Source organism: Molothrus aeneus, chromosome 3, assembly GCF_037042795.1.
Source record: "Molothrus aeneus isolate 106 chromosome 3, BPBGC_Maene_1.0, whole genome shotgun sequence".
Taxonomy (NCBI): Eukaryota; Metazoa; Chordata; class Aves; order Passeriformes; family Icteridae; genus Molothrus; species Molothrus aeneus.
In genome coordinates this window covers 101058253-101346610 of record NC_089648.1, presented here as the reverse complement: position 1 = coordinate 101346610, position 288358 = coordinate 101058253, and the positions used below count along the sequence as shown (strand labels likewise).

General features: G+C 36.8%; 1 protein-coding gene across 4 annotated transcripts; it reads left to right on the top strand.

Moving 5' to 3' along the window:
- The first annotated feature begins 66757 nt into the window (after nucleotides 1–66757).
- Nucleotides 66758–229792, top strand: EPHA7 (EPH receptor A7). 4 transcript variants are annotated; one of them, XM_066547498.1, is made up of 17 exons: nucleotides 66758–67056; nucleotides 71084–71148; nucleotides 75374–76043; nucleotides 121566–121721; nucleotides 122589–122924; nucleotides 186083–186207; nucleotides 189796–189964; nucleotides 197369–197477; nucleotides 198169–198224; nucleotides 201913–202038; nucleotides 206130–206315; nucleotides 206876–206937; nucleotides 207938–208147; nucleotides 209215–209364; nucleotides 213801–213994; nucleotides 215091–215246; nucleotides 228856–229792. In XM_066547498.1, exons 1-17 carry the CDS (start codon nucleotides 66960–66962, stop codon nucleotides 229049–229051), a joined length of 3063 nt encoding a protein of 1020 aa, XP_066403595.1. In that variant the 5' UTR covers nucleotides 66758–66959; the 3' UTR covers nucleotides 229052–229792. The 4 variants fall into 4 exon arrangements, with proteins under 4 accessions (XP_066403595.1, XP_066403590.1, XP_066403589.1 ...); XM_066547493.1 differs by lacking the exon at nucleotides 228856–229792 and adding an exon at nucleotides 216428–220643 and having other exon boundaries at nucleotides 201925–202038; XM_066547492.1 differs by lacking the exon at nucleotides 228856–229792 and adding an exon at nucleotides 216428–220643.
- The last annotated feature ends 58566 nt before the right edge of the window (nucleotides 229793–288358 follow it).

Here is a 288358-nt window from a genome sequence, read left to right as displayed (position 1 = left end):
TCTGACACTTGACTTGGTGTATGGCTAAACACAGTGCAATGACCACAGAACTGGTGCAGTCAGCACCTAATACCCTGCAGCTGTGGAAACAGTAAATTGATACCCTTGGCTCTTGTGGGACTGAGTAACATTGCTGTAACTGTTGTACTTCCAGTGAAGCTCAGCAATAACAAAGAAAGGGTGTTCAAGACCATTTCCTGTCATCCAGCAGAACCAAGACCTTTTTCCTTCTCTGGTCTCTTCTCTTCTCTTCTCTTCTCTTCTCTTCTCTTCTCTTCTCTTCTCTTCTCTTCTCTTCTCTTCTCTTCTCTTCTCTTCCTTCATGTTAAATATCTTCACAGTAACTTTTTTGGGAGTGCAATTGCACACTGATCAGTCACACTCCATAAACTGTCCTTGACAAAATTATGAAGTATAAATCAAAGAAATGGTAAATCTAACTCTGTGCATGTCTGCATGTTTGTTAACATATAAAGTGTCTGATCAGTGTGAATTGTCTAGTGAAAATAAAATTATAAGAAAATTGCTGTCTCTTGATCAGCTATGGATCTGCATAACATGTTTGTATCATATTATTTGAATTCATTTCAGATTTATTGAAAGTTTCATTTTTATAAAATCAGTCTTTAGTTACAACTAGGGTCTTTTTTACATCAAGTAAGCTTAACATTTTATTTCTCAATAAAAAGATCAAAAATGTTCTGCTCCAGAAATATTGAAGCATATGTTGTCTAAATGTTTCTAAACCCCTGAGAGTTAAGTCCTTCTCTAAAGGATTTTTAACTGTTACAGCAAATATAAAAAAATCAGACTTAGGAAAAGTGAATTAAGTCCAACCAATTTTCAGGGTTGGTTTCCATATTTTTTTATAAGTTCAGCTTACTGTTGCCCTGTAATAAATCAGTTATTTTGCAAGAGTGCAAAGAAAATGTAAAGTGGCTGTAAAAGGCTGACATTTTCAGAAAATGTAAAGTGGCTGTAAAAGGCTGACATTTTCATGCCTTTTATGCTCACTTTCTACTGTCTTTAAGTAAGTTTAAGACCCTTGGTGTTCCACCTTTATCCAACTTTCTGCTTTCTGTTATTTATTAACACAGTTTTGTGTCTTTTAACCTAAACTGTCCTTCAAGAAAACTTAATTTCCATTTCAAAGTCTTTATGAGCAGTTTTCAGGCAGCAGAAATCATGTTCAATTTAAGGCAATTGCTGCAAGATTCTGAGATGTAGGATATGTTGGAAGAGAAAATTATGTCATATACTGAAAAATTTCTGTTGTTTTTTTTTAACCTATTTTCTGCAAAGCAGTTTGTCCAAAAATTTTGAGTGAGGGTTACCTGAATTATCCTGTGTGGAATTGATACAAAGAGCAAGAGCAGTTCTGGGAGCTGTTCATTAGAAAACTTGTAATAATGCATAGCTCTGCATGCTTTCAGCAGGCTTTTTTTTTTTTATAGATTCCTTGGCTAAACACTCATGATACAGGATACTATACTTTTCAGGATATTAAGGTGATTTTAAGATAGCTATTTCAGATTAATTATAGGGAGCAGGATTTCACATGCAGACATTCATTATTTGCCAGTTGGTCATCATAAAAATCTTTAAACCACCCAGGCCTCTTTTTTTTTCATTGTTTCATCGAGTCCTCTTGTATCAGGGAGAGGGATCAGTCCTTTTCCTGGGACAAAACTGCCAGCACATTCGGGATTTTGGATGTATGCTCAGTCTACACACCCTTTGGGAAAAATCTATCCATTAACACAGGTCAAAGATTATTATTCCTAGTAGGGCGGGAATAATTGACTATGTTCAAAATCTTGTTTCCCTGTGGTAATGTCATATGACCAAATCAGGCAAACAAACCAGCACAGGATTATTCCCAGATTTCTGATCTCTCATGGACTGATGGAGTACAATGATCCTGCATTTTAAGTTACTTGGGTGCTGAGCAGGGTCTTGTCATCACAAACTGTGAGTGTGTGACAGGCCAGAGTGTGGACAAAGTAAGAAATGGGAATAAAGTTTGCGATTTTTTTTAGGTTTCCAGAAATATCTATTCTGGGAAAAGGTGTATTTCATACATGTTTCTGAAGCACCTAATTTAACTTCACCACTGTGCAAAAAATAAAGTAGACAAAAAGTAATTTGAAAACCAAATAACTCTTCAAGTCAAAAGGAGGAGAGCAAGGCAGTGTGCGTGAGCCTGCACATTGTGCCTGCGTGAGTTGTGCTTAAAATATCAGCTTTTTGATTTTAGAAAATGAGTTTGGAAGAATACTTGATGATTACTGATTTTTGGTGTGATTTTAAGATCGATGAAAGTATATTTGTCACATGCTTCTGATGCATGTATCGCAGAATAATTTTGCAGTCTTTGACATAACAGGCAATCAAATTTATATTCTAAGCCTGATAAACACTTCTGCCCTCTCTCTTCCAAATACTATCCTTTCTTTGTGACTTTATTTTCAATTTGACAACTTGAAATGGTAGGTGGAATGCATCAGTGACAGGAAAGAAGTGTCATCCAAATTTATTTTTTATATTTTTGATCATTTTCAAAGATGATTTTCCAAATTAACAAATCTAAAAGTCCTAAAAAAATAGGCCAATTTGTTTCACATTGACAATAAATGTGATATTTTGCAATTTAAAAAATACTACGAAAAGAACACACAGTTGTGTGTAAGTTTGGGTTCTGAATCATACTAAAGTGATGGAGTTTAGGTGCTTAAATCAGTATGATCCTTTTTTCCACTTTGAATCTATATTTCCATTAACGTCCTCAAAGAAGTAAAATGCCTAACTTAGATTTTTAAAATTATCACACATTTTAAAAGAGGTGCAACTCTATGAAAAATTATACCTTTAATGGGGGATGATTGAGAAAATTCTTATATTGCTACATTCTTTTAAGTACTGGCATTGTTAGTGTGTGAAACCTGGGGATATACTACAGAGACTCTGAAATTGTGATACATGCCTGAGCCATGATTCTTAGGTTGACCTTTGCAATACTCGCTCAATTTCCCATCTTCTATTCCCAGAATAATTTTTTTTTCCTAAAGCTGGAAAGTACTTATTTAGATACTTTATGAAATTTCACTCAGAGGCATGAAGGTGGGCACATTTTTACAGTATCTATGTTGCACTAACACAACAAACTAGAAGGCAAAGTCACAACTTCACTGTTGAATGGATCATTTACTGAAAGCCAAACATGAGCTACTCATTTCTCTTGGAGCAAATAGATAATATAAATGGCCTCCTAATATGCAGGTGAATATAAAATGTGCAAACTGGGAGCACCAAGTGACAATGAATATATCAAAGTAGTCCATGAAAAAATAACTAAGAAAAAAAAGTTTATTTCCCAGAGACTTAAATTGATTATGCAAAAAGTGTGAAAAATCTGGAAACTGAAACAGAAAGTTAAGGGTATGTTTTATAACAGCAAATAAAATACAGATGTAGTTATACATTGGAAGTGGAAAGAAAAATGTGTTCTAAAGTCAATTCAGACCAACACAAAAAAATAACACCAACTTTGATGGCCTTTATGTTGGTTATATAATGGATGGATACAATGAGGATAGAAAGAGATCTAAAACCAAAACAATTTCATATTTCACTCTGATAAGAATTATCTTTTCCAGAGTTGTAACTGTACCCTGTCTAGTTTATAAAGGAGTTTTTTAGTCCCTCAAGCAGTGATTTCTTTATTAAATTCTACTGTATGTAGTTACAATTTTCTAATTTTTCACATTTTTTTACAATTTTCTAATATGAACCAATATAATTTGAAGTAATACCTAGGAAAGTGACACTCTTACTTATTGCCAATTTTCAATACCTATAAAAAATGGAATTGAAAGAATTGTAAATTGAACCATTGTTTATGGGGGAAATTGTATCAGTGCCTGAGTTTGTAACTTTCTGGGTGTTACAGTCCATCACAAGTTTAAAAGACTGAGAACCTTGAAACAGATCACTGTGTGTATGATACTAAAATCTTCTCCTAAATATACTCTATCAATATTTTTATATTCTTTTTTGCTTTATTTACTTGGCATGAAAAAGAAAGCTGCAGCCTAAATGGTCAACCCTAGAAAATACTCAACTGTAATTGATAACTGAAGTACTACCTATTAAACTGTTCTGAACTAGTGGCCAGGACAGATGAAACTTCTGATAAATGTCTGGACTTTCTGCTTTTTAAGGCTTTCTAGGATAAAATTTTCAAAATTCTTTTAACTGAGGTAATAAATATTAAAACCATCCAAACGGAGAGGGACACATTCAGAACATACTCCGTCGTTGTCATGGCTTCAGAGGAAGATAGGTGTGCATGTATTCATTGCCAGCTTTTCAAGCTCTCCAAGGAGGTTAGAGGACCTGTGCAAAATATCTAAGAAAGAGTTCTTTACATTTGAGTAGTCTTGTTGCTCTGAAAGCTATTGGACAATCCATACCCTAAGGCAAACATGTAGAAACTCAAAATGTTTTGGTCTTGGCACAAGTTATTTGCTATTTGTTTTCTTGACTCCTGTATTCTTAATCAGCACTCTGCCCTCAGAAACCTGTTACTGGATTTCACCAAGGGCTTAATTATAAGTGTAACTTTTCTCTCTTCTGTCTTCAGACTCTTTTCTTTCAGATTTAGGGCACTTCTCCACATAAAAACACATAAATACCCCTGCAGATGTATTATTAGTTTATTCCTAACAATTTTGCATTTACACCAGCTTTCCAAGAAACCCAAATTAATAAAATGACCTAGCAGCCATCCCAACTCCTAGTCCCTGTTCATTATTTAAGCTATCAATAAAAGAAAATGTGTGTATTTTTCCCTTACCTGGTGTGAATGGAAAGCTGCCAGTTTGTTTATTTTCAGACACTCACTGAAAGCTATTAGAATGTAAGGAATCACAGTTTTAGATATAATTTACATAGATATGTGACTACTTTTAAAGGTATTTGTTTTCAATAAAATTTAAGTTTTTTATTTATTTGCCATTGTTTCAATTTAAAGAAAAATAATAATAACATTGTTATTAAAAGAGCCTGGGGACAGAAAACGTTTGAAGCCTTTAATCATGTTCTGACCAAATTGAATTCTGCTGTTACCCTGAACAAAACTCTCAAATCTATTTGTAAGAAAGCAACTATTTAAATATTTCATTGCAAATTGACTTTACTGTAATTGTGCCTGCTGAAGCTCCCTCTTCTGGAATCAAGTGTCCATGCGGGAATTTCAGCTTCAACCAAAAGCCACCCCGAGCACAGTCTGAGAGCATGACCCAGGCTGACCTTAAAGGCTTAAAAGCACCAGATGAGGAGAATGCCATTTGTTTTTGATCATCTTTACTTAAAAATCAGTCTCCCTGCTTCTGTTACATGACTGGTTTACAAGTTTTACACACTTACTGGCTTTGGCAGTATCAAAATATGATTATTTGCAGGAGGTATAAATTCAAGTCCGCAATGCAGGGGCCACAACACCCACTGACGTCAGTAGAGAGCTGGTGTAGTGACACCAGACAGATTTTATTTAATTTTCCTAATGTTTTCTTGTCACATTTGTTACTCTCTGAGAAAAAAAAAAAATCTCCTCTGCCCACTGCTGTTTTAAATCTTTGCTTCTTTTTTGTCTCTAACCTTTTTTTTATAATTTTCTTTGTTCTTTTTCCCACTTCAAGTCCTTCATTTCCAACCCAAAGAGGTTTAAATCCCATTTTTGGCCCTCATTCCCTGAACAGTGTCTAAATAGTAAATGCCAACAGCAACATGCCATCACTGGGCTTCAAAGCTGATATTCCAATCAGATAAATAGAAACAGGGAATTTCACATCTCATTAATTACTTCAGGGTGCATGAACAGTCAGGTAAATATTTCTGCATCCACCACTATTTTAAAATGCCACTCCAGCCACATTACCTTGTTACAGTCTATGAAAACACACATTTTCAAGATGGTTTATCTTTTCTTAAACTGAAGGCTGAGGAATTAAGCATTTTCAGCCTTGCCACATACAATTCCCTGTTGTTCAATGACTTCATGTGATTCCTGCCACTGGCCCACCCATATCCCGGCAATGGTCAAGACACAATTCTCAGTGGGCTGAGGTTCTTAATGAGTTAAGGCCAACAATGAGCTGGCAGTAGGGTAACTAATGTGGGTAATTAGGAGGAAGGATCATATCCTAGGATACAAAGAAGAGAGATTACAGTTTGCTGAGAAAAGTGAGATATCTGCATGAGTGTGAGACCACTGGCACAGGGCACTAGAAGAAATTGAAAAACTGCCAGGAGCTCCTTCATAACAAGAGAGAAGCAGTTTTATTTGATACTCTCCATGTTACCTTCTCATTAGCAAAATAGAGGCACGTGCACTGTATGGAATGAAATTAAAATTTGTACCAAAATATCCAGGTTATCCTGCTTGAAGAGCAGCTATAAATTCACTTGAAAAAGAATAATATATTGAGTGAAGCTGTGCAGGTTTTGTCCCTCATAAATGTGACAGTCTAATGCCAATCAATGATTTCCTTCATATTTGATCATATTTTCAGGTGATGTTAACATGATAGTGCTTTGGAGGGAAGGATTAGGTTTCAAAATGTTGATGACAAGTAGAGGAAAAAATAAGGAGCATTGGGGAGGAACTGTATGAACAGGTGCATAACACCACAAATAGGGCAGTGGTAATCAGCTGTGGAAATAAAGAGTAAAACAAAATTGTTAGTAACTGCACAGTTAATAATAGTTATTAATATAAATAGAATAGATAATAGGAAAGAATAGAAGGCTATAGGGAATCCTGACTGGAACATGTGCCAAAAGTATTAATTTGTGGCAAAAAATGCAGACATCATTTGAGAATGTGACAAGCTAGTAAAAGTACAAAACAGACCTGTTTAGAGTTTGCAAACTCCAGATGGAATGCTGAGCAGAGTATTGGGTATTTATGTCAAGCAAAATATTGGACAAGGCAGACAAACAAAAACAATCATAAACTAAAAATCAGAACTATTTTGAAAGGAAATATTGAATGACCTGGCTTATCTAAGCCAAGAGGAAGGCTTATGAGGTGAATGAAGAAGGGAGGAGGGAAACATATATGCATATTTACATACACTTATATTTATTTCTTTATATATGAGCATACTTGTGTATATTTGTGCAGATACAGGACACTGCAAAGAGAAATGAAAGATACATCTTCTGTCTTCACAGCCCAAAGGACCAAAAGTCATGCAGCAGGAAAAAAATGAAGTAATAAGTAAAGTAAAAAAATTCTCATGCTGTTAATATAAAAAATAGACTGTCTGGTGATATTATTAAGTCTCCATTAGTGGCCATTTAAAAAAAAAAAAGTAGGGCAAACGTATGCTAGATTGACATAGGCTTAATCATTTAAGTCTTGGGGAGGAAATTAAATAGAGTTTCTTAAGGCTCCCACTTCTATTGAGCATAGAAACCTCCTTACGCCTGCAGTTAGATGTGCCCTCTATTTTTCTATTGCTACCAGATGTGTGGCTGTTCCTATGCAATTTCTTTTCTGTAGCAATATTAATCACTTATTAGGATTACATTTTCATTTCAGAAATGAAAAATTATTGGTTTGCTGTTATCTGAAAATTAACAAAACAAACACAACAAAATATGTATTGTTAGAGTGTCCTGTACATCTCTCCATCAAAAATATTTTAAAAATTATTTGGAATAGAAAAATTAACAAGTTCAGAAATAAAAGAAATTCTGTGTAAAAAATGCAATTCAGTTTATCAAATCTAAAGTTAAGTTTTGAGCCTTAAAAAAGGCTTCAATACAAATTATAAAGGTAAGTAAGTTAACAAATTTTTAATACACTATACACACTACAAAAGAGGGAGTGAGAACAAGGTGCAAGGGTATTACATTTCTACAAGTATGATTATGTAGGTTTAAAGTTTAGATACTTCAAGTTGGAAAGCTGCAGAATTCTGGTTGTCATCTGATTCTTCACCAGTCAATAAAATCAGGAATTTTTTTCCTTTTTCCTCAAAGCTTGAATTTTTCCATATTTTGCTTCATCCCCAACATATTTTTTCTCCTTTCTGCTTCTTACTTTTAGCTGTAAATTTAATGTTTCTGAGACTTTAGTCTCATCTCAAATTCAGTTACCATTTCAACTGATACTATGATTTCCAACTGACAGCTGGACTTTTCATTAAATGTTTCTGGAAAGAGACAAAAAGATACGCACAGTGGAACAGGTTCCTGAAGTGTCCTTCCACTAAAAAGGCCAGCTAAAAACACATCTGGCCTCTCAAGATTTCAATTGAAGAAATTTTTACATTCTACCTATATTACTTTGTGACATAAAATAGTTAATAGCATAAAATTCAGACAGTCACAAAATTAGAATGCAATAACTTATATTTATTTAAAGGGTGACTATAGAATACATCAGCTTTTGGATATATCAAGTTTAATGAACCTTTTCAGTAAAAGATGTTTGTGCATACCACGTTGTTTTTCATGCAATCCTTAGCCCTGATTAAGAAGATATTCTTCTTCCCTCTGTAGTCTGGTGTCTCAGTCATCCGATGCGGCTTAGCACAGGTTTACATTTTTTTCATGGATGGATTCATGTGAGTTAGTAGAGATTAGGCATTTTCTTTTAGATGTCTTCTCCAGAGGAGAGCAAAGGGAAGGTTGCATGGGTGCATTCATCTGACTTTTGTTTCCCTAACTAGGGACATTTTACATCACCTAAATGCTACATCTGTGATTCTTTTGAATTCCCACTGGCTGTGTAGATCTTAAGGAGATGATCTCACTCCAGAAGCAAAGCATTTTGCCATTTATTTGGGATAAAGGTTCTTCTCCCAGATACCACCAGCAGATGAAGCTCTAAAATTTACAACACGTAAATACAGTGGAAGCACTGTCACTAATTTTTTTCACTATCATAAAATGCTTTTCTTTAGTCATTTTCTGAAAGTGGTCAAGCATTGCCAGTGTTTGTTGGTGTGTAGCATAAAGTGATCCAAGGAGCATGCCATGTTTTTAGGCAGAACTGATGTTCCCAGGATAGCACTGAAGTGCCTGGATCTGTTAATTTATTGACATAGTCGTAGCCCTTGCATCCTGTGGTGAAGCATTTGACATTAGGTTACCTCATCTCAAAAGTAAACCTATGAAGTAATATAAATACCTAGTTCATACATCAGAGTTCTACTCTGCAAATAGAATTTACAGTTATACAAGTATTACCTGAATTTAGATATTTCTCCATCTCAAGAAAGTTTCTCTGAACCTGACTTTTATTTTGGACATAATGAAATAGTTGGGAATCTTTTCACTGCGTGTTTTTCACTGGATGTTTCTTATGTAACATATGCATTCTATTCCTACAAATCAAAAGTAGCAAGGTGTCAGGATTGCTTTTTTTTTATAGAAAGAATGTTATTTATTACCTCTGATAAAAGAAAGTAACAAATAAATGCACAACAATGCAACTTTATGTGAGATTTTTTTCAATATCTAGTAAATCTGGTTCACAATAATTACTATTAAATTTGATTTTTATTTGTGCTAGTTCAATTGCAGAAATCATGAAAAAATCCCCCAAATCAGATTGTGAAGGACATTTTCTAGCATCTTTTAAGACAACTTAATTCTTTGAGCAAATTTCTCAGGAAGAAGAATGTGCCACTTACTGAGCAGAGGAACTATTCATCCTCAGATTTTCTCAGACTTTTGCTATTTACACTAAAGAAGTCTTACTGGAGTGTTTGTTTGGTGACCAACACCCCTATGAGGATAGTTACAGAAGCAGCGGCCTTTGAACTTGAGGTTGGTTGATGAGCTTGTAAAAACAGCTTGATCTCCTCCACAGCATTTGCCCCATTAATCTTTTTTGTTTTTGAGATTCTTCTGCCTTGTAATGTCCTTTTCTTGTGTGTGTTGTTGAGTTTGTATGTTTTTTCTTAGACTAATTTTATACGTGGTGGTTGGCAAGGGAGACAAGATAGAGACCACATAAAGCATGGGAGGATGGAACAATAGCAATTCTGTGTTGCATTACTGCTTTGAGTTGAATTGACTTTTTTATCTGTCATAGTTTTCAGTACACCAGTCCACTAAATAAAAACTTTCAATAACATTATTGAATTTTGGTTCAACAGAAGCAAAATCTGAAGAATAACATTGAAAACAGAACAACCATGGAAAACTATAATTTTGCAGGAACCAATAAGAGAGCTCTACATGGGAGATGATAGCCTGAACAAGAACTTCTGGACTGGGGGAACATGAAACAAAATATCAGACTTAGGAATACTAACACAAAATGCATGTCAATACCAAATTTGCTAGTAAATACATAACAGTACTACTATTCTGACAAGCATATCCAGAAAACACAGACCAGAACTTTGCTTCACTTCATAGTCATTTTGGCTATTTTACTCATCTTATGAATATATGAATTGTACAGTTTTGCAAGGTGTGCAATTTTTTTCCACATATTTTGTGATAATTTGGCTGGCAAAACCTACAAGCATGGATCATGGATAAGAGAGAGACAGGAGACCAAACAGTCCTGCTGTTGTAGGTACCAGCTGCAGAGTGATAGTGTGGATGTCAATAAGAACAGGAAACTGCTACAGCAGAAGAACATAGATTTAGAAATTAAATCCATACAATTAAATCGATGCAATCTTGAACAGCAGATGAGACACGATAAGCCAAAAATGTGAACTACAAATATTGGGATAAAAATGGGAAGTCCTTTCTTAACATTAGCATTACTTGAGATTACCCTGCCCCCATCCCCAAAAAACCCCAAAAAAACTGGCAATGTGTAGGATGTTTGGAGAATGTAATGCATAATGAAGAACATAGTCTGCAGAAACAAATAATAAAGAAATTTTTATAGACATTCAGCCAAAAGACAAATGAGTTAAAATACGGACAGTGTAAGAAAAGACTAAGCAAGAATGTTGAAAACCAGCAGGGAGGACAAAGTGAAAAAAGGAGTATGAGTTGCAAGATGCCGTTAGAGGCATTTCAGACAGCAGCATCAGTGCATGAAAATGACAGGAACTAATTTGGAAGTAGTCCAGATCAATTTGGCAAAAAATATTTTAAGACAACAGCTATAATAAGAATGTTAAGTGAGCTTACAACTAAAATGCAGGGCATTCCTAGGGCACCCTGAAAGGGGAAAGCTCAGGGGAAAACTATTTGAATGCTAAAGGCCAAGAAACAGAAAGAAGATCCAAATGAGCAGGATGTGCTTTAAGACTGAACTCTGCAAGAGGAGAGAACGGAAGAGGTCAGAGGAAAAATTAAATATACCTTTCTGACTTAGTGTAAGTACAGAAGATTATGAACTGATTTACATTAATAATTGCTCTGTAACGTGAATGATTCATGAAGTTAAAAAGTCCTTTTTTAGCATACTGGAAGAAAAGAAGTTCTGGCATTACAGTGCAGTATGAGGGGTACCAAGCTGTTTCCAGGACAGAGACTAAAGTAGTTGTTGTGTGACTCTAAGTTGACCTCCTCTGAGACAGCACTAATTTAAAGTAACCAATGATTTCTTATTAATAAATGTATGTCCTTTTCTTTTTATCTGGGTAAGCTTATTTTTTTCTATTTGAATATCATCACTGGTTCTAGACAAAATATGCTATGCCTATTAATAAAAATAGCACACGGTCTTGAAGGGAGAAGAGCCATTTTCACTGTGATTTGCCTACTTCTATTTGAATTTCTCTTTGTTATTTCAATAGCTTTAATGATATTAGTCAAAAGCTCTTTCTGCTGTGTTGCTTGGAGGGAAATGTAGGAACAGAGAAGGAAGCAGTGAGGCCCTGAGAACAGCAGGAATAGGAAGGGAGCTTACATAGCAGGTTACAAGGCCCCAGGAGTGTTTCCTCATGAATGCAGCATGGCTGGTACTGAGCAGGTTGAGAGGCTGTCAGCTTGAAGGAGGAGTGAGCCGAGGGAGAGTCACTCAAGTTAAATGCTGGAGAAGCCATTAGCAGCAAAGCTCTTGAGTTTCTCCTGCCAGGAGTAAAGGAAGGATGGGAACTAATCCTTTCACAGATATCCTACAATCAGAACTTGATTTCCCATAGATCTATCACATTTAGCAGGCACTGTTCTCTTGGCTTATCCAGAAATATCCTGTCCCTCCTTATTTCCCCTGCTCACTTGCATTCTTTTGACCTTCACCCCAGCACAAAATGTCTGTTTTGGAGCCATTTGAGATCACACTTCCTGAGATTTAGAGGAGGAAAAATATATTTGTTGAAATGAACTGTATTTCCCACCCCCAACCCTCAAAAAGGAAAAACGTGTGCTACATTTTCTTCAACAAATGTCCTTGTGGGTGTCATTAAAAGAGGATTTGAAGGGAGAGGGGGTAAACAGATATCCAGCTGAAAAATTTTTTTCTGAGACACATTTTCTAATCAGTTAGCCAGTGCAGAAAGAAAAAGGTATTCATCTGAAATTTTCATCTGAAAGCACATTACTGAAAAACACAGAGAACTGTTTTACTGTACTACACAGTGTTATGGGTCAGCTTCCAACTTCAAATACACACCTCCACATTTCTTGAAAATTTCCAACACAACCACAGAGCCATATGTTTAGAGATTCACAGAAATACTCAGCTGGAATTACAATATGATCCTTAATGCCTCAAGTACGTCAAACAGACTCTTCATTGTGTTAAATGCCATCTGAAAATAATTCTGTACTGAGGTAAGATTGCACGAGGATTTCCATATATTGGCATATGATGAATCTCACACCAAGGGTATGCTTATAGCACAAGTTTACCCTGTGCCCCTGTCTTCTGATTGCAAACTAATGAGTTTTCACAAGCAATTCTCTGATGCAGTGAGAGTGAAAACTCTGTGATCATTCATGTGAGTAATGGCTCACATGCATGAGGGTGAGGTTTACAAATTGGCTTATCTTCTCTCTGTTAATTTCTGCTCTGTTAGCAAGAGCTATATGTGAAAAGTATCACCAGCTTAAAATACATATATTGTCATCCTAAACACATTTGCAATAATATAATTTCCTTCAGCAAATAGTCTGAAGGCTGCATAGCATTCTAGGTAGGCGCAAAAATCTCATATTAACAGAAAATAAATAGGAATCAATAATTGCTAAGCTGGTCAAATGGGAAGGGTATGTAACTCAGAAAGCTGTTTCAAGTAATGTCCAGTAATCAGTGTTCTGGGAAAGAGCATGAGAATTAGGCAGACTGACAGTGGCAATTTCCTGATATAGCATTTTAGCTCCTACCTAGACACAAAATAGTCTATTTTGTTTGTTCAAATACAAAACCAGTAGTCCTAATTAAAAATAAGAATAGGGAAATATTTTCCTTTTTAGGGTTAGGGGTTTCTTTTTTATTTGGTTTTGCTTTGTTGTTTTTTTTGGGTTTCATTTTTTTTAAATAAAGTATATTACTAGAATATGGAATTAACTAATTATAAAAGTTTTACATTTGCTCTGAATGGAAGTGGAAAAATTTTTATCTTTCGAAATTCTGTTTCATTTTCAAATCATTCTGACACAGACATATTGACAATGAAATGGAAGAGTGTTATTCACTGTGCTCTGCTTACTGTCATTCAACTGGGAAAATGTATGCAACCCAGCAATGCTCTCCAACTCAGAGAAAAATCTCAAATTGGGCTAGAACAAGGAAAGAGGAAGAGGTGATATTTCTAATGTAAATATAAAATCTTACCAGTCAGATTAAAACTTGAGAAAATTGCTAATAATTTTAATTTTGTTTCTGATAATTTAAGTATTTTAACTATTGTAATAAATTTTCTAATGAATAAAAGAGCATACATCTTAAATGTTTAGTTTCCTTTCCAGCACATTATACAGAAGATGCCAACCACTCCCAAAAAACCATAAATTGTTCTAAAGGACCTGGTCTTCTCAAATGGGCTCTGATACACATTTCATCACTCTTTTTAGTCTCTGGCCTCAATGAGGCATAAGCAACAATAAGTATGCATTTACAGGAATGAAGCTTCCACTATATCCAAAAAAACTAATGCCAAAAATCTCAGATCATATGAGGAGGCACCATGAGTTTAGAGAGATTATTGAATGGTTAGGAAAGGATTCCTTTGCCCAGGAAAGAAGATGGTCTCCAGTGTTCTCCAAATCTCCCTTACTGACTCAGCCATTCTGTGTTTCTGCCAAAGGGACTGGGGGCAACAATTAAGGACTTGGGGGTATTTTAGAAGTTAACTTGTTTTCAGTGTGCCAAATGACTCAGAGTCAAATTTTATTGCAGATACCTGGCTGCACATTCTTAGCTTGACTAGCCTGGGGAACTTTTCCACATTCTGTCACCTTTGAGTATGCTGTTACAAAAAGAGAACTGGACTTAACAACTAATACAGAAGTTCAAAAGAGGAATGTGAAGGCACAAGAGTCTCTAGATAATTACAATGTTTTGTGGTTTCGCACCAGCCAGCAATTGCATTCCATGCAACCACTTACTCACACTTTCCCCTTTCCCCACCTCATGGGGGGAGAATCAGAAGAAAAGTTGAACTCATGGGTTTAGATGAGAATAGTTGAAATGTTGAAACTAAGTCAAATATAAACTACTAATTATAACATCATCATCATCATCATGACAATGATGATGATGAGGATGAGGATGAGGATGAAGATGATGATGAAGATGATGAAGTATTAACCCAAGTCAGGAAAATGATGATGACACAATTATTCACCAACCACTGACCAATACCCTGCCCTTCCCTGAGCAGCAATTGGTCCCTCCCAGCCACCTCTACACAGTTTATACTGGGCAAGACTTTCTGTGGTACAGAATATCCCTTTGGCCAGTTTGGGTCAGCTGTCCTGGCCATGTTCTCTTCAGCTTCTTGTGCAGTTCCTCACTGGCAAAGCATGAGATGCTGGAAAGTCCTTGATTTAGAGTAAGCAATACTTAGCAACCACTAAAATATCAGAGAATTATCATAACCTTATTTTCATATTAAATTCCAAACATGGCACTGCATCAGCTATTAGGAAGAAGAAAAATTTTATTTCAGTCAAAAACCGGACAAGGTGCTTTTAGCACTCAATTGCAAAATCAGAAGACATGATGGATCAGAAGGAAGATCATACAGTTCATTAACAGAAAATATCCTCTCTTAACCCCCCTTCTGCTGGATTTAACCTGCCATATTTCCACCGAGTGCATTGCAAGGTACACTAAGTGATTCTACCTAGTAGAAAGCAGAACTCATTGGGTAAGAGTTGCTGTAGGACAGCCACAATGCTCAGTAACAGTTCTTATATGTGACAGGTCTTACGCAGCTTTCACAATTTTTAGACATCAGGAAAGAAATTGTCAAGTTTAAATGTAAAGCTATATCAATATTTTTAGCATCTCCTAACAGATCTTTACTCAATTATAGTTCATCTTTTAGTGAAGGCACTATATTTCTACTTAATTATTTCAGGTTCTGGCAGGCTTACAAGCAGAGGATACTTGTTCCAAGAAAACTGTATCAGCTCTTTTAGCAGTCAATATTTCGGGTGGTTCAGGTTTCACACAATTTTTCATCAACAGTTAATTATCAAAATGCTGTAAAGGACAATAAGTATTACTTAGATGTAATGATCTTTCAGTCTAGAAAGATCATCTAAACAAAGCATAATTCTGATTTCATGTAATGGAGGCTTCACCTCTGTATCCCATTATATTTGTGAGTGGAGAATAAATGACCAGAATATATGTATTTTGAGTAAAAGTCTAATTTTCTAGAAGCAAAAAGTGATGATTTTCATACTATCATTAATTCAGAAATAACATTCACAATAAATATTGATAACATATTTTGTACAAGCATAGTTTAATACTAAGTACAGAGAATTACCTTTTATGTAGCTTCAGACTGACATTTTAGAAGTGGATACAAAATTACTAATTAAATAACAAGATCTCTTTGGGAAGAGAAATATAATTTGTAAAATAAGGGCATAAGCATACAAATAGGAAGGTATGGAGAAATCCCAGATAATTTAAAGAAGCAGTTCCAGTTACATAATGAAGACTAAGGAGCTGAGATAAATCTGCCTTAAAACAAGAAACTTTGTTTCATTCCCCTGCAAGGGGATTCAATTCAGAGGCAAGGTAATCTCCTTGCAGAATAGTCCTTCATTTGTGCATTGCTGCCTTGAGGTTTTTCTCCAATCTTCTTCCTTGAGATTCCCTAATTTGGGTTACTTCACTGGTGTACACCTACCCTCAGTCACAGCTTACAGAAATAAAAATATGAGAAATACAGAAATATTACTTAAAAAGAGACTAAATAGTGATTGATAGAGTGCAAGATTGAATGCCGACAAGCTGTAAACTCAATTATTTCACAGTTCCAACATTATGGAATCTTAGGAGAAGGCCAATGATTCCCATTTCCCATTTTACATGGAGTTAATACCTCAGATAATTCCGTGAGGAATAACTAGAGAGTGTGGTAGTGACTGTCAACTATTTCATTCCTCACTTTTTTACCCTGAATTTTCTATAAATACTACAGTTCCAATTTTTCCAAGAGTTTAAAGCAGAGAAAAGAAAATTCAAAAATTCACCAAGTTCTTTCTGATTTTTCTTTTTGAAGTATTTTATTTTCCTTTTTTTTTTTTCGATGTAGCAAATAGGTAGAAAGGTTTATGCTGCTGTACACACAGCTGAAAGCCATTTTTGACTTGTGGGATGGAGTGACAAAGGGCTATTAAATACTTACGGTTTTTATCATACCACATTCAAAACCTCACAACATGACAGCTGGCTGTAAAAATGGGCATTGTAGGTTCTGCCATAACAAAAACCACACTGGTTTCACTACCCTTGCTCTTTACAAGAAAGGTACTACTTTTCAAAGACAGTGAATGATATACAAACATCAAAAATTATAAAGAAATTTTGATTATGTATAGCACATGACAGTTAAATTTTGTTTTAACTTATCATCAAGTTCCCAGTTTCCTTTGACTTCTCAAGCAACTAGGTTGCCCATTACCTAAGTGAAATGACTCAGCTGAATCCCTAGTCATTCTCCAGTTTTTATATCTGGCTTACTAGTGGGGGCACCTGAAAGTTAATTCTCTCACCTCAGCCAAACTGAGTGACTTTTTCCTGTAGAGCTCGGCTTATTTGCAGACAAGGCCTTGAAGTGGTTGTGATTTCAAACATCCTTGTAATATATTTCTTTTTTTGGGGGAAAAGGGCAGCTGGGTGTTTTGGGTTTTTTTGGTTTTATTTCTGTTATTGTTGCTTTGTTGGTTTGGGTGTGGTTTTGGGATTTTTTTATTTTTTTTCTCATCTCACAATTCCTCTCACTGAATTTGGGGACTTCTATCAATTCTGTCACCTTTTAATTGTTTTTTTTTTTTTCCACTATTACCTGCCCATGTTCAGTAGAAAGTATTATATCCCAGTGCATCAAAACACTGAAATTCATGAGTTTTGTCAGCTTATGAAATAGTATGCATCAGGAGCCTTTTACAAACAGACTCATATCTTGTTTGACAGATATCTCATTCACAGGTCTTGGCAGAATGTTTGTGCACTTCAAGCCAGATGCAGGCATCATTTTTTCCTGCCATGTGGTCCACTGTGATATGAATCCTACAGTGTCTGCTCCCTTCCCAACATCTCTTGCTCCTGGAAAAGCCTAGAAATGTCATGAACAATAGCATGACCAAAAGCCCTTAGTGTTGGCAATTTCCAAAAAATGTGCTTTCTGAACTGTCTCCATCTTCCAACTCACCAGACCACCTCCCCTGCTGTTCTTTAGACTTGTCAGCATTATCTGCCCACTTCTCCAGTAGCTCCCTACTCTCAGCACAGCTAATTGGCTGTCTTGTGCTTGTCCCAGCCAGAAGCAGGATGAATTCACGTGTAGGTGTGAAAACTGGTGACTTTTACCTGTGAGGATGATCCATCCAGGAGCTAGTTTTGGAGCCCAGACCTCATGGTTTTATACTACAACCAGAAGACTAATCTGCCAATTTTCACCTTCACAGTAAGTGTTTATGCATTTCATAGCTGTCTATGTGACAGATGCTGTGATTTCCCTGACTCCATCTGTTTCTGCTGCTGAGTTAGACGCCCACTAGTGATGAGAGGTGTCAGCTTTCTCATCAGAGAAGTTGTCTTTACTGTAGTAGTATGCAGAAGTCAAATGGGATGAAATCATCTGAAAACTTTATTACTCTGATGTGCAGAGCAATTGTTCCAGACATGTAACCGCCTTTCCTGAAGGCAAAATTCAAAATTCATTCTTTCCTGCAGATCAGGCAAGTGGGTAGTTATGCATTTTTTTCTCCTGTAGCCTTACTATAGAAAGGAGCTGCATGTAATGTCATGTCAAGGTAATTGAGTTATTCATTGCAGATTAGATTATCTGATGAACTTCACCATTTTTTGCAAAATAAATTATTGAAGGATGCATTAGATGAACAGATCTAATTTCAGGTACAAGTGTTCTATAAATTTTGTTCTTTTCCTCTTTTTGAGGAGCTCACAGTCTAATAACTCCATACTTCAAAGGTAAGAGTCGATCTGTGACTCACATCTTAAACATCACGACTTAAAGTACATCTCTATACATCCAAGTGAGGCAAAGGACTCCTGTAAAAAAAGCAGTACCTAAACCACTTAAACCTGTCTAAATCTTTGGACAGCTTAAGCCTTCTGCAGGCCTTCTGTGTGCAAGACAATATAATATTTTATAAATCATTAACATTCACATGGGATTAGATCCAGAAAAGCTCTGAGGCACAAAATCTTGCCTAATTGGCCCCTCTTCATAAAATGAAGAAAAATGTGTTTAAATAGGCAAGGTGTTACAACTAGTTGTGACAGAAACCATCATTTAGCTTAATAATTGTAAAAAAATCCCCCATACAGAAATGAATGGAAATTTTTCTGAAGGAGGTAGAAGTATGAGGCAAAGATTACAAATGTGGAAATGATTTGCATTCTGAATTAACAGCCCATGTTAAGAGTGTGCTTGCAGTTTGTTCAAGGAGATTTAATCAGAAAAGTAAACTGTAAGCAAACTAACAAGGAATTTATTGCCAAGGTCCCTCTAAGAATCAAATCCTTCTGTTTATTGAATAGGTTTTTTAAAAGAAAAAGAGGGAATCTACTTTTCAATGAGAAGAGGGATATCTGAAAGGTTGCATCTTGAGGAACAAGTAATAAAAGAGGTGTATAAAGGACCTGAATTGTTTTCAATTTACAAGGAAGATAATTCAGTCATGTGGTCTTGCCCTAAAGTTGAAGTTACATTAATTTATCACTTAGCTTGGCAATATCATACAAATTCAGATATTTAATATTTCAGTTTCAGTTTGATTCAAATCAGACACTCTTTAGCATTAAAAATTAATAGATTGAATTTTTTTTTTATTTTACTGGACCTATAGTAAAACTGTGTTGTAAAATTTTCAGTATTTAAAACAATTAAGGTAATCAATATATTCTAAAATGTATAAACTTTAAAGACCATTCATTCATTCATTCATTAAAAACAAGTTGCAATATTTATTCAATTTTTAATCAAATTGTTGTATATATGAAGTTTTACACTTCTAAATTTTGACTCATTTTAAAGGAAGAATGAGAATGATAACAGGAATTAACATTTTTGCATATGCTCACCTTTTATTTAAGTCTAAAAAGCAAGTCTTCTTAATGGAATTTTTGGTTGAACCTTATTTAAGAAGAAGAAAATATAAACTTTGTTATCAAGGGGTAACTAATGCCCATTACAGGACTCTTTATCTGACAATAAGATAGACATTATTTCTTCATGTAAAAAATATAACTAAACTTTCAATTGGAGGTATTAAAAAGTTTTCATACACACAAATAAAATTAATATTAAAGAATAAATTTGGTAAGTGAAAGTTTATTGGGTTCAATGACTTTAAATGGGAAGATGTAACTAAAATCCTCTTGCTACTTAAATACGTTTTTCACCTTTCAATCCCTATGGGTACAGACAACTGGAGACTTTCTTAGGCAATTTTATGCTTATTTGTCTGTTGCAAGATTTATGATTATTCCTTACTGTATCAAGTCTTTTCTAAGCTTCTGATAATTTTCACGGTTTTCTGGATCATGCCTAATTAAGACCATTTGGGACATGGAAAGGATTATTTTATTTTATATACCTGAGTTGCCCATTTCTGTAGAGAAATAAAAAGAAATGTTTCTGTTTTCTAAATCCCAACATTTTTCTGTGAGAAAAATACTGGGGTTTACAAATATGTGACACTATTGACTGATGATCTGTTAAAGAATTAAATTATCTCCCAGACTGTATTCTGTAGAACTATGTGGACAATCATTCCACATGTTGCAGGTGCTGATTATTGTTATTAAATGTAGTACCTTGTTCTCTTTCTTAATAAGTTTTTTCCTATTTTTCAAACATTTATGAAGCTTGTCTTGGTCATTTTGAATTATATCCCTGCTCTCCAAAGTACTTATATCTTTTTCAGCTTGTTATCATTAAATAGATATACTCTCAATTATTGTTAAAAAAGAAGTGGTATCAGACTCAGAACAGATACCTACCCAACCTATTTCCTTGAATTATTTGATAGGAAACTGCACAAAACTATACTTTCTTTTCTAGTATTCTGTCCATCCAATGTAAATAGTTTTATCTATACCATATTTAAGCTACTTTGATTATGATTATGATGTCACTCAAAACTGTTTAACAACCAAGAAAAACTACATCTTTCACTTACGTGTCTTCCCCAAGGAATAGCTGGAAATTGTATTGATTCAACATGATTGTTCTTAACAAATCTGTGTTGGCTGTTACTTACTGCCTTATTGCCTTCTAAATAATTACAAATAGATTCTTTGATTTTTATTCTAAAGCCTGAAGTTTGGTGTATACATTTCATCTTACTACCTGAGATTAGTCACTACTAATCATGTAGTCACTATTACACAATCCAGTTTCATGATGATTCAGTTGTCCTTCCTTTACTGAACATAGCTATTTACAAGTCTGAAATTATTTCAGCTAATTCCCTAAAGGCAAAGTCAATTAAATCTCTAGTTTTTCTAAGATATTAAAGATTTTAAATTTTTCCTAATATAAATTGACCCTTATCTGATTGGTGCCAATTATAAGTCATGTCCAACAGTTTAACTTAAATGAGAGTAGAGAGTACAAATGACAATGACATTTCTGGTGTTCTCAGTGGTGTTTTTCCTAGTAGCTTTCTAACCTGATGGCTAACTGATCAATTCCTCTTATGCTAATGTACTGATTCAAAGCATTTTTATCTTCCTTTAAGTTTCTGTTTAGCTGTAACTGGCAATTTCCAAGTGAATTTAAATTTTTCATTTAAACTTTTTCTCCTCTTATATGAAGTCCTTGGATTCTACAGTTCTGTGATGCTCCATTAAAATCACTCTAAAGATGCAGATTTAGACCATAGCATCATATTCTCTCATCTAACATTAGCTATTGAGAAATTCAGGCTACTCTAAGATATTTTCATGTATTACTCCTACAATAAATGATAAGAAGTAGGTTGAAATGAGGAGGTAATCTTATGACACATGCTGTCCTAAATTTGGTCTCTGAGATATGGAGGATAAATTGTCCTTTGGAAATGCTCAGCACTGTTGCTAGTCACAAACTGTGCTCATCACACCCACCACATTGTTCTGAACTTCAGCAAATGTGATGGATCCAGATCCAGTGTTATTTCTGTGCTAGCTAAATAACTCTGCTGAAATTATCCTATACTGCCTTAGAAATATTAGTTAATTTAGGTCATAATACCTCAGTGAAAGAAGGAAGTGAAAACTGAAGAACCCATCTGTTCTCTGTCAAAAAACAATGCTGCTCAGAAGTTTAGGACAAGAAATATTTTTCACCTATCTAAATATGTAAACAGAATACAAAATTAGGAGAAATGGTCAGAAAATGACCATAAACAAAATGATAAAGTACTGACAAAACCATAATTTTGATTTAAACCTGAACTACTTTGTTCTAAAGAAAGTAATCTCTGATTTCTAATACAAAACTCTTTCTCGGATTTTGTTTTCCTGTTGCTTCTTCACTTAGGCAGTTCTAGCACTGTACAATCACTTTATGTGATTCTTTAAAAGGGTTTTTGCTTTAATGTCTGAATTTTCTTAGTTACTTGCCCAATGTCACTAACAAAATAGTTAGAGATTAACTGCTTTGGTGAACCTGTTTTCTCAGTACACAAAATTATACCACCAGTATAAATATTTGTCATGCTGGAATAATCTTCAGAGAACCTTTATACTCCAAAAATTGTTTTCCTTTTCAGAAAAAAAACCAAAACAACAACAAAAACATAAAATTAAAAGACTATATGTCTTTTCCTACCATTTCATGCTCATGCTCACTAGTAATGCATGACATACAATTCCCTAAAACAAGTAAATTAAAATATGCTTCAGAGTACAAAATCAATAGTGCCAAAGTATATGACAACACACTTGCTACTGAGTGTTATGATGAAACTCCTGATCTGAAAACCTAGCAGTTGTGGTCATCATTGTCCTAGAATCTAAGTTAATTATTAATATGCTACTTTTGTCTGTTTCAGGTCAATACAACTGAAATTTGTATTGCCCTCAGGAAGATGGTGTGATCAAGGAATGAGAAAATGATCTTCATAAAATCTGGATTTCACCCTGAATTGGGAGAAAGAGATAGAATTATTTGTATTGACAGCCTGGGGCACAATTAAGTGGGGTGGGTATCTTACGTGATATGAAAAACAGTCCCAGTACTTCAATTACCCATTAGAGTTGATCTACTGGAGGTTCCTCTAGCTTCCCCCAGCCCTCACCCACGTGCACCCGTGTGTTTCTGCTGCTGCCATTTCCTGCAGGCATCAGGCAGAAGCAGAGGCATCGATCCCATGGTCACAGCACTCCTTGTTTGTATTCACTGCTGATTGTGTACCAGGACAAATCACTGGTGAGCATCCCGAGCTACTGCATTTAAATGCTCATAGCTCATGAGTCACAACTGCCCATCTTCATATCTGTAAAATGAGGTGGTAAGTTGCAAATTTCTGATATGCTCTACAAGGCTTAATTGGCATTTGTAAAGTGCTTTGAGTTACTATAATTTATAGAAAGATTCATATGCATACCCTATGTGTTATTATATCAGTGAAGTTTCTTTTATTTATGTGTGGGAATATTTTCTTACAGTTCTGGCATAAAATACATAGAAAACCACAAATAAAGTATAATAATCTTTTTAAAATATAAATTATAGTGGGTGTTCAGAACATCAAATGATGGCAGGATTTAGACTCTTCAGCGTGAAGCTGATAAACATATGTACAGATTTTTAGAAGGAGGCTTCATATTTCAGAAAGAAATGCTTAGATCTCAAACCCAAACAAATGGAAAACATAGTTAGCTGATCTGCATGATGTAATGGTGGATCTGGAATGGTGTGTGTCTGTCCACCCACTGTTGTACAGGCACTCAAGATACTAGTCATGAAACTATTTTTGCCATCATGAGCTTGGTCTTGTAACCACCCACATTTGTCTTTTAGGTTCTCATCTGTCAACGATGTAATTCACACCTTCACTTATAGCCCTGACCTGAAGCCAAAAATAAGAAACTAACAATATTTTTTAAAATTTCATTACTTCTCCTAAGATTTATTTTTCTCTATATTTTTTTGAGAATATTTACATGAAATTATTCCTACCACAGCATTCTTTAAAAAACCCACAAGATCTCTGAGAACAAAAAGTAATTACATTTAAAATATTCCTTAGGAAGTAAACAGAGTTTGAGCTGCAGACTGAAAAAAAAGAGAGAATTTTTATTCCTGTTTACAACATGGCTACTTTGCACTGATTCTGCATGTGAACTCTTCAAGAATGAAAGTAGCTCCTTCACCCTAAAGAATGTCCATCTAATTTTCCATACATTGTGACCATCAGGATCCTCCATTCACTTGTCCAAATTAATTTGCTTTCCAGCTGATCCATTTTCAAAGTCTCTAGAAAGCCTTTTATGTTCTGTATGTTCAGACATCCTTTTCATAGTTGTCCATCTATCTTTCAAGTGGATCAAACCCATCAGCTCAGGGATAAGAAATTTTGTTAATATTTATACAAAGGTATCATTAATTAGGATCGAGTTTTCTTGGAAAGAAGGCTATTTGAAAACTGCTCTCTGAATATGCTCTTGAACTTTATTTTAATCTTCCTGTCCTCAGCACTGATATTCCCAGATTATGATACCATAAAGAATAATTGAGATTTTGCAAACTGGCCTTAAGACAGGCATCTTCTATGAATTAATTTTAGAACTAAAACAGCAGGTAGTAACTGTAGTTTAAAAAGTGCTAGCAGTCAGCAAGGCTAAATCAGGCAGTTTAAAGATGATTTTCAGACCATATATAGTATTTGCAGAAACATAAATCTATATATAGCAACCTACAGAAAAATACAAGAAACCTGCTATTTGGCTATAAAAGCTCAGTAACTTCTGAATCATAGTTAAAAAAAAAAAAAGCCTTGCTTTGAAAATTCAGTCATGCAGCATCTACTAGAAAATTGAGAAGTTCATCCAGCAGTAACTCGATTGATTTATTATTCTGCCACTGCCACTGTTTAAATACTGTCTACTTTCTAGTGTAAATGCACATGGTGTGCATTTGCTTCCAACCATTGGTTAAAAGCCCTAGTAATTCATAATTATGTTAAATGCATCAATCAGTTATGAACAAGTCCTTATAGCTCGAAGGAGTTAATTCAGGTGTTCCAACAGAGTATCTGCCATCTTAATTTCTGCTGAGTACATGGATAGTTTGTGTAGAACTCTTACACTTCCTAATTTTTCTTACTATGAAACATTGTTAAAGGATTGCAGATTCTTTTCAGCTTCTATGAAGATACAGTACTGTGACTGCTACAGACTCCTTCAGATAAGTATCTTGTGTAAGAAGTTGCCTCTTGGATTAATAGGGTGCCCTGTGGGTTCACAGCCTTCAGAGCAGGCTGAAGGCTCCTTTTCTCAGTTAAATACATGGATATCAAGCACTGTACATCTTTGGACTCCTATCCAAGGTGCACAAGTTCTGTGGTGAATCCAAGACACTATGATCACTTTCCACATTGTGCAAGATGCCCTCTTGCTGCCCTTAGCTCATGGTTGAGTAATGTTTGTGAGGAACAACTCTTAACTGTATTGTTTGGGGAGGAAAGAGCTCAGTTGCCCTCCTGTCAGGCACGTCATAGCTTTAAGAGAGGACAGCAATATGTCAGGGAATTAATGCATTTCTGATAGTACCTGTGCAGCCATTGAGGAGCTACATTTACTAATAGCAGCACAAGCACTTTGTCAATCACTGCACACAGACTCATCCACAAATCTTGATGGTTCCATGTCAACAACGCTCCTTCAGGAAGGACACATAAAGATTTGCTGTCACCACAAAGACGCTTTTGCATGAATTACAAGCTGTATGCTTACATAGCAGTCATTCACTGTTGTCAGGTGATTTGAGAAGTCTGTCCTTTAAGTCTGACATATGAAATATGGATACAGAAAGGAATAGCCCTAGAGAGAGCATATAAAGAACAGGAATCACATGTTGTGGGAGTCCTCTGGATGAGGGCTTGTGGTGTTGGAGTCATGGATATATTAAAGACAACACAGTGCAGAAGAATTTGATCTGTTGGGTTCTATTCTCAGTTTTCTCATATTTGGGGCATTTAGAAGTAAGAAGTAAGTTCAAAATCCCGTCAGAAAAATTAACATTTCCACCTTTTACAGTCACACAACTGTCCACTTCAAACACTGCAAAATGACAAGAGACTGAAATGATTTTACTTTTTAAAAAGCTATACCTCAGCTAGCACATTCATGTCTAAAAACAGTGCAAGTGAGTTGCTGGTAAAAGCTCATAAAAATATTCCCAAATCATATTTTAACTAGACTACTTACTCTTTAAGAGAGTGTCCTAATAATATACAATTATCTACACATATATAGCTACTTATTTTTATTTCCTCCAAGCCTCTTTATTATCTCTCAGATTTCAAATACCTCACAGCTTCCCATGAAACCTTTCAGTGTCTCTGCAGCACACTGTAGCATGAATGCCTTTGGCCCTTTTTTCACATTCATTCTGCAGTTTCCAGGCTGCTGCTACTGTGATTTCAGCTGGAAAATGCTCTTCCTTCACAGTTGCCTCCATGAGGGATTCAGCCTAAGATTTAGCTCACTGAGCTTTGACTAAGGTAACATCTGCTCTAACTTAATCAATACAGATCCTTCTGAAGTCCATGGGTAATGTAATCATTCTAATTAAGATATTAAGTCAGCTTGAACCTACTGGCAATGCCTATGTCTTTCTATTGAGATGAGAGAGGCACTGGGTGAGGAGGCTAAGACGACATGCATATTAGTAAAAAAAGACAAGGACTTTTTTGTGGCCTGAGCCAAATCAGCAGGGCATGGGTTTGAGTCCTCCATTCAATAACATACAACCATTTGTCTGCCAAAGCAGGGGAGCTGCACCTAAACCTTTATTGGAATGATACCTGCCTTAGGCTGTCCCCCAGCAGTGCACAGATATTGTCTGGGAGCTGGACACATAAGCCTGAGATTAGCTCAGTTGGTTGGAGCATGATGCTAATAACACCAAGGTTGTGAGTTTGATCCCTGTACATGCTGTTCATTTATGAGCTGGACTGGATGATCCTTGTGGGTTTCCTTCCAACCCAAACCCTTCTGAGATCCTGCAAGTGCATGCCAGTGGTAAGACCCACCTTCCATCTTCTGTAGTTTCCCAGTATAAGTGGTTTGGTACATGTATCTAGCTTCTGTACAGCTAAAAATAAATAAAATTAATATACATTCTAGTCTTGAATGTATTCCATATTAAAAGATCAAATTGTGGTAAAGGAAACAATTCTTTTTAATGTGTAGAAAAAGGAATTATTGAAACATCACAACCAATTCACCCACTGTGCTAAAGACACCACTTACAGAACACTTATCTACAAGCTACATATCTGAGTACTGTCTATACCAGAACAGCCTCTGCTACTGTAATTGTGCCAGTTATCAAATCTGGCTGTGCAATCATGCCAGATACAAAGATTGTCACTGGTGCAACAGTAACTTTTTAACACAGACCTAGTTTTACTGACAGGCAAGAACTGAAAATAATTTCTACATCCTGGACAAAATTAAGAGAATTCCTCTCATAGATGATTAAACAGAAGTAGACTGTTTGAATCTGAATATGAATTCTTTTTTAAAAAATAAAAATAAATTCTAAGGTAGATTTGCATGTGAAGGACAAATGGCATACACCAGAGTTTATTTATAGACTGTAATATAATAAATGTTTTTATAATGTGATTGCAATTTTTCTCATACATACCTTCCATTTCAACATTCTTTCATTCCCTCTTGACACGGCTATAGATCCCTTTTCTGAATAACTATTATGAAAATTATATTGTCTGATTAACAGCTGTGTAGCTTCCCAATAACCTAAGAGCTCATTCTGTAATCACAGAAATAGTCTTTCTGAGTGCAATGGGGCTATTTGCATGAATAAAGACTTGCAGTCTCAGTCCCTAAATTTGTATTTATAGTATCTTTAGGTATAATAAAATTAAATTACAAATGAGTCTCTGATTAAGTGTCCTTTCAAGTGCTATAAAATCTTACATTGAGCCAGAGCTCCCTACTGTTCCTGTGATAAATAAGTTTTCAGAAAGATAACACTGGAGGGTTTAGTAGGATGTGGATCATGCAATCATCTTTATCTGAGTTTTTGACAGAAAACAACTTTTCCTGTTTACATATAATATGAAAAGGTATCCAGGAGCTTCAAGCCTCACTCTAGTTCCTTTTGCATTTCAACTACAGCTTCAGAAATGAGATCTGGAAAGATTTGAGGCAATCAGTTCTTCTCTGGCACGAAATAGAGGACAGCTGGCCAAGCTACAAGTCCTTCAGAAACCACTCTTATCAGAACACCTTAGCTACAAATAGTTACAAAGAAATCAGGTGAGAATAGGTAACTCCAACGAGATTTGGACACTGTTGTGAAAAGATCCCAACAGAAAAATAAGGTGGGCAGTGAAGACTATGAATCTCTGCTGGAAAGACTGATGTCAGTAGCCAACTTGTTAAAGCTCAGGTACTCTTTAGTTGTCTCTTTCTCTCCTATCAACCTTATCCCTTCAAATATCTCTGTATTTCCTGCTCTGGAAAGAGTTTCCTATATATTCCATGTCTGAGCTTGCATGTCTCTCATTTCTTTTGTCCCACTCTGAAAAGATTTGTCTTTTCCCTCTCACCTAATAGAAGCACAGAGAGATGGTTTTCCCAGCTACACCCTGGTTGCCACCCAGCTTTTTGCCCTGGCCTCCAGCTGAAGCAGACTTTGGAGAGGAAGCATGCTTCAAGACAAAAAGGAATGACATGTGTTTCATTCTTCTTACCCCCTGCCTTCTCCTGCTGGCTGAATATCTGTCTCACATGCACTGGACAGTTCCGAGCTGAGAAAACATTGGTCAGTTGTTTAAGTGTGGTGTTATAATATGTATATATGTGTCTGTGTGTGTGTGTGTGTGTGTGTGTGTGTGTGTGTGTTTAACCCAAATCTGTAGAGTTCCAGATTTTAAAACCTTAAGCTATGGATCTTCTGGTTGGATCTTATTTTCATGATCTATCATGTTTTATGTATAGAAAGTTTACAATGCATGTGTAGGAGTCAAGAAGAAATCAAGCTAGAATCTTCTTCCCTTTCTGTTTGGACTCATACAGTTTTAAGAGTGTAATACTAGCCTGAAATCTATAAACTTGGGTTTCTTGAGCACCTCCTCCTCCTCCTCCTTTTTCACTGACCTTGGCGTCTGCAGAGCTGTTTCTCTCACATGGTCTCACTCCTCTCTTTGGCTGAGATTTGCTCTGCCACAGTAACTTTTTCCCCTTCTTAAATAGGTTATCTCAGTGGTGCTACCGCCATCTCTGAGGGCTCAGCCTTACCTGACAGCTGGTCCATCTTGGAGCCAGATGTCATTGGCTCTGTCAGACATAAGGAAAGCTTCTGTCATCTTCTCAGAGAAGCCACTCCTGTAGACCCCTACTACCAAAATTTTGCCAAGTAAACAAACATCACTGCTAGACAAATATATATAAACGTCTTATCTCAGAAAGAATTGTGTAAATGAATATTCATCGCTTGCTGAAGAAGTCCCACTGCCTCAGAAATTACTTCTGTGATAGAAGAACTCTGAGATGTGAAGAGGTTTGTCCCTACAGCTGGCAGGACCTAGCACTTTGTAATTTTTTAACAGGAAAATTTAAGCAGGGGAGCTTAAAAAAAGAATTTTTTGTGGTTAAGTGGCTTGCACTCCCAAAATTCATGTGAGGTAAAACCTAGAGTGAAAGCTGCTTAACATTTCACCTTAAATTTTACCTTGACTCTCACCTCACTCCATCTTGACACTGACATATGAGCACAAGTAGATTGAACTTGTTTGGCTGAAGCAGCTATTTCCTGCCATTATTCACCTTGCTTCTTGCTGACGTGGCCACTTGCAGCTGGGAAGACTGGACCAACTTGAAGGCTATTTCTTGAACAGCTTACCACTGCCATAGTAAGGCAAAAGGCCAGCTCTAAAATGATGCCATTCATGAGCTGCCTCACACAGAGCCAGCTGTCCTATCCATGGGGAATGCACCCCCAGGAAAAAGGGTAAGGCACAGAGCACCAGGATAGCACAGTAACCTTAATTTAATCATCCTGAGGGTCAATGTCCTTGGTCACCCTGAATATTCTTTGGACCTTTTCCTCTTATTACTTCATTTACATACTAAGCCATTTTCTATGTCCTGCTCTGAAACCCCTTGAACATGCAATTTCTCTAGTGTTTCCAGTTCCAAGCTTAGCAGAGACCACAAAATTTACTCTTTGTTAGCACCTCAAGCTAGACAGCAACTTGGCCGTAGAAAGGAACATTCAGTGTTTTATTCATCATTTAACACAGACATCTTTTAAACCATTCATAGTGCATTTTTATTAAACAAAAGGCACATTTTTGGCTTAGAGCCATTTGACATAAATATTTCGTGGTCAAGATCCAATAATGTAAAACATCCTGAAAAACATTAAAAGAATCATATAATAAGATTTGTATGTCACATCACATAAAACTGAGAAATTTAAGGTTGAATAATTGAAAATTATTGAACTGTATGAACTGAATTTTGCTGAAATCTATAAAAATACAAGAAGAATATATAAGCAGAAGTTCTGATATCTATTCCAGATGTATTATTTTAGTCTGGTTTCTTCTTACTTCTTCTGCAGTAAGGCTTGAGCTACTATGCTGTCTGTCTTACAAATAACTTCTGAAGTCACTTCCCAGTTTCAACCAATTTAATAAAGAATTTAACTTTTTCAAAGTTCATATGATAATTGGAATCAGGATACAGAAAAGACCTCAAAATTATTGACTCTCCTGAGAGAAAAGCAAACACAATTTATCCCTTTACCTCCTTTGAGAGGAATCAGACATCTGGTCATTCAGCAATTGTATATTGGCAAGAAATCCTCACAAAAACACCATAAAACTACCTAGAGCAAGTATTAATAAAACATCTAAATTATGTTGAGGAGGAGGGAAACAGTGTCTGTGGCAAGAAGAAAGGATAAAAGTTATGGAACAAAGCTCAAATGAAATAAAGCTATACTGTTTCCATTATTTGTTGAATATCCTTTTCCTTCAAAACTCTTTTTTTTAAAATCCCATCTTCATCTTTCATCTCTTTTTTTTTCTTTTTTTTTTTTTTGTAAGGAGGAGTCTGCTACTAAAGAACAATCATCAAATAAGATATGCAAGATAAGGAGCTTTTTGTGTGTGTGTGTGTGTGTGTGTGTGTGTGTGTGTGTGTGTGTGTGTGTGTGAATTTTGCTTCATTTTGTTTCATTTGCTAAATTTTGCTTCATTTGCATCTTTGCATTTCCATAACTTACTGCTATGAGTTATGGAAAGTTCTTAAAACATTAAATTGCACAGTATTAAAGATGCAAACTAAACTGAAGTTCAAGATGACATGCATGGATGGAGATACTGAAACATGATTTTAATATGCTTGAATCTGTCATAGTTTATAGGATGAAAACACCAGGTTGACCAAGTTAAAATATGAAATACCATGAAAATTAAGAAGGAACCAGCCTTTTCAGTATTGTGAGGATAAACACTGAAGGTGTTACAGGTTTGGACACTCCCATGAATCACTAACAGCACTCTGCTTCTTTAGTGCAAGAGATATGTAATTGCTTTCAAGATTCAGCAGAAAATATTGGTTATTTACTTGGTTTTTCTATGCTTTTAACAGTAGCTGACTGCTTTCACCTCCAGTCCCAGTAAAAGACCTCAACAGAAAAGGCAACAAAATGTGCTGAAAAACAGAGAGTCATTCGCTACTGAATGATCTGATTTTCCTCAAGGAAAAAGATTCAAGATAAAACCAATGTTGAAAGCTGTGCTGGGAAACAGTTCCAAGTAGTTACTACATGTATCTGCACAGAGACAGAGAATATAAGAGAAATAATTAACAGCACAATGGGATATGAATTTAAAACAGATCAACCTGCCACACAAACATTCAGTATAGACTTTTAAACTGTACCTCTCACATTAAATTCAGTCATGTCTGGGAACATTTCCAGATGCTGGAACACAACTGTCTATGTGAATAAATACTTGAATGTTCCTTGGCACTAACCTGGCTCATGCCAACTAGCACGGCCCAGACCATGCCTGGAGATAGAGCTTACACAGGCTAGCTCATTCCCAATAAACATCTTATATGCTATACCCTGAAGTGGAGCTAGGAGAGTTGGCTACCAGAGAGGTGAGCAGCATCATGCCAGTTGGCATCAGCACCTAAAAAGTGCTCTAATGCACGTATAATCCACTAGTACAGACAGTATTAGTGAGAACTTTGAAAAACATTGTCTGTAGTAGCCATACCATCTTGAACAGGGAGTAGCTGGTTCCTGGCAGAGAAATCATTGTGTACATCCATAATAGGAATTAATGAAGAGCAAATATTATTTCCATGCTTGATTCTTGCTCTGTGACTCTTCTGTGTATAGAGATCCTAAATAGTGATATCACTGTACACAGTTTAAAGCATACATTACTGTGCAATTTCTTCTACTTCAAGAGAAAAGTGGTAATCACAGAATTCTACAGTAGGTTTTTAATGAAAACTAGATTTTTCATTTCAATTAATGTTTACTGTTTGCTAGCAAGAAGAAGATGAAAAAATAAGGCTCATCCAATAAATTAGTCGGGATGAATTATTCTTCCATTCTAATATTAATGACTCAACATCAGTTTGGCGGAAGATATTAAGTTGGGTCTCTCAGGGATCCATTCTGGCTTCAGTATCATTCAATATTTTCAATAATGGAGACTTGGAGACTAAAGTTGGGAATATGTTAATTGCATTTGCAGATGAATACAAGGCTGAAAATATTTAAAATATCATGGTGGTACAAGACAGATGTAAAAGGCTGAGCCTGTGTCTACCTCATCTTTTTTTTTTAAATTGCAGAACTCTGGTAACCATGACCAGGGATTATATGTTTGTCCTGCCAATAATAAAAAACAACTGTAACAATGATAAATAAGATATAGTTCCTGAAAAGGAATACAGAATCCAATGAGATTAGGCCAACTGTCTCTGATAAGAAAAAAACACTAAACGTATACATATAAAATATATAAATCAGTAACTTTGCAGATAGAGAAAAAGATCTAGGTACTTTAGGAGATGATGAATTAAATGAGTCAACAACATGACATATTTCAAATACCATAAATGCTATCTGGGTTGCATTATTAGGAATGTCATGTTAAACAAGCTAGGCAATTATGCTGCACTGCTTAGCAGTACATCAGTGCACTTTAGAGTACTATTTTCAGTTCCAGTGACTCCTCAAAAAAGTGCAGAGAAAAAGGAGAATAATTGAAGCCCTTTTCCTAAGCAACAATTTAATCAAATTTGCAAGAAACTCTCAAGTGGATGAGTTTTAAAAACAGTAAAATATGCAGATTTAATAAACATTAAATAAATTAATTCTGTAAATACTACATGACTCAACTATCCTTGCATATTAACCAGAAATAAACATAATGTTATAGGATTAAATTTGAGGATTAAAATAGAAACTTGATCATGGATATTTTGTAAAGCTTTGACTTCAAGTTGGCAATGAAAATAACTTTCAGTTGAATCAAGGAAACACCAATCAGTGTAACAAAATAGGCACATTATGTTGGGTTAATAGGAAGATTATTCCTTTTCTACATAGTTTGGAAATCCTGGGACCATAAGCCAGATATCTGTCTTTTGTGAAGAATCCGCAGCCGTTCCTGGCAGAAAGGCCAGAAACAGAACTAACTGTGAATCTCATTGCTACTGGAAGTATCTCTGGAGGAAGTGCATTAACTGGTGTTCTGTAAGTGCTTTTGAGCCACAAGGTGTAGAGAAAGGCTTTACATCAACAGGGTAAAAGGTGTAACAGAGCAGAGCAATCCAGAGCATTGCAAAATAATAATGATAATAATCATCATCATCAAAGAAGGAGAAGAAGGAGAAGAAGGAGAAGAAGGAGAAGAAGGAGAAGAAGGAGAAGGAGAAGGAGAAGGAGAAGAAGGAGAAGGAGAAGGAGAAGGAGAAGGAGAAGGAGAAGGAGAAGGAGAAGGAGGAGAAGGAGAAGGAGAAGGAGAAGGAGAAGGAGAAGGAGAAGGAGAAGGAGAAGGAGAAGGAGAAGGAGAAGGAGAAGGAGAAGGAGAAGGAGAAGGAGAAGGAGAAGGAGAAGAAGGAGAAGGAGAAGGAGGAGAAGGAGAAGAAGGAGAAGGAGAAGGAGAAGGAGAAGGAGAAGGAGAAGGAGAAGGAGAAGGAGAAGGAGAAGGAGAAGGAGAAGGAGAAGGAGAAGGAGAAGGAGAAGGAGAAGGAGAAGGAGAAGGAGAAGGAGAAGGAGAAGGAGAAGGAGGAGAAGGAGAAGGAGAAGGAGAAGGAGAAGGAGAAGAAGGAGAAGGAGAAGGAGGAGAAGGAGAAGGAGAAGGAGAAGAAGGAGAAGGAGAAGGAGAAGGAGAAGGAGAAGGAGAAGGAGAAGGAGAAGGAGAAGGAGAAGAAGGAGAAGGAGAAGAAGGAGAAGAAGGAGAAGAAGGAGAAGAAGGAGAAGAAGGAGAAGAAGGAGAAGAAGGAGAAGAAGGAGAAGGAGGAGAAGGAGGAGAAGGAGGAGAAGGAGGAGAAGAAGGAGAAGGAGGAGAAGGAGAAGGAGGAGAAGAAGGAGAAGAAGGAGAAGAAGGAGAAGGAGGAGAAGGAGGAGAAGAAGGAGAAGAAGGAGAAGGAGGAGAAGGAGGAGAAGAAGGAGGAGAAGGAGAAGGAGAAGGAGAAGGAGAAGGAGAAGGAGGAGAAGGAGAAGGAGAAGGAGAAGGAGGAGAAGGAGAAGGAGAAGGAGAAGGAGAAGGAGAAGGAGAAGGAGGAGAAGGAGAAGGAGAAGGAGAAGGAGGAGAAGGAGAAGGAGAAGGAGAAGGAGGAGAAGGAGAAGGAGAAGGAGAAGGAGGAGAAGGAGAAGAAGGAGAAGAAGGAGAAGAAAGAGAAGAAGGAGAAGAAGGAGAAGAAGGAGAAGAAGGAGAAGAAGGAGAAGAAGGAGAAGAAGGAGAAGAAGGAGAGTGTAGCAGAGGAGGAGTGCTGACAATGCCTAGCGTGCAAAAATATTTTTCCATAAGAAAGCTGAGTCCAATGTTGTCAGCTGACAAAGATACTTTGAGTCAGGATGTGCAGAAGGATTCAAACAGTGTGCCTGTGTCTTATCTTTCTACAGGGCTATGTGGCCCATTGCAAATATACATCTCTTTATCTTGCTATACAGAACAAGCAGTTCAAGAACAAATGGTCATGTAGTCTATTGCAATACAAAAAAATTGACATAAGCTCACTTCTTTTATCTTACATCTGTTTGAAGACTATTTGACTAAGACTGAAATTTGTCTCTTGTTTTTTTTTTAGCTGTCTACCAATTAGTTATCTACTACTAATCAATTGCTTAGATCTCTCTCTAGTCAGCAAAGGAAATTATATTCTCAGTACCCATTCCTTCCCTTTCTCATTCTGTTTTTTTCTTTCTCTTTCCCTCCTTCCTTTACTGCTTTTCTCTGTGTTTGTTTGTTTTCTTTCTTTGATTGTACCTTTCTGCATTTCTTATTTGAGATCATTTTCTGCAGACTTTGTGTACTAGATCTGGCTCTAGAAGAATCTGGTGAATGCCATAGCTGGGTGCAGTTGCTGAGTGAGAAGTGAAAAGAAATGGGTATTTATCTGTCAGTAGCGTGGAGCTGTCAAGGGTTCACTGATAGTTACCCAGCAGAAACTAATGACACTGTGAATCAAGAGTCATTATTGTTGTCTTTAAATGCTTAGTGAATACTTCCCAAAACCACGACATACCCCACTATACTTTCTCCTCTTTAACCAGAAAAGCTCATTCACTTTTTTTTTCCTAATAGCTTCATTACATTTTCTCTGTTATTTTGGTTTTTTTTCCATGCTGTCCTCTGCATACAACATTCTCCCTAGACTGGAAACTTGCTATCAGAGACAATTCACCAGGTGGCACATGGGAAAATCCTGCACACATAATTATGTGTTTTAATTAGTACTAAAGGGAATTGCATGTATAAATACTACATACTTTTGGAAGTCTGTTTCATGCAAGGTAGGAAGGTTATTGAACTTCTATTAAAACAAATGAACTATTTCAAGAACAAAAGGAAGGGATGTTTTCCTTTAAGGTTAGCAAATTTTACCTCTTGGATATAGTCCCTAATCCAATGTGGTAATGTAGTGATTCTATGAGGAGGAAAGGGATTCCATTTCTTTCAAGACAGGTTTTATTTTTTAATTTCTTAGAAAATAAAGAATGATTTTTTTTTTAGATCCATTTTCCAAAGCCATGGAAAAGCTCAATTTACTAAGTGAATAAACATGTACATGAAAAATCCTTGTACTCCATTAGAATTTTTTATGACTCTTGTTTATTGTAATCAGAAACCATCAATAGCTTATAGTATTTAAAGGCCATGATATAGGAGAAGGAGATAAAAGCAAGTTGACAGAAATATTAGCATAAACTGAATACAATGGCAGTCTTGCATAACATAGACTAACAGATAGGAGTAATTAGTTCTACCACACCATTTGAAATCTAGTTTACCTTATGTAGAAAAGCAAAATAATAATGGAAAGAAAAATATAATTACAAGCAACATAAGAGATTAATTGTAAGGAGCAGTTTAGCTCTTCAGTGATACATGACCATTTAGAAATTTACAAATCTTCTCTTAAAGCTTTATGAAAGGAAAAAGTCCTCTCATCACTGATTATAACTTGAGATCATTTAATGAGCAGCAACTAAAAGCAATTGATTTTACAAACTATCCTTTTTCTTATTTTATGTATCCCCTAATCAACAGAAGGAAATGCTGGGATAAATCACAAAAAGATACAATCTACCAAGCTGTAGATGCATTGTTAACCTTAGCTGTAGTACTCATATACACAAATATTTGCAAGATCAACACTCAATTAAGTATTCAAAATGACAAGAACTAAAGCCATATGATTTTCAAACACTAATTACTTTTCTATTTAGAACTGTGCGATCCACAAGCAATGTTTTCTCAATTAATATGGAGAGCTCATTTCACTGGAAAAAAATATTTGAAATTACTTTTTCTTGTTAAAAAAATATGAAGAATTCAGCCCTGGAAATTCACTGAACTTAATAGATAAGTGACATGCGTAAATCACACCTGTCATTTTACAGATGAAAGGGTTTGACAGGATCTGAATTGCAACAATAAATCTTCTATATATGAATAGGATAGTAGACAGCCAGAGGTTCAGTTTTCTAAGTCATGATTTGTTGACAGTAATGGCCCTGATAATTAGCAGCAAGTTTTTTATAATATTTAAGGAGTAAACTTCAAGGGTCACTGATTTTAAATGAAACGTTGGAGCAATTTGAGTTACCTTGTGTTGAGGAATCAGAAGGCTGTCACCTCATAAATCCCCTTGTATTCTTAACTGGTATTGACAGGGCTCTGTTGCAGCATTATATGACTTCTGATTTATTTTGTATGGGAAATGAAGCACTTGCTGTGGAAGTGTTTCAATACTGGAAATTCTCAGAGGGTGGCTTTATTGTATTAATAGAGCAGTACAAATAAAATTTAAATTGTTTATTGTTCCATACCCTACAAAAAAATGAGCCTGAAAGGGTTCTAAATGTTTCTTTATACCAAATGCTGAAGAAAACTTATTTTTATGATTACAATCTAACAGTTAGATCTGATATTATGAAAGCTATCCACCCTTATATCAGATCAGCACCAAGTCAGGCAAAAAGAAATTTTTCCCTCAATAGTCAATATATATGAATTGCTTCCTGCTATACAATATTTTCCAGACATCTAGGTTAATCACCCTAGCATGAGAGAAAGCCATTTCCAGAATTAAATAAATCACTATTTGGAGGTGTCTCTCTCTACACTGGCTACAAAGGGAGTAGGACTTATTGTATAAAAGGATGAGAAACTCAAGCAAAAATAAGGATTTCCAGGCTTAGACTAAACCTGGAATGTCTAACCAACATTATCATTTCCAAAAAAAATATGCAAATAGGACCCCTAGGTTCTATGTAGTAACTCTACTGTCTGTTGCTGTCAAAAAGGAGAATCTTGCTGAGCCCTTCACTACAGGTATGTAGGTGGTAGAGTTCCTCTTGGTGTATGGAGGAAGGGTGTCAGCAAGGTGGGCGACCAACTGGACTATAGACCATGGATATGTGTGGGCCCCTACGACCCCAGGCCTTAACCGCCCTGTGAAAACAACTCCTCACACACCGGCACTTCTTTCATTCTTTTTCCTTGCATTTGCGCTCCATCTAGACTAATCAATAGGTTCTGTAATTATCAAGTTGATAAACTATGACTGTGGAGCAGCACAGTCCACATTTGACTGGTGAGTTATTGGAAATTTGTCCACATGTGGCTGTGTTCATGGACATGGAGCAATTCTTAGTGATTCTTGGAGCAAGAGGCACACCCAGGCAAGCAGGTATATCATGAACACCACCTGCAGTTGCTCTTCCACTTCCTCAAGAACCCCTTTATTTGATGATTCTTTTCTCCATTTCTTTTTCTTTATATCTGTGATTCTTGAGGATCCACCATGCCTTAGCAACTCATTACGTTCCTGTTGGCCCTGGTCATTCCTGGAATGAGGAAAATATGCACAGGAACAAGGGGCAACTGCAGACACTCTAACTTGTCCTATCACATTTCCATATATCACAGCAGCAGGCAGTGCCCACCTGTCCTTGGATGACACTTTCAAGAAATGATGAGTGCTTTTGGGGCACTCGGCTTGGTGTCTCCTGCTGTTTCCCTGCTCTTATGTTTGTGGCCATTAAATTGTTACCTTCCTCCCTTCCCTGTTTATTATTTCTCCCACAATCCTTCTGCTTGCTCCAGAGTGGGTTTTCTCTCCCTATTCGTCTTCCCCAGCTCAGGTTTCAGGAAAAGACATTTTAGCAAAGTATGAATTTGTTCACAAGAAAAAAAACAAGAGGAGCACCAGAAGCTAATATATGTTAAGGGAAGAATGTAATAATAGGATTCCTCCTTTATCTGTTACCCAGATTCTAGAGGTCACTGAAGTTAGAAATTTTCAGACTTAACCTCTGTGCTAACAGCATTAAAATTCCCAGTTGTCTTCTTCATTTTGACCAACCTTATACTTCAGCTCTACAACTGCATGCATCAAAATTAATGGAATGTAAAAATATTTTGTGTGAAAAACAGTTTATCTTCATTTACTTTACTTTATACTTGCTAATTGTTCATTTCATTGTGTTGCTCCTAACTTGTGCATGGTGAGACTTGGTGTATAACAGTCCCTATTTTGATTTTGCTATACGGTATGTGATTTTATAGTCCTCCTTTACATCATTTTCTTCATATGTCATCCTCAGTTCCCATTATTAGTCTTCCAAATGAGGAATTCAAAAATATTTACATTATTGCATCTGACACTGATAGCACAAATGGTACTTTTTTTTTTCCCAAATGAGGTAATGTTAAAAATTTTTGTAGTTTTCATTTTGGAGTCTCATTATTAATTTTTTAAATACATGATATTTCCTATTTATTTTCTTCCTTTCTCTGAACAATTACCCCCTTCTCATTCTAGGATTTTCTTGAGTCATCTCAATCAATGTTAACTCCTTGATTAATGTGAAGAGAGATGACCTTTGCATATAATCGCTGCCCTATTGGCAGTGGTAGGTTATCTCTCCTATGCAATTATGATAAAATTATAAACAAAATAATTCTGTGTCACCATTATACAGTTATTTGTCTTTCAAGGCATTAGAAAACATATTTTTATCTTCTTATTGCTATTTCCCTTTCTTTGGATCACTTCTATGTTCTCTTGTTTTAGATATTATTTGTCTCTATTTACTCACAGTAATATTTTGCTACATTTGTTCACAATGAGTACTTAAGTAAAATTTTACTTCTTAATCCTACTGATTTACATCACTGGAGCACACATGTGAGCATTCAAATAATGATGTAATTTGGTCCCTATACTGTAAGCTTTTGGACTCAAACATACCTTGTTTGGGTCTTGTTTTATTTTTGTTAAGTATCATATCAGTTTTCAGAACTGTAGGAAACAATAGACAATATAATTTAAAATTACAACATAATATGAATAGAAATAAAGACCTGTAGTATCATTAGTCCTTATCTTGATTGTTTAAGGAAAACAGCCTAAACTAAAACCATCATTTCTTTTTCTCACAAGCCTAAAATTCATGAAGCAGTATTCTGCATCTCCTGAAAGAGTTTAGGAACGGTTGCTTTCCTCTGGGGTATTGCAACTTCATACCACTTTCTTCCTCTGAGCTGTGCCTAAGTGGAATAATTGAACCCATAATTTGCAGTTACACTAGCGGGAATACAATTATAAAGAGTCTCACTCCTAAAACACGTCTTTTTTTCATTTGATTTAGGCACTTAGAAGTCTAATTCCTATTGACTTTCAAATGTGATTTAGCCTCTTGTGCCAGATTTGTAAAGGTATTTAGGTTCCTAATTCCTGTAATCAATGGAAGATAGTAGCCTTTAAAAATCTGGCCCTGAGGTGCATAATTTCTATTGACTTTCCTAAGTGTCTAAGCCACTTTCGAACTTCTGAGTCACGCAGGTGTTTTTGAAAAGTCACTAAATAGTGTCTACCAGAAAACCCTCTCCAGTCAGTGGGTGAGAGTAGTAGTTATAGTTACAGTGGGAATACTCTCAGCCTTTTATGGAGAGAGCTGACACTGCCTGCAGTTGGAGAGATGGCACAGAAGTCAGCAATTAATTGATTGGATGTAATTTCTATATAAGGCACGACTCCTAGTCTTATCTTGCTCACGTACCACAATCACTATTGTTACTATTGCAGATCATGGTATTCTTGTAAGGCAGCAGCTTTTACTCTTGCCTATAAAGGTAAAAGAGGTAGACTTTTTAAGGCATCAGTCATATTTTGATCTGGTAAATTTAGCTCCTTATCTCTTTATCAGTGGTTTATTCTATGCAAAACATTACTTATTAATCTTGCTAAATGCTCAGTTAAAACACAATCTTTCTGAATAGAGATACAGACCAAAATAAAGAATATAAAAAATTACTTCATAATGATATGTATTCCATTTTGCACTCAGTGAAAGTACAACACATTATCTTTATGTGTGTGTTTTAAGAAAGGTGTGAAACCAGAACACTTGTTTTCCACAAACTGTTGACCATATGCTAGTTTTAGATCATGTACTTCCACTGATGCCAAGTGGATTTTCTGATTCATATCTGAAGATGTCTGTGGCTTTTTATATGCAAATAAGGATTAGCATTGTCCATTTTTTAATATAAATTATGCCCAGATTAAGTCAATATGCTTTGAAGCCATATGTATCTTTAGGCGTGCATGGAAGCTTAGGCACCAAGGCCTAATAGGCTTAAACTGATTCTGTGTTAAACATTTATAATAAATGTTGCCCTGAACACAGAAAAAAAGATTTGTTTCAGACACATATTTCTCTTTTCTCAAATGAATAAACCAAACCAAACGAACAAAATCCCATGCACACATGCACAAGGAAACAGCTGTGATTTTTATAATGAAATTTTGCAGGCAATTAGCCTGGAATGTAGAATAATCAGTTTAAGTAATTTAAATTGGGCAATATGTTGTAGTTTAAAAGCAACTATTGCACACCCTCAGTAGTTACTTGCCATTGGGATATTTGCTTTGCACTGAGTACTGCATGTTCATAATATGCAATCTGTACTACTGTTACAACACAGTGTTTCCATGTTTAAAGCAGTCATTACCTTAATGCTGCAAAGTAACAAAAGTAGTGACTGTGTTTTACACATATAAAGATGTTGAAAAAGTGTTCAGTGAGCTTGCTTTGTGACTGCAGTAGGAGCTGCAGATCCCCTGTAGCTATTTTAAATTATTGTGGATACACATTCATACTACATGTGATAGTGATTCTTGAGAAGAACAGGAAAAATACAGCTTCATGTTATAGAAAATATATACATTGAATAAGACTGCAAACCCAATGCACTATAGAAGATCTGTGTCCTTTTTTTTCTATTTTCCATGATAAAATAGATAAAAAATAAAGAATCACCCTAAAATCACATTGATAGGTATGCAACATTTTCAGCACAAGGCAGAGAATACAGAATACATAATTTATTTTATTTGACTGCTTTCTTAGTTAACAATTCTGATTGTACTAGAGCTGCCATATGTCCAGGTTTTTCCTTATATGTCCTCTTTTTCCTCCCAGAAATGGTGTCCAGGTGGAATTTGAGTATTTTGGAGATTTTTTTTTTTTTTGAGAATTTCAGATGCCTGGAAGCTCAGTTGGAGGAGTAGCAGAGACATGTAGGCTACATATGGGCAGGTCAATCCATCTGATTTTATGTGTACATGCAGACCATCTGTACAGCTCAGGTGCAGCAAGCCCAGTGTTTTGTGGATGTATTTCTCCTGGGAAATCCTGCAGAAAACGAAGGTAATCCTAGAAATTACTCAGACCAAAAGCATACCTCCATTTTTACTAAGTTAGAGAACTTTAGAATGAAGGACTCAGTACAGCAATGCTCTGTACTGTTGCCATACTACGGAACTCTGCACCAAATGAAATTGAAATTGTCATCTCCTACTCTTTTGTCTCTGTTGTCTCAGCAGTCCTGTTGAGCTGCTTACAAAAAGATGAAGAGAGTAGTGCTGGGCCAAAAAAGCTGACCTTTGTAAAGCAATGGATGGCCTTTTAAAGCCATCACATCGTGAGGACACAGATCAGATTGCTGGGCCAAAAAAGCTGACCTTTGTAAAGCAATGGATGGCCTTTTAAAGCCATCACATCGTGAGGACACAGATCAGATAGCACCATATATCAGACACAGCTGAGAGCATACCCTTAACTGGTGATTCAGTGTTTAGCTGCTTCATGGTATTACATCAAAGACTGATTACCATATATTACTATTCAAGACCATGTCAGTACTCAGTCACCACAGTGTGAAACAATTCTTTACAAAATATATCATCTTCTGCCCCAAAGAAATCCAAGTCAGGTGGTATATATGGTTAGGAATCTAGTCATCAGTGGCATTCTGCCCCAAATCTAGGCATTAACACTAACATTTCTAACTGTAGAGGGTTAACACCAGTTATACTCAACTTTTTAAACTCAGTGATTTAAGAATGCATGGGGTCTTTAGCTCCAAAATTAGTAACAGATGGTGAGGCAGGATTCATTCCCAGTCCTGAGGAGCACTTTGCCTTACTTGCCTTACTCCAAAAGTGATTGAGAATGCAGCCCAGAAATATAGGTGTAGAGATTGCTTGTCATGGGGAATGCCTGGTTGGTAAAAATCCCTTGAACCATTACCTGACTGTTTTCTGTTATGTAAATCTAAACTTGGTGAAGTCATGGTTGAAAATTAAAGAGATGATTTAAAGAAATGCTGTGTACTCTAATATTTCTAACTACTTCTGTGTCACTACATTCTTGGTGCCATCACAGCATGCTGAGAAATGTTTAAGCCCTTTGCTATTAATAGATCTTTTTCTTAAGAAATACATTGTTATGTGTTATATATAATGAGTGGGAAGTAAAACCTGGTTTGTTTAGGCTTTTTAACTTTTGTAGAATTTCTCAAGAATAATTAATGGCACCATACAAGAAAATTGTTACAATCCACTAGAGTATTTTAAGATAATCTGAGTTTGAAGAAAACGTATATATAATTTTGAACCAATATTCATACAAAATATCATTTGATAATAAACATGATTTTCTACCCTACCCTTCATTCTACTATCCTGTCTCAGAAGAAACCCTTTTCTTCTTTCTCCTTTGGAATCTTAGGTACCCTTTAATCCCATAAACCTATGGTTCATTTCTATTTCTTTCTATTATCCACAAGCTCTCAATGTCTGCTCTTTTCCTCCCAATGACACAAACATTAACCTTGCCACTGAAAAAAAACCTCTCATCTTTCTACTTTAGAGCTAATTGATCATTGTTTATAAAATCTTCCTTATTTTTTTTTCTCTAATCTGAGCTATTTTCCAACATATTTTCATATGTACAATGAAACTACTCTTAATACAGTTTCTAATTGCTCTTTTTGCCAGACACTATTTCATCTTCATCTATCAGCTGTGTTTGATATTACTGACCTCTCCTTACCTCTTGTCTCAGTAAGTTTCTGTGATACTTTCCTGGATCATCTCTTGCTTCTAACATCTGACCTTTCAGGGCATTCATCAAAAGAGAAACCTCAGAGCGGTGGAACTACAAACTGTGTTCTAGATTACTGTCTTCTTTTTCTTTCTCTACAGGTAATTTTATCTTCAAATGCAAACTGATTTTATTCCTCCTCTGGTATGACTAATCATACTTCTACTTCGTCCAAATCTGTTTTCTCCTGTACAAATCAAAATAGTGTTTCATCTCTCATACATTCCTGAATATATCTAGTTGTTGGCTCAGATTCCATGCAGCTAAAATAGAATCTTTTTCTTAAAGACTTCCTCCATTTTTTTCCTTTTTGCTGAAAAAAGCAAAGACCTATCTGTCAATCACATCTATCACCTAGCCATCACAGAAATGAGTATGAACAATTAAAGCTAAATAGTCATTTGGACTTGCTTAATGGTTAATGAAGATTAATAGTTTTAGGCCTTTTAAGACTTTTCCCTAGATCTTTATTTCCAGAATGCGTCTAAATATTGTGAAATATCTCTTGGTTGAAACTTTTTCTATCTTTTCTGTCTATTTCAGCCTGGTTCCTGTCATTGGTCATTTCAGTTAGCATAGCATCCCTCTCACAGGATCTGAGACAGTTAATTTTTCTCTTTCAATATATTCAAAATGGTTCTGTAAAGATCTTTTTTATAGTTTGTCACTTTGACCAATTCAATCCATCCCTCTCTGTTTTCTCTTGAATTTTCTTTCCCTCTTTCTTGCACTGAACTCTGACTCCTGCTTTCACATTCAAGGAAGAGCCTTTCATGGCTTATCTTAGCCAATTTCATTCTGTTAAATGCAGTTTTTCAATTTTTATGTCAAGCTCTTATGTTCTTTTTCTCTTTGTGGTTTTCTTTTTTTTTTACTCACATTTGGAAAAGTATCCTGGTAAACATCTGCAATCCTAACTCATTGTCTTCCTTTCAACCTTTTTACTGATGCCTTCAAAATACTTCCCAACTGTCTGGCTGCAAGTGCTGAGCCAACTGCCTGAGATGCTGACCAACGTGCCTTATTGTTTCCTTATTTTCCTATAGTAAAACTCTGCCCTTGAAAATTTTGCCTAATGCTGAATTCAGTTGTTCAAAGTAGTCAAAAATTCATAAAACAATACACCCACTGTTTAAAGAAAGCAGTATGAAAATGGGAAAAAAATAACTCATTCACATGACAAGAATCTTAATAAAGCTCAACACCTATGTGAAGACTGGGCTAGACTGAAAAAAAAAAATAACCAAAATCAATATTACAGAAAAGGAGCTAAATTTTGAATGAAATAGTCTTAGATATTATATTCCATCTGTAACCTTACTTCTCAAAGCTTTAAAAGAAAATCTTTTCCTCTCAAATGGCCTCAGTAGTGAGTCTGAGGAAAAAAGGAAAAAAAAAACCCAAAAAGGTGCTGTTACTGTTTATGTTATTATCACTACTGTCATCAAAACACTTCCATTAAGGACTCATGATCAGCAAGATTTACCCAAAACAGACACCTGATAATTAGCTCACAGAGTCACAAACACAGAAAAAGAGATCTTTATCCTCTTTCATTCCTTCAGCACATTTCTGTGTTTCCCTCAGATTCTTGTAGTTGTCACTCCTTTTCTTGCTCTCTTCCTTTCTGTTTTTCAACCCTGAGAGCAATGAGAATGGCAACAAAAAACAGAACAGCCCAGATGTTTCAGCCTAGCGTCAGCAAGAGCAGTGAAAGAGATGGACCTGGTCAGATCAGTCACACAACATCCCGGAGTATGTAGTGAGAACACAGAACAGAAACTGTGGTACTAGAACTGAGTGGTTCTCCTGAAAACCTCTAGTAGATCTACTTCACCCAGCTTTCACCCTCCCATTTCTGTTTTCACTTGTGTATTTTTAAAACAGGAAAACAGGACTTAGCACACTGATTATCTCAACATTCCCCAGCAGAGGTAGCGCTGTGTTTTGTACCCTGAGAGAATGAGGCTACAGCGAACTTGCTGAAGATACCTCAGAGAGCAACTGGTGACCTGCAAGCCAATTCATGCCGTGTGCCTCATGTCCACCAGCTCAAAGGCAGCTTCCTCTAGAGTGGACTGGTCTTGTTCACAGAACAAAACACAGCCTGAATTTCCTGTAGGTCTTATTCATTATACCTTGGAACTAAGCAGTGAAAAAGGCAATTATATTCTTCTTTTGTTTTTTGTGGGGTCGGGTTACTTTTCATTATAAGAATGTTTTGGTTTTGTTTTGTGTTATTTTCTGCCTCAGAGAGCCAGAAGATAAAAAGGCCTTATTGAGCTGATGATTCCTAAAATGTGAATCAAGATGGTTTTAGGTCTTTCCTAAACATTACCTGCTCACTAGTGACTGGATTATGTTAACATTCCTGATTTTCTGAACCCATCCATTCCTTTAAGGTGTACCAGTGGGTATTATTTGCCATTCCATGGTCCTAGTCTATAGATTACAGGTCTTTGAGGCACAGCTTTTCACTTATGATCATAATTGCCTTACCATGGAGGTCCTGCACCACTGTACTGATGGCTGTTGCAAATAACAGTTAATGTATCTAGTCTTTTATATCCTGCTGGCACTGGGAACAAGTTTCAATCACAACCAGGACCTGTGTGTTTTGTTCTTCACAAACAGCCCCAAACCTCACCACAGAGAGTGAATGCCTTCCTCCCCGATGGAAAGGTCCCTCCATCCCCACCCAGCAGGCAAAGGTATATATACAAAGCCAAGACTACAAAGGAACCAGCTGAAGTAACTCTCTCGAGCTAAGAGGCCCCAGGTTAAGGAACAGGTGTTTCCAAAAATTAGGAATCTGGGAATGGAAGAAGAGGTGAGCTCATTTCCATGAAGAGAGCTTGCCCCAGGCAGTCCTGTAACTCACTGTAGTAGGCTTTCTCAGGGACTAGCCATCTGTCTAAGGCTGACCTATACACGGAATAAGCCATTTCTGTAGCTGTTGAGGGCTTGCTTGTAAAATCCAAATATTTGCTGCATCTAACTGATCTGACTTCTTTTCTATAGGAGAAATTTTAGTTTCTTGATCACTGTGAGGCCAAATAATAGAAATTACCTTCATTGTTTTATGTTACCAGAGAGAGATACATCTATTAAGCATTCCTTGAATGCATTATTATCTTGGTATGTTTAGTATATAACCTAATTTTATGGCATTGGGGATAATGATAGATAGCTTGTACAGGTAATTCAATGAAAATAAAATCAAATTTCAGAGACAAATTAACACTTAGTTTTTTCTAGAAAAACAAATCTTTCCTTCAGGGTATTTGGTAGTCTTTTCTTCTTAACATCTTCATTTTCCTAGTAAGCTCTGTAAGTTCATTCTCCTATGCAAGTTCTTAATTTAGAGCTATGTTTTTCTATGGCTTTTTAAAAGTTATTGCAAATTTTATAAATAAACAACTATTCACTAGGTCACAGAATAAAAATGAAAGTAAGTCTAGGAATTTCTAGAAGAGCAGATGCCCCATCAGGGATTCATATCAACCAACCTGGCCCACTTCCATAAAGACACAAAGTTTTAGGTAACAATCTTAATTCCCTTTACCAAAAGCAGAGAAAGATTCAGAGCTCAAACTAATCCTTAGATAGGTCTTAAAACTGTTTTGCTGACCTGAAATTAACTATAGATGGATTCTAGATGATGGTTTAAACAAAATTACTATCATTTAGTGGTATAAATCTAAGCCAGATAAAACTGCCTCTAAAATTTTAGATTGAACGCCAATGATAATCTCAGCACTATACAAAAATCAGAAAAGCTGTAATGTGGGAGATTGGAGAAAGAGCAATTGACTGCCAATAGTCACAAAATTGTGTTTCTGTTTCAATTCAAAAAGAAAATAAGTAAAAACTTTGGTGTCCACAGTCCCAGAGAAGGCTTCAGCAGTGGAGTTTCCAGAAGCAAGTATCCTTACTTCTACTGTAAGGGAACTTCCTTGATTTTCTCAGTGATGTTCACATCAAAAGAATAGATTGTCGGGGATGCTGAACCAGAATATTACTGTATTTCTTATTCTCTTTTTTCTTTTAATTTTTTTTTGCTTTACCAAAAAATATTTAATAAACTTAATCCAAGATCAAATATTTTCCAGTTCCCTGAGGCTTTACATTTTGTTAGAAAAATTGATCCACTAAAATACTTTCACACAGCTCTGAAAATAAGTGTGCCAAGTACAGCTGAAAGAGGACCAAGAATATGTTCTGTCTCAAAGTCTTTGCGCTGTCCTAGTGAAAGTGTAGAGATACTATCTAAGATTGTATCTCTCTTTCCCTACCTTGAGCAAAAATTATTTCCCCTTGGTCTGATGCAAAACAGTTGAATTTTGGTGGTTTGTATTTTTTCTTACCTTTTGAACCAAAGAAGATTTTAAACCATTTTATTCCCTTCCCTCTTGTCCATGAAAGATCTTGAATTATTCTATATGACTTCTTCTGAGGACAGTCCTGCTGAGTATGACTAGGGGTGTTGGTGGATGAGGGGATGGACATGACCCAGCAGTCTGCATTTTGCAGCCCAGAAAGCCAAATATGTCCTGGGCTGCATCAAAAGCAGCGTGGCCAGCAGGGTGAGGAAGGGATCCTGCCCCTCTGCTCTGCTCTTGTGAGAGTCCACCCACAGTGCTGTGACCAGCTCTGGGATCCACAATACAAGAAGGACACAGACCTGCTGGGGTGAGTCCAGAGGAAGGCTACAAAGATGATCAGAGGGCTGAAGTACCTCTCTCTCCTGTGAAGACCAAGGGAAAAAGCTGGTTTGGAGATGGAAAAAAGACTTCAGAGATATTGTATTTGTGGGGTGCCCTGATGAAGGAAGGAATTATGAATCTGACTCCATAGTCTCAGAAGACTAATTTATTATTTCATGGTACTACATTATATTAAAGAATACTATACTAAACTATACTAAAGAATACAGAAAGGATACTTACAGAAGGCTACAAAGATAATAATGAAAACTCATGACTCTCTCTCCAGAATCCCAACACAGCTTGGCCCCAATTGGCCAATGAGTAAAAACAACCCACAGCAGAAACCAATGAAACAATCACCTGTTGGATAAACAATCTCCAAACACATTCCATATGTGAGCACAACGCAGGAGAAGCAAATGAGTTAAGAATTTGTTTTCTTTTTTCTCTGAGGCTTCTCAGCTTCCCAGGAGAAAAATCCTGGGTGAAGGGATTTTTCCAGAAAATGTGAATGACACAGAGAGAGACCTTATAGTAGCCTTCCAGTAAGTAAAGGGGACCTTCAAGCAAGCTGGAGAGGCACTTTTTAAATTATGTCTTTTAAATAGTGATGGGGCAAGGAGGGAATGGCTTTAAATTGAAAGAGGGTATATTTCGATTAGATATCTAAAAAATAGAAGAAAGAAATTCTTCACTGTGAAGAAACAGGATGAAGAAACACTTGAACAGGTTTCTCAGGGAAGTTGTGGAAGTGTTCCAATCCAGGTTTGAAGGGGCTTTGAGCAAAATGGTCCAAATGAAGTTTCCCCTGTTCTTGGGAAGAGGGTTGTAACTAGGTGATCTTTAAGGTCCTCTCCACCCCAAACCATGGTTCAGTGACTCCTTAGGCTAAAGACTTACTGGTAGCATATCTGATGGATGCACTAAAACCCTGGACAGGACAGGAGATGTAATCTGAATATGAGTTTAACAATCCTTGGAAGAAGCAGATCATGCTTTGAGTCCTGCTGAGGCTATCAGCTCAGCAATCCCAAAGCTGAAATAACTTCTAAACTACAGGCCTCCATCCTAATATTCTCATGATCTTAGTATAATCCATCACAGCTAATTATATTAACTTTCTCAATTTCATGCCATATGCTTCATTATCTCTGGAAGCAAAGTCAAGATTTCCAAAGGACAGTCTCTTCTTTAAATTTGAATATATTATATTTTTTCAATTTATTTTATCATTGTATCCTACTTATCTTAGGCATTTAGTGATGTAGTCACATTACCATCATCAGATAACAAGAAAATTGGCTTTTTCTTTGTCTTCCTTTTGTAAAACTCAGTTAAACAATGTTTCCCCTTTCACAGCTGAGAACCCTGCCCAATGACACAGTTGAAGTTAAAATTAGTTGAAAGAGAGAGAAAGCTTTTGTTGGGATCTGGCTGAAAATCACTGCTTAGTGGAAGGCAAAAGTGCTCCTACATTTTCCACAAACACTTTACAAGGCAAGAAGGAACTTTAAAGAGGAATGACAGCAAAAACTATTGGAAGATTAATGAGGATCCCTGCAGCCTGGTCTTTTATGGATCACCAGCTTTTCTTTCATCAGCTATATTTACTCAGCAAGTAAATCTACTGCTAAAAAATATGAAAAGCTCTTCCACAAGCCTGTTTAAAGGTAAGAGGTCCTAAACAAAAGAGTTAACAGCATTCTAACAACAAAGAAAGCCTTGAGGGCGGGGAGGAAGAAAAAAACCCTTAGGAAAACCTTCATCTTGTCTGTCAATTAGTCATTTTGCTATTCACTGCATTGCAGCTCCTGAACTATCTTTTCTCACAAATGGAAAGAATGCAACACAGAGTGGTTAATCATATTACTGCATTGATCTTTTATTAAGCAATATGCTGAACCTCTTGGATTGTTATTACAACTAAAATGTGTTTATGGCATACAGCATGTATATCTAGCCTTCTGGATCAAAGTGTGTTCTGGCACTGTCACATACTAATGAGGCAAGTTGAGCTCAGAAACTTCACATTCATCAGGAGAAACAAAATTTTGTATATTATACATTTTTAATGACTTGTCTCAGTCCTGATTTCAACTTGTAATAAATTACATTTGTAACTTATTACAGCAAATGCAATCTGTAATCATACAAAATATACCATGGAAATAGCATTCTATTGACAGAATTTTCTACGCATTTCCGCTATATTCTTGATGACATGGTAGTGATTCACATTCTATTAAAAATTATCATCTTAATTCAGGCCAAAAGCTTCTCCTTGTGCTCTGCTCATCTGTGGTGAGGCTCTCCCACGTGAGAAAAGCTCTGTAGACCCAGAGGATCAAGTGCAGCAGGTAAACCAAACTGCTGCCAAAATTTTTGCAGAAAATTACTCTCTTTGTTAAATTTTCACTAAGAAACTAAGCAGGAGCAGGGTACGGCTCTAAACAGGGACCTGTGACCATCTATGCTTTATCCCACCCACACTTGTAATTGCAAGCAGAGGCTCAGAGCTGGAACTGCCTGGAGTGGCCAGCACTGGCTCAGGTGGGGGACAAGGCAGCAGGAGTGGCTGCAGGAGCCGTACCTCCTTTAGGAGGGAGGAGATGCAAACAGGAGTAAAGAACAGAACATGGTCTCTTATTTATTTATGTGCATATAGTTTTGCGTGCTTTCTGTCACATCTAAAAGCTTAGTTTATATTTCGTGATGTTGTTTCACTTTTTAAATCACCTTTATAGGTATTTAGCAGATTTTGCAATATATTCCTCATAATAATGCTCAATATATAATTACAGTTGGTTAGGGAGATTTTTTTTTAACAAACCCTCTTTATTAAAATTAATGAATAAATAAATAAACAGTTTCTACCTAAGGTATTTCTCTGAAAAGAAAAATCTGATTTAATTTTTCTGATTTCTCTTTGAAAGCAAACAAAATTCCACCACGACAAAAACCTTCAAAAAGAAAAATATTTTCATTTTATTTTGGGATTTCCTACAGGAAAACAAAAAATACAGATTTTTCAGCACAATCTACAGCTTCATTTTTATGCAAAAATATCAGTCAGGTTCCTTAGGACACAGAAAATCCTGCAGACTACCATGTTCTCTACAAAAATACGACCATAACATGCCAAGTACATGTTTGTGCCTAGGTCCCATGATCTGTTACAGAGGAGAGGCTATAATTTTAGTAGAAAGGAACAGATTGTGTGAGACAACCAAACAGGCAGAATTTATACCATAACATTTCCAGGTGCATCACTTGGCTGGTGAAATTCACCCAAAAGCTGTAGCAATTTCAACATGCTCGTTAAAAATGTGCAAGAGAAGGCACAACTGGAGACTCTTCTGTATTTTCCTCAAAGGGACACCAGAGCTTCTCTCTTCACTAAACTTCAGCCTGCCTGGTACAGCACTGTACCCACAGAAGGCACAAGTGTGCATATGGCAGAAGGGTGGCAAGTCACACACTGCCTGCTGGCTGTGCATCAAAATCAGCTGACACCACACATTCTCATAAGCTGATATGCTTTCCAGTCATCCCAAAGTATCCTATAGGGCTGTTTCCATTCCAGTTCTTCTCCTAACTTCAGTCCTATTCATAGTAAGAAATCCTTTAACATGCATACATGGAGGCTTTGAGTTTTAGCCTGTGAGCATGAGAAATAATACAGGTAAAGATTTAAACAAAACCCAGCAGCTACTCATACAAGCAGGCTAGGGACAACACAATCCCTCAGCCTCCAGGGTCTTGTAATTTCTTCTGTATGTCCATAAGAAAGAAGGAGTTTCTCCATCAGTGGTTTTTTTTTGTGCTCATGCTCCTGACCCCAAAGACTTCCTATTATGTACACCAAGCACTCTGGGCCAGCCCTGACCACTCACACACTACCACTGTGTAATACACACCTTCAGCCAAGCTAGGCTAATCAAAAGAGAATAATTCAAATGCAGCATATTCAAATGAACTCTGCAGTGAAAGAGAGAGCTAAAGGACCTTTTTGATAACATTTGCATGTGAGTCATTAAGCAGATGCAATGCTTAGAATGAACATTGCTCAGTAACTCCTCTTCATTTTTTGTTGATTAGGCTATTAGTTAACAATAGTCCACAAACATTTAGATATGTTTTGAGTAATGAATCACTGACTGCTTTTGTTAAAGTTTGGACAGATCAATAATTTTTAGGCCAGAAGTGATGTGTTTCATCCTCATCCATGCTATGAAGTTCCAGTTGTGGCTATTGCCAGTAAGTGGCTGATTTTTTAAGTTCTACAATGGAGATTCTAGTTCATAACAGATACAGATACAATGGAATAAAGGAAAATAATCCTCTTTTTAGAAATACTTATATGTGCTGCAAGATATGGAACTTTTTAAAACAGTAATTATCTTCACAAATAACCTTTACATTTTTTACATATCACATCTTTCAGTCTCAAAAATAATCAGCAATCACAAATTAACATACACTTATTTATGAATGTCTATGAAAATTTACTGCTTGGCCACATTAATTCTGGTTATACCACACTAAAATGCAGAAGAGACTCACTGCATACTGCAGAGAGGTCTGTACCACATTTTAACTTTTTACAGGTGTTCAGTAAGTTTAAAATATAACACCACTGTTTAAATACCTGGAAAAGAGAATATTTTTGAAAGAAAATTTCATTAAATACTTATTTGTCTGTTCACTCAACTCACCTCCCTTTATTACCATTTGCTTTGGTTTCACCCCTTTTAGAATTTGTTTTTATATTCTTAGAAGATAACATCATATTTTGTAAAGTTTCTACTGTCCTCAGCATGGCCAACATTGTATAAAGACAAACAAGAAATGGGTAAAAAAGTGACACACCATAACTACTCCCCACCTGAAATATTAGGTAACTTATTCTCAAATAAAGTAGAAAGATTTTTTCTCCACAATACCTTAAGCATCAACTGTCTAAATTAGTCAACCTATCAGCCTAGATTTTAACTATCATAAATACTGTTTTCTAAATAGAGTAAACCACAAGATCATGCATTTTGTTCTTCATAAATTCTGTCTTCAAGATCATGCATTTTGTTCTTCATAAATTCTGTCTTCTACACAAACAACAGGTTTATTTTCAACACAATAACCATGTCATCAATAAACTTGCCATTGTACATTGAATATCTTCCCTCCATGAACTTTGTTCCCTTTTTTCAATCTACTTATTCAAATCTATAGTGTCTTGGTAATTCAGCTTGAGTTTTGGCTCTAGGGTACTTCCTCTCCTCAGCCAGTCAAGTTTGCCATCTAAGATGAAGTGAGAGATGTGGTTAATGGAGATGCTGTCTGGTTGTACACGTGGATCACACATGCCAGCCTCTCATTCAGTCACTGCAAGGTTCACTTCTGGTAATTGGTAGGTTCATCTGCAGGTTGATTTGCCAGGTAGCAGGCTGTGATCTAGTGCGGGCTTATTCCAAGGCTACTATTAGGAAAATAACTTTTCAGCAATAGTGGACAAAAGAGTATCTTATTTTTCTCTTACTAAAGAGCTCATCTAGGACAGCCAGCCAAATACTGTGTCTCTTCCGGAACACAGCCTATGCCCCCTTATAAACCAGGAATTTTTTTAGGTATGTGATGTGCAGGTATCAGTGTACATCTATACACTGGTCATCCAAGGCTAGCAGCTCTAGAGGTATAATAGTCTTTGTCAGCTTGAGGGTCTGGCCCTCTCAAGCTGGATTTCCCCATTTGGAACTGGCAAACTTCATCTTGATTACATATTTCAGTTGTGGCCAAACCAACCTCTAGCTGTCTTGTCAGTTTGAATAACCTCAAAATCTCTATCTGCACTAGTGAATAAAAGAACAGTGTGGAATGCTGCCAAACATCAACTATTTGTGCTGTTAGATCAGAATGTGGCCAGATCAGCTAGTACTTTCCTAAATTATTCCTGGGCATGGGAAGATGAAGTTCCCCATGGGGAGCCTGCAACTGGGTAACTGATTTGGTGGCTCAAACAGTTGAGGAGTGGGGTACAGAAACTCCTCCACCAGGCCACCAGTGTGAGACAACATGCACAGACATGGCTTACCAAGACAGATTTAGCTAAAGAAGGTAAAAAAAAACATGGCCAGATGCCAGGAAACAGGATGTCCTTATCATCCTCTCAATATCATACAATTGTACAAGAATTTGGGTTGGAAGGGACATTTAAAGGTCATCTAGCCCAACCCCATGCTATAAGCAGAAACATCTGTAACTAAACCAGGTTGCTCAGAGCCTTATCCAACAAGGAATTGAACGTTTTTAGGAATGGGGCATTTATCACCTTTCGGGACATATGTATGTGGGTAGTCCTGTCTTCCAAGTACAGAACAACATGAAAGGACAACTGCATCACCTCTAATATCCTTGAGTAGAGAGAATGTACTTAGAAATATCAAAATATGGTTCTGGTCCTCTTCAAAATGCCCTTAAGGAATTCTCCCCATTTCTGTCAGAGGCTTCAAAAGCCTGACAGGACATCTACCTTCCTGAGTCATAATACTGAAGAGCCACAGCACTACTGACCATTACACTGGTTGGACTTTCTAGCAATACTTATTTTTGCACCCTTGAGAATCAGTTCTACAGAAATAGTAGGCTCTGCTTCAAAGTCCTATAAGATCCCCGTGGTCCAATGTGTTTTGGATTAGCACATATTTGGATGAGCTGGAAAACAGGTCTCAAATCCTTGATTAGTAATGAAATTGAAAGACATAACCTAAAAGGATTAGAAGACTGAGTAAAGAATTTCTGCAGTCCTATTGCAACCCTATTGCAAGCTGAACTCACACTAGAATAGGTCATCCTTACAGGGACAGAAAGGAAAAAAGGCAAGTTTGATCCTTTATGCCATGGAATCACAGTTCCCCTGATCTATTAAATTGTGTCCTTTTAAAAAATTATACATACAAAAAAGTAATCAACAGAACTTCTCACTTCTGTTTCTTTTGAAGCCTACCAACTGAAAAAGGTAAAACAGATTTTCTTAAAGTTTTGTGAGGAAAGTATAATCCGATAGCGAAAAGTGTGAACAGCAAATTTCATCCCAGAGTTAATTTCTGTAGCCCATTTATAAATCTTTGAAATACAGGTTTGTAATGGAAATACTGACAGACCCTTAACAATAGTGCTGCTATAATGAGATTTGTCATTTATGATTAATTGAGGATAGTCTTAAAACATCTTTTCTAAAAGCATCTTCTTTTCATCGAATTTATTCCCCATAAAGCTATATCATAAAAATCAGTTCCCCAATTTTGTCAAGTGCCAGAGACATTCTGCTTATTTACCCTTAATAATAATCCAAGTTTCTGACAACTAATAATTTTATCTACGTCACTTCAATCAAACTGACTTTATTGAAAACCTACAAAAGCAAGGCTTAGGAATCTGCAGTGTTTTTAATGATGTATTTCTAATTGCAATATTGTTTTAAAATCTGTGAAATAGAAATGGATTTAAAACAAATGTATGCCTAATGATATGATTAAATTAAGAATGAAAAAAAAGTATGGTTAGCTGAAGACTATCTAAAAAAAATGTTTCATTCTAAATGTTTCATTTAGTACATTAATACCACTTTGTGAATGCAGTTCGTTTACTCTAGTGTAATTGAATTTGCTTGTTAATCTGTTTCCGAAAGGTGTTCAAAAATACAGCTGTGCAAAGCAAATGGAATTTTACAAAAATGAATATTTATGAAGATCCAGATTTCCTTATTCCCAAAGGAATGCTCAAATTTTACTCTAAATCTTTAAAAAGATTTTTTATCTTGCTTCTTGCTTATATTAGTGATGTGGGCTGCTTATTAATCAATGTTTAACAATGTAATTACAGCTGGTTTTAGTCTTACCAGATAACACAGATTAATAAATGACCTGCAACTAGTGAAGTGTGTAGAAAGGGTAATGAATTCCTTCCATCACCACAATAATTTATTAGTAATAAACAAAGAGTATGATGAATTAGAAGAATTTGTAGAGTTTCTGACTATTGCACCAAAATTTCCAGATGAAAGCATTTAATCATGCAGTTTTCATTCATTTATTTCCTTTGTAGCAATTCTGTGAGCTATACTGTGCTGGGATTTGCTTTTCTGATCTGTGTTAAGATGTCCATTGAAAGCCAGGTTCCAGAGTTTTATATCAGCTCACACTGCTACACACCAATCTTACCTGTCACTGAAGTTAGTGTAACTTTGATGTGAACTAACTAATTTCAAAACAAAATGTAGCCAAGGAAAGCTGTCTCCTCACTGGTCAGAAGTATATGGAATTCCTTTGGACAACAATATGCAGCTGCAGGTGAAAAGAAGCAGTTATTGAAGCAGCCTGATTAATGTGACCTAACTGTCAGCAAAGTGGGGTTATCACACATATCTGCATGCTAGGCAGATGTTGCAGCAAAAAGCATAAGCAAATGTAATTTTAAAACAATCTTATTATTTTGGCCTCCTTATCAACTCTTCTCGCTTTGCACCATTTGTATACAGACAAACACCTTTTGAAATCAAAGCTACACCTTTCTGAGGATTCTATAATTCCCTATGAACAGCAAAACCGAAGGTGAGAAAAAAGGTAAGGTATAGATAATAGAGCACCTGATGGCATCATTAGTAATTGCACCAAACAGCAACTAAACTGTAAAGTGACTATGACAGTACCCACAGTGATAATCCAGTACACCCCCTGCACAGCACAGCACAGCAGCCTCCCCTTTTTGTGTCTTTACTCCTAGAAGCTACTCCTCTTCCCTGAGCTGCCCCTCTCCCTGGTTCAGCAGGGCAGAGGAGGAGGCAGGCTGTACACTCAATCTTCCCTCACTCCTCTCATTCCTCCAACACACTCTTGAAACAGAACCAAAATAGTGAGAGAGCATTCATGTAGATCTGCTGTGCCCTGAGGAGAGTGAGGATGCTTCCCAGGACAGGCATAGCTCAGTGAGGATGGGCAGAAGAAGGCAGTTCAAACATCTCATCCCTGACTGTAGGTTACTGTCTCAACTATAAGTCAAACTTCCTCAGGAACAACTCTCAGCCCCCTAGAAAAGTCAGGGGGAAAGCTAATGGGGGAAGAGGTGGAGAAAGACCTGTCCATTCTCACAAAAGAATGCAGAATTTTTGTTCCTTTAAAAAAACTAATATTATCCAGATACTTGATTTTTTTTTTTTTTTAATATCCAGATAAACAAATTTTGAAAGCTTTAAGTGGTGTACCTCATCATAAGTCTGATATCTTAGCAGGTGCATAAAAACACCAACTCCAGGGGTTCACATCAGGTAAGGCTCAGGCTCACAGCACTTGGTAATTGGAAGCGTGTGTGAAGGACTGTTAAGAGAGCTCAGGACCTACTGTGCTTTGACCAACATCCAGCCCTATTACATATGTGCATCTAAACACTGCACTGACTTTTATGAGGATTGTATAGGTGGAGGAATTGCAACAGTGACTCTCAAAGTGACACAGTGACAGAAGCATACCCAGGGGGAACCTGAGGGCACATCAATAGGGAATTCAGAGCAGAAATCAGTAAGAATGTACAAACTATGCCTAAAAATATGCATAGATTTCAGTAGGTTAGAATAGGCTGTAATGAATTATGTAACTGTCATGAATTCTTGCCAAAAAGCCCCAACTAGCATAATATTGTTGCAATTATGTCAATTCACAGGAGATAAGAGACTAGCCCTCTGTAAACAGTGTTTCGTGCATGAAGCTGTATTATCTCTACATTCCATTTATCTAAGACTACTGAATTTATGAGGAAATTATGTATGTAGACACATACATATGCATATTTGACAAATAAATGTACTGAAAAGTCTCAGTATGAACAGATACGGTACAGTACTTGTTTTGAAAGAAAAGTATCTTAAATAACCTCCTAGTGAATCCAAATTCAGATGAAGCTCTTGCCAGCTGCCAGCAGTTACTAACAGGTACAGTAGAGGCAGTGCAGACTTAAAGCTATGTTCTGATTTCAGCAGGAAGGAATGTGACAAACTAGGGTATTTTGCTGAGCCTGATTAAGCACCTAAAATCTAGCTTAATTATACTACAGCTGGCTATCTGCAAGGCACATTATATGGCAGGACAAAGAGGTAGGAATACCAGTAAAGCCTCCCTGTTTCTCTCTGAGAGAGGAAAGCCTTTGCATAGGCATGCCATGAGAAAACCTTCAGAGCACTGACTTGCAAATCACAGCGAGGGGCAAAGAAAGCTAAGGCCAAGTTGGGGGAAAGAAGAGTGGATTGGGGCAGGGCTCCAGACAGCAAAGGCTGAAACTGGTCCTGCAGTGCACCAGCCAGCTTTTGAAATGTGCCATAATTTTACAGGACCTCTGAGCATTTCAGAATACAATGAGGGCATTTTCAGCTTACCAAATGAGAAGGTTACCTAATTCTCTTTCAGCCTGCCATGTCCTTTGAGAGTAAATTTTAAGAGGCACAAAATGGCAAAGTTTTGGGTGGTTTTGTTTTGGTATTTCTGTTTGTTTGTTTGTTTGCTTGTTGTGTAGCAACATTCATTGACAAGCCTGTGACCATTTGGGGAAAAAACAAACTCCCACTACCCGTATGGGATGATTAGAACGATATATGTATATATGTTAACAATGAAGAAGGGAAAAGAAGAGTAGATCTTTTCTCCTGGAATTCAGGAGGTAGATTTCTTCTAAAATATCCTTGGCAGATGCCCTGGGTCTGGTAGACTACCTTTTTTTTTTTTTTTTTTTTTAATCTTTTAATCTTAACACTGGAAATTCACTTAGGTAAGTGGGTTTTTTACTGTGGGGCTTACTACAGTAATACAGCAGGTATAGAAATTTTTCTGGTAGTGTACAAATGAAATAAGTGAAAGAAATACAAAATCATATTACCTCACAGAGAGCATAAATGTGAATTCTTTGGTTTTAAGGTTCAATCTGCCAGATATATTTATTCATTTCCATTTCCATAACATTATTTGTATATTTGGTTATATTTGAAAATGTGTAAGATTAAGATGTAAAATGTAATAAAGAAAAAGCTTTAGAAGTGAAGGGAAATAGAACATGCTAATTCATGTATCATAACAGAAGATGTTGTTAATTCATGTGTCACAGAAGATACATGAATGTTTTGAATTGTACTATTAGAAGGGAAAAAAATAAAGTTTCAAATAAATTGGTACTAGATAGTTTCTTTAGTCTACCCAAAGAAGACTGTTAAGACCAAAATAATTACAGAGTGCAAGGCAGACACCTGTCTAAAATTGCAGTGTAGCTTCGAGATAGAAAAAAAAAAAGTGTATTAAAAAAGAAATGGTTAATTTAATCATAAACCCAAGCAAATTATAGGATGCTCCAAGATATGTACTATGAGTAGAAAATATATTTTTTACCTATCAGATAAATTGTAGACAACAATGTAGCAAAAGATTATTCAGGGTAGCCAGAATTAAGAAAAGTTATGCATTGGATTAGAAACACTAACTCTAAGCAACTGGGCAACACAATGACAGATGAATTACTGTAGACAGCTGCCATATTATTCATGAGAAAGAAGGAACACAAAAAAAAATTGATGTGTAAGATTGCACACCCCACTGCACCATTTAGCTCTTTTAATCACTACAGCTCAAATAACCTTCTCAAGAAAAACATGTGCAAAAGGAAAAATAAAGTATTTCTTGAAAATAAGTGCTTTTCACCTGAAACAGCATGAAAAATACTTAGTGTTAAGAGTGTCACTCTCATTCAGTTGGAGTATCACCTAGCTCTCATCTAGATCAATGGAAGCACTTACATCAGGAAAACATTATCTGAACTGAGGCCTTAGATGGGAAACAACTAAGAGCTTGCTTGGCATATGCATGTGAAATTATATTAATTAAAAGAAAAATAAACTATTCAGTGGTGTAGGGGGTGAGATTATCAGTTTGTGGTGCATGTTTTCATGGGGATAGAGATAGCTAATGAAGGAAAGAAGGGGGCCAGAGGCAATATTGCAATACTGTGATTTATATTTGTCATATTTACTCAGCCAGGCAGGGGTTAGCTTGCCCTTTAGGGTCTACTACAGCAAACCCTCTTTTCTTCCTTATACAGCCATGTAGCTTAATTTTATAGGGCATTTGCATCATGCCTGCATTTGTATGAGAAGATGATTATTTTACACAAACCAGAATTGGCTGCAGAAGGAGTTTGTTAGGTACTTCTATTAACCTTCGTCACACTACAGTAAATACTAAAGAAATCACATCCTGAAACTACACTTGGCAAATTCAAGCCAAAAGGAAATGCATTCTGAATAAAGCATTACTTACCCATGAAACACACTACCATGTGCACTTTCATATTTAAAGGGGATAAAATATGCAAGGTCTTGTGATTAAATGTATCTGGCAAGCATCAAGTATCTGAGGACAAAACAAGCTTCAACAAATTAGTATGTGTATTACTTGCCAGAAATCTGGTTTACTTGCAGTGGATAATGAAAGATCAGTTTTGAGGAGAGGTAAATCCACAGACCAAAACAGAAGTGGCAGTACATCTGCATGGGAACTTGACAAGAGTATGAGAATACGTGAAAGATGACAAAGAGGGAAATCTGCAGAGGGTTGTACTCCTGAGAGATGCAATTCTTAAATTATTCTACTTCAAGGAACACCTTCTCCCATAAACTTTGGCAGCTTTCCTGTCAGTAGTGCTGCTCCACATCACTACACTTCCTGGATCTAGAGGTGAAAGCACTGGAACTCCTGCCATTGCAATCTGTAGTTTCTCTTTCAGAACTAAATAAGGGTTATTGCATCTGTTCTTTTATCCTTTCCCCTCCTACCTCCTAACACAGAAGGAGGATTGAGGGAAGAGATGCTTTCATGCTCTTTCACAGAAGGAAATTGAGAGATTGAGACTGACTGTAAGAGGAGGTAATATATGGAAACAGGAAATCTACTGGGTCTGATTTTTCACCTCAGCTGGGCTGAAAGAAGGATCTAGGGCTGTCACAGATGGAAATGATCAGATGTCACTTGTGCTGAATAAGAACAGGAAGATACTAACCTCACTGGAGCATATTGTTAGAGTTTATCTGTCACTTACAACTAATTAACTAAAATACAAATTAGCTGCCCTTATGGTCAGGCTCTTCTGTGCACAATTTTTAGTATGACAAACATCCTAGGAAAAATTGAAGCTTTAAATCTTACAAAGAATTGAAGTCAACAAGGAGCTTATATGTGCAGATACTCATTGTTGCCTCCAAACACAAAGACACTCTTTTAATTCATAGGGGAGAAAGGCAAATTATCTCCTTTCAGAATATCTCCAGATGCTATCACAGGATGATGGCACTGGCTTGTCCTGCTCAAGCTTCCCAGGGGAAGGTCTGCAGCACAATGTGATATACTAAAAGACTCTGAAGAATGATCAACAAAGAGACAGTATGTTCTCCAAAGGCTCTTGTTGCTCAGTAAAGCAGTTTCCAAATTCAGGTTTATCAGGGGAGGCAGTCTCACAGCACTCAAATGCAGCATGCTTTTGGACCCTCTACAACTCTGCTCTCGTTCCTCAGGAAAGGCAAAAGCTTTTTTTGTTCACTGTATGTTTAATTTGAATTTAATTTTTGCTGTTCTATAGAATGTATTTCATTTCCATTAAATGGCAAGATGACACACCATCCTACCTCTATTTCTGTACTGTTTCTCAAAGTGTATTGAAAATTCATAGATTTGGAAAACATGATCTATGTATCTATTTAGCACAGTACAACTTTAAATCTCCCAAAAGAAAATTTGACAGTGAATTTTTATTACCATTCTGATATAAGTAAAGATTTTAAAGTGTGAAGCTTAACAGCACTATTTTTGATTAGTGTTAACTAAAATAGTTTTTAAAAACCCAAAACCAAACTGGCATTTTAACTAGAAAAAGAACGTTTTATATGAGCATGCTTTTCAAACAAGCCAGTCCCTATTCTCTAAAATTTCTTTATGAACAATAATATGTATTTAATACATTGTCTTCTTTACTATAATAGTTACTCTGATTTATTAATCCACCAGATTATCTGAAATTGACAGTGTATGGAAAATCCATCTCTGGTCTAGATCTGGAATGTAAGTGCCATTACATCTGTAAAACTAAATGCATAGTCTGATATAATGATTTATTATGCATACACAACTTACAAGTGAAATGTCACAAAGACACAGAATTTTATATTAAAAAATATACAAAAAATTGACAAAAATTGCACAAAAAAGTGTACTGTGTATTTCATAGAAAACCTTGTGCATGGATAAACACAGCTTAGGGATTACTTAGATTAAGACCAAAAATTCAGGGTTTAGAAAGTCTTCTTTTACTACTTAAAACTAATTTCTTCTTTTGCTACTGTAAAACAGAGTTCAAGGGTTGTTTTCTTTTTTTTCAAAACCAGTCTTAAGGATCACTGTACTGTGGACTGAACCAAGACTCAACCTGATATACAGAAACAGTGTCTGAGGCTAACCTTCAACAGCTTTTTGAAACTATTGAAATTTCACTTCAACGCTGCACAAAGCCAGAAAGAAAGAATTAATGAATCCTGCAAGAAGAAAATTAGTGAAAACAGAACTTTGTAACAACTTTCAAATTATGCTCATTTCCTTACATACACTTGTGTAGCACTTTAATCCCATATTTCTTGTGCCACAATTTCAGACCAAGTTTTGGTGGAGATAGAGTTAGTCAATTTTAAGGAGGAGGAAATTATTTAAGTATTTTTCCAAAGTCTGGTTAGAGCTTTGCAATTCAGCATAGAGAAGCTCAGCTAGCACGAAGTTAGTACCAGCATAGGGAAGCTTGGTAATGTCAAGAAAATCATTCTAACTACAAGCAAAAATAAAAAACAGAATCTGGCCTGTTTTTTATTTTATATACAGGAGAAAAAGGACAAAACAGAATAAAGAGACAATCTTGGATTACATTGTTCTTTTCCCATTAACCATTTATTTTGGTGGTACCTGAATAGTAACACATTGAATTGAATGAAATTCCCAGGTCCTTTTTTCTCCTTCTCTCAGAGGTTTTGTTACCAAATCTGAAGATTGTAGTCAATTTAGCCAGAATATTTTTGTTCAGTAGTATTATATCTCTTTTCTGTTTTTCTTTGCAGAAGATCTAACACAGCTGGATGAGATGCGATACAGGATGTGCATCCTACAGAATACAATGAAGTATTAGAAAACATTACAAATAAACAGAGAAAATGGAATAATCAAATTCACTAAAAAAGATTTCAAATTCTTCATCAATTTCACAAAGATTTAATGTGAGAGAAACACAAAACAACATCCCCAACACTAATAGACACTCTCGGTGCATATGGAATGCTTTGGTGTAATAGTCAATACATCCATAACTGCTTTAACAAAGCAGTACATATAATATATCACCTTTATCTTTATTTACAGTTATCAGGAAGACAGGACATTTAAAATGGGTTGATCAGAAAGAAGAATATAGACTTTTTTTTTTAATCTTTTATTTAGTTTCATTTTATGCTCACTCATGTACACACACATCCTTTGTGTGGTTAATACATTTACATAACTTTGAGAATCCTTGTATATGTGTATGATCTGATACATCATATATCATACACATACAATATTAGATTGTATAAAATAGTACAGTATAATCTGTATAAATGCAGGTGATGTAAAAAATAATTGTCTGGCCTAATACTATATGCAGGACAGGAAGACACCTCGTTACCATTTAAGCCTTTCTCCTGTAAATATTTCCATTTAGCAAGTTTCTACATTTTTATAAACATAGTCATTCAAAACCTCAGTGCAATTTTTTTAGTAAATTCTTTGGGGTGAAAATTGTCTTTTTGGCTTAGTGACATAATAAATGCTAGCACTTCATGCTAGGAAATTGTGGAGAACTAACTAGGCTGAAGACTTCCTACATCTTCGTTAATCACTGTTACAATATATGCAATGTGAAAACTAACTTCACCCGTGAAAATTTGCCAAGAAGTCACAAAATCCTTGCGTGTATTTAAAACAGCCTTTTAAAAAGAAGATAAGCCTACTCACTGTTCTGCACAGCTCCCCTTTCTAAGTACACATGCATGAGGATGGGTATGACAGACGGCAGAGGATGAGAAAACCAAGAGTCTGCACTATGCCTACACTTATCATGGTATCCAAAGTATCAACAGAGCATTCTGAATGAAACACAAAAACTGTCATATTCTAAGCCATATTAATTATTCAGCAAGTGAAAGACATACAGCATATTTTGGAGCCTCTCTCTACACTCTTCTCGGAAGTCACAAGGAGCCCGCAGGGAAAGTGCTCAAAACCCGGAGTATGGTGGCTGTTAATCCGTCAATGCTGAGCATTGCAATATTGTTATTATTTGTACTAGTAATTCTAATTTTGTCTTATCTACCTAAAGGTTCCACAAACAAACCTCCCCCCAACTTAAATTCCCATTTATGGCATAACATTTTCTATATGAGGCTCCGCATCTACGCAAGGCGTGTTTCAGATTCTCGCACAATCTTGCCACCGAATTGCAGTTACACCCCTGTCTCTTCGCTGCCTTCGCTTGCTTCCGAGACGACAGTCACTAATTCTGTTTATATCGCAGTGTCTATCCTTCGAAAGGACACGACCATGGACCTTTAGCGGAGCAGTACAAAACCCGGTCCATACCGCTCGGCATCGGCCCCGGGAAGGTTGCGCGGGACAGAGGTGGAGGAGGCAGGGGCCGAGCAGGGGGCGTAGAGCGGGGACCGCAGCTGGGGCCGCCGCCTCTCGCCGCGGGGGCTGCGCGGCCCCGGCCCCGGCGCGGCCCGGGAGAGGAGCGCTCGCACCGAGGCGCCGTGCCCCGCGCACCGCGCTCCGCTCCGCGGCCTCCTTCGGGGGGAGCGGTGAGTTTTTGTGTCTGTCCCGCAGTTGTTTCACTCCGAAGGAGCGAGGCGTAGGTTTGGAGAAAGGAAAGCGGAGGGGTGGGGGCGTGATGGATCCCCGGCAAAAGCTCTCCCGGTCCGCAGGATGAGCGCTGACAAGAGAAATTTGGCAAGTTCCTCTCCCCCTCGGGTTTCACTTTTTTTTTTTTCCCTCCCCCTCCTATTTGTCTCATTGTTAGAGGATTACACGCGCTTCAGGTTACACCCGGAGAGGGCAGGGGGGAGGCAGCCTCTCCTTTCCCACACAATATCTATATTGCCATTAAACTGTTCTTCACATCTGGGGCAAACGGGAGACGCGGGGCGGAAAATACGAACGCAAAAGAGGGAAGGGATCCCCAGTGATGTCAGCCCCGAGGAACTTGGCTGTTGTGGCAGGGCTGTCTCAGGGAACCATCCCGCAGCTTCTGCCCAAGTTTCCCTTTCTGTGGCAGCGACCCAGGTGCGCGCTCAGCCCGGCCACAGGCGGGCACCGCGCAGGAGCAGTGCGGGAACCCGCCGGCGGCTGCTCGGCTTCGGACAGAGGCCGGACCTGGCAGGGACCCTTCTCCCTCGCTACCCCGGCGGCTGCGACGCGGAGAGAGCACAGGGAACCCTGGGGGGGGGGGATGCACGGATGTCCCCTCGCTCGCAGGACGATCCGGGCAGTCGCTCCCAGGCGTGCGGGACAGCACCGGGAGCCGCCCAGGCTCGGCGCCCCGCTCGCGCCTCAGCCCCTCCGTCCCGGCGCTGCAGCCCGCGGCTCCCCGGCACCGGCAGACACCCGACACCGCCGCGCGCTCATTGGCCAGCGCCGCCGGCCCCGCCCCCCTGGCCGCGGCGACTCAGGGGGCGGCTCGGCCCGCCGGCCGCCGATAGCCGCTGCTGATTGGGCAGAAGGCGCTGTCAGTCACGTTGAGGGACGGGCCGCTCCACGGCCGAGGCCCCGCCCCCTTGCCCTCATTGATATTATCGGCGCGCGGCGCGGGCGGCCGGGCTGCAGTCGGGGCTGGCGGGCGGCCGGCCCGGTGCGGGAGCCGGGCAGCGGCGCGGAGGCGGAGGAGAAGGAGGCGAAGGAGAGAAAGGCAGCCTGGAGGGAGGGAGCGCCGAGCCACAGACTAGCACAGCAAATTCTCCACCGTCCTCTAGCACCCACCAAGCGGCGGCAGTGGCAGTGTCTAGGAATAGAGAGCTAGAAATATAAAATCACCCCGCTCCTGCACTATGGCTTTCCAAAGTAGGCTCCCTTCTTGGATTATTTTGTGCTCCGTCTGGCTGTTCCGCTTTGCACACACGGGGGAGGCACAGGCTGCAAAAGAAGGTAAGGTGATGCGGAAAACAAAAAGTTTGAGCTTATTTATTGCTTTTGCTCATGAAGTCTGTTTGGTGGCTCAGTAGGGGACCTTCCTGCCCCTGCTAGCTGCTTATCAGCCCCCCTCTCAGGAAAAAAAAAAAAAAAAAAAAGACTTTTTAGTTGAGGTGGGAGGGTGGAAAAAACACGGCATTCACTGGGGGCTGTGCCTGTGTATGTGTGAGGGACCGGGACAACTGCTTTTGCTCCCAGGAATGAGGTTTGCGAAGCATTCGCACGTGATGGGGAGGAATGGGGCTGGGAGAGCCCCCGGCCCGGGTATCCGTGCCGGGGAATGTCGCTTTCCCGTGCCAGCCCTGCTCCTCCCGAGGAGGTGAGGGGAGGGCGGCTTTCCTCGCTGCTCCCTGGGCAGGGGCTGAGGGCCGAGTTTCAGGGCTCGGGACGCTTGGTGGGAGGCAAGGCGGAGCGCGGCGCTGGGGCTGCGGGGCGCTCCCCGCCGGGGGCCTGCAGCGCTCCTCCGGCTCAGCGGGGCCGGGCACAGACCGCGGGAAGGAGCATCGGGGTGCAGTTTGGCACGTCCCAGCCGTGCAGGCTGGGCATGTATTTAGAGGATACATACAGCCCGGCTTACTGTGCCTGCAGTGTGTGTGCTCTCCCCCGGCATCGCTGGAGAGAGGTTTAGGGTTCTTACACCATCTGCGTAGCACAACGGAGCTTCCCCGTTCTCGTCAGTCCTATATTGCTATCTGTGTAAGGCGCACCCCGCACATTTGTTTCCCCCGCGCACGGAGACAAATCAGTCAGTTTTGTATCAGAGACTGATGGAGGTGTTTAAAATCAATTCACAAAGCCCATCTGGGAGTCTCTTTTTTCACGCTGAGAAAATCCGAAATGATTTAAAGGAGCGCCCTGCTCGCGCTTGACAGCCGAAGGCGAAGGTCCGTCTCCATCTTCGGCGGGGGGGGATGAAGACACACACGACATGACATGGGAAGGGGAAGGCAGGGCATTTTCGGTGCCTCTGCATATGTATGCGTTTGGGGTTCCTCCCCCCACCCCCCCGCCTCAGCTGGATGCGTCAGTATTTTTCATTAAATTTCTGGCATGCAATAAAATATCATTTGGAGCTTTAAAAAACGCCTCAGTTAAAATGTACTCTGCCCTTAAAAGACGAAGTCGATGGCGAGATTAGAGAGGGAAAGAAGAAGGAGCCTTTCCGTAGCAGCATTTCGAAAGTTTATTTGGAGGGGCTGTAAAGCACAGAAACCCTCCCGCGGGGAGCACTAACCAGTAGCCATGGGGTGGGGAGAGGAGAAGGGCTGGGCAGTCGGACAGGGAGGCAGGCGGGGAGGGTGCGGGCTGCCTGTGCCGCTCTGCCCTTCGGCTTGCTCCGTCCTCGGAGCTACGCCGGTGCTTCCCACTGGTAGCCTATCCCGGCTTTTCCTGTGTTACGCGTGTGTGGGTGGTTATATATACATCTATACCTATGAGTGTGCGTGTATAATGTCTGTATATTCGGGGAAAATCACCTAGCCAAAGGAGGGTCAGGAGGGGGCGAGCGGCAGACAGGGATTGATAGCGGCTACCTGCTGCAAGCGCAGAAAACTCTCGCGGAAGAAAGAGCGAGTTAAAAAACAAAAACCAAAAACAACAAAACAAACCCAAAACAAAATAACAACAAAAAAAGTAACTTTGCAGCTTCACCGCCGGCCTCGCCGATGGTGGCAGCAGCCCCGCGTGGTTTCCTACCCCTCCCTGCTGGGTACGGGAAAGGGATGGGAGGGGTAAAGGCTGAAAAGTTTTCCGAGTTTCCTTTCTGTAGCTCAATAGAAGCCGTGGTGAGATCCCAGAGAGGAACGGGGCAGGGTCCGTCTGTCTCTCTAAGCGAGAAAGTGACCGCGTTACCTGCGGAGCTCTCTGCCAGCTGCCAGGACGCTCAGGTCCAGCGCGGACACGGGGAGCGGGCTGTCTGTCCGCTCCGTGGCTGCGGGAGCTCCGGGCTCCCTTCTGGGGCCGCTGTCCCGGGCGCTTCCTCCAAAGCCGCGGCTGTCGGGGGTGTGGCGGGGGCGGCCGCGGGACCGGCGCTCCGCTGCGGCTCGGCCGCCAAGCCCCGCTCTTCGGCGCGGGGGCGCGGCCGCCTGCGCGCAGCTCCGCGCAGCGCCGGGAGCGCGGCTGCGGCTCCCCGCGGAGGCGAGAGGCCGCTGCTCCCCGCCTGCGCGGAGCCCCGCTGAGCCCATTGCCCGCGGCCGCACCCCCGCGCTTCGCCCGCCGCCTCTCCGCCTCCCTTGGCGCTCCGCAGCTCCCCGCGGAGGGAGCGCGCAGCAGCCCTGGTGCGCTCCCGGCGCGGGAGGCTGCGGAGCCCCTGCGGCTGCCGGCGGGGGGCGCGGGGCGCGGCGCCGTCCCCCGCATCACTTCCCCGCGCTGCTGAACGAGCCGGGACAGCCGCGGGTCTCCCCGCGCTGGGAGCAGGGCAGCAGCCGCTGGCTTGGAAAGCTCTTCCTCGGTAACTTTGGATGCCAGAAGGAACGCCACGATTTCTTTACAAGGGGTGTTTGCAGAGCAGGGGTTTCTGTGTTGGGGTTTCTTTTTGTTTGTTTCTTTGTGGGTTTTCTTTTTGTTTGTTTTGTTTGCTTGTTATCTTTTCTTTCTCTGATGTGCTCACCCGTTGCTACGTGGTGGAGAATTACTGCCAAATAAAAAGTATAATGAATTGCAGCCGTAGCGTGCTGGTGCTGAAACGGTTAAATTTTTGGTGGTACCTTTTTTTTCCAGGACCATTATAAATGTTCTTGTTTAACAAGCCGCCGCATACACCACCTGCTTTTCTATAGAAAGTGTTACAAAGTAAAGCCCCTTGAATCCAACCTTAATGACATAAGCAGGTAATCTTTCTAGAGGGAGACTATCAAACTTCCTTAATGAGTAGTTCCACTTCATTACTGAAATACAGGCCTGGAAGCTACCTTTTTGTGTTCAGCTAACATGCCATGTGTATTGCTGAATGAATTTTTAGGCATCTTTTTAGTAATTCAGTGTTATTTTGTGTTAAATTCTTCTTGGAGAAAGGGCCAAAGCTAGAATTAAAACTGTTTTGTTAGACCTGCAAAAGTTGCTTCAAGTTACAGCCTTAAGTCACACATCTAAATATCTTAGACAGCACAGAAGTGCTGTGTATAAAGTTATAAATAGCTTTATAGCTAAAGGTATATGGAATAGCTTCAAATTAGGAATGCTACTAAAGAGCTGGTTTATTAGGCTGTGATTAACCACTTTTGGAGGTAGGGTTACATTTAGCTGAAAATAGTTGTGGTACTGCTAGAACTGATGTCTTTCTGTATATAAATGTCACCATGATGTGAAGATTTTAGGAAGCTATTACCATAAAGTGAATTAGGCTGATTTTGTGTATGCGAGGTGTGAGGTAATTGCAGAGTCTTTTATTTTCTATATTCCTGGTTGTCATTTATTTGCAGAATTATTGCTGCTACTTGTGAAATAAAAATACTTGTGAAAGTATTTTTCATTTTGACACTCAAAAAAGATCATTGCTTTTTCAATGTGACTTTTGGCGAGGTATAGACCAGTCCTGTATAAATCAGTTTGGAAATGCGTTGAAATGTCTGTGTGCTTTAAGCTGATTGTAATGACCAGCATATGGAAAATGTCCTTATGAAAACGGAGAGGGAGGGAGCATGCATCTTAATGACTGATTAATAGTACTTCAGAGCACTAAAAATCCCTCACTCTGTTTTAAGCAATGAAATTGTAAAGATTTATGTATTTACTCTCACGTATAAGCAGATATGTGTGTCTGCTTATATGTGAATGGCAGAGAATGATTTGTCTGTTTACAAATAAATAGCTAGTTGGGGTTGCAGATAATTTTTTTTAACAATAGGAAGAAGAACTATTAATCCGTACAAAAATTATGTTCATTCTATCACTTTTTAAAATTTGTCTTTTGTTCCTTAGTTTTAAATCCACCCTTGTTATGTTTAACAAGCTGTGGAATTTCATTTTTTTTCCTTTTTTTTAGTAATACTGCTGGACTCTAAAGCACAACAGACAGAGTTGGAATGGATTTCCTCTCCTCCCAATGGGGTAAGTACTGCAGGCAAAACTTAAGTTCCTAAAGATGAGTAGTCAGTTTATCAAAGCAGCTGAAAGACTTGCTTTAAACTAGTTCCCCCTCATATTTCTCTCAGTAATCATACCAAGTATTTATGGCTTCTTCATTTTTAGAATGAAACTTCAGGTTACACTGTACAAATGTACAAGCCAATTAAAAGCAAGTGGCTCTTTGTAAACTTTTATTACTTTTTTGTTTTGTAGTGTATTTTTTTGTGCTGTAAAAGGATTACACTGTATGTTTATAACACAGTATTTTAAATCACTTTTTTTTCTCCCCTTAGTAACAACAGATCTGCTTCTGTGTGGAAACTTTCTAAAAATATGTTTTTCATTTTCTGTAGAATGGGTGATCATAAATTTGTTTACGATGTTTTCTTTGTAATTGAATAGCACAGATTGAAGTGCTCTAAAATAAAAACATTTTTACTGCAGATGTGTTTGAAATGACATTCCAAACTTGAAACATCCCCAAGCCTTGAGGAGCTTGATATCTGGAACTAGGCACGAATTATGTGGTTAAGGCCACCTCCAGCTTGCGTACAAATTAATCTTATGGCATTCTATGAAATGTACCATTGTAAATTACACCATTATAAAAATGAGATGTTTAGAAACATCAGTTTTATTGTCTTATTTATTATATATGTAAAGTTGGGAAATGCTGCTTTCAGTCTGAATTAAAAGTGTTATAAAACCTCTTATTCCTCAAGCCTTGAGGAAGAACATTTTCAGAAAGATATAATGGATATATTGTCCTGTCTTAACTCAGTCCTATATGAACTTAGTCTGACAAATCATAAATTACATGGACAGTTCTTGCTCATGGAAACAGTCTTGCTGAATCTATTGTGACGCCTTGCACGAACAGGAACCTGGGGGATCAGTCCCTTAATCTTCAGTTCATTAAGAAATCTGAAGCCAGAAGAGCGTGAAGTGTGAGTAGGGATATAAAAGTGTAACAAATCCTTTAAATAAGAATGAAAATGTGGAAGTGTCTTTCTTTAAAAGCAAGATTGTAGTATCAATACAAGCATAAACTGGGAACTAATCTAAGGACTTCGGAGGGAATGTAACCCAGGCTCAATGTGTGTGATGGCCAATAACCTCAGCATTAGTTGCTTGCGCTGATTGAAGCCTTTGCCAGAGGAGTTTGGAAGATTACCTTGGTGGCACTTATATTAAGCTAACCTGTAGATAATGAAAGACATGTCAGCACGTGTTCCACATCAACATACTGAAAGATGAAAGTAGGGTCCAATTCAATAAATAGTAAAAAGCAAGTTTCAGAGGTAGAAGTGAATTTCAATCACAAATTAAAAGTGAATCAAAACTAATGGCTAGATTTGCATGTGTGGAAGTGTTCAGAAAAAGTTGTCTGTAAATTAACATAAAACTACCATTTTAATAATGTAATTTTGAAAATAAATGTTTTTATAATTTTAATTACTGAATTATTTACTATGCAATAAAGACTTCATGGGAATGAGCACAGAAAATTTTGAGAGAAACTACTGCATAATCACAGTAGAGAATATATCAGTCAGACACTCGTTAAATGCCTCATTCAACTGCAAATGCTACATTTAATGCTGTTAGGATAACGAAGAAGTTAAAATACCATAAATTGAAACCAATAGAACAGGGCATATTCAAACAGATTTGCATGTATAGCACCATATTTTGCAGCAAGACAAAGAAAAGCGGAGTTTTCTTTCTGTGAAATTGTTCACTATAAGAAAACTTCAATGGATGGTGGTCTTACCTGCCGTAGGTGAAAACATCTTGAAGTACTGATACATATTTTTTTTGCTGCAGACACTCTGATTGCATAATTGCATCATAAATCACATTTCCCTAATTTTTTTGCTTTGGCAAAATATGGAAAGATAGTTCCAGTGCTTAATGCTAGGGATCACAAAAAGCAGTGGTTTTTGTGTGAATTTATTATTTTTCTTGATTGTAACATAAGAATCTCTTTGATGCCAGCTAGTCTCATGTAGTAGGATTTTGACTCTGAGAAAACACATTTGTGTTGTATTACGAAGAGTAGGTTGATTTTGTAAAATGTATTTTGTTTGTTGCTTTCTTTTTTGTTTATTTCAGTTTGTTGGTTTTTTTGAGGAGGAATGAGGATTTGTTTTGGTGGAGCAATCCACATCAGAACTCAAGGAGACAGATTCTGTTGTGTGGTGCATGAGAGTCACTTTCATGTTAAAGATGGAATGCATTGTCTTACTGAATATCTCCTTGCAGAATCTGGCTTGGTGTTTTAAGGGAAGAATGCTTGCACAAGATAAAATATAAAACAAAAAAACCCCCCGAAACCATCTCAAAGAAACCTCAAAGGACATAGCATTACCTGGCAAAATTTTAGGCTTTATGCCTTTTTTGTCATCTTGATGGGATTTTTTTTTTTTAATGGGGAGATGTTTTTTATTATCATAGTATAGCCCAAGCCCTCTCAGTCCAGGGCCCCATTTTTTCTAGCTCTTATAGAGGTGAAAAAAATTACTCATTCAGCTCTAATAAATCTGTTATGAAGATAGACATTCTTTTGTTCAGAGGTTAATACTGTTCCATATGCAATCACTTCAGTTAACTCCATGAGCATTTAATAATCTATTTCAATCATTTAATTCCATATGCATATAATATATAATACTGTATATATCTCATCTGTATTAACTGTAGGTCCTTGAAATGCACTTTGATATTTCCAACTTCTGTGCATTTCAGCATCTGCAGCTGTGATATATTTTGTGGTGATAACTTCCAGCATCAATTCAGCCACATCTGTTTTTTCCTGAAACAGACAACAACATTAAAATGGTCTCATTTGCTGTCAAATAGGCTTGCAGAGAAATGTATACTGTGTGGCTCCTGATCTGGGAAGCCAATGCCTTCCATGCTTGGTTGCCGGCATGAGGAATGTCAGTGGATGCTCTCTCCTGCAGAGGTGCCGACTATACAAGTCCCACAAAGCACTTAAGCATGTGCTTACCATTAAGCTCATAAGTACAGTCACTGATCTTAAGCGTGAGCTTAAGTGCATTATTGACACAGGGCCAGAGGGCTGAGTGCCATCCAGAGAAGTCATGGTTGCCTGTATCCTGGGGTGACGATAGCTCACCCCCCTCCTCTAATTTACTACAGCTGCAGTTTCTGCAGGCACTGAAATGTTACAAGAAATGTGAAAAAAGGTGAGAGATGAGGATTGTTTTGGTTACACCTGGGCAGATCTGCCTGGTTGATTTCAGTGGAAGGTTTGCCATTGCTGGAGGTGCAAATTCCCACGCTACCAAAGGCTGTTAAAGACTCTGGGATTGTTAAAGGCTTACCAGCTCGTTATTCAGTTGGTAACCTAAAGAAAGAGAATCAACAAAACTCAGGCTTTGAACCAGAGAGCTTTCAGTCATACAGGTTGTTTTTAATTCTGTGTGTAGTCTCATGGTTCATTTGAACTGCCAGCTAAATGAAGTTTGCCCCTTCTAATAGGGGTGCAGCCACTGGACAAACAGTGGCTACTTATGTTTTCAGTTTGTAAATAAAACAGAAGGTACACTGAAAGAAAGGGAGACAATTAAAATGTTTTCTTTCTTTCTTTCAGATTTTTAATTCTGTCAATTTTCTCTTGCCCTCTCTCTATGCCATTTCGATCACATAGGGGTGGGAATCATCTGACTCATGAGTTTCAGGACCTGATCCCATGCTTTCTATATACAACTGCAAGTTTCACTGGAAGCTTTATATGCACGAGTTTTGTGTACTCTAATGCTAAGCAATTTCAGTTTCTAAGATTTCACTGACATTAGGTTTCTTTGAAAGAGAAGCTGCCTCACTCCTTTTGGTCTTTGCTCGCTCAAAACCCATTGTGACATTAAAGAAGTGTGTGTGAGCTCAGGGTGAAATCAGAACGTGGTATGCTAAACAGCCTTTTCTGAAGCTGCCCCATTTCAACTGTGCCCATGATAGGACAATGATTTTTAGAAGTTGTATGTGGGAAAGACATGAAAGGAGAGAGAGCCTACTCCTGTATTAATATATATTTTCTTCATTTAGGTGCTTAACAGTATTTTTAACAACTTACTGTTAAAAAGAAGGGAAATGTGAGTTGTGCAAAACTTCTTTAAATACTCAGTAGTTACAACTGGTGACATACTTCTTGTTTATTACTAACTGTTTGTTATCATTTTAGTGGGAAGAAATTAGTGGACTGGATGAAAACTACACTCCTATACGAACATACCAGGTATGCCAGGTGATGGAATCAAACCAAAACAACTGGCTTCGGACTAACTGGATTGCAAAAAGCAATGCACAAAGGATTTTTGTAGAACTGAAATTCACTCTGAGGGATTGTAACAGTCTTCCTGGAGTTCTGGGGACTTGTAAAGAAACTTTTAACTTGTATTATTATGAAACAGACTACGACACTGGCAGGAGTATCCGAGAAAACCAATATGTAAAAATAGACACTATTGCAGCAGATGAAAGTTTTACCCAGGGTGATCTTGGGGAGAGAAAAATGAAACTTAACACAGAGGTGAGAGAAATTGGACCTTTGTCCAAAAAAGGATTCTATCTTGCGTTTCAGGACGTAGGGGCCTGCATTGCTTTGGTCTCTGTCAAAGTCTACTACAAGAAGTGCTGGTCCATCATTGAGAACTTAGCTATTTTTCCTGACACAGTGACTGGCTCAGAGTTTTCCTCTTTAGTTGAAGTGCGAGGAACTTGTGTCAGCAGCGCGGAGGAGGAGGCGGAGAACTCGCCGAAGATGCACTGTAGCGCGGAGGGAGAATGGTTAGTGCCTATTGGAAAATGTATCTGCAAAGCAGGATACCAGCAGAAAGGAGACACGTGTGAACGTAAGTAAACACACAACTTCCTGTAAATTGTAGGTCATGTTCTACCAGATTTTTCTGTTTGTTTTTTTTTAATTATTATTATTATTTTTTTCGCTTTTTTAAAAGAGAAATTCATCATCAGTCTGCTTTTAAGGTTTTCAGATCCTCAATCTGTGAAGTTCACACTGGTTAATCTAAATCAGTCAGTCCGATTATGAAAACCAGTGGTTGTGCAATGCAGTTTTAAATTTAAAGAAAAAGATTGAAGTCGTAAGTATAAAGACAGGTTTAGGACTAAAATTATTAACTGATTAATGTGTTGCTTGTACCTTTTGGTAAGGCTGAGTAAATCATACCTATCACAGAACATTGTAGCAATCATGTCAGGTATGAGTAGGTAAACAGTTTGTTCTTTCACATGATCCCTGACATAATTATAAGGAAGCTAAAATGTATGTAGTAGACAGAATGGGTGTGGTTAGTAAGGGGAAGAATACACCCAAAATCAAAACCAAGCTAAAGATTTGTTTCAAGTGTGTAAAAACTAAATGCAAGACAGATATTTCAAATAGAATATCAAATTTTGAGAATAAAGTATGATATGCTTTCTATAATTTTTTTTTGCACAAAACTAACTCTAAATTTTTGGCATTCAGTTGAATCATTGTGATTATTTTAAAATACTAGCTGATCAGAGACTATTGAGTTGTACTTCCTGATTCAAGACTAATTCATTTAACCATGTTCCTAGAATTATACTTACCCTTAGCCTTGCTGTTACTGGGGCTACAGGCATAAGATATTTCTGTTTAGCACGAGAAAAAATATTTTATTGTCTTTGCTTCCAGTAAGAACAAGAGAATCTGCAGTTTGTTTGGAGACGGGTATTTTCATGTACATTTAATACAAGGTCTATAATTTTTATCACAAGATAATACAAGGAGTTCTATCACCATATGTTTATTGCAAGATAGGCAGATGTTTGTTGATGAGAAATATTGTAAGTGAAAAAGTGGAAGAGCCCCCACAAATCTATGAAGAGGAGAAATTTACATCATCTCAAAAACAAAGCTGGCAGTGCTCACTGAGTCTGAGGTGCCTCAGTCTGATGAGGACTTCAAAAACTGTAGAGGATAAGTAAATGAATCTCTTTATTAATAGTTTGTCCACATGAAAAAACACAGTTCTGCTTTTGACGAGTTTCTATGAGGAAATTCAGGAGAAGGTGAAGTGAGTGGAGTTGATCTGAGGTCTTCGTAGCTCCACACAAATCTTTCATTGTTCTGTTGGGAAAGGATGAAGTCTTAAACACTGCAGAGGGTGATCTCATTAGGAGTAATTGTAATGTGAAAAACTGCCCCGGCAAAACTGTTCAGTAGACTGTATTAGAGTTCTGTTAAAAATATTAAGTGCTGTGTCCCGTAGAAATCTGTGTTGAGGTTTTAGATTTTTTTTTTTCTGAGTGACTGATTTTTTTTCCTTTTTTTAGTTAACTTGCTCTTGATTACAGACCTAGTTATCTTTGATGTAATTAATATACTAATTTTATTTGACTTTCAATAAGGGAGAGAAAATATCCCAAAAAACCCCCAGTGTATGTTAGGAAGGGGGTGGGGGACATGAGCTGAGTGAGCATGGCAGGGATGGATAGAGAAGAAATTGATGTTTGGTGACTGGAATTCAAGTAACCTATTTTTTTGAACAGGCTTCTTAATTTCTAACTGCGCTGATGTTGACAAAAGAATTAAATGATAACTTGTACTTGAGCCTGGTGGCGTGCTCATTTGCAAGAACATTTCCCATTTTTGGCTTGCTTCCAAAGCAATCGCTAGGAGAACACGCTACTCTGGAAGCAGTCCAGAGGATCATTTATGGTATTTTTCCTCTTTTCTTTCAGTGATCCTGTTAAGAGTTTCAAAACAAACTCTGGCCCCATATTGAGGCAGCCTAATGTGTTGGAGAGGGAAAAGGTGGTGGGCAGGCACTCGTCGAGTGCGCGCCGAGTCGGCAGCTCCGAGTCAGACCGATCTGGGTGACGGTGGCACAGGCTTGTAATTGCTCTCTGCGTGTCCTGTCTGGGCTCGAGGATGTTATTAACTATGATCAGCTATGGAGTGACCGATAATGCAGCTGGCACACTGATACTGCGTCTGTTTTTTGTGACAGATACTGAGAGAAACTTATCTGTACATTGACACTAATGCAACTGGCTATCTGTTACTGTCAAGCTGTGTAACAGATCAAGAGGAAGCAAGTTGGTGTGTGCTTCCTTAACCCAGAGCTTTTGTAGCCCTGTCTGAGGGCTCACTTCTGCAAATACTTTGTACCTGGCATGCTGTGTGACTTCTTTGGGACTACTCAGGGCAGAAAGTATTGTGCTCTGTCAGGATGGGCAGACGTCTGTGATTCTTCTCTCACACTTGCTAAAGCTCTGCTGAATTAGCACAGTAGGATTGTCTTTTAAAGATACAGAATAATACCTTATCTGTTGTAGCAAAGGTAGAAGTAGATGGCCACATTGTTGTTCCAGATATCTCTTCAGCCTGTAACTCAGCAGGGATTTTCATTTGTGTTTTGCTAGCTTGATTGGCTGTCTGTGATTGAATAATGTGTTCCTTTTGCATACAGCTCCTCTCCTGTTTGTGAAATTTATTGAGTTCAGATACTCAAACAATTGAATTTTGATTTATACACAACTCTGCACTGGATGCATTTATTTTTTTTTTTTTTTAATGAATGTAAGTAACTTGTAGTGCTGGGAAGGATAAGGAAGAAAACAATCATGAGTGGTGAAACACGTAATCTGGAAAATAAGGTCCCCTGTGTTCCCTCTTCATTGCTTGATCTTTCAAAGGGAGTTTTTGTTGGGTTTTTTTTCCTTTTGGATGTACACCGATTACTTCTCACTGTACAAGTGCCAAAGAATCCTTGTGACCTCAGTGATCTAAAACATACATAAGAGAGCCAAATTTCAGAGACCTCACAAATGCAATTTAAAGCAAAATCTTAAAGCTCTGTGAAACAAGCATGAGGAAAGCAGGTGAGCCTCTGAACTTTCAGCTGCAGATTGTTTTGCTTATGTACAAGGAGACTCTTTCCTGAGTGTTGATCTTAGATCTGATGGTGTGTAGCGCTAGACTTAGGTGTGGAAATCGTACATTTTAAAGGATCATCTTGAAGGGTACCTAGCAGCAGTACCAGAAAGGTACTTAGACATATTTAGTTCTCCTAACACTATGTATTGCATCTATTATGGAAAAAATCCCCATCTAATCAACCAAAAAACTGTCATCCAACCAACTAAAAAAACCCCAACCACAAAAACCCAATGGACTTCTCGGTAACTGTAGTGGACTCCCAGTAGGTCTAACTTGGACTTTTCTCACAGTGGAGTTCATTTGATATGTTATACATGTAAAGGAATACACTGTGATCAGTGATTGATATTTGAAGGTGAAAATAATTCTATGAGAGCTTCTACTATAATGTATTTTCCATCTGTTTCATGATAGTTGAGGGTGGAGAGGGAGAGATTTAAATTTATTTAATCAGAGCAGTAGAGTGATATTTCAGAAGGTATGAAGCTTTTCTTAAATATTACTGAACTGTGAAATTGCGTAGATCACTGGGCAACAAGTCCAAAAAACCAAATTCCTAGGGAAAGCCAAATGGATGCATTTTACTGTTAAACCTATTATAATACTGTATGCATTAACAGTTGTTTTATTGGCCTCCAAATGAGGAGGGGATTATAGCTATTTGCACATTTTGTCTTGGTGAGGTAAAAAGGGAGCTACAGGCTTTTCTTTCCAAACTTTGTCAAGTGCTATACACTGTGCCAAAGAGCAAGCTGCATCTGTTCCTTCTCTTTTTTCTTCTTGGGACAAACATTTTATCTCTTCACTTTGTGAGATATTACTTGATAACAGATCCAGAAACTGAATTTACCTTATGTGCAACATATTTGTGGTAAAGTATGTGTGGTTGTGTTTTTTTTTTTTTTTTTTTTTTTTTAATTTCTTGATTGTTTTCTTTTTTAATGTTACTCCATTTTTCCATTTAGGAGCTTACGTGCCACACGTTTATTAATAGAGGACAATGAATTAAGATGGGAATGTGAATAAGTTGTAATTAAAACAAATATTACTATGCTTCCCAAAAGCCCAGGTTGCACATATTGTGAATTGGGTGTAGAGTTCAGCTCAGGGTGTGTGTCACAGATGCGGGTGACCTGCAACTTAAGTAACCTATGCTGACATTCCTGCATTTTCAAGTTGAAAATTTTTTGCTTTGTGAAGATGAGGAACATGGTGAAAAACTTTTCAATGGCATTTATATCATCAGGACTTTAAATGTTTCCTCTTTTGAAGAAGAGTTACCTTTCTTCCATTTGCTTCCAAAATTACTCTAGGGAAGAGAATGTAATTAGTTTCAGCTAATTGAACCTGAGCAGAGAATGAGGGTATCTCTGTGTCACTGAGTCTTGTCGTTTTCTCAGAAGCCCGTAGAAGTTCAACAGCAGAGCATCTATCTCCTTCTCTTTTTATTCCCTAACATATTAAATAACTTTTCTGTTCCTTTTTAAAGAAAGACCAGTGGGATCTGATATCAGGCACCGCATACTGAATATTAACTATTTGATTAAAAAAAAAAGTTTAAAAGGTAGGTATCTTTGCAAAGGATCCTAGCAGGGTTCAGGAAAATAAACTAGATACTTTAAAGTGAAAGTAAGACCTTTTAGCTAGATGGTCAAGAATTACTGAAGGTATTTCTAGCATGAAATAGAGAGCTTTAATTTCTGCTTCAAGCCCCCTTTTATAATTTGTAGAAAGTTGAATGTTTTGGCTATCATTCACCCTGTAGTCTTCTGACTTCCCTTCTTGTCAGGGAGATGTGGTACAAATATATATTTTCTTGCTATATCTTCCTTTCAAAACAGTCTAGTGTTCATAAAGAGGATAATTTTTTCAAATTTATTTGTCTCTCTTAAGTAATTTGGATTTCTTTGACCTACTTTGTTCATGTTCTTCAGCTTTCTGGATGTGAAAGCACAGGGGATAGAAAGGGAAAGGAGCCATGTCCACTGTTAAACATGATCTCTTTGGAAGTATTTTCCAAATGAAGTAACACAAAATGGCTGGTGTTCTCTCTGGTCAGGGCTGGCCATTCGCTGAAACAAACTGATGCCTTTATGCTTCATAACATCTGTTTCAGGTCTCTTCTGTGTTGTCTTTTGGCCCTAAGATACAATTGATTTTTTGTAGCGTTGCTTTGCCTGAAGTATCTCAATTAGTTTGATAAGTCTGATTTTAGGATGTCATAGTTTTGGTGATACAGCATTCTCTCCCAAATGTGACAGAGATGGGAGAAGTAAAATGATGAGAAGTCAAAGTGATAAGTAATGAAGGCAGTCAAAACCATCTAGTTTTCATTGATAATGCCATCTGAGTGATCCTTAAAACGAATTAACTGCAGAGCTACTGACAGGTTTAGTTCACAATAAACTAGTAGTTTTGCTCCAGAAGAGCTGAAAGAGGTGAAATTGCAGATGCACATGGGCAATCAGGAGCCCACATCCTAGAAGTAGGGTTGTTGGATAATGCAATTGAATGTAGAGCTCTTTCTCTCTCCAGTCTCTTCTCCTCTGCCCTCTGGCCTGTCCCTCTTCCCAGCTTCAGCTGTGTCCAGGAATTAATTTTAGTTTTGCATTTTACTTGAGGTTTGATGAATAAGAATTTCTTCAACTTAATTTGCTGTGTGGTTGTTGCTTGGGTGTTTTTTTGGTCAGATCAACTGCTGTGCATAGATTTTGAAATGAAAACAAAACCAGCAATGAAATCTAAGAGAATTTTAGTAATATCTCCTTTAGTTACAGGAGAAGCACTAAAACTGTCTGTTTTACGGGTCTGGGATGCCACTACTGAATTAGCTACGGTTGCTCAACAGCTGGGCCATTAACTCCTTAGCCATAAAGTGTGTCTGCTGTTTGTTCTAAATGAAGCTTTAGTTGGTATTTAGAAGTGGAATCTCATCCTGTCAAGTCTGTTGCCCAAAACCATACATTTTGCTTCTGAAACAAACTTTTCTGCCCAGAAATCTTTTGTGAAGGGTGCAATAGGTGTCTAATGGCTTTGCTATTCTTTTCTAAGTTTGCTATGTTTCTAAGTATAAACAAATTTTCCTACATGAAAAAGAAGCTGCTTGCTTGGAAATTCTGAGAGGGTTTTTTGATTTGTTTGTTTTGGTGTGGGTTTTTTTGGCTTTGTCCAGGGTTTCTGTTAACCTTTCAGAATTAGCCACTAAAAATAAATCTAAGTATTTTTTAATTTCTGAGTGCAAATGGGAGAAGTCATATATAATCCTCATTAGGAGTATCATAAGCGTACATGCATTCCATTACATATGACTATTAGCTTTTTAAGAAAAAGTGAAGCAAAACCCATCCAGAAAACAAGGATTCAGGAACTGAGAAAAGAGAATTAGTAGGTTACAGAGAAACTGAAAGTAGAGATCAATTAATGGAAGAACTGATCACAGAAAAGAGAAGAACATGTTAATAACTACTTACCTAATTACTTCATGTATCTGTAAAACATCTATTATGTCTGTGGTGAAATGCTGTTGAAAGTTGTTCAAGAAAGCTGTAGTTCAAAGTATAAATTTTTCTTTGAAAATAAGGAAATTTAAGGGCTGAATTTGCGGTTTTTATTTAAGAAGTGAGACAACCATATGGCAAGATCTATGTTTGGTATAGAAGCTGAAAAAAAAAAAGGAAATTATGTGGGCAAAATGTTTGGTTAACTAGATTAGGTTTTGAATTTTGATGCATCCCAAACTTCCTCTGTTATTGTGAAAATATTTGCTCCTCAGCAACAGTTCCTATATATTAAGCAGTATTAAATCCTTAACAATATCTTTCTGTTTTTACTTGAGAAACTGTGGAGATAGTTTTAGTGTAGGTTTTCAGTTAATATGCTTGTACTGTAGAGTAAAAGTTAATTCTTGCTTCTTGACTTCTCAGCTGGCTTGCCTTATGCTGTGCAAGCTCTGTCTGCAATGCTAATTTAGTTATTAAAGACAATAAGTTGTACAGAGTTTATCACAATAACCTATGTGTATTGACACTTTTTAGATTGAAAACAAATAAAACCTATTCAAATTAATATCTTGAAAGTCAAAATGGATTTTTTAAAGTTTTATAATAAGCTATATAAGTCACATGTATATAACTTAATTGTGTTGTTTTTTGCCTCTCCTAGAGGTATTGTAAGTATTACTTCTGTAAAAAAACTTAAGACTGCAACCAAATTGAGAGTTAAACAGTTTGTAGGAGTTTCCTTTTCGAAGAATTAGGAAAGTATATTCACGGAGCTTATTAAAAGCCAAGCACTTGAAAGGAAAAAAATGTAGATGATTTCTACTGTAATCCTTCACAGAGTGTTGTGGCATCAAAGAGAATCCAAAAAAGGGCAGGTTCACTATTTAGGTCAGCATTACCTGTCTTTAACTTCATAAAAAGAAACCCCTCTTTACAGAATGGTGTGTCTAATTTCTTCTATAACATAGCATTGTTGTGCAAACAGCAGCAGTAGCAAATGCATTTAAGACATTTTTATTTAAGACATTCCTTAGAGAAGCTTTTATCCCTGAGCACTTCCTAATCTTTGTGCTGCTGCTGTCTGTCACAGTGAGTTCTCTTGTTCCTAATATTAATGAAAAATACATGTTATATGTGGAAGAGAATAGTATCCAGTTAATAGTTCACAGCAGAAACTGTGGTAATCTTGTGTTTCATTTCTTGCTCTCAGACACATCAGCAATGTGTGCCTGGTGGCTCTGGTGAAAGTATTTCTGTATACATTTCCTCTCATGACTGCTTCTGACTTTACAGTCTCCCTAAAAAACACAACACGCCAACAAAAAGGAGAGCGTTTGTTAAATATTTAACACTTTTTTCCTTCTATTTTTCTTCATTAAGAAGAGATTTTCTATTTAGGAAAAATTATCCCAATGACTGTATATGCTCTTTGGAAAATTTTGCTTAATATCAAGCTAATTTATAAGTCTAATTCAGAGTAGCAAAGGCAACCAAGTATAAAACTTGCATGCAGTAAGAATTGGGTTCAAATACTGTATTTCTTGAGTTTATATCCTGTCAGGGCATGTATTTGTACATTTTTATTTAGCTGGGTGGCCCCACTGCTTGTCTTAAGGAGGATAAAGTTGCTCAGATCTCTAACAAACATCAGGGTTTTTTACCCAGGGTAATTTGATACTTTAATCTCTTAATTTTTGTGATTTGGGTTAGTTACATTTGTCTCTTGGCAAAACATGGCTCTCCTGCAATAATAGTGCCAAGCATTTTTCCAGTAAAAGTCTAATTAACTACAATTGTTAATATCATCTGATACCAGTGCATACCTCAAATGTGTGCAATTGATGGGAAAAAGAAGGAAGTACATGATTGAGAAACATAATTACTGTTAATATTTTGCAATGCATTTAGTATACATAAATGCAAAAGTTATTTTCTTGTTGTAATTGTGCAGTACACTAAGGCTTTAGAGAGACTGGACTAAGTCTACAGCTGGCTGTCTGCTGCTATATTTTTTTTTTATCAAAAAAAATTCTGATACTATGTATTACCATAAATAAACATACTGAGAAAGTGTAAAAATGAGGTTTCTACTTTTCACTAAACAAGTTATAAGTGTTTTAAGGAGGTAATGCCGAATGCAGGAAACTATCTGAAGAATTGCAGACTGAGGCACCATCCCCAGAATTTAATTGAAAGAATCCTATTACTTAATGAGAGTAACATCATGTGTTGATGTTTTCCTACAGAGGAAAGTGCTAAAGTTTTAGGTAAGTGTAAGCATATACTTAAACTTGAAACTTCTACGTTGATGAAACATATTTAAATGAATGCTTTATTAGAATTTTAAGAATTGCAATATTGTGCTGCTATAAATGTATGCAGAGAAGTGAATATAAACAGGACCCTAAAATTCCACTGATGATACATTTCCCACTGGTGAAATTTACAATCTCTAGCATAATTAGTGGCTATAACTTGTTGTTATTCTTTCCTTGCATGTAGTGAGTATGATATGTCATGGAGTGTGAGCACCAGATGACTGATGTTCATTTTGCAGTGGATGGAACACAGTGGAATAAACTCATGTGAGGGGGTCAGGTGGTGTTTGGAAGTCTTCTGGCAGGTGACTAAAGGGGTGTCCTCGTGTGGCCTCATATGGCTATATGCATGTGACCTGCTGTACATTCCCTTTCTTTGTCTCACTGCAGGTGTCCTCAGAATGTGACTGAGCTGCAGGTGTCCCCTGAGAGTTGCTAGAGCTAATTTTTTCTCAAATGACCATGTATATGCTTTATTTCCAGTCTTATAACATATTGTACACAACATATTATGCACATATTGTGCATATTTTCCTATGGAAATCTAAACCCATTTGTAGGAGAGGGCAGGATGTCCTTCATCCACTTCTGATGGATCGTCAAAACAAAACTTAGGAGTTGTATGGAACTTGTATTAATGACCTGATCCGCTTGACCTGAAAAGTTAAAATAACATGGGGCCTCCAATCCTCCAAATCCCTCAGTTTACCAGCTAATGTTAATTTGTGGGGAGTAAACATAGTATTTTTTTAACTTCCTGACTGTACCAGGTTTGTTTTTTTTTTAAATTTTTTTCACTAAACTATTTAAATTATTATATGGTTAGATTTTGAGAAAAAATGATACATTTAATGAAAATGTGTGTGGTGCATATTTGAATCAATCAATTTGTGTCCACAGAGGGATATAGATGGTGTTGAGAAACCCATTAAATCTCTAATATAAAATATTGGAGCCCTTGCTTAGCTACCATGAAAATTCTTAAAGAATGTTGGCAACTGAGGCTTTGTAAGTGAAGTTTATGGTATTCCTAAAAGTTTGGCAGATTGTGTGCCAAACGGCTCAGCTTTGTTAATGCTGGAACAAATTGCATGTTCAAAAATTTGTCTGTGGGACATGGTCTGAGTGGGCAACATGTGTCTGTGGTCACTGGCCATATTTACATGACCTCACTCAACTCATGTTATCCAGGCTTAGGTCAATTATTTTTCTTGCTGAGGACAATTTGAGCTTGCATCTCTTGCTTCAAATAGGGCATGTCTCTTAGGCCAACATGCAGTCACTGTTAGAAGGTTTTATTAACTACTGCTGAAACTTGTTCTGCTCATAGTGTAGCAGTTAGAACCATTCATATGGAGTGATATTCCAATGCCTTAGGTTATGAGCTTTCTTTTTCATATATTTACTTATATATATATATATATATATATAACACAGACATGCATATAAAATATAAACCATTTAATCTTTACTATTTGTGCTCTAGTGTTTCCAATGTTGACATAAATTTGTTTTGATTAATTACTTGCATTGTGTATATATGTATGTATTTATTAGGTGAATGGTAGAACTGGAGAAAAAGTTCTACTGATTTTTTTTTTGCTTATAAGAGTGATGTGTTTGTATGTCAAAGGAAATGGAGATGTATTGATCTTTTCCCTTGTTTCTGTTAGAATGTGTAGCTTTGTTTGAAGTCTTAAAATATCAAGAAATAAAATGTAACTAGAAAGAAAAAGGTTGTATGGAACAGATTTTTTTTTTAAGATAATATTTGGTATTTTGTTTTTAATTTCTGCATCGAGATAGTTTTGGGATGTGGCTGGAATACTTTCAAAGAGATGGTATTCTTACTTGATTTTATTTTTTTGGATCAGGCCCATGATACAGCTTCTTAGCTGATATCAACCATTGAATCTTAGATATTTGATTTCTCATGTTTCAAAATGTCAACGTATTTTTTCTTGATAGATTTATTTGCACAGTAAAGAAATGAATTAACTCTCCATTTTATTTTTTTGCTCAATTTATTGAAAAGGTTTGTTCCATATCAGTAGCTCTTCAGGAAAAAATAACATTCATTATATTATTTTCTGAGTATATTATAATTGTGACATTGTTCTGTGCTGGTTATGCAAGAGCACATTTGTCTGTTATACAGAGAAATTGACATCTTTCAAAGTGTGGTCAGTTTTATTGGCACTAACTAGAAGAAAAGAGTAGTGATAAAGTCCTTCCAAATGATAACTACGGGAAATGGATATTGTTTTAACTGTTAGCAAATCCCAAAGCTTCACATTTTCACCTAATTATCTCACCTATGGACATCTCAGCTGGATTTCATCTGCAGTCTGATGCTGGGAAGTGTGAAAGTATTGTGCTTAAAATCATAATCAGGGCTGAAAATCATGTCCCCTTGTGCAGATGGAATAGAATTCTCAATCAATCTCTGATCTCTGACTGTCTCTTCTCTTTACTTAACACTTATCATTAGTTGCATACCACCAAATTTTCTCATTAAAAGGCATAATTTTTTGTCTTTATCATGTATATGCTTGTCTGTCTGCTTTTGTTTGTCAGTTAAAATAAGTCTCTACTTGTCCTGTTATTGAAAAAATCTTGTCAGTGGAATCGCTAGTGAATAATACTGGTAAACAAGGGAGAGAAATGACATCTTTTTAAAACAGTTTTTCTTTTCCCTGGGCAAATGTGACATAGGAGGAGACAATGACATACCTACTTTTGATCTTTTATCTTAAAGATTTTCTGTCATATTTAGAGCCACAGTCATTGTGTATTGTGTATTATTGTTGTAAAAAATCATGTATCCAAGAAGATAAGATTCAAAATTCCATGACAAGTAGAGATGAATGGTTTTTAGAAAATAAAGCACAGGCTGATAGCACAAATGATGTGCAGTGTCTGAGTAAGGGATTTTATTTCTCTCCTTAGTACAAGGACTAAATGAAAATGCAATACCTGTTCTCACAAAACAAACCCCACTTTTATAATTCTGCCATTTAAAGACATTCTGTGTGTTTAAGCAGTGACAAGGGTATTCATTATTAATTAACATTCAGGAGATAACTGACTGTCAGTTGCCAGTCAGAGTGGAGCTTGGAAGAATGTTGACATTGATTGATGGACATTATTCTGGGACTATGCACAAACAACCTGCTCAGGTCATCTGAATACATAGAAACATTACAGATCAGCTCCCCATACACAAAAAGCTCGGGCTGTCCTTTCTGAAGGGAGGATATCCTTCCAGGTGTCCTAGACTCATTTGATTTTTAAGTTAAGCCTTCACTTTCCTGCACTGTGGTCCTGCACAGTTAAGAAAAGTTCATTTTAGTCTGGTAAATATAGATAAAAAAGGTCACTGCTCTGTTTCTAGCTGTTTGTGATTGAGGTGCTTCAGCATTCAGCTTGAAGCAATATTTTTTATGTTGCTTTTTGGAGTGCTATATGTACTTACCTAATGGATATATAGTAATGCATTTTTTTCTATGGGGAGAAGAAAATCCTCAACTCCTAATTTACATTATTTTGAAATACAGAGATGGAAGAGGCGTTTCATTCTTGCTATCTCTGTGATCTCTTCAGAAGTGAGTTTTAAATACCTGCAGTGATACCAGTTGTGTGCATCTCCTGGGATCAGTAGTGTATTTAGATTCAGTGAAGTGGAGCCGCCCTTACGGCGCCCTCACACCTCCTTTTAAAGGAGGGTATAAGCAAGCTCTTAAGTGTGTCACATACCAATTCCACATACCCTAAGCTGAGTAGCCTGTGTGTCTGAACTCCTCCTGCTTCTTGTGGTGGGCACCTGCTGGTACAATGGTGGTGGTACGTAGCTAAAGAAACAGAGTATGGTGGTTCATGGGCTGTAGAGACTTTCAGGGAGGTGACACTTTCCTGTGTAAGTGAACAGCCTGGTCATCAACATATGATAAGCACCTGCGTCACAGATTCCTAATTTTCGTCATTTTTCTCAATTTTAATTTTTTGAATATGCTTCCAAATATATCACAGTTATTAACTAAGACAGAGGGCGGCTCATTAAGGTGATTGAAAAGGAGAGCTTATGAATGGAGCCCTTTTCCTGTGATTATCCATGGGGGCAAAGCTCCTGTGCTCTATTACATGACTCTGTCGGTTAAAAATTGGATCTGTCTTGTGTTCTTTAAAATCCCCATAACTTTGAGCTTTGGGAGACATCGCAGTTCCACCCACTCCAGATGGAAGAAGCGTGCTGCTGGGAATCCCTTGCCAATCTCTGTCCCTGATAACAGTTTCTGAAGCATATTGGGGAAATCTGTTGAGAGCTGTTATAATTTCATACTTGTGTGCCAGTTTTCTTTCTCTGTTTCTTCCAAGTATCTGCTACTGGGGTTCCTTTATGCTTCTTTGGGGCTGGCAGGGTATTCCTGCAATGAGGCAGAGCTCCTTGCTTTTACCCAGTGGAAAAGGACACCACAAATGTTTCTGTTGCAAAACTGCTTATTTTCCCTTGGGTAAAATCTTGCTTGCTTTATTCATAAAAAAAAAAAAAAAAAATAATGAGTCCCTTGGGACTGCTTGTGAAAGTAAGAAAAACAGGAGTTGGCCCCATGTCATAACCATCTGTTATTAACACAAAGAGCAAGGGCCCAGTCTTGCAGTCCTTGCTAAAAGCAGTTTGTTTAATAGGAATTACTACAAATATGAAAAATGTGTGTTTTCCTCATTACTGTGAGAATATTCCCTTCCAGTAGTGAAAAAAAAGTCATCATGAATCTTGGTGTACAATCACACAATTACATTATTTTATATTGCAGTAGGCTGTATGCAATAAACATCTCTTTCCAAGAAATATATGTATTGCAGTATTTTCAAAAATCACTTCACCTACTTTCATGCATATTTTTTTACATAGTACATCTTTTTTATTTTATTGCTGAATTATGACTGGGTTTTCTTTTCTACTGTTTTTATGACTGAGGTAAACATATATATTTTTTTTTATTTTTATAGCAGCTAGTTTGAAAATGATGCCATTTTTCCCTCTCCTCCAGAAGAAAATGTTTGATTTTTTTACTTGATAGATCCCACACACTCTCCAATCCCCACCCTCAATTTATAAAAACAAGTGTTACTGGAGAACTGAAATAATTTGATCCATCTTGCCATGCCATGCCATGGCAGAGAGGTAGTTTTGGTTGCTGTTACTTCCATTCACCTGTAGGATGAACTGCTAGGTTGGATTGCATTTTTTTCCCCCAACTTTGTGACCTCCTCTGTATTTTGTATTTCTGTCTTCATATTTAAGAGGATTATTCCATACTATTTAATATTAACCCCATATCTCTGTAAAGGATCAGCTTGATGTCTTCCTGCCCATTTTTTTTTCCATCAGTTCATTACTAGTCCTGAGAATTATGCCCAGTCCTTGCAAGGTAACTTGAGCCATGAGTGTTAATAGGAGCATTTAATCCATGCTCCTTCACTTCTGGCTATAAATCTGTTAGGCAGAACACGGGTTGCTGTAATCCTGTTGATTGCACCTCAGTGGCAGGCCAGTCCCCTGGCAGGCTGTGGTGCCTTTAAGGGTGCCTTTGAACAATCAGTCTGGCACAGAGCACAAGCAGCACAGCCCAGAATCTGGGAAAATATATAAATTATGATAGGAGGCTGCGTGTTTCCATGGTGTATGCAGAAAGACAGGAATTGCTGTATTGGATCAAACAAGTGGCTTGTCAAATCCATTACTCTTTTGCCAGCAAATGTCCAGTAGCAGATGTTTGGAAAAAAAAATATGAAGGAACATCAGTTTTGCTTTTCTTCAACCCAAAATCATTCTCTACAGCTCTGTTATGTCTCCTTTATGTCCTTTCTCCAGTTATTTTGTCATTCAAATGTTAGAATAATTGTTTTCATTTCATGTAATGGATATGTTCCATATAAGCTCCTAGTGTATTTTTGTGATATCTCTTAAGTTTGTGCCCTCAGATTGAAATAGACTGGAAATTCTACAGATGTTTGCATTATTAACTATTCAAGCCTTAAATTTATACTTTGAACTTGACTGAAAAGGCCCTTGAGGATCTGATGTAGAAGGATACACAGTAACAACACTACATTTATTTCTGTGCATTTAAGGATGTAGATTTTTAACAGTTTGATTGGGAAAAGTAAATTCATAATTTGTAAATGGCATGTAGGACAAATACAGTAGAATTTTATTACAGGAACATTACAGAAACTTCTTTTTCTGTATTTATAGACACTTTGGGCTATTGAAGGGTTAACCCCCACCCCCCAGGCAAACAGGGTATCACTTTCCTTAAAATGCCATTGGGAAACTGAGATAAATGGTGAAGCATTTTCTGTGTTGACATGATGTTCGCCTGTCCGATTGCATCCTTCCCAACAGACAGCAGAGAAGCAATTACAAAAAAAGACATCTGTGCCAAGGTTTGGCTAGCCAGGGAGGGCAAGCTCTTGTGTTTAAGAGGTAGAGAATCCAATCGATGAAAATGTCTGGGCCTGTTAGCACCAATAAAGCTGAAGGCCACTGGGAAGCTCGGGAAGGGTCTTTTGTTGCGAAGATAGAAAAGAGGCCGAAGCTGTGACACTTGGGGAGGAATAGGGTCAGCCAGTACGATCATCCATCTTCCTCAATGGCAGCTTTCTGTCAGTTTTTAACCCTGCTCAGCAGAGGATCTAAACCCCTATTGTTGGCACCAGCCAATTCTCAGCCAAGTGTAAATGAAGTTAATATTCACTGACCTTATGCATAGCCAATGAAGGCCCTTGATGTCATCCTGAAAATAATGTTATCTGACACTTCAAAAAGCAGATGTTGGCAGGTTGTTTGTGGTTTTTTGCTGAGCCAGTATGCAAAGATGCATTGTTTAGGCACCTCGCATTTAAACTGATTTCCATAATAACCACAAATAGGCCTTTTTGACCTTAAATTGACATAGTTATGGTTTTAGTTTGCATATCATTATATGCTGCTCACAAAGCCTGGCTAACTTGCACTAAGTGGTCAGGGGAAAGTAGCTTGGTTCACTTAGATAAGAAATATATGGGTCAGTGAGCAAAATTTATTTATGCTGATTAAACAGTGAGTTATTAAAATAGTTTAAATAATTCAAAGCAGACATTTTTAGAGCAAAATGAAGAATAGCATTTTATTTTGCAACATACCTCCCTGAAAGGAAATATTTAACAGAAGTAAAAAGAAAAAAAAAACAAACCACTTTCAGAGGTACAGACGGCTTTTATTTTGAAAGGCCTATTGCAAGCAATTGTTAATGCCTTCCTTTGTCTCCAGTAATATTTTGTCATGGTGAAACATGATTATTTTAATGTTTTAATTACAGAAAGTCAAATAATTCTTACAGGTTCCACTTTGCCAGAAATTTGTCTAAGACAGAAGCATACTGGTGATATCTGCGTATTTGTACAGTGCATGTCATCCAGACAGATCCTCAAACCTTCTGCAGACTTCTAGAAACAGAACACATCCTCTTCTGTAAAAGCCAGTGTCAAACATATGTTGTAACTCTAGGGTGAAACATTATGGTTCTTTTTAAAGCACAGTGCTATTTCTCAGCAGCCTGTGGTTCTGATTCGAGGAAAGTTGTAAACATGTACCACACATGGGAGGTGAAAAGTATTTGATTTGGTTTATTTTTCTTGAAAATTAGCTATAATCCTGGCTCATGTGTGCTTATCTTATGTGAGATGAGCATAATAACATATGGTAATAAAGTGCAGATGCAGGATGAGTAGTCATTATTAATAAAAATATTCAGCTGTATCAACCAATGAACTTGGCACAACCATGTTTTTCCCCTCTGTGTAAAAAATGCAGCAGCAGGTAACAGAAACCTAGAAAATTCTCTATTATGCCATGGTATTGGTGTTAAAAATGTTTGAATAATGATAGTACAGTTAGCACCTTTTAGGCTGCGATGCGTTTCTGTCCTTTTGAAGTAGAACTCAAAATATCATGACTCTTTTTTTTTTTGTTTGGTCAAAGAATGAGTTAATAGTTGAACTGAGAAAACCTGATAATCACAGTTGCTTGGGAGGCAATTATCTGACAAGCTGGCAAAGATGAGAAATAACAGAACAGATCTGCATCTAATTGAAATCACTCAAATCTGATCTTAAGATAAACAGTCCTAGTATTTTTGGAAACTGTGTTATTGATTGTGTTCTTCCCATCAGTTATGTTTGTTTGTACCTGTTAGAGAAGTGAACATGTTTCCTGTAGTAACAGATTTCCTTAGAAACTCATCAGCTAGAGATTTCTTGCTGTCTTTGCTCGATATTAACTCACATCAGATGGGATTTAACAAAAAAAAAAAAAAAAAAAAGATAAATAAATTCACTAGGTTCCTGGATGAAATTTTAAGGAATTGGTGATTGATTTTGTTTGAAGTACAACACTGTATTTCATTAGCTTCTGGTTATTTGTGTGATGTCTGTGACATATGACGGCTCAGTCATATAGCTCAGATGATTAAAAGGCTAATTTTAGTTTAGAACTGATTTTAATGGGGTGTCTGATAGGACTAATTTGTCCAGATAGATTAAATCAGATTCCCCCTCCCTGCCTGCCCCAATCTTATATTCAGTTTATTCTACAATTATTCTGAAAATACATGAAGTTAGCTGAAAATTTCTGAAATATAGAATTACAGCCAGCTACTGAACAGTGTGGAAAGAGCAATGAGCCAGAGAGCACTGAAAGCAATGAGGCACCTTAGTGGGCCTTTAACAAGCCCTAAGTCTGCTAAGCAAGCAAATTAATTTGTTTAAGACTTTACAAAGACCCATTTCTTCTGTAAGTTATATTGAGTAATAACCAGATTGAGTCACATTTTCGTTTTACTATTCTCCTGTAAATTGGTTCATTTCTGGCTCAGTTTTGTTAGTCTGTCCCTTTGTCAGGCTTTGCCCTATGAAAAGTGTAGAATGCCAAAAGAAACATCAAACTGACCCAATTCTGCCCTCTTCTTCGGCAGAAATGGATACTGAACTACAGAAGTTTATTTCCTATTTCTGGAAGGAGACTGTGAAAGAGAAATTTGCCTTTGTGAATTAACCCATGGACAGATTGATTCATTTCATCCTGTTGGTATTGAATATTGTTCTTATTTTAGTTGAAAGTTTGCAAAATGCTAGCTTTCCGTGGGCAGGCCACTGAGGAAGTGATCCAAAAATAATATAAATTGAAAGTGTTTGGTTTAATGTACTTTTCTGTTTGTTTGTGGTTTTGGTTTTTTGTTTTGTTTTTTTTTTTTTTTTCCTTAAACAAAACAGAACAAAACAAGAGATGCTTTGGAGTAAATGTCAGCAGAAGATTCATTAGGGGATAGGGACACAGGTAGCTGGGGGTGTGGGGAGGTTGTTGGGGTTTCTCCTGCTGATGGGAGGTGCTGCCAGCTGTGGGTTTGCTGCTGACATTGGTGCTGTGTCTGGGGTTCTGATGTAGGAAACCTGTCAGAGACTGCAAATCTGAAATTCTTGCTTGGAACTAGGTTGTTTTTTCTCCTGGTTAATTTCATCTGTAAGAGGTGAGGTCTTCAACAGCAGATTTTTTTGGCTGTTTCTATTGTTTAGGATAATATATAATTTTCTGGACTCTGGGTCTCCTCAGAAACAGTCTGTATGGATCCGAGTTCATTTGTATTGCATTGTTAGCATGGCTGTGATTTTCTTTGACAGTTACATCAGCTGGAAAGAGAAGAATGGAATTAGATATGAAAAATTGCTTTGTTCTCCAAAGTTTCTAGAAAACATCTTTGAAGCTATGCTGTGAAATCTCTAGCACGTCTGCAGATGATTTGTACTAATAAAAAATAGCCAGCAAAACTCTGTTGGAGAAAATAATATTGGAAAAAAAAAAAACACAGTAAAATCAATTGCATGAGGAGATAGAATATTTAGTACTGACTCATCTTCCCTAATCAGTAGAAAAATGGATTGTGTGACTAATAAAGAATCACCTCAAAGAGAACAGTTAAACCATGTACCATTTTGTTGAACAGATCAAAAATACTGTAAATAACCTACCAATAATGAAATACATGATTTTACAACAAAGAACATATGCCATATGGGGAAAAAAAGATCAAATGAATTGCGTAAAGCACCTGCTGTCAGATTGAAGCCTGGGAATATATCACTGGGGAGAGGGAAGGAGAGGGTAACTCAGTTATGAGGAACTGTGGACAGTGAGGAGATGCAATCTAAAGATAAGATTTTGGGCAGGGGCTGAGCTTGAGGAGGATGGTGGTATTTCTCAGCTTCTACCCTATACTTCAGAGTGTCAAGATGTGGGTGAGCACAAATGCAAAGCAGGAGCTCTCCTTGCCATGGAAGGCATTCCATCTGAGGGCTGGCGTAGCACGGCAAAGTGGTGTCTGAATGCTGTGCACAGCATTCATTATTTGCACATAACCAACGCCTCAGCCAGCGTAGGGTGCACGGGGGAGCCGCTGTCACTGATGTCACAGCACCACACAGCCACCCTTGCTCTGCTCCACCAGGTCTTTGCTTAGAGCTCTGCCTTGGTTTCGTAACATCAATAATGCAAATGTAAAAGAATAAAGGTGAGGCCTGACCTTGCCCCTTTGAAATGACTGGGAGATTGTCTTTACCTTTCAGAAGCGCTAAGGTCTATTTGCTGCCTCTCGTGGTTTTTTTTTTTTTTTTTGTTTTGTTTTTTTTTTTTTTTGTTTGTTTTTTTTTTTTTTTTGTTTTTTGTTTTTATGGCAACAGTTTTCACACATAGAGAAAAGATAATTTTTAAATAGATGAAATATCAATGGTAAATACTGTGGAAATACCTTTCATAAGTAATAAAAAAAGAAGGGTTCATTTGTAAGCACAGCCATATTCTTACTTAGTGGAGAATAAGGTACATTCTTCCTCTTCCCTGCTGCTCCTCTTTCTCCTCAAATGGCAGAGGGTGTGACAAAAGTTAGGTTTTTGTATTACCCATGCAAAAGACCTCACTGTGTTTTATCCACATGGCAAAAGAGAAAGGAAAAATACCACTAAAAAAAAAAAAAAAAAAGATGCAATTTGAATTTGTGATCTCAGCCTAAGGTGATTGGGCTCTGTGCTTTTCATTAAGCAAGTTGGAATGTCTCTTTTCTTTATGCACCATCACCAAGTGCCTGCAAAATTGGAAATTAAAGATGAGCTGAGTAAAAGAAGAATGGTTCTGAAGCTGAGAATTTATTGTTTGGTTTTTTTTTTAACTTCTTTAGCTTTAGACAGACACACATAGCTCATGTAGCTGAAATTAATTGGGTTCCCACAATATCAGGAATGTCTGAAATAAAAATTATTCTTTAATCCCTCTGTATGCATCTGTTCAGTCTCTGAATGTAATTGGGTCATCTTTTCAAAGTATTTTCTACAACTGGAAGGAGGAGAAGCCATTTTTTTCTTCAAGATAGAGTTTAGATGGTCATTGAGAAACAATAACAATAACAAAGCCATGTGATTCTTGGCACTGGAATATAAAATAGATAACCAATTGCTTTAGAATTATGAATTTTTAAAAAAAGTAGAAATTAGAAACTTCATATGCTCAAGCATACTTAGATTTTGAAGCCCATTTTAAAACCCTCATTTAAAATAACTGCAAAGTTGGTTTTTTTTTTTTGGTTGGTTTGAGATTCTTTTTCTCTTTTTTTTTTTTTTTTTAATATTCTTTTATTTATGATGAACCAGTGTATCTTGAAGGACTGAACCTGGGATCTTAATTCATGTCATACACCAGTGACAGGACTGCTTAGGAAGTGACAGTCTAATCATAATAAATTTGAGCAGCTTTTACCTGTATAAAATCATCATGGGCAAAGTGTCTCCAAGTGTGGGAGAACATTTATTTGTTGCATGGGTGTAAAGGAGGATAGGATTTAACTTGTGGAAACACTGTTACCACTGATGAGGAATGGGGAGGAGAGAAACCCCTTGGGGGCTTTGAAAGATCCAAAGTAAAAACTGGATTTGTATGGCTGATGAATAGCAAAATCATCCTTTTTCTTGCAAAATCAGCATATTTCTTGCAGAATTCACCAAGCAGACCATAAACATGCATGGTTGTCTCTCTCCCATATGACTGTGGAGGCCCTTGTGGAGTGAAATATTTGCTGCAGCCTGCATGTGAAAAATACTCTCTACAGCCAGACTGCAGAGGACTTGGAGCACACGAGATCTGGCCCTTTCACAGCCTCTCCCATGCAGCACATCAGGGAGCACAGGATTACACTCCAATGTCTGTGTAATTAGAGTGTCCCTATGGGTAAAATTTAGGTTAAAAGTGAGGAAATATCCTTCTACACTGAGCAGTAGAAGGTTTCTAATCAGGGCACACTTGTTCCTCCGTGCTGAAGAGCGCAGGATAAAACAGGAATTGTTGGTGCAGAACAGGCATGTCAAGGGGAATCCAGGTTTCAAAGTGGTTTAAACTAAACAGGAGCAAGTCTTAATCTGTTTGCATGGTTACAGCCAGGAACAACTGGCTGTGAAGACTGCAGTGAACCTCAGCTTGCAAATCAGATGTTTAGCCATGAGTTGCAGTGTCTCGTTTCTTTAACACTGAATGCTAAATGGAGATAAACTACTGGATATGCAATACCAGTCTGATTATTTCAGAACTGTATTCCTCTGCATTTTTCTACTTTGCATGTGTTTTTTACTTCCACTGAAGTAATGCACAGTTCTCTTGGTATGCACCCCTAGAAGTTTACAGCCTTGCTGCTGCCCATTTATGTTATGACATCTGCATTCCTGGAAGGATCAACTCCTGCTCTGCTGAATTAACTGAAATACCCCATCATTCACTGAGTTTCTTTGCAGCACTGAGAGGTAACACTTAATCCTATGCTAAAAATAAAGTGCAGGAATTTGGTAAAGTTATGCTGGACAATAAAATAAGTTTGAATTTGCCTCATTGCATGAAGTGCCTCTTGCCAGCTCTTGTAGTGTTGTCATGAGCTTTATGGCAATTTGCTGCTGTACAGTTTCATCTCCTGCAGAAATATATTTCAGTTTCTATTCCTTAATTTTTTAAGGGTCAGCTGTCAGGCATTTCTGATGTTTGACAAGTGTTGTGTAGTTAAGGATATCAAAAGTAGATAATAAGTGATAAGGGATAATCAAAAAAGAAAAATGGAAATATTCATATTTTAAAGTCTCCAATGCAAATAAGTAGAGGTGACCCTCCTACAGTTAGCCCTTCTGTATGCATATCATTCATTAGCCAGGGAGTTTAAAGTTTTTTGTTCACATGTGTTTTCCAGTTATGGGCTATTTAGGGCTGTGTTAAAGTCCAAAATAATCTGTTTGCTTCAAAGGAAGAAAGTAATGCCTTCTAGGCAGTATTATTTTAGGACGAAGAGAATGCCTTTCTATTTTTGTCACAAAGCTCTCACCTGTGGTGCACCTGAGGCCCGAAGGGGATCATCTCAAAGGAGTTAAAAATGGTTGTTCTTTTATTAATAAAACACCATGTATTATGTTTATGCCTGTCTTGGCTGCTTTCACAGAGGCATCTCATTTAAGGTCATTAAGAACTTATTGATACATTTATTTTCAACACAGTGTGCTAATAACATTCAAAGGCTTTAGTGTCTGGCTGTGCATTTGCAGAAAGTTACAGTGTCAGGTCAGCACACATCCTTCTTTTCTATGATAAATGAAGAATATTAACATATTAGGCTAGAAACAGAATTAAAATATTTCTACTATCAGCTTTCTGTCTTATATTTCACTTTTTTTTTCATGTTCAACAGTACTGAGGTAGGTAATTAGTGTATCATATGGATAATTTTACATTATCGTTTTCAATTTGAAATGATGGTTAAACATAGTTTGAGAAACTTACAAAATGATGTAGTAAAAGATAATTCTCTAATATGACCAGGAGTCTCATACTCTCCCTTGCTGCCTCAGTAAACACAAAGAGTTAATAGAATATCACAGTACACTGGTAGAAATTCAGAACAAAACAAAATTATGTGTACATCATGGACAAGCAAAATAATTTTCTTCCTATTTGTAAAATGATCTCTTTTAATTTGGCCACTGGAGCAACTAATAAGTTCCTAAAATCATAAGCTTTGTGTGGAAAATATCACTTTCTACAAAATACTCCAATTTATGCATGTTTTTCTGCCACGACATCTTATTAACATGACATAGGTTCATCCACTTTTTCATGAAAAGAAATGGTAAATGTCCTGCTGAATTTATTTATCAAGCATTGCATAAAAACTGGATGCCATTTTCTGTTTAGCTGCTCCCACTGGGGTTTCACTGGTGGAAGTTAGAAGGTGTAATTTTGTCCTTGGTGATGTGGATGGTGTGAGTGTTAATTTAATTGGACTGGGAATTACCAAAGTATTCTGCTTGTTATCTTATATTAATTTTCATGACAGCTAGTTGTGATGTCACGAAGGAGAGACATCATGGGTAAAACAAACATCTAGAGGAGGTACATTTCTAAGCCTCACAGACAATGATTTATTTTAAGTTACGTGTAGTAAGAGAAAGTAAGGGGTGTAAAATCAGTGATGTTTAAAGATATCTCACACCTTGCTGTTAGGAAGAGTTAATGTTTTTATTGTGTAGTGGTGAAAATGAAAAGGAAGGTTAAAACTTCTGATTTTTAGCATAGTTGTAATAACTATCTATATGCACTGCTTCCTATACTAAATTTTGATCTGAACAATGTACAGGACACTGAACAATACAGGATCAAGGTTTCTCTTTCTATTTTAATTCCAAAAGTGTTGTCCACTGTCCCAGGAGAAGCGAACTTCATCAGACGTGACTTGACTTTACATCTGCGCAAGAGGTTATCCCTTGTAAAAGAGTAGAGTTGTGAATGAAACCTTTGTCTTCAGCTTCCTTGTAATCCTGCAGTACAGTTGAACGTGTTAGTTCAGTTGGAATAATGTGCTGGTTTCCTAAAGATGAAAAAAAAATATATAAATAAGCCCTTTCCTCATATTAGGTTCCCAGTTCTGTACTTCCTTAGATTTCACACTACCTGCTTTGGTTTTAGCAACTCTGATTTCAGTCTGTCACCTTCCCTGGCTAAATATAAAAAATTATATGCTCTTCTCCTTGAAGGAGAATATTCAAGAAATGTGATCCCGGTGAGAATGCTGTTTTGAAGCAGCAGGGATTCTTTTTTCCTGTCATTTTCTTAATTTGGTCTCTGTTTCAAATCTTTATCAGCACCTGTCCTTTTAAGGAAACAGATTAAAATGTCTAGGGGTAAACAGAGGATTGATTTGGTGTGAATGTACAGCTTCTGTGCTTTTACAATACATGCAGTTATGAACAGGGATACACATGCTTTAATGTCCTTACAGATTCTTAGCTGCTTTCTTCCCTTGCCTTTGTGCATGCCGATTTTGGTTCATCTTTCACTATATTAGGCATAAATTAAATGTATATTCGAAAATATTTTCTTTTTTTTTTTAGAACAAGGAGCACATTGTAGAAAATGCTGGATAATGCAGTCAGGGCTGGAGAGGGGTTATCTGTTGTAAAACGCTGGAGATATAGAAGAAAATGCTAAAGATACTTGGGTTAATAAAATGATAACAATATTTGGAAATATTACAGAATATATTGCAGTAGCTCAAATATATTGATGACTGTCTGACTGGGTTAGAGATAAAAGCAGTAGACATGCATTTGCTCTGCTTGCTCTCATTTAATTTCATCATAGTGAGTCACATAGGCATCAAGATTTATATGTGTCTGATAAGTAGTCAGGATAGAGAGTGCTAATGATGGTTGTAATGCTTTCTAGAATTCTATTTCTTCTGACTTTGGTTGACATTGTGACTCTAAATACTGCAGATTCTGTAAATTAGGAAGTGGGAGACAGAGGAGGGGACAACCCGCCTCAGAATTCATGCCATATTCATCAATATTTAGTCATCCATAGGTTGATTTTTTTTAATTCTACCCTTCCCCCCAGTGTCTGGACAGCAGAATGCATGGTGCTCCTCAGGGGATATTTATGAGATTGGAGTATGCATTTATTGGAAGAAATTCAGGGAAAGTAAGTCATAAAACATGCTCAGGGGTTTTTGGTTCGGTGTTTTTTTGTGAGTTTCTTTTTTTTTTTGGTGTGTGGGTTTTTTGTTTGTTTTTGTTTGTTTTTGGGCTTTTTGTTGTTTGTTTGGTTTTTTGTTTGTTTTTCTTTTGCAAGGAACTTATCCTTCAGTTCATAGAAAATCTTTTTCATCAGTGATCAGTATAGAATGGAGGGACTTGGCTGAGTCTTGCTGGTTCACATGGGACAACTGTCTCTAACACAATCTGTTTCTGCTGATGGCCCTAGCACCGACGTGACAGATGCTTGGAAAGCTGCTGTCCCTACTGCCGCTGTTGTTGACACCATTGCAAATCCTTAAAGGAAAGTTGCAAAGACTCAGTCTAGTTGAAAAATAAGACCCATAGTTAAAAAAAAGGTAGCTTTTTACAGCCTGACCCTCTGGGGTCTCTCTTGCCATCGAGTGCTTTTGGATTGTCTTAACTGTAGATAGTGGGTTGAGGGTCTTCACCTCTTTACATGACTGTGGTATTAATAGGAGAATTTGGAATATTTTGAGGTGTTTGCACATCTCTTACTGTCTTCATTTATATGACTTAGGTGTTTGCTGCTGTTGTAGCAGTGGTCCTTAGAGGAACTACTTTTCCAGGACATGAACAAAGAGAGGAGTGACAGTATTGCAGCTAGAAAAAACATGGGAAAAGATAGCTATGGGCAATTTCCACAGCTCTTAATAAGTAGCAAGAGCAAGTACAGCAAAGAAAATCAATAAAAGCCCCTTGTCTACCTTCTTACCTCCACAGCCCTTTCCTGAAACCCACAAGAAAAAAAGATGCAGGAATAAAGCATTTATCTTCAATGTGCCTGTCTGTTAGGCACATCCTATGGCTGACAGCAAGGCTCTTTTCCACTTTATCATTTCATGCTTGTTTTGGTGGAGAAGAGAGTCAGTTATTCTATTTAATTCTATCAGCTGTTATAAAGTACTCTATATTCTAGTGATATTTTCTTTTGAGCAGTTTAAATTCTTCTGAAATGGCACAGATTTTACTGAAGGCTGTTGTTGCTGTTGACTGTGTTAATGCCTACGTGTTTCAGCCAGACTCAAGAAGAGGAATCAGTTGATTCTGGGGTACTCATTTCCATGTATTTAATGGGAATGTATCCCTTCTTTGCTCCTAGTTTTCATTATATAACCAGAGAAGATAGAGAAGTTGAGATGGGTCTGGTAACAAAATTGTAAAGTGCCAGTGTGGGGAATGAATCCCAACCACAAATTTTGACTTGGTACTCTTGTTACTGAGCATCCTTCTACATAATTTTCTCCAATGAAGAAGACTGCTTAGCCTGAAAAACTGGACAAATACCTATTGTAGGTAAATGAGAAGTAGGATGAAATCTCAAAATAAAACCAGGTGTGGGTTTGTTCCACTTCTACTTTATACTTCTGCTTAAAACAGAATAGAGGCCATAAACTCTAAATTTTCAGGCTGTACTGTAGCTTATCATGACTAATGAAATTTGAAACAGAGCAGGGTAGCCATCTTTCTGAAGCTCTTCATATGAAATCTAGTTTAGTGGCTATTACCACAAAGAGAAGGGTATAAAAATGTACATTAGGCTTAGAGGTACTTGAATAACATAATTTTGAAGAAAAAACAGTGCTTTGCATTTTTATCTACTGAAACCAATTGGAACAATGGCTAAAACAATGACTAAACTACTAATTTTAAACTCTTTAATGATGTGACAAAAGGACATTGTGCATATATTGTTGTTGACTTGGTCACTTCAGAATGACGACCTATGAAAACAGACCCAGTGAAAAAGTAGGTTAAGTTCCATAATGAGGGAATAGGAATTCAAAATTGACAGACAGGTTTGGTGTACTCAGTGTCAGGAGTTCAAGCTGAAGAAGACAAGGCAATAAAGACAAAGCATGCTTGGAAGAATAGTATACGCGTTCTCTGATATAAAAATGGCAAACTAGAAGAGCTGAGTTGCCATGATGATGAGTTACTGGGCTCATCTTCTAGACAACATATCTATTGCCCAGAGAAGATGGGGATTCCCCATCCCTGGAAGTGTTCAAGACCAATCTGGATGGGGCCCTGAGCAACCTAGTCTAGTGGAAGGTGTCCCTGCCCATGGCGGGGAGTGGGGATGGGAGTTCGGAGCTAGATGATCTTTAAGGTCCCTTCCAACCCAAACCATTCTATAATTCCATTATTCTTTCAAGAAATAGACACTTCAAGGGAATATTTGCCCAAGTTCTTGAAATGTAAAATAATTTTATTTAAAGAAATTTAGAATAGAGAAAATGACTGCAGTTTTAAAATGCTTTTGATGCAAAAAGAAAATTAAGGAGATAATGCAGATATATGCAAATGTTATATTATTATTTTATACAGAAAAATTCCCTTTTCCTACTCCACTGACGTATTTAAGCATAGCTACAGCCTTAATAAAGTAAACCTAAGCCCTACACAATTAAGGTAACTCTACAGAAAATTAGGAACTAAAAGGAGCAGAAGTTTGCATTGCCTGTTTGACCTTCATGAGAACAGCAGTGCTATCAATCTTTTAAGTTTAACAGAAGTGGTATAAAATTTGAGGAGGAGACATAAATTTTGCTGCATATGCAAAAAGCTGCATGTAAATGGGCTATATACCTGTCAAATCTTTAGCTGGACAATATAGACTGAGATAATACCACAAGTCAATCTCTTCCTCAAATTTTGTGTTATTTGATTTGATTTACTAGTAAAACCACATAAACCCCACCTAATCTTCTTGAATTCTGGGTCTGTCTGAGGTTTTGCTTTGTCCCCTGTTCTCTTATGACTTTCTTATCTGAAAGAGCTGCTTTATGTGGAAACTACTCATCTACCAGTATAACTTGGCATTTGTTCTCTTCATTTGTAAGATTGTAATTTTTTTTCTGGATTTTTTTTGGGCTTTGTTTATTTGGATTTTTTTAAGCAGGTCAGTGCACAGAAATTCTTTTATTTCTATGTAAAATCTTAAGTCTGCCAACCTGTTACAAATACTAAAAGAAAAAAGGAGTATTTTATTTTGATATGCCAGTGGACATAAATAAAAGTGCTATGTGCTTACGCAGTGTCAGGAATAATTTATATTAATTTTTAGGACAATTACTGTATGATTGATTAGACTGTGAGCCTTGCTGCCAAAAGATGTTGTAGAAACATAATCACGGAAAAGGTCAAGTATCTGTGTTTCTAAACTGTACAGCAGAAACCCTTAGTTCTGCAGACCAGTTACAGCTGATGGAAGATTTTATAGCAGCTTCACTGCAAACACAAAGCAGATGCTGTAAGTGAATGCAGTTAAAAAAAAAAAAAAACGAAGAAAAGCAATCAGTACAGCAACCCTAGCAATACCTATTTTCACATTAAATTCCATTTCTTTTTCACAAACTTCCATTATCAGACTTTGATGAAACAGGTTTTTTTGACTGCTAATCCACAATACGTGCTATGTTCAGGACTGAAGGAGGATGAGTGAAAATCCAGCACAAAGTAGGGGCTGTTTGAAATCTCTGGCGCTACTGGAAAAATGTAAGTGGAGAGCACAGATTGGTGGATATATTGGCTTAAGGGCATCCAAAGGTTCTTGTTGGGAATGTTACTGGTTGAAAACCAGTATTCCTGCAGTGCTGATGTACATTTGGGCTCATTCTTGCAAATATGTCCAGTAAAGCCGCTCTTACATCAAATGTGTTGGCATGCACAGTTAAAACCTCTTACTGCATTTGAAACAGATTCCAGCAAGCTTTGCATTCCCTTTTGCATCTTATAACTCCTTATTCTGAATGACATTTTGTTTTCACAAGATTCCCAGAAATTATAACATGTCTTAAAAGCTGTGACTTAAATGCAGACTAGAGTTTCAAGCACTTACAGGCCTTATAGGACCTGGAAACCAAAAGGGCACAAAAGTGCACAGAGGTCCTTTATTAATTCAACATGAGAGTTAGGGGCTAGGCAAAGGGGTTGGCACACTTTGTAATGCAGGAAGTAGCATGTTTTCAGGGATTCCCAGATCCCTCAGAAAAGTCCATAATTAATAATTGTAGCTTTATGCATATATTGGCAAAAAGCCTAATAAAGGGCTTCTGCATCTGCTATTTCAGTGATGTCATAGGTTAGTTCCAAAGAAAGAAGAATGATGAGACATATAAAGAAAAATAGAGGGTTTTTTTTCATTTTTCTTCATAACAAATGTGTACTTGATAAAGTCTAACAGTGCAACCTTCTGAAGTCACTAATAACTGAGTATGTTTACTTGTTCTTTGGTTCACCCCAACTATTTGCTACTCATGCCATTCATCTTTGGCTGAATGATAGGCCAGTAGAGAGAGTTGTATCACTGAAATATGAATGATCATGAAGCATGCACATGTGTACACACATGCCCACAAATTAAGATTCTTCAAATGTGTGTCCTGTCTGTACTGCTGCTAGAGTACAGGAAATTGCCAGCTAGCGTTTGTATTCATAGCAAATTAGTTTTCATCACCATCCACATAAGTGTCGTAATAGCCTAATACAGTCGTAAACAACTTGACTGCACCAGTATTTTATTTTGAATTTAGAGTACTAGTTACAGTACACCAATTCTTTGCTCAAAAGCTCAAATATGCCAACCTCAGCTTGATATCTCATTCCCTGTAGGCATACATTACTCATTTTGGCTCAGTCACCAAGATTTTGTGTGACAAGCTATAAAAAGCTCTACGATGCTATGTGTATGGATCTAGGTGGATCCAGCTATTATTAAAGAATTTTGGACAATCCGCTGTTCTAATTTCTCATCACTACCCAGCCTCATAGGAGGCTAGATGCATATGAAAACAAGAGATACTTTATGAGGCTATGAAGCTGGGTGCCATTTGAGGATTACTGGTAATTCCAGTGACTGGATACTTTATGTTGGCATGCCAGGACAGGTAAGCAAGAGAAGGATTTATTTGAAGCTGCTGCCTGGAGAGCAGTTCCACTGACCATTTGCAAGAGGCTTGGCTTAGGTTTGTAACATTGTTTGTCTGGTCTTGTTTGAAGTGGGGTACAGTGTGCAGTATGTAGGTTGACAGATGTGATACAGGAGTCACAGAAGACCCATATTCTTTTGGACCATTAGCTCGAGAACCTGTCAGGATAGCCTTTGGCAACTGGGCACTGAGTCCTGGGTCTCCACAGACTATAGTGAGGACTGAGCTGCACATCACATGTGTAACCACTAACTGAAATTTAGGTGTTGTAAAATCTTGGGAGAAATCACATCCCAGAGGTTTAATCTGTGGCCTGTTGTCAGCTGGGCAGTAGAGCAGTAGAGATCAAGGGACAACTTCTCTAAAAGTATTCACACTCTATCACATTACTGCAGTTTCTGTTGATGTTTCCCTCCCAACAGCCCCTTTTTTCCTGCAGAAGCCCTCAGGGCAGACTCAGGATACCCAGGTCCCAGTCTGACTTTGTATTTAAATCCAGTGTCAGAATTGGCCAACCTTTTTCCTTTGTGTAGCTTTCCTGTCACTGTCTCAGAGGAGACCCATTTGAGATCAGTGGGTCTGCTGGACTGGTGTGCTTGCTGGTGATAAGGAGGTGGGTTGTGTAATGGAAATGTGTCTGGCTGTGTGATTAGAAAAAGTTAGGAAGGGGAGGAACTGAGCACCCCGCATGAGGGCTGCATGCCTGTTTTGTTTCCCCTTGCTCAGCCTTGTTCCTTGGTTTCTAGTGGACCTCTACACCCACTCTATTCTCTGAATTTGTTCCATCTTTGTTATTCTTATTAAATTAACTTAAAGTTTACTTGTATCTTTTATCATTCAGAAAAAAACCACTATTTAGTTATTTAATGCAGAAAATTGCAAGACTAGGAAGAAGGAGAGCAACACTAGGGACCCAGTATGTTTTAGGGTAGTGTAGCAGAAATGAAGATGGAAATGCATTAGAGGTCAGGGAGATACCAGGGAATGCTTTTTATCAGTGACAGTATCTGCTGTCCCCTGGGCCATTGCCATGACTTTCACGCCTTTGTGGGATGTGTTTTATTTCTTACTTGGCAGTCCATACTTTTGAGAACAAATGAATGAATGATTTTTGAATAGAGATGCCTAATTAAAAGCCCTAAATTCCACCTTTAATGGAAAACTGAGTTTTGCCATGGGCTGTGAGGGAACTTCTGTAACATGGACAGTTTCTACTGGGAGCTTTAAATACGTTAGGCGAGGATGAACTGGGCCTCCTTGCCTGTTATTGAACTTTATAAAAATTTGCTTTTTCTCCCCCCCAATTACATAAACCAGCTTTTGTTTTCTTTTTCTGTTTTCTTTCTGTTCATGACTATAACAACTTGCTTCCTTTATTATTTTTCTTTTGGTGTCTTGCTCTTTTTTCAAGGAATTATACAGTTTCTTGAGCACTGAAGAACCAACTTCTAGACATTTGTCTTTCTAACAAATGTCAGAGATATTTGAAGAATTACTTGCACAAAAAAATCATTTGAGATACAAATTGTTCACAATTAGGATGCTGAGTCACCTCTACATCTATTAGATATTTTAAGTAGTGATTTGTCAATCACAGCCGACAACTAAAGCTTATCTAAATAAAGAATTCATGTTTACCCCTCATGATGGTGTCACTAGCAAGGAGAATAGAGCAATAGGAGTGAACATAGAGCAAAACAGTTTGTCCTGAGGACTTGATGTTCACACTAAATCATTTTCAGGACGGTGTTATTTGTAGTAGGTCTATGCAGGTCTATTGCAGTTGGAACACATAAGTTTCATTCTTGGAGCACAACTTCTGGTCAATTTCCTTGAAAACAAACCTGTTCACTTGCTCTGAGATTACGTGGTGGGAACCAAAACACAGTAAACATGGATGACTGGGAAATCCCTTCAAAAGTGCACTCTGCATCCAGACAAAAATGTAAATGTGGATGCATTAGTGTTATATCGGCATTCTTTCTATTCCTTTTTGGTTTTCACAGGTTGAAACCCAAGACACAAGTATAAAAAAAATATAATAACAAAATCCCAAAAATAGAAATTCTGTGTTTCTAAACCCTTAACAGTTTAGTAAATGTTTTAGAATATTGGTATCCTTGAAAATATACGTGACAGCTGGACAGATACAATGGAGATTGTTCATGTGTCTATACTGCAGTCTTTGCTATGAAATACCAGTGGTCTCAGTGGACCTATGATCTTCCTTGTTTGCCTTGTCATTATTGCATGATTCAGGTCATCCATTGTCCAAGACACCTATTACTTCAGTGGACTTGTTTCAAGCCCTCAGGGTATATAATTACTCAGCTGACTAATGCCAGTAAGTTTTTGGAAATTTGCAGAGAACTATGATTGCACAATTCCAGAGAACCTGGGCCTTACATGTACACAGAGCTGTTCTGTTAGGGGTTTTAAAGGATTAAATGTAAAAGTAGCATAGACTGAAACAGAAAGTGTGATAATCTTAGTTAGCTTGCTTACTGGGCAGCTTGGAAGTGCAGAGCATTTTCAGTGAAAAAATCTCTTGTCTGGTTAGATAAATATCCTCTTGTTCTTTAACAAAAATAAAGTTCATGTTTTGAGATTGCATCGTGCTGGTTCCATAAAGCTTCCTTGAATATCTAACTCCTTTGTTTTGCAGTGGTGTTTAATCACTTGCAGTATCATACACTCTTCAGCCATGCACATTATCCCTTAATTATATACGACTAAGCCCCTCTTGACTGTAAGACATGTTGTTTGTTCAAATGCACTTATAAATCCATTTTCTTATCAGTTCTTTGCTGAACATTTACACAACGGGGTACTGTTTAAATATGAAAATAAACCTTTTATAAAAAAAATTGTTTGACCCACCCACCTGGCCTCCATCTGTGATTGTTCTGTCTCTGCAATCTGTTGTCTGCTTTTCCTCAGCATGTTCTTTATCTTTCTGGATGGCTGCTATCTTTGAGCGACTTTATTGCCCCTCCCTATTTTCTCTGTGCTTAGTAGAAAGTGACATTTTCAAATCATAAGGATCAGCCAGGCAGATTTGATATGCTCTCTGCTATAAGACACACTTCTGTTCAGAGTATGCAATTAGTAAAGACAACTTCATTTCACAGTATCACAACTCATGCTGTACTATTTGGAATTAAAGCATTGTGTGAATCCAAGGACTTTTATCATAAAAACTAGTACAGATAAATCTGTCAGAATTAGCAATGCTTTTCTTACCACATGCTTGCTGAAACGCAGAAGTTTCTTCTTGTTTTGTTCCAGTTCAGTTTCATGTCAGTGAATTACTATAGTAATGCTTTCCCTTTATATTTTTTTCATTAAAGGGGAGTTGCGTGTTTGTAATCCCTTAATAAACTGACACTCTAATCTTTAGATAAAGAGGTTAAATCAATTTTTATTTTAAAGGATTATAGTTAAATTCTTACAAAGACAGTTAAATTTCCAGTCTATGCACTGATAATTTTCTTATTGTCTTCTGTGAACCTGGATGGGAATTCTTTCTTAAAGAAATCAGAGTGTATTTTTTGTTTCCTTTCTGGCAGCATTTATGTTTTTTCCCTTTCCAAACCAAATGTAACTGTGGAGAGCAGTTTCTTTTTTGCATTAAAGTTCCTTCAAAAGCACTACAATGGATTCAAGGGCATGAGCATACTTTTTCTGAGTAAGTAGGACAATCAGCATTAGATGTAGAAATATCTGAGACCAGGATATGCAAGTAAAGTTATTTTTAGATTCTATAGCACTGTTGTGCTGAAGTGGAGTAATTTCTCTCTTGTGGGTTCTTAGAAGTTGGTCTTTTGTTTGGTTGGATTTGACTGCTGTATAATGATGGCCTTGAGGAATGTGTTACAGAAACCTATGAAAAAAATTTTCTGGATTGAGGCCTGGAATGGTAATAGTAGGTCATTGTCCAAAGGAAACAAAAATGTGTTATTAAGTTATTTTAACTTCAATTCAATTGGAAAGCTTATAGAGATGCCTGCTTCTATTCTATTTCACAAGAAAGCGCTCCAGATTTATTTCTTGCCAGCCAATTATTAAGCCCATTACAGCTAAATTAAATTAAACATCCACAACAAGTTGACTGTCTCAAAGCTTCAGGAAGAAACAGAACAGATTCGTTTGCACCACTTGCTTTACAGAGAACTTTATCCTTGAACCACGGGATCTGAGAGAGATCTGAGACTCCACAAAAAGACCTTCATTATTTCATTAATCCCAAAATGATTTCATGAAAAGATTTCAGATTATCTGAGGCTTTCATAGGAAACGCTTAGATTTTATTTGTATCTGGAGAGCTGTAGGGCAGGATTTTTGGGGTTTTTGGAGGGAATCATCTGTGTGTAGAGGGAGTCTGGCATAAAGATAGAATGATTAAGCTTATTGCTGTTGTCTCCACAGAAGTACAAGAAGCTACTCAGGTTATATTTTTACTACCTTTACATTTTATTAATGCATTGATTAATTATTGTTGCTGTAAGGAGTGTTTCTACAACTTTTCCACTTTTTGCTCCATTTTGCTACCCTTTGCCCTGTGTTAGTGACTTCACAGACAGTTAATGGCTGTAGAGTAAACTGGATTGAGGAACCAATAAAACAGCACAAAAGTTAGTTTTACAGTAGAATGTCACAAGGCTTTATACATAAGGCTTTAGTGACATATTAATTATCTTGCCCATATAATAAATTTTTATGTTTTGCAGAAGTAGGTTGCTGTTGGGGAACTCCTTTGTCAGCCTAGGTGTGTCTACATTGTATTTTGGACATCAGTGTTGATCATTTGAGCAAAACAGACTGTCTGAGTGTTTAGGCTTTTAGAGGCAAGTTTTAGGTGAACTTCATGGCATCCTGGTAAAGAAAACTTGGCCCAGTATCCTCCACCTGGCTTGAGCCAACACTATCCCACCCATACCTGTCCATGGATGGGGTCAGGCTGGCAGGTCAAGGTATGGGTTCTCCTGGAAGGTCACAGAGGGCCAGATCCAGTCTGAGACAGCCTGAGAAAGACCTACCTGCAGGCATCTGCGGTTCCTGGGACAGCATAAGCCATCTGTCCTCTGCAGCCACCACACTTGTCCATTGAGGAACAGCTCCAAAAGATGACAGGCGAGTTGTAAACCTTGATACTCTACACCTAGATCTCCTTGAGTGGCAGATGTAGATGACATATTTCAATGATAGATGTAGATGTAGGCAGATGTAGATGACATATTTCAATGATAGACCAAAACTTACCCCTCTTTCTGTTATGCTTCTGTTGGTAATTTAGAATAACTGTCAGGAGAGCTTTCATCACGTCTTCCCTTCACCAGTTCATGTTTCTTCTTCTAGAGGTTTCTCAGTGCTGCTCACAGGAATGAAGAATAGGGGTAGGCAGGGAGTGAGAGGGATTTTCAGATGTTTGCAAACTATTTTTGTAAGGTTTGGTGAAAAAAACACAGTGAGACTCTGATTAGAAGATTCTAACAGCTGTGCTGGCAAGACTATGGGTGTTTATTTGGCAAGGGAAATGAGAGCCTTTGGGGGGCTCACTAGGCATTAGAAATGCTCATGTCAGGGGACGTGTTCACTGCTCTTTATAAAAGGTTGTCATATCGTAGTTGTGGTGGAGTGGTGCTGTGTAATAAGGTTGCTATTTAGAGTGTGACCGTCGCTCTTTGTTTGTTTGATTTGAGGTAATGAGGCTAAAAGATTCTAAAATAATGGAGTTTCTTAAAAAAATCAATAAAAGAATGAAAAAAAAACCAGTCCTATCTAATACTCAGTACTTTTGCATCCCACTTTACATTTTTACCTTTAATATCTAGGAATCATATAATTATTTAGGTTGGAAAAGACCCTTGATATCATCATCTCTAACTGGTACCGCAACACAGCTAAATCTGCCACTTAACCATGTTCATGAGTGCCACATCTACACATCTTTTAAATACCTCTGGGGGCGATGACTCAACTCTTTCCTGGGCTGTCTATTCCAATACTTGCAGCCCAGAGAAGAAATTTTTTCTTACAGCCAAATTAAACCTCCTCTAGCACACTACTTCTTGTTCTGTTGATTATTATTTAGGAGAAGAGGCTGACCCACACCTCCATATAACCTCCTTTTAGGCAGTTGCAGAGAGTGATAAGATCTTCCCTGAACCTCCTTTTCTCCTGGGTAAACAACTGTGGTTCTCTCAGCTGCTTCTTATAAGACTTGTGCTCCTGACCCTTCACCAACTCTGTTGCTTTTCTCTGGGCTTGCTGCAGCACCTCAATGTTCTTGTAGTGAGGGCCCCAGGATTGAACACTGTAATAGAGGTTAAAGATTTTCTTGTTAAATCCAAAGGTCTTTGCTACATTGGAAAGTCAGGTAAGAAGACCCAGAATACCACGGAAATCTTCTTGGCTTGAAATTCAAAGACTTGTTTTAAAATTATTTAAAAATTATTTTCCAAATTATTTGTCAGTGATCAGATTTTACTGTATTTTTATTTAGAAAACAAGCAAACTCAAAATACTTGCCCCTCCCCTTCCAAAAATCAATTATTTTCATTACTGTTTTGATGTTTTTCATTCTCTTTACAAAACAACAGGAAACCTTACCTAAGTCACACTGGCAATGCCAAATCCCAAGTGTGCATTAGACACCTCAAAATGTTAATTTGTGTATGGGAAGACAAGGTGTAGCTGTACAGAACCTGTGTGAAATCAGAGGAGTTTAGTCACAGAATCTCCCCTGTCCAAAGTCCCTGCTGAACTCAGTGAGTTTTTTAGTATTTAGGTGGCAATATTGTACGAGCTTCATTGTTTGAGCTATGCCCTAGAATAGGGAAGCAAAAAAGTTAAAGAAAAATCTCATGAAAACAATCTATTGTATTCATTTCATCATCACCACTGGGTTGGGGTGGGTAGTTTTTTTTGTTTGGTTGGTTTTGGTTTTATTTTATTTTATTTCATCTGTTTGAGTTGAATTTTATATTAATAAAAAACAAAAAAACAAAAAAAAAACCCAAAAAGCAAAAACCAAAACCAAAACAAAAACCCAACCAAAAAATCATTACAGGAATGTGACAAATTTCACATGAGTTTTTCATATATCTGTATAGAAAAAAAAGCACCACTTACATCCAAGTTTGCACAGCCAATTTCTTTTGGTTACAGCATTTCTCTGTTGTCTGCTGATGCATCCAGAGATGTGTTATTCTGCTCAGTTAGATAATCATACAAATTTCCTATCAGACCATCATAGCTTTCACAACATAAGTTGGTTTGTAGTTTTAGATTTGCAGAATTCTTAGTCACTATAGTTTTAACAGATTCTTTTTTTAGTAAAAATTTCAAAAATTTTTTAACTGAATATTACCATTTTAATAAAAGAGGAAGGAACAGTAACCAAAACCTAAAGATGCAGAAGCTATCTGCATCTTTATCATTAATTTTCTGACTGGTTGAGAACCTTCTGTGGAAGATAGATAAAATTTATACTGCTGACAATACTTCAAGCATGTATTCTTTTTCTTTGTGATGAATCTGTATCATGTCCTGCAAAGTGTGGAGCATTTGCTGCCAAACTGGCTAATGAGTTGAGCTGTCACTCAACTCTGAGCAGAAGCTACTCAAGCACCTTGCAAACCTAATCTTGAGGGTTGAGCATGGTTGCACAAAGGGGGAGAAATAGGAAAAGAATGAACAGGAAACCCAGAATATCTCTTCTCCTTTAATTTTCTAACTCACCTTTCAGTTTTGAACTCTATAGCAGAGTAAGAGTTACATAACTCTGCTTTTTTAGTGTGTTTGTATCTCTCACATGTTCATTTCCCCCAATTTTCATGGTGGCTTTATATTTGTCATTTCCAGGAAGGTTAATGAGAGGCGCATGCCTTATCCTTGTATAGTGAAAATTTAGAGAAACATTATGCCATAGCCTGAATGCACAACTTTTAACTCACCCAGTTAATTAATTCTCCTCAGAATATTATAGCATGTCTTTAATTGCCATTTAGATGTAGTCTTTTATGTGCTGATTCGGAATGATTAGATTCAAAGTAATTTTGCTGTTACAGTATAGTGACACTGGGTATTCTTTGATTTGTAGGATATGTTCTTCAATCTGATTACCTTGTCCTTGTCTATAAATTAGCCAGGAAAACAGCAGAGTACTGCTTGGTGCCTATGTTTCTTTTCAGCTAGATAAATTAAAAAGGCACGTATGCTGTCAGGCTTACTTTTGGGGCTCTGTTTTGTTTGGTTTTGTTTTTTTAAAGCAGATTTATAGAGAGGTGAAGCTTTCACTTCATTCAGTGGAAAAATCAGAAAAAGTTACTATTACCTGGCAAGCATTCTCTTTCTGGATCTCTGTGTTTGCGACCAGCAGTATGTGAACATCTCTCAAAAGACATTAGCAGGATTTTGGAAGACAAGAGCATTGTAGGCTTGGAAAATGAATATGAGTTCTAAGAGATTCCTGACAGGCAACAACAAACATTCAGTGAATGATGGTATGCAGCCATGGGACAACCTTCTTTAGATATGTTATTCACACTATAGCTTAGGCACCATTAAAAGTCCTGAGTTTACTCTGAATAAAACATACCACATAGTTCCTTAGTTGAAACATGAATAATCTTTAGATGTTATTGCAGTTTAAAAATCAAGCTAAAATAAACTTCTTTTTCAGTTAGACATTTAGCATTGCATAGTAGTTAGACAAAATACTGTAGTTTAAGCTCCTTATAAAACAATATATATTAGGTGCCAGAGAAGGCATAACAGATGCCATCTCTCACCATAAAAGTAATTTACAGTTTCAAACATAGCAATGACTGGAACATACACAAATTATTGGAAAAGGGGATCAGAGGTTATGAAGTCTCTTTTTGTTACTAGATTTCTTGTGTCTAGTATTTCACATTGAAATCTGCAGTTGGGAATTGTTTTATAATGGTTTGCTTCCAGTTTATCTAAACTTTTTAGAGACCTCAGCTACAAAGTGCCTTTGGCCAATGTGATCTACAGCCAAGTATCCCATAAGAGAACAATGCCCCCCAAAATATTTTAATTTTTTTTTTCTTGACACTGTGAAAGGTTAAACCTTTTGCATTTCTAATGTCTCCCATGCCAAATTGTCATGTGTTTGTATCAGGTTAATACAGAAGGGGGTTGACAAATCTTTCTATAATCACTACCCCATGTTGCTTTTTATCCTTGTCTGCTGCTCATTTTGGTTGTGAAAAACCCTAATATATCAGTGAGAGGAGGTCTGGATTTGTGGCTTACTGTTATAATTACTCCCACTGAGGCACTGTCAATAGGATTAAAATAAAGATTCTAGACCTGTCCATCGTAGATGAGGTCAGCAACACTAGCAGTGGGAGTACTGTTTCTGCAAGCTGTGCTTTTAGTCCTGAGTTATGGAACCAAAGACATTATTATGAAGCAAATATTTGAAAGCTCCAGTGGAGAAAGACCAGCTCTTTTTTTTTTTTTTTCTGCATTAGCTAAAATATCCATCTGTAATAAATAATCTAACAGCATCCATCTATGTCCTGGCCATACATATATGTATGTTAATTTTCAAATGTATCTGAGCCCCAGAGAGTTTCAATTACAGAACAATCCATTTTGCATTTTATAATTAATAAAATCTTTGCAGCTGCATAACTTCATCCAGGAAACATCTGCATACACTCTTTGTGTATACATCATTTCTGTGGAAAGAGGGTTAGCTGAATTCTCTTTAATTTTCTCAGGCTTGGAGAAGGTAGAAAGGTAGGGAGTTGATTAAGATAATGGAAACAAATTATAAAAATGGCAAGACATGCCCACACAGATATTAAACTAATTCTACTCACTGCTTGTAGGAAAAAATATAATGCATAGGATCAGTTATAGTCAACTTATTCAAGTGAGGAGAGAAAAGGACTCAGGGGAAAACCTGAGCCCTTCCAAGATGGGCAGTCAATTTCCCATGGTTCTCAGTGGGACCAGCCCAGTACCCCTAGTTCATAGTTAGTACTGATGTTGTTGAAAAGCTGCGATTACTCCTTTGTCATCCTTTGACACTGGCTCTGACAAGTGTTGTTTTTTAAACATTAGTTTCATCTTAGCTTGCACAAAACTGTCACACCACCAAAGCTTACTAGTGATGGCAAACTCAGGGAATGGTGTGCAAACCGGAGTAAATAGACAAGCTCTCTTGCTCTGCTAGCACAGTATGTCATCTTTATTCTTATCCTCTTACACCAGTCTACTTTTTTATAATGGGATTAAACAGTAATTAGTGCATTCACCTCTTTAATTATTTTCATATAAACTCAAAAGTTAATTATCAAAAGCCATGTTCAATCAAGTGTCTGACATGCTGAAACAATTGTGGGGCCTTTAAGTCTTAAGCTGATATGCCACCTGGAAGCCTTACACTTTGAAAAATGGAGATTTTTAAAAAATTGTTTATTGTAGTGGCAAATAATTTTCTTGATTAATGTGTCAGTGCCCTATAACTGTTTATTCTTTCTCCTTTGCTTATATAAGCAGTAATTGTTACATGTCACTCATAGCCCTCACTATATTTCCATCATTGCTCCCAATTTAAGTTCCCTAGCTATCCTAGACACAAAATGAATCTCACAGTGTTTTGTAGTGAAAAGGCTACATAAAAAGGAATAGTACTTAACACATCCTTGTTTTCTTTTCTTCTGTCGCACAAGTGGGACTCCAGACTGCTATTTGTTGCCATCTACATCTGCTTTCATTCCCTTCTCCAGAGGTCCTTGGACTTTTTTTTATAAATGTGAAAAGAAACATATACATTAGTTGATCTCTAGCAGGCTACTAAAGCATGTGATGAGCTCACAGCAGAGAAGCTGCTATTTTTCTCCATTAGGTGCAGTCAGCAGCTTATGCTGCAGATGTGGCATCATAGTTCTTGTTAGAGTGTGTTAATTCTTCAGTATTTACTTTTGGCTTTGCAAAATTCCATTCTTTACAGTATTTGTGTAGCCTCTTAAGGGATCCCAAACATACTGGCTAAAAATGTTTGCAAATGCCCTGACTTCAGCATATGCTTAGCACATTTCCAAGTGGGCACTGCGCCCTGATGCCACAGCCGTGCCAGCCCCCACTGTCACCATACATCCTTGTTATGGCTGAGTGCTACTGGATGTGCCAGAAGAAAGCAACTTAGTCGAAGCCCAGAAAGACTGCTGGTATGATTTTCTGGAGGGTCTTTCATAGTATAGTGTACTGCTTTATCTAGGGCTTCCTCAGTCTCAAACCCCTACTCAGGCAAGCTCTGTTGTGCGAGAGATTTTGTTCACATTGTCTTTGTAGTTCACACTGAAATTCTGCCAGCTTCCCAACAAGAAAAATCTCAGTTTCATGGAGGAGTTGAGAAGATTTGCTCGAAGGAGCAGCCATGGCTATTGCAGATAAGTGAACAAGTCCATGGAGCTGGTCAGGTCTGGGGGGCTCAGTGATGGACAGTCCCTAAAAGTTTTGAGGCTAAGATACTAAGCCAAGAATTGTGCCTTGACTGAAACATTTTTTTCTGTATTTATTGTTGATTTTGTAGTATATGGGGAAAGAATTAAAAACTAATTGTGTTGTTTTAAGCTGTTTGAGGTCATGCAGGTAGGTGCTATTCTGTGTCTTTGTGCTGTCAGTAAGAGACAGCACAAAGACTGTGAGACTTTGGAGCAGCTGTTGGAACAAAATGGGCGCTTCATGTGGGAAGAGCTGTTCTAATAAATTAGCAGCCATAAATGACACAACAGAATGAATGGAAGAGAGTTGTATTTTCTGCTGCCTTTCTTGCCTTTCTTCCCACCCCTGTACTGTCATTTGTCATACCCCAGAAGCCCTTCAGTTGCAAAACTAGTGCTGGATCTTAACTTGCTTGAGGAACACCAAATGAGTGCACATTTTAAACAGATCAGCAATGATGAGGATTAGAGCTACAGCATCAGAGTGCCGTCTGACCAGTTATATCCCCCTGCATATCTTCTGTCATTGCTTGAGTTCTGTGCCTTGACTTATAATTTAGGCTCCCTTTATAGGAAAGAAGTGCAGCTAATGAGTGCTTTTCTGTACTAATGAAATGAAATATTAAAATGGATGTGATCAAATGTCATTTGAGTTGCCTGAAGCTTTGCCATGAGATACTTTTGTGAAAGAGTAGCTGTATTTATCACCTTTAGATTTGCTTGTACAGAGCTCTGAGTGTTGTTTGGCTACTGTGTTTGTTTTTGGTTTTTTGCAATTAACATTTTTAGTGTTCCTTATGGAGGTAGCAGCAGTGGGGATTTTCTGCCACCTGTCCCCGTAATCTTAAAAATATTACATGAAGAACTAAATTGAATCAAAATATGTAGAACTAAAATAGCGTAGAGCAAAACAATCTAACTAAATTTCTCATAAAATAAAACAAAAAACCACCATGGCAATTTGGCAAGGGAGGGCAAAAGGGAATGGAAAAAAGAAACCAGTATTTTTGAATTATTCTTTCCCATCTGTTATCTGGGTAGCTGACTGGCAAGTTCTCACACCTTCATAAGTGGTCTGTGCAACACCATGTTAGTAGAGTTTTCAGTTGTAATTTTCTTTGCAAGGACGATGGTATGTGTTAAGAACAGATAAGGAGCCATAGGCCCCCAGTTTTTAAGCAATAGAAGTATTCTACTGTTAGCCTGAAAAAAAAAAAAGTGAGAAATTTAATTTTATGAAGAAGGATGGGAGAATAATTTAGTTGTATTCCTCCAATGAGTACCTTTAATTATAGTGTACAGCCCTGCATACCCTCCTTTCTGAAGAACTACAAAGTTTTTAAAAATCCAATTTAAAAGTGCTGTTTTCATACTGTTAAAAATTCAATTCTGGAATATTCCGCCCCTTATATCTCTAGGATCTATAAGTTAAAGGGGTGGTTATTAAATGTGGTCACAAGCCTCTTAGTGGACAAAAAGCTAATGGAATGGTAGCATGATATGAATGCCTGAACCTGCTGCCTGTGTTATGCTGTGCAGGAGAATAATTGGCTTTCAGTCATGTAAACTAGTTACAGACACTCAGATCCTTTGAACTCTAATAAGAAATGAAATGCACACTTACTTTAAATGGTGAGTGACTAAGCATATAAATGTCTTGATCAAGTCATCAGCAAAGAAAAAAAAACAAAACAAAAAAAAAAAAACAAAACAAACAACCAAACCCCAAACTGAAAAGTAATCTTCTGTTTACATTTTGTTATTTCCGTCTGAAATCTTTATTTTACTCTCTGCATCTTTGCCGTGTAATGTTCCCTGCTGAGAAGGACAGACTGGAAACACAGTAGGGAACTTTACCTTTTAAGTTGCTCTTTGCTTTGCAGAGGACTACATGTTGGCAGTTCCGGTGTATTTGTCCAGTGTTTTGTTTGGTATAAGAGGAACATGACAATTTAAGAAAGGCAGGAAACTATTATTTGGTAATTTTAGCTACATTTCAATTGCAAGTGCTAAAAAAGTGGACAGAAGTTTTAATGCATTTTTTAAGGTACCTGTATACAAATCTGTTCAGCTTTTGTGTGCTTCAGTCAGAAAATTCTGAAACAACCTTGGATGAAGGTATAAAAGGATAATTTTGAGTTGAATTTGCCACATGCCTGTTGAATTCACAGGTCATGTTTATCTAAAGTGCTTCTCTAAAATTCTTTTTGTTATCTTTTCTAAAGAGCATATGTAACAGCTCCTGTGGCAAAATCAAGCTGTGGCACATTTTGCAAGCAGAACTAGATTTTCTTCTAATGCAAACTTGTCCCCCTTTGTCAAAATCAAATCTTTGCATGCTAATTAGCTCTGCCAAATAATTTAGCTTCCATCCACTGGGGTATTTTTTAGCACAACAAACTCTAAATGTTACGGCTATTTTAAGCATATTTTTCTTAAAAAACTTAGTATATTGATAGAGTAATAGACAGTCCGAATTTCCTACTGTTGTGATCATTGTTGATTTACATAATTCATCAGCTTTTATCTGTTGTTGTCTTAATTATTGCTGCATTTATTTTTTTTCTCTGTTGCATAAAATTAATCAGACTAATATGACTCATGTTGCTTTAGCAACATTATGGGTCCAGTCCAAAGGCTATTAAAGTCAAAGGTACTCCTCATTGACTTAGTGAGCTTTGGATAAAGTTCATTGTTTTCATGCTCTTTCCATCTCTGCAGTACCAGACAACTGAAATAACTGTTCCTAATACCAGTGTCTTTTGATACTTTGCATTTCTGTTCTGAGAAAATATCCAAGCAAATATGAATGTAACCAAAGTAAATTCTCTCCCTCTGAATACAGAATGACTATTTAACTAGATTTAATATTTTGATACCCAGTACAAAGTTTCACCCTCTGTCCCTTTCCTTTGCATTCAGGTGATGGCTTTAGAAGGTCATACTGTCTGTTAGGGTTGGAAGAAAAAAAGAAAAGAGTTATATAGTTTGGTTGAAAATACTTCTGCTTTATGAGAAGGTTCTGGAGGACTTTTGTTTTGCATGTTGACGGTGTTTGTAAGTTTGCCTGTAACCCTGGTGTTGAAACTGAGTCTTAATCTGTGTTCAGTTTTAGTGTTGTTGGATCCCCACTTCTCTCTTCCTCATTCCTAAAAGTTCTCATAGTTTATACATTCTTAAGTTGTCTGTCTAGGTTGCAGTGCTCTGCTTGCAAGTCTAATGGTTGATGTGTTTCATGTGTGTTTCTGCCTTGGGAACTGTGGCAGTAGCTGCAAGAAGTATTTCTAAACATCAGCATTGTAACACAGCACATTTTTTAATTTCATGGGTTCACAGTGAACAAACCAAAGCAAGAAGTTCTCTTATATTTCCTATTGTCTAGCTTTTGTCTTTTCCTTGAGAGTTTTAATAAGTTGATTTCAACCTACTTGTGTCTTTCTGTGAAACTGGGAAAAGCAATTGAGAAGTTTGTGCTGTCTGCTCTCCTCCTCTTTCTTAATGTTCTTACCACAGTCATCTTTTAAGCAAATGTTCATGCCTCGTTCTTTCCTCAGGATCAGGGATTTCTGGTGGGTTACAGATTCTTTGGATTTCTGAAATCAGGGAAGAATAAATTTTGCTCCAAAAGAACTAGTTCAGATACTGTAAACACTTCAGTGGCCTTACAGCAGATCTCTAGAGTGTTTTCCTTTTGTTTAGGCCTATTGCAGGCACCCAGATATTTCACACCATTGTTGGACTTTTCTTTGGTGAAAAACAGATGCTTCTTGTATTTATGTGGCCCTCTGTTTTAAAATATTGTACTGCCAGCTGTTGAGGTACATATAGTATATACTTGAACTTATAAAAATGCCACAAAATCATTAACAGCATCATCTGAAGAAAAAGAAATTGTGATCATATCTTGATTGAGCCAACATAACAGAGTGGGCAGTTTAGGTGTTTACAGAAATGTGTACCTTGTGTGACAGAAACAAAAAACGACAGGATAGAAGTCCCTGCAAATCTAAATCTTAATTTGTTTTGTTCTGCTTTAGCTTGTGGCCGTGGGTTCTACAAATCCTCCTCACAAGATCTGCAGTGCTCCCGCTGCCCTACTCACAGCTTCTCTGACAAGGAAGGATCTTCCAGATGCGACTGTGAAGATAGCTATTATAGAGCACCTTCTGATCCACCATATGTCGCATGCACAAGTGAGTGACTCATGAATTTAATAGTAAAGGACGTTGCTTAACCAACCAGGTGCAGCCACTTGCAGCGAGTAGTTTTGTCTGGCTTTTCCTGGGTTTGAAAAGTACATTTGCAATGGTAAAAGAAACTGAAAGGCAGAAAAAGGGTTGACAGTGAATACAGAATCAGCATAAATATAATTTTCAAGTTTGCTTGGTACAGCTTTGGAAAACATTGCATGTTGCATAAGTGCATAACTCACTGTAATAGATATAATACAGGCCCAGTTCTCCCTAAATTGTTGCAGACAATATGCGTTATGTGATATAATACCAAAATTAGTAATGTGAAAAATGAAAAGTAGCCTCTGTGGAGCTGCACTTTGATTGAACTGTAATTGGATCTGACTTAAACTTCTAACTGCAAATAGATTGGCTGACACAGATTGGTGGTTCAAATAGTGGAAGCCTCTTAAATTCAAAATATCACTAAATATCTCTGTAAATCATATCAGAGCTGATAACAAAAACTAGATGCAGCTTGTGCAGCATGTTTAGAAGAGATGAACAAACCCCATATGTGGAAAACCTGTAAAAGAGAACTTTTAAGGTATATTAACTATTCCTTTTAATTATGCAGAAGAGAAACAGCTAAAAATCAGTTGCAGTAAATATACTGACAGTTGTTGTTCTGATGTCTTAATGGAAAATAAATAAAGCTCTTACCAAATGAGTTCAAGAATGCTTTTATGCAGCCTGTACTAAAAATAATGAAATGTTTAAGTGAAGAAAAATGCTTCAAGTGTTTTCTATCTCAGTAATTAAAATGCTACCTGTGTGTCCCACTGTGATTTTGTGTAATTACCCTGGACTTCTTTGTGTATTATGTAGGACCTCCATCTGCACCACAGAACCTAATTTTCAATATCAACCAGACTACCGTGAGTTTGGAGTGGAGTCCTCCCGCTGACAACGGGGGAAGAAGTGATGTGACCTACCGCATTTTGTGCAAGAGGTGCAGCTGGGAGCAGGGCGAGTGTGTTCCCTGTGGGAGTAACATTGGATATATGCCCCAGCAAACTGGATTAGTAGATAACTATGTCACTGTCATGGACCTGCTAGCTCACGCTAACTACACGTTTGAAGTTGAAGCTGTGAATGGGGTTTCTGACTTGAGCCGTTCCCAGAGGCTTTTTGCAGCTGTCAGTATTACCACCGGCCAAGCAGGTAAGTTTTCATCACTTATGAATCTCAGCACTGTGAGACTGAGAGAAATTTGGAACATGCAAACTATGGATGCAGTAAATCAGGAGCATGTTTAGTGTGCTTTGGCTCATTAATCTTTTCGTCCTGCCAGCTATTTAATTTGAGCTTATACTATTTCAGGATAACCTGTACTGTTTCTTGGCCTCAGGATTGCTTTCAGAAAGCATTCACAGAAGACTTAAAGAAGACATGCAGCTTTGTGATTAAATAGAGTTTTTAAACCTAGGAACTTTTTCTTTTATTTTGTTTTCACTTCATTATGGTTAATTCCCTAGTATTTGAAGATAAAAAAAATGTATGTGAGAGATCTATGCAGACTTCCTTTTTGAATTTTTAAAACATGTATGGGACTCCTGGGTCACTGGAAGATGATTTGGATTTCTGATGGTGTTTTCGGTGTTAATGTTTGCCCTCAGGACAATATTTCTGATTTATCTTATATTTCCAGATATTTGATTATGAGATGCAATGAGAATGTGATGATTATTCTTTGTTTCTTCTATTTATCATAATCTGACAGGTGAAATGTCAGGGGAAATAAAATCAAACCAGCATATCACCCCAGGGAAAAAAAGGGTTTCAGTTCTGCAGCTGAACAAAAAAAAAAAAAAAGAATTTTCAGATTTAGGTTTCTGAACTGGCCAGTTGCTTTTTGATAAAATTACAGACAATAGTATGCTGTGTTCCTAAAGAGAGGATAGTAAAGCTAACTTTTTGTAATTTTAACAATCTTAAACAAAATATTGTTTGCAAGATGTGGCTTTCAAAGGAATATTAAATAGTATTTTTACTATTACTTTTAATAGTAAAAGAAGATATAAACTGAATATCTAATGTTCTTACTTCCTGTAAGAACAGCTGACTAATATTTTAAAGGATATTTCATACTTATGTCTTGGAGGAAATTTCAATGACTGTGAATCATGGATTTGTTTTTTTTAGTGCAGTAGAAATGATCCCCTAAAGTAATGTGTTCAATGGAGAACAAACTCACCAAACAGGGTAAACAAACAATAAAAACTGTAATTATTTTGTACTTTAAAGATAATAATCTCAAAAAAAAAAAAAAAGGGACAAGAGATTTAGTTCAAAACCTTCCTTCCTTCCCCCCAAATTTAGGATAGTTGATATGTTTGTTGAAGTTTGGCTGGTGTATTTAATCTCCCTGTAGTGCTTTTATGGATTCCAAGAGCACATTTTACCTTATTTTGGAGCCATCTCTGTGGCTGAAAGGATTGGTCTCTGTGTTCATTCAGTTCTTGAAGTTTATGATGAGATTTTCAGCATAGAAAACTTACTCTGAGACTATTTTTGTACCACAGATGATATTATTTTGGCACCATGATTTTTCATCTTCAAAATAATTCTCCAAACATGCACAGGTGGACAGTGTTCTGCTCTCTGTAGATGACTGTACAGAACTATCACATGAAGAAGGGGATTTGGACTTTTTCCTATTTAGCTGAATCAAATTGGCTTTACTTTATGTGCTTTGATGGTTCAGTGGCACACAGGGTAAAGGAAGAACCAGTGCAATTTAGTGGCTAGTACCACATCTCAAGAAGATGAAAAAGCCTTTATCAAAAGTTTGTTGTATTTTCTCCTAGACAGCTCATTATTGTTCATCATTTTGTGTTGTCATAGTCAAGGATTTAGAAGGCTTTTATTAGGCCAGAAGCTATAATATGGTTATCCTGTTCTGTCTTAAATGTAACACAAGCCATGTGATTTTATGAAATGATCCTCAAATCAAGCCCAGAGGTGTTAGTGAAACTATAGCTTGCATATATATTTGAGGCAGCATCTAGACTTTACTAAAGATGTAATCAAAAATCTTCAACATCCCAGACAAGCATTTCTTAGCATTTCTTCAAAACATAGCATTTCTTCAATGTAAGACCATGACTCTGTTCCTTCCCTACTCTCTAGTTTCCTGTGGGATTACACACAGACCAGCATTTCCCAGGATTTGACACTGTTTAGAGAAAGGGTATGACTGAAGCTTTGCCTGTTTAGCACTTCTGAATATAAAGATTTAGAGGCTTCCAATTTGGCATCTAAAATGAATATACGTGGGGGACAGATTTTGGAAGAAAAAATGGCTTTAAGCTTTTTTTGTTGCAGTTTTCTCTGTAAAATGAAGGTAACCTTCATTTTTCCTTACTAAGCTTTTCAAGATTTTCTGATTAGAAGTGCCACATAATGCAGCTTTTTTTTTTTTTTCACAGAATCACAAAATTTTTGTTAAAGAAAATACAGACATTCAGAACAAATGCATTTAGAAAAAGACCTTTTCTACATTATTTTTGCAACAGCATGTTTTGGATCCTAATACTGATTTCTTTGGTTTCTCAAGGAGGAAAATATTTTAGGTGGAACAGATTGATGACTATAATTGAACAGAAAGAGACTGGTTGCTCAAAGGAAACTGTTATGCTTCTGTGTTTCTCTTTTATTTTACTATAGAGAGAAAGAAAATGTTGGATTTATTTATAGCCAAGTAAACTAGGATTCATGCAGCTCTCATTTGTTCCTGTGTGACTGTTCTGTACTTCTGGAAAAACTGACTTTTTTCTGTGCCCATATTGCTTTTTATGTGTGTAAATGTGTCTAACTAAACCTTCTTCACATGTTATTATGCTAACACAATAGGTGGCTATATATAATTACTGGGTTCACCAGTTGCACAGAGGATTGCAATGAGATTTTCCCTTTGTAGTTTTGGTTTAATTGAATTGCTCCTTTGTGTCCATAGTCCCAAAATTCAAATCATTGTGTAATGATAACAGGAAATTATTGATAAAAGAATGGGGTTATAGAATACATTCAGCGTTTCTTCGCCCACATATAACAAGCTTCTGATGAGACAAAGAGAGCATGCCACATAAAAGAGCCAGGTGGTGATAAAAACCTATTTATATTTGTGTTTAAAAAAAAAATACAATAAAATGACTGCAAGTGGGTAGGTATCATTTCACATCACTTAAATATATATTTTTATATATACACGTATGACACATTGCTGTTCATTCCTTGTTTTAAAAAGACTTTGTGACTAGGCTATCAATTGTCATGTGGTTTATTTTTATGCTTCAGCCAAGAACCATGAGGCTTTTGGTTTTGCTTTGTTTTCTTTTTTTTTGACAAGATTAAGTACACAAAGTCCCCCAGGAGTAAACCATCTTTGTTTCATATCTTGCCTATCCTGCATCATATAAAGAATACAGGATGTCATCCCAGTACTGCAAGCTGATCTATGAGAACGCCTGCATCCTTGTAGAATTCAGATTTGAATGTGGCTAAGCTCTAGTTACAATTAACAAACAAAGAGCTGCACCTGGCAAACAGCTGACAAGCCCTACCTTTGCAAGAATGGGTTTTAACAAAGATAAAATTGACCACTTCCCTGATAAGATATTCCCCTTTCGGTTGTACTGGTAGTTCCTTTGGATCCATCAAATTCCTTACCAAATTTTACATTTTTTTCCATACAACACCCAGAATGGAAATTGGGTAGGTTTCACTGCAGATGAATATTCATTGTATTTTGGCATTCATGCATTTTCACTTTACAAAATATGCTTCAATGACAATTTTATAGTTTTTCTGTTGACATTTTTGCAAAGGTAGTGTGTTATTAAAACTGTCTTTCTGCATCCTTTCCCCTGGGATGTTTCTGGATTAACAATGGCCTCATGTCTGGAAAAGTTATATACACCCAACCTACCCTGGCCTTGATAAAACTTAGGTTATTTCGAATGAATACCAAAATTTATCAGGGTTTGAGAAAATTCAAGTATGTGTCCTGAGCCAGTTTAAATTGTCTTTATAGTAATTGAAAAGAAAAAAATCACATCCAAGGGGACCCTCATCATGCCTCATTACCGTAACTAAGTAAGACAAACAGAAGTTAAAATGTAATGCCAATACCTGTCCCGAAATGTACTCATGGCTCTTGGGAAGGGCGCACTTGCTAATGCTTGCTGCTTCTTCACAGCAGGAGAAAGGTGCCCCACAGCACTCTTAGGTCATGCTGTGCCTTCAGATGCACTTAATGCTGACAACCTCAAGTGGTTAAAAAACCCTTATCCAGTTCCATAATCAAGGCTTACTCTTGAAAAACATTGTTTTTTAGTAACAATGTCCTTTGTATATGTTGATTTGCTGCTATTCCATTTTTACTTCTTAGAGTTCAGTTTTAAGACCTTTTCCTACAAAAGAAGCACATTCCAAATTTCACAGTTAAAGTTTAAAAAAAAGGAAGCTGAATTTGTCAAATTGGCATTAACCCAGCAACTTGAACTGAAAAAAATATTGCATGGTATAAAATCATGACTATTATCAGCAGCACCGTTGATTTACATGACAAGAAGAAATGGCTGAATGCATAAATGCAAATATATGGGATGGGTTCTGCCTTTCTTAGGTAATTCTGAAGTCTCACTAAGTAAGAGAGACACTTCACATTCTGTCATGTTACATTCTCCTTTCATTCTTGCTCCTTATAATTTTTCTTTTCTTTGTTTCGTTACTCTTTTTCCCAGCTCTCAATTAACCCTACTCATTTTTTAAAGTCTCTTCTTTCATAGCCTCTGCACTACTGACCATCTATTTGTTTCCTGTTCCTGTCAGTCTCACTTAAGCCTGACTTTTCTTCAGCAATGAACTGTCCCCCAGCAGAGGCAGCAATCAAGAAGATTGGTGCCTGCAGCTTTCCCAGTCACTATGACCTCAGTGTTCTAGTCCTATTCTCACTTCCCGCCTTTCACCAGGCCATGTTGGTTTCTTCCCATAGTGCCATCAAGTTGTTTTAATCTACCTTCATCTACATCTTCCATCCAATGTTCACTTCTGGTGCTACATGACAGCTTATTACAAATAGTTTTAGAGTTCAACTTAGCATTTCTTCAATGTTTTCCCATTTCAGTGGACTTAATTTAGCTATAGGTTCCCTTGGCTATTTCCTGCTAATGATTTTACTTTTCGAGCTATGCTTCATCTCCTAACGTCCAGCTGTTTTCACACATTAATATGGCTACATCATCAGTATATATTTTTTAAAAGCAATTCCTCATGTAAAAAGAATTCAGATTATAAAAAGTAATGTTTTCTTTTTACCAAAAGTGTTTCACTTGTTGAGCTGTGGGAATTATTTTACAAAAAGTCACTTTTCGAATGTAATATTCACTAAGTGCTTTCATTGAACTGAGGTTTTTAGAAACATATATGTGATTATGACTGCATTTGGGTTACCTTTTTTGCTTATTTTTTTAATGGGAGCTGTATGGATGTCTGTGCTTATTCTTAATAATATTTAAGATATATTTTAATATTTTAAATTTTTTTTCCTAGACCAGTAGGCAGAAAGCATAGCAGTGTAAGTGTTCTGCATTTCATGGTCATCAACTATAAAGGGAAAAAAAGAGTAGAAATTAGTTGCATATGATAGTTATTATTCTTTTACTTTTTTAGATGTCTTTTCAGTACATTAAAAGAATGGATGAGGCTATTTCTGTGGAGCTAAGGCTGCCTATTGATCTGCAATCACATTACCCTGAACTAATATCACAGATTTTTTTTACAGGAGGCGATAACTGAGTTTATACCTGAATTAAACTGATGGATAAAAACTTGATAAGAATCCAGTCTCTGTATAGCAAATACCATCAGATCAAGGAAAGCAGTTTGTTCATTCCCTGATTATATCAGGTCATATTTAATATTGTGACATCCACAAGGTTACAGAGATACTACAGAATTGCAAGTTTGGGGCATTATTATAGATTATTAAAAGTTAGATTTTTCTTCAGGAGTTTCACAAAGAAGGAAACATCTGTCTAGTATATAATATGATATGGCACATATATTTGGGAGTTTTGAAAATACCTTCTATACATACACAGAACATGTATATTCACAAAAAATTTGCAATGACAAGCAGTGCATTTTATAAGAAAATGAATTGATATTAATTTTTTTTTCCTACTATTTAGTTCTAATTTGTTCCAATATTTTTTACTGAAAGATAAGAGAGATAAAAAAGCAAGCAGATGCTAGCTGTGTTGCTTAGGGTCTGATCCTGCACCACTGAAGTCAATGGAAGCTTTGTCATTGACTTCAATAGGAGCAGGATTTGAACCTTATGCTCTATCAGAACACACAGGAACAAATGCAATGGGCTCTCTGTCATCCTGAAAGGAAACTTTAACTTCATATCACATTTTGAGTCTGACTATGTCAGGTTTTTCCACGTCAGTTTGTGACTGAATGTAATTGGAATTTTTTGTATAGCATACTAAAAATATGTTGTTGTTGTTTTGGGTTTTTTTTGGGGTTTTTTTGGGGTTTTTTTGGGTTTTTTTGTTGGTTTTTTTTTTTAAATGGATATCAGAAGTCTTGCCTGTCCAGCTCTATCATAAAAGCTTTTTTGGAAGAGATGTAATAATTTTTGCTAAGAAACTAATTTTTTTCTATAAGGTTTACATGAATTTTACAATAGTTAGAAGTGAAAAGAATGGGAAGCTACACTGTAGTGTAACTACACAAAGATAAAGTAAAGCTTCAGCTTCACAGAACAGAGCTCCAAATTAGAAATGGTCTGATTAAGCTATGTATGTTGAATGTTTGGTGGCAACCTGCTCAGAGAAGCATGACAGCCGCAGGGCTATTGACTTTCCTGTGCACTGAGCTATTGAAAAAGCAGGTTATGTCACCATGGTCTAATGTACACTACTCAAGAATAATTTCACCAGCTGCACAATAAAAAACTATGTACTTGAGGAAGAAAATGAGCAACATAAAGTACAATTTCTCTGTGGAAAGGAGGGATTACTTTACTGATGTTGCACAAAGGACTAGAAGCCCCCTTTTTTATTTTAAAAACATGGACCAGCTATCTCCTCAATATTTATGAGTTCAACCAATTGTGTTCATAAAAACAGTAATGAAAAATTAACCCTGATCTAAAAAAGCAAGTATTAATATCACACTGTCTATGACCAATCTTTGAAAGGTTTTTAAGATTAAAGAGCTCTACTTGTGACACCTGCTGGGTGAATTTTTAAACCCTCCAAAATCCCTTCTTCTTCCCTTCATCCATAGTTAGTTTTTTTTCTCATGTCAACAAGTTCTTTTTAACAGTGTAGACACTCTTTGCACTTTTTTATACTTTTTGGGAACTTTAATACATAGTTCTGTGACAACCCAGCTAGTGTCAAAGACTTCCAGGATAGCTGCACTACAAAGACAAGAAATCGCTTCATATATTTATACTTGGTGATACACATTCCAGAGCAGCTAATTAACTTATGTGTGAAGAATGTGCAACTTCACAGACCTTTGATTTTCACAACAGAACAACATCCCCAGATCTTCCTTTTACTGCTTCTTGTGAGCAGTATTATGGTAACTGGATTAAGATATAAATAAGTGCAGGACATCATCAGTAGGAACTCTGAACTCAGTGTTATTTGTTTCAGACCTTTTGAAGAATTAAAGTGCCATTGTCATTAAAACAAACAAAACCTTTTAAGTGCTCAGATGCTTTTTCAATGAGAAATGAACATCACTGTTGAAAGGCACTATTGCAAGTGTATAAGTGCTACCAAATGTGAAATCCTAATTAAGGTTGAATGTAGTGAATTGAAAAATTCTTAGACTGTAACATCTCTATATAGTGAAGCATTTGATGACAGCATGGCATGGAGCCAACCTACTGTAATGACTCCTGTGGAAATCTTCAGAAGAGAGAAGGTAGCTTGTATAGGGAGAGCTAAAGAAGTTTCTTCATTAAGCTTAAATGATGCCATATAGAATTGTCCAGAAATTTAAAACAGTGTATTTCCAGTTTCCTTTTTTTCATGTGTATTCTCTTTAGAAATATAGTCAGAGACTGTTCTGCTTCTCTTTTGGAGCACATAATATTTTATTCAGTTATGTATTTTATATTTGTTGCATGTGCCAATAAGCCTTCTTTTTTTAGAAGGAAAACCAGATTTGGCTAAATGGGCCCTCAGTGGAAAAATACAAGTCTTCCTCTTCTGGCTCATGGCCTTCTGGCAGTTTAGGGAGTATTAATGGCCAAAGAATAAATGGTTCACCTCTGGCAGGAAAGCTTGAAGAGAGACAAATTCTGTTAAGAGATGGGTATGATCTTTCTAATGGTAGTGGGGTAATAGGAAAGGGAGACATCTCCCTTAATACACCATTGCTGACTTACCCACTATGACAACCCATGGGTGTCAGCAGATTTTTCAGGTGCTGGAATAGTCTCAGTAATTAATAGCCTGGACAATTTTTGCCAACTTCAACACGTCGCTGCCCTATGTAGTTTCCTCTGCTTTGTATGTGATAGAACCAGCCCTGACTCCATAGGGCATGTTCCTAAGTGAACAGTTTTATCTACTACTCTTTAGTGAATGTATTGTTTTGTACAGTTAAGCATTTCTGTAGTCATTCCCTGTGACAGTCAAAATATCTAATTGGTTCTATTTCTAGAGAGAACTCTCAGGGCAATTTACTGAGGAAGCCATGGTTGAAGGCTGGAAATTGACAACAATAAAAGTGTTATCCAAAGTTCAATAGTTACTGTTAAGATAGGAGATGCTGATTATCTTTTTCTTTGCTTCGTTAGTGATGAATGGAAGCAAATTTGATGCAGACAGCAATCTGGTGGAATGATGCAGAGCTATCTATGAAAACATCTGTACTAATCCAACAATGCAGTAAATTATAGCTACAAGCAAACGACATTGATCCAAGAGGATCATTAACAGCTTTAACCAACTGATCCAAGTAATAGGGTAAATGAGAGAACATTATCAAGATCTGATTTTTACAGCTGTCAGCTACAATTGCTGAAACACAATTGCCACTTCCTCTCAACTTCAACTATTTTATGACTTAAATTTAGTGTATCCTATTGTGGTCAGCCAACAAGGATCAATTCAGTGGTAAAATACGCAGGAAAAAATTGCCCAGTGATCATGCACTCCATTTACCAGGAGGTCAGTCACAAAGGGAGAGGTAATTGCTGCAAGCCAGCAAAATTAATCGGGGATGAGCCAGAAAGGATGATGTATGTTCTGTGACAAAGTACGTGACAGAGATGTACGTATAAACCTGTAGCTGCTTGCCTTGTTGAGGACACAAGGACGAGAGAAGGAGACATGTGAAAAACAATTAGCATGGCTTCAGAGTGAGCAATTCTTAATTATCCATAACATGTCGACATCAGATAATTAGTGTCCCAATTTTTAACAATATTTGGTCATTAACTACAGTAGAATAAGAAAGATCAAGAACAGAGCCATTTGTCTGAGCTAAGTGTTACATAATGGTGTCTACATGTGAACATAATACAACTAAATCATGCTCATGGTAATGACACAGAAATCTTCTTACTGTGGGACCAATATAAATGTCCTCAATTCGAGCTTATAACAAGCTGCTTTTTATGTTTCCATAAGGTAGTTTATATTTGTTGGCAGCCTACAAAATAAATAAGACTGTAGTGATAGCTGTAGTTCAACTCCCTGACTTGCTGCTTTTCATTTGTACATTTAAATTTTCACAGCAAGTGTCAAAAGCTGTGTGACTCAGACCATTTTTAATATTAATGCTAATTAAGAAGAGGTCATTTCTAGCTCAGATTTCTAAACATCTAAGGCTTTGTGAGCATGCTAAGTACACATCTCTTTGGAAAATTTTCCTTCAGCTCCTTTATCCTCTGTCAATGGTTTTTGACCATTTTCAACTATGTTTGACAGATAAGAAGAGGTCTTCAGATCTTACCTGTCATCAATGGGCCAATAAAGACCTCATTCCTTACTGAATGAGGTAAATGGTGTCAGACACAAGAGAATCCACATGTGCAAAAACACAGAAAACCTTAAGACAAAATATTCACAGAACTGCTTGAATTTTTCTAGTGTTATTGCAGGAAATCTTAGAAGTGCAGAATGGGATGTTTCATATCTTACTTCCATCTTGTTTCTGCTGTATAAGAAAAGGAGAGTGAGAGACAGATACACACGTGTACATGCAAACATACACACACCTACATGTAGCTCGATCTCCTTTTAATCACTCTTTCTTCTAACTTTTTAGTATATTTTTCATAATTTTTCAGATAGATCTTGCTTCCTCTTAAGTAGGTTTAAGATTAGGGATGAGGTCCTGTCACTGTGGTTCTTAGCTTTGGCTTTGCATGAGCCCTCCTAAACTCGTATCTGCATTTCAGCAGCTTGTACAAAATTAACCATTGAATCTGGTGTTCTCTCTCATATGCGTGTATGGGCCTTCTGTTTCTGTATCTGCCATCTCATGTCTGCTGATGGATCTATTTGCCATCTCTCCTTTTGACCTTTTCTGTCTGTCACGTAAACGTTTCTTTTTTTTTGAGAATCCCATTTCCTAATGCATCATGGAGAGCTCATAGTTTTCCATAATATCCAAACTCCTATCAGGCAGTAGTGGCTGAGTCAGCAAAGCAAATTCAAAGCTAGCAAACCCTGATGCTTATGTGGAGAAATGCCATTTATTTCTCTAAAGAATCTATTTAAGTTCATACAGCCTCTAATCATGGCTGTGAAATGAGAAATTGGGTGCTAATATTTCAGAGCCAATACAGTAATGATGTGTCTCTGTGGACCTCCTGTGGAATTATTCCAAATATTCCCTTGCGTAGCTGAGATCAAAATTTCACCCTTAGTTCTAATTTTTTCTATTGCAGCTTAACTGGTAATGAAGAGGGAAAAGTGTCATTGCACTTTATATTGTGTAGAGTTAATCGCGTGAAATATTTTAGGGCTAAGCATTCTCCTCTTTGATGTTGGCATTAAACATTAGCATTTAAATCTTTGGTGGATATTTACATTGTTGTAGTCAGTGGAGATTGATAGGTTTCTTTAGGGAGTGATTTGGAACAGAAGCCAAGTTTAAGAATTGTGCATTGACTTGTCCTTAATTACAGAGGAAGCGTTAGATTACCTTCCCTATTTAGCCACCTAAATTAACTGGCAAAAGTTGATGACTTCAATGCCCTCTTCCTCCCACACCCCACATACACAAATGTTAATTTCTGCCACAATGTTAGCATTAAATATTTACATGATTTTATTTATTTTCAAGAGAATACTAAGCAAGCAAGCAAGCAAATTTTAAAATAGTTTGTCTGTGGGATTTTAAAACTCTAGAAAATAATTTCCTTGTCTTATTAGTAATTCGTGTTATTATGACTCTTTGAAGCTGTTTACCAAGGACTGAATTAACCAAGGTGCTTAGTGAGGATATTCATATACAGGTGTGTCCTGAAAATAGGGATATTTCACTTAATTGCAGTTTATAGCTTTAATGTTAAAAATGTTTTAAAAATGTAAAATACTTGTTCTATGATTTATTTTTATTATAATGCTAGTTAAGAGTCCCCATTAGGATGGCAGCAGGTGCCTTTCAGCTTATTTTGCCTACAATAATGCAGTGATGGTCACCCATCAGTGTTACAACCTTCCCTATAAAAATGAATTTGATCAGCCATGCAGTGGCACAGAACAGCTTCAGTCACATAACCTTCAATGAGCAGTAAGTAGAGAAAGTGAACTCCTTCACTGAACTCTTGGGAGCTGTTTCTCAATGTTTTCCCTAGCAGGTACCCCAAGTTCTCAGAGTATTGTCACATTCACAAAACTTTGGAGAGTTAATTCTGTACGCCAAAGAGACTGCCTTTCAGACCTATACTGAGAGGTTGGTGGTGATCTCTCAGGCAGACATGTCCCATCTCATTTAGCAGTCTGTAGATCTAAACTGATAGCTCAAACTCCTCTGGAATACCAGCTACAGGCATTGGGACTCTTAAAGAAACTAATGGGTGTTCCCTGTTTACCAAAGCTAAGCCTGCTCGAAAGAGATCAGGATTCACCCTCTCTTCCTGGCATGTCAGGGCTCATACTTACAAAATTCACTTATTGTGTCTCTCAAAACAGTGTTCCCAGGCTGAGATTGCCAGAATTATACCCAACTAGCTAAGCATGCTAACAAAGTAACAGTATGAACAAGCATGTGTTCATACTCCATTCTCAACTCTAGTGCCATTTACTTTACTAGATTAAGTTTGCCAAGTCTCCTGAGGTAAATTTATAGATCAGGAGGTCTATAAAATTTGACTTCTTGCAAAATATTGTAATGAGACAATCTCAAAGTGATAAACCTATTCATAAAATCAGCACAGCTCCTTTTCTGGAGGAAGTACCACAGCTGCCAACTGCAGTGAAGTTGGTAAGCTGGTACTATGCCTGTCTTGGTCACACGGTCATATAAATTTCTGTGAATGTAGAACACTCCTGGGAACAATCATAGCTTGTTTCATAAATTCTCTTTTGAAAAAGGTTATGCTTTCTATTGGATCCACAGAAAGTACTTCAGTTTGTAGTTCCTGTTTTTAAATTTGCATTATGTTTCAATACTGACTTAAATCTTCCTTTCCTGTACTCACTATGAAGCCTAGGGAAGGTAAAAATATTCAGGGAATGTGTAAATTAGTTTTGAAGCTATTGATAAAACACACAGAACTGTTGTTTGAAAATGTGGGAAAACCTCAAGTATATTTTTGATAGAAGAAATTTAGTAAAGAGTTTCTAGAAAATGTTCTCTTACCTATTTATGCTTTGATTCAGAGTCAGTGGTAAGATTCTCTTTAACTCTTATAGGTATCTAAGCCATTTAAAATGAATACTAAGGACAAATAGGGTGGCACAAAATTGCTTTCTATTGAACTACCTCTGAACAGCCAGTATTATTCAGTATCACAACCTAGCACACATTAAAAAAAAAACCAAAAAAACCCCAAAAACCAACATAAAGAGAAAGTGGTCATTATTGAACTGTTTTCATACATTGGTCCTTTTTGATATATTTTAATAATCTCAGATGTTACATATAATATAAGGTTGTTTAGAAATTTTCTGTAAAAATGTGGGATTTGGGAAATGCTTACCCCTGTAAACACTCCATTTTCTTCAAATATGGAATAAATACTCAGGAATTTGCATAAACTAGCTGTAAAAAATAACTCGGTCCTGTGGTTTTGGGGATTTTTTCTGTGTTCAGAAGTGCATGTAGTGTAATGTTTTGAACTCAGATTGGTGCATCTCAGGGGGAGCTTTGGTGTAAAAGGAGTGGATTTTGACCCATGTAGCTAGAAAGTAAAAGTCAGTGATCTCCATTAGACTGTATATCCCGCTGGGTAGTATCAGTTGCCCTTTTGTTATTGTAAGCTCTTTCTCTTACTTTTACTGTTTAAATAAATATATTGAAGCCAAAGAGTTAATGACAAATTCAGGAAGTCTTGACTTAGCGGTGATGAAGTGAGATGCGTTCTGTGCCATTCAATGTACACAATTTATAGCCCCGTTTGATTACCGTGGCATGTCCTCCGCCTGTAAGGATTGCACCCGGGGGACCAGTCAACTTATTAATTCATCACTTGCTGCCTTTCATGGTGCAATAGCCCTTTACAGCGTGCAAGCAGAGAGATCCAGGAATCTGAAGGCTGCCGGCCGGCTGGTTCCACTCTAGCTGCCCCTTTGTGTGCAGGCACAATGCTGGTAACTTTTCCCTGGGCTCCTCTTTCTCGGAGGCCACCTCACCCTCCTTTTGTCTTACAATAGGAGCATGGTTGCAGGGACTTCCAGGGAGGAACGGCCTTCCACAAAGTTAACCTGTAGCTTTTTTAAGTGCCTTTTGATTTATCTGTCACCTGATCCATCAGCAATGAATAATTTTCATGGAAGGTGCACTTTAATTACCTTCCCATTTGACTAGCATTATCATGCCCTATCTAGGTAATTAATCTCACAAAGTATCCAATTTCAGTCTTTATTGCTGGCAGGCAGGCCTTCTGAATTATATGTGCTTGAATGGGCATTGGGTCTGTTGTTAAACCAAATAGGCCATGAAACAAATTTTGGGTCCTTTCTTTTTTTTTGTCTTTTTTTTTTTTTTTTCCTCTTAGCTTAATGGGTTTGTACAGATGTTGTGGTCTAGTTGCTTTTGTTGACATAGTTGAGATTTGCATAATGTAAAGTAGGAAAGGGCAATGGTAGAAAATGGTGGCTGATAAAAAAAATAATTAAAAACACAGATCATAAAAGTAAATCAGTCTCTAAGAAATAGTTACCAGGTTGTGAAACTAGGTACCAAAAATAATAATTTTTTTTTCTCTTGAATAATGTATAACTCTCACAGTATGAGCTCTGTATGCCAAGGAGTTACTTTGTAGAACTGGTGCGTTTGCAGGATAAATTAGAAGTCCCCCTCCCAATATCAGAGTAAGGATTTCAAATTGTGTTCAGATTTGTGTTTCATTGCTATGTGGGTAAAAGATAAACCTTTAAAAATGTACTATTAAAACAGAAGATTAAATAGCATGGCCATAAATTTATAGGTGAGGCTGTTCTTTTTTCTTATGTCTGTCTCATTACAAAACTGGTGAACAGCTATGGTATTTAGGAAACAGAAAAAAATGCCTCACTGGTTAAAAATAAATAATTTCATGGTGCAAATCTTTCATTTCTTTGCCTACAGTTTAGACACACTGAGTGTTTTGGAAATTCCTGTCTAATTTTTCTGAAAGTGTTTTTTTCCGTCTCTGTTTCCTCTCAGTTTCTTTCCCATTCCCTAATGAAAAAAAATAATTTTTTTTTTTTCAAATATTTTGACAGAAAAATCTTCAGAGGCAGCTGAGAATTCCTTGAGAATTTTCACAAGTCCATTTCCTGGAAATAAATTTGTTCAGTTGATCACTGAAGCTGATAAAGTAATGTGTTAGTTAAGTTTCATGTTTTAAGTACAGAACAGAACTGGATGGATGGATTAGGAAAAAAAAATAAAAAAAGAATTAATAAAATATGAGGATTTGTGAGGGAAATTATGAAATCTTAAAATCATAGGATTTTTTTTGTTTTTATAATTTTTAAGTTAGCCAAAGCAATCTGTATGATGCTTATAACTAAAAGCCCTTGAAAGAAGCGGACAACTTTATAAAGGCACAATTGAACTTGTAACACAGTTTTTTTTCATAACAGGACATCTTAAATATCATAATTTTATTATGTGGCAGATTATTTTCTTATTTAATGGAGGTTCTTTTTTAAAAATCAAAAGTTCTTCATACACTAGAAAATTTAGTATAATTGTGGTTTATGCTTAGAATTATTTTAAGGGAAAAAATCTGAAAATATTGAAGTGGTTCTAAAGTGGAGACAACGGTGTTTAACCATGTAACTCTCACTTCTACCACTTTGAACTTCAGAAAATTGGAACAATAAACAGCATGGAGATTGATATTGGAATGCAGAATTTTTCACCTTTAGGTCACCAATTCAAATTCTGGAAACCAGTGACCAAAAATTGTTACCATATGAAAGTTGTTTGTGATCTGTGTGGAATTTAAATTATGATCTCAGTTCATTTTCTTCTTCATAAACTTCATCATAAGCAGAGGTTTTGGCAGTCACTCAAAAGAGACGGTAAGATTAAAGGAGCATGACCCAGTAAACTTTTCTCTCCTGGTCATGATCCCTTCAGGTGAACATAGTGGCTTGAGAATTTTAGGTTGCTTATGTGAATTGTACTTGCTCTTTGGATAAAGACAAAACTTAAGTAGTTTTTTTCTTTAAATAGCATATTTTAATTAATTTGTGTATCAGTATCTGCCTCAGTATCAGAGGCAGATAGTGACCCAGTGTTTTAGACTTCCAGTCTCATGGGTGCTCCTGGAGTTTGAATTACATTCAAACCGAAACCATTTGTTGAATATAAATAGAAAACAATTGACTGCCTTTTTGTTTTAAGCAGCATTACCAAATGATAAACAGAGCTCTTCAGTGCACTGGGAAAGAACATATTTTGGTAGTTACCCAATGGCTCCTGCCATATAGTCAGACATATATTGTGAGTATAAGTAGTTCTTTTCAGTCACAGGAATATAAAAAGCCTTGGAAAAAACCTTTAAAAGACTTGAATAAAGTATGGTCATTTGCAGAGCATGAAGGATCTTTTCCAGCTGCCAAGATGCTGAGCTTTAACTTTGCTGCTGACTTCCAAGAGATCTGTAATATTTGGTCTGTGAAACCCAAGTTTCACAGCTGGTGTTGAGACAAGATACAGGGTTCTTAATTAAGCTCTCTCAAAGTATGTTGTTTTAAAAGCTTTCTTCAGAATGGTGGTAGAGCAAAAGCCATGCACCAAATAGCCTTTTTGAAAGGTCATTTAAGGTACTGTACAACAGCTCTTGTCTGTTAAGAAGAGAATGGTCTACTGGTTCAGGCAGTGGACTGCGGCTCTTGAGATCCGTGATAAATTACATAGTCATTCCCATAGGCATCTTGTGTTACTTTGGATAAATGACTTAATCTCTCCATGACACTGTTCTTCACGAGAAGAATAAGGATAATAGAACTTCTTTGCATCAAAGAAGCATTGTGAGGAAAAATCCATTAATGACTGTGAGGCGTTCAGATACTGTTTTGCTAGTGGCTTTACAAATACGAAGATAGGTTAAAGTTGTCTATCTTCCATGATTTGGGTTTTTTGGGGGTTTTATCCTTTTCTTGTTAAAATGAAAAATAGAATTAAACCCTTGTTTTCATGTTAATCTAGAAGTACTGGTGTTTTTTGTTCAGTAATGGCCAAATTCTTTTTGGCTGGAATTCTTCTAAACCTCCCTAAACAGACTTTTTCATGCCTCTATATCTAAATCCTTGTACATTTTAAAGAGAAATTTTAAACAGGACTAGTCCAGTGTGTCACCAGCTTTTTCAGAAAGCTTGCATCTCCTGCAGCTCTGTTGGATGGACTGGGTAGCTGTGAGTTGTGCAAAAGAAAGAAACAAATCTCACCAGGAATCTTGAAGCTTTTAGACAGACAGAGCAGATAGCAGAGTAAACCCTTAAGGATATTTTAATAAAACATTTACTTATTTAAAAAAAAAAAAAAGTCCTGAGATTGTAAGCTCTCTGAAAGAGTTTATTTCTGGAACTTTGCTTTTAATAACTAATAATTGTGACTTTTCTTGTCAACCTGACCCTTGTGAATCTTTTTGCAGTGTTCAAGGAAAGTCTTCCATTGGATAAAACCAGGTCTTTAATACAGCAGTTTTTAAACTGTAGCACTGATGCATTCCTTCATTCCCTAATTGCACCTGGGAAGATCTGGACCTTGTTGCAGTTAATAAGCTGTTCACCCAGTACTCTAAAATACAAGATTGGTCGCGTTAAACTGCATTTTCATGGCTAATGTTTTTTCTCACCCCGCTACTCCAAATGAGAGAAATAATTTTATGAAGACAGCACCATTGCTCTTGTATCTTTCATGTGGAAAGATCTTGGGTTTGTTTTAAATTGGAAGTGTTATAAAGCTTAGATGTCACCTTTCTGCCACATTGTAACACCCTTAAAGCTCAAGAATTTGTTCAGCATATGGGTATAAGCTTCTGTTCCAATGGCTGCAGGACAGGCAGTTTTAAACCTGATTGTCTCTATGATCACACAAAAGTAGGTGGAAAGAACAGCAGAGGATACTAAACTTTGGGGATCAATTTTGTTATTTTTGGGGTTTTTTTGAAATATAGGTAAAGTCATGAATAGTCAGCAAATCCAAACCACTAATATTAGGGGATAATCACAGAGTAAATTTTAGGTACAAACACAGAGGACAGTTTCCCACATCTCCAGCTGAGGGGTGAGCAAAGGCAGAAGCATTAAGCCTCAGCCTCCTGTGTCCTCTTTCAGCACGTTCTCAAAGCCACCATTCTTCCTCACACATTTGCTGTGTGAAGCTGTGGTTGTTTTGCCACCTTCTTGCTCCAAATTGCATTTTGTTGACTCAGCCATAAGGGGAAGAATGAAACTCAAATACTCAGCTGAAGCTTTGGGACTTCTACCTTTTTGAGTTCTGTGATGGAAGGACTCCCACCCAATGGTATATTCCCCTCTTCTGGCCATGCGCAAAAATTTTGCTTTTCTTAATGATCAACTAAATTATGATTCTCACTAGGGATAACAGGGATCTTCTGGAAGTTGTTTCTTTATTAATCTTGATTTTGAAAACTTTAGGTAAAAGGCTGAAGGGGAGGTAAAGTCCATACTGCTGAAGGAAGAAAGTCAACTTACAAATTGTTTTTAAAGCATTCTCTAGATACTTGTTGAGGCAATGTTTTGCATTTGAGCAGTGGGCTAATAGCATTTATGATATAGCTGGATTTGTAGTGGTACAACCCCAAATACCTGAAGGATAGATAAATCTCTTTAACACCTTGTCTACATTTCAGGGTATTGTAGACAAGTTAGCACTGTCCTGTCACCATGGGAATAAGGTGTCCTTGCACATAATCTGTTTTAACCTGAAGTTTAACATGATTTTCTAGTCCTCTTTTCTTTCCCTTCTTTCTTATGACAGTGACAGCATTGTTTAGTGAAATAAGCGTGCATCACCAGTGTTTCTGGAGTTTCAGAACTAAGGAAGTCATGAATATCGCTCAGAAGATGAAACATCACAGTCCATTTACAGGGTGAATTCCAAAGGTTTTCAGAATTACTGTTACAGCAGTTGTAAATGGGGGTTTTAGCTGACATCTCTGTCAATTAATATGGTTTGTGTTCTTGTAAAAAAATTAGTATTTATACAAAATAAAGAGTTATCCTCATGGTTTTTGAGACACAGAGAATTTTGCAGTCCACTAAATACCACATTTTCTAAAATTTTCACTACAGTAGTGAGAAAAGCCATTATTCTTTACAAAGAAGACAGGAATTGTGGCCTCTTTATCTTTTCCTGTGCAGCACAAAAATGTATTCAGTTTAATGGAATGCCATAATGCACTCCTAAACTGTCAGATTTCTAAATATGAGCCATACATCATGACAGTGCAGAACAATGTATTTTGTACCAAAGCAGTTCTATTAGAGAAGGTGAAAATATGTTAATCCTACCTTGATCATCAGGGATCCATATGAATTTGCATTATCCTGTTAACCTTGAAATGAGTAGGTGATAAATTTTTTAAATTTTTTTCAAGAAAAATCTGTTCAACTACAAACAATATTTTTCTTTGACAATATTATTAATGACTTCGTAGACATCAGTAATTATTATTTGCACATACACGAAATATTAAAAATCTCAGAGAAGCTTGTGTTACACATTATTATTTCTCTTTTGCCTAAGGGAATTCTCTGAGGATTTTGGTTTTTTGTTGTTTTTAATTTTTTTTGTTGTTGTTGCTTGTTGCTTGCATCCATTTTGAGTTAGAATACTAATTTTTTATTGTATTCTATAGCTCTCAGTTTCTGTTGCCTCCAGATTTCACTGAAATGCAAGCCAGTGTTGGAAAATATGGCCACGGAACTGTTACACTGATTTATAGATTATTGCATTGAATTGTCTCAAGTGTAATTTCATACTAGGAACAGCTGAAAATGTAGTTCTAAAATACATTTTAACCTTTTGGGAAATTAATCTTTTAGGTGTTCAACACTAATTGTATTATTAATTCCATTTTTGGGAGGGATATGAAGGGAAAAAAGAAAGTAATATTGTAACAAGTGTTACAGTGGGTAAAATGATTAATTTTTTTTTGTTGGAGTTTATGAATTAAAAAATAACCAGGTAGATCTAATACTGCTAAACCTAGGAATAGTTAGGTTTTGGTAACTAGTTATGAATTAAAAGAAATCTCTTCACATATCCTCTTCATATGAGACATCTTGGGGAATTTGTTTTGGGGTCTTTTTTGTTTGTTTTTGTCATGAACATACACATAACAGAAGAACTGAAGATATATATGGCTGTGGTACAGATTTAATATAGTGTAATATCTGTAGAGATTAACTGTGATGAAAAATGAAACAGATGAGGCTTAGACTCCTGTAAGAGTTGAAAGCAAATTCTTCACTTTTGTGACATTAGGTGCTGTATTGTTGTTATTGCTTTCTTGTCTTAAACTGATCTTAAAAAAAATCACTTTGAAAGCAGAAGCTTGGTAATGGCTGCATGATTAATGACAATGAACTTCAGATCAGTTTTTAAAAATGAAACCATCTATAGTTTAGATTTAGTTAAAAAAATTGTTTTTCTTTCTAACAAGTGTGAAGTAATTTTTATATTTTGGGGTTTGACAAATTTATTTCCTTCTGAAAAGTCCAAGAGTGACCACTTGTAAAACATAACTTATTCTTCAGTATGAATTCAACGTGGACTTCATCAGCCCTGACCCTCTTTTTATTGCATCTGCGCTGTGATCATCTTGTTGAGCATGGAGAAATAGGTAGTTTAACACTACATTAAGGAGTGATAATCAGCTTTGTTTCACAGTTGAAAAAGAAACAAAGTGCTGGAAGATGCCTATGTGCTCAGTGCTGGGTTCTGCAGTACTACTCATGACTTCAATGGGAAGGAGGCAAGAGAACAGTTTCCTCTTACTCTCAGGTCTTGTTCCAAAGATCTCATGTAAAGGAAATGATGGAGTAGCATAGTTTCAAGCAGTAAGGAGAACCAGAATATTTTATCAGTAGCCCCTTATTAGGGGGGGATCAATAAGGGTATGAAATTTCACCCTCTGCTTCTAGAAAATCAGGTGATTCAGAAGGTTTGAGGAGAAACATGCTGGAAGGAAAGCTGTTGGACCTGCTTAGCTGAACACATAGCTTCTTTTGTCTGCCTTTAATTTGGCACTGCTTAGCTACGTGGGTTTGAGAGCCAGAAAACCTGTCCTGAGGTGAGTGTGCCAGTGCTCATGTTTTTGGTTGTTTTTTTTTTTTTGTTTGTTTGGTTTTTTTTTTTTGAGAAAAGAACAAGCTAAGCCTTCTGTTAAAATAGGGTGCTGTGACTCAGAAATGCTGTTCCAGCACTATGCCATAAACTGTGAAACAGGAGAGTCAGGTCCCTTCTTTAACTGTTGAGTTTACTGTACTCCTTCCATGTCTTTAGGAATATCCTTTTCTTTAGTCCACAGAGCTATGTTTATGTATACTGCCTAATTTTCTTCTTCTGTTGCCTTTATTTCACCTGATAGAGATTCAACAGGAATCACAGAGAGAGTCCACACTGCCTCATATTTCACTAGTGTTCAGAAATACACTGTGATTGAATGTTGGGTAATAATCAGGAGTGACATTCCAACCTAATGAAATGTCTAGTACAGATGTGAAAACAAATGGTTGGCTTTGTACCATGAGATATTTAGGCTGGAAATTTTAACTTTTCTATCCATCAGACAAGTGAGATTCTGAATCAGCCTTTTGATGGAAGTAGTGGGAGACATAATCTGATTTAAGATAGTGTGTGAATATTCTTTTGGAAGGAATGATATCACATGGTTGACTTAGATGGCAGGTGATTGGACACAGTGATCCCAAAGTACCCTTCCACTCCTACCTTCTTAATTAGGAAAATATATTTTTTTATGTTCTCTGGTTTCTCAGAAACATTTCACCTGTAATTTGATGGTAGTATTTTTTATTGCTTAAGAGAGGCTGGACATAGAAAAGAAGAAAATTTGTTTAGATTGCACAAGTCTGGTAATTGATACGTGAACTGGAGATGATGAAATCGCTGTGTGTAGAGTAGAGAAACAAGGAGGACACTGTTCACATTGAAATTACTGGAAGGGATGTATAAACAATTATGGCACTTTGTAATATCTGTTTTAATATCGATGTCAAGACTGATAAAGCATAGAGTAAGTGTTGTTTCACTGGACAGTGTAAATTTAGAAGGTGAGCAAAGACTTATCCCTGGTTTGTTTACTTTTAAATGAATGTTGCATTTGTTAACATTTTAGAATCTGTAAGTTCTGCATGATTGGTGCTAGAAATCCATTTGACTGTATTCTGACTTCACAATTTTTTCATCAAAACACTTCTTTGCAATTTGGGGGAGGACAAATCGTGTTGTAGTCAGTAAAATGAGAACTTGGAAATACTACTTTACATTGGTACTACAGTTAAGTGAGTTCAAAGTAGATTTTTTTTTTTGATAGTATGCCATCAGTGGTTCAAACCCAGAAGACAAATTTATGATCCTCAGTAGTAACTGGTCTTACAATGCATTTTAAACAAGTTTTGCCTTTGTGTTGCACAAAAACTAGTTGCTCAAAGATTTTTCTGCTACAGATAATGGTAGTATGTTCTTATGTAGTGTCGAAGTTCAAGAACTCTTTGGAAGATGGTGTTTATCCTGGCTTTATTAGTATTAAAACTTCTGCTCACATATCCTGTGCTCCTAATGACTCAGCACCTTCCTGGAGGTGAAACAAGAAAATGCCAGTCATAATCAAGGTGTGAAAATGAAGTTTGGAATTGTATTATAAGGAGGTGCTTTGCAATGGGTCGTTAACTTGCTCTATGAAATGAAACCCCTGGAGGAGGGTCTTTAAGATTACAGGTTGTAAGTAATGGCATAATTGCCTGATTATGTAGAAATATGATCAGGGTTCTAAAATGTGCTTTCTTGGAATGCTTCAGGTGGTGGATGCCCACTGATTGATGCCCATGGTCTGATTTTCAGCAGTGATTATTGTGAGGAGCTGTTTCTTTCAATGGGTCAGGAAAGAAGTTGTGGTGATAGGACACAAGTTCACGTTGCACCAAGTTGCTCAGTCAGGCTTCAGGGACACAATGAAACAGACACCTACCAGACTTCTTGTCAAAATTATTTTATTGCATAACTGAAATGCCACTGGACTTGTAGGCAATTGACATCTCTGAAAATCATTAATGTGAAAATCAATTACAAAACCCAAGTAATTGAAAATTAGAGGCTACTTCTAAAAATTTAGGCGTTGACATAAACTGCTTATATGCATTATTTTTTATTATTATAATATATCATTACTTGAAGCTTAGATAGAAAAGAAAATGGATTTCTTCATTGCTGATCACAGTTAATTTATCAAAAAAGTAGAGCTCTGAAAGGAATTGCTTTTAAAACATTGTGGGTTTTGAATCCATTTTTCTTCCTTTTAACAAATTGATGTGTCATTCTTGAAAGATCAGCAAAATCCCACAAAGTCGTAGTAGTTTTTGTACAGCTTTGAACATCATGAAATTGATTCTTTTATATGTGTGAGTGCACACATATATAGATGTGGTTTAATAACCTTCATTCACCTACTTCCTAGTACACCTACTCTTATTTAAATTGAAAGTAACGACCTAAAAATTTTCCAGTATACAAATTCTCCAGTGTTTAGATTGCTATGTGTTGTTACTTTGTTTGTTATTTAGTTGGCAATGTTAAATTACTCAAGTGTTTGACTCATGGTCACTGTAGCTACACTTCTTTATACTGTTTCTTTTCACCTATCAAACTGAGTTATAATGGGGAGTATTATTACTGGAAATGGATACCTGCAGTGTGAATCCAAATGTTGAAAGAAGCGCTAAGGATGATTCAGAAGATAGCTCTTTCTCACTCTATTATGCCAAACCCTTTGTCCCTTGTGGGAAAAAAAGAATTTTGCAATTGGATTTGTTGCTTTTCAAATGAACTGAAGTCCTGTTAGCTGTAGCCTTGACACAATTTTTTAGAGGAGAGGCGTTAACCTCAGTGTCCTAAGCAAATTCCAGTTTGAATAATTATGTCTCACATCCATGTCACTCCCCCTGTAGCTTCAGTTGGATTAGCTATTCATTTCCTGGCCCAAGTCTTTGTGTAGCATTTCCATGTGCTCTATAAGAGGTTCCACATTTCACCCTAGAGCAAACTGTAATCGTCTTTCTTTGTCTGTCCCCACATACAGACACAGAATAATTGTGAAACTCTTTGCAGGCTCATAGAGAAGCTAGCCAAAGGCCAACTGCATTAACTAAATTAAGATAAAATTCTAGATCCAGCACAATCTGAATTTAAAGCAGGACTTGAAATGGTTTTAGTGGCATATGTAACCGGCTCCTGTCAGTGGAGACAGTACAGACATCTATTCTCATCACTTTAGACATATCTGAATCATTTAACACAGTTGATCATGAGATAGTACTTCCTTGCTTGAGAGAGGTAGCAGGATCCAAAGTAATACACTAAAATGGTTGGCATTATTCCCAGACAAGCACATCCAACCAGCAGTCAGGGCAGACTGCCTTTCTGTTCTTCATTCCAGTGTCTCTCAAGAATCAGTTTTATTGCTAACTCTTTTTGGCATCTATATTCAGCTACTGTGTGAGCAGGTCGGATGGTATGCTTGAGAAATATGCAGATCACATACATATCCTTTTGTCCTTTGAGGACTGTAACCATTCCAGTTTCACTGTAGTGGCAAGTGATTGCAAAAAACAGCACAGAAATAAAGAATAGTTGTTTTGAAACTGAACCTAAATGAGGCAGACAGAGCAAAGTGTCAAGGCCTTCTGGAAGTAGGACCTTCTGGTGAAAGTTACATATTGTTTTTTCATCAATACATTCCATAATTTAGGAGTACTTCTGTATTCTCTGTTGACAGTAAAGCTGCTACTGAGTGTCATCTGGTAAATAAAACTCCATCTCTGAATTTGACCTCATCCTGCTGGATGTGGCACTGTATGTAGTTATTCTTGCATTTCTTCTTCTCCCTTGGATGACAGGAGCACAGTATACCTGAGCATTAAGCTCTTTCCAGCTAGAGACAGTTATCTGGTACAAAAGGTTGCAGCAGCTCAGACCACCAGGAACACATGAGCCTGGCTTACATTGGCTTTTCAGAAAATTAGGCTTAACTGCAGTCTCCACTCTTATCTTCAAGACTCTCTGGCCTGGGCCCAGATGTCTAAAAGGCTATCTGAAGTCTCAGTGCTTGATAGTTTCACTGATGGAAGTTCTTCAGTAGATTTCTTCACAGAAAATATAAGGCTTATCTGTAGAAGAGAGCATACAGAAGTGCAGTTTGCATCAAAGTCTCTGAGTTAATTCCCAAGGAATCTGATGACTATCGAAATATTGCTTTATTTCTCTGTGTGATGCAAATTTCTTGGACTTGCTTCTATCTTGATAGTTGCACAGAAACAGCCATAAGCAGAACAAAAAAAGCACGTTGAAGCTTAGGTGTTCAGTTACTCATTTCCCTCCTCCTTAAGAAAGGATGAGGGATGTATATTATACTTATATGCTTCTGTGTTTGTAAATATCCCTGGCTTATAAACTAGTAGAGCTCAAAGAACTCCAGTGAATATAGGCCAAATTATAACAAATTATATGTACATGGGAAATCATTATTATGAGAACATGATATATCATAGGCTTTACTTCTAAAGAAGCTGCTAGATTAGTTTTTTTTCCTAAGTCATGTAGATAATAGTGCAATATCTACACCATAGTTAAATACTAATATTATAAAACAAATATTATTAATTTTTTTAAAGTATTATTCGTTACTTTTAGCCAGCAGGCAGAGATGCTGGCTACTAAGCAACAGAAAACACAATTTATTTGTGTACAGTGCTGGATATTGATCTTGGTTTTAAAATTCTTCATAATTGTTTTTTGTTTGTTTTGTTTTACAAAGACATGTTTCTTCATTATTCTTTGATTGATGCTGGTGTTACTTCTTTTGGAGAAGCTGAAATCACAGAAGGTAGCAAAGTGGTTTATGTATATGTGCCTCTGCACAGAACTTCATAATACTCGATTTATTTCTGGCCCTCCTGTGTCACTAATAAACAATTAGTTTTATTACTGAGATTTTTTGTAATGCTTCTTCAGTCAAAAATGTGAAAGGAAAGAAAGTTATTTTTCACAGTTTAATTGTAGTAACTTGTTAGATACAGCAACAATAAGTACTAGATTGCAGTGTGTAATCTCTAGTAAGAACTGTTAGGTGATTATGTGAGTTGATTAATTTAGTTGATAGATATATTTTCCACTGACACGATTGTATTCCTGCAGATAGACAAATCATTGCTAAGTGGAACAGAAAAAATAAAATATACAAACCTACATCTTTCTGCAGAATCTGGATATTTTTCTCATGACTGTTTTGATTTGTGTTTTTTAATTTCACCAGCTGAACAAACTTTGTGACTTTCCTATGTACTAGGTTATAATAGTAAGAATCAACTCAGACCAAAATCATGAGAAAGCTGTATCAAAAAAACTCAGAAGTCTCTGATGTAGTGTCTAAGCTGTTAATTGCTTGCCACATTCCTGGGTGACATTCTTTTTAATTAGTAGGAATTATTAGATGTAGCAGGATTTTTTTCTTTCCTTTCTGTAAGGAGTATATGTAACAGAAAAGAAGAAGGTGTAATATCAAAAATAAAATATAATTTTCTTGGACAGAAAGATATTTAGTTGTCAAGGAGTACTTTGCAACTAAATAGATCTGATGTCTCTTTAGTATGAAAATTTTTGCATTACTCCGTTCACTTCAATAAAATTACTCTTGGGATTTCAACAAAAATTAAGAGAAGCATCATACCTTTTCATCCTTCTTGAGTTTCCACTAGGATTTCTTTGAATTTGGAACCACACTCTATTAATTGATTATTTTGCTGTTTTCTGACTTATATTACTACAACTGTTTAAAAGCCTTAACTGGGGTGGGGAGTTTTTCTGGTCTTGCCTTTAAGATGACAGTGTACAAACCAGCTGATGGACTGAATCAGCTGGTCTTTCGAGTTAAATAGACTACATTGTAAACCATTATTTTCAAACTGTTGTTCCTGAAGGTGTAAGATTACCTCAGGACTCTGGCATGTGCAGTTGAGGACTCTGAGAAGGAGCAGTGTACAGGCCCTAGCAGGTCTAGCAGGAAACACATACTTGAACTTCTTGTGGCTAGGGTTATTCTTCTCCTCTGGATCAGCCATTGTGCTACCCATGTTTCACAACAGCCATTCAAGATTTCATGGTGACAGAACTGGACTGCCCCACACCTTCTGTCATGTTCCCAGTGGAGGAGGGGAAAGTGATAAGCACTGGCTTTGTGCACTTCAAACCTTGTTCCTATTTCAGACTTGGTACATTATATTGCTTATTGCACAGTGGCAGGTGCTGTTCCCAGTGCCTTCTCATTACCACGTGAACTTTCTAACATGAATTTGACAGTTCAAGCAAGAGCCACATTCACAGTGTTTTTCTGCCATTTCTTGAAGACTTTTATTTCTTTGCTTAAGAAGATCTGACTGTTCAAAGGCAAGAAGAGTTTAACAGATTGGGAGCTAGATCTCCCAATACAAAGGGATATACACAGCTAAAGTCAGTGCAGACTGATCTGGTGGTGTATCCTACAGGTATTCCTCCTTACAAGAAAAAAAAAAAAGAAAAAGAAAAGGCATATTTTGTTTTCATGAAGGGCTCTCAAAAAGTACAGCTGTCATCCCAATGTACTGAAGTACTGAAGTGACAATTGCTGCTTTGGGTTTGCAAAGCGGTGCTTTGGGAGCAGCCCGACAAAGACACCAGCCCTGCCTGCCCCCAGGCTGGGGCAGAGGGACCAGGAGCTATTTATAGCTGCTGCTGCACATTGGTCATGTCACGAAGTCACAGAGGCATTTGCAAGGGCTCTGCAAAAGGCAATGTGAAGGTTTATCAGCTCTGGATTTACATTTTATTTTTCTGTGTTTTTGCACCAAGTTCATTCCATTGGATTTTGTGGGTTTGAGGCAGACTATAAATAGATGGTTGTGTTTCTTCTAAGTATATTCGTCAGAGAAAATAGAAAAGTGAGGGGCCACCTGGAGTTAAGATTTTAATATTTCAGTTGTTACAAACCAACTCCAAAAACAATATTTTTTTTTCCCCGGCAGATTTGGTGTGAAAATGTTTAGTTGAGCAGATGGAGCCGCAGCTGGTAGTGTACATGTTTATCGGGATAGTTGGCATTTAGCTGCATCCAAAACTGATGTCAGGCTTGAAGATGCTAAAAAGCGGGAATGACTGGAAGTGGAGAGGGTGCTTTATCAGATCATCTAGCAGCAAATTTCTTTAATTTTTATTACTTTGGCCTTGTAAGAATAAATTCAATCCAGCAGGAAGTTAAAGGTTTAAAAATAAATCTAAAAATAAATATGTCAAAACAGGTAAACATTTGCTATTACTATGCTTTAATAAATAGCCTGAGGAGTGCAGAACATAACCCAGAACGTATTGATGTTTAAGGCCTAGTTAGCAAATAACACGCATCTGCTGATGTTTAATTACCATGTATGCTTTGCTGGCAGATTTCAGAATCTGTGTAGTTCATATTTACCTCTGTAGTCTCTTGTGTCACACATGAGAACATTCAGCTGGAGGCTTGAGAGAGGAGAGGGCATATGAATGGTTGTGAGGAACCAAGATGGAACAGATATGTGTAGACAGTAATGATTTTACAGTTGTGTCTAATGCACACAATGAGGTTTGATGTCCTGTTGTGTGAGGCACTGTGCAAACAGTGGAGAGGATCCCACTGCCAGAGAGTCTTAAAGGAGGAATATGGATTCAGAGACCAAAATCTTCATTTCAAACAAGCATTTCAGATTAAATCTCCTTAGAACAAGCTTAATATGAAAGAGGGACAGAAGTACACTTTTTCTATGGTCCTGGCCATGCAGATGTCTGATGACAGTGTGGGATATTATTCTCTTTAGGTTAATAGTATGCCATACATTTATACTAGGGATTAATTTGAGTTCAGTGTTATTTCTAGAACTAGATTTTTAAGCATAAACATAATTTTTTCATTTTTCATAATTTTTTTTCTTTGCCATATTATTATTATTCCCAGAACAATTGTTCTTTCTGTGCTAGTTTTTCCCAAATGTTGTAGATGCACTTTGGGCTGTAAAGAAAAGTGGAACGTGTCTTTTTTTTTTCTATGATACACAACATTTGATAATGCTGGCATGGCAGAGATCTGTTCCAGTGGCATTCCCATACAAATGGGGTAACACAGAGGCAGGTGAGATTTATTCATGCACATTACCATCCTGTAGACAGCCAAGAATTTTTCCCTCATTTTTGGCATGTGATATTCTGAAGCAGACTCTTTTGTTTGTTGTCATTGCACAGGTAGCAGAGAAAATATCTCTCCAGGCATATAAACTGGCTGCATTATAAATGACAGTCTGAGGGGAACAGAACTCCTCTGCTAGATGACCAGTGACGCCTGTCACCTCTTTGCCGGTGGGTTCTGAGTGTACAGTGTACCAAATTGTAATGGTGCCTTCAATAACAGAATAACAACATTTGGCATTGTGCAAACTCTGAGCAATTCTGCTTACCTTAGGGCATCCTTGGAGTTTGCTATAATACAGAACCCCCCCACCTCCCCCCTCAGCTGTCATCTCCTGGGGACTGTTCCAATTTCCATCATAATCCAGCCTAGGAAACATAAAAAAGTGCCAGAAAGGCATCCTAATCCTGCATTTCACTGAGCTAGGCTTCCTGAAAATATAAGCTTGTACAGAATTCTAGTCCCATGTTTCTTCCTTGTAGGAAAGTTGCATAAGAAAATTATTATGTAGCAGCATTTAAAGATGTTTCAATCATAGGCTGTACCTGTAAACAAAAATTACATGAACATTCAACTTGTTGATGTGCCTTTTTATATCATGGCCATGCCCATTTTTTAAACCACATGTGCATTTATGCACTCCAATGCACTCCCTCTCAGGGGCCATAATTATGCAAACTTAACGATGGTGAAACATGGTGAAACATGAGAGATAAAAAGCCATGATGTTTTATAAGGCAGTGGGTTTGTTACACATATTTCCATCATGCCAATTCCACAGGACAGAAGACACAGTTTCTGTAGTAGGTGTGAGGGGTGTGGGAACCTCTTACAAATGGGATTATCGCCGATTATCTGTGTCCAGATTCTTTTGGGGACCTATGAGGCAGTAAGTTTATTCTCATCTTACCTTTTATATTTTAGGGCTGTCTCAGGTCTTTACTAATTGTGCTGGACCATACTGCCTCCAGAGCACTAAGTTTTATTACCACTAATTTAGAACTTTTGGTCAAAAAATATTTTTACACTGGCATTTATGTAGTTTAGTATATTATAGATAAACCTCATAACCTGAAAGAATATGCCATATTTTTTTTTTCTTTTTTATTATTTTTCAATTTGAGCTCTATGTTGATTTTTCAAGAACATGTAGCCATTTTATCACCTAATTATGAAAATTATGTTCCATGACATCTAATTAGAATGAAAATTTAGAGGATATGTTCTTACTTTGTGCAATGAACTTTGACAAAAATGCTTTGTACACTAATGGCTGCACTTCTTTTAAAAAAGCTAATATAACTGTTCTTCCTTGGGGTATAACAAAGAAATATAAAGCTCATCTTTTAGAGCTCCTTTTTCAGTGGAGAAAATTATAACATACATACATTTTCTTTAAAATTAATGTATAATTTTACTAAAATTTCATGATATTAAAACCACACTGTGTCTTAATTTCTAGTGAAACCCAGCATTTAATAAAGGAGTAGTTTTAAGAGCAGGTGTGAAAAGTAGAGTATTGTCTGATCTCAGCTGCATTTCTTTATTTTCATGGCATATGTAAAACTAAAATTTAGCGGGTGGACTTTGTGCTAAATCCATGTACAGTTCTTACCAACAACTGGTGGTGAATATTAAAGTATAAATAGATAAGATAGTATATATATGTGGCTTCACACCATATCTTTCTTCACACAAGTTTTTCTATAAAGTGTGCCAGAAGGATTTAGGCTTTTCAGAAAGATATTGAAATCAGAAGTGTATTCCAAAATAGTTGATAACAGAGACAATAGGAATTATCTGAATTAGGAAAATGGTCATATTTAAGCTGTGTTCTATAAAGGGGCAGAAATATTGGATGATGGTTCAGCTGCTATAAACAGAGAAACAAAAAAAAGTCCTTGCATAATCTGCTTGTTACCATTAGGACCTGAAAATTAAAATTTAATACAGAAATCCATAAGGAAATTAGTATGGATATGTTCTGAGCAAAAATGTGCTTTACATAAAGAATACTATTGGGCAGGGTGTTGTAGCCCTAGCAAAGACACCAATTTATTTTGATTTTCCAAACATATCCTGATACATTTGACTTACCTTTGGTATGGGGACATGAATTCTACAACAGTGGGCTATACCTGGAAAAAAGCAGTCGAAGTCAGTGGATAAAGTAAACCAGTCTGCTGCATAAGAGTCTTAATGTATATTTGAACATGTTGCAACTGAAACAGAAATTGCACATTTTTCTCCTGTTGCTTGACCCCTGAGACGATTATCTCCTTATTGTTTGCTTGAAGGCAACAAGAGTTTGAATGTACTTCTTTTGAAAGCAGGAGATAGAGTGCTGCTTTAGACTTGCTATGTACTGCTGGCTTCACATTTTGACTCACTTAAAAAGTCAAAACTGTGTGTTTCCTTGTGTTTCAGGAAGCCAAACTAATGGATAGTTTTAGTAAATATACAGTTGATCTTTCATATTACCACTCTGTAGAATAGAAGGGGTTTTTTCATTCCTCATCTTTCTCTCTGCTTGCCAAATCAAATCAACTTGTTTATCTCATTTTATGTATTTCGAAGAAATAGGCATAAATAACTTAAAAATGGAAAGCCTTTGCTGTTTTTGTTTTTCTTGTATGTGTCAGCACACTCAGTTGTAAAGTATAACTATTTACATAAAATAAAAACTTAATAGTTTGAGTAAGTTGGGAAAAAATTGAAGGAAGTTTCATCTTCACCCTGATTAGCATAATTTGCTTTGTTTTGATAACCAAATATTTTTTATAGTACTAAACAGTCTTTTCACAACCTACTAATTGTGGCTTGATGGATTCATTCATTGTCAGATTCTAGAACCCGCTGCTCCTATGTGCTGCTGCAATTAGCAAATCAGTCTGTAAAGATATAATGAACTTAATAAATCTCATGTTTTCAGATTTATGTTTTTATTCTCTACTAGTCATAGTAGAACCTATAGCTAATTCATTTTTTTCAAAGACAGTAATAATAGTAGTAACAATAATAATAATAAATACTTAAATAAGGAAGATGCCTTGTATAACAAAGCAAATATTTTTCATGGTTGCCATCTTTGGGAGAAGAAAACTTGCTGGTGGGTGTAAAGAAGCAAGGAGAATCTCACTGCCTGACACACTGTTGCTAAATACAAATAGTAGTAATGGTCTTGTCTTTCAGAAATGTTCTCATTAAATACATACAGCAGGGTCAGTCAATGACCTTTTTGTTTAATGCAGTAATTACATTATGTTTTTACAGAGGTATGCCTTGTAGGGTTCATGTCCTAAGTGTAGGAAAATCCCTAGGAAAGTGTGATGTACTGATTATTTTCCAATCCCTATATCCATCGCAAATAAGGGTAAGAATTATTATCCAATATTGTGCTGGAAGCTTCTGATGGAGAGATATCAAGTGTTGCTGAAGATATGAAAGGAAATCATTGGCGGAGTGTAGTAAAGAATCCAAGCATCTCAAGTCCAAGGTTTGCTCTTTAATCATTTAAGGAGACTGATAACTTGATGTGAGCTTTTTTGGTAATTTATAATGTAATTATTTTTTCTTATAAAATGGTCTGCTTAAGATACATATGTAGACTGCATTCACCTGAGGAATTAGAAATTGAAGAAATCTGGCTGCTATATGGTTCATATTTTGGATAGACAAGTGGAAATGCCATACATTATCTTGCAGCAAAATTCCCTCCATCTCAATTCTTATTTTCCCTTCTAATTTTTCCTCTCTCTTTTTATCACCTGATTAGATAGTCTATATTTTATCCTTCAAAAAGTGCATAAAGAATCACGTAGCAGCCAAGACCATGTCAAAACCAGAGGGAAAAAATTACATGCAAAGCCAAAGCAGCATTTATCCCCTCTATCACTGCATTGATGTTGGCAGGTGTTAGTTCTTCTCATAGTTCAGATTCTCCAAGGGGAACTCTAAGGGCTTGAACAAACTTCAGGAGAATCCTGGCCCTTCTGCTCTGCAGCTGGCAGGCTGTGCAGAAAAAGGGAATTGTAACTTGCCTGGACATATTACACCTCTCTGCACCCTTTGAAAAACCTGGGCTGCAATAATCCAAAGCAGTAAGAAGACAAAAGGAGTGAGACCTAATTCACTTCTTTGAGATGTACTACTCTAAACTTGTTTTCAGCAGAACTGTATCTATCAGTGGGCTGTCCAGAAAGCAGCCTTATGAGAACGCTTCTGTTTGGGTTTTATCACTAACCGCAGGGGTTTGAGTCTAGTAAGGGAGAGAGATTGGAGCTTGCATTATACGGCTTCCTTCACTTCCTTCCCTTCTTATTGTCACTTCTACCTCCTACCCCTTCACCACAGCACTCTTGGCGTCAGGCTTCCTAGGCAACAGTTGTCTCCCACTCAAATTTCTCTCCTACCTCAAAGATTGTTTAGTGACTCCTCCCAAACACTTTAGCAGAGTTAGATGTATGCATTTTACCTCCCCTAAGTGAGAGGACATTAAAGTGCCTAGCTTGTTTAGCAAGAGAAAGGCAGATAGGAAATGGTCCTTAAGTTAAAAATGCATGCATCTTATTCTAGAACAATCTTCCAGCCAAAAAAGTAGCAGCCCCATAGTATTTTTAATCTTCATATCCTGACCACATAATGTCTGCAATGTTAACAGAGAATTAAATTTTCTGACACAGATATCTCTTTCCAGTCATAGAAGTATGATGATTTGTCAGGATTTATATACTGATTCCAAGAAATTTCAGAAATTAAACAATGTATTGCCAAATAGAGGAAGTATCTAGAAAGTGTGTCAGCCAAGCAAACACATCTCCAGATTATTTTAGCCTGTTCTGTTAGTGATGGAGAATTTCCCAAATCAGAATATGTGAATCAAGCTGTCACTTAATAGAAGTGGCATTTCTTAAAATGTTTATTCATTGCATTCAGACGTGTCAATATTCCCTGGATTTTAGAAGACTAAAACCAAACAAAATACAAAAGAAGATTAAAATAAATTTATTTTAAATCAGATTTTCAGCATTGCAAAGGAAATAGCTTATGATCAAAAACTAAGCAAAGATTGATACTCATGTTATTAGTCAGGCTATGTGAACTTGAAAGCGAGGAATGCAAATTCATGCTTTCTGTCAAAAAGTTAAATACTCACTCCATAGAAATTACATGGTTACAGGGGAAGTTTCTGAAGCTTCTTTTTCAACACTGATCTAAAAGATGGTTTCTCAAGAAGTAAAAGAGAGGGTGGAGAAGCTCAAAGCCTCTGGATGTTGAAGTCTTATAGTAGCAGCAATCAGGATACAATACAGTTTTGGCTGTTTTGAAGCAGTATCTGGTTCATCATCTTTTTGAGCTGGCATCACAGAACCATTTAGGATGGAAAAGATTTCCAGTTCCTCAAGTCCAACCTTTTTGACTGATCTCCACCTTACAAACTAAACCCCAGCACTAACTGACATGTTCAGTTCTTTCTTGAATGCTTCCAAGGGTGGTCACTCTACCACCACCCTGGGCAGCCCATTACAATGCTTAACAAACCTTTCCATGAAGAAATTCTTCCTGATGTCCAACCTGAACCTCCCTTGGGCACAACTTGAGGCTGTGTCCTCTCATCCTGTCACTGGCTCTCCCCTGAGCCTGCATTCCTCCAGGCTAAACAACCCCAGCTCCCTCAGCCATTCCTTATATGACCCAGTCTCTAGACCCTTTACCAGCTTCATTGTCCTTCGTTGCCATGTGTCTCAAGGGTCACTTTCACACAGATTTAAGCTCTGAATAACACCATCAATTTACATTGGGTATGACTTAATAGCAAATGCAAGTTTAAGGAATACCTCTGTGAAAGGATTCTATTTCATCTAGTCCCAGACTAAAATAAGCTCAGTTATCTGTATGTTTTACAAGGAGGATCCTAAATGTTCCTTGTTGTTAGTGGGTTTTTTCCTCTTCCTGGCATCAGAGTATATTATTTAATAGTAATTTTTGTGCCTTCATTGTCTTCATTTAAAGTCACAGATAATTTTTATTGGCCATCACAGCAAAATAACTTCATTCCAAATAATATCCTGAGAACATTATTCTCAGATATCAGAAGGTTCCAGTCATAGTAATGACATAGTTTTTCTAATATGCAACCATCCATTCTTCTTATACAAATATAGCAATTTAAGGGATGGAACAACACGATAGCTTCTTAAAATGTTTGCATTGTATGCAGCTTTTTGAACTAATAGTGTAGAAATTTTTAACAGTTTTGGGTTTGGTATAGTGTCTGGGCCTGCATAATGAGAAGGGAGGCTGAGTGTAGAAAAGCTTGGTGGAAGAAGACAAGGAACATGCAGTTTCAGCTGCAAAGGAGTTGTACATTTCATGGAGTACCACAGGGTGCTGACATATGAGTGTCACTTTCCCTATGCAGTAATAAGTTTTTAAATGTGCCTGTGTCTCTTCTTTGTCCCATTTACACTTCTTGTAATGCAGAAGTTTTGTCTAGGATATTGCAGCTATGACCAGTCTCTTTTCCCTGCAACTAAAGAGGGAATGATAATCAAGATAACTTTAGCAAATTTTTATTTCATTCTTCATAATATTCTGGGGACATTGAGGAGGAGGGATGAAGAACAGTTAATTAGAGGTTGATAACCAAATATGTGTAAGTGTTTAGCTAGATCAGTTTATGACTCATCTCTTCTGTGTGCAAACAACTGAAGACTCATCTTGTGAGAGGCAACCTGGTATTTTAATAGTTGAGCTTTTTCCTTTGAAAAGCACAGAAGAAAGGATTTTAACAATTGAATTCCTTCTTGAATATCTTTTATTCCCCTCAAGAAGAATGATGAGAGAGTTTAAAGATTGGTGTGAATCTTCCAATGAATTCAGTCAAGCAGTTCTCAGGGGTGGTAGCCCTGTTACCTCTAGGCAAGGTCTTATTGTATGGCACATATAATGAATTAATAAAATGATAGCCTGCTGCTTCAGGAATGTTCTAGTGTCTATACCTACTCCCTTCTGAGTCTGAATGTCAGTTATGACTTTTGGTCAGGTTATTCAGAATTTAAAACCCATAAGATGATGACTCCTGAAGGGCAATTTCACATTATAAAAATTTGTATTTTTATGAATGTTGATTTAATAAAATGTCAACTTAATAAAACTATCTGGGTACAATATTCTAACTGTTGAATTATTCTTGAAATATTACTGGCAGTAACAATCATGGGGGCCTTTTAAGGGTCTCAGGACTTTGTTTCATATCTGGTTGGGGGGCTTCCTGTCACAGTGCTGGAGTCTACTGGCTGTGTGACAGGAGAGAAGTCAGCCTCTCCAGGTTTTATTAGAGCTTAAAAAAAGCTAAAACCCTCAAACATTTCAGCCATATTGTTCCAAAACATGGAATATGTAAAATTTTCTCAAGAAAGATGTTCTTTAGTGTTTGACCTTTGTATACTTTCAAGCCTAATCAACAAGAAGGGAGATTTAATCTGTTGAATAATAGCTAACAAGCTGCAAGTGATGTCCAGGTGCTAGAAAAACTAATTATTTGTTGGTAGAATTGCCTTCTTAAGGTTTAGGACTTGATGTGTTCAATGATCTCAGACCTAGGGGGAGGTTAAAAAAGCTTGGGAAGAAGGATGCCCACTGATAGTGGACACAAAGTATGCAGAATTTACAGTCCACAAGGACATCTGGCAGAACTCCCAAGATAAGAAAGAAACTAACAAGGCCAGCTCAGCAACTGTGCTGGAATCAGCTCCAGCTGGGGTAAAGGTAATTCTGGCAGGGGGAGATCATGACCACTGAGTCATGGACCACTGACCCAAGAAACCCACTGACTCAAAAGGAGAGAAAGACTGAACATATGGACTAATTAGCATGAGAAACTAGAGAATCATTAACCAATAGAAGATAGAATACTAATTAATAAGGAAACTATGTAACTTGTAGCCAGTGAACACTAATTCCTTTGTTTGCTGAAGTTATGAGTAGTAAAAAGTTTTGATAGTGGATGTGCTTGATTTGGGGAATACCACTGAGCAGCCAGGCTTGTGCAAGTCTGAAGTAATTGATGCCTCCCTTGAGTGTGTAATTTTTGGCTTGTTGCACACTGGGTAATGAATCCAATTTTTGTGGACAATATCCTCTGTGAGTTCGTCATGAGAACTTAGACAATGTATTCCACATTTTCTTCAAGTATTGTGCTTGATGCAGTTTCACATCAAAAAAGTCCTCATAGTAAAGGAGAAGGATAAAGAGATAAAGAAGAGCATTTGGCCACACATTTCTGGAGTGTAAACCTGGAAATCCCAAAAGTGTGCTTAAGTTACAACACTAACCCCTAAGATTTTCATGAGGTGGTTTCATTTTGCTGATGAGTATTTATTTGCCTTTATATCCTTTTGTGAGTATTACAAAAGAAGCTTTCTTAGTGTAAATTCAACTGAATGGAATTCAAACAGGTTTAATTTACATTGAAACAGGTCTTTGTAAATGTCATTAATATAGCACCAGTTTTAGGTAGGTTTCTTTTTTTTTTTTTCTGGTGGTGCTGATTTTGTGTCTTTAAATCTATTGAGACACCCTGAGAACACGTAGAAATTAAGTTTTCCAAATAATTTAAAAGCCAACTGAAAAAAAGAACAGTCCACTAACTTGGTATATATCATTTGAAGCATCTTGGACCTCAGACAGATACTAGGACCTGAAATGGTTTAATGTGTGTCTTATCTGTGAATCCTTGATAATATATGTAAGTCTTGTAGAATTGACTGCTTTTCTCTACAGAAAAGATCTTGCCAAAAGAAGAGTAGTATGCTCAGGCTACATAAAAAGTTACACATTGTATCTCATTTTTTAGGTAGGATTTATAAATGTGAAACTATTTAATGAAAAGTTAATAACCATTATTTGTAGGATTTCTGCTTTGGCCTAATCCTTTCTTCCTAAGAGTTTGTATTTAAACATACAAGGGCTCATGCCTTCAAGGCTTCACTCTTTTTCTGTCCAAAGCCAGAGGCTTGAAAGGGAAGGACAAGCCATAATAAAATTCACCTTGAAGTTAATGTGCAACAGGTGTATTAATTTCTAGATGGATTCCCTCTATACTGTTCCCTCTGCAGCATGCATGAGATTGATGAGACATGAAGCAAACTGCAGGAAGGGGACTCTGAAAGAAAGAATGAAGCAGAATATAGAAATTCTTGGCAGAGATCTTTCCACCAAGTGCACTGGCATCCATGTGTAAACCTAGAGTAACTTAGCTTAGTATTTCCTTGAGCAAAATTTGCCTAAAATTTATTGCAAATAGTTACGTGGAGTTTTTGATCCTTTGCCTGCAATGTTTCAAATATAGAGGGCAAAAATATCTACTTTATACTCCTTCTTAAATACAGTTAGAGTATGGGAATGTAGTAGTTAAAGCAGGCAGTTGGCTACAGATGGGTTAATTAATTTGGACTTGATCCCAAAAATGAATCATTTTTAATAAAATAAGTAACCAAAAGTCAGAACATTCTTAAATATCATTGACTTCATTTGACTGAAAGTTTAAGCACAGGTTTTCAGAATTTATGGAGCTGAATTTATTTACTAGTAGATTAAAAATATGTTTACCCCTCAATTTTCTTGCATCAGATTAAACAATTTCAGAATCAGAAAATGAAATTACTTGTTTAGAATGGTGAATGGCATAAATTCTAAATATATGATTTATTTTCTATCAGTGCTATCTTTCAGGAAGAAAATGACAAGGAAAAAAATCAAAAGCAGAAAACCCTTTCTGTGGCTTTGTGACTCATTTCAGGTAAATGATTGATTCAGGGTAGCTCAGAATCTAATCTAGTATGACCCAGTTGTATCAGGGTGAATTTGGCTTTAAAGTATCACCCATTCCTGGAAGCATGAGTAAAAAAGCATTGATTCAACAAACAGTCTCTCTGATAGTTTGTATTAGAATCAGCCTTTCAACAAAGTAACAAGGCTTAGGTAAAAAAAGAGTGGTCTCGTGTTTATTTATTTATTTGGTTTTGGTTTTTTTTTTTTTATCACACTAATCTGTGATAGACAGTGAGTGTAAATCATCTTTCTCTTTGGGTATTCAGTCTCAATTCATTTGTTGAAATACAGAGCTAAAGCTGCTTTTTGGAGGAGCCCATACTTTAGCATATTGAAGACTTTCAGAAATTAAAGATTTTTAAAATGTAATCTCTTCCAGGAGACAGTGAGGGAAAGGATCTTGCCAGGAGCTCATCTTATTAAAAATGACTGAATGATTTATAAAGTAGCATTCAGATTGATTTAATTGTTGAGGCTGGAGCAAATCATGTCCTGAATTTATTGCAGATTGGGCTGTGTTAATCTGCAGGCCAGGATTTCACAGCTAGGAATTTGTTGATTCCACCTCTCTCTTCTTTCATCTCTTTCACATCTTCCGTTGCCCCATTCCACTTCCTCTTTCCTCCCATATGTGTTTGTTTTTTTTTCCTCTTCAGCTTCTAAACAAATTAGATTAATTCTGATTTGGTTTGAAGGGGTAATGGAAGTCACATTTTTCTTTATAAAGCCTTCTGCTAATGAAGGGCAGGGCTTGGATAGCTCTCTCTTTGGGTTTATTCAAAGCTCTCCCACTTGCCAGAGCAGAGTGTACAGGAGTTCAGTTCAGTGAGCCATTGAGAAATAGGTTGTATTTTTCAGCAGTAATAAAGTTTGGTGTGGGTAGATCCTGAGATGGAGCTTTGAGTTATCATATGGCACATCACTCGTTAGTGATTAATCCTCAAAGGCTTCAAAACAGTGACCATTTCATGGAAGATAAAGAATATATTGTATGCTTGCATCCCTTCCACTTTCATTGTGCTTCAATCCTGGTTTTTTGTCTGTTTTAAAAAAATATCTTTAGAAAGCTTCTCTCACACTTTGTCTATTTATGCTGTCTGAAATGAGATCCTACTTCTCCCACAAATCCTTTTCAATTTTCATAAGGAAATATGCTGAAATTTAAGAGCTGCAAACAGTTTTTCAACATTTTCATATGAATACAAAGAATTTTTATCCTCTTAAAAAAAAAAAAAGAATTTTTATCCATCCCATCTGTCAAAGTACATAAACCTGCTTTCCAGAAAGCATATCCCTGATTGTAGAGACCAGAAAACTAGTAAGAAACTATGCTTATCTCTTAATAGCAATAATTTTACAGTGTTTGGTACAGCTGACTAGCATGACATTTTATTTGCACTTAAAATCCAGACATGCCTAGAAAAATTTAATGAAGTTTAAACATCAATGTTACTGCAGTTTTTTTAATTTTGATACCTTGGCACATACAGATTTCCTTCTCTTAGCGTCTTGCTTGCATTATTGAAAGTTCAGATAAATCCTGATAATTCATCATACTTGAAGTGTTTGAGTGAAGCGAGGATGCAATACTGCATTTGTATTGTGAAAAGCTCTTCAGGTTTTTCCCCCTCCCCTCTTTTGTGCTTTACCCTAGATGTCATCCTGAGATAAGGAGTAGAGCTATCATTTAATCTCCTCTGTGCTCCCGTGCAAACAATTGTATATTGCTTTAAGGGTGCAGATCTTCAATAAGAGCATTAGCAGAAGAACGTGTGGCCCACTTGGCAGCCCAGGATCTGGGCTCCTGTTCTTGCCTCTCTGTCTACATGTGGATGCAATCAGATCATTGAGCTGCAGCATGCTCCAAAAGGCCCATTAAGCATTCTGCTTCTACACTGTGCTCCTCTTTTTCACCCATCAATGCTACAGAATCAAGAAAAAATATTTACACAGAAGTCTTGGAGGTATAAAAATCAAAATCTTTTGCCCCAGCCTTAAAGCCTGGAAGGAGAAAGTGAGCTGCTGATGCACAGAGACATATCTGAGCCACAGCACTCCTGAGGAGGGCTGCTGGGGAGCCTCCAGATTTCTCTTTGTTTAAAACTATGTCACCATTTGAAATCTAGCTAATGTGAAGAGAATTCATAAGCTGATTGCATGCAGCGCTTCCCTTGTTAAGGGTTAATTATTATGCGTCTTTCCTTGCACCACATGGTGGACTTTTCTTTGCTCTGAAATACCTCTCCTTTCAACAGCTCTGCAGATTAAAAAGTAAAGCTCATTAGCTAACAAACGCTATCCCTTTTATTTCAGATTTACATGGTTTTATGTAATTTTACATACACTTGACTCATTGTCAAGTATAGGTAGATAGGGCTTATGAAAATTGCTGCCTACTTTTAATATTTAACTTTAAATAAGTTATGGTAATGTTTTGTTTTGTTTTTTCTATCTTCTCTGTACTAAGAATAAAAGTTTTCTTTCTGTACCTCAATACTTTATTTACAATAAGGTATGACCCCAGACATGTATAGTCCTCAAATGGCAAAAGTTTAAACTACTCGCTGCAAGATCAATGCCAAACATCTCCTAAAACTGGTTGTATGAAGTCAAAGCTTCCTTGAATGAATTTGCTTTTCTGATAATCCTAGCCTAAATGTGGTTACAGATTTTAATTTAACAAGCTCTTAATTTTTGGCTAAGATTTTTCAGACTGATGGGTTTTGTGTTTTTTTCTGCTTAGTAGTTTGAGGAAAAAAAAATACTGGGCTTTTGAAATAAAATACTCATCTTTCGTGTTTAGTGAGAAGGGGTGGAATGTGGGGGATTTTATGACTTATTCATTTGAGCCACACTTGCAGCAAAATAACTTAGTTGAAATTCTGGCAAGGAAATAGTGATTATTGATTATTACTTTACCTTTTTAATATTTTTTTTTATGGAATTCCTTTTTGATCTGACATAATTGCCCATTTTTGAACGGCACACATTTTGAATGCACCTTTTGTGGACTTATGCCTTATTCAGTGTTATGGAGATGCTCATAAACATTCCTTTTGATGAATTCTGGCAAATATGGGATAATGGAAAGTTTTAAATTTTGCACATATGTTACCATTCTCTTTATATTTTTATATAATACTAAACACACTTTAGGAGCCACTGGAAACAATCATTACTGTAATATTAAAAGATTTATTCCTTCACTATTGCCATTACCATGCCCTACTGGTATTATTGCTGTCTGGATATACCACTAGCATTATAGATTATTAATGGTGGAAGAAGAAAGAGAATTCTGCCAGTGCATTATAAATATTTAGAGAAATGGAATATGCATTCTCATTGCAAATTTGTGGTACAGAGTTTGGGAAAACAGGCTTTTACTGAAACTAGCTTTAAATAATTCTTTGTCCCATTTGATGCTCCATTTCTATATTTTTCCAGATATTTTTAAGCTTTTTCTGCTGATGACCTATCTTTTTCTGATTTATTGTTCAAAGACTCTTTACTCCAAAATCTGATAAGAACTGATATAGGGAACATTATTTGTGATGTCACAAATCAACTTTATGGTTTTTCTGCAGGACTGAGCCCTGCTAACCAAGATAGAAATAGAGGTACCCTATCTTGTTTCTTGCAGGTATTTCTGATAAAGGAAGAGGATGGCAGTGAGTTATGTCTAAGGCAGGGGAAAATAGACATAATTCAGTTACTTTTCTGCTATGAATATGTCTTATTAATTCCATGAAATCACTGTACTTTTTTGCCTTTTTTTTTTGAAGTATACTTAAAATTATCTCTCATCTGCAGAGCCGTATAAACTCTGCTACCAAACTAGCTGAAAGACAGTGTCATTATCAGGGTTGGTTTGTTGTTTTTTTGTCTTTTTTTTTTCCTACTGTTTTTCGTTTCTTTTGGAATAGCATTAAAAAGCTCCCATCAGACTTCAGGCTGACTACATTAGTCATTAGATCCACATATAAAAATGCATTCTCTAACCATAAAAGCTTTTTACTCTAAGTAACAATGGCATGCTATGCCAAGGACAAGGTGAAATGCTAATGTCCTGTTTACCTCCTTCCAACGGTCTGCATGGTGGAATAGACAAAAGTCCTTTACTCTGAAGGACAGCTTTATGATTCTAATTTCAGGAACTTCCTGAGTAATTAAGACATGTTCATTTATTATGCCAATTTACAATGGTTCTGTCTAGATAACAATGCAGATTCCTCAGATTTCTTTCCACCATTTTAGATGAAAATCTTTATCTGCTAGTTCGCAAACATTTCCCATGTCTTCTTTCCTAACTCTCTGACAAGGACTTTTTTTTTTTTTTTATTAGACACGACAGAAGGAACATTGCATAGCTTTTGAACCTCAGATTAGAAAATTAAGTCAAAAGTTAGTGAGAATTTGCATTAAGTCAGAAGTTAGTGAGAGTCTGCAAATTCTGGGACTTGGAAAAGTTCGTGTTCCAGAGTATTAAAAATATCACTTCTCTTATAGACTGGTGAAATACACATTTAACCTGACTTCAGGTTAAAAAAACTCACAGTAAAGCCCAGAAAAAATTATATTTGTGCTTTTTAAAATGAATAGTTATGCTAGTCTTTTTTGATTGTTGTAGGTTTTTTAAAGAAAGTTCTAATATTAGAAATTGTTTTAAATGAATGTAAATAATTACCAGGGAAGATTCTTTTGACAATGAGAACTTTGCTGAATTCAGATATTACAAAATATTGAATCTTATTGATGCTTTTGTTTGTATTCTTGTTTGGTGTTATTTTGGTAGGGGAGCTAAATCAAAATAAATAAGTAAATAAAACATTATTTATCTAATTAGATCTAATAGATATTTTTGTCAAAGTATTTGTAACTAGGTTATTCATTCCTTTATTCTAATGATTTTTTATTCATTACATATATACGTATTATATATTACAAATTATATTACATTGAGAAAATACTATATATCAGAATAGATAATCATTGCTGTATAATCATTTTCTAAAGTGCTGATTTTTTAATCTTAGTATTATGAGCCATGTGACTTACATTAGTGCAGAATTTTCTTGTCAATGATTACCCTAATATTTCAATGTGTACATATGTCACAGATATGTGTCTTATGAACCAAACACTAAGTTACTTCTAGGTAGGTATAAGCTATATTACTATTAATAACAGAAACACACACAAGGAAAAAAAAAACCAAAATCCAAACCAACCAAATAAAATAATCCTGTTGTAATTGAGAAAAATCTTATGTGTGATATCAAAACTTAAATTTGGTCAGATTTGTTAGGTTGAATAACAGTGAGTTTAATTTTGTTCACTATGCACAAAACAAATACTATTTACATATGTAATACATAAAGAAGTTAAATTATAACATTCTCTGGTGCTCTACTGATTTGTTTCAGCTAAAAACCTAACCTCATATCCCCATGGAAATGTCTATATTTTAAAACTTAAAAAAAAAATTTAGAAGAGCAGCACAAAAAGTATCCCTTAAGCCATCATTCTTAAAATAAAATTATGACACCTGCTTTTTCTTCTGCCTTTGAAAGCCTCTTCTCAGGTGGCCAGATATTAAGAGCAAAATTCATTTTGGGTGAATTAGAAGGATTGTAATAACTGTAGTTAAGGGAAGGTGTTTCATACATATCTATAACACAGATGTTTCAGGGCATCTTGCCCATGCACTCGCTCATTCCTGAGATACTCCAGCTCCTTACACTCCTTACACTCAGTACTTTTCCAGAGTAGTTCTCACAGGCAGTATGAGTAGTTGCAAAAACATGTCCTAAATTTTCTTTGCAATGCAAGACTTGTAGTGACTTTTCTGTAAATTGACTTTAACCTGTAAAAAGAAAGAGCAAGAATACACGTGTAATACTTATTGATTAATAAGTAAAAGTTGAGTGTTTAATATTCAGCATTGTGTAATCTTAAGTGGTACAAGCAGCAAATGTTTGAATGGCATTTCTGAGACAACTTCCTTTGAGTGGCACGAAGTTTTCTCCTTGAGCTGTGGCCAAGTCCTAGATATACACAGAGAAACCCTATTTGAAAGAGAGATACAGTGAGCTCATGATTTTGTTTTCCTGCATTTTGTTAGCATATATCACTAAATTGATGTTTTCACTTGAACAGACACTGCTTTTAAAGCAGGAATTTCACTGTGATCTGAGTGCCCTGAATTCTCCTCTAACCTTGCTTTAGAAAGTGATGCCACCTTTTCCACAAGTAAGAACAAAGGTGGAAGAAAATTTTAAAAAATAATGAGGTAGTAAGCACTTTTAATTTCAGTTGTAACATCATTTTGTTAGGCTGTTGTTTAGTGTTTTGTCATGCTGTGTGCTAGCTTTGCCGACCTTTTGGGCAAGCTTTGGCCAGCTGAGATTGTATCTGCATAGTGGATCATATTTTGACAAAGAAACTGTTTTTCCAGACTCCTCTGGGACAATATATCTGTGTAAGTTCAGTCACATACACTTCCAAGATAAGGACACAGGCCTAATTTTAATCCTTATCAAGTTTAGCACCTAGCCAGAAGACTGTATTATAATGATAAAGTTGGGATTTTTTTTTAAGACTCTCATGAATCCAGCAGCAAGACATAGGGATGTTAAATCAGAAGGTGACTTTGCTCTGAGTCTTGGAGATTTTATTTTTAACTTTGATGTGCCACTTAGTGCCTAAAGCTGCATGATGGTGAACCTGCGTTTTCTGATCTGAAATCACCATTAGAGCATGAGCCATCCAGACACCCTCGAGTCACTGCACCAGATGCTGATGCTTAAGGTACTTCAGTTCCCCAACTTCATTTTAGATGAAAATTTCCGACACCTAAGGAACCTGTATCTCTATTAGCAGTGAAATTCCTTGTTTTCTGTGCTTTTAAATCAACATCCTTTAAAAGTGGTTTCCCCAATGTTTCTGTAAATGCTAATAAACAATACATGTTTCAGTTGAAATGAGAGAACCTAATAAAAATAAATAAATACTTGCTATAGTAGTATCTGGTTGCTATAAAATCTATCTTGCAAAAATCAGGATTGCATTTGCATAAGCATACTACCTTTTTTTTTTCTTCTTCTTTTTTTTAATCAGGGAAACATAGTGTGATTTATTTTATTATCAGCACCACTTTGGTGGATTTGGTTTGGTTTTTTAATTTTATGATATATATTATTGGTTGTTTTGGGCATGATAATTATCCCAGCAAATTGAATTTGCTGTTTCTCACAAATAAAAGAACATTAAAATGAAAAATTACAGTGTTTTCCCAAGAACATCTCTGTGTAATCAGAGATCCGTATCTAGCACAAGAAAGAACAGTATTCTTTCAGGATATGGAGATTCATTAATTGGCAAAAATCAATGTCCTGGCAATACAAAAGTCCAACAGCATTTGTAAATACTCAGACAATACCACAATAAAGATGTGATAATTAGAGGTTGATCAGTTTAACACTTTTTTTTGTTGTTTATTTTATGTCATTAGTGCACAAGTCATTTGTAGTATTGATTGTTTCTGGTGAGCAAACTTAACTTGTGAGCAGTGAAAACAAAGCAGGTGTATGAGTGTCTATTCACAGCTGGTGCTCCAACAGATCAGGTAGACCAGAAAATGCATAAACCATCCAAACAAAAAAAGTGCCAGGTGATACATCTTGACTGAAAGATCATAGTGCAGCCTTCATTGTGCAGAGAGTTTGAGTTAAAGAGCTGTATCCTGATGTACACAGGTAACGTTGTTTCTCTCAAAGCTGTAAAAAATTGCAAGTAATAAAATAAACTTAGAAAGTTAAAAAGAAAGATGGAAGCACTAAGTTAGTACATAAAATTATATGTCTAAGAGAGAGGTAGTTTTATAAAGTGCATTAAATAAAGCATTTTTAAGACTGCAATTTCAAAATAGCTACCTTGAAAAAATAAATCTTTTGAGAATTTGAAAAAGGACACATTAATTTTATTTAGAAGAAAACTGTATTTGAATACCATGACAAAAGAGTTAGGAAGAAAGAAGACAAAAATTAATTTCATTAAGATCGCTTCTTTATTCTGCTCACATAATTTTCTTTTTTTTTTTAATTGTATCTGTGATCTAACACAAGGCTGAATGATTCCAGTGACGCAAAGACATAATTTGTTTTTCCAGCCCTTAGCAGCATTTTACTCTTGGGGCCTCTTTCTCAAGTGGTACACACTGCATCATATCCCTTCCAGTCCTTTGGGGGATGCAGGCTAGTAGTATGGATGCTTTCTACTGACTAGATTTAGATCATTGTTCCAAAACGAAGAGGGATGGAAAGGGGTACCATATCCTGTTTATTATTTTGAAGAGAATTTTCCATTTCCAATTAAAAGGCTGGAAGATAATTGTAGGATGTACAAAAGAGCCCAATTTTAACAATCTCTGTTCAAACATAATTGTCTCTTAAACAAACCACTCAACACTAGTACATCCCTGATTTACATATGTAACTTTTAATCCTCCTCTTCATCTGCCATAGGCAAACACCACAGTAAACATCACAGTCTGCTGCAGTGAGATTTCCTGTTTTAAGTAAAACTTTAAGTTATATAACTTTCAATTCAATTACAGTTAAGGTTTTCTGTAATAATATTAGAAGAGACCTAGAAGTATCCTGAAGCAACACTGAGGTTACTCTAAATGATATGTAAATTTGGGTCACCTCTCTTACCATCCTTTTGATGACTGGGTATAGCCTTCCTTACAATATCTATATTTTGCTATATTTAAGAAGTTTGTCTTTTCCTTTCTCTTTGGCTCTTCTACCGTAGAGATGCTTAAAGTCTTCATTAGGCTTTACCATTTTGTTATTTAAACATCACAACTTCATTTGAAAACTCTGAGTGCATTTAAATGCATGAAACAACATAAATCATAGTTGAGTCAAGATTGAGAAGGACTTTGGTTTTACATTTCAGTACAAACAAAATGAGAATGCCGAATATAGGAATTCTGTAGAGGAAAAAAGTTCAAATCAATCTCATTATACATTTATAAGAAGGAAATAATAGGGTAACAGATATATAGAAAGAAGGCTGACCTTTCTTCTCTTGTCTGCTTTACTCTGGGAGGAGAAACAGTTTTGCCCATATCAGCATCTATTCAGAGAAGCGTGTGGCTCTGTCCAGGAAAAGCTGGTACAGGCTAGAGAACATTTCTGGATTGTCTTCCTACATCCTGATTCCTGACAAAGAGACTTTGCTGTGGAAACAAAAGAAATAAGGGAGATTTGCTTTCAGTCCCAGAATGACTGGGGCAAAGGGTGCTGTTTAAGCAAAACAACCATTCCAGCAAAACTTCCACTCTGGATAACCAGTGACAATCTGGAAATCTGTATCTTGAGGAAATGGCAACAGTGTCGATCCACCTTTCACTCTGCTGATTAATAGCCTCAGAAAGAGCATAGTGTGTTCCATTTGTTACAACCTGAGTGTTACAGTGCCATGTTAAAAAGTGCTACTGATTAGATTCTTCTTCATTTCACCACTGGATTTTTTAAAAACATGAGGTACTCCTGTCATCCTTTTATATTTATTTGTATTTTATGCCTTTGAGCTTTATTCTTTTAGGTTTACCATTGAAAATTAGTCACCAGTTAATGTTCTGAAGGCTTTGGATACCTAGATTATTCTTTGGAAAGAACTAAAGAACACCTGCAATGTCTAAGGTAATAACTGTCAAACTGTCAGAGGCAAAAGTAACAAGCAAAAATATTTGCAACAAAAGAAAGGAGAAGACAGCCGTTGGAAAGGGAAGCAAACTATATTTAAAAAGCTGGTTGTAAAAGCAGTTAATGCTAAACATGTGATGTTTATGCCAATAGAATGAGTCAGATGTGCTTCAAGTGAAATACTGTATTTTGAGCTGCCTAATGTCACCAGCGCCTGCAGGGACAGTTTGCTAACTCTCCATGAATACACAGCCAGCTCTTCAAAGTAATCTTCATTATGCAACAGTGGAGCTTTAAAGGCATCCTCCCTTATTGATCTTGTTTTTTGCATGATTCAACTTGTTAAGAACAAGATAAAGCTCCTCTGATAAACATTGATATTCTATAGGTAAGGAGAATTTCTTTTCTCTAACGTTTTTATTGTCATTGTTTGTATCTATTCAGACAGCTTAACCTTCTGTAAGCCTCTGGTAAGTCATTAAAATGGCTTTCTCCCACAACACTTAAGCTTCCTTTAAACTCTAGCCAGCTGCTTGCATTCCTGACCTTCTGGAACTTCTGAGCCAGTATTTGAGATCAGTCACGGCACCTCACCTACTGTTACACAGTCCGGAGTGGGCCAAATTTTTTTTCCAGATTTTACTTTCTTCATGTTAAATTTAATGAAAGAGATGCAGGCATCTGATTTTTCAGAAAGAATACACTGATTGAAAAAGCCACCTTTCCCTTTCCCTTTCCCTTTCCCTTTCCCTTTCCCTTTCCCTTTCCCTTTCCCTTTCCCTTCTTGGGACCATATTCCTTTCTTTAACCATATGGCCTGATCTATGGACTAGTATGAAAACTAAAGGAAAGGATCAAATGGGAAAATTTCAAAATCTAATCCATCTTCTTCAAAGTATTGTAGATTTGGAATTTTTTTCCCACTTTATTTTTTTTGGGGGGAGGCAGTGAGGGGGAGTGGGGTAGTTTGAGACCTACCTTGGTATGAAATATATATATTAACAAAATGCAAATATAAAAATACATTCTAAGTATTTTAAAAACCAAAGTGATGATCTCTTTTATTCTTTTAAATTCTTTGGCAAGCAGTTAACCACAGAGTTGAAAAGGGGAGAAGCACATACGTAACACTAGAGTATGTAATCTGAGTGGCCTGGCTGTACAGTAAAGTGTAGAGTTCAAACAGAATTTGGGGTGATCCTGTAACTTCAGGCCATGCTGAGTCACTTAAGACAAATGCATATGGCTGTTGTGCTCTAGGTCAGCTGGCCAGCTGTTCACCTGTTAAACCTCACAAATCTGCATTAGTCACAATCCTAAATTATCGTGTACTTTTTTAACGCATATTTCATAGACTACAATCTTGTGGAAATTGCTTGCAAAAACTCAAAAGTCTGTTAAGTCTGTTTGTATCTAGAGGTTGTAATGGTTTCTAGGCACTCTGGAGAAAAGTTAATGACTGCAGCAGAAAGGTGGGTAGGTGGTAGACTCCGTCTGCCAAACTTGGTTGTGTGTTGTGTATTGACACAAACTCTGAGTAAGCCAGACTCTTTGCAAGATATGCCTCATTTACCTCTTGAAGAGTGGCAGATGTTTCCACCATCCCTCAGAGGGGAGTCCAGCCTCCCTAGCTGGGTGCCTGAGCTGTACCAGAGAGGATGCTTCTCTGTAGGCCTTTTAGGGCAGCCCCTTTCCTTGATTAGATTTCTTACTCGGAAAGTTTTTAGGCATTTACTAAATAGACTCAGAGGTTTAAATTAGGAAGTCTAGTTCCCAGCTGTGGGTAATAAATTGAGACAAATACCAGAAATTAGCATATCTGTATTTCTATCAGAGAAAACAAATATTAGATGAATGATTTAAAATTTAATAATGATAATGAAATTATAAAAAAACCACAAACCTTATTGAAGATGTAGAATGAGAAAACAGTCCTACCAGTCAAGTGATGTAGGTTCCATCTTAGGACACACCTGAAACAATCTAGCTTAAAGGCAAACCTAAGCCTTGCTTACTTGGGATCTGAATGACCAGAAGGATCTCCTTCACCACTAGCTCAAAGGCCCTTAAAGACACTGGACTTGTATTTTAATATGTCTGTAAAAAATTAGATGGGATCAGTCCAGGTGGGTATTGCACACTGGTGTGTGAAATTTTGAGTCCAGATAAGGAGAATTATATTTAATGGTGGATTGTACATTACCTTAAAGACTGTAATATATGCAGTAATAGTTATTTTAATGAAGATAAGCCAGTTGTGTGTTTCACTTTTAAAATAAATTTTCAGTTATGTCTTTTTGAAGATAGTTACTCTATTTAATCTGGACACATACGGCATGTATAAAGATCTGATTGGTTCCTGTGGATGCAGATGTTATTAAAAAAAGTTCCATGAATCTCTTTATTATCTGATATGTGTATTTCATAAACCTTTCATTTGGATTAGAGAAATGACAAGGTTTAAAAAAAGAAAAAAGCTTTCAAGTAAAGATTAAAATAAAACTTGCACATATCATTGCTGGTTGGTTTTTTTTCTATGACTATTTCAACCACTGTTGGCTAGACAGAAAAAAGGAGGATTTTTTTTTGCTGTTTTTATTATGCTTGAGCATGTGTGCAGTACAGCTTTGATTAGTTAAGTAATCTGTACGTTAAGTAATCTCTACTATTTTTCCTTTACTAGCAGTGCTCACATGAAGATCTTCAAAACTCATAGCTAGGTAATGAGTAGATTGACTACTTTTATCATTGAATGTTTATAGAGGAGTTTCTAAGTGGTTTAGCACAACTATTTTTTAAGTCAGTGCTTTTACTTGCACATATAAGGGAGAGTAATGAACATTCAGTATATTTATTATCATGGGAAATTCCAGTACCAATAATTTATTTTTTTCATTTCATACAGTAAGCACATAATGTTATGTGTCAGTGCTGAGACCATATTCATTAAGGAAACCAGCTATTGATGTTTATGATTCTGATGTATATCCATCTTAATATGTGTATTATAATGCATTCATGAGTATAAATAATTACACTGGAGCTTTTTCAAATGAATAAGATACTGGAATGTTGTTCAGAGGATGTAGTTCTATTTCTGTTTCTGTTTACGTATTGTGCAACCTTGCACATTCCGTTATCCAATACATTGTTGGTCTAAGTTATGTTGTATTGTTTGGCTGATCTAAATATGACCCATATTGTACACTGTGCTCACTCATGTCAGCTCAGTTGCTGTGCTAGTGATGGGCCTTGGAATTACTTCATTTGAGTCTCTTGCTGTTGGTGGCAAGTGCAGTGTTTGTGCTATACATACATGTAGGTAGCAATAATTTCTACTGTAGACCTGAAGGCTCTCAGAGGGAAATAGTAATTGAAAAATTATCTGCACAGTCTGTATAGGAAAACAGTAATTGTTTTGTAAAACACAGGATTGTGCAGTTGTTAAGACTCAAGTTTAATTGCTTTTGTGACATTCCAGTTTTATGGCCTTTTTGCTGTCTCCTTTACAATCTGGAAGGACTTGTTAGATATGTAGACACCATTTTCCAGACTTTAATTTAGCAGAACAGCTTATGTTAGATGCAGTCTGAAAGACAGACCAACCCTACTCTCTTCCAATACCCTAACTGAGTGAGGGAATGGAGAATCAGATCTAAAGGTTATTATTCGAGATAAATAGAACCATAATAAACTATTCAAGATATTTATTCAATTTTGCTTACTTTTCTAATATATTTAGTAAATGTGCAATAAAAAAGAGCCAGCTTTGTTTGATTGGGTTTTTTTTAAGTATATCCTTTCTGACGTATTGTTGCATGGTTTTGGGTTACTGCAAAGAGCTCTGTTTTCATCTCCATCATCCTGAATATTGATTGAAGTTCAACATTCAGGATGAAAGGAGTCAACACAGTCACTACTTATTCACACCATTAAAAATTGAAATAGAATCCAACCCAGAAGCTATTCTGGTCTTGTTTTGCAGATTTTTTTTCCCTTATAAAATATTAGTTCAGACTTCAGTACTACATAGGAGTATTTTCATCATTAAATTGATTCTCTGCAGTTGTGAAGCTGGAGTTATATAAGTAGTCACAGTATTAAATAGCAGTTTGCTAAAATACCTCTAGGCTCACCAGGAATTAGACTTATACTATTGTATGTATAAACCTGGATCCTAGAAGATTTGCATGAGAGGTGAATCTGAGCAAACTCCTGGCTAATTACCTTCAAGAGCTTTAAGGATAATGGAATAACTCCTTAAATGCAATGGAAAATTTAGGAGGAAGGAAAAAATTGTAGATAGTGTGTAAGAAAGATAGGGTCTACCTCACCTAAAAAGTACATAAATGTTATGTGTCAGTTTTATTTGCTTTACTAGGTTATCTGCTTCTTCTGAAATCAATGCCTAAATTCACTGTGTAGCCAGTGGAAAAAGTTTTTCAAAGGTCTTAAAGTGATGTTTTAAAATTCATTGATCTCAGTTTAAACAGGCAGTCTCTCTTTTTAGATCTTTTCAGTGCACTTACCTTCCTGTTACAGGGAGCAAACCTTTTGGGTGAACTTAAGCACTTAATTTATGTGTGCTGTAGTTGCCTAAAGGAGAGGTGCACCCAGGTGCCTAAGCTAGATTGTCTGTATCTCATATGGAATTACCTCTGAAATAAAGACCAATCCCTGTGAAACTGGCAAAGAAATTGTAATCTTTCTATTAAAAATTATATTTTAAAGTGTAGCCAATTATTGATGTAGCTATGTTGCATAATCAGTTGTGGTAATTACATTTTTAATTACTATACCCTTAGGACCTGATTCTGATCTTGTTTCCATTGGTATAAAGCAAGGATAACTTAGATAAAATCAATGCAGCTGAACTAAAATATAATTGATGAGAGGTCAGAATTGAGCCCTAAATGGTATGCTAAAAGTGGAACTAATCAGAAAGCTAAATGGGTTTATAATTTGTGCAATTGACATTTTCATATTCTAAATCTCCAAGAAGTTAACCTTTGGATACAGAACTTTACTTTCCTTTAGAGTCTCATAGTATTCAGGGAAGTGAAGGCACTAGAAAGCATGTAAAAAAAAAAAGAAAAGATGATTCTGTACAGCTTTTCAAACCACATAGTAAATTCTTTCATTAAATGATTGATGTGTTTCCAGCTTAATACATTTCTGCAGACAAGTCTTTGAGCAAAGTTTTCTGGTGAGCAGAATCTGGAGAAGCATTAAACTATAGCATGTTCTCAAATAACAACAAAACAAAAAATTCTCCCAAATCCAAAGTTACTATAAGCAGTAGGGAATGTTAGGAACTAATGTCCACTCAAAGGGAAGAATATTCAAGATCTTTTTGAAATTATGTACAGAGTTTACTCTTTCTGTAATAGATAGTAGTGATAAATTTTCTAAAAATCATCTTTTTATCATATGTAGTTGCATAAGCCCTATAAATATATTACAAGTTTTAATATTTTGGTGTAAAAAAGAAAATAAAAAATATTAAATATATTTTCATACAAAATTTGTTTGATTTATTTTTAAGCAAATATGCACATTATGTCTAAATTAGTTTTTGCTGTTGAATAGTGAGATGTTAATTTTTGTTGTATAGTCAAACCAATCAAATAGCTTTGCTTTGCAAAATACATTCCCCTGAAGATAAGGGGTTTTCCTTCTGCTTTTGCACAAGAGCATTTTTCAAACAGCTTGTGCAAACATCCAAAGTTACTTCATTTGGGACAACCAACTTTGTATCAAATGGATTTTTTCTCAGCTGACAGAACGTACGTGAATTTTTGTACATCAGGTGAAATTTTGGATATTGTGTTTCTGTCAGTGGCAGTTCTCCACAGCAGTGACCGGGCTCTGGCCAGTGAAACTGCTTCCTCTACAAGTCCTGCCCTAGAGAATCAGGGGCTGTCTGCTGGGACTGGCCTTCTCCTCATGGACATGACTTTCCCTCCTGTGCATAGTCAGTAACTTCAGCATTACTGCTTCTGATATTTATCACTGTAGCAGAGATTCCCAGACAGGTATTTATCCATCTTAAATTCTAGAGATTTATTGCTCTTTGGGAAAAAACAGCTCATAACATGAGAGAAAATGAAAACTGTTCTTGCATGGAGTTCTTCCTTATTCTCTGTGAATACTTCCCATGCTGCTTTCAGAAATATGCCCATTTTTAGCAGTGCCATTATGATGCATTTCACAGGAATTTGGAAGGCTGGAGCAGAAGTTGTTACATATTTGAGGAATGTTGGTAGAGTAATATTTTTTTCCCCACAGAACAATTACATCTTTGGAAGCATCAATTTGATCAAACCTCTGGCACATAATTATTGTTTTGTGCTGACATCTTTATAGAATATTTATATGGCTTTTGTTAATATTTGATCAACTGTTTTAATTTTTTTGGCATGCCACTTTGTTTCCAGATTTTGGTTGGATGTGTCTGAAACAAAATGCTTTATTATAGGGCTGGAATTCACTCAGTTGTGTCTAGGACATCTCACACTAAATAAACATAATCTAACTACTCCATAGGCCTCCAAAACCACTATTGTAAGTCACCTCATACTCTTCTCTAAAAGTAAAAATTTCTTTTGCTGAAGTCAAACTGGAGTGGCAAACTTAGCTATCCAGTAGCAATAAGAATGTATTAAGGGGGTTTTGTTGTTTTTTTGGTTTTTTTTCCCATGTGTAGCATCCTTGAAGCTGACATTTATTTGTGACTGAATAGATGACAGCATGAAATTCAATTACAGCAAACAGTCTCAGTCATTACACCTGTCTGCTTCCAGAGAAAAGTATTTGTAAATTGGTTTTTATCCTTCTGTTCCCTAAAACCTATGTCTGTAATTGACACTTGCCAGCAGAGATTACTGGAGACAGAAGGAGAATATTATGTGTCTGAGTATCCCACCAGGGAAAAGAGTATCCTCATCTTTGGAGAGTTTTGTGGTGTTTTGTTTTCTTTAATGAAGAATGATATCTGTGTGCCAAGGATTTACTGCAAGGCTGGTGGCAGATGTTTCTCTAAAAAAAATACATAGAAAAAGTTATGAAAGATGAATCACAAAAAAACACAGGACAAAAGAAAAAACTAATTAACATAGAAATATTTCTTCTGCGAAGGAAAACAAATGCTTCAGGAGAACAAAGGCACCTCTCTGTTATTTGTAAGGCTGGTTTGTTACTCTAACACATTTGTAAGAATCAGGTTTGTGCCTGACATGTCAAAACTTATTCACAAAACAAGAGTTGTGGATATCTTGGGAGACAACGTTGTCACTTGTTACGCAACTCAGCATCCGTTCAGCACTGACTGATGCCCAAGTTGCCAGTTTTCAAAGAAATGAGATGCAGACATAACAGTAATATTTGTACCAAATGTCAGGCAGAAGAAACAGGGGAGTTCATAGAATGGGTCTAGATGTAGACTGTGACCAGGAAAACAATCAAAATATGATAGACAAGCTGTCAGCTCGATCTTTCCTAACTGTTTCATTTCTTTCTGGTAGATTCTTTTTCTCCCTTTCTATGGGCTTCCCTCCCCAGAATTTTGCCAGAATAGACAGCATAGAAAACTGATCCGGCTGCTAAGTTTTGAGTTTGATGAAGGAATTACCAAACCATTATGTATTTCAAATGCATCAGATATTTAAAAGGTATGGACAATTAGCAAATCACTGCATACGTGGTAATAATGTTATTGGAGCATAAGCATTCTTAGAAATTTGCTAGTGGTATTAGGGTAGATCAGAATGTATTTATTGTTTTTTTCCTCATGGGTCCCTTCCCACTCAGCATATTTTATCATTCTATTTTTTAATTGATATTTGACAGTTTGGGCAACTACTGCTTCTGTTCCTCTCTGTAAATCAGCACGTATTTTGAGAGTTTCTCAGCCATAAAAATAATGGCAAAACATGTGATGGAGTAATGCAGTCAAGTATTACTTGACTACCTTGCCTGTTCCTGTGCACTCATGACATCCCCAGGTGGCTCAGAGCAACTGTGTGTGCCTCTGCTGATGGCTTTCCCAGCACTGTAAGCACACTGTGTTATATTTATGAGCTGGAAAGTAAAGTGTGTCAGCAAGTAAGTTAAAATGGTTTCTCTGTAGGATATTGTTAGTGTAAAATATCTGATTTATTTGTGTCTTTTTTTGAATGCTGCAGCTTGTAAACACAGTGGGGAATTTCTCTGCCATTGATCCAAAGCAATGGGTACTAATGGCATAATACAGTGGTACTCAATAACCTTTTATCATGGGTTACTTTGTCATGTGGAGGCTTAACTGAGGGGAGAGAAATACACCATAACAAAACAGAAAATCTTGTGAATGTCTATCAATACATCTAATAATTTTCAGTATAAGAGCTATCATGATCTTTTCTGTTATCTTTTTGCATGAATTATGATATAGAATAACATGAAAATTATTGTGCATATTAGTGTAAACATGAAGTGAAATGTAAGCATTTTTTTTTCAAAACATTTCAAGGACAAGCTGTGGCAGTTTTCTATCATGGCTTTAGTAGCACTCAAGTGAGTGCTATATTACAGTGCTTTGAAATTTTTAATAGTTTAATAATTAATATAATTTTTTTAACTTATTGTAAAAAAGCTTTTGTATCTTTCTAAGAAACAGAATATGGAAGTAAGGGAAATAGCTACACAGTAAAGTGTTAAAATTTGTCCAGTACCAGAAATCTGATCAAGGCTCTTTTTGCATCAGTTCCATAGAAGTAAGCAAAGGCATGTGTCCTGAAGCAAGGGAGGGCATGTATCCTGAGGTATCCTGTTTCAGACCAGCACAAAACCAGTGTGGTGCCACATGCTGACCCCCAGATCCCTGACAGCAGCAGCTGCAATTCTTCAAGGTGTATAATCTGTTTGCCTTCCACTCTTATTTAGTAATTTTGGCAATTCTGATGCCTGTTTCCCTTGAGAGCAAACCAGAACATGGTTGGAGGCCAGGTTATGACTTCACTTTCAGTCTTTCTCCCGGGAGCAAATCAGTGAAGAAAGGTGCCCTTTGGGTAATCTGGGTACAGGACTATAATGCAGTATGGGGATTTTTGTATTCTCTTCCTGAACAACCATTTAAGAGCTAACAACAGTATAATTTTCTGCTAGTATTTTCATATGCATATATATGTAGATATATATATATAGTGTATATATATCAGCAATCAGCACATATGTATATATATATATTTATATTTATATATATAGACACATGTTCATTTTACATTTGTTATTGATAAAATGCCAGATTACAGTCTCACTTAAAATAGATGTAGAGGAAAAACAACTTTGTTATCCAAAGGTTTCTGCTAAAAAAGGACAGAGCAAAGACATGTTAAAAAGAAATAACAGAGTAGGTTATAACCATTGGGATGTCAATATCCCTGTTTTTCTATGTTTTGCATCTGTTAGCAATGTCCCCTTCAGGCTCAATACTCAAAACACCCTTCCACTGCTGTAGAACACTGTTGCAGAAAAATGGTTTATGTCATGTAAAACTTATATTGGGCCCTAAGATACAGTTTACAGGGATGTAAAATTGATCTCATTGCTGCTGTAGGAAAAGCTGGTAGTTTCGAATGATTGTTGCATATCTTCATGGTATGAAAATAAAAGATGCCAAAATCCAAGTTGTCCTTTAGGAAGTGCAGTAAGGGTGCTATCAAAGTGCCAGGGTTGCTGTTTGACTTCAGCAAGTAAAAGAGGAAGCTCAGATTGACTTGAGCACATTATTGCTGTTGTAAGATAGGAAATAATAAATTAAAAAAAGGAAGTCTGATAGCCCATTCATTCTTTAGAATTTGTATGACAAGTCATGAAACTGGAGTTGCAAGCATGGATTTGGTAGAATTTGTTAATACTGAGTTTAGTCCTGGAGCATGTACTCTTGTTCATTTGTGAAATTTTCTGTATGAAGTGTGACTGCAGGATTGTAAACCCTTATTTCTAAGAATTTTCAGTATTTTGTTACACAAGATGCTGATTCTAGAGACACTATTTAAAAAGTATCAAATTAAAAGCCTCCATGACTGCTGCTGTTGATGGAATTGAGACATATTCAGTATTCAGGACTTTAGGAAATCACTGAAAAATTGATATGTATGTTCCTTTTGCTGACATATCTGTCCTCAGTAAAAAAGATGTTTACAGCAAATTCTGTGCTAGCAATTGGTACATTATGCCTAATTCCTCTTATATGTTAAAGTAAGTCCAGCTTCATGTATTTTAATTTTTCAGTTTCTATTGGGGTTTTTATTTTGTTGTTGTTGTTGTTGTTATTTGCTTGGCATTTTTGCTTGGTTGGTTTTGGGTTTTTTTGTTTGGGAGTTTGTTGCTTTGCTTTGTTTTTTTGGTGGTGATGTGGATAGGGATTAAAGGCATGAGCAGTATTATAATTTAAAATTTTCAAATGACTCTGGACTAAAAGTAGTGATTTCTAAAACAATTGCCACAGTTTTCTATACCTTAATATTTGCATATATTAATAATGTACCATATGATTGGCTTAGGAGTATGGATGGAACACATCAGTCTACCAGATGCAATATTCTCTCTGGAAGAGAATATATCCTTGGAATATCCTGCTCTTTTTGTCACCTCAGTTTTAACTTTTTCTATAACTTGATCTGAAAATGATGACCAGCTTGAAATCTATATAACTTGAAGGCTTTATCAGTAAAACCCAGCACAGTTATATTTCTCAGTGGCTGTGATGTTGAAACCTGGGGAAAATCAATTTTTTCTTTTGCTGAATGGTACATTTGAAGCATTTAAAAAAGGTGAATGAGCGTGCTGAGGACCTGTCATTCTCAAAGTACTTTCTTATGCTGCGTGTGTAGGTACATCTGCCTATTAGCCCTGAGAGGCTGTGTGTGTTTGATGCATTGGATGTTGTGTCAGCAGGAAGGAGAAAAAGAAGAGATGAGGTCTATCAGAAAGAAAGTTGATAGCAAATGGTGTTTTGAACAGTGCATATCCCCCCGTGTAATATATTATGGAAATAATGATTCTGTCAAGTGATGCTTCTTTGTTACCTGGGGTGATACAGTAGGGATTATGCATGCTCAAGTCATTCAGGACTGGGTAGATAGTTGTCTAGAAATGCTGTAAGAAGTGTCTTTGCCATGAAAGACTTCATTAGAGATGCAGTGGCAAGAAGTAGATTACTAGAAGAAAAACACCCTGAAGTAGTTTATTATTATTGTTATTATCATAATTGGGTTAGCTAGAGATGGGAACAAATATGTTATTTTAATCCTGTTGTTATGGAGTTATCTTTTTTTTTTTTTTTTGCAATTTAGTTCCCTAATTTATCTTGTATTTAAGGATGAATTGTATTCTTTAACTCATTTTCAGGCTTGCTCAAAATTGTTGTTGCAAAACCACAAAAAGTTGTTAATTAATTAGCATATATAGGCAATGAGAAGTTGGCTAAAGGTTTGAAAGGAGATGTCAGGAAGGCATAACAAATAAAACATGAATAATATAAATGAATAAAACTGTAAAACCATCTGTAAGAAAGCCACAGAGAGAAGCCAGAGGAAGTTATTATTGTAGAATAAACAACAAAATGCTTCTGACCTGTATACTCTCATTAAGTAGAGATCAAGAAATGCAGCCCAAAAGGCAGGATAAAGTTAGCCTACCCTCTCAATGGATTGGCTTATGTGGCTGCTCTAGTTTGAAAGATTTCTGTGAAATCAGTGAAAACAAACTGGTGCTCATTGCCAGAGGAGGATACTCTGGCTTCAGTCAGTTTGATGATTCCCTTCTTCCCCTGAAAAACATGGGGACTTAAATAAGGTTAAATAGCATGCTGCATTTTAGGAATCTCACGTGGTCTGGGAATTATATGCAACATAATTGTCTTCAGAGCTGCCAGCATATGCAAGGTTGGACTGTAGGTTTGGACTTTCTCTTTTTCCTCATGTGATTCTTCTAGCAATGAAAGGTAGCACAACTTTTTTAGTTTTGGGTGCAAAAACCCCCCCCAAAAAAAAAAATTACCAAAAACCCTACACACAAACCCCAAACCAAACCAATTTGAATGCTGTCTTGCAATGTTGATAAATCAGTGGGGTTTTATTTTGAATGGAAATTCTTTAGGAATGGATTATGCCTGGTTTTTATGTACTTTGTACAGGTGTTAAGCAGGAATGTCACACAGTGTATTTCATTTCCTCAATTAAAATCTTTCCCCTCTCTCAGTTCCTCCTCCTTCAAATTCCTGTTCCTTTCCCACATACACAGAGTTAACTAATATCAAGTTTATTTTGCTTCACTGCTTTAAGAAAAATGAATGCTGTGGCAAATGGAATAAAAAAATTTGATAAGCAAAAACAAAAAAAAAGCAGGAAACGTGGAAAACAAATTCCAGTGACCTAGGTAATATAAAATTGTTCAATGATAAGTACCAACATTAACAATTTTAGACATCTAAAAATGTAAGATTAGCAATTTGAGAAACATTTATCTGGATGAGATAGAAAGTTATACATGAAACATGTATAACCTCTCTGAAATTCATTCAGGATGCAGAGGTACTTATTTAGGCAAAGAAGACAACTAGTTAATCATGTCAAAGAAAACTAGACAGTAAATTAGTTTCCTGCAATCCGGAGTCCTAGCTATGAAAAAGAATATATTTCACTAATTAAAGAGTGAAAATACTCTCAGCTTTTAGAAAGAGAATGCAAGGAGAGTGAGACAGTTCCTGGCTTCATGTAGCAGCCCAGGTTGTTGGTCTGATACAATTTTATGATTTTATGATTTAGGCAGCCTAGAGTCAGAGATCTTCAACTTTGATTATATTGATTATGTACAGCATAATAGTTCATAATGAAGATTATCATGCGTGGCTTCAAAACCTAATTTTCATGTATTCTTGGAGCCTCCAATGAAATTTAGCCTACATGAACATACATGTTGTAATTTTAAAAAAATCCTAGAAACTTCAAAATTGCAGTAAGAAGTTAACAATCCAATTTAATTATTCAGAGGATTATTTTCTTGATTGTGCTGCAGGTATTTTGATTTTATCATTAGGTTTTTATACTTAATGATACAGTACTGTTCATTCTAGATGTTTTATGTTATTTAAAAAAACTAGAGAAAGTGAAGATCACCTTGTTGCTTGGGATAAGAATTACATTTTTTCTGAAGACTACATAATTTTACATAATGAAAGCTTTATACACAGTTCTGAAATAGGGTGGTGTTTTTTTACCTAAAATATTTAAAATTATCAGTCTTTTAAAGAAGAATTTCAATAAAGAATCAGTATGAGATTCTGAGTTAGAAAATTGTATAATTTTTTCTCTAATATCTTTATTATTAGCTCTAGCATGTTATTTCTAATAAATTTATCTCAGGCACCTTTCCTGTGTTTGAGTCTGCCCCAATACCAAGTCCTTACCCATGTAAATGGCATTTAGCTTTTAACTGTAGGGGGCTGAGGGTCAAGTCCTCCTGTTTTTTATCTTTTGCATGAGCAAAATTGATTTCCATTAAACTGAATGAGAACAAGATCAAGTTCTGCATGGTTCCAATACCTTAGTTGTTTTTCAAAGTGCTATAGTTTTATAGGACTTCTGTTCTAAATTCAGTGTGTATGTTTGAGGAAGACTGTGATGCTTGGCCTCCTTTGATGCTGCACATCAGAAAAGTATTTGCTGTCTTTCTCATTAAAAATAAGTTGAGAAAGCGAGTTATTTTTTCAGTCTCTCACAGTTTATTAGATTCTCTCTTAAACATTTTTATATGAGAGTGAATGTCTCTATAATTCTTTTATATTGGGTTTGAGGTTTTTTAATTTCAAAAGGTCCTTGTTTGTGGGCGATATTTATTAGGAAACTCAGTGTGTGTACATGTGTGTGCACAAAGTGTACATTTATTTATATCTCTGTAGAGTGAGGCAGAGGAAGACAGAGTTGCCTTTGTTCCATAAGATCTACTTCTTAAATTGTCTGGCACTTTCAAGAATGCTAAGACCAAATATGGAAACTCAGCTCTAAAGAGAAAATGTCCTGGAAAGGTTGGAACTAATGAAAAAGAGTAGGCTTAGTCTCTCAACAAAGTCATTTCCATCACCATCATGTCGTAATCAGATAATGTGAGAGATTATTTCTAAGCAGAACTGGAATTAGTCATATCAAATCAGCCTAAAATGTGATTTTGTTTCTAAAAGATTATTTCTCTTTTTATGTGCATTTCAGAAACATATGCAATAAATATTTAGACTCTTAATTTGCTACACTTCAGTCTAAAAATTTGATTTGCTCTCGTCATTAGAATTAATTTGCTTAATTGTTTTTCCTATCCCATCAATCTCAGTTTTGTACCAACTCAAACGATGACACCTTTTGCTGTTTGCACTTTAGTTCGATTTCTGTTCTAAGTTCATGAACAGTAATAGGCATCTGCTAGAATATTCATTAGCTTTGAATTGTGAGCTATGAAAAGGTGCTTTCTTTTACCTTAATGAAAGTTGCTCAGCATGGGGTGGATCAGTAATGACATTTGATTTTAGCCATCCAGTGAATTTGCTTTTTATTTATTGACACATCTTGTCCAAACAGCTCCCTCGCAAGTTAGTGGTGTAATGAAAGAAAGAGTGCTGCAGAGGAGCGTGGAGCTTTCCTGGCAGGAACCAGAACATCCCAATGGAGTCATTACTGAATATGAAATCAAGTATTATGAGAAAGTAAGTGCTAAGATTATCTGTAATGTGCAAAAATGTGGTGTTTGCTTTATGTTGGCTTGCTGCATTGTGGAACAGTGTTAAAATCATCAGCTATCAACTACCTCGTCTCTCCAAAGTCAGTGATTTTGCTTGTTTTTAATAACTAGCTAAATCCTGCCATTATTATTGCTATCATATGTCTCATATATTATATTGTGGCATACTAAAAATGAAATATACACTTGAAATCTGCCTTTTTTTTTTTTTAATTGTTAAGTTGTACTTGGATATTTTTTACCGTTAAATTCCTGTTTTTACATCTATTCTACATTGTGTTTGAAGCTTGTTTCATTTCCTTCTGTACCAATGTAATTCTAGTCTTGAAATGATGTATCAAATACAACTCCTGACTGAATTCTGTATTTCCTTATGAGCTGGGCAGCTTCTACTTGATGTCTGAAAATTTTTAAAAACACTTCCTAGACTTTTAAGAAATAAATATTCTTTATTTTTCCTTCTAAAAAGGACCGGGACTGTGAAATTTATCTTTCAGTTGTTCTCTCAACACAGTAATGAATGGAAGGCTGCTTTTCAGTCGTAGATGAAGTGATCTCTGTTTCTGGTAGAGTGAAATTGCAATCTTACTGATGTCAGTCGGAGTTTTGCCATTCATTTCATCATGTCTAGGGCTTCATTCATGATAACTTTGAAGTACTGCAGAATAAAAAAATTCTGACAACCGTAAACTGGATGAAAGCAGAGTGAAGGCAGGTTGTGCAGCTCTATGTTTGTCATGGGACCCAGACTAAGTTTGGCTCCTCCAGATTCCCTGGGAAATTGTCTGCATAACATAACATACTCCTAATTTTTATAAAACATTCTGGGGAAAAAAAGAAATTGAATTACATTGGAAAAAAAATTAATAAAGGGGCTCCTTTGTGGTCACTCATGAAGACATTTCTGCAGGCAAGATAACAGTACCCCTATATCAAAAAGAGCATGTCAGCTTGCTGGGTCACAGAGTTAGGTAAATTCAGCCCAGATTGGATGTAATATCAAGTGTCATATTTCATTTTCAGTGCTGAATTACAGAAATATACTTATCAAAAGATCTTTATATGATTTGGGAAAGGTATAAAATTTTTATTTGTTGAGGCTAACTTCCAGGTTAAGTTCTTCACTCTAATGATTCTTATAATAAAATCTGACAGATAGGTACAGATAGCTAAATAATTCTTTGGAAGAAATTTTACTAATTTTAGCAGATGATTTTTGTCCCTCAAGCATGTGTGTGTACATACACATGCAAATAAAGTCCAAGTATTTTTAAAATGTTACATATTTAACAAAAGCAAAACTGTCCTCTCAACCAAAAAAAAAATAAATTGAGAACCAAAAAGCTTGCATTTCTTTAATGTGCAGAGCAGTTTCTAATCTGTTCAAGTAAAATAAATAATTGAAATGGGTAATGTAAAATGAAATAAAAATTACCAACATACCCAGCTTTTTATATAATGATAGCTTTTGGAATCTGGCTTTTATTATTTTCCCTGTATACTCATTTTAAATAACCAGCAGAATTTCATTGCCAATTTTCTCTGTGTTTGCAAAAATAAAAATTGATGTTAAAATTTTTTTTGTTTTGTTTTGTTTTGTTTTTTTGGAGTTTTTCTTGGTTTTTTTTTTAGTGGAAGAACATCATCCAGTATTATACTTAGTACAGTGAAATTAATAAAAGAGAATAAAAAGCTCATTCTAACAGTCACAGATAAACTGGAATATATAACTTTGACTGAAGCAATTTTTGCACAAATACTGAAATGGTTGTTTTCCTTCCAAATAAATGCATTTCAGCTTTAAAATTAATTCACAGTCTTCTTGCTCAGAACAAGAGAGGTCATTTAAGTTTTGTTCCACCAGTTTAGAAGAGAAGAAAAATAAAAGGATTTGAACTTTCAGCTCATTTTAAAGCCAAATTAAATCAAACAATTTTTGTCATTCTGAAATACTCTGATAAGTGTTTTTTTCACCTCTCACTTCTGGCTAGGGCTGGAATGGAAACGGCCTGAAATCTCCAAAGTAAGCCCGTCCTGTGAGATTTCTAGTGCAGGTTATTTTTATTTTTTGTTATTTATTTATTTTTGAATACAAGGACTGTTGGCAATTCAAATAAGCCTCATTTATGCATCAAAACCCAAACTGGAATTCCACTGTGGCTTACAGTCCTGAACCTGACTGTTTATGGTTTCCTTACCCTTGTGTGTCATCTCTAAAGCATTCCTGTTCTTTCTCACATACCAACATACATTCTACCACAGTCCTCACTTACAGATTATTTAAACTCTCTAGGAAAAGATATGGAAAATTGTTGCTAGCCAAGACTGTGGGCTTGCTCAAGTAACAGACTGGGCAAGAACCAGAAGAAGGCCTTACTGAATCTGAGAAAAGAAGTAATGTATGTTCTGTATAACCCCGTATTTCAGCAAAAGCCTTTGTTGCTTTACTGACTGTGGCAGGGAAGGCTCTCCATCCCTTTTAGCTGGTGAAATATTATTGAAATGAGTTACAGATTTATTCCTTCCCTCTGTATCCATCTCATTAGCACTGCTGCGTTCAGCTCATGCTTCTCTGGTCATGTGGTGCATTCAGATGGTTGGTTAATTCATCTCTTCTGCCCTTCAAATCAGGGTTGCATCTGCCACCAAAAATCAACAGGGCTCCACATATCTATGCTGAAACATAATCTGTGTCAGTAAATGTGATGAATAAGTATAGCTTTTTGAATACTCTAATGATCTGTGATACAGCTTTTGTACTATTTGAAAGTGAGTTATTACTCATAGGGTTTGTAATCTTACAGCTTCAAATTTGTGGAGAGTCATACTGAGGTTCTTTCCCTGGGTTCCTCTTTATGCCTTAGAGCCTAAAACTGAGAAAAGACTAAAAACCAGAGATAAAAATCCGAATGAAAACTGAGTTAAGGACCTCAGAAATTATGCAAAATCCAGCCAATTATACATTGGCAATATTGTATTTTTAGAGGTGACAGAAGGGTACGATGTCAAAGTAATGATGTCAGAGTTTTTCCATTCATTTCACAATGTCTATGACTTCATTCATTATAACTTTGAAGTACTCTAGAAATAAAAAAATTCTGTCAGCTGTAAACTGAATTAATGCAGAATGAAGGCAGGCTGTGCAGCCCTATGTTTGTCATGTTCTGACAAAGAAAGAAAAATTTCCCTGTCCTTGAACTGTTTAGACCTCACAAATTCCCCTGGAAATCTGTGGTTGAGTTTTTTCTCATCAAAATTTCACAAAATTTAATCAGAGCCAAAAAAGCAATCTTTTTTTTTTGGATGTTTTCTGTTTTCTGAGTAACAACATGAGCATCCCATTTGAATTTTATGTTACACTTAGAGCTCATCATTGCATTGACAATGTTTTGTAGTACTTCACAGAGTATGCTTTATTTTTGTCGTTGGGAAAGAGAGCATTCAACAATTGAAATAAACTACCCAGGCTGGCTGTCAGTTGCTGTTGTCAGTTGCAATCATGATAAAATCTGATCTGTAAATGTCATTTAATCTTTTGTCCTATTGTTTCCAGGATCAAAGGGAGAGGACCTATTCAACAGTGAAAACCAAGTCCACTTCAGCTTCTATTAATAACCTAAAGCCAGGAACAGTGTATGTTTTCCAGATCCGTGCTTTTACTGCTGCTGGTTATGGAAATTACAGCCCCAGACTGGATGTTGCCACATTGGAAGAAGCCACAGGTAAGGCATTAGGTTTACAGGAAAATAACCCTTTCTGCAGAGATAGTAAGTAAAGCAAGAAAGGAAAGTGTCATAAGCAATATAATTACAATTAGAAAGAATTTGGTTCTACATGAAGGTGAATTTTTGTCATTGTCTTTTGAAGGATGAGCTTCCATAATTTATTTTACCATAGAAATGAAAACTAGCCTTATAATTGGCTGGAGGAGATTTGTTACATATTAGATTCTTCTCCTTTGCTCTCCTTCTAATACACAAAGACTTTTCTTTTTTTTTTTTAATTCAAATACACTCTTATTTTTCCCCACAAAAGAAGTGAGTAGTGGTGAGCTGAATAACTCAACTAGATTCTTCTGTAACTGGGGAGAGAAGGAAGGAGGAGATTTCAAGCCACAAAGACTTCTCCAGGCTATTTTTTTCCCATTTGACTTTCTGAAAAAAAACCCAACTTGGTAGTTTAGTTTATGTGTGTGTCTTCAGCTGTAATTCCATCTTTAGTGTATTTTGAATTCATTGGCAGTTTAGTTTAGTAAAGAAATAGGAATCTCAAAGATACTAAGTTATTTTCAGGCTCATACAAAAAGTTGTCAGCTGTGTAACCAAAAAACTTCTTCCATCAGTGAGACCTGGTAGCCTTGAGCCACTTCACAGGAGCTGTATCCCTGGCAGCTCCAGCACCCTGTTACAGACCCAAATTTGGTTACCCTCGTTTAGAGCATTTGCTTCACATTGACCTTGACGTCAGGTCAGCCACACTGGGAGCTGGAAATACAGGGATACATAGGCTGTGAATTCAAAGGGTATGGATGCCATACCCTCTTTGCACCCCATGCAGCAGTCTATCTAAGAGTGTGTTCAGACACACATTATTGTGTCCTGTTAATTGCAGACAGGTGTTGCCTGAACAACTTGTGGTTATTCTTAATATACAGTGGTTAATATACAGTGATTCCACCTTAGTTCCACACAGAATATAAAAACTATAAATAATGAATAATACCACATATCTAATAGACATAATTGAAACAGTAATTATCATAATAGCAGCAGTAAGCTGTTATTGCTAATATTATTAGCTCTGTGTCTAATAGCATACTTCCCATCTGTAGAAAGAGTCAGTAGCAGAATCCCCATTTTGTGGAAAGGGAACCTGAGGTACAGCCAGAAGTAATTTCTTATTTTGAATAGTTTTCTGGAAAACAAATTAGAAGTCTGTCATAATAAGTTTCTGCTAATGAGATAATTTATTGTCCATAATGGTTTAAAATTGTTACATCAAAATATTTCCCCAACATTTTTTTAATTATCTGAGTATTTTTTACATACTGAATGTAAGCAGACTGGTAGCTGCTAAGATTAGCAAAGATGATTTCAAAGATAAACAGTTTTGACTGGAATTTGGTCAACATATGGGAGATTAGAAAATCCTATAATAAATGCATCACTGACCACTCTCCTGTACTCCTTTTCTGACACAGATGATGAAAAAATGCATATAAACCACAGAGATTCTTGGCCAGGATGCACAGCAGGTTTCTTTTGTCACAGGCCAGCTATATGCTTTGAGATGCCATGAAAAATGTCCTGTGTTTTCATTTAAGAAGATTCTAAAAGTAGCATATTTTCCATTATCTTGAGACAACATTATGAAATATAATTCCCAGCAAGGAAAAGCATACAATATTTCCCATATAGGGTTTTCAGAAATAATTAAAATATTGGTCAAATATAGCAAATTCCATTAAGCTTTTCTAAAATTGTTTTACATTAAAGTATTAGTTTCTTATATTTTATTTATAATTTTATCAGAACTTACAGACTCATTAAATTTGTCTATTGCTAGCATTTGAAAGGAAGACCTTTATTGGATTGTTTTTGGGAAATATACCTCAAGGGACATACCATGCAGGTGAACACTAAACCATGTAATGCTTCTCATTATTACGTGGATTTCTGAATTCAGCTTTTAAAAATGTCAAAGTATTTTAAGAAAAAATACACACGTGTATACATTTGTGTAAGAATATATATAATGACCACCACATTCAGTCATGTTGCCTACGTGGATTTATCCTGGCACTTCCTCTGGTTGGCACTGTTTGGTTGGTGTTGTTAATTAAGTAGATTTCTGAATAGTGTGCTGTTTTCTGAATCGTGATAGAAACCATATAGCCACTTTTCAATATTTGAGGAACTATTATATCCATTATATTAATACAATCTGATATGTGAAATATACATATATTATACCTGTATTGGATCATATCATACATGTTGGGTATTGCATAGATATTTATGGAAAAATTTCAAAATTATAAAGTAATATGCTTCATAAAGGCAGACCATTTCTGTTCTACACTGTGTTTGCCACAGATCAATCAATGGCTTCTAGTTGTATTTTCTTGTTGGCTGGTTATTAGAAACAGAAGTCCCTCTGGAAAAACACACAAATGTATAAAATATCACTGAAGTGCCAATTCTATCTCCTGGTTCACTGACATATTTAGAAGTCAAGTTAAGTGGCTTGTAGCCAGTGGACCTAAAGGCAATCCTCTGCTTTTTGTAAATGAAGCTGATCTTTCCACTTACAGAATCACAGAATCAATTAGGTTGGAAAAGACCTCTGAGGTCATCGAGTCCAATCTTTGACTTCTTTAAGGCTCTTACTGTTAAAGTAGAAGCACTTGACAAAACCTGGCATGAAGACGTTGCTTTTTCCTTTTTCCATGAATTAGAGTAAATCAAACAAGATTGAAGCATTATGCATACGTAAAATTGATCTCCAAAGTCTGAAATACAAATACTACAAATTTTTATAGAAGGCATAAAGCACATACTTAAGAAATACTTAAGAAAGTAGTATTTGGCATACATGGATCCAGTTATCATTGAAGTTTTCATGGTAAACTTGGCCAAGAATTCTTTTCCAGAAATTGTGCATTTGAAATTGCTTGCATGAGAAAAGGTTGTTGGAGCATCAGCGCAGCATTTCAGCTGATAGCCTTTTTTAAATCCTCCAGGGTGTTTAGAGATGCATTCCAATCCCAAAGCATGTATTTAAAAGCTGGTTTAAATTTAACTCCTTTAAATTAAGCATTGTGCATTGGATAGCTCAGGTCAGGTGTCAGCTGTAGCTGAATGCCCAAGTACCAACTCCCTGTGTCAGCCTCTCAGCCTGAGCACAGCTTAAGCAGAGGTAAGAACTTTCCTGTCCTGGTGCTGATTCCCTGTCATCGCTATTGTGGCATCACCTGTGACAGGTAGCCGTGCATGCACCCTCTGAAAAGACCTTCTGCATCCCAAAATCATTCTTCTAAGAACATTCTAGCATCTTTGTTTCTGCCAAGCCACAGGGATCATTCTAGAAGCTGTGCTCTGATTCACCCTTACACCAACAGACTGAGTTCATCACACAGGAGAAGCAGCAGAGTACCTGAACATAGGCAGATGTCTTACACTGCTGTCACTGAATGTATACCAGACCATGCCCACAATCAGCCCCCTCCCTCTTTTTTTTAAAGATATAAAAATAAATCATACATTGCATCCCACCTGTCTTACCAGTTGGCTGGTGTACCATATCCCCAACATTTTCCAGAGCCCAAAAAACATTGTCTGCTTGCTTCCAGAATGTGCCAGTACCCAAAATCTGTGAGGCACTTACATAGAGCAACCCACTCACATATGTCAGCCTCTATGCACTTATCTTGGCTACTGGACTAGGTGACAGGCAGGGCTGGGGACTTTTCCAAACTTTTTTGGATGAAGCTTCACACCCTGGCCAGGATGCTGCTTCTTCTTCACTTCCAAGTGAGGTTTGCAGTGAAGTTCAAAGAGAGATGGGAATAGTTTAGGGAAATGCTGTATTTTACAGAAATTTACATTCCTTGGGATTGTCTGTTTTGATGACCTAGATAAGTTGCAGAACTGAGTTGTATGACTTATGCCCCTATGCTCTTGCACAAGACAGTCACCACTGATTTCTTAAAAGCTGCATGAGTGGAATATAGGCAAGTATACAGTAGCATCCTACTGATCTGTGTATCTAGAAGTTCTAGTTACTTAAAGATAAGCATTCTTTTTTAGTTGAAGAGGAATAGTGTGATTTTCCTCATGTACATTAGAGAGAATATAGAAAAATTACAAGTTTCTTCAGGAAATAAAATTAGAGGGGTGTGTATGATGTGTGTGTAATTTCCCTCCAGTGCAGAGTATTCTAAATCTGTGTAGTGCAACAAGGGGTTTGTTATTTTGGGGGGAAACAGTTGGTACAGGTCAGTGTCAGTGAAAAAATAAATTATGTTGATTGGCTTACTTCTCCCAAGAAAATTCTGGGTTATTTGTTTCTATGGGAACCTCTGAAGTCTCTAACAAGAGCCCAATTCTGTGGAGTTCGTAAAACCTGGTATAGACATTCCAGTTCAGTTACAGTACCAGCAGTAAACCATTTTAGCATACTATTAATTTAGTTAATCAGATATCAGTTTGGTTTCCTTTTTTCCTTCTCTTTCATCTGTTGGCTGCATTTCAGTCATGGGACAGTTTACACGGCCCCAGGCCTGCTGGAGACAGATGGGATTCACCTGTCTTAAAAGGGGAAAAGGATTCTAACCTGTGAGTTTGCAGGGCTGATTGACAGGACTTTAAACTAGGTTTGAAAGGGGAAGGGGGTAAGACCAGGCTTGCTGGCCTGGGTGTCTAAGGGTGGCATGCCAGTGTTGGGGGTGAAATCAACCCAACTGAAGTGCATCTCCACCAATGCGCACTGTATGGGTAACAAACTGTGAGGGAATGGAAGGAAATCTTATAGGCACAGAAACAGCCTCTCCCTGTGTGCTGTAAGGTGAGCCAGTGGGGAAGAAAACTGGCATGGCTGAATAGTGAGCTTTCACTGGAACTCAGGGAAAAAAAAGTTTATGACCTTTGGAAGAAAGGGGCAGGCAACTCAGGAAGAATATAAGGATGTTCTTAGGTCATGTAGAGAGAAAACTGGGAAGGTGAGAGTTCAGCTAGAACTCAGTCTGGCCACTGTTGTGAAATAGAATAAGTGTTTTTATAAATAAACTAACCACAAAAAGAGGTTTCTTGATGTGGAGGAGCGTAGCCAAGGATGAGGAAAAGGCTGAGGTCACAGAGGACTGCAGATTGGCCATTGTGACACCCATCTATGAGAAGGGCTGGAAGGAGGGTCTGGAGAACTACAGGCTAAGGTAAGCCTGACCTTGGTGCCAGGGAAGGTCATGGATCAAATAATTTTGAGTGGGATCCCATGGCACATACAGGACAACAAATGGATCAGGTACAGCCAGCTTGGGCTTCGGAAAGGCAGGTCTTGCTAGATCAACCTGATCTCTCCAAGTTACCTACTTAGGGAATGTAGTCCACCCGGACTTTAGTAAAGCCTTCAATACTGACTCCCACAGCATTCTTCTGGAGAGACTGGCAGCCCATGGCTTAGACAGGTGCACTCTTTGCTGATTAAAAAGTGGCTGGATGGCCAGGCCCAGAGGGTGGTAGTGAATGGTGCTACATCCAGCAGGTGGGTGGTCACTAGTGGGGTTCCCCTAAACTCAGTAATGAGGCTAGTCCTGTTTAATATAACAATTGATGATTTGGACTCCCTCAGTAAGCTCTCAGGCGACACTAAATCAGACCAGAGTGTTGATCTGCTGGAGGATAGGAAAGTTCTGTAGAGGGATCTGGACAGTCTGAATGGATGGGCCAAAGAATACTGTATGAGGTTTGTAAGGCAAAGTGTTGAGTCCTGCACTTGGGTCATAACAACCTCATGCAACACTACAGGTCAGAGGAAGAGTAGCTGGAAAGTGGCCCAGTGAAAAAGGATCTGGAGATGCTGATCAACAGCTGGCTGAACATGAACCAGTGTGTGCCGAGGTGGCAAAGAAGGCCAAGGGCATCCTGGCTTGTTTCAGGAATATTGTGACCAGCGGGATTAGGATAGTGATCATCGCTCTGTATTTGGCACTGGTGAGGCCACACCGTGAGTCCTGCAGTCCTGCATCCTTCTGGCCCCCTCACTTTGGAAAATACATTGAGTTGCTGGAGCATGTCCAGAGAAGGGAACAGAATTTTCAGCGGCACAAGTCTGATGAGGAGAAACTGAGGGAGCTGGGGTTGTTTAGCCTGGAGAAATGGAGGCTCAGGGAGGAGCCACTCTCTAAAAGTACCTGAATGGAGCTTGTTGTAAGGTGAGAGTCGGTTTATTCTCAAGGACAAGACAGAGCCTCAAGATGCACCGGGAGATATCAGGAAGAATTTTGTCTCTAAACAGATGTTTAGTCATTGGAATGGGCCACTCAGGGAGGTGTTCCAAGTGCCACTGTAAGCAGCATTTACTGCTGTGGATTAGTTGATATGGTGGTATTCGGTCAAAGGTTGGACTTGATGATCTTTGAGGTCATTTACAACCTAAATGATTCTATGATTCTGTGATTCCTGCTGACTCTCACTTTCACAGTCCCTCATGTCTCATCCTCTATTCATCTTCTGGTTCAGATCCTTACTGTTACAAACCAGTGCATCTCCAGAGCTCAGGAGAGCTGTGCTTACTTAATGTATCTGAGTACATGGCCACCCTTATTAGATGTCAGGCAAGCAATATTTTTAACAAGCTTCAAGGTTTCTCAGGCTAAGTATTACATCCTCAGTTTACATTAATGTGACATGTATACATTTACATATATTAATAGAATTGGCATATCTGAATAAAAAGAGCAATAATGTGGGGATATTTTAGCATGTAAATTCTCTGAAGCATGGATAATTCTATTTTGTATTAATGTGGAAGCACCTTTTTGTTGCTAACAGAAACAAATGGTAAGTAATAATAGCCATTTACAATGATTAATAGCAGTAAGAGATTGAAATGTGCTACCTAGGAAATCTGTGTTAATAGTGTTTCAGCACAAACATTTTTCTTAAAGACAGTATTTCCTAGGAAGCCTTCAAAGTCATATCAATGAGTTTTAGAGGGGAGGCTAGGAGCAGAGTTAGGGGATTACTCTCCTACTGTCCCTCCTTCAGGGATACCCAGGACTCCCCTTTTAGGAGGGAGTCAAAACAGATGCAGCAAAGCAGTAGTAGGGAGTGGAAGTGACTGATGTGGTGGTGCTGGCTTTCAGGTAATGGCTGTACCACTTTGGCCAAGATAATTCCAGCTTGGCTTCTTTCTATTCAATGTAGACAATCATTAACTCATACAGCATTTAGTTGAATTTCCAATAGAGGCCCTTCTTTAGACTAACTTCATCAATGTAAATGTTTCAGACAAAGGCAGTCTACAACAGTAGACAGTCTACAATTCATGATGATTGACTTAAATTTTTGAAGTCCCTCAGTAGGGATTAATTTTTTACTAATCTCAACTCTGTGCTCTGTTTGCAGCCACAGCTGTTTCCAGTGAACAGAATCCTGTTATTATCATAGCTGTGGTTGCTGTGGCAGGAACAATCATCCTGGTCTTCATGGTGTTTGGATTCATCATCGGACGAAGGTATTGCATCTTTGATGGACATAAGCACATCTGACACTGCTCTTGTGAACTCTTGAGACATAGTCAAACCTGTGATAGTAATTTGCAAAACTGAAACCGAAAAATTCTTAGTAAGGACAGTTTTCATTTAAATCCTGTCATCAATTATATGGTTTGTCCTCTTACTTTGACAAGATACTTGTATCAAGATGTTCTTTTTGTCCTGCGTAAATGTGCTGTAAAAGGAACCCCTAGCAGGTTCTTTACCTCTACTCCTCAAAGTCTCTCTTTCTGTTCAGTTTTCTCACATGGAGAAGTCTGACACTTTATCTGATCAGCCTTTAAATGACTTTACATTAAAAAAAAAAGAGACACAGCAGTAAGTTTAAGAATAACCTCATGTAAAACAGTGTTCTACTTTCAAGTTCTTTAATCCTCTGTTTTATCTGCAGAAGCCTTTCACTAGAACTAGAATTTTTTTCTCCAAGACCTGTCCCGACTGGTATTTGATACAAAAGCCTTTTGATTGCAACTGTTCATGATTTATTTAAAACTCTGCTGTCAATAGAATTATAGGTGAAAGTTTCAAAGGGCCTACAGCAGTTAGGTGCTCAGTGCCTGAAAATCCCAGCCTGCAGAACTGATTTTGTCAGGACTTTAGATGTGATAAGTAAATCATTATTTACTAGTAAAACTGGTGTTTTCTTTTCAGGCATTGTGGCTATAGCAAAGCGGATCAAGAAGGGGATGAAGAACTTTACTTTCATTGTAAGTGTTTTGCTTTTTTTCCCGCCTTTCAAAAATTCCAAATTGCAACACTGTAAAAATGTGAGCTACAAAAAACGCAGATTAAAGTCAACATTGCTCACACAGATGGTTTTATTTCTATAAATGTCTATGATATTGTGTTGGTTTCATTCTGCATATTTTGTTTTCTTTTGGTTGCTTTGAATACATGTTTCACGTTGTCCTAATGATCCCTCTGAGGTGCAGTATTCAAGAGACCTTTGCCTAAGTGACTTTTTGATCTTTACCTCAGGCAAACTTCAGATGAAGAAAGTGTGAGTCACTGCATCACCCTAAAATGAAGCTGTTCTGCTCAAAAGCTGTGTTCTGCTACTGCGAATACAGTAGCACCATCAATATTTACAAAACATAATGTCCTTAAAAATAGAATATTTAATATGAAAAGAAAGGTCAGCCACTTCATTACTGTTGTGTGATGTACAATCACTTGCTTAGCTAAGAATAGTACCTAAAGCCTCTCTTGTTAAAATCACATCTACCATTTCAACTTAAACTAGAACCCTGGGAAAACTCAATAAAACAGATTCTTCTTGGATTCATGACAATTGAAAATGTAAGGGGAGAGGAATGTTTTAATCTGTTTTAGAATTAGTCATTAACTCAGGAAGCGTGTTAAACTAAGTTGCAAAATTATTTTGAGCAACCATAATTGAAAAAAATCACAGAATTAAACTGAACATAAGTTCTGATGCAGAACAATGCCAGTCTTTCCAGTCTTCTCCCATACCTGGTGACTCTCATATTAGTACATGTTATTTAGTCATGCTATGCTGTATTTAGCCTTTGTTGTCTACCAATAATTGCAGTTGTATCTTAAATCCATCAGATTATTATTTTTTTATGAAAGCTATAGGGATTGTTTTAAGTATGTCAAAATCATGAGCTATTATCTAAAAATAATGCCACATGCAAAATGAAGTACCCACTAGTCATAAATTCTAAGCATTTTCTCAATGCATTCCTCTTTAAATGAATAGTTCTAGCCAAAGCTCCACTCAAAATCAGATCAAGGTTCTGTTTTACCTTTCTTCCCTGAAAAAAAAAGCTGGAAATTGATCACAGTTCCTAAGTTTGGGTGTGTGGCTACCTAAATTGTTTAAATACAGTGAGTGTCTAAGTAGTGACATCATTGCAGCTTTAGTCAATCAATTCATAAACTGCACCAGAAAGGTGGAAAATATTATTAAGAATTATGTATTATGCATTTTGCAGTGCAGCTGATTTTAAAGAATTTGTCAAAAATCTCATTTTACTTAAATGCTGCTCTTCTGGGAGTGATGGATTTGAAATTTGCCTCTCATAGTGCATTATAAGCTTTTCACATCTCCAGAAGAGCTACTACTTTTACTTTTAAAATCCCCATTATATCCTTGAAGGAAAAGATCCGCTGTGTATTCTTGTTTTTCAGTTTATAAACAAGAGGGATACACTAACTAAATAATTTATCTCCATTGTTGGTGACATTTTTTCTTTTTTATTTCAGTAAAAGTGTAAATTAATTTGAAAACTGCTACTTAGTAATTGATAGTTGATCCAGAAATGGTGAAATTTTATAAGTGTTCCTTTCATTTTACATTCAAGAAATCTTGTTATCTAGCAAATTGGCCTGATTATTGAGCATACATAGTGTTTCTTAAATCATGGCACCACATAAAAGTCACTTCTTGCCAAACTAGCTTTCCTTCATCTGTTGATTGTAGGTGTAGCATTTAATTTCATTTGATAGCCATGTACAGAGTGAGATGGAACCCAATGCTGTGGTCACCAGCTTGGTCACAGAGCTGTGAACACCAGTTTGGTGGCCTTTTGTTCTGTAATAGCTAGACAACATTCTTCTGCACTGAGGTACCAGACTGGATTTTCAGAAATGTAACTTACAACAAGCAGTTACTTAGAACAACAACTTGCAAACATTTTTTAAAGCATATTTTAAAGCAGTGCATTTAATAGACCATCATATATTTCATTTCAGTTCCCTTCATCTCTATTTGACCTCAAGTGCTACACTTGAAAATACAAGTACAATGGAGGAGTTTAGTCAAGCAATTCAGATTTATATTTGGTTTCCTCCTCCCTTTTTCATCTAACAATGTCTGCACATGCAGGCCAGCATTATTTCACGTTGCTATGCCAGGATAGCCTTGGCCTGTCAAAATGTTTTATGACAGCTTGAACAAAGACCCGTCAAAGGCCCACTTGAGATTCACAAGGTTACTTCCAGTCCAGGCCCTTTATCACAAACACAAGAGGATGTCTCCTTCTCCATCTCCTTGCCTTAAAGCACTACTACCAGAGGTCAACCTACTGCTTAATTCTCATTTTGTCCAGTCTCTTTTGGTTTTAAGAAATAAATATTTATAATTTAAAAAAAATATCAGCATTCAAATTTCCAATACGGCTAAAAGAACATCCATTTAAATAGATTATGTGACAGATAACAACATCTGGGCAACATTTCAAATAATTTCCCTGGATGTAAATTCATTATATTACTGAAACAATTTCTCTAGGTTTGTTTTTATTTTTCTTATGGTTTGTGGATTTAGGTCATTAATACCATCTAAAACATAAATACACATGATTACTAAGCTGTTTTTCAATATAGTTTCAAATTTAATATATTTTATGTTAAATTCAAAGAAAACAAAGCCACTGAAAATTATTTATGTTTTGTATTGACTTTTGATCCTGTTCTTGTTTATATCAATTAACAGAAGAACATTTTTGCATTTTCATATTGAGTTTTAATTCACTGATTTAATTAAAGCTCAAGAGTATAATTCTTCTGAACAAATTTATATCATAAAAATTGACTGATTAATAGATTTCCCTGAGCTTGTGCTTTGACCAGAATAGTGAAAGATAATTTACCTGAACCATCATCAAACTAAGGGAAAAAACTGCATGCTGGCCAGAGCACGATGCTGCCTGGGCTGTACTAAGCGTGGAGAAAAAATGAGCAAAAAACAAGTTGTTGCATATTATTCACTTAGGTGCTTGAGAAGGGGGATAATTGTGCCACAGAGGCCACTTTGCCTTCCTGTGCCTTTACAAGTTGGCTGCAGGTGTTTCTCATGTTCATATTATAGTGCAAGAAATACACCTAAGGTTGTAATTTCTGAGTGCTGTGAATAGTTTGACTATTGCCACAGTCTACAAACAATATTATATTCAGTAGATTAAGCAAATTCAAGGGGGTGGAGGAGCCTTTCAAATCCCACTAGAGGAGAGAAATAACATAAAGAAATGCTGTTTACACATCCTGGGTGAAGAGGATAAGATGTCCTTACACGGAAAAGAAACTTTCACCTCCTCTGCTGGCGTTATACCCTTTCCCTGCTTTACTCCCACTCAACCCTTGCATTTTATTCCATTAAGCACTATTTAATATTTATTATTTCTTTCAGTTCAAGAAGAGATGCAGATGCTAATGTTAGTCATTTTTTAGAGGTGGGATTGTTTATACTTGTGTCACCATGCTTGCAGATGATGCCTAAAGCTAAGGTTGCCTCTCAGAGTGGCTCTGGCTCAGGCGGCATGGAAACAGGTTCACTCTTCCAAGGAGCACTCTGCATAATGAAATTCCTGGGCTGACTGCACAATAAGTGCTTTTGCTTCATCACAGTCATGCTTTCTTACATCATTACAGTTAAATTTCCAGGCACCAAAACCTACATTGACCCTGAAACCTACGAGGACCCAAATAGAGCTGTCCATCAATTCGCCAAGGAGCTAGATGCCTCTTGTATTAAAATTGAGCGTGTGATTGGCGCAGGTAAGGCTGCCGTGGCTTCCTGATTCAACTGTTCCATTTAGCTGGGATCGAAACTCATTCATCATAATGACAGGCAAATAATTATACCTCAGGTATAGAAGAACTTTTTGAATTTGCCAGAGTGGTTAAGAGCAATGAAGCCGCACTCGCTTCTAAAATGTAAAGCAAACAGGGGAAAAGCCCAACTACAACTAAAAAAACCCAAATAAATGAGTAAATTAAAAGTCTTGCTTAACATTGAAAGCTTATGGGTTTTTAATTGAGTATCTGCTGTTAAAATTGGAACTGGGGGGAGTGGGACGGTTGTGCTGCCTATTATTTACTGCTGGAGTAAAGGCGTTCGGCATTTGTGCAAATTCTACTTGCTTGCCTTTTGCAAGGGGGCTTTTTGACCTCTGCAGCTTCGTTCATGTGAGTAAGGAAAACTGGCTGCAGCACACAATCTTAAATAGAGAGTGGGAAGGTCTTGTTTCTTTATAACAAAATCTTCCCTAAGGCTGTTTTTCCTTCTACCATTTTTCTTTTTGATATTTTATGAATACAAAAAGTTATTGTTTAACTTCTTATGACTGATTGTAATTGCACCAGCACTACATTGCTTTTTTTTCTCTTGAACTGTCTACCACCTACTTAAGCCATGGTGTTCATGCTCTAAAAAGGCAGTTTCATTTGTTTGCATTAATAAGATACGTGACATTTTTATTGCACTACTCCATGTAGTGAAATTAAGTTTCCATGAGTAAGAAAAATATCAAATACTTTGGATTCCTGGAGGAAATGTTCTTTAGCTTTCCTGTTGTTTTATGTAAGTATTAGTAGAATTCTTTTAAAATCACCTGTAGTTTAGTACTGTAAATTACATGTTGCAGTATTATTTAAAAACAGAAGAAGAAAAATCTTTAGAATAAGTTGTTTTACCTGTCAAAAAATCTTTACACTTAGAATTCACAACGCCTTTTAAAAGTTACCTCAGTCATGTGAATCATGTCTTAATCAAGGAGTTGTACCATTGAAATTAACCAGACTGCTGAGCAAATTATTCCTTCTATGAGTAAGAGCATAAGAATCCAGCCCTTGCTAACTAGTAATTTTTGTGATGTCAGAATGGCAGCATCTCTTCTAATAGATACACAATATGCAAGATTAGCATGGAAAATTTGCTGAGTTTATCTTTTGCTTTGAGTTAAAAAGCTACCAGCATAGCAACAGTTCAGAGCACAAAGATATATTCAGTTGGATTTTGCTAATGCCTTCTGAGAAAAATGCTGAGATGCAGAGCATACTGTTTAAAATGCATTTTCACTGTTATGACAAATTCCAGAGTGTTAATTTTCTTGACTGCAGATGAATTTATTTTTGATTTTAATGAGTATAATTGATAGCAAAAACAACTAATGTGTGTCAGTAGTCAATCTGAAGAAAATTAATTAGGAGTGCAGTGGTGAAAGCATATTGTGCATCATGTTTAGCTATGGCTTTAACCTGTTGATGTAAATAGCAAACAGGAGTGAAATGAAATGCAGTCCAGGAACAACAGAAGCAAGCAGACCCAAAGCAGCAGTTGAAACTCATACATCAAAGAAGAATATGGAATTCTGCTAGTGACAGCACCAGAAAAGCCACTTAGCAATCTCAATATGCATCAGCAATGCTGACCACATCAACTATTGAGTAGTGCCACGTCTCTCAGACACAAACAGGGTGCAAGTATGCTTGTACTCAATTTGCATGAGGGATATGTGCTTTCCTCGCCAACATTTTCATTACCATCCTGCTGTGGCCACCTGTCAGATACAGAATATGGTGTCCACTATGTTAAGTTGTTCATACCACACATCCTTTGTTTTAGCCTCTGCTTTGTTGACATGCTGAGCTGGTGGCTGTGCGGCTGTGCAATATTCCCTCTCTTGTTGTCATATTTTCCAGTTTATTTTTGGGCATCATTTCAGCTGAATGTACTATTTTCTTGGGAATAAAAGTAGTTAATTGGCTAGCATCCTGGCCTCAAATGCATAACATACAAGTGAAATTTCTCGTTTGCCCAAGTGTGTGTGATCTGCCTTTGGAAATCAATCAAAATCAGATCACAGAGAGCTGGAAAGGAGTTAAGCCTTAGTGTCTCCTGTGCCAAGTATCCTAATTACCTGGCTCTGAAATACCACAGACACACAGACACACTCCTATACTCACGTCTTGTTTTCGGCATGGAATGAAAAAATTTTGGAAAGTACTGCTAGAGAAAATTGTTACCCTTTAGGAAGTTCTTGCGGCTAGGAGCTGTGAGTGGGGTGAGTGGTGAATTCATTAATAGTCATCCACGTTGCTAATGAAGTGCAGGAGGGAGGTTAAGGCACCAAGCTTGGGGCATGAGCAGCTAGTTTTGTGTATGTAACAGCTGTACCTTGTGGCATTCTTAGATCAGTGCCCAAGGATGGTTGAGGATAATATGCAGGCAGGAACACTTGTGTGGTCAATTAGCATAGGTACAGCACAAGGTGTATGGAATTAATTTGAGCTAGCCTTGATTCAGCTAGCATAGAATGTGGGGGACAGGAATTTGATTCTATGTGCAGTCATCTCCTATCAGGGTCGTGAAAAGAGCCATACTGAGTGGAGGTTTGCTTAAACAAGTCAGTTAAAAATGGTCAAAGGCATGATCAAAATTCTACCCTTGTGGATGAACTGTGAAGCCAAGACCCAGGTACTGCTTTTTTATTTCCCAAAGCTCAATTTGGGGCTCATAGGAGAACAGAAGTGTTCAAATACTGATGATGTCATAAACAAGATTTTTTGCAGCCCTTCCATTAAAACACCCCAACTTCTATCTCTTCAGGCATTCAGCCCAACTTCGAGCATACTTCTGTCCACTGACAGCCAGACACCTTGCCAGTCTGCATGTCCACTTAAGTCCTGATCCCACAAGGTTTCTCACAAAAGGATTCTCTAATCAAACTCTCTGTGTAGGTCTTGTCTAGTTCAGTCATTTGTTTCAGCACTCATCCTAAAACATGTCTTAGATGTAGGTGTGTCTGCATACTTGGGTACATGTAACAGCTTAATGTTAAGGCACCCCACAGGTATGGAGGAGAGAAATTTCTGACTTGATTTGATTTAGGGGAGGGACTTGGAACCATATCTCTCAAACTCCAGATGTGTTTGTGAAGTACCAGATTATTAAATATCTTTGTGGTTAATCTTTTATTCAGTAACATCTGTTACTACCTTCTTCTTCTTCTATGTATACAAGGAGATTTTTCTTCCTGTCTGCAGAATTGGAGATCTCACTTCTGCTCTCTGCTGACACAGCTGTGAGGCAAGGGACAATTCTTAAATCTTTGATAATCTCGTTAATAGTGAGGTAGATATATTGCCATTCAGCTCCACATCTCACATGTTTTCATCCTCTTTTCTGTCCGATGGAATCCAATTACTTCTCTTGAGATTTGGTTGTCGGGGCTCTTTTTGTGTTCTTGCTGGCTGTTTGGTCTTTTTTATCAAAGGCTTCTTCAAGTTCCAATTGTCTGTTAGTTTAGAACCTTTTACAAACTTGCAGTATTTACTTGTGTTTGTTTAATGTAACGAATTTAAGTCACACCTTTCATTTCATAATCTGTAAAGTAAATTATCCTGCTTGAAGGTAATAATATAGTGCTTCATTTAACACCATAAGGATGCTAAATTAAAAGCAGGTCTGCAAGACCTGCCTTCTGAAAGAAAAAAGCCCATTGAAACCAAAGATAGCAAGGAAACCATGTAGATCAGAATAACATTTTTACTTACGAATGGTATTACTATTTCAATAATAGGGTTTTCTTATGAAAGCCACTTCATTCTTTATTTTCTGTTTTTGGAAAAATGCAAGAAAATGTTAACAAGTCTCTTAAAATTTTCAAATAATACTCCTGTCAGTTGGCTTAACTGAAGTGTTTATTCCATAAGGGTCAGTAATTCATTTAAGGTGCATGCCGAAGTAATCCATTTCAAATATGAACACATTAAATTTAAACACACGCTTAGGTGGCTCTTTGAATCAAGGCCTAAAAAAAATACTGGTATTCAGAGTAATTCAGCATTGATCTGCTTCATTTTAGGAGAGTTTGGTGAAGTGTGCAGTGGGCGTCTAAAGCTTCCTGGCAAGAGAGACGTTGCAGTAGCCATAAAAACTCTGAAAGTTGGCTACACTGAAAAGCAGAGGAGAGATTTTCTGTGTGAAGCAAGCATCATGGGACAGTTTGACCATCCCAACGTGGTTCACCTAGAAGGAGTTGTTACCAGAGGTAAGCAGCAGCTTGGTCTGTCAGTCAAATAACAACACAATGGCAGACATTTACTCTGCCTTATTCATGGTCAAAGATTCAAATTATAAACAGACCGCACACTCCTAATGGATTTTCTCCTGATGCGTAACTAACTAAAACAATACTTACCTTATGCTGTAACCTGAGGAAAAAAATTTAGATGCACACATGATTAAAAGATGAAGTACTTTGAAACATATTATTTTTCTAGTTTCATTTAGCCTCAAAGACCATGCAGAGAGATAAGGTTTCTCATGTCCTTTCATATAATCTGAAGTGTCATTATTCCAGAGTCCTGTTCACACAGCAGGAGTTAGGAGAACACACTGACTTTTTGATTTGTATGGTTCGATTTTATGAATCATGACCACTTTCCATGCAGATATTTAAGAAATTAGAGCTCTGTAACAGTGCTGGAGGGCTCAGAAATGTTCAGTGTCTGAATGATTCAATCCTTCAAAGGAATAGTGTGTGTTTTATCAAAAAAAGGCACTCCATTTGTTTTACTGCTCTCAAATATCTGTCCTCTTTTCTTTCAGGGAAACCAGTCATGATTGTAATAGAATACATGGAGAATGGGGCCTTAGATGCATTTCTTAGGGTGAGTACCAAAATGAAAACTTAAACAAATATATTTAAAGTCATATATATTGTATATTGACACTTCAAAAGTATTTCTTATACCTGTGCATATATATGTATACATGCATATATAATTAAATATAATTAAAATATTAATTATGTTTGTATTATATTTATTATATTTAATTAAGTATAATTAAAATGGTTTTCAGGTTGAAATGGAGTTTTGACCAATACTAGCAGGTTCTCTATGTTGTTTCAGCAAAACCAGATCAGAAATTAGAACATCAGACAGAATCATTCTGGAATTTATGTGATTTAGTGTAGCATAGACATGGTTATAGCCACCAGTTGAAGTTAAAACCACTGATACCTGAAGTCAAATCTTCGCCCATTTGGGAGCAGAATTTTACTCTGTCAGCATGGTGGAAATCAGCATAAAAGAATCTCTATGTGAATTACAATTCTATTTAAGAGATGAACAAGGAAAAAATAAATGCGAATTCAAAACAATTTAGTGTTGTTTAAGTGTGTTCTGAACTTGCCAGTTCTGACTCCTTACCAGGTATGCATGTCAGGGTGAAATGATATGTAAACACTCTATAGAGAACAGACTTATTTTTTTTAATAAACTCCAAGCTGTGAATGAAAATTATCAGTAGCTAGTGTTACAAAAAGGAGATAGTTCTTATTTTCTTGATACAAATAATTATTCTGAGAGATGAAGAGCAAGCTATAAGAACATTAGAAATCTTCATTAGATAATCTCTCCTGGAAGTGACTTGCCATGAGTTAGTGAGAAATATACAGTGGTTAGCAAGTTTTGTTACTACCAGTACATTAATTACTCACACATTTCTTAACTGGATGCACTGCTTTATCACTGAAGAAAGTGTGTTTGAGGTGAGTTTCTTTGCCACAGAAGGAGTAAATAAGTGGAAAGCTGAAGTCATAAAACTAATCCTTATTTCTCTTCTCAGCTATACTAACAAGAATTGCTGCTCCTTTCTTCCCTCCAGAAACATGATGGGCAATTTACTGTCATTCAGCTAGTGGGAATGTTGCGAGGAATTGCTGCTGGAATGAGATATTTGGCCGATATGGGATATGTACACAGGGATCTCGCAGCACGCAATATTCTTGTCAACAGCAACCTTGTTTGTAAAGTGTCAGACTTTGGCCTTTCCAGAGTTATAGAAGATGATCCAGAGGCTGTCTACACTACAACCGTAAGATAAATCAATGGGTTTTAATAGTTTTGAGATACGGTTATTTAGAAGAAGTGCATCTTCTGGAGAGTATAGATAAGACAAATACATTAATTGATGGGGAGTTTTAACCAGTCAAAAGGAAGAGTCTCTGCAGACATCTGTCTCTAATTAGGGGATAATATTTTCATAAGAACAAAAATTTTTATTGACTAAGTTCTAAGCATTTTTTATGGTATCTTCTTTATTCCATTTCTCATGATTTTCTGATTGAACAAATAAGGAAGTTTTACCCACAAACATTTTAAACATCTAATTTACTATGAGTCAATTAAAATATTTGTAGGCCGTTACTATTTTTCAGGCTAGATTTTATCTCACCAAAGGGAGAGACTAGCTGGAGGCTAGCCTGTGACAAAGCTCAACTTCTGTATTTTCCCTTGCTTTTGGATGGGACACTTTTCTTAAGTATGCATTCATCAGACACACTATGCTCTTTATTCTTTTGTTGAGCCAGCTCCACTTTCCCACCCATGGGGCCTCCCTGTACCTATTTTCCCATGCTGAGGGAAGGAGGGGCCCCTGGAATCTGCTCCGACAGGCACAGGGATCCAGGAAACCACACCGGTGCTCACGGCTGTCATTCCTGCCGTTGGGCTCTGAGTGGGATCCTGGTTTAAAAATGTCAGACCAAGATTTTGGAGGAGCCATATGACACGTCAATGGGATTTATAAGCACAGGTTGGGATTCCCCTCACCCAGCTTCAGCTAGCCAGGAGTTAAATGGCTAGTGTAAATCAGACATCTAAGCAGCCCTTTAAAATCAGTGGAGGGATAAGCACTTCCAGAGAAACTCAGTCAAGGTAGCTTATACAAGTATCTAAGTGTCTATGTTCTGAGTGTTTTAAGATACTAAGTTTCCTTAGGCACCTTTGAAAATTCTGCAATCGGTCCACCATAGCAGATCATGTAAGTGCTGCTCTTGATGTTGATGGAAATAATGGTAAATGCATTCTGTGGAAGGTGACCTGAAAATTCCGTGGGTGACAAAGAAAAATTTCTCCTATTTTTTTTTCTTTTTTTCATAGGGTGGAAAAATTCCAGTGAGATGGACAGCTCCAGAGGCCATTCAGTACCGCAAATTTACATCAGCCAGTGATGTGTGGAGTTATGGAATAGTTATGTGGGAAGTAATGTCTTATGGAGAACGGCCTTACTGGGACATGTCAAACCAAGATGTAGGTTTGTCTGTTCATGAGCATGCGTGTGTGTTAATAAAACCAAAATTACATCTTGCAAACACATACATATGTATTTCACTAGAAATGCATAAAATGTTGGTTTAGAAATAAGACTTATCAAAGCACTGTGTGGTTGTCACAAAATGAAAAAGTTTTCACTTTCACTTTTTACCAAAATCAAAATTTATTTTTTTTTTACCCACATGGATACTGTAGGTTTCTGTCCTAAGTATCAATTAAAACTGGAACATCAAAATACTAATATGGGGTCTTTACTATGCTTAAGTGTGGAAAGAATTTTTTTTTTCCAATAAAAAATAATTCAGAGGTTTTTGACCTTAGAGCAATGATTAATCATTTGAAAAAAGTTGTTAAAAGTCTGAGTGGCAGTTAATGACCTACTTTGGCTTTTTCAAGTTAATTATGCTGATTTAAAAGTACCCTTGTTTGCATAAAATATGATCCAGAGCAACAGGTCAGCAGTAATAGAACAGATGGGTGTTAATTTCGACTTCTGACAGGAGTATCTATTAATATAGAAATTACACAGGAAAAAGCCATACAGGTGTGATAAATGTCAGAAAGAGTCTCATTTAAAGTTGTTCAGGTTGGAGCTTGAGTGGTTTTTTTAATTGTTATTTTAATTTTTGATTGAATGATCAACATCAAAGTTGGAAAAAAAAAAGATAAGAATGTAGATGATGAGTCATTTTGGCACAGTGCAAAGTTGTTAATATTTGACAGGTCTCAGTGTCAAAGATTTCATGGACTGTCAAAATATGGGCAAACAAGTCCTTGGGGCAGAGAAAGAGAAATATTTACATTCCCCAGACACCCAGTAGAGTTTCATTTCTTTTGACACCTTCCTTCTGTACTAGATTCAAACATAAAAGAAGTCTGACAGGAATATAAGATGCCTCAAAGGCAAACCTTACCTATCTTTCAGGGAACAATAAGGAAAAACTTTGAAACCAAGGAGAAATTTTGATATCTTTATGCTTCTTATTAGATTTTGAAAAGTATTCCTCTGTTGAAAACTGCATGTAAAACACATGAAAAAAACAGCTTTCAAAAAACAGCTAATTGCCACTTCTTACAGTTTTATCCCTTTTTAGCATCTTTCATGATACTCTTGAATAGCACATAGTTAAAAGATGCATCAATTGCTTGGTAAAATAATTCCAAATATTCTTGTATGTTGTGATCTTCAGGTATGTTCTTCCATACCATATACACATCCTACCAATCCCTAGATAATCTATGATGCAAATATTTAGAATCACCTAATGATTTGTTATTTATTCTCCTTCAAAGTCACCATTTGGAGTATTTAACGGTAATGAAAAATTCTAAATGTGTTCTTCTAATTTTACACTCAGTTTTTATATTTTAAGTGTATCATTTTGCCTAAAAGTGGATGTGGGTGTAGCCATAGAGCAGACCAGATCTCCTAAATAATAGGCCTCCCTGACTTTGGATCTTCAGTTAGCATTTCTTTAATCCTGCCCTTCCTCCTTTAAGTCATTGATTTAGACTGATGGAAGCTACAGATTTGCATTGTGAACTCTTCTCAAGCAAAACCCTCCATTTTGCAATGACCTGGGGCTAGGGTGCACGAAAAGAACACTCATCCTGCAAAGTCCCTGCAGAGGCACAGCAGGCTGAGCACAGATGATAGACAGAGGTCCCAACTTCCCTGAGCAGTGGGCTCACCTCAGTTTAATCCTTGCTAGTACCAGGAGCCCTCAAACCCCCATTCCCCTATTAGATTGCTGATGTTCTTGCTCCCAATTTGTTTCTAACCTCAGTGCAGATTTGTTCTTCAGAAAAGGGCAAGGCTATACTTCTGGATTTCTTACCATTATTATAATCAATAATTTGTATTATTATATTCTATGACCATAGTAGAGTTACAACATCACATTGTCCAGTTACCCTTATTTAATACTTCCTTGTTGGCATTTAGTATATAAAATAACCAGACCCAGTCCTTTCTATTCTGTTTTGCATACTCAGCCTGCTTATGGTAAAAGCATAGTGTTTACAGTATCCCCTTTTACTCTTTTTGCAGCAAAAGCAGAATTTCAAAAACGAATTGGGGGAAGTGTAGATAATATAAATCAATTCCATTAGTGAGAACTCCAGCTGTTTTCTCTTTGTAGGTTTGCTTATTTAAAAAAAATCCTGCATCTATTTAATTTTCTTTGAGTACTGATGTTTTGAATCACACCTCCTCCTTTCTTAGCAGAGTGGATACTTGTACTTTACTTATCAATATTTTAGAATATTTTTTCAGTGTTTTGGGTGTTCACAGCAATTCCATCCATCTCTAGCTGATTCATTATTTCATATTTCCCAGTTTCACCCTTCTTGCTCAGTATACACATCAGAGAAGCTGATTCTGAAGTAACACCTTTCAAAAAGATCATCATCATCATCATCTTGATTCCCAGTTTTCTTCAGGTTTATCTGCAGTTCATGGTGAATGGGGAAAACTCCTGTTCTGATCACTTCATTCATGTTTTCACTCTCCCTTACATTCTTGGATAGAGTCTTATGTAGATAGTTTGCCAGTTTTAAGGGTATTAGATATTTTAGTGGTTGAACTGTTGTTGCTGGCACCTACTTTTTAGTTTCTCATTGGTGATCTCTGTATTCTGACTTCTTAAGCAACTACTTCATTTGTAGTAAATCATATATAGCATGCTCAAAGTGTTTAATACCTTTTGCCATTTAGAGGGTCAGAAATCCCTGCATTACTTTTCACAGCACAGCAATTATCCTATACACACTGTAGATTATTTTTCACTTTCATTCCACTACTACTTCTAAGCATAAGGAGCTGTTCTTTTCTTTTTCCTCTTAATATAGCTCTAAAGGATCTTACATTTTACTTTTAATGTTTTCTTCACTATAGCTCTGTTCTTCCAATTTCCCTGTTCTTCTGCAGAAAACCTCTCTCCACACCCTCCCTGACAGACAACTTCAACGTTTGTAAAAGGTCACTGCACTCAGTCTTCAAGGTGTGAATGTTTCTGCAGGAATTGAATATTTCTCAGTCATTTTTGAGCTGTAGGACAGTTCTGTCATTCTAAATGTTCAGAGAGAAAGCTGAGGCCTGGGAGATGAGGCAACTTCCCTGAGGTCAAAAGGACATTCTGTGACACAAAACTGCAGTCAGTGCCTTACCACTAGGCTATACCTCCTCTTTTCACAAAATTTCTTTTATGCAAAAGGTTTTGATACAAAACCTGGCTGGATTTCAGCCAGCTTTTTGAAGGTCATTCTGTATTGTTGGCAGTTCTGTCTACTTTGCAGTCCACTACTTCTGCATTTTCTCACACAACCTACAAAATATTTTCTTTCTGAGGTTATTATTTTTACTAAAACCTGGATATTTACCAACATTGTTTATCATACCAGATCTACATCCCAGAACTACATCTAGAACAGCTTCTGATCTTGTTTTCTATACAAAATGAGGGAGAAGACAGTCCCCTTCAGGAACAAGCACCCTTCCTTAGCAATTCTAATGCTGCTGTGTCAGTCAATGTCAGTATACTTGAAATCCCTCATGAACAGTGTTTTAGCCCTTTTTCACTAGCTTTTCTTATCTGCCTTGCTTCCTGATGTGCTTTTTTTATTCTGCCCTCAAGGTTTACAGCAGTTTGCTGTGATTTTACTTTATCCATTTTTATTTTTACTTAAATCCAAATGGACTCGGCTAAGGAAGTCAATGGGTGGGTGTAATTCTTGGTTCAGACATTTATGCTGTCCTTTGATCATATCATCATCTAGCAGCATCTCTTATTAAATCTAACTTTCTGTGATATATTAAAATAGCATTTACCCAGGTCTTTCTCTCTCATACAGTTCTGCTGCTTTATCATTCATATAACATGGCTAGACATAGAATACAACCTTTTTCCTTAGCAATTTCTATCTGCTAAACATTTTTCTTGGATCCTTTTATAATACCTTCAGGCTTTTTGTATTTTATATGTGCATGCACAGATATCCATCCATTTAAAAGTCAGTTGCTTCTACCACACACTCTTTCATAAAAACCTTGGGGCTAGTAATAATGCTTTCTGAAATAACTCAATTTATCAATCTATCTGCTGCTCCCTCAGTGAATTTAATTGTTGTTCCCTGCTACTCACTTGTCTAGGTAATATAGCTATGTTCTGCACATATAGAACAATATGCTAAATAAGCCCAAAGATAAAGCTGGGGAAATTATTTGAAAAACTGAAGGCTAGTGTTAAAACAACAGACTCACATTTTTGCAACACCAATGGCAAATTTTTGTTTATTGATTATTTTATTTTATTCTATTTTATTTTATTTTTTCTTAGATATTTGAACTGGGTAGCAATACCTATTCTTTAAATTACTGTTGATGAAAAATGATTAACTATTTTGGCTACTAGGTTATAAAAGCAATCGAAGAAGGCTATCGTTTGCCAGCACCCATGGATTGCCCAGCAGGACTGCACCAGCTGATGCTGGATTGTTGGCAGAAGGAACGTGGTGAAAGGCCAAAGTTTGAGCAGATAGTTGGCATTCTGGACAAAATGATTAGAAATCCAAACAGCTTGAAAACCCCCCTGGGAACCTGTAGCAGGTAAGAAAAGCGTTAATGTGTGTTCTTATGACAGTGCACATGGCTGGGCTCTGGATGTTCTGCTTGGTGGCTGGTTCCAGTTCACACTTATTTATTTCATCTGTCTTTCAGTTCTTCCTTCTTTCTGTTCCCTGTTCTTCTCTTCCCTCATTTGCCCTTCTTTTTTACCATGCTAAACAAAGCCAAGTAGGACTTTCTTAGAAAAAAACAAACCAAAATAAATATCGCAGAACTAACACATTTCTCAGTAAACTACTGCCTGCTCATCTTTCTGTACTCTCACCACTAGTCTGTGTTTTCCTTGTTTCTTAAAATTATAAAGTCTGGAGGGCAAGGATCATTGCCTACTGTATGTTTATATGATGTATCCCTTGCCCAAGGAACTGCTACAGTAGAAATAGTAATTAACAATACTCATGCTTGGCCAATGTACCTTGACATGCTACCCTCTAGATTTTTATCTTTCATTTTCTGGCTTTAACTCCTTTCAGTGATTGCATCTCATTGTATTTCATGATGTAGTTTTTAATGGCTTCTTCATAAATTTCAGGTGAATTATTTAATCATGGTAATCCTTTGATCTGCTAGCTATCCCACTGTACTGGGAATCAGCTGGCCTGTGTTCTGCTCCTGATTCTTCTATGACTGATTTGCTGTGTGACCTTAAGACTTTGTGTCTCTGCTCTTCCTTTGTCTTTGTTTTGTCCCATCCAATTGAAAAATGGGAGTAGCTGCTACTATATTTTCTAAGATGAGTAAAAGAATAGCATCTTTATTTTACTCAGCAACATAGAGACAGCTGCTGTCATGCTAGGTAATAAAGTTGATTTTCTGTTGGTAACAGTAGTCCATTAGGCTGATTTTGCTCACTCTGACCTTTCATCTTTTATGTGAATAAGCTTAGGAGTACATATTGTGAGCTACAGAGCAGTCAAGAGCTATTCACAGAATAATCTAAACTGTGTATAAAGGCCTATTACTTTCTAATCTCGACATTTTTAATACCCAAAACTTATTTGACTCTCACCTTGCTAAATACTCCCTGATGTTTTACTCTCTTTGGAAACAACTTACTTTCCTTTTTCCTTCTCCATAGACCAATTAGCCCTCTTCTGGACCAGAACACTCCCGATTTTACCACTTTCTGCTCCGTAGGCGAATGGTTACAAGCTATTAAGATGGAAAGATATAAGGATAATTTCACAGCAGCAGGCTACAACTCTCTTGAATCAGTTGCCAGGATGACTATTGAGTAAGTTAGTACTGGGCATGTTTAACTTGCATTTAGGGAATTTCTAGGTACAACAATACACATTGTTCAACTCCAAAACTTTACCTTGAGTACAAACGTTGTACTTGGGGGTCAAATCAGCCATTTTAGCAGCTGATGATATTGTATTAGAGCATCTCATGAAAGGGCAAATACCCTGCTACCTCTGTGTGGCATCACGTTTTTCCCTGCCTTTCAGACCAATTGAATAACACAAAGGGACTAGAATTTGAGGGAGAATGTGGCCCCTTCCAAAGTATGTATGTATAGGAAAATACCACTTTGCCTCCACCACCTAATTGGTACCTTTTTCCCAATGTGCTCTGGGAAGATGTGGAATTTTCTTCTAATTGGCTGGGGGCTGTCTGTGTCCTGCAAGACAGGACTTTGCATCAGGATAAGTCTGTAGAAGCAAAACAATTTTCTGAAGGCAAACACGGCCTGTATCAGTACTGTCATCTTAAAACAGGTCTTCTTGGCACCCTGCAAAAAACTTTCTTGTCCTGGTGGTTGCCAAACACATGTAATTCCTCTTAGAGAGCGGTGGGTTTCTAAAAAAGTTTCTAATCCAATATTCTCAAGAGTTCAACCCTATTCTTATCTGCCTGGTGTCACCAGGGGTCTCAGCCTATAGCTTGGGAACTGTTGTCAGAGTCCACAGGCTTCTAGCATTAGTAGGGGCGGAGTTCAAACTGCTGCTCCTCACTCATTTGCATGATGGGTATGTGTCAATGTGCAAAGGCATCTAGGCATCTCTTTAGGAAACAGACTATGATCCCCAAAATCTTGTATTTATACATAACTTTGTCCTGAAAACTACCCAAAGTACTTTACAAGAGAAGTGTCTTTGTCTTTGGGTGTCCTTAACAGACACACCATAAGATAATCAGATAAGATTATGCAAAACATACTGACCTCTTTCTCAGATGTGGAGACCCACACAGTGCAATTGCATGACACCTGTCATGTAATTGCACTCGTGGCTGAGAGGTTGAACAGTGCCTGTATGAAATTCCCAGTACTGAGCTGAGGTTACAGCGTAGATTCCATGTAGTTCAGAACCCCGTAGTCCAAACCACTGCGTAGCTTTGACTCACAGTTGAATGCCATACAATAGCAGTCTAAGTTGAAAAATTAACAATGTACGCATTTATCTTCCCCAGGGATGTGATGAGTTTAGGGATCACGTTGGTTGGTCATCAAAAGAAAATCATGAGCAGCATTCAGACTATGAGAGCACAAATGCTACATTTACACGGCACTGGCATCCAAGTGTGATAGACATTTCTCCCTTATGAGGGAGGTGACAGACTGAGAGAACAGCACTGGCCTTCAGTATATATGAAGTGCTGCTAGAAGACACTTGATTTCCTGGGTCCTTCCTGCAGTGAATAGAAGAGCTACAAGAAGCACCTACAGACTTGAACTCCTAAGTGCCACCAGAATTTATGAAAAGGGAATTAGGATCCACCAGTGGTGGCAAGGAAAACAGCAGTGACAATAAACAAAGTACTACCTGAATAAACATACAAACACCTTGAGCTCTCTAACCTCCTTTTTATCTAATAGACTTTTTAAATGTACATAAAAATTTAAAAAAGAATATATTTGTCAGATAAAATCATGATATTATTGTTGAATTCAACAAAATATTTTCCTTAAATCTGTGATTTCTGAATCTTTTTTTAATCATTTGTGTTTATTCTTCATAAAGACTTTCTTTTAGTATGATGTTTATATCTTTGGACCTTTTTAGTGCTAATTCAATGACACATTACTACACTGGGTACCTCTGAATTTGAGTTCCTAGAGATTTAAGAAGCATGACCAAGCAATGTATATCTATCTGAACTTTGGTATCCCTTTGTGCCATTTCCTTTTGTTAAGTCAACACCGTATTGACATGGCTAGCTAATTGGCAGGGAGTCAGGAAAATGCAAGTTGCCAAGAGCTCTGATATTTTTTAAAGAATTTTTTAAGGTTATACATATGCTATCTTTTAAAAGAAAATAAAAGAGAAAAAAAAAAGCAAGAAAAAGAAAAGCAATAATGACCCCTAAGTAGTTCTAGGCACTTTTAGCAAATTGTTTGCAAGATGATTTTAATGGACTACAGTTAAACTGAGATATATTCTAAGATGTAGATCTACAGCTGTAAACCTGCTGAGACACAGCATTGAATGGACAAGTGATTGTAGGAGTGTCTCAGAGTATGTGTGCAGTTCTCCAGTGTTACCTAAACCATTTAATCTGAGCACATCACATTTTTTTTCAGTACTCTGCATTAGCAAATCTAAGAGAAATAGCTGGTGTATATTTTCTATGAGTTTAAGCTGTATGCAGTCCAGCTGTCAGAATAAGGACATAGCTTTTATATGAGAACTGTAGAGCATGAGACAAGGGGCAGTTCAGAATTTTCAATTTTTTCACAAGCTTTTGCTGCTCTGAACGAACATGCATGTACGTGGTCACACAGACACAACAGTCATTCATCAGGAACAGAGATGCAAAGGTAGTTGCTCAATGGAATATCTTTTTACTACATTTACTTATATATAAATTTTGCTTGATTAAAATATTTAATTACCATAAGCAATAATGAACAGAGTCTTTACAGATATTGCAAGAATGTACATGAGCCAGAGAGAAATGCTTTGAAAAAAAAATCTGAAAATTGTGAACTACCCCAGCAATGAAATGCTGTACTTCCAAAGAGAATTGGGCTGCTTCTATTGATTTTGATAGAGAAAGATCCCAGGGATCAGTCATAAATTGGTCTGGTTTGATAATGTGGGCATCCACACAAAAAATAAAAAACAAAAGAAAAACCTTGTAAATGTTCCTTTGTAAAACTTGTAAATTTTATTTATACTGTCTTGTTTTGTACACACATTTATGTGTAGTGAGCTCTGAATACATTGAAAATGCACTATATTTTTCTATTTTACTTGCAGAGCATCACAAACAAACATGTATATTCAGTGCTACATAATGTGTTTTCCCACATTTAGGACCAAAGATAGTTATCAAAAACTTAAATGCATCCTTTCTCCCCCCTTCCTTTTTTCTCCCCCTTTTTAGATCACTGTACAGTGTTATATTTGTCATTTTATTTATTTGTTTCACTAGAAAAATCAGTTTGGTTTTACTAATTTTTTGTCCCCACCCACCTTTGTTGAAGAAAATCTGTAAAAAGCTTTTAACTAGCATAATCCCGATACATAGACACTTCCATTTGTAATCTTTGTAATAGACTGTAAATATATTTTTGGAACTATAATGCAATGTGCATAAGGGTTATTTTTCAGTGTCCATATATGATTGTTTATACAATTCACAGCACTTTACAGTCATGCTGAGAAGCCTAATTTATTGCCTGGATTTGGGCAGAGTAAGAAAAAATGGTGACTATTCTTATTTCGTATTAGATTGTCATTCAGTCGTAACGGAGTTATTTTCACGTATGCAGCTCAAGCTGTTTTTTAACTATTAAAATTAATTTTCTAAAAAATCTGTAGGAATAAGACGCAGAGTAGACTGCATGCCCAGCATTGGAATTAGTGCACGCAAGCACTCGGCCAAGGCACTTCAAGTAGCCATTAGAACACAATTAAAAAATACACAAATTATAAACATCCATTTTGTGTTTTAACAAATGCTAAGTGCCTCACTACTGTGGTGAGCATCTGTGGGCAGCTGGGCAGGGTGCTTGACAGTCTTGTTGCTGCTTTAGGCACCCAGCTAGGAATTCAGGAGTCTTTAAGTTCAGACACCTGCTTCCTTATAAATCTCGGCTACTGTTTCTAAGGGCTTGGTCATCAAAGTTGTGATGCAGCAATGCTGGTATTGCTGAGAATCTACAAACCCTAAATGCAAAAGAATTGAGGCCAGGCTTCACCTTTAGGACTTGTTCAATATTCTGAAGCACAGAGGCCTCAAAGCATGTGTGGTGATTTGGGCTCACGCATGTACAAGTGAGGGCCCTAATGGTATTTCTTCCTTAATTTTCCTCGTTTGATTTAAGCCATCTTCTTTGAATAGTAAATATATTTTAGCATTCATCTATATACCTTGACTGCCTTAATGTTGCCACAGATTTTTACACATTTGAAAGTGGTAGAGTAGACCCAGAAAGCACAATCGCGATCAACTGCAATCAATAAGATAACTTACCTACATGTTCAGATCATTACTGCAATTTAGAGCACATGCATGTAAATGGATTTGTAACTGGCAGAGCAGCAAAATATTGACATCGGTTGCAGTTCCCCAGGTTTCAGAAAACACAGTCCAGGTTAAGAAAAAAAAGTGCCAGAGAAAGTTGATGCTCATGGAAGGAACTGAAGAATAAGTTGGGTTGAGGGGAGAATGAAAGGCTAAATGATGAAAGAAAAGACAAATTCAGTTCCGGCTTTATTTCCAAGAATTTGGACATTGTGCATTGCTAATGACAGATTATGAGGCTGTCAGTGAGACTCATATTTCTTGACTTTATTCATCTGCAAGCATCTAGAAGAGAGATGCCTAAAAAAAAGCAGGATGAATCTCCCTCTGGGAATGCTTATCTCCATTAGAGGGAAGGTAGAGGGAAGCCAGATGATTAGCTTAAATTAGACGTCTAATATCTATCTAGCTAAAGTTAGGTAAAGTGATTCCTACCCTGTCTGTCCTTGGCTGCTACAGTTTTCCTTGTAAGCCGAGTGTCATAGAAAGGCAGCTCCTCCACCACTGGTATATCCCAGAATGTATTTAAACTGGGCTTTATTACAGAGAGAGGTGATTTTTTATTCTAATTATTATTATTCAGAGACTTGTAACAGGCCATCTAAATGCTTTTTGTATGTGGATATCAATTCTTGAAAATTTTTGTGATTGTTCTGAGGAAGACCCGCCTAGTAAATTACAGTTATTTAATATTTTAAATAATCAGAAATATTTGCTGACATACTGCTTTAGTCCAGAGGTTATGTGATCAGATATGATAGTTGCTGTTTGCAAAACCATGTTTATCTAAAGCCTTGTCATGTAAAATCTCCAGGAGGCAAAGATGCTTAAATGTATCTCAAATTGAATGTTGCCCTTAATATCTCAATAATTGAGCTCTGTCTGTATTATTTTCAATTTAAAATGAGGTTTTTTATATTTGTTTAAGCTTGAATTATCTGGCAGCCACTGAGGGAGTTTGAAAAAGTGATTTTAAATTAAATTTGCTTTTTTCCACTAATAGTAATATACGATGAATAGTTTCCACTGTTTTGAATGTTACAAATCTATTGCTTTAATGTGGGGGATGAACGGGGTTTATTTTTGTTTTGTTGTTGGTATTTTTTTACATTTATTGATTAGTAGTTGAAATAAAAAAATAATAATTTGTCCTTAACTTTCTAAGTAATTCATATTTAGCAATTTTGAGAGTGATTTAAATTCCGTGACTTTTGGGTTACCGCTGGAAGGGTGGTCATGTCACTACAGCCATAATGCCAGGTGGTACAGAAACATCACAAGGGCTGGTTGAACCAACGTTCTTTTGCCCAGTAATGACATGAAGCAGTTCACTGGCTGTGTGAAAGGATTGAAGGGCAACTCAGCCAAAAAATGGTCATTTCACCTTTTAAAGCTATGTTTGTCACATGTTAGAGCTAAAACATCCTTAATTCATTGCTTCCCTGCATGTGGTTTAAAACGGATGTGCTCATGATATGCATTTGATCTTTGGTGGATTTTGTTTGTTGGTTGGGCTGTTTCTCTTATTTGTTTTATTTTAAACAAGTGACATTTGAGGTTCTCATGGAAGAGAACAAATCCCGTACAGAATGACAAGTGCTGTTTTAGAAAAGTGTAATACAAATTCTTGCCCAAGAGCCATTCTGGCACCAGGTGCTGCAGGGGTATTCAGAGAGTTGGTGCTATGATTTGCTGAGCACCTATCACAACAGGTTTTCTCCATCTTCAGGACCTGTTAGGATTGTACTTCTGATCAATTAACTGATATATGGAAACAGGTGAATTTTTTTCCCCACTAACTTGTAGTGGACCTACATTTGGTAGATTTGAGATTTCCAAGACTCCTTAAAAACCTTAGCCAAAAACAAGTTTCTAGTAAAACAAGAAATCCTGGGCTGCAGCCTATGTTTTTTCTTGTAATCCCTTAAGGGTTTCAAATGTAGCCAACAATTACTTTTAAACAGAGATCTTTACTGTTTGATTAGTGCAGCTGTCTATTTACTAGGAAATAGGCAGTTCTGCAATTAAAGTTCCTGCAAAAATGGATTGGGGAGGGAATATAATGGTTTAGGGGAAAAAAGAAGGAAAAACCTCATCTAACAAATGGACTGTGAAACCCAAAATATAACAGGCTCCCCATTTTTGTAACACATTCGATACAGGGATTTGAAAAATATAAAGGATTAAACCACAGGCATACTGCAATATCCTGATGAAAGAGTTGTGGCAGAATGCAAGCTAATTTTGTGAGAGTTTTTCCTCTGGATTTTTTTTTTTTTGAGACTTTTAAGTTACAATAATTGACACATGCATTTAGAGCCAAATCTGTTGGGACAAAACAAAATGGATAAAATTTGCATGTCTATAATATCCATGGAATTCTCAGAGCACTTTCAGGGTGGGCAAGGGGTAGGCAGTTTGAAAGTGAAAGGACTGATGTGTACGCCCTGTAGGTTACATCCAACAAGATTATGAAAGGTTAGAAAGGTTAGAAATTATGGATGAAAACTCTCAGTTTGGTACATGGTGAGAAGTCAGAAGAAGGGAGGGAGTGGAAAGAGAACTGTGAAGTCATTCACAGTGTCTCAGTCTAAGTTGTAGGGTTCCACAAGGCATTCCTGGCAGGGGAGTTAATGAGTGTGAAGATTTTTTAAGTAAAGAGACACTGTTAATATAATATACCTAATAATGTAGTGTGGAGTGGTTTCAGGACTCTGATTTTTCCTCAGGCCAGATTGGAATTTGTCAGAGACTAAATTGAGACAGATGGGAAAGCAACTGGTAATATACAACTCATTCAAGCAGACTTGAAATCGAGACATGAAAGGAGATTTTTACAATAAAAGCCTGAAAATAGGACATGAACTGTGATGGTATTTACTCTCACATGATTTTAGAGTAACTATCTTTAAGTCTTGTATAATGATAGCAGATTTTAGCACTTATACCATATAAATTGGGTGAAATTAATGTCTAATTAAAGTGACCAAAAAAGAACCACAAGTTAAAAAATAACTGATGTCTTGATAGACTATGAAAAAAGATGTGATACAGCCAGGCGAAACTTGTGTAGCCAGCCAAATGAATCTTGGACAAAACAAGACATAATGCCTGGTGCCAGAAGAGCTAAATCAGGAATAGAAAATCTATTCATCCATAGACCAAAGCTTCTGCATTTAATTGAACCAAATAACCAATTGTAGAGCTGTGCTGGTAATAATAATTAATAATAAAAAACTAGAACTTAGAGGTCCTCTGATGAATCATAACATGGCTACCACTGAAAAACACACACAGTGCTATGAGCGATAGCTGTGCCGAAAGACTTATGTGTGCTACTGGTATTAGAGTTCCATGACTCTGAGTATGTCATTTATAAACTGGAGACATTATAGCCCCAAGCCCATAACTAAAGCCTTCCTCTTTTGTACCAAAACAAAACAGAAGGAATTATGAGAATCTGTAGCAAGTGCCATAGAAATTATCTTGTATTATATTGCCCTGAGATGTAGAGTCTCTCTCACTGGAGATATTCAAGAATCATCTGGATGCAATCCTGTTCTGTGTGCTCTAGGATGACTCTGCTTGAGCAGTGTGGTTGCACCAGATGACCCAGTGTAGTCCCTTCCAACCTGACCCATTCTGTGATTCTATGATTACTTCCTTAGAATTATGAAGAAAACCATGAATTTACATGAAGGAACAAGCTTCCTGATCCAAAGATACTGTCTCAGTGAGAAGAAAAATCATCCATTATTTTTACTGAAACATTCAAACCTGGCTTGCAAGAGTCTAGACTTAATGATAGATAGATAGATAGATAGATAGATAGATAGATAGATAGATAGATAGATAGATAGATAGATAGATGATAGATAGATAGATAGATAGATAGATAGATAGATAGATAGATAGATAGATGATATATTGATGGATAGAATGTATCCACATTGATCCCTCTCATTTCATGTCTGTAGAAACATCACTCAGGCAATTTCTTGACTGTTGTTCAACCTGTGTTACTATGCCAACTTCCACTGGCTTCCTGAAGGGCTGCACGTCCATTTTGACATGTCTGCTGTAAAATGTTTTCGTTTCCTTTTCTCAGGGACAAACAGCCTGTGCCAAGAACACACGTGTAGCTTAACAGAAAGAAGGTGCAGGAATCTCAGATTTGTTCTCTCCAGCATGTTCTTTTCAGTCATAGTCATAAATTAAATATGTTATTCCCCTGATGTTTCGCATAGTATATTGCATAAGAAATCTGATTTGCCTGGAAGAAACTTAGTAAAATCACCCAGATACCTCCTGAAGACCACTCAGAAATGGCATTTTTAAGAGATTGGGTGATTAGGATTTTGTTCAGAAAGTGAAAGAGTTGCAGAGCTCTTGCCCTCAGGCCATTTCATTCCAGGTCTCTCTCCTGATTTGTTTACTGGAGGAGCCCATAAATCATCTCTTATATTAATCTATACAAAATAGCAGCATCTCCTTTGCTACTAGACAATATTTGTACCCTCATAGGCTGCTGGAGAAAAAGACAGGGTTAGATTAAAATCCAAGCCAATATGCCTAGCTGAAGAAATTGGGCCAGCAAGGCACTGAGAGGTATTCCTAATGAGGATTCTCCTTTAATATTACTGGGCCTTAACCACTTAGTGCTGTGTAGAAATGATTCATTGCTGTTGTGGAGGGAAAAGCTGCTCTTTACTACAGAGGTTCCCTACACTTCAGTTCATCCACTGCCAGGAATGGAGGCAGGGAAAGAGAATAAAAAATAGCTTTCAGGCATTTCTTTGTAGTGCTCTTTTCAAGAGAAATAATTGTCTCAATGCCTACATTACCTAAATATGTGCAAGAGGCAAATCCTCTTTTATGCCTTTTACTTGCTGGCAAAACCATCCCAATTAGGCTGTGTGCTCTTTGTTGAAAGTCTCAGCCACAAGCTGCCTGCCATCCCATGAAACTGCTTTCCTAACAACAGGATGACTCCCAGGCAGTACCTTTTTTGCAGTAGTTACTTGAGTGTCCCAACACCAAATTCCCTCTGCAGTTGTCCATGTTTGTTACCTTGTGCAGAGCTGCCTTTGAGGGATATTTTCTCAGCCATGAGGTAGGAAGCTATTTGTAGCACTGTGCTCTACTTCAATTTCTCCCCAGCTGGCATCAGTCATTAACACTTACCTAGCAGCACCCATGCTTCCCTGCAGGCTAAGCAGAAGATGATCCTGAGGAAGGAATATTTACTACCCAGCACCCAACAAAAGCAATGTCTGTCTACAACCAACAGTGAGTCAGGGAGACCACTCCTAAGTGCAGAAGTCATTAGTGTTGGTCAAAACAAATCAAAACAAACAAGACAAAGAAGGGTGTTTACAGTGGGGGGAATTGTTGTATGCAGAAAAGCAGAATGTCAGGCTTATGTGGAATGCCCAGTTAACACCAGTGTTAGAAGCTAATGGAGTTTATTTAAAATAATGTCAAAATCTTTCTGTTGGCAGTGCAATCTAAGGGGGACCTGAATGGCAGAAAAAGAAAAAAAAACCTGATGAAGGGATTATGTCAGGGAAGCAGGAGAAAAGAGTTACCTTTTGGGATTTTACACTCCTCACAATGAATGGGGGGAAAGTCTCTTCACATTCATTTGTACTGTTATAAACATTTCTTATGGATTTTATGACATTAATATAGCTGGATTGTTGAAAATCGTATGAAAACTAATGCTTGACCTGTGTCATCTGCTTCTGAATTATTTGCTGAAAAAGCAAGAGGATATGCCTTGGAAAAGAAGATATACCTTAGAAATATTACCTGCTTTCAGTACAGCAAAGTATCTTAATAATTATTGAAAAGGGAAGAAAAATCTGTATAAAGTAAGCCTTTAAAGTAGCTAATACCATTTTTACACTTGTATATTTTGAATAGGATTGTGCAAAGCTGAATTTATCTTTTTTTTAAAATATCAGATGCTGTCAAGTTGTTTGAATTTAAGATTACAAAAATATATTAAATTTATATTAAGAATGCATATATATATATAATATATACATACACATGCAGAATATATATATGCACATATATATATATACAAAGAAGCCAGATATCTTAGCAAAGACTTATGTATGTGCAAATGTGTCATTGAACCATTGCAGCATACTTTTGCAAAACAATATATTATATTTGACAGTTCTTAAACCTAAAGTCTATTGTGTTGTTGCAATTATTTTTAATTTAAAGCACCTTTTTGTGGCAGAAGTCCTTGTTAGCTAAAGTCAGTGAGCATTAGTAAGCAGATGAATATGATGTAAATTGGTAGAAGCTGTTTGCTGCAAGTAGGAAGATATCTCACAGAGATGACATCCAGCTGTTACTGGGCTCACTCTCTATCCTTTTTTAGCATAAATGCCAGAGCAAGACAACAGACTGACTCCCTCCATGCTTGTTGATAGCTGAATCATGGCTATCCATGGTTCAGGATGTTGATGGACAGACATGTAATACCTATCTGGCATCCTTATGGATAACGCTCACCTTATTTTCCTGTGATTTGATGAATGGCCTACTTTTCTGGAACTTATGGAAATGTTGCATATCTCTTGGGTGAGAAAGGCATAGAAAGACTAAGACTGACTCTACACTACTATGCTGTGGGAAGGTATTACAAGAAGGCCAACATGATATTTTCAAGTTCTAAAAAGTGTTGTTGTGGGAAAGGAGAGACTCGTATATTAGTATTCATATGTTACCAGACACTTTGAGCTGCAGCTACTTGCCTGGGAAAAGGTTGGTTAGGATAAGCCTAGTCAAAAATTGCCTCTGAAGTTACTTGCTGTACTGTACCATCCCTTCCCTTCCTGATGCGCCTTTCCTTTTCAGAAATCCCCTCCTTCTTCCTCAGAAAATCTTGTTTATGACACTTCTGTGGGAATGAGTGGACTGTTTTTCTGAGTAAAATGGAGATTTTTCTCAGAAGACATTGAGTGGCCTTCTTTTCCTAGAAGAGCTAGTATCTCAGTCTGCAGGCACCAGACTTTGTCATATCATTCTGACTGCTCAACTATTAGATAACGTGCATGTGATCTCTTTGATCCTTCTTTACACATATCTGCTGTTGAAAGGATGAATTTAGAGATCTAATTTCAGAGGTTAGGGGCTGTGAATCCCTGACACATCCTGATTTAGTGTTGGGATACATGATAGCTTACCCAGGGCACTCGGAGGGTTAGCTCTCATGGGGTTTCCTTTTTGTGGAAGTCACAGTGTGGGTAGTAACTTTTGCACGTTTTCTCTCATTATTAATTTTGGATGTGGCCTTGGCTTGCCCCAGAGACTGGATAAATAAGTGCTGAATTCAGCCATACAGATGGAGCAACCAAGAACTGAAGCCCTATCCTCACTTTAGAGGCTTTATCTACCGTCTTTGAGTGGCCTTTAGTTTCTCCATACTGTTTTGGGTTTCCATCTCTTTCCAGGGAGATAGACTGTCTAATTCAAATCTGGAATGATATGGGACAGCATGGCAGCTAGAAACGAGCCATTATGATAATGAGTAGCTGGGTCCTAGTGATGCAAGGAAATTATTTCATTCATTTGCCATGTGTTGCACAGGGATCCACATCTCCCATTTGTTGATGTTTCATTCTTGTTTCATTCATGCTATTATTGCACCTCGGCTTTGCTCTGGTGAAACTGGTACTTGGGCAGCGAGAACTACTGGCTGTCCAGAGTAAAGCTATGCCACAGTCCAGGGTGGCCCTGTACCCTATTTCATGAATCTCTGGATCTGGAGACCTTTGTTTTGGTGCTGCCCAAAAAATATCAGGAGAGAGAGAGAGCCAATAAAAATATAACTTGAGGTTTTAAATACCTATGCATCAAAGTGACATTTTTGACTACCATTTACGTTTAGCTTTGAATCAATTCACATGTCAATCATTTTTACTAATTCAAAGGCTTACTTGTCTTCAAAATACTAAAAAGACCTATCAGAGTAATAAAGTTCTTCCATTTTGAAAAGATTTCTCCTCAGAGTGCCTTTTTGATGAATTCTTTTCTCATGCATTCCATGCATTACTAGGGCTTCAAAGGGCAGGTGCAAAAAAGTATAATAGAAATGAGGTTTAGCTTAGTTAATTCCTTCCCTTCATGTAAAATTAGTCCCTAGGACACTTCACTAGAGACAGAGGAAAACCTTCTGTCCCTCCATCAGATTGCTTTTTCTAGCTCTTCTTTTTGTTTGTTATGCCTCAGATATTATGGCTATTAATAATATCAGATCCTCTTCTCAGTTTATCGTAAAACATCTTGCTCCCATCTTTTTCCACTTTGGTGACAGAGATGTATGTCATGCAATGATGTGTTAATACCACTCTTCTCTTGAATGAGTCTCTTCCTTTGATTCACACTGTAATATAATATAATCCATGTGCTGGAATGACAGATACTACTTTGGAAGCAGCTATAAGTATATTGGTTGGTATAGCAGGGGGACATTCCTCTGCTAGTTTATTTTTCTTTAGTATTAGTGTTACATTGGCTTGTCTCAATGTCTATAACAAATCACTTTTCTCCCAGGAATTTGCAAATAATTTAGTTAAGAGATTTCTAGCCATATGTAAAATAATTTACATTCAGTCCTGGCCTGCATCCATTAGTGCTAAATCTATATTGTTTAGAGATTTCATATTACTAGTCTGTCACTGAATGTTCAGTAAAATCCACGTCTTATTATTTCCTTTTTTTTTTCCAGCTCTGGGGTTTTTTTTGTTGGGGCTTTTTAAGCAGCACAAGTAACATAAGCATTGTCTTCAAGTGCCAAGTATCATATAATGACTGAGATGAGTCAGTTAAAATGTTTTATAAGATTCTTCAGCCATACCAAGAGCTTCTGATAACACTGGGCTAAGGGAGAGTCTACTTTTATTAGCTTACAGGCTAGAATCTATCTACCTTGTATATGTTTTTAATTATGCAGAGTTAAATTGAACATACCCATTCCACCCTTGTCCTGCTTCTTTGTTTCAAACAGTTATTTACATCTTCTCCTGGTACTTGATTTTATACCCTAATACCCATCTGAAAACCTGCACCTCATTCATTTATTTCCTTTGTTTCCAATACTGAAATTGTCAAGTATAACCCTGTGGCTCATTGAGATCCAACGTGAAACACAACTACATATCCTTCATGTTAGAGGTGTTTGCTTGAGAATTTTTGATGTTTACTTATCCAGTCAATGAGAATTTTTGTCAAATAGTGGTGTATACATGGCAATGAAAATGATAGTGTAATTTGCCTCTATTACTTCCTAATATCAGGATTCTGCTGCACTGCAAATTTCATATCTGTTGTTATTATTTGTTTGACAGAATCAAAAACATGCCAGGTGCTTTGCAAAACAGAGAACAAGAAAAATCCCTTTCCAGAAGAGATGACAGCCTGAATAGAAATGGCATAATGGCAGGAGACAAAGGAAGCAGAAAGGGGAAGCAAAACAAGAGTTATAACCATAAGATCATGAGATTGGTTTGGAGGCACAGTGAACGCTATGAGGCATTTTTTTAAAGCCCATAAGGACTGTAGTTGGGATTAGAGAATGGAAATGTAGAAAAGAAGCATGGAAAGGAATGGAGAAGAAGGGAGGAACAGACTGGCAACAGGAGGAAGAGTAAACAGAGGTGTATGGGAGAGGCCAGAACACACATCTGACAAACTGAGGATTATGACTAATGACAAGGATGAAAGACCACATCTGAAGAGCATGATGATTTCAGGAGGATGGCGAAGCAGGACATGGTGATGCTGCTAGGGAGAGAAGAGCCAGCAAAGCTGCCCTGGAATCCTGCCCTGGAAGCTCCTCACGCTAACATAACCCTGCTTCCCCATCTTCTTTCTAGCTCCCCTCTTATACATAAAATATGTATATAGAAGAGCAAAGGAGAAGGAGAAGCAGCTAAATAATCTTTTCCAAAGATCCTGCTGGGGAAGAAGTTTAAGCTGTGATGATACAGATTTACCCCTACTGATACTCCTCATGGTAGCAAGAAGCAGAGAGCATTCTGTTAGTCATACTCCTGCAGATGAATCTATGTGAGTCTTTGCCTCTGCTTACAAATAGGCCTTGTTGAGAAATATTCAGCAAAATTATAATACTCCAGCCAATCTTGGACATTTTAAAATGTCCTTTCATTCTAAAACAGAAAGAAATTATACCACTCACAGTGAAATGGAAACGGGAAAGAAGGACATTTTAACAGTGGTTTTTTTTAATGCTGAAAATAATAATTTCAGTATTACAGAAAAATATAAGGGGATTTTGCTCATTGTGGAAAAAAAATACATATTATAACTTTTCATGAAATTTCTGATAAAATTGGAAATTATTTTAATTATGTAGGACTGCTTTTTCTGTTGTGTTTTTTTTTTTTTTTTAGAAGATTGGTATTTTTAGAAGGAAACAGGAAAATTGCCATGTTCGGTCTGTCAGACATTTTAAAATACCCTGATTTCCAAGATAAGAATTCTTCAGGAGTAAGAAAGCTGAGAAGTGGCCAGTCTAATCTCTTCCTCACTTCCTTCTCCTCTGCTTCTGTGATCAGACATGTCTAATGATTAGTCTGCAAAGAGCAAAGCCAGTTTCTATGTCTCCCTGAGAAAAGGCATTTTGCCAACTACTTTAAGAATTTTTATCTGGATCTACTTACAGGAAGTCGCTTTTTTGCTGCAGACTATGTGTCCACTTAAATCCTCCTCAAAGCTCTTCCATTTTGCCTGGAAAGGTTTATCAGAAAGCATGCTGGAAAGGCTTAGATCTTTCTGTCTTCAGTGAAACTGTTTCTGAACGTAGTTATAGCTTAGCAGATGTACTGGTATGACAGTTGAGAGATTACTGCTGTTAATGAAGTATTCTATTACCTTGGCATATATAGACACTTTTCACTTGGTACTTCTGACTGCAAAGTATTGATGTTTAGGCTATTATAAGTACTTGCGCATTATATTTTTCGGTAAGTTTTAGAGGACAGAACTGGGTAAATTTTTCTTCTCCTTCAGGGTAACACAGCTTTTCATGAGTCATTCATGTTGAATGTACACCAGAGTGATATCAAGTTGGTTGTTGTGACACCTTATCAATATGACGCCCATTTTTAGTTTCTTCTAGCAGTGGAATGACTTGTCTCATGGAGACAATGGCTTTGTTTGAGAATGATGACTCTGGATAAGATTAAAATAATTTGTTTGAGTGAGGAGGAGGCAACTGAAAGTCATAGCTGAAATATTACCAAAAATCCTTAACTGGTTGGATTTGTCTATCATTTGCTTGAAGATTTTGGTAAATGGTGCTTTATTGGGTTCCCAAATGCCAGCAATGGCCAAGCACTTTCTTTTAGTTTTCTTCAATTTGGACTTTGCTTAAGTTAATTAAGCTTTTGTCATCTCAGGGTACCATTTTAGCAATGAGGTTTACAAGACCTTCTCTGTCAGTGTAAAAACTTTGGCTACTTAAGAACATATGAGGTATAGAGAGTAAACTCAATGCTCAGCAGTGCTTGAAGAGTGATTCCCACCTCAGTAATTTCTCTCCACTGTCATCGAAATAATACTACAGATTTAAATCCTACAGTCATGGTGTCAATTTACCAAAATCTTCTCTGCCTAAATAATTCTTCAATTAAATGTAGCTCAAAGTTTTATAACAATCCACCTATCATTAAAAAAATGGGATTGCAAAGTAGTGTCATAATATCACCCCATAATATAGATTTTTTGCATTTCATTTTTACATATTTGAAAGAACTCCATTACTCAGTTGCATACCACTTTTTGCAATAAGAGGCACAACATAAAGCAATACCAAAACACAGGTAATATTTGTACTAATTTTATTTAGCCAAGCTCCAGAGTTTGCATAATTTTGCCACTGCTTCTGGCATGATAGCAGATATGGAGGTTATCCATACCTGCCTAACTTTTGGTGCTGAGAGAGGATTCAGCTGTGTGGCACCCTCTGATACAAAAAAAAAAAAAAAAAAAAAAAAAAAGGGAATTCCACTGGGAAATGTGACATAACCTCTGGGGAATGCAGTTTGATGCAGTTTGACCTACCTTCTGGGTTCAGACACTGAACTGGATGCATGATTTGGGAAGGGATTTAATACCAGCTACCTCAGTAGCCACAAGGTGTTACAGGAAAAAGATTAAAAAAAATAACAAACTACTATAATGTATCCTGAGACTGAAGGACAGCATGGTTATTTTGCCTATATATTAATTTCTAACCTTGCCTATACTTCTCCTCACAATCCTTCCCTGATATTGTCTGTCAGCTCTTTCAAGAAGACACTTGGTTGTGCATAAAGTAGGAATAGCTGCACTGACTCAAGCCACGAGCCCACGCAGCCCTGTGTACCTGGCTGTGTGCCTTGGTGGGGGTACAGTCTTGTTATAAGGCCTCCACTGATCCCTGCAGATCAGGGAAACCTTCAGCTGTTCACTTCCAGACATCTTCAGGGCTCTATATCCATTATGTACAGTTCAAATACTTCCCAAATCAGGGCAGTGCACTATGATGAGTAGTCTGAATTTGTCCTATATTCTGTGAATTTACTTCTTTCTTCTGTCAATCTTCTCTCTCTGTCGTGCCCTTCTTTCTCCTGAAGTAGAATGACCAGGGCTGCATGAATTATTCAAAATAAGAGTGTATGATGTATTTATACAGTGATATAGCTATACAATGTATTTATACTGTGAGATATATATATATATATGTTTTCTATTTTGTTTACAGTTTCTTTCTTAATCATCCAAATATCCTGTTTCACATTTTTACTTGATACTGGGTGCTTGACTTGATGTTTTCAGAGAGATGTCTGATGTTAATTCCTTATTTTTTTTCTTCTCAAGCAATAGTTAATTCGTAGTTCCTGCCTGTGTGTGTAGAGTTAGACTTATTTACCCCTTGTTCAATTCTTTCTGTTTTATCAGATTTCATCACTCCTTCATGGCCAAGGGCATTGAAAATTGTGAAATCATTTTGCAGTTCTTTCCAGGCAGTTCCTTACTGATTTAACTTACAAAAAGCATTTTGTATCAAACTTTCTCATCTGACAGTTCTTAGATATCACATTTCCCTTTACTACTAATAAAAGTACTTTTGCTTAAATCCTTTGTTTTATTTCATGCTTCAGTCCAGGAATCTTTGCAAACACTTAAGTACCCAATTGCTATAATTCACTTCTATGTTCTATGCTATAATTCAATTCTATGTTTTTAAGGTTGGGGGAGGGAGGACTTCAAACTATTGTCATTTGTGTTTTATTAACTAGAAACCTTAAAAGTAGATTTTAGACCTTCTTATTGCCTCCTGGTTCTGACAGAGTGGTTATACAACCTTCAGAGTGAAAAATTGCTAAGGGCTAGGTCCATAAACTGCATCTAGAAATGCCTTTAGCCTCTTAGATCTCCTTTCTCCTTGCAAAAGCCCAGATTGTTATATCCCTCTACACTAAAAGAGAAAACCTGGGTGTTAAGCAACAACCTCCACCAACTCTTTAATATTGAGCAGGGAACAGTCTGAGTGAACAGAAGAAACATCCAGATGGGCTAAATTAAACCAGAGAGTGGTGTACTGATATTGGTATATTTTTCAATACTGCCTTGCTCATGGGACTGTAAGGTGCTGTGAGGTAAGACTTTCAGCATCTCTCCCACAGCAGCTGTTGTTGATCGCACTATTTCCTGCAGTGAGCTCTAGAACCAAACCACAATGCTGAGGTCACAATCCTTCTTTTCCTCTAGCACAGTGAATGTTGAACTTTCAGGGTTAGGCAACAAGTGAGTAGACTTTAGGGAACTACCCTGTCAGCATGAGCACTCAAAGCTGTATTTAGCTACTTCTGTTTAAGTGCAAGTCTAAGCTGGGGTCTAAGTTACAACACCAGTGAAAGCAGTGATAAGAATTTGAATCCCAGCTTTGCAGACCTGTTAAACTTGCTTGTGAGAAAGGACTTGCTTTATATAACCCATATATAACCTTCGCTCAAATGGCATTCTTGCAATCCTCCAAAACCTGTGCTTGGTCTGCACAAGTGTTGTGCCATGACCCATGTTACCATGTGAATACTGACAGTATGTAAATGTAGACAGGTGAGTAGACCCTATGAATTATAAGTATTCATAACAAACCAAAAATCTTAGATAGTGGGAGAAAGGAACCATGACTGACATTTAGTGTTTCTCAAGCTGAGTTGCATGCTGAATATTTGAGAGAAAGAACTGAGAGCATATTTATTTATTTATTTATTTAATATTTTAGAAGTATCTTCACTTGCCAATATTAAGAAAACTACAAAAAAACCCAAACTAAACAACAACAACAACAAAATCAAACAAAAAACCCCAAACACCACAGTTAGGTACTGTGCTTATTTTTCTGTAGTTATAAAAGTAATTCTATCAAAACATATAGCTATACTAATCTGGCCAGTGACAAAAGTGAACCAGCTACCAGAGGAGGTTTGGGATGACGAATTTCCATCTGTTCCATTACATGTTAGGTGCCTGTAAATCCTTGTCTGAAACAGTAGAACTTTGAGAACTAATAAGCCAAAAATTAAGACTCTGCAAACTATCAAATCAATCTGCCCTGTGATTTTTTTAAAAAAGAACAAGCTCTGAATGACTGCTATCTTTATCTCTGCCATCTATATCTATGCATCTACATTAATACAACGTTCTGTCATCTATATCTATGTATCAATATTAATACAGGCTAGTTCACACATTTGTAATTATTTTCTTTCTCAGATAGTTAGATTTATCTGTTGGCACAGTCTCTCCAGTGCTTCAGCTTTTTTTGTTTTGCTGATATTAACATTAATGGGTTCTACTTTTTAATTGATAGTTATTAATTGAGTAAGGATGTCAGGTAGCAATACAATAAAAGACAGTGAACAGAAAGTTGGGATTAAGGAAAAATTCATAACAAATCCCAGTTCAGCCTGTCCTTCCTGGTGTGTACTGGGCAGGCACAATGCTTTTTGTAGATAATGCCAAAATGGCACAGAAGTGTGTTTTTATGCACTGACATCAAATAACAGTAAAGCTCTTTCGAGGCCTCACATACTTAGAGACATGAAGGAACTTGTAGAAGCCTGTGTTTTTAAACTTGTCCAAAAACATCTAAGTGATGATTTTGTGCCAGTTCTGATACTTTATGTCCACACCAGATCCTAGAAAATTTCCCTTTCCTTGTTCACAGCCCATGTCACCAGCCCTTTCTACCTCTTTTCTTTCTATGTAGTTCATGACTGAAGACTTCATTGGTTGTTGGTTGCAGGTTTACTCATGAAAAATATTTTTAGTTGTGTTTTGACTGTAAACTACACTAACATTATTGAAAGACCTGTTTCAATCTTTTTTTTCTATTCCAAAACCCAGATTTAGGAAGTGATAAATGACAGATTGATTCTTCAGAAAAAAAATAAAAAATAAACCTCTTCTAATTCTCTTAAGGAAAAACATTTCCTACAACATACCTTTTCCCTAAGGTTTTCAAACATTTGGGATCTCAATTTGAAGCCATTTATGGGACTCTAACTTTTTTGAAAGTACTGATTTCCAAACCTCTGAAATACCATAATTCTCCATTTATTACAAAATAAAGAAATATAAAAAGGCATCTTTAAAAGTAAAAGGAAAAGCCTTAGTTAGTGAATTTTCTTTGACATTTTAGGACCTTGATTTATATTATGCTTGAGTTCTTTCTTTCTTATAAAGGCATACACATATGTTTGCACTTTCACATAAAAGAATCATAGAATAAGAATAATTTAGTTTGGAAAAGGGTTAGATTGAGTCTAACCCTTAACCCAGTATCACCGAGTCCAACACTAGATTATGTCCTTAAGCATCATATCAACACATCTTTTAATGCCTCCAGGGATAATGATTCCACCACTTCCTTTTTCAAATGCTTGAGAACTTTTTTAATGAAGAAATTTTTCCCAATACCCAAAGTATACCTCCTCTGTTACAACTAGAAGGCATTTCATCTTGTCCTACCACTTGTTACCCAGGAGTAGAGACCAGCCTCCTGTCACTACAACTTTTCTTCAGGTATTTTTAGAGAACAATAAGGTCCCCCAGATCCCCCTTTTCCCCAGGCTAAACAACCCCAGCTCCCTCAGCTGCTCCTCATTAGAATTGTTCTCTCAACTCTTGACCAGCTTTGTTGCCTTATCTGGGTCCACTTCAGCTCTTCAATGTACTTGTGGTCAGGCACCCAGAACTGGACACAGTACTCAAGGTGTCACCTCACAAGTGACAGGGGCAGGGGGACAATCACTGCTGGCCATACTACTTTTGATAAAAGCCAGGATGCCATTGGCCTTCTTGGTCACCTGGGCACATGTCTGGCTCATGATCAGCTGGCTGTTGACCAACACCCTCCTGTCCTTTTCTGCTGGGCGCTTTGCCTGACACTCTGCCCCAGCCTGTAGGGCTGCATGGGTTTGTGGTGACTGAAATGCAGGACCAAGAAATTTGCCTTGTTGAACCTCATACAGCTAGGCTTGCCCCATTGATCCTCTCTGTCCAGATCCCTCTGTAGAACCTTCCTACTCTCCATCAGATCAACAATCCTGCCCAACTTTGCGTGATTTTCAAAGTGACTGATGGTGCACTCAATTTCCTCATGGAGATCATTGATAAAGATTAAACAGAACTGGCCCCAGCACTGAGCCCCAGGGAATGTCACTAGTCCATCTGCCAATGGAATTTGACTCCATTCACCACCACTTTCTGGGCCGGCCATCCAGGCAAGTTTTACACTGCAAACACCTTCCACACCAGGAGCAACCAGTTGCCCCAAGAGAATCCTGTGGAAAAATGTGTCAAAGGCCTTGCTAAATTCACAGTAGATACCATCCACAGCCTTTTCCTCAGCCACTAAGCTGGTCACCCTGTCACAGAAGGCAATCAGCTGGTCATGGTAGACCTGTGTTTCCTAAACCCCTGCTGGCTAGGCCTGATACACATGGTTGTCTTGCATGTGACATGTGATCTCACTCAAATTGATCTGCTCCAAGACCTTCCCCAGTGCTGAGGTCAGCCCTTCTTGTAGATGGGTGTCCCATTTGTTAATCTGCAGTCATTTGGGACTCACCTGCCAAGCCAGGAGTGTTGAAAAACTATGGAAAATGGCTTAGTGAACTCTTCTAGTATCTCCTCTGTACCCTCAGGTGAATCCCATGAAGGCCTTGTAACCCTTGTGTTCACCAAGTGATGTAGCAGGACACTGAAAATTTCCCCATGTATTATGGGGGCTTCGTTCTGCTCCCCATCCCTTTCTTTCAGCTCAGAGGACTAGTTACCCCCCAGTGCCTTAAAAATTACTCTTATTATTAAAGACTGAGGCACTACATCTAACTTTTCCTCACCCTTTGTTACTATATTTCTCCTTGCATCCTTTAAAGGATAGAAATTCTCTACAGCCTCCTTTTTGTTGCTGATGCATTTATAGAAACATTTTATATTATCTTTTATGACATTAGCCAGATTAAGTTCTAGTTGGGCTTCAGCCCTTCAAGTTTTCCTTCTGCATAATCTCATGACATCCTTGTAGTCTTCCTGAATGGCCTGCCCTTCTTCTAAAGGTTATAAACTCTCTTTCTTCCCTGACTCCCACTCAAAGTTCTCTGTTAAGCCAGGGTGGTCTTCTTCCTCACCTCCAAAACTTATGGCAGGTGGCAGCAGATTTCCCTCTTAAAGCACATCCAGCTTTCCTGGATTTCTTTCTCCTTCAGGACTGCATCCCAAGGGACTTTGTCAGCCAGGCTCCTAAGAAGGCCAAAGTCTGCCCTCCAGAAGGCCAAGCTCTGCTGATCCCAGTCTTTACTTCTCCAAGGATTGAAAACTCTATTATTTCATGATGGCTGTGCCCAAGAAGCCTTCTGACCATCATATCACCTGAAAGTCCTTCTCTGTTCTCAAAAAACAGGTCCAACAGGACCCTTTTTGGGTCATTCAGATATTGTGTCAGGAAAATATCTTCCATACATTCCAGTAAACTTCTGGACCATTTTCTCTCTTGTAACGTTCAGATATTTCCAGCAGATATCTGGTAAATTGAAGTCCCCCATGAGAACAAAAGCCATGTGAGACTTCTCTTACAGACTTCTGCTTGCAAATTATTTCATCCACCTCTCCATTCTAGCTGGGTGGTTTCTAAGAGATTCCTATGACATATTCCTTGTTGGCCTTTTTTCCAATCCTCACTTGTAAAGGCTCAACCCTAATATCACCATCATTAAATTCTAGGCAATCAAAATGTTCCCATACTTGCCTACCCCTTCTGAAGGTTTTGGGGTTTTTTTACCATCCATTGCAACACTCCAGCTGTGTGGGTCTTCCCACCAGATTTCTGTGATAGCAATTATGTCATAGTTTTCCTGCTGCACCATGGCTTCCAGCTCCTGCTTGTTGCTCATTGCTGCATGCATTGGTGTAGATGAATAGCCAGGGAAGTCTCTCAACCTTAATATTACAAATGAACTTCTAACCAGTGGACAGCCATTCTAATCAAAGCTGAAGTATCAAGGAAAACAAATCGAGATGGTCAGTTTGGTGGCAGGTTTTTCTAATAAATACAAGGAGTTGGTTATATGCATCATTAAATATTTCAGCTAAGGGAAACTTAGAAAATGCATTGTTGTCAACCATAATTAATACCAATTTGGACAGGAATATTTCAAACATTACTATAGTAGGTCTTGGTTGCTAGAGTCAACAGAAATTTCTTTGGGCAGTTCAAGATATACAGTTTTCTTGTTATAAATTTCTTATTATTTATATTGTTGAGAATTTGCCAATTAATTAGTAAAAATATATGGAGCATGTTCTTTCTAAAAACTTCATATTTTAATGTTTTCTAATGTATGTTGAAAACACAACTTATAGCTTTGGCTTCTATCTTATAGAAAAAGTAGGCAAGGCTCACTCAATAAGATAAGTGCAGGTTTTTGTACATGATTCAAATTAAGTTTAGAGCTAGATGAACATATTAATATTATTCATCTCAGCCAAATAAAAATGTAGAAATTGTCACATTAGTCCATTCAGAATTATATTTTATCTGTACAGGCATGAAAACTGTACATTCATTTTGATGGTGAATAAAAATGAAAGATTTGGATATTTTTGTAATCACAATTTGATTATCACCAGAGCTGTCCATAATTTATTCTCCATAACTAGGCAAAATTCTTGGGTGAACGCTTAAAAGCTCTGTCTCTAAATTTACCAGAATTATTATCTATCTACCCATGAGTGCACACAGATCTTCAAACACACATTCACAAATAGATGTAGAGAAGCCTGTCAAAAGGTCTTATCTTTGTTTCTTTTCTCAGAAACTAGAGATATGTTGAGAATAAAATAATTTAGGCAAACCTTTGCCTTTGTGCAATATCTGAATCAAAATTTCACAGAAACTTTCCTGTGTATAAAGATGTAATTATGTGAAATCCAACAAAAACAAACACTCAGAGATGTAATCTGCATTCTTACTTGCCTTTTTGTGTCCATTCTTTGCTTTTATTTTTGGTGATGGCACTATTTTCCACCTCTTCACTTCCATGCTTTTGAAGAAGGTTAGCAGAACTAATGACTAACAGCATTCCCACAAGGGACCTAAGAAATAACCTCAAAATTATAAAATGTGTGCTTTAAAGTAATGAAATTGTCCCTCTGTCACCCTCAAAAATAGCAGGGACTAGTTTCACCACTTCCTTCCCTCCAGACTGCTCTCATATGCCTTTTATAGTGAAGTATTCCCTTGGAAATAAACAATGCACAAGTTCTGAAATTTTTTTTTTTTTTTTAATAATTACCAGATGGAATGGAGTTGATGAGGTGAATGTAACCAGGATTTAAAAATATCAAGTGCCATTAGGTGACGTTAAATGTAATGAAATCTCAAGGTCAACTTAATTTCCTGCATCTCCTTATCTCTTTGACACATAGTACTGTATCTCAGTAGCTGCCACCAACAGCTACCATCAGTGTGCTTGGCTAATTGGTAATCAGTCATGTCACTTGGTGTGATCTCATCCACTATGACTACGGAACCTGAGTGCAACAACAAAAAAGGAAATTGAGAACTCTTAGCAGCTATGTGTTTAGCCCACGTATTTTCAGCAGCATTATATGCCTGCAGTTCAAGCTTTCATTAAACTACATTAATAGGCATGTTTGGATTTGATGGTTTTGGGAGTTATTCATACAGGAATAGTCTGTAGAACTAAAACCCGTGGCATTTAGCTACCAACCAAATAACCCCATCAAATGCTGAAAGATAAGATTTCTTAGCAGTTCAACAGCATTAAGATAGGGAACAAAACATTTAAATAAAATTCCTACTCCCATATCCTTTCTCATCATTAACCATTTCAGCACGGAGTGTAGCCTTCATAGCTGAATGAAACCAGAGAGAATCTCATTGCTGGGATGTGATCCAGCAAAGTGCTTAAGTACAGCTAGAATATAAGGACAATAATATCCCATCAAAGTTACTATATGATGACCCACATGATTAAAATTGCACAGAATTGTAGGTAGGTGTTTTTCTGGATTAGGGTCTAAGGAACAAGGCATTTAAGATCAGCCTTTCATGTGCTAAAAAACATTTACAAATCTTTTTAAGAGACAACATATAAAGAAAAATTACTATCTCTTCTTTGGATGCTATACTCAGGACAACTTCAAATGTGAAAATCTTGCACATTAAGTGATAACTTTATTCCCAAACTAAGCAGTTGTCTGAAATGGCAAGCCACAAGTACTAATCTCTGCTACTAATAAACAAAAGTAAATCATGGCAGAAAACTCGTTTATGTTCAGTAATCTCCAGAGGATTAGCATTTCAAGGGATCAGATTTCCTAAACTCCTCTTTTCTGATAACAGCCTCTGCTGTGAGGTGACACACCAATAGACATAAATTATCTAGAGCTGCAGATAAGCAGACGCCATTTGGGGGTTCGAAGTGCAATATAAATAGATGCAAAACAGTAGGGGAACTGGTGCTCATCACAAACCTCAGAAGGATTAGCAGTTCAAGCTCTGATTTCCTTGCTGTTTTTAGCTGTGATTTATCATCAGACAGTGCCTGAGCGTCTGTTTTATCTGTGATAATTTAATGGTTTAATGGCAGTCCCTTTATCTGGGGGTCATAATTAAGTTTGTTTGATCAGTTTCCTAACAAGCACCTCCTCTGTATTTTTAGCTATGCCTATTTTTTCTCTGTGTGTAGCAGCATTTTTGCTAATTAGTATTAACAACATTATTGTTAACAATTACTGATAATGATAACAATCTCTTAAAAGGTTAGCATTTATCTGGAGGAGAAATGCAAGCCAAAAAGGATACAAGACTTTGAATCTAAATACATTTATAGGAGATTATAACTGTAGTGTCTCATCACCTCTTTGGTTTGTCAGATTCAAATCTAACTCAAATACATAACTGAATAAAATAATTTTGAATTGAATCATATTTCTCTGGTGCAAAATTAACATCAATTTGAAAATAAAGACAACTCCAATCTTACAGTGCATTTACTGTCCCTCTCTATGTTCCTAATAATAAGCTGTTTCTTCCACTCTCATGAGAATTTTTCCAACAAAAGATGAATTTTAAAACCTTATTATGGCTGTTTTAAAACACAGGTGCCATCAAAATGACATTTTAGCTATTAAAATCACTATTAAAAGAAGCAACTAATTATTTTTTGTACTGAATAATGGATATTTGAAAGGAAATCTTTCTACGGTTTTATTTTTTAAGACAACACAGTGACAGGCAAACAAATGTGTTAAATGTGGTGATTTGGGTTGTTTTTGTTTTTTTTTTTTTTTTAAGGGAGATCAAATAAAAAAGAAACAGCTTCAAATTGGCCACACTATTTTTTAATTATTGATGTAATTTCCTTAATTAAATACCTTAGAGACCACAGGGAGATGTGATTAGGTTATGTAGTGATATTTAAGGGAACAGAATGACTGCCTTTGGAAAGACATCTAAGGAACCTGATCACATGTATATGAAGGCAAGAGTTGTGGTAGTAATATGTGCATAAATTTATGCATGTGTGAATTTATGTGAATTTACACATCTATATATGTGGTTTTGTATTATGTATTTCATGTTATGTATGTTTTAGTCATATACATAAATTTATGTATTCAAAGATTGATTAAAATCTGTCTTTAAAATACACCTTATTTAACTTTTGAAGAAAAAATTAGTAGTGGGATAGAGAATATATATATGTCTAACCTAAATTAATTATTTAGATACTATAATTAATGCAGAGAGACAAGGTTCATTAGAAAGTGAGTCATTCCTTTTACCTGATTTGCTTGTTTTAGAATCAGATTCATTGCTTTTCTTTCTCCTGGCTATAGATTAACTCCACGTGACATGCGTAAGCTTGCAGCTGCTTTAGAGTTAGATGAGACTATACCCACATGAGCAAAAAGAGTAAATTTCAGAATGAGAATTTCCAATACCTTCTTATGATGTTACTTCCCTGTTCTTTGCAAATGGAAGAACTGCCATTTGTATGTATTGTATATGTGTTTATATAAATGTATTTTCTGCCTCGTGTAGAAAAAGGCTCACCTGAGAATCCTGAATAAACCAACATTTTCCTCTGGATATCATCAAATAAACTATAGTAATATTGATTAAATAGGCAAAGACTTGCAGCCAACCCCAAAGAAAGGCAAAATGAAAAAACAACACATCTGTTAGTTCTCCTCTACTAATGCAATTTTACTGACTTTTGCTGAGTTTTGCAGGTGGATCAGAAATGGCCTGTGTTCAGCTGTTTGGGTTTGGCAAGCAGGAATTTGATTTTAAGCTTGTTATCTGGCCAAGAGTATGGCAGAGGAATTTACTTGGAGTATTACAGACTGCGGTCTCGAAGGAGCTTTTTCCGCACAGAACTCTTAGTCCAGTTCTTGATGAAATCAGTGAGAAACTTTTCACTGCCTGCAGTGGGATCAGAGAGAAGGTGCCAGCCACATTGCAGCTGCAGCTGGCAGTTGCCTGGGAAGCTGGAATTTTACCGAGCTATGAAACAAGCAAAATGTGTGAAAGATAGAAATGACAAGGTGTAAAGGAGATTGCAATATCACACACCAAAATCCTCAACTGGTATCTGCAGCTAAGGCTAGTGACACTTGGGTGCTGAGGTGGCTCTGGGAGGCCTCGATGAGATAAACTCACACAGTGACCGAGACGTGCGCTTTACACATCCAGCTTCACAGATAACTTTCCAAAACTAACAAGACAGAAACATTCCTGGATGAATACTGCTTTTGTTGTTGCCAGTATGTGACAAGTTCAGATTTTTTTCCACCACTAGAACGAATCATTAAGGATATATGAAATAGGAATCTTTGCCCAGCTCACAGTGAGAGCAGAGACAGCATCATGCAGTCACCACTGTGTTATGTTGTTAGTTGCTCACCAGCTAGTGCCAGACATAATATAGTCAAATAAATCTCCAAGAACAAAAACATCATGAACCATTTGAAGTGCTGAAACCTTTGTTTTAAGTTCACCAGAAGTTTCAGTTGATCTTACTGTTGTCAGTATAGAAAACAATAAATATCCTAAATATATCTCATTGCCTTAACTTTGGCCATTACTTGCCATTACTTGCAGAAATTATGCTCATTCTAAAAAAAAAAAATCATTGATATTACAAAACAACTGCTCATGTGTCTGGAAACTGAAATAAGTTTTCAGTTTATAATGTAACATTAGTTTCTGACTCTGTGTTCATGGTTAAGATTAGAAATTGATGAAATTTGTTGGTTTTATTTTGTGTAGTTTTGCATGAAAATTATCATGGTCTGGTAACATATTCAGTCCCACCATTCCTCCTGCATTTGTAGCTTTAATAATGTGATTTTATTTGCTATGTGTATATATAAAAATAAACATATTGGTATACATATACATAGATACTGGTATATAAAACCATAAATTCTCACTCATTCTTTGATGTACAAACAATTTTCAAGAATCTATTTTCACCCACAAACAGGCATGTTATTACTGGAAAACAGTCTCAAATGTGATTTGAATACTTCCATCACAAAGCCAAATTTTGTTTCCACTAGAATATAAATGTAATTTTCACTAGATTAGATCCAATTATATCTCTATAACAAACAATCTCCATGATATTTAAGACATTTTTTATTGCATTATGAAAATTTTGCATAATATGGTCTTCTCATCCAAGCCTCAAATTATGTTTTCAGGTCTTCCACTGATTTACTATTTTATAATAGAGAGGCCCTTTAATTTCTCTGAACTTCAGTTTACTCATTTGAAGTAGATGAGGAGACAAGTGTGATCTAATTGATGTTTATAAAGCTCTTTGAGACCTTGTAATGAAAAATAAAACAGGAGTGATAAATATTCCTAAAGGGTTTCTTTTCTCCAGTTTTTGCCAAAAAATCTTTGTGTTATTGCTAAATTTAGTATCATCTATTTTATTCATACTCTTTTCATAGTCAGAATTCTTAAAAATGTTATATCATTATGTATTTTCTTACTCAAATCACCATTTTTCTCCCAAAACTATAAAATATAGTGGGCATGATGCAGTTCTGAACAGACTAACTTTTCATTTAGTATTTCCTTTAATTTCATTATGCTCTTATTACATCCCAAAATCTGCAATTCCTTGCTCAATGGCAGACTGCTGTATACATATGGAAACCCAGCAGTACATGGCTTAAAGTGTTCAGCAGAGAAATGTTTTCAAAATTTGGATGTTAGGGGACAATGCAGTAAGAATGAGCCTGATAATAACATAAACCAGCATCTTGTGATCTGTATTCACAAGAATAAATATTTATATTTTTAAAACTAATCTATGTAACAACCTCTCTATGGAAAACAAAGATTTTCTTTTCCTTGAAACAAGAGTAATAATCAGGTTTCAATGTGCAAATATATTTATTTACAAAGAATAATTATTCAATATAACAAATTGTTTGGTAGTGAACTAGAAATATCAATTTGAGCTTCCTTTGGATTTTTTTGTCTTCAGAAAAGCAGGATAGGCCTTGACATATTTTCAGTTGTGTTTTTTCATTCTGGAGTGGCAGGAAGTATTGGGTCTATTCCAGGCCTATTTTGAATTCTGGAATACAGTTTCTCCTGTGATAGCCTAATTGCATGGTTGCAGAATACCACAGCCATTGGAGCTAGTGCCAATACTGTAACACAAGGACTCACAGATCAATGAGATCAAGACCTGGTCTCTTCTTCTTATCTATGGTCTGTAAAAGCTGCTTCCTTGGGGAAAAATATGTAAAGTTCTGTAATCATTCTTCAGAACCAGTGGGGGTCCTAACAAGGTGAGGGAGTGGACATATTAACTCATTTTATGATCAGAGCTGTTTCTTGGACTTCAAGCAGTAACTTGCTGTTAAGGAACATGGCATAAAAGTAGTGGCATCCACATTTCTATTGCTATTTCCTTGCATTTTCTATTGTGCCGATGGGGGAAGCAGTGTCACTCTCAGGGATTGAGGGAGATGACAATTTGGAGAGGGTTATTAATTACCAGTTACTATTCATGGGGTTTCTGTTTAAATGTGCAGGATTATGAGATTTGGATGTGAAATCAAGCTCACATCTCCCAAGCAGCTGCGCTGCACTAAAATACATAATTTAGAGCACTTCTAACTTCAAGCTCTTGCATGTCATTTTAATGGCTCATTGACAAAATGATGTGGGGGGAAGCACAAAAAAGTTAACATCTCTCAGATAAGAATCAGAAAGAGAGATTATTCCTCTATTGATAACGTTGTTCAGGGATGCTGTTTTGCTAAAAAAAAAAAAATAAAAGATGGAAATTACAAGTTGTAAGTATTAAGTAAAAAAACAAGGCACTATAGTTGCCTTAGTAGGTGTCAGCTGTATCGTGTAGCACATAAACCCATGCTGACCTTTAGTTCCAGAGCAGACTGGAAAAAGTCAGCAGCAATTGCTCACCTGCTTACAAATCTGAATCTACCACTGGCAGAGAGAATCTCTCTGTATGATTTCTGTGACAACTGAAATAATTTTCATGTCTTTGCCACTGCAATCTCAATGGGTAGGAAATAGTTTTCATATTGCAAATCTTCACATTTTGCCTAGAAAAGGTCCTGCCAGGGACAGCATGTGAAGCATTACAGTTTACATTTTCGAAAAGAAGCTAGATCCTCAGGGAAAAGTGATGAAACTTCACTCTCATCAAGATTCTTCCCCAAACAAGATTCTTCCCCAAGCATATCAGGAGAACTGATATGCTGCTTTGAAGAACCTTGGTTAAAAGTTAAAAGCAGGCCACCACAAAGGGTCAAAAAACCAATGTGCAGAGGCCAAACGCTTGCTGTTACTGAAAGTAGTTATGGCTTTATCAAGGCACAAGGTATCAGTAGGGTTGGCATAAAAACAAAAGGTTTCTCATGTTGTGAAAAGATGATAAAGATTACACTTTACTGTGAAGCCTCCTGTGTAGTACTGCAAAATAAACCAAATAACTCCCCTATAATTCAGCTTTAGTTATCTCATTGACCCTTTTCCTTTTGGTTGTTTGTCTGGTGTTTTCTAATTTGACAAATATCTCAAGCTTAATACTATTATTTAATTAGTGATAACAACTTCAGAATCCCCAGGTAGACCTGTTCTTCGCCTCCTTTGAATAACTACTGTTTTTTGCAAGCAGGTAAGTCAGTTAGTGACATGGCACATTCATTTAAGACTAAATTTATCCTTTTCCATGGCCAAAATAAATCACAAGGAACATCAGAATTCACATCCATATGCAGTTTATCTTGCATTCATTGACTGAAAAATATAATTACCTCTGTGCAAAAGGAGGTTGTGATAATATTTTTTCCCAAAAACTGAAGGTCTCAGAAACTCAATGTCTATTGGTTGCCCATATTGGTTCATTGCTTTCTCTACATGTATGTAAGATTGGAGAGTATTTTTCAGATTCCTAACAGAATGGAAAAAAATCTAAATTTTTTGAAGTCTGGTGATAATAACTGGTGATTTGCACATTTGTGTGAAGAATAAATGCTGAAATCTACAAGCTTCTTTATTTTCTTTGCCAAATGAAACAAGTATTTAATTCCTATAGAATTAGGTCAAAACTTCATTTTATTGACAGCACTTTCCTCTCCTCTGCAGGAAAGGAATGATTCATACTAAATGATGTGGGTTGGCTGTGAAATTCTCTGCAATTCTTTCTCAGGCCATGCACTTCAGTGACAATTTTATCCACATAGAGACCATAGTAACAAATATAGGAGAACAAACCCTCTGGTCAGTTTTTAAAGTTAGTATTGGTGCATATGCTGCTGTTAAAATGTAGAAACACTTTTTCACTCTTTCGTCCCTTTCGGTGCTTGTATTACTAGTATTTGATAGCACAACCAAAAATAGAATAAACTTGATCTGTACCAAAAAGTTCTACAATTTGAACAGCTTCTGAAGAGGTTAAAGGAGAATGTGGTTTTGGTCTACTGAGTACTGGTTGGTGAAAATTCTCCTCCATGTTCTATTGCAATTAATTAGGGATTTTTAATTTCATTTGACTAGGGTCATTCTTCCTCTTGTTGAGAAAGGAAGGGAAGGGAAGGGAAGGGAAGGGAAGGGAAGGGAAGGGAAGGGCAATACTTTGATCATTTGAAATATCATAGCAGAATCAAATACCGTCAAAATAAAGAGACACAGATGACTTGTAGAATGGCCTAATTTTCCTAATTACATGATTAGATTCATTCAGTGCCACTGATCTCTTCAGATACATGTGTAGGTCTATTGATCACAAATCTGCCTCACTGTTATACTAACAGATGCACAGTTATTAATTTTGGAAAGAATCCACATCCCCTTTTCAAAAGATCAGAGAAGCTAATTAAGGATGACATGGCATCTTGTGTGGAGGAGCTGCACTGCCTTTCCTATAAATGGCAAAAATTGTGCCAGAATGCCAGAACCTATGAAACAAATACCAGGAAAAATAATTGTGCTATACATTCTTTGTTTTTCATTCTTCTTTGTCATTTCAAGCCAACATCTTTGCCAGATTCCACATTCATTGTAACAAGTGCAGCTCTGCGAGCAAATGCATGACACCTGCTAACTTCTCAAACTTCTCATTTACCAATCTTTGTTAAGTGCCCCAGTGGGTTGACACAGCAAAATTCATGCCAAAAGCCTCTCCCTACAAGAGCCCTAATAGCTCAACAGTGTGAGCCAGGGTTATTAAACCACATCCTGAGCAGTGTCTGGGCTATTTGGAAATATTAATAAATAATGAGGAAAATACAGGAAATCTGTGCTCAGAAGAGATTAGTATTCAGATTGTTGGAGTTCAATTACTGCCAGGAGTATATGATGCACAAAACATAGTATTTATATATTCATTTTGCAAGATAAAATCTTAGATCTCTTAGCAGACTTGCCTTGGTGACCAATAATGAACCAAATCAAAGATCATATCCCTTCTTCTCTGCTTTTGAGATTTGGCCTAGCCTGTTCAAGCAGGTATTTTTTTTATCAAACTTAAACCTGTTGAAATTTTTTCATATATGATTCATATGCTTCTTTGGAGATTAATCCTCCAGACATTCAAATATCAAGACAAGACTTCGTCATCAAAATAAATATATTTTTACAGAATATTTTTTTTACTGAACCAAACCCCCTAGAGAAGAAATGTAGGGGAAGCTTGTGCAATTATTTTAGTCATTCAAGTGTTAATAGTATTCACATTCATTATCTTTCAGTTGTTCTCTGATAACTAATACTAACTTTAAAATGAAAGTAAGTGATTTCTTATACTTTCAAAAAACAGGGATATTTATTCCATGAACATCCACTTTCTCTGTAGGATATCTGAAGGATCTTGTTCCTCCTTCTTGACAGGATAAGGATTTCAAATGATCAAGCATGTTTTAAAAGGTCAAAGAGTCATTATATAAATTATTCTTGTGTCACAACTGCTGTAGTCAAATTTTTAGAATGACAAGAGTGTGCTACATTGCTTTTTCAATGACTAAGCTTATGAAATTTCTGGGACATCCATGACATTTGCATGGTAGAGGCTTTAAGACATCTGAATGCGGGATTAAGTACATAAGTAGATGAAGTTTAGCACCTACAGTGTTGGTGTCCTCAACTGGGGAGGTAAAAAATACAGTAGGGTGGAAAAGATATAAATCGCAATATTGGAGATCAGGATTGTAAAACGAATTCTCAGAAAGAATTGAGGAATTGCAGGCATTGAAGGATAAATTAGGGCTTTGCTTCTGAATTTAACTGAAGATCTTCATTTGCCTAATGGAGGCTGATTATGTTAAACTTAAGTCACAATAATCTAAAATAATGGGAGAGGAGCGAGGGGCTATGGCCACATTGGAATACCAGCTTGAATGCACTCAACCCTGAAGAGTATGGTAAGTGATTTTTCCCATAGAATCCATGTTCCTAATTCATCTGTTTTACTTAGCTCAAAAGATTATAAATTCTCAGAGCAGTTTGTTTTGTTTTGCTGGGAAGTAGACAGAAAATAGGAAGAAGTAAAGGCGGGGAAGCATGTAAGGCAAGATTGATTTTGGAGTCCGTAATGGCAGGTTTATTGATTCTGACTCATGAAGTATGAAGTTATAGATTTGTGTGATGTTACAAAGCCAGCTAAAACAGCTACATAATGTCACACACTACCCAAGAACTGGTCAATTAAATTCTTGCTTTATATCTTTTGGCTTTTTAATGTACATTGTAGACATGATTTAACAGCTGTATCAACCATTCAACCTCTTTTTAGGTTGCCAATTTTTTAGTAGCAAACACTATTGTGTACTCTAAAAAATTAGGGCATCGGAACAATATGATTCCCTTAAAAATAAGATCTTAGATCAAAAATAAGAAGAGAGATGTTGGTGGCATTTACATATTTATAAACATGTCTAGTTAAATGCAAATTATTCTGTACTGAATAAAATTCTTGCTTTACTAAAAATAAAAACATAAATGTACTGTTATTTCTTGTGCATATTGGTGCTTTGTTTGTGAGGATAAGTTCAAACAAAACTCAAAAAAGACCTTATGCAGGAAGAAAAAAGTGTCATAGGAGGCATTTAGTCTTCCAGAGGTACTCCAGTTAAGCATCATGATGAGAGATTTCCAGGAAAAAAAATCTTTCAGCTTGGCTTACCTACTGACTTTGGAGTCAATGGAAAGAACAAGTGTTGTATTTAATTTAGAGTCCCAACGTAAGCTGTTTGCTGTTTGCGGAATTTAGGTTTTGAGTGTTTTTCTTTTCGCTGACAGTAGAGCTTGCCAGGTATGCAAATATTAGCCAAGATGATCCAAAATTCTCATTCTCGGTTTGACCTGGGGTGCAAAAATATCTGTAATGTTTATATCTGACACCTCTAGAAGGTGGTATGAATACAGGAATTTACTATTTTTTAAGTGTGATGGCTGTATGGAAAGATGTTTTAGAAAACAAACAAGACAATAAAGAATCTTCAAAATATATTTTTTCTACTGTTTTTGTCTAAAGCAAAGATGAGCACCATTAGAAGAGTACATGGTTCCACAGATGTGTAAAGATCATCCTTGTAAAGATGAATCTTTACAAGGCCTTTTAGAAATTTGTATGCATGATTGAGCACCACTGCACTAGTCTCTGCCCTGTTCAGCTTGTTAACATGGATCTAGCTAATGTAGCCAGAGTAGCAACAGACTGTACATAAGCACTTTTTACAACTGGATAAAAATTATTTGTTTCTTTCAGTAGTAGATATTTGTCTCTATTTTTGTTTCTAAAAATGGATATTGCAGCATTTTTTTCTGCATCCCTATAGAGAACAGATGTACACCCACAAACACATACACACTCTTCTCTATACAAAAACCTTATATTAACAGTTTAAATACAGAGAAAACAAGAAACTGAGAGAAAGCTTGTACTGTTATCTGTATTTCTGAATTGAACTTAGAGACATGAAGATGTTACTGTTACTTAAGTGGTGTTCCATAGGAAATCTGAACAATTTGAACTATGCCCATCTGGTGGATTTGAGATTTTCATTGATCTCCACATTACAGGAACAATCATGAAAACATTCCTGATGGATCAGACTGTTTGTCTCTGAAGACCTGCTTAGAGCATACCAAGGTGTTGTATATCCAGGTTTCTTTCCTGCAAAAGACAGATTACAGAAAGTTGGTGTGGACATGGCCAGAACCTACACCATGAACTCAGACAAACTTGTGGATCTCCCAGTCCAGACACAGTCCAGAAGTGATTGGTTATGGGTTCTACATCTGTTCTATTCATGCTCTACCACAATAAAAATTATATTTGAGGGAGATGAGGCTGCAATCAGTTTAATTACATTAAAACCACTACTTGACATACAGGTCATAAAAAGTAGGTTTGTTTACAAATGCATTACAGAGGCATTTCATTTATCTCTGTAAACTCCACGGCACTCAATGTGCTCTCTACATGCAAATTGTTCTCTATTCCAACAGGTATATGTGAAAACTCATACCCATATGTATTGATTCTTTGTCTGGTGAAGTTCCCTTTCCAGCAAAGTTTTACCACTATAGTAAATTGAAGAAATGCTAAGATTTTGTGGTGCAATCATGTGGAGATGTTGACTAATTTGAAACAACAGATTTTCTGTTTGTCTTAATTTCAATATGAGTAGGTGGAACACAAGAAGCCCTAGAATCTTCAAAGATATATTTTTCAAATGAGGTCTGGACAGATACTTATTTAATCTTCTTCAATTTGTCTCAAGGAAACATGGATTAGAATTTATTAATTCCTGCATTTTATTAATTCCTTATTAATCCCTGCATCTTATGTATATTTATTTGGCTTTGGTTCCAGAACAAGAAGGATCTGCTTCTGTAAGTATTCCTTTTAATTGGATCCAAAACCAGTCAGTAGTTTGTGAGTAAATTTCATACATTCAGTTCTTCAGTTAATGAACTTTAAGTCATCCCTGCATTTCACTGCCATTTGATGAACAAATGTACAAGCTTCTCACCTCAATTTAATAAAGATGTTATTGTCATGTAACCTTTAGGCAGAAGCAAAGCAAAAACAATACTTACATGATGTTTCACATAATAAAATTTGCTCACACCAACTTTTGGGCTTGTGTGGAACTATTAGCTATTGCAAAGTAGACTAATGTAGAAAAAGCCATTCCTTTTCATTACAGGAAAAAAAAAACAGAAGAAAAAGTAATGGATGAGTGGATGCAAATATTTATTAAAAGTGATTTTTGATATTTATGATATCACAGAGATGAGTTAGTCAAATGAGGTAAAAATACATCTATCCAATGATTAATGTATTCATTTTCCAGAAAGCAAAGTGTGATTTTCCACTATCTCTGTAACCCACCTAATATTTCCCTGGTTTTGCCATTGAATTATGATGATTAAACACACATTAACAATGAAAGCAAAATTGGAAATAGAATCAAAATTCTAGGAACAGGAAAGGAACTTACTGTGTTTTGCTATTTCCCTCCAAAATATTTATGAAATTTACCCTTCAATTTCAGCAGAATCTGAAAACAAGAAAGCCCACAAAATCTGAAGAAAAGTTAGGATCAAATTATCTTTTCCCAGCTGATTTCTGTTTCTGGTTCTTAGTTAGTGATACATGATGAATGTATCATGAGCAGGTTGAAGTTGAGGAGGTTACTATGCCTCATTCATTTACTGCTGCTGCACTTCCAAGGCACATAGACCGCTTCGGAATTGTTATTGTTAGGAATAATGATATATTGTTATCTATATTGCTCTTCTCCTGCTGAACCTGGCTAGGTCTTGTGTGGGCCCAGGTTGCTTTATGTGAAATGGAAGAACAATCACAGCAGTGATTCACTTCTCCTTTTCCCTAGCCAAAACAACTGAGCCATCTCACAGTGGGAGCATAGGTATGCAGTGTTGAGCCTCACCAGTAATAAGTTTTAACTCCTTGGATGTAAAGGGAAACAGAGAAGAAATTGAGTCTGTGAACATGTATTGTCTCAAATGGTTGTGGTGGGAGTAGGCACAATCTTCACCCTTACATAGTCATGCCTAAATTCAGACTCTGTTCCTTTGTATGGATCTCATAAGTTTAGTGTTGCTTACCATGAAGCAGAACTATATTTTACACTTAAAGGCAAAAAGAAAAAAAAATACAGAAAGAAATTCTTTTTTTCCTGGTTTTTGTTGTTCTGTTGTTGTTTTTTTTTTTTTTTTAACAACTTTAATAAGTTAAACAAATGTCATAGATCAGACCCACAGCTTGTGTGAATCAGCTCCACTCCATTGATTCCAGTTCAGCTGAGAATCTGGCCCGGCAATTTTTAAGTTAAACAACATAAGCTGATTTGCATGAAATGTTACATGCAAGAATGAACTGGGAAACATGATGTGGGATCCCTTTATTCAGCTTTTTAATTACTTTTACATAATTTTACTAGGCAGAGATTATTACATTCAGAGGACAATGTTTGATCCCCTTTGGTTATTTTAAATCCATTTAAATATTCTTGTGGGAGGGTTTTGGATCAGAATGTCTGACACCACAACCAATGGTGTACACCAATGGCAGTAAAAGCCTTCAAAATACATAAAACATAATTAAAAAATCCTGTTTAAAATCAAAATATTATTCAAAAGCAAGCTACACACATACATTTGTTTATTTTCCTTATACAACTCCTATGAGGTGAATAAAGGCTTTTCTACAAATTACATATGGGAAAACTCTGGCAAAGTGAATTGCTCACTGCTACAGCAAAGTTGTTTTCTGGTTTGAAGTTTGGGGTATTTTGGCTATTAGGTGCTGTATCCCTCTTCCAGTTAATTAGAGGTGTTTGGGGCTTTTTTTACTTAGCAAAAGAGAAGAAAAAAATTCCACTGCTCTTTCACTTTCCCAATATTTCTAAATTCTTCTACACATAATTCTTTAGCTGTATTTCTGTTTCTGGTAGATTCACCTTCCTCACCTGTATATCTTCTACTGCACACAAAAGATAATTTCTTTTTATATAAATTCAAAAATAAAGGAGATTTTTTCCTTCTTATTTACAGGCAGCAAAAATATAAGAAGACTTTATATTTGTGCAAAGAAAAGTAGGATGGGTAGGATTATTGTTTAAAATGTTTAAGTTTTCTTTGGATGGTCTCTTTTATGGCACACATGTTTTTTGAGGTTTTTGGTTTTTTTTGGTTTTTTTTTAAAGACTTTATATACTGGAGTAGGGGCATGGGCACCTCAGAATGAATTGATTTGTTCTAACATATGTGAAGATGTATTCCTAACTACTCAACTTCTTTCAAACATCCACACTCTCCTGTCTCACATTTTATATCTCACTCTAGCCTAATTTTTTTATGTAGTTCCTTGGCTTACAAATTTTTATGTCCATATTACATTTTATTTTTACATTAAGCATGGCCAGAAAAGTCCCTTATAATATATGACATGAGTAATTAATATAGGACTTCATCATTCTGTCAGCTGCATTCTCCCAAGCAGTTTTAGATATAGAGTTTTAGAATTAGCCAGATTGCCATCATGCTCTGGCATGTCTTGAGAATAAGTAGAAGCCAGACTTCTTTAAAATATTATCTGAATAGTAGAAGCATAAAGGTAGCTTGAAAGCAGTCCCAATACACAAGATAAAGCTCAGAAGAGATTATGAAATAACAGGAGAAAAATTAAGCCTGTGGAAATGCTTTTAATAATTGTAAAAAAATACTGTAAGAATATGAACAGTATTTTTGAGAGCAATTTGACTCTTACTAAAGGTTGCCACAGTTGATAATTTTTCACACAGTATTTAAAAAAATCATAATAGTATGTTGAGCCATTAAGCTAGCGTGGCTGGTGCCCAGGAACCCATTGTGAGATCCTTTGAGTTCATGCATGTCCTGGTGTTCAACCAAGAAAAGATTCACACAGGGCAGCCAAGAACTCTATTACCCAGCAAATTTGGAGAGTGCACAGAAACCTTAGGTGGTCAGCTAAACAGAAAATGCTGTGCAGGACAGCTCTGCCAGCAGCCAGAAGGGAAAGCTCTATTAATAACACCTTTCATCACAATTCAGCAATGAGGATGACACAAATAATCTGTATCTGTGTGAGTATTGTGTGCTGGGTATGCAATGCCACCATTTAGTCAAAGAAAATCCTCTGTGGGTGAGATTCAGTTTGAGACCAAGGCATCTAAGTCTGGGTGTCTGTCTTAAGGTCTCTCTATCACTAGTAGGATACTCATTGCACATCTTGTCAGTACACCAGGTGGAAATGGATAGTTCTGCTAAGTTTAGATGAAATTTATAGGTGTTGTTCAAACACAGGTGTCCAGGGGCACTTTAGGAGCACTGGAATGCCTTGTATCCATCCTGGTAGATGGTTATCCATAGGTCTCATGTCACAATTGTCAGCACATGCAAATGCATTATGCATGTAGTACATTGTTACTCTCTGAAAACAGAGAAGTTTGCACAAACTGACAGGTCTGACACAGGCTCTATGGAAGATGTGCATTCCTGCAGCAATGAATGGAAGCCAGGTAGAAGCAAAAATATGGATTTTCTAACGGTTCTGGATGCATATCTGCAAGAAAATATCCTGGACTCTTGTTGCGTTTTCCGATTTTGCAGCTGTCACCATGCATAATGATGTTCCCACAAATAGGGGCAGCAGCGCAGGCTGGTGGAGGCAATGCAATGCAGAACAGTTCTGTGATTTTGTCTTTTCTTTTTCCACTACAACACCCTTCCCTGGTTACACATTTTCTTTTAGAGGTATGTTGTTCGTCCCAGTCCACATAAAATACATCAGAAGATGTTCTCTAGGTCTACCTTCTAGTCTCTAGGTCTACCTTGTTCTCTACGTCTACCTTCCAGTCTCTCTGCTAGAATAGAAAGCTGACTCATTAATAAATCCTCTGCACTTTTTTAAAACCAGTAATTCATCTATATGACCAGGAATAGTTAAGTAACTTACAACTGCATTGAGTTTCACAACTATCTTCTAACCAATCTCCCTGACACCCCTGTGGAGATATAATTGAAAAGTTTACAACCTAGGTACAAGGGTATTACTTATTCTAAATATAAACAACACCTTCTAGTTACTGCAAGTTAATTTTTTTTGTTATTTTTAGTTTTTATATCATTATTCCTATTTTTAAAGGTGAAAGACAACAAAGTTTTATAAATTTGTTTCTTTGTTACTGGGAAGTTCAGCATGTTGGAAAGTAACTTAGATTTCATGAGAGGCATTGAAAAATTGAAGAAGCAAAATTGGAAGACTGTTGTTAATGTGTTTCTTTTTCTCTTTTTTCCCCAAAGTACAAATCCACCCAACTGAAAATATATTAAAAAAAATTATTGAGCTCCAGTTAAAAAGCAGATGGACATATAGTAAAAAAAAAGAGATATAAAAAAAGCTTTTTAATTTAGGATCATATAAGGTAACTCAAGTCTTAATGTGAGATTTTTTTCTCACTTCTTCTCTTATTCAAATATGAGTAAAAGATAATTAAGGTGAAAATTAGGTGCTAAATACTTAGCAAAGTATGAAAAAAATACAATAAAACTACCTATTTAGACTTAAATGGAGCACAGTTCTACCTTTTCATTTAGCAAAGGATATGAAAAATACATAAGTGAAAGAAAAGCATATTAAGAATGAAAACAATTTTTCTACCTTAAATTAGCAGCTGGAGAGTTAGAACTTGGCTTAGTATTAGCAAATTGTTTATTGGTTGTAACACTAGTGATAGTCCCAGAGCAACAACTGTAATCAGAGATCTGTTTGCAAAGCTAATTCATTCAATTTATTCATTTCTTCCCTTTCTCATAAAAAATAAAAGCTTTCTCTATCATTGCTCCTAAGTCTTAGCTCCCATAAAAATGTGATTGTGGGAAAAAAAATCCCAACTAATAACATAGACTTTTAGACTGGGTAAATTTCATTAAAACAACTTACAGCTGACAAATATTTGCAAGTCTGAAGTGACTTCAGAATATTATTCCTTTAAAAGTTCAACAGAGAATTATTGGGGCAAAAAATGTAAAAAAGCAATTTCATAACACAAAACCAATCAGGTGGCATTGTAAGCATAAGTATTTCCATGTTCTGTATCCACTCTCTGCCCTTATCACAGTTTTTACTGCTTGTATGGTCAGGGATTCATGAGCTCAGCCTTTGAATGAACTGCAAGAGCTGGAATGGTATGTTATCAGAAGACATTATCTGAAAATATCTGTCTAACAGGCAGGAAGGGAAAAGAAAGTCAGCAGCAGGGAACTGGATTAAGGCCAATGGCACAAATAATGAACAAAGGGTATCCCACCTACAGGCATCAAGCAGCTTTTAACTTGTCAAGAGAGTTGTGAAGGCATCCTTACAAATGCCTGTGACACACTTATCATCTAAAGTCCAAAATGCATAGCTGTACCATGTCTTGCAGAGAAATAAGAAACCATAGCACTTTTCCCCACAGCCTTACCCACATCTGACTGCTTCCAGGCTGGAAAGCAGAAGCTGTAGATCTCCAGCTTCCCTAACCCCCAGCCTCTAGTAAACAAAGCCAAGGGCAGGATGATGGCATGTGAGTTGATGAGAGAGGCACTGTGAGCTGACTGATTTGCTTGAAATATTGGCTTCAAATCTTCTCACCTGGTTGGCAGCAGAGACCAGGTTTTATCTGCACTGAAAGTGCCAGTGTGCTTTCAGATCATGTTTTTGATAAATCCTTTTCTTTATTTGCACAAACAAGATCTCTAAGCAAGCCTGTAGCACTACTGCAGTTCACCAAAATGTGTTCTAGCTCAGCAGGCAGAGGGGCAGTTCAATGTGATACCTGACCCAGGTTCCATATATATAACCATATACACTATACACACATAATATATATGTACACATGTATCTTTCAAAGTTAGGGTGCAGCTTTATGTTATTTTGCAGATCAATTTCTGCATTCTGTGGTCAAGACAAGTCTGTCAGATGAAAGGAGGAATAATTCACAGCCTTTTAGCTGGTCTTACAGGGGATTTCTTACTCCCATTTGAATGTCTAGTGATTGGTGAACAAGCCTGTGCAGAGAATCCTCAAGTGGCTTCTGATGTTATTTCGATGGTATTAAGAGAGTGGTGCCTGGCATATGTTGGGCTTTTTCTCTGAATTCTTTTTTTCCTTCTGAAGGTATGCTCATGCTTTCTAAATTGGAATGTCTTTTAACTTCTAACAGAATGTGCCAAAAGGAATCTCTTTAATTTTTTCAGCTTTGAAACTAAGTGCATTAAATGGAATTGTACTACTTTTCAGTGATTGAAGGTTTGGGATTATGCATTTTTTCTTTCAGAAAACAAAATGCTTTTCATCAAAGACATTTTCACAGTATTGAAATTAAACACAATGAGATATTAAACACAAAATTGGACTATTGGTTTGAAGTAATTCAACTATTTGGAGATTTTACTACATAACAATGTAAAAATTATTAGTAAAATAGTTTACAATAGTAAAATCAATAACAAATCCAGAGATAGTCAGCAATATCTTTTTGTAAATAAATATGTAAGATCGCATGCTATTTAGCTAGGATAAAAAAAATTATATGATTTGAAATAAAAAAGGTAAATGTGTTAAATTAATTTAAAAAATGGTTTAAAATACAGAATAAAAAATCCCTTTAATTAACATTCCTAATAATACAATGATATAAATGTAAAGGAAGTTACATATTCTTTCCTTACAGCTGTGGGCAACATTTCCACAAGGTGAGATATACAAAGGGCTATAAAGTGGAAATGATGTGTCTAAGTTCAAATTTATGATCCTGAAAATACATATTTAACTGATACCTGATTGTAGGAGTACCAAAGCATACAGACTTGTTGGCACTTGAAATGAACATTCCTCAGGTGCCTCTGCATTCCCAGTACAGGTTGTATTTTTATGTGCCAGCACAACTTTCAATCTCACAATCAAAATCTGGGAAGCAATTTTTACTCCAATTTAGTCACTTTTACACCTATGTTAGGCAACCAGCACTACAGAGACCACAGAAGTGGCTGTCATTTCCTTTTAAAACACAACCACAGGAGGAGAAAACCAAGGAGGTTACCCTTTTACAATAACTTTATCTGCACTCTAGTCAAGGTATAAATCTGGACATGACTGTGAAAACATTGAAGAGACCACATTAGTGGGATAAGAAAGGAAAGTTAGGACTTAAAATTTAAGGAATTTAAGGAATTAATTATTTAAAGAATCATTATTTTCTTGCATTATGGCTCACTCTTCAAAATAAATAAAATTTTTTTAGAATGGATTGTAGTCCAGGTATCCCTAACCTGGAGAAATTGCCTTGAGGTTTCTATACGGTTCAGCCACACTTTATCTTGCTCTCTGAATCACCAATTCAACCCAGAGGAGCTCAAGCTGCTACTGTCCAGTTTGTTATTTGGTGCTTAAATTCCCTTCCTGGTGGCAGAATGCCTAGCTCTAACACCCCTTACAGGGCTGAAGCTCTAGTATCTGCATCCATATCCCTCATTATAAGCATTTGAATTGTCAGAATTAACTGCAGTAAGATCCTTTATCTGGCTGTAGATTTTAATTAAAATTCTAGACTGTCTGAGTGTATTGTCTTACTAAGATCATATTTTACATATTGGGAATTCCAAATGTGTTGTTGCTTCCCAGCCCATCTGTGAATCATAAAATGGTTTAGGTGGGAACCAGGTGCTGCTTTCAAACATATGTTACAGCTTAGATTTAAGCATATTACGAACTTTATCTGCCACACCAAAGGTGTCCAGATTTTCATGCTACTGTCTCAGGTGAAAAGGATCAGTCTGAGACATAAATGATTTAAATTCTATCTGAGTATCAGGTTACAGAGAATTAGGCAGTCTGAGTGTCAACCTGCATGATAAAGGACATTTTTTACAGCTAAAAATTTCATGACACAAGAGAAATACTTTTCCTTTTGAATCACTTTCAGGATTCTCTGTTCAAAACTTTGTCTCTGGTAACAGCAAAAATTAAAAATAAATAAATACTTTCTTACTGATGCATTTCTAAATCAGTTGCACATTTCTCTAATCAGCTGCACATTTAATGAAAGAGTTGATGGTAGTAAAAGTTGATGGTAGTAAAGGGTTCAGATGGTAGTAAAAAATATGCAATTCTCCTCACCTGTGAACTTAAAAACCAGAACAAATTGTGTACAATTCTTTTCCCCATGTGAGTAAAAAAGGAAAAAAATAGTAAAGAAAATAGTTAATATCAATTTTTAATCACATATATCCCACTTGTGAGTAGGTGTTGGTTAACTCTAGAAGGAGCCCCAACTTAGCCCTGATCCATCCCCATGCTTGGGAGACTACTTTCAGGTATATTACTTTGCTTATTGTGTTTAAAATTGATTTCATGGAGGGCTGAGTACATTCCTTCTTCTAAAAAAAAATGAACCTTCTTCATTAGAAGTGATGCAATCCATAATTATTGGCAATACTTTAACTGTAGCATTATGATATTTATGTGACAACATTTCATACAAAGGAGGCATACTACAATCTATATAAATGGCCAGACAATGTTTCTTTTCTATAGTAAACTGCAGCTCAGTCTCATGACAGAGCAAATGAATATACCAATGAAGGGTTTGTTTCCCAGCAACTGTACAATAAATACTTCCCTGGGAATGTTAAGTGTCAACAGACACACATTTTCTATAAAATTATTGTTTCATTTTCACAGAAGAAAAATTCTCCTCTTATTTTTTCTAAAATTGTCACCATGTGTCTGCTTGCTTCCTTTTTTTGATGCTGTTTTATCTGGCATACAACTACATTTGCAAAAGATGCAAATAACATTAATAAAAGATTATGAGACTTCACCATAACTGTGTAAGCTTACAGCATGTTCTTCCTCTCTCTCTTCCTTTCCATACACATACCACACACATACATGTATATACAAAGATAAATATCTTATAAACATGAGATAAAAGCAAGATACAAGCATGTGTAAACAGGGTACTGGTAACAATTCCAAGAAGCACTGCTTGTATCCATATAGATGTGCCATAAAACTGTGAGCCTGCTTTCAGGTTTCAAGGGCATTAAATTTAAGTCCACACTATGTATCTTACTGTCAAAAGGGTAGATGTTTTTCTATTGATCACAACAACTTTGTGTCAGGTTGAATGCACCATGATACACCTCCCTGATTAAGTCAACTTTGTCTTCACCATGAAGTGACAAAAAAAAATATTTCCAAGTCTATGAAATTGCTTTCACCTTAAAAAAGAAAGCAAAATAATTTTTAAGTATGGCCCCATAAGGTTCAACATTTTCTTTCTTTTGTTGTTGTTACGCTAAATATTTTTTATTATGTTCTTGGATATGATTTGTAATATCTCAAAAAGAGAGAGTATGTTGTCTTTCTAGGAGACTCTTGGAAAGTTTATGAGTACAGGAAGCTCCAGTTTTGTCTGGCCATTGTCAGCAGGTGTACTTGCCAATGAAGCAAGAATGAGTAATGAGTTGCCATTAAATATCATAGGTTTGGACATGTGTCCAAAGAGAGGTTTTAGGAAAGGGATAGTTTTTGCATTGTAAAGACTGAGCAAAGATGATGGGAACTAATAGCAAAATAATTTGTTTATTAAAATTTGGCTTCTAAAAGTTATATGCAAACAAATAATTGAGTGGGAGACGATTCAGGTTTGGTCTGACTCTTGGCACCTTTTTACCTACATATGGTATGATTAGTGAAAAAAGACCGTCTGCCAGCGTTCCTGGAGAGTTTGAAGTGAGTTTGAGGCTTTTGTGTTTGGACACAGATCATATGCAGGTTTTTAGGGTGGGTTAAGTTTTCTCCAGGCAAAATGCTGAAATGAATAGAGACAACCAGGAACTCATTAGAGGAGTACACTAGTAATAGTAATAGGAAATATTTTGCAAACCAGATTCTCTCCCTTCTGCCCATTCCCCCTAATCATCATTAGAATCACAGAATCACAGAATAGTTTGGGCAGGAGGGGACCTTTAAGATCATTTAGTTTTAATCTTCCTTCAATGTTCTGGTTGTTCCTGCCAGGCCTTGAACACTTCAAGGATGGGGCTTCCACAAATTCTCTGAACAACCTGTTCCAATGCCTCACTGTCCTCCCAGTAAAGAATTTCTTCCTAATATCTAATCTAAGTCTACCTTCTTCCAGTTTAAAGCCATTCCACCATGTGCTACCACTACATGCCTCCTCTGGCTTGCTTTTAGGCCCCCTTTCAGCAATGAAATGTTGCTATATGGTCTCCCTGGAGTCTTCTTTTCTTCTGGCTGAGCAATCCCAACTCTTTTAGCCCATCTTCACAGGAGAGTTGCTCCAACCCTGCTATCAATTTTGTGAATTCATTCATTCATTCATTCATTCATTCATTCATTCATTCATTCATTCATTCATTCATTCATTTTCTATTCTCCAAATCTGCAGAAGATGATGTGCAACCTGCCCCCATGATTTTATTCAGTTTTTAATTATCCTGGGCCTCATCTTGTTCTTAAAAGGCCAGTTATGTTAACCAAAAAAACAAGCAATTAAAACACATTCTCCAATAGCCTGAAAGCTTTGATGCCATATTTAAAATGGTCATGTATAACAGGAGAAATGCCTAGGACTGGGAGAAGACTGTCATTCCAGTCTTCAAAAAGGGCAAGAAGTAGGGCCCAAGAAACTACAGGGCAGTCAGCTCCAACTTCATCCCTGGTAAGATCATTCTGGAGGTCATCACCGAGCATGTAAAAGGTTACGAGGAGTAGTCAACACTGATTTAAACAACGGGAAATCATATTTTACCAGTACAATCGCCTTCTGCAATGAAATAACTGGTGGGTAGATGACACAAGAGCGGTGGATGTTGTCTACCTTGAAATCTGTGATGCTTTTGACACTGTCTACCATAACGTCCTCATAGGTAAGGTCAGGAATTGTGGGTTAGACGAGGAAACAGTAAGGTGGATTGTGATCAGTGGTACAGAGTCTAGTTGGTGACTTTTGGATAGTAGTGTTCCCCATGGGTCAGGTCTGGATCAAGTCTTGTTTAATCAATGACCTAGGTGAAGAGACAGAATGTATCCTCAGCAGGTTTGCTGAGGGTAAAAAATGGGCAGGAGTGGCTGCCATGAAGGCTGTGCTGCCATTTATTGAGACCTGAACAGACTGGAGAGTTGAACAACTTGCTGCTGTAGTTCAGCAAAGAAAAATGTAGTGTTCTACACCTGGAGAAGAATAATCCCAAGTACCAGATCAGGCTGGGGGCTGACCTGCTGGAAAGGATCTCTGCAGAGTAGGACCTGGAAGTCCTGGTGGACAACAAGTTGTCCATGAGCCAGCAGTGTGTCCTTGTGGCCAAGAAGGCCAATGGTGCCCAAAGATGCATCAGGAAGAGCACTGCCAGCAGATCAAGGGAAAGGATCCTACCCCTCCACTCAGACCTGGTGAGGCCATGTATGGAGTGCTGTGTCCAGTTCTGGCCTCCCCAGTACAGAAGAGACATGGATCTCCAAGAGTGAGTCCAGCAAAGGGCTGCAAAGCTGATTAAGGGACTAGAGCATCTCTCTTATGAGAAGAAGTTGAGGGAGCTGGGCCTGCTCAGTCTCAAGAAGAAATTACTGAGTGGGGACTTTGTCACTGTCTACCAATATCTGAAGAGAGGGCACCAAGAGGATGGAGCCAGGATCTTTTTTGTTAGTGCCAAGCAACAGGACAAGAGGCAGCAGGCAGAAATGGGAACAGAGCAAGTTCAGGCTGATCATGAGGAAGAACAACTTTAGTGTAAGAGTCATTGAGGACTGGAAAAGGCTGCCCTTCTCAGGAGATATTCAAAATACTCCTGGATACAATCTGATGCAACATAATCTGGGTGAACCTGCTTGAGCATGGGCATAGGACTAGATTATCTCCAGAGGTCCCTTCCAACCCCAAACATTCTGTGATTTTATGATTTAATCTTGTCTGACAAGCAGGTACACTTATGGGATAGAAGTGACTACTTGTTCTAGGTTGATAACACAGAAGAATGAAGTATTGATTTAACTAAATTTTCTGATGAGTGGATTGACATTTACCTCCAAACTTTTTGTTTTGTTTAAGGTGTTTTTAATATGCAATATTCATTTTCTAGTGAGATTCAAAACCAGAAAATACATCCATGACTTTGGAACATGAAGAATCATTTCAAAACCTACTGACCTTAGTAAGTTTTAGGCCAGAGATGTCAATGAAACAATCAGAGAAGACCAGTGAATAAAGCACATTCAGAATTAGGTGAGGAAATTCTAACAGTGAAAGATATTTTTCATGCCAAGATCTCTCACTTTTTTCCCACATATATATTTGCAAGCAGAAGCAGAATAAAAGATGATTATACACATTCCCAAGTATTGTCCATCTATCAAACACCATTGAAATGCAGGAATTCTAACAATGCTTTTAGAGATAAAAGCCTAGGAATGGTGTATTACAACATGGAAATGTTAATCTGAAGTTGTTTTCAATATAGCAACCTATGGGTTTGATATAGAATCTAGCCCACAGGGGAAATAAAGAAGACTTGAAAAATAGATTACAAGTATTACTACCATTCTACAGGAAAAGATAAACAAAGTAATATTTTATAACTGTCTTCATGCCCTGTTTTGAACAACCACAATACACATATCCCCAGCATGTGGCTATGTTGTTACATCATTTTGTGGTGCTTTACTTGTAGGAATAGCAAGCTGGGATGTCAGAAACTAGAATTTTTAATGCAGTCACATCAGCAGCAGAGTTACTCTTTTTGATTAGAAAAATGTGTACAGAGGAGTAGGTAATTTAACAAATCAAAGACCTGTGTGGGAAATGTTTGCACATACAGCAGTATTTGAACAAAAAAAACCCAAAAAGAATTGTGTGACAATTTTCTGAGATCAAGACCTAGTAAGTCCTAATTTTATGAGCAATTTGGAGGAAAAGAATGTTTTATAAGGTCGACCTCGTAGTTGTTTAAAAATAAAATCTCTTTTATAAAAGAGGTACAGTAAACTAGCACCATATTTTTTTCCCTGTGGAAACAGTTATTGTGTGAATTGTTTGTAGCTTTCATTATCCAAATAAAGATCTATAAACAACGTTTTTTTAAAAAAAGGTTGTGATTTTTTAACTTATTTGGGTTGCTATCAACACATTGTATTTCTTCCTAACTTGATATGTCAGTGGCTTATGTAGTGTACTGGGTTTCCATGGACAGGTTTTGGTGGCATGGGCAGCTACAGGGGTGGCTTCTGTGAGAAGCTGCCAGAAGCTTCCCCAAGTCCAGCAGAGCTAATGCCAGAGGCTCCAGGATGGACCCACTGCTGGCCAAGGCTGGGCCATTTAGAAATTGTGGTAATGCTTCTCTGATACCATATTTCAGAAGAAGTTTAAAAAAAAATTGTTATGCAGATCTAACTGCAACCACAGAAGAGTGAGAACATTTGAGAGGAACAATCATGCAGACACCAAGGTCAGTGGAGGAAGGGGAGGAGGTGTGACAGGTTCTGGAGCTGCGATTCCCCTGCAGGCCATGATGAAGACCATGGTGAGGCAGCTGTGCCCCTGCAGGACATGCAGATCCACAGGGTTGCAGAGGTTCACCTGCAGCTTGTGGAAGAGACTCATGCTGGAGCGGGTAGATGCCTGAGAGGAGGTTGTGAACCTATGGTGGGAAGTATGGGTTATAAAACCAAGCAGGTTATCACAGACATTTATCATCCTGTAAAACCTAATGCTGTGAAGAAGTCTTTGTTGCCTTCCTTGCTTAAAAGTATGAGTTATTCTTTACACTGGTAAATTATTGTATTTTTAAATACAATTACCATGAAGCCAATGTATTACAAGTTATAAATCTTGTAAAAATATAAATCTGAAGATTAAATGCTCCTACCGAAGAAGCGGAATGATTAATATTAAATTATTTCAATGCTCCATGATGGAATACCATTTCAATCATATTTCTGTAAGTCTAACACAATAAAAAAACAGAACTAATTTCTTCTGTCCTCATATATGTTTGGTAAAACCTGAATTTGTCAAAGATACCACTAATATTACTGAGATTTCTGAAGGAGAGTATTATTAGAAAGAATGCCTTTGTTACTGCACATACCTCTGAAAAAACAGACAATAGTAAATGCCTATTTAGATTCCTTTATCGTTCATTTGGTATTTTATTGTTCCACAGATTTTATGTATGAGGTTAATTTGTTAAGAACACTGGAGAGCCTTTGCAGATTCAGTTGGGGTTGTCCACTTTCACAGAAGTGCCCGTGTTTCCAGAGGAGCTGGACTGCCAACATTTTGAATCAGCATATGTGAGAACATTGCTTATTCATTTTCAATAAAGATATCAAGACAAAGTTTCCTTATTCAACAACATTAAAATTGAATGTCATGATATACTCATGATATTATTGGACATCAAGCATTCTGGTAAACAGCTGGCATAATCCTGGATTGCACATCTGGTAGGTGTGGATGGAATTCATTAGAATAAGTCTTCCATAAATAATGTGCCAAAGCTTTGATATAACAAGTGCTTATGCCTGATGGCAGCCATTTACTGTTTGCCAGTTCAAATGTGCTTCCAGTGCTGGAATTCATCCACAGTGGTACTTTAAATATTGAGAATGAGCTCACTACATTTTGGACATGAAAGTTGAAGAAAGGGAGCCTTATACTCATCTCTGGTGAGCTGTAGCAGCTCTGGGGTAGTGAGCAGAAACACTTTCCTTAGCAGTTGAAATTTTTGCCTTCATATTTTCACTTTGCCACCTCAGCACTATTTAAGGGCAATTAATTATGTGGCATATCATTCTAGAGAAGTGACCTTGAATGGAGACATTTCCTCAGAGAAAAGCCTGAAACAACAAGAGAGGATGGACCTATGTGTTATCAGAGAACAATAGAAAATAGATCTGGAAAGATCCTTGAGGAGTCACCTTTCTGCTCCAAATGTATTTACCCCATTCCCAATGGATGCTCACCTAATCTGTTCATTAATCATTTATCATTAATCCCAGCTCAACATCATCAACAGAAAGTAGCATACATAGCTCCCTTGTGTGCCTTACCCCAGATGCAGGGAAATGCTTTTTTTTTTTTTTTTTTCTCTTGATAGGGCATGTAAGCAAATGATTATTATCCTTTCTGTTTGCAGATGCAAGAGAAGTGTTGAGCTGAAGTGTTGACAAGAGATTGAAATATTTAAATTTTCCAATGATTTCAGTGAAAAAGGAACACAGAATAACAATTCAGATATTTTTATTTGTGATTCTTAGCCTTATCTAAACACTGCCCAAAAGAAAGCCTCTTTCCCTCCAGATATTTTATTCTAGTATATTCTTATTATTTTCATTTTATTTTAAATATGCATTTTCTGAAAAAAATGTTCTCTTATACTGCCACAGATATATAAAAATTGATTTTCAAGTACTATTAGATGTCTCTTATATTTGTCCTGACAATCACAGAAGGCTTATAGAATTCCGCACTTGGCTGTCAATATGGACATAGTAGAGAAAAAGAAGCTGAATTTAAATGCATAAGAAATACAGAAAAGTCTCTGGATATCCCTGGATAACTTTCAGAGTCCTGGAGGTTGTTTAGTAATATCACAAAGAGATTTAGGTTCATAGCAGATTTGGGCACTTCCAAATATTTAATTTCACAGAAAATCATGAGAGAAAAATTTTGGCCTTCAAATGAAATACTTGAATTAGATTTTAGCTGAATCAAAATCAATGATCAAGACCTTACCCAACTAATTTCTCTTCCTAAATAGATTGCACATTATCTTTTTCTCCACAAACTAATTTCTTTTTATGCTTCTATGCCCTATTGAACCATAGTTGATCAGAATATCTTCAGCTGTGTAAGTGGACTGTAAAACATTAAAAAATTTCACCCTTCGTTACACTTTAAAAGCAGATCTGAGTAGGTTTTTTTTTTTTTTTTTTTTTTTGCTTCTTGCTGTTGCATTTTTGTCATTGTTGATTCAGAATTTTTATATATTTTCTTCTTAAATTTCTCACCTTTATATCACTGTTCTTATTGGTATTTCCTGGGATCCGAACTGGCATAAAAGGCAAAGTCTCATTTAGCAAGATGAGGGCAGCAAAAAACATGTTCACCAACACAAAACAAACTTTACTCATTGCTAATAATTGCTTCTTATTTAATTTGGCAAGAGTGATGAATCAACTGAATTTTACTGGGACATAATACAATTAATAGAGGAGCACAGGAAAAAATGTCTGACCTAGAAAAAAGGTGAAAGTTAGAGCTGTGCAGTATGGTAAATTTCTAATAATAGTTACCTATAACCAAGTTGAGAGGAATGAGGCAATGCCCATCTCTTGACTTGTATCATCAGATATTAACTGTCTTCAAAATAATTTGGATTTCTTGTCATGATGATCAGTTTCCATGTTATTATCTCCCCTGTTCACTGTATATTAAAACAACAGAGAGGAAAGAAAAAAGTAAGGAGTTTTTGAATTAATGGTGTAAATTTCTCAGTCTCCCTCCATTTAAAACTCAGCTGAAAGAGAAATATTGTTTTACACTCTTCTGAAATAAGGTTTCAGTGAGGAGTTATAGGTTTACGTATGTGCTTGCCAACATATCAATAGTCTCTAGTTCCTTCCAATAAATGTTCTCATTTACAATTACTCATAGTTTCCCTCTAATACATTGTTGTCATTTAATACTCTAGAGTTCAAAAATAAGAACAATACTGCAGAGCTGTAGTTTAAGATTATTACAAGCATTCAACATCAGCCTGAAGACACTGCCTGTGAAATAAAGAGCACAACTTTAACTGATTTCCAACAAACCACGGTTAGGCCAATGCCAAAATGTGCTTCCTAAAAACCGAGCCATCATACCTTGTCTTCATCTTTTTGAATCCTCTGCATGATTCTGCAAATGTAATGACGTGTCAAGTGTTGTGGTTACAGGAGAAAGACTACCAGTATGAGTGTAGCCAAACCATGTATTACACACCCATCTATATTATTCCTGATGAGCTGTTAATGGTGGGTCATGTGTAACAGCTGTGAGCTCAGTGTAGTGTTCTTCTGGTCTTCACCTGGCAACTACACCCAGAATAAGGGGGGTGATTTCTGTCAATGGGCCATCAAGGACTCCCCAGAATATCCTATGACTCAAAGGATTGCATCATTTCATTGTGAAACTCCCTGTCCTGGGGGACTGAACATTCTTACCTGGACTTTGGAGCTATGTAACCTGAGGGTTTGGGGACTTGGACAACCACCACCACTGGACAACCGGAGGGGAACCCAGTTTTTCTTGGGACCACAACTTTCCACAAGGCCAGAACCACCACTTCAACACCCCCCGCAACCACTGCTTAATTGGACTGTGACCACCATCCCTGACCAACAGGGGCCAGGTCGTACTCTGACTTTGTCAGTTTAAGACAATGTTTCTGTACTATTGCCTTCATTGCAATTTTCCTATTGATTTGTAATTTCCCTCTGCTAGTTTACCTTCAAACAAGTACAGGAAAATCAGCTGTAGCTCAAAATATAATCTGATATTGAATGCACATCTGCACTGGAAGACTAGTGCAATAATAAGGAGAGCAAGCACCTAGCATTTCACAAAATATAGAAATCCCCCCCAACCTTGCTTGTATTTTTTTGCCTTTATTGTTGCAGACAGTAATTGTCCATGAATTTTAGATAAAAGACACTATATGTCAGCAAAGAGTTGCAGGATTTTCTGATTTTGGTTTTGGTTTGAAGAAATAAAAACTGAGTTTTATTCTGTTCCATCTACTGAAATAAAGTGCACATGCGTATTTTCAAAAAGACCCAAGAAAAATGTGTTCATCTAGTTCAAGATGATACTCACAATAAAGAAAATATTGAATGATTTCTATATGAAGAAAATCTTTTTATTTTCTTCTTGTTGAGCACATATTTAAATTAATAAGAGGTTAATAAAAAGTAGGCGAGAGGGAACACCGGATTACCTAGCCTTACTTATAGGACATAAAATTTCACTGACTACTAAAGCCAACAGTCCTTGTTTAACTAAAACTGGCCTTGTATTTAGGGAAAGCAGAGCTTTCAGAAAAGCATCCTGTCTTGATTTGAAGATGTTGAGAGACAGAGAATTCATTTCTTTGCTGGGCTTTTCCATTAATCAGGCTCACTTGTTTTAAAAAAGTGCTCTATTGCTAATCTGAAATCTGGCTTCTTCTTGCAGCCCTAAATCTTGTTATGGCTTTCTTTACTAGATTTTAAAATCCTCAATACCCTTTATCTTCCATCTACGATGACAATGATAAGTTTAAAGCCATTTACAGAAAAAAAAAAAGTCAACACATGAAAACCTTTACATCTCTCACTTTAAGAATTTTTTTCTAGCCTGCAAATATTTTCTGTGGATTTAGCTACCTCATCTCCAACTCTTAACCTCCTTTCAAGGTTGTGAATACTAAAACTTTACACATTTTTCTAATATCAGTTTACCAAAGTTGTATTTGACTATTGATCCTTAGGGAGGTACATTTTCTATTTAAATTTTTTCATATCAGTAAAAAAACATCTGCAAACAAAATGTTAGTCCATTCAGCAGTTCAGTGTTTTGGCATTATACGGCACAAAACTCAAACCCCTATGAAATAAGTAGAAAACCCCTAAGCAAATAAGTAAAAAACATCAAAATAACAATGAAAGTCCACCTTATTATTTGCCAGAAATGTGTTTAGAAGCATGGTATAGTTCCTGCAGATTCTGTGAGGCAGAGCAAGTCCTTTAAGGAGAGACAAGGCTCATGACTCCATGGCTGCCACCACTGCCTGGTTCAGATACGCCTGCTCTGAGTTTCCATCAGCTGCCGGAAGAATAAAAAGAGAGAAATCTTTTGGGTTCTCTGCTTTACTCAAAAATGTAGCTTCTTAGTCAGAGAGGTGAGTACAAAGATTAAAAAAAAAAAGTGAACTTGGCTTTGATGGGAATTGGGTATACATATTTTTTTGAATAATTTAAGCAACACATTCATACATTTAGATGCTTTTCAGCATACCTAAAATATGGGAATAGGATGGATAACCCAACAGATTTCATGACTGAGGGTCTTAAAACAAAACACTGACATTTATTTTGACGTCAGAGGAAACATTTCCCTTTGAAGCTCTGACAGAGATGCTGAAACTTGCTGAAGGGACAATTTCAAGAAATTAACATTAGGATCTATTTTTAAAAATTATTAAATCTCAGCATTTCTACTATCAAGGTACATAGATGTGACACCTCTGTCACCAATAGTTTGGGCTTCACACAGCCTTGACCAAATTTTATCAGGTGACAAAAATAGAAGCTCTTTGTCGTGTTTTAAAATTCTATAAGGACTGAATCTATTTCATTAAATTGAAGGAAAAAAGCAACTCTTCAAGCTCTTCTCTCCCTCTCAAGTCCTGTTACAAATCTATGGTGAGGCACTAATGACATAATTCACAGCCACGAGCCTACTGCAGTAAACCAGACACACATTCAGTGTGGCAATGTATAGCATCTCTCTTCTTATTAACATCAGCTCTTTTTCTTGTTTCATCACAGGAAAGAAATCTCCCCTGCTAAAGAACTGCTGCAAGACTTGAAAATAACTGACTTCAAACTGAGAAGCTTAGCACAGCTATTAGTGGCAGGCTCCCTTTTGATTCACTTGGTAAACCTGCTCTCTATACATCCCCAGGGTTCTGGTTCAAGGACTGGCTGAGTGCACACACAGCAAGTTCACTTACTAGATTTAATCTGTCAGATGCAAACAGCTGTCATATCCATCTGTGGGACATGCTGAAAGGGTGGAGAGATCAAAACCTGAGATTCCCTCTGAGTTTCTGGGATTAACAGTCCCTGAAGCACCAGAGATCTAAATTAACAAATCTAAGTGAGCACAGGGTGAATCCAGGTAATTTGGCAGGTCTGAGATAGGCATATGGCAGGAAATATTTCAGGGCAAGAGGAACATTTATGCTTTTCTCTCAAAAGTGAGTGTCAAATATGTTCATTTTCCCATTGTGCTTTCCATTCACCTTTAGCTACTGGCCAGGCAGTTGTCTGGGTGTCACTGCTGTTGTGCTGTTGTGCCGTCCGTCCGTAGGAATGCTCCTTGGCAGCCCTCCTTTGACCATCTTTGACATTTTTGTCATAAAGCATACCCAGTCCCTCCCTGCTACTGCTAAGCAAATTCATACAGGACAATCAAGACTAAGACTTATCCTTTGCCTCCTTTCCCTCGTATCTGACTCCTGAGCTTTCAGCCCCTCTTGTCAATATCTCAGCTTGACTGAGTCACTATCTCAGAATTTTTACTGTGCGGAAGAAAGTGTACATTGACATTCATTAAGAATTTGCATTCAGATGGAAAAATGTTTGTTTAATTTTCCTGTCTTCAGATATGGTTGATTTATTTCAGAAAGCTTTAAAAGTGAGTCATAGAGAACTTTTTTTTAAGTTGTTGATCATCTCAAGTCTGCAAAGAAGCAATAGTACTACAGAGAGAGATTCCAATAACTAAAGATACAATGCTAGTTAAACTTGAATTTGGAAAGATCAACACGGTTTGCTTGTATAGCTGAGTTGAAGTTTTTTTGCAACTACTGAAGACATTTCAATTACAGTCATTGCAAAAGGTAAAAAATACATGTAGCCTGTCTTCTTTGAGATAGTTGTCCCATGTGCTAATGCAAAGGAAAAATAAATCAGAATTTACTTCACATTTGAAAACAAAACATTTTAAAGAGGTAACACTTCTTTAATACATCTAAAACACTAGATATCCCATTATGAATACAACCCCAACAATATTCTTTGTAAAGGCAAGAAGCATATTTGGACTTAACTTCAGGCCAATAAGTTAAAAAAAAAAAAGAGAAAAAAACTTTAAGCAAGCTCAAATGCTTCAACTGAGTAACTTCTAATAAATCAAAGCCATAATGTTTTAATCTTCAAGTATGCACTGCTAGTTATTTGCAGTCTTAATCAGTCTTTCTTTTAAAGAACTTTTGGAAGTTTTGAACAATGACACAAAATTAGAGCTGTGATGAGCAGTTCCCCAGAGTTTTGAGTTTTGTTCAGAAAGTCCTTCAAAACTTGCAAACTAATTAGAGTTCCTGAGCAAGCATCATTCTTTTGTGGATAGTAATTGGAATGTCAGTCACAAAAAGCAAGGGTATTATGTTATAAGCATAATCAAGTTAGCTTTTAACAGGGTAGGACAGGCATCTCTAACAGTTTAACCATGGCATTAAAGAACTTATCATGAGCTAAGAGTCATGATTTGTGGGCAGTTTTGAAGCTCACTCTCATCTAATGCTTTAATCAGTTTTAAATTAGTAAGTGAATATGGACTTGATCTTACTGCGGCTAACACTTCAGATACTGTCTTGAATTACTCTCTTTGGTCTACCACTAGGATTTGGGAAATAACTGTTTTTTTCCATGAATCTCCATGCTTTTCTAGTCTAGAACCAATAGTAGCCACTGTAAAATTGCTTTAAATGTTATGGGTATAAGATTTTGTAGCACAAGGAACAAACACAACTGGGTCTTGACTTTGTTCTGTGCATCAATTTCAACCAGTCACTGGTTAGCACCCTATCTGATATGCCTTCTGGCTTTAATTAGGCCTTGTTGAAAATAACATATAATGCTCTCTAAGTATTCAAGGCATTTGAGACAGTTTCATTTCTCTGGTGTACAGAATGTGTCCAATGTATAAAGCAATCCCATGTCAACCAAAAGACATTAACAAAGATTATGAAAACCCTATATGACTACAATGAGCTCTGAATCGGTCCTATAAAAACATGTTAACAAGACATGACGTCATATGTAGCCTGTGCTTTCTCTACGTACATGTTGCAGCTTAGAAAAGCAGTCACAAAAAGCAAATAAAGCAAATACAGCACTTGTCAAGAAAGATTCTTACTCATTTTCATTGGCTTGATATCCAAGATTTCCTTCTCTCATCTGCTCTCAACCAATATAAACAAAAGGACAGACTAATATTTACGTTCCTCAGACGATCAAACAGACCAAACAAAACCTCCCAACCACCCTTCTGCAGTCATTTTATAGAGCACAACAGATGTCCAAAACAGCTGACAAGACAAGAAAATGTTAACACTAAGACTGTAACAAGTCCGGTAGAATTTTTTTGGCCACAGGCTGCTCAGCAAGTGAGTTCAGGGAGTTAACAGCAAAACTGCTGCATATATTTAAACCTTGTGCTGTAGGTCATGTAAACATTCCTTTCATGGAAACTGTGCTGGGAATGTAGAAACTCTCTGACCCTGCTGTGTCTTCCCTATAAGGTTTATCATAATGCTGTGACATAACTACATACTGTATCTGTCAAAAAGATGGCATCTTGCTGTTTAAGAAAACCAAGTTGTGTTTATCAGTGGAATCTGGAGAAAAGCAATAACACAGTCTTGTGCCATTGGAAACATTTCCATTGATCTTGACATTTTTTAAAACAAAATGTCATTTGAAAGTGAATGTAAACAGTAAGATGGTAACTGTTCTTTTCTAACAGTAATAAAAGCAGTATGGAATTGAATAGGCATACATGGTCTTGAGGAGTTTAAATCTCAAACTTCTCAGATGGAGTACTAGTGCTTCCACAGACATTTAGGAAAAGAAATGGTAGCGTTCAATTGTGCGTATAATTTCTTTGCCTTTCTCATATTATTCAGAGGCAGGGAATTTGGAGATTATACTACAGCATTCTAGTAATTTCATGGCAGTCCTAAAGCAATATGTCATTGTCAGACACTTTATCTGTCACTTGCACTCTTGCCTGTAGACAGCAGTAGCCTTCTGGGAGTTTTCATGGTGACTTTTTTTTTCCAGGCTGCAGCAGGTGTGAAGTCACCACAACTCTATTAGCTCCACTGTGGCAATGAAAGAACATTATTATAATAGAATTGGATGTCTACTCATTACTAGGGAAGCGACTTGCTCCAGGACTTGCCCTTTTTCTATGTAAGGCCACACTTTCCTGCCAGCTCTTTTTCAGAAGAGGCCTCAAAAATGAAGACATCAAACACTCAGCTGGAATCCAACTGCATTCCACCCTGCCATCCTCACAGACTGGACCTGAAAAGCCTGTCTTCTCTTATTTCAGTCTTGACAAAAGCAGGACAATAGGTGGCTATTGGTAGAGTCTGTTTCTTGCAGTTAAGAGCCAAAAGCATTATCCCAGGAATCCCCATTCACATGAAGATAATGCGCAGTCATTCTCTCCTTGTTTAGATTACAGCTCAGCCTATCTCAGACCACCTCTTATTTTCTTTCTTGTTTTTTAATCCTTGGCTTTACATACTGAGCTATCCAACAACTGAACAAACTAAATGGGAAAATAATTGTGGTAAGTCTAAGAGCATCGAAGGCTTAGAAAAAGATGCCTTGCCTTTTCCCTCTCAACCCCTAAGTTATATTGGTGGGAAGGAACTTCCAAACAGACATAAGACCACTGAATGAGCTTCTGGAGCCTAGAAGGGGTCAATGTATTCTGTGGAGGATCATCTATCCTTCAAGAGTAAATGGAGTTGATCACAAATCCTCTAAGCACTCAGCCTCTAAATGGGCTTTCTTGCACACAAGTCTGCATTTACACGAGGTTATTACTATTACAAAATCCTTCTGTTTTGTTTAAGAATTCCAGCTCCTAATGGGTTTTTTTGTTTGTTTGTGGTTGGGTTTTTTTTTGTATTTTCTTATTTGTTTTAAGAAGAAAAAATAAAATCTTAGGATCTTCAGAAGAAAACTTATTTTGCTGATGTTCTCTCTAAAAGGGTAAAAATTAAGGCAAGGTTATGACTAAGGAAAGATTACTTGAAGAAAATCTTTCTTCTTTGGCAAAAATATGAACTATGTGGAGTGGGCATGAAAGAGAATTCTTATTTAGATATACCTTCATATCGTTAAATCAAATATTTCAGTTAGTAATGTTTTCCTTTACTGATCCTCTTCTCCTTCCAGTCCCTATCCTGTCACCAATAATAGCAATGCGCAAGTACTAAAAGGCATGAAGTTTCATTTTGTATAACATCTTGGATCATCCTCCAATAAACAAATCCTGTAGAGATTTATTTCCTTCCTCTGCTCCATTCACTGTGTTTCCATGCCTTATACATTGCTTCGACAATTCTCTTTGACTACCACATGGACTGGATTAAGTCCTGTCCTCTTATTCACACCTGAAATGATCTAAGGCCTACAAATTTCTCAAAAGTGTCCTCAGGATTCAATAGTTGCTGAAACAATCAACTTTCTGAAAGATTACTCAGTATCCTCTGTGATCCTAACTCCACCAATCTGCCAGACCCATCCAGAGAGTTATTCTTATACATCCCTTGGCTATATACAAATATATTTGCCAGATAGGCTTAATTCAGATCACTGCTCAGTGCAGACAAATAGTTGCAACCTACCTAGGCAGCTATGCAGACTAAGCTCAAAAACTGAGAAACATCTCTAACAGCGCTGTTACAAATTGTTTCTCCATTTGCCTCTCAAAACCCAAATCTGTAGGAAAACATTTCCTATTTAGTAAGTATATTATCAGTCTGCTTATTTATGTAAAGATAGAGAAGATTGAAGAAGCAGCTTTTCTTTCCCTCCGGAAGTTGTTCTAGTAAACTCTTTTTGAAGAATAATTACAGTGATTAACATGGCCAGCTATTTTTAAAGTCGTGTCTCTGTAGGAGAGGAAAGTTTTCTCTTTGGAGATTTTTGTCAGGACATGAGGATTACAGTTGTCAGGAGTGATGTGCCTCTTGAAGAATAGCTGTCCTGGATACAGACCATTTAATGTTTTAAAGGTATGAATGGAAGGCAAGATCCAAAACAAGATTTAGATCTCTAAGTCTGTTAAACCAACACTTATCCTGTTCAGGGAGTGTATTTTTGCCTCACAAATTGCTCAGGCACTTAAGATTCTGCTACAAATCAGACCCTGAAGCATTTGCCTCTTATCTGATGTGAGTACCTAGGTGTTCACCAGCTGCTTTAAGCTGCCTAAGATTTACAAGTTCTTCAGCCCTGTGCCCAGCACAGGCTCTGGGCTAGCAGGACTAACACACTCCAGCAATACAAAATGCAGTTGCAATGGTCAACTTCACCAAAAGGACAAGTCCAGAGGAGCAAACCTGTTGTCAGGAACTCTGTGTACCTACTTGTCTAGCAGTTGACATGATCCTCTGGGATTCAAGAATAATTCACATCCTTTCTTGGCACATGGGGCTACAAATTCTCAACTTTCACTCTGAAAACAGTGAAAAAATGACATTAAAAAGAGTTACCAATATCCAATTTTATAGACATTCCAAGCCCAGCTTGTGTTTGGCAGCTGTTTCACTTCAAGTGAAGTCCAAATGTGCTCTCCATCAGCGCCTGTAGAGCCTGGGGGCTCCTCAGGGGACACCAACCAGGACCTGCCCCACCATTCCATCCATGAGCAAGGAAGCTGATGGCACCAGAACAGGCACAGCCATGGTCACCAGCCATTCACCTGAGGTCAGGATGGGCTGAGAATGGTCTGGGCTGAGAAACTGAAGATGAGACTGGCTCAGCAGGCCCTGTGGGTGGGCAGGGAAAGGCTGTGGGGAGCTGGAGACCAGTTCTGCCGTGGCATTTCAGGGCCAGGGGCTGACTGTCCAGGCTGGATGAAGTGGGGTCCTGGGTGATGAGTAGGGTGGGACAGCCCTTGAGACAGGATGGGAAGGGACAGTCCCATTAGAGCCTTTTCCTTGCCATACCTGCAGCACAGCACATGCACAGATGAGACATGGTTTTTTCAGCTCAGGCTTTATTGGTGGAGGAATATTTCTGGCAAATCCCAGAGTTTTCCAATATCTATTGTAAAAGTCCTGGTTATGGGATGTAGAGCTACATTCTCCCTGCTCACTCCTGTGACCCTTCCTTCCTTTACTGGAGAGTTTTAGTTGGCAGTGTGCACGGTATGGCAAACCAGGTAGCATATGCTAAATTATCTTTCTGCAGGTGGTTTCATGTCCTCAGGCCAAGCAGTGTGGAATATTGCAACTCCCTGCTTTCACTGAGAGTTTTCCCTATATTAACCTATCAGGCAGTAGTTGTCACTCCTTCTTTTCCCATACTGTTTTTCCATAAGAGGTACATGTTGGCTGATTCTGCTCAGGGGCATGATTTAAATGTCTGAGCTGAGACGAGAGCTGCATTTTCAGCAGGGATTTTCGGTTTCCCATGGGTGTCTTATTGAAGGCTACAGAAGAATCCAGAAAAGGCAGAGTTATAAATGTGGCTTTTTTATCTCACTTGTTCATTTCTCTGCTTAGTGTTTCATAGGCTGCATGTTTCACTCTTAGGTACCCAGCAACAATCCTACAACATGTAGGCAGCTTGAAACCCTAATTCAGGGTTATAATTCCAAGCTTTTAACTGTTACATGTCCAAGCACTTTTGGACTGTCAAGATCCATATCTGACAACAGATGGGTTATATTTTGCTGTTTGTGTAACTGTTCTTCCATCTTTATTGTAGTCATATGTTTACTGTTGACATACAAAAGCAGAAGAAAACTCATGTTGCTACTTGCTTATGGGAAAATTGGATTCATATTCATAATATTAATATTTCAAAACATTCTAGAATAAGCAAAATCTTCTCAAATTTAAAAAATAGAAAGGAAAATCATCATGAAATACCACAGACTGTGAATATGTCATTAGGAACAATGCAAAAACAGAAAAGAAAAGCATAGTTGAATAAACAGGACTCAAAACTGGGTTCTAGATTCCATTCTAGGTTTCCATTAAATGGTTTACTGTCTTAGGGTCCTGATTCTACAATATATGTGGCTTATTGCACTAAAACAGATGTTCAACATTAAACTAGCATTTTACAGCAGTTTTAGTTCTATCTTTGGAAATCAATTCCCTGTAGCCCTGGCTGAATATTGAAAGACATTTTTCCTTGATGCGTGAATGTGTGCAATTGCTCCCTTTCATTTGGTACTTTTTCTTCTTTTAATTACTATGTTAGCCACAGTAATTAACAGGCACATTAGGTGATCTGTTTTATCAGATTTATATCAGTCAGAGACATGACATATAAGCAAGATGATAGAAAAACAGTAAATAAAAATAATTTACAAATATTTCTAAATGAGTTAATTTGTACAGGTTAAAGCTGGTGAATTTAAAAATGTCAGTAATTTGTAAAATAAATTTAAAAATATGAAAGAAATGTGAGAAAATCTGGACAACTTTCTCTTGTTCTTCTATCTTTTATCAGATATACAAAAGAAAATTCTACAAGAGTTTTTAAAGTAAAGTTTGAATTAATTGCAACTGATATCAGCCTTTTATGAATAAATGAAATATTTTAATTAATTTATTAAATGTAGCACAAGAAATATCTGACAGGCAAAGCTATGAAGGATTTATAACTGAATAACCTCAGAAATTATGTGCATATCCTAAAGGCCACTGATGATTCTACTCTGTCTCTCAGCAGAGTCCCAAATAAATGAACTTGAGGTCTTCATCCATAAAGATTTGCCAGCAACTTATGAACAAAGGCACTGTTCCTTTACACTTCAGTTCCTTGTACTGGAACTATTTGGGATTTATTTTACCTGTGGCATGAACTAGAGAGGCAGAGAGGGGTGAAAAACTCAAAACTTCCTATAACAGCCCTGAACAGTAGAAAGAAGTGTTGCTTCAACTAGAAATACTCCTCCTCCTTCAACACAACCTGGGAATGGTGGAATGATTTATGTCATGGAAGCCCCTTCACAGAGAAGGCAACCACCTGTTTCAGCAATGCAATTCAAATCCTAGCAGCAGCTGGAATTAAAAACCTGCAAATAACAATAGTCTGCTATAAATTAGTTCTATAAAATCGAATATTCAGGAATATTTCCAATGAAAATTTTTTGTCCTTACTATTGTGCATTTATCTACCTTCTTCTCCTGTTTATAGTTTTTCATTATCTATCACTCTCCCTTTTTAAAAATTATTTTATTAGTGCTTAGATTATTCTCTCTGACTTTAGGGTGGAAGAGAAACTTGCATAAAAATATTTGCTATTATAAAGTACATAAATATAGAAAGAAAGTAAAATGTAAAAGGAAAGAAGTAGTAGAAGGTTTTTAATTTTTCAAATAAAAGCCAAGCTGCTGTTTTTTAATATAGCCCATTACTCTGGATATACTAAATCAAAGAAATAAGGCAATTTTAATTTTAGTGAAATTGCATGAACATTACAAAATTTTGGTGTTAACATCTTCTTTTAACTTTTAATATTTTTTATGATTTTTTTAGCATTACCTGAATTATGAATAACATCTGGATCTAAAGCCAACTAACATAATAATCTAGTAAATTTATCAGACAAGAAATTGAAAGCTTCACTAAAGAAACTGATTAATTAACCTACTCAACCATTACAGTGCTATGGACATTTTCAAAGACTCCAATGGATACAGTTCTGTCATAGGCAAAGAACCATTCAAAGCACTAAGGTAGACCTGGGCTACCTTTTGCAATCTCCATCTTGCCCTCCTTCAGATTATTACCTGCTAAAGTAAGCAAATTATCTGTTTAAATTAATGAAATCAAATATCAGTGACAGAATGACTGAGTTAATGTCAAGGGTATGTGTAAAAAAGTTACTATTTATACTTTTAGAAGAAAAATTCTCAATATATATATGCTTTTAGTAGGTGTTCACATGTCCTCATCATGTCAATCTGGGAAGACTTAGTATAAAGTGATGTATCTTTTGAGTCCCTTTGTTTGAAGAAAATAATTTCTATGACGTTTAAGACCACAGATATACCTAAATCTACACCTAAAATGAAAAAGATTGTGTGAAAAAAATAATTTTGTTGAATAAAGTAGCTTAGGAAAAAGTAACATCTTTTCAGAAATAAATTATATTATTAATAGAATATTACTAACAATCTATTTGGAAAGTTTGCTTTTAATGTGTTTGCAATGGATTAAAAATCCATTTCCTTATATTATTTTTTTAAAATAAAAACCCTGAATTAATTTCAGAAACTGAATGAATTTTAACAGCATTAAGACTCAGAGTCCTAAAGTACCCATGAGAAATATATACTTGTTTAAGCAGTCAGAACTAAAATTGCATGAAAAATTAAAAGTAGACTTTTTTCTATTCATTGCAACCCCTCTTGGAAATGCAAATGCAATACTGTCACCATCTGAAGATCTGTTTCAAATTCACATTACTGCATATTCTTCATGTTTGTATAGGTGTTTAAAAAAAGATAGAAGTAACAAACTTCAAGTTATTCCTTGAATGTCATGCTGGGAAGAATGAGGTTTACTTAGGCATGGGACATGTTTTGCAAAAAGTTTCTGCAGTACACTTTAGTTTTTCACTGTTTAATTGTTTACAAAAATATGTGCTGCAGTTTGCAGAACTTTGTCATTTTCATAACATTTTGTGAAGCTCAGCCATCCTGTGATAAAAAAAGCTGTCATGAGGCCAGGGGTGGCTGCAGCTCAATGTTCCCCACAGTTATTTGTGTGACACACAGAAAACAAGTGAGTGTGCAGAATTATCTGCTTCACATATTTTACATTTAAATATACATTTACATTTAAATTTATATTTTCACCTTTAGACATCTTTCTTTGCAACAAAGAGAATTAGATGCAACCATATTTTTTCCCTTAGTATTTGCTATCTAAATATTTGTGGGAATTCAGGTCATAAATGTTGGAAGAAACTTTAAAAATTTTTCTTTTTCAAAGAGAAAATATTAACCACATACTTCCCAGGGATCTTACAGTGTCTTCTAAAGTAATTCTGCTATTATGAGTAGAATTTTCCGTTTGAAATTCTGATCTAATGTTGGACAAAATGGCCTCAAATGTTTAGCAATAAAGCCTTTCAGATTGTGCTTCCTCATACAGCACATTTCCTATCCAAACCACATTTCTCTCTAGTACTCGTTGTCTCTACTTTCATTTGGAAAGAAAACCTTAAAAGATGAATCTTCCTCACCTAAAATCCCTTCCTCATCTTATAATTCCAAGTAACATGGAAATGATCATTTTTGTTAAAGTTCAGCAAACCAGTTGCTGACTGAAAGCACTCTCCACCCTTTCTTTAGTTAATATCATCAGGCATGTATAATACTTCTTCTCAGTGTCACCTGAGGGTATCAACTCTCACTGGCAGAGCCTGCATTTCTTGTTGTTATAAACTGACAATATCAGACCTTCTGAATTAGTTAATATCACGTAAATGGTATTTGTGTAAATTTGACATGCGTGCGCACACACATAGATAATGGCTAGGCAGCCGGTTTGCTGGTATGCATCACTGCTTATCATGCTGATTATAATCATCTCATTGCTACCTTATTCTTCCTCCATCTGTTTGTTGCATCCATCTGGTGTCTATCGTCTCATAATGAGATTGCAAGTTCTTTGTGGTGGGGGAGAATTTCCTTGTTATTTGTTTGTATGCAGTTAGGAAGAATGGTTTGATGCTATTCAAAGTGTTATTGTGGTTTAGATGATGGTAATAAGAATGATCTAAATAACTTTTTTCCCCCACTTAGAACAGTTTCTAGAAAAGATTCAGACAGTCAGATTGGTGTGGTAACATGACTAAGGATGAATTTATTTTAGGAAAGATTTATTTGAAAAACATCTCTTTTAAAATAATTTTTCCCATCTTTTTCATGTTCACGGACTTTCTAGAAAAAAGGAAAATTTAGTAAGCAAACAAAACATTTTAAATTCTTTGACTTCAGAGTCTGTGCAACAGATGTCTGCTCAGATGACACACTGAAATTAATTTTTTTTTCTTTTCTGCTAAATGTGTCTCTCAGGGATCTGTGTTGGGACCAGTGTTATCTCCTGTCTCCATTAATGATGTAGGCAAAGGATTGAGTGCACTCTCAGCAAGTTTGCAGATGGCACCAAGTTTAGTGGTGCAATTGATGCACCTGAAGGACAGGATGCCATCCCGAGGGATCTGGACAAGCTCAAGAAGTGGGTGCTTGGGAATCTTGTATGATTTAACAAAACCAAGTGTAAGGTGCTGCACCTGGGTCAGGGCAACACAAGCTGGGGGATGAACAGATCAGAGCAGCCCTGCTGAGAAGGACTTGGGGATGTTGGTGGATGAGAGGCTGAACACAATCTGGCAATGTGCACTCCCCACAGCCCAGAAAGCCAAACATGTCCTGGGCTGCATCCAAAGCATCGTGGTCAGCTGGGTGAGGGAGGGGATGTTGTCCCTCTGCTCTGCTCTGCTCTGTGAGACCCCACCCTGTCGCAGACATCTTTTCATGAAAAATCCTTTCCTTAGGATTTTTCCTCCTGAGAAGCTGAGAGGCCTCAGGAACAAAATGTAAACAATGGTTATCTGCTGCTGTGGAATGCAACAGGTGGATCTGTGATTGGTCTCATTGAGTTGTTTCTAGTTAATGGCCAATCACAGTCAGCTGGCTTGGAGTCTCTGCCTGAGACATAAGCTTTTGTTATGATTCCTTTCTATTCTTAGCTTAGCTATCCTTCTGATGAGATCTTTTTCTTCTATTCTTTTAGTATAGTTTTAATGTAATATATATAATAAAATAATAAATCAAGGCTTCTGAAACATGGAGTCAACATTCTCATCTCTTCCCTCATCCAAGAACCCCTGTGAACACCGTCACACCACCCAAAGGGCTGTGTCCAGCTCCAGGGTCCACAACACAGGAAGGACTTTGATTTATTGGAGTGAGTCCAGAGGAGGCCATCGAGCTGGTTAGAGGGAGGGATAACCACTGCTGGGAGGAAAAGCTAAGAGAATTAGGATTGTTCAGTATGGAGAAGCCTTCATGGTGACCTAATTTCAGCCTCCCAATGTACCTGAAGGCAACCTATAAGAAAGATGGAGAGAGGATTTTTACAAGAGCATTTAGTGATAGGATGAAGGGAATAGCTCTAAAGTGAAGGAGGGCAGGTTTAGATTAGGTATAAGGAAGAAATTCTTTACTGTGAGGGTGGTGAGGTCCTGGAACAGGCTGACCAGGGAAGTTGTGGAGGCCCCATCCCTGAGAGTGCTCAAGGCCAGGCTGGATGGGGCTTTGAGCAATCTGGTGTAGTGGAATGTATCCCTGCCTATGGCAAGGATATTGGAGCTAGATGATCTCTAGCATGGCTGCTAGATTAGAAGACATCTTCCAATCTGAGCCATTCTATGAAACTACAAGTTAAAGAGAAGCTCAAAATGTTGGTTAAAACAAATTTACCAGTTAGGATGACCTTTTATAGTATGATGATTTTAATCTTTTAGCATGGTCTGTAATGAAAAAGTGAGTTTGGATTTAAGGACACCTTGAAGAAAAAATATTTTGATTTTCTGGAAAAATTTTAGTTAATTTATTTTCTTTAAAGTTGTATGTTTTTAACTGCAATTGTGGATGTCACTGCAAGGAAGGAAAACTTGGAAGAATTGAACTATTTCTTTCATCTGCTTTCAAAATTTTCTGCTCTTACCCTTCCTCAAGCACAAAATGTAGTGAATGAGAATCAAGTCAGGCAGAATTAAACATTGCCCTGAAAATACCCCTGAAGCATGGGTAGAACAGGTAGAAAAGTTACAGTTTTCATGTAACTTCTTGCTTTAGTCCTGTCATAGTTCCCATTTGTTTTGCTGTATCAGACTAACATGTAGATTATTTCCCCTTCAAAATTTGTTTTCCACTCCAAGTGGCACATGAGGATTAAAAGTCAACAGTATGTAAATTCCAGAAGGAATGCATTTTAAAACCACACAGCAAACTTAAACCTTCTAGGTTATCAGGTTATAGATTTTTAAACTTTTAAACAGCATTTTGAATAAGCTGTTTCAGAGTTCGCAACCTTTTCATTTTATTTTGGGATTAATTGCTCACTGGCAAAAGGACATTTTTCTCATGTTAGAGTAGCTGCTTACTTCTGATGCTGATGAATTTTTAAAGAAATCTGAAACTCCTGTATGAACCTAGAAACTGCCATTCACATCATATTCATTAGCTCATGAAATGAAATCTTACTTTTTATTTCTTATCTTTAATGATTTATTTAAGAGATCATGAGTTTGGCTTAAAAATATCAAATGAAAAGTATAAAAAATAATCTCTGAAAGTAAAAATTTCAGCTATCACACCTGATCTTTTCTTCTTAAAAACTGAAATTTGTGATGGAGAGGTGGATGAATAGATAGATGGAATGGGTAGATATAGATTTTCCATACAACTTTGCTGTTACAGACATCTGAACTTTTAATATATTTATATCTAAAAATCCTCATGATTTTATATGATTTTATATATCTTACTAGAGAAATGAGGAGTAGCTGGAAAATATGTGGAGCGTGGCAAAATGTCCATCTTACATGAGAATAGGCTTTGGCATTGGCTTTTCACATGGCTGTTACATTGACCTAGCCTGGTGCTGAACCAACAACAAGTTCCAAGTTTGATTGTGAAAACTGGAGTCCACATGGGGGGGTGTAAGAGAGAGACACAGACTCTGTGTGTATACGTGTGTGTGTGTGTGTGTGTGCGCGCACACATGTGTGTGTGTGTGCGTGTGAGTGCGTGTGTGTGTGTGCGCACACGTGTGTGTGTGTGCACACACGTGTGTGTGTGTGCGTGTGTGTGTGTGCGTACACGTGTGTGTGTGTGCGTGTGTGAGTGTGCGCATGTGTGTGTGTGCGTACACGTGTGTGTGTGAGTGTGTGTATGTGTGTGTGTGTGCGTGTGTGTGTGTGTGCGTGTGTGTGTGTGCGTGTGTGTGTGCGTACATGTGTGTGAATGTGTGCGTACATGTGTGTGTGAGTGTGTGTGTATATGTGTGTGTGTGCGTGTGTGTGAGTGTGTGCGTGTGTGTGTGCGTACACGTGTGTGTGTGAGTGTGTGTGTGTGTGCATGTGTGTGTGTGCGTACATGTGTGTGTGAATGTGTGCGTACATGTGTGTGTGAGTGTGTGTGTATATGTGTGTGCGTGTGCGTGTGTGTGTGCGTACACGTGTGTGTGTGCGTACATGTGTGTGTGAGTGTGTGTGTGTGTGCGTGTGTGTGTGTGTGCGTGTGTGTGTGTGTGCCTACATGTGTGTGTGAATGTGTGCGTACACGTGTGTGTGAGTGTGTGTGTGTGTGCGTGTGTGTGAGTGTGTGAGTGTGTGTGCGTGTGCGTGTGTGAGTGTGTGTGTGTGTGTGCGTACATGTGTGTGCGTGAGTGTGTGTGTATATGTGTGTGTGTGTGTGTGTGTGTGCACGTGTGTGTGTGTATGCACATGTGTGTGTGTGTGCACACATATGTGTGTGTGTGCGCTTGTGTGTGCGTGTGTGTGTGCGTACACGTGTGTGTGTGAGTGTGTGTGTATATGTGTGTATATGTGTGTGTGTGTGCACGTGTGTGTATGCACATGTGTGTGTGTGTGTGCACATATGTGTGTGTGTGCGCTTGTGTGTGTGTGTGTGTGTGTGTGCTCACAGGCTTGCACACAGATGGTACAGTTCCTGAGAGGGAGGAAAACAGGAACTGATGGGGCAAGTGAGCCAATCTTTGCTGTCCCATCAGGAATACCTGATTATTTTGCTGAGCCAAACTACCTGATCCAGCATAGCCCTGATGTCAGCAACAAGCTTGTGACCTGAAGATCATGAATGACACATTGTGCTGGGTACGAGTAGGTGCAGCTCAGCCAAGCTGTCCTCATCTGCTTGAGTGACACTTGTGACACTTCTTATGGGTCTGCTTTATGTCAAAGGGAGATTATCACACTTGAAAGAGTGACCAAACTGCCCTTCACCTTTAATGCAACTTCTAATTTTGGCTAAGTTTCGTTTTCCTTCTGTACTGGTTCTTCTAATACAAAACTACAATACAGCAGAAGGACCTCTAAAGTATTGAGGGTGATCAATCCTGTCAGTGGAGGCTGGGGGTAGGTGGGAGCAGCAGGAGGAAATCAGAAGAGGTGTAATCTATGTGAACCTTTAGTCAGGTTTACAAGGAGAGTTGAAGAGATACTGGTGGCTTGAGCAGAGGGGGACTGAATTTTCAGGGGGCTGCAGTAGATTCAGGTGTATACTGTGGTTGTTCTTTTCCCTCTTCTCAAATCTCTAATCAATTTCTTGGATTTTGGGCTCCTTTTTTTTCGATTTTTAAAAGAGCATTTTTATAGACAGTTGTTCCTATAAAAAATAAAAAAGACTAAAAGTTTACTTGTATATAACTGAACTTTGTTTGCTTGTTTTTTTTTTGAAGTGAAGTTTGAGTGCATGGTACATTTTAACCTGTATACTTACAGCTTGCCTTTGATCTTCCAAAAAGGTTGCAAAAGAGGACAAAAAAGAGTCAATGGGATTAAAACATGCATCCCTGTGTGTGAACAGGTTTTCTGTTCTGGCATTGATCTTGTGTCTATAGTTTCTGCCTCTTTCACACAGGAATAACAGTTAAGAAAGCAAAATTTTAAATATATAAAAATGCATTCTGTACACGGATGAATAAGAAAATGCAATCAATTTTTGGTTTTCCTAGTTGATTACTCCTGGAAGAAAATCACAGTGGATTTCTTAGAGGAATTGCACCACAGTTTCTGCCTTTTTGAGTATGTTCAAACATTCGCCTTACATTAATGTTCGCCTTACCCTAAGCTGGTAAATGTCCTATGGTACATAATTTTGTTATTACAATTCATAAAATTGGAGGTAATAGTTTCCATGAAGTATGACCATCTGCTAATTCATTCAGCCATGGTCACATTAAAGAACCAGTTTATTTTTACTTTGAAATCTAAAATATCCCTTGACCACTGTGAGATTTAAAGGGTGAGATTTAATAGGATATTCAGGCAAAAGAACTGACATTTTTTAAACAAAAATTGTTTTCAGACACTTGAATTCAGACAGTTCTTTGCAGAAACATGTTAGAACTTCACCAGTAAGATCCCTTAATTACATACATGATTTCCTTTATTTTTATTACCATTGTTAAGGAATGATTTGGAATAAAAGGGGAAAATTGCTCTTCAGTTTATCACTACGACCAAGGTAGCTGATAAACAAGAATTTAATTTACAGTGAAAGGAAACATTTTTATTTTGCTAAATAATAATCATTATCTGTTTGCTACTTATGAATATTTTGTTTAATCATACATTTTGCTTAATTATGTCTATTATTCATGGGAAGTTGAGAACTGTATTAAAAAAAGTTGTATAAATTTATAGTGCTGTAAAATCTCAAGCACTTTTTGTGTGTGTTTTTAATCACTAAGAACAAAAGTCTCACTGAAAAAAATATATGGCAATAAATAGAAAACCTTGACTTTCAGTAGCATTTTGAAACGCGTTTTCACATGACCTCTTCAGCACAGAGCTACAAACTAAGGAGTTTTACAAACAAAGCAAACTTAAGAGAGATGTGTAGGAGTAAAGCAGAAGTATAAACACAAGTGCAAATGAGAAGAAGACATTTGAATTTGAATGGTCAGTTAATGATTCAATTAGTTTTTCACTACATTAAACTATGATAATCCTTCTCTACTAGATCTCCATATTGAAACCTGTTGAAAGAAAGAATGTAAAGTATCTTCAGAAAAT

Bases quoted from the DNA above. Each gene is read 5' to 3' on its own strand.
- EPHA7 (XM_066547498.1), top strand. From the start codon at position 66,960: ATGGCTTTCCAAAGTAGGCTCCCTTCTTGGATTATTTTGTGCTCCGTC. The intron at 76,044-121,565 runs GTAAGTAAACAC...GTTCTGCTTTAG, and splicing joins GAAAGGAGACACGTGTGAAC to CTTGTGGCCGTGGGTTCTAC. The intron at 189,965-197,368 runs GTAAGGCATTAG...CTCTGTTTGCAG, and splicing joins CACATTGGAAGAAGCCACAG to CCACAGCTGTTTCCAGTGAA.